Below are 235,262 nucleotides of genomic sequence, written 5' to 3' on the forward strand. Positions count from 1 at the left end.
TTCGACACAGAGAGAGACAGCCAGCGAGAGAGGGAACACAAGCAGGGGGAGTGGGAGAGGAAGAAGCAGGCTCATAGTGGAGGAGCCTGATGTGGGGCTCGATCCCAGAACGCTGGGATCACGCCCTGAGCCGAAGGCAGACGCTTAACCGCTGCGCCACCCAGGCGCCCCTCTAGAAATCATTATTTATGGAGAAGGCAATGATTTAGATCTGCATAACAACCCTACCTTTATTTCCTGTGCTTTCCTGGTAACCTCTCATAACTGACTCCCCACCCTCAACATCTCCTTTAGGCCTTAGCTGGAGATGGTGTTTAAGGTGACTGCTTTGGGACTTTTTGGGGAGTTACTCAGCTTCCCAGGTCTGTCCTGTATGTACAGGCGGTATACGTGTTATTAAACTTCTGTTTGTTTTTCTCTTGTTAATGTGTCTTATGGCAATTGAATTGTTAGACTGGCCAAAGAACCAGAAGGGAAGAAGCGAAAACTTTTCTGCTCCTACAAAGGACTTCCGAACTCATAAGCCTATACCGAAAGGATTTCTGCCCTCGTAAGTGAGGGCGAAGGAGGGCGGAGGCTCTTGGTGAGCCTCTTCGTTCCCAGGGGTGCCCACGGAGGCTTCCCTTCCTCAGCGGCATGAATGTCAGCAGCCAATATCAACTCTCTTCCGTTGGACCAAGATTGCTAAATATCAACACTTTTAGATCCTGGACTTTGAGTGTTCCAGAATAGAACAGGGGTAGGGGGGTTAGGCCAGCAGAAAAAATAGAGGGTTTCTCTTCTTTCCACAGAACATCATGGTCTTTGCATCTCAGCGTCGGACTTCTCTTGCTGCCTGTTAGGTTCTAACAGGATACCTGGAGATCAGCAATGAGAAAGTCATGGCTGGCTATTGGGAAGGTCAGAGGCCTGTCCTGGCAGCACCCCACAAGAAGCCAGATCAAACCAGACAGGCCCAAGATGGCAGAAGCCATGACAGGAAACGCCTGATCAGATTAGGAAGAAAAAACATGAAACCCTGCTTACCAACCCAACTAATAAATCTTCCACCCCCTAGTTAACATAGTCAATAAAAGAGAGAAACCCAAGCCCCAGGGTATGCCCCTCTCATAGCTCCAGAGTGTGCTTTGGACTTTAATAAACTTTCCCACTTGTGTACTCGTCTGCTCTGATGCGTGTCTGTCCCCAAACTCATTCTTGTGACAAGACCAAGAACCTTCGGCCACTCATTCGGGTCTGGCTGGGCTGAGGCTCCAGGTCCAGGATCTCCTCAGTTTACCGAGTAACTGTTATCCCATGAGAATGTAAAAGAAATGGACCTGGCTCAGCAAACTCATGGTCAATAAAAATATTTAACAACCTCCTAGGCAAAAAACGAAAAGTGAAAAGGAAGTGTTAGAAGAATCAGGAGATAACTTGATCAGGAGCTTATAAAGCGAGACTGATTTGATGAAGTCTCAGGTGCCAGATGCTGGATTCACTGAATGCAGGGTTTAGGGTTATGCTGATTTCTGAATCTGTTTGATAATATGGTGGACTCTAAGTCCAGAAAACACAAAGTCTACTTTTAGCTTATTTTCTTTTATTTTGAGATTTATTTATTTTTTGGGGGGAGAGTAAGTGGGGGGAGGGGCGGAGAGAGAGAGAGAGAGAGAGAGAGAGAGAGAAAGAGACTCCCCAGCGAGCGGGGAGCCCAAGGCTGGGCTCGATCCCACGACCCTGAGATCATGACCTGAGCCAAAATCAAGAATTGGGCACTTAACTGACTGAGGCATCCAGGTGCCCCTGAATAAACTGCTTTTAAATAAAATACGCCAAATACAGTAGTTTTAAAAAACAATCCTAGTTATGTGAAATGCATTTTTACTTGTCTGAACTGAAAAAGGACTGTGTGGCTGTCGTGGGCACTGAAGATAAACAATGCAGAAATAGTCTGTTTAATTTATCGAAAAAAACACCCAAAACATAGTTATGGGGTATTTCCCCTTATAATGAAAACATATTTACATCTTTAATAATGAGTGACTTTGGGAGTACATGTTTATTTTAAAGAACAGTCCAAGGACTAAAACATTAATGCTGGGTCTAGGAAAGACTTGAGAAGCTGGGATAGAAATAAAATGATTTACCTTGAGAATTTTTAGTACAAATATTAGTAATGACTAACATTGATTGAATGTTTACTTTGTGCTGGGTAGTCTACTAAATCCTCAACACCAGTACTTCTTAGGTTGTAACGTACATGAGAATTGTCTAAGGGTCTGATTAAAGTGCAGATTCGGCTTCAGTAGGTCTGGGGAGGAACCTGAGATTTTGCATCTAGGAGGCACCGAAGTGATACATATACCACAGGCTGGGTTCAGGTACCACACTTTGAATAGGGAGGTTCTAGTTGGATCATCTCACTTAATTCTCACAGTAACCCTAGATACAATTAATATCACCATTTTACAGATGAAGAAACTGAGTCCTAGGGAGATGGCATGATTTGCCTAAGTGGTCTGACTCTAAGTCTACATTCTTAAATTAAAACCATCTAGCCAGTGGTTCTTTTTCTTTTTTAAAAAAGATTTTACTTATTCATTTGAGAGCGAGAGCGAGAGCGAGAGCGAGAGCGCGCATGCGCACATATGCAAAGGAGCAGGGGGAGGGAGAAGCGGACTCCCCGCTGAGCAGGGAGCCCAACACAGGGCTCCACCCCAAGACCTCGGGGTCATGATCCGAGCGGAAGGCAGACGCTCCACTGACTAAGCCACCCAGGCACCCCTAGCCAGTGGTTAACTCTGATGGCCCCATCGTATCAATCAGATTCTCTGAGGATGGTGCCTAATCATCAATATTTATTTCAAGCTCCCCAGGTGGTTCAGTGGGTAGTCAATTCAGAGTACACTGATCTGGTTCAACCCTTCTTTTACAAATAAGGAAACTAAATGTCCCTCCCCCCACCACAAGAGTCAGTGTTTGTAACAAAGAACGCGGGTCCCCTCATTCAGTCAATATCTTAAAAAAAAAAAAAAACCACTGCAGTAGAGGCTGGGGACCGGGATGGGGAGATGTTTATCTTTGTTGAAAAAAAACCCTGATAGTTTAAACCTTATTAAACTATCAACTAACAAAAGTCTACAGGGTACTCACTAAAAGACTCTAAAAAGGATCTAAATTAACAGTGATTTACATTATTTTGAGGAAAAAAGGTACAAGACTCTGTTTCCAAAGACAAAGCAGGATCAAAAGAAGCCCCAGAAGAATGTAAAGGGTAGAGGATATGCTGGGTCTTAGCAAAATTCCAGTCTCTTCTGGGAGGAAAAAAAAAGAAAAAGGAAAAGAACAAAGCGTACTTTGGTTGGGTCCAGCAAAGGTGTGCGAAAATCTCAAGAAATTTCACATCTACCCCAGAGTGCCTAGAATCACTAATGTTGAAGATTCTGGATTTGCTAAGAAAAGTTTACACCATTCATGAAATGATTCGTCCATTCACTCAAAAAATATTTGTTAATCACCTGCCATGTGCCAGGTCCTAGATCCTGAGAACACAGCAATGAACATGACACATGCGGAGGTTACATCTGAGAACCGTGCTGCCCACCCTAACGCTCTAGATCTCCACGTCAAGAGCAGGCGTGTGACACAGGGTTGGCCGGTCATAACACGTCATCCTCCTTACCGTGTGATGGTCCAAGCCCGGCCAGTGAGAACCTGTCCCTGGTGTTATTATAGACCAAACCAGAAGTTCTATTTCTTCTCTGTGATTGTTACCTGGACTGATGATAAGCTGGAAATGTCTATAACCATGCATCATGCCGCTTAGCATGGAAGAAGTCCTGTGTAGAAAGATGAGATTGGAACTAACGACTGAGAGAGGGAGAGAACAAAAGGGAAAGAGAGAGAGAGAGAAATCTGATGACATAACTTGAATTCCTGTATGCAGAATCCACTCCACTTCCGTCCTTCCCAGACCTGTGAGCTGATAAATTCCCTTTCTTTCTTAAGCTAATTTGAGTCAAGTTTCTGTCATTTGCAACCAAAAGAGCCCTGACTCAGACTTACAGACTCATTAAATGAACAGCTACATAAACCTCTGGCATTGTCTGATATGATGACTCGCAAAGTGGGGTCCCTGAGCCTGTAACCTTGGGGCCACTGACGACTCGTTAGAGATGCAAATCCTGGAATTCTACCCCAAACCTCCTGAATCAGTAAGTGTGGAGGGAGAGCCCAGCCATCAGTTTTAATAGGCCTTCCAGATGATTTCGATCCACACTGAAGTCTGAAAAATTCAGTCCCATTCTCTTCCCATGAGATGGGAAAATCGAAGCTCAGAGATGGGAGGTAACGTGAAGATCATCAAACTATATAGAAGTGGCCTCAGACCCTCATAGTAATCCAAGGGCTATGGGGTTTGGAAAAGGAAGGTCACTTGGAGTTTTGAGGGAAGTAACACATGGATTGGCAAATAGGAGGGGGGAAAATATTTTGGGTCAAATAATACAGTACGGTTGGAAACACTTGCTGTGTGTTTCCACAGGAGTTTGGAGAATATTTTACTCATCTTGGCTCCCCAGCTGAGCCAACAACAATGTGTTAAACCTCCATGGCCAATGGCAGGAATCCAGGAGAGTCCTTTTTATGTGCCAGCAAAGAGGAATTTCTTAGAAAAGCTACAGAAATTATGCTACTATCACATTTCGCTTTGTGGAGTGAAGGAATAAAGAAGATGAAGCAAAAAGCAAGGGACGGCAGTTTTTCCTGGGTCCCACCTCTCCCGCTGGGAGAAAGGGGTTTTATTGTTGTCCTGGGCCAGGCAGAAATTTCTCGGAGGGAAACTGGGCACCTAACCTGGTGACTTGGAGAATAACTTGCGTTTTTTGAACTTTCTTTTTCAGGTGGAGGGAGAGATCAGCGGCGTTCCAGAGTGTCCCTGGAAACTCTATTTAGTAGCTTGCTTTCCGATGATTTGTCCAGCCTGCCCCGGGGACTTGGTCTATCCAGAGGCAAACCTAAGAGAAGAAAGGCCCTGGCACCAATATTTCTGAAGCCTTTCTTAGTATCTCTTTCGCCTACTCAGGAGTATACAGACGGTCATAGTAGGTACCAGAGCAAAGGATCAAGGGAATTTGCTGGCACTACCAATTTTAGAAAGGACAAGCTTTTAATAGTCACTATATACTTTTCCTTTGGTACATCTACTTGGGCAAGGCCAAAGCCCTCCAGGAAGGTACCTGGTAAAAAAAAAAAAAACACACACAAAAGCATCACTTCCTCTCATATAAATCCATGATTCACACATTCATTCATCCGTTCATTCGTTCATTCATTATTTGTTGAATACCAACCATGTGCCAGGCACAGGTCTAGGCGCTGGAGACACAGCAACAAAAATAGTAAAAAACCAAGCAAAAACATCCTTGCCCTTATGGAACTTGCTTTCTGTTTTTCGGGGGGGAGACAGTCAATAAACAAAATAAGTGAGTAACATAAGTTGGTTGGCAATTAGTGCTACGGAGAAAAAATAAAGCAGGGAAAGAGCAGAGCGAGCGAGCTGGGTGTGGTGAAGGAGGAAATTTAAAAATGTGAATAAATAAGGCACTCAGGGAAGGCCTCACTGAAATCCAGTGTGGTCTGTGTCATCAATCCTCGGGGAAGATCTCTTGAAGCTGGAAAAGACCCTGAGAAAAAGACTCAAACTGTTAATCAAGAACTAACTACTGAGCAGCTCCTGGCTGGCTCTGTCGGTGGAGCATGTGACTCTTGATCTCAGGGTTGTAAGTTCGAGCCACATGTTGGGTATAGAGATTACTTAAAAAAGGAAATCAAAAAAAAAAAAAAAAAAAAGAAAGAAAGAAAGAAAGAAAGAAAGAAAGAAAGAAAGAAAGAAAGAAAGAAAGCAAAGAATAACTACTGATACCTACTATGGTATAGACGAGTGTCATCAAATATTCCATACAGTTAAGTTGGAGCCATAGGACTAATACTGGCCAATCAATTGTGAACAGAAGTGATATGTATCACTTCTGGGCTGTGGCATTTAAAAGCCCGGGTGCCTCATTCCCCCTCTTCTTCCCTGCCTCTGCCATCTTGGAGACACATGTTCCTGATGGTTTCCCTTGAAGATGGAGGAGGGTATCCTGTCCTGCCTCTGACTTCACATGAGGGAGAAATATACCTTTACGAAGTTAAACCATTGAATTTTAGGGTTGTTACAACAGCCTGGCCTAACTTGACAAATACATCTACTATACCTAGATTCAGGGGTGAACACTAGGGGAAAAAGGAAGTACCAGGGCTTGGTCTCAAGGAACTTCTATTCTAATTGGCAACTACAACTGCAACTTAGCCTCAACATTCAAGGCCATGAATCATCAGAGCTTAATGAATGGTGCGAACAAATGAGGGTTTGGGAATTCAGGGGAAGGAAGGACAGCTGAAGCTGCCTGGCACCCTGGGGGTGGGCAAATAATTGTAGAATCCATATAAGGGAGGGCAGAGGAGGCTTTGAAGAACTTGCCCTTGAGAAAAGTGCAGGATTCAAAGAAGCAGAGGGCGAGGAAAGACAAATTGGGTGACAGGTAGAGCAAGCAGAAAGATAAAATTGTGGAAATGGGCAAGGCACCTTCTAAGTGGAGTGTGCAGGGATTCTGATGGGAACTGAGGATTCACATAGAAGACTAAGGTTGAAGAAAGATCCCAATGGGCTGTGAATGACAACTGAAGGGTTCTGAGCTGGGTTCTGTAGATGATAGGGAATGCTATGGACTGGTCTAAGAAGCCATTTGGACTGTTCACAACTGAGATGCAGGGGAGTGCAGGGGAGTCTGTTAGGATGTTACATGCATTGCATGTAGCTATGGGAGGCCTGAACCAGGGAACGGGGGTATAGTGCCTTCTTCATAATGAGGTCTAAGGACTAGCAGCATCAGCGTTGCTTAGGAGAAATGCAAACTCTCAGGCCCCACCCCAGACCTACCGAAATAGAATCTGCATTTTAACAGAATCCTCAAGTGTTGCTTGCACATTCAAGTTTGAGGAGCAATAGTTTGGCAGGCACCAGCTGATGGTCCACCCTCAACCCATTCTTCTCTTCCCCTAGTTTTTTTCAGGCATTCATTCATTTTTTTCCATGCAGCCCATGTGATTCAGGGGACACTGATCCTAGCCCCAGCCATAGAGTTAGTCTGATGGGCTTACCCCTTGGTCCTCTAACTGTGGTTCCCGGCATCATTTGGGAACTTGTTAGAAACGCACAGTCGGAAAAGTATATTCTCAAGCCCCACCCAACATTACTGAATCAGAAACCCTGGGGCTGTGGGTCCTGCAATTTGTATTTTAGTAAGCCCTCCTGGTGATTCTGATTCAGGCTTATATATGAGAACCACTTGACCGCACCAGTCATGCTGATCACATTCCCCCTGATAGTGATTGGTTCCTGAATTCAGGCTTAAGCCAATCAGTTTCTGGCATTACCCTGGCAGCTGAATTCGTCCAGAGGTAGTCTATGACCTAAATTGGCCCCATCGGACTAAAAAGAAGGCCATTTAAGCCACAGTTGAAGGAAGATTTATGTTGTTCATTTTTTTGTTTTTTGTTTTTCCCTCTCCTTCCTTCCCTGACCTCTCCTGATGGGCACAAGCGAGGTAGCCCATTGCCCTCTTTGCTGCTGACTGCCTACATATGACCATGAGGGAAACCAGGCTGAGGGCAGAGCCCTCACACAAAGCCCTCACAGAGCCCTCACAGCAAAGAGGAGCCAGAATTCTTGCACTATGCATCTGATCTTCCTGTTTCCTGAAATAACACATTTCCTCATGATTTACGCCAGTTGGATTTGTGGTTTCTTGTACTTACAGCCAGAAACGTCATAACTGCAGGTGAGGTCAAGGAAGTATGGGGCCAGTGGGCGTACCAAAACTATTCTAGGACGAAGGATGTATTTACTTAACAGGATTTTTTTTTTTTTCACTAAGTTCCCCAAAACTATATCCAGGTAGATTAACTGTTGTAACTTGAGAAAAGCAACTTAGGACAAACAAAATGGAGGATTACCTCATGCAGAGGATCCCCAGTTGGTGAATTGGTTAAAAATATACAAATACTTCTTTTTAAATGGGAGGGGGTCTTAAGACGTCTTCTTAGGTGAAATGAAAAAAAATGGAGTAATATACAAGATGAGCCTGTAATATATTATGGTTCCAGAAAGTAAGGAAGTGCTCTAAAAAGGAATGGACACAGGAGCTGACCTGAAAGAGCTCCCAGTGACCGACAAGCCAAGATGTTTGACAACAAAATGATAACATTGGATTATAACCCAAAGACTAAAATAATTACCTATGAGTCCATAGTGATATAAATAAATTGAATAAGTAAAGTAATGGGAGAGAAGGTATAGCTCTTCCCTATAGAAGAATTCCAGTGAATGAATGTAGAAGCCATGAGGGAAATACTAAGTTACCATTAGCACACCCCAGCAATCACTGTCGCAGGCATGACCCACGGATGGTTGCTAACATTAATAAGAGAAGGTTTGAGGAGAAACAGGGTATTTGCATAGTCTCAAAGTGTCTTCCGCAAGAGGGAAAATGGCCCAGCTAGGGTGCTCTAAGGGTGTGTCCGTCCAGAGTTTTCTCCGGAAATATGCCCTGCGGCTTCAAAGACAGGTAAACCAGAAACTCCGTTTAAAATTGCATGGTGAGCAGGTGCCTGGCTGGCTCAGTCTTGATCTCGGGCTTGAGGGTTCGAGCCCCATATTGGGTGTAGAGATCGCTTAAAAATAAAATTGTTAAGAAAGAAATTGCATGGTCAGGAGGACTTCATGGGCTCTTCCAAGGAACAAACAGGGCCATCTCTGTTCAAAGAACTTCAATTATGACTGAGCTGAATGTGGCCTGGCTCAGAGAGTTGTTCCCTGTGTCACTTCTGAAGAGATGGGCTCATCTTCCTCCCCCTAGTCTCTACCCCAAGGCTCTGGATTGCTCATTGTAGGCAGGGTGGTGGTGAGTTGCACAAGCTAATGCCAGTGTGCACATCTACTGGGATGCATTTAGTTTCCTCTTGATTCTGGGATTATTTGTGTTGGCACGGGGCCATGCTCAGCTCTTCCCAAGTTGGGACACATTCTCAGAAAGGGCTGGTCCCATCATCCTCATCTTGCTAGAGGCCAAAGTCTGGTTTCATTTTTCATTAAACTGCTATTTGTAACTTTCATCGAACAGAATGACAACATGTCCCACTGTCTTCATTCAGTATTTTCACAGGAGAGAGCCTTTTGCCTCCCACGAGAACGTGTGATTTATTTGTCTCCTCCATTGTGCAATCGGTTCACCATTATTACAACTAACGCAATGTTCTAGAGAAAAATTTTGCTGTATCACATGGTGACATCACTCACATCGGCAGTGATTGGTTTTTCACCTAGATCCACCAAAGCCTGCCCTGCAAGGGATGGAATGGTGTGGCCAGAGGCTTCTCCGGTTTGATTGTGAGTGCCTAGGGGGCTGGGATCCCCTCTTGCTCATCTTCATCTGCCCAGGGGTCAGCCATAGTAGGTATGGTAGTATTTCTACCTCTTCACTTCCTGCGTCCTTATAGGACTGCCTTGCCTGGCCTTCTGTGCCTGGGGGCAACTCTGCGAGCAGTTCCAGCTGATGAGTTGGGAGCAGAAGTGTGTACATCAAGTCTGGGCTGAAACATTTAAACGCTTGTGGTCCAGAGCTCTCTTTTCCTTCTAGCTGAGCCACCAGCGACATTTGGGAGGGTGGCTACTCAGTCGGCCTGGGTCCCTGAATGACGGTAGTAAGTAGAGCTCTCCCTTCTAACCTATAATGAACACATAGCATGAGTGAGACAAAAACCTTTGTTGTGTGAACCATAGGGATTTTGAGTTTGTTACTGTAGCACAATCTAGGCTATCCTCACTGATACTTACACATAAGATAAACGTTTGTTGTTGAACGGATGAATGATTAAAGCCAGAAAGGACTTCTGAACAGTGGTAGCTCTAGAATTTCTAGAAAGAAGAAATTCAGTCCTGGTAATCAGGTGACAATTGTGTGGGAAGTGGAGGCCATGGCTAGGGAACTTTTCATGTTTTGATCATATAGTACACTGCTTTTGTCAGATGCCTCTTATCTGGGGTGTTGGGATGTTGATGAGATTATGAGGGGCTCAAAATTCCCTAAAGCAACCCTTGGCACTACCGCTGGAGTTTAGATTGAACTTGTCACCCTCTATGTATTTTACAAATGGGAAAACTGAGACCCAGACTCAGTGTAGTTTCATTTTCTGATTCTCTGCCCAGTGCTTTTGCCACCCCAGCGTTGCACCTTTCATACCTGGCCTTCACGCAGCAGGAGCTCGACAGTCACATTCTGACTGATTTCACTCCTGGCTCTACCACTTACTAGCTGTGGATCTTGGGAGAGGCTACTTAAGGTCTCTGTGCCTCAGTTTCCTCAGCTGGACAATCCTCAGTGGGTTGCCGTGAAGATTTGGTAATGAAGTATAAACTAGGGAAGAACCTAACACGCCCAGCATGTAGCAAGTGTAATGTTCATCACCATCATGGCTGCCATCATCATTGTGGTTTCTCATCCCACCGTCTTGACTTACCCCCAAGTCCCATGTTCTCTTTGTGCTCATTTCCCTTGGAAAATAATAAATCTGTTAGAGACCATTGTGTGGTATCTTTGCAGACTATTTGGCCACAGGTAGAGTTGCATTTGAAGTTCTAAGGAGAGGGCTGGGCCTTGAGCACTGCTGAGCGATCCTTTTCTGCCACCTCCCTCCGCTGAGAGCCCACAGTGAAGGGTCCACCAGAGGGAGGGGGCGAGCAGGAAGAGACCTTCTGCCCTTCCGCTCAGTCTCTGCCATGTTTCCTGACCAACCAATGTTGGGGATCAAATCTATCACCGGCACACATACCCTGTAGGGCAAGATCCAAACCGCCCACTCTCCAGTTGCTGGGACAGCAGCCTCTGGGCTGTGCTCCCGTAGATTTAAGATTGAACTGCAGATCCCAAGCACCCACAGCCTTCCTCCGTATCACCAGACAGTGCCTGCAGTGTGTGACCTGGGCCCCTCTCACGGAAAAGGCAGAGGGCCCCTTGGCTGGAGTGCCGGCCACCTCTTCGGTCCAGCCTCTTTCCTCTTCTTTCAGTCAGGATGGCAGAGTTATGTTGACCTGACAGTGTGTGCCAAGGGGAATGGAAGTTCGACTGGAAGTGCATCAAAATCTGAATTTTAATTTCAGGCTAAGGGGTCTCTCATTTTTGTGTTTTAGACTTACTTCCTTCAAGTGTCTTCCCTTTTTTTTTTTTAAGGCTTTTTTATTTATTTGAGAGAGAGAGTGAGTGAGAGAGAGAGCAGGAGTGGGGAGAGAGGCAGAGGAAGAGGGAGAACCAGACTCCCCGCTTAGCAGGCTCCTGGATTCCAGGGCTCCATCCCAGGAGCCTGCGATCATGACCTGAGCCGAAGGCAGAAGCTTAACCGACTGAGCCACCCAGGCGCCTGAGTGTCTTTCTTTTTAACAGCAAGGTTGTTTAAAGGAAAAGCATATTTATTCTGGCATCACACTCACTTTAGAAATTCAAACAACTTTTAATATGAGGTATACAGACTTTTAAACTCCTTTCTTGAAGTAAAACATAGATAGGGAAAGTGCACATATCATAGGTGAGCAACTCAATGAATTTTCACAAACCTTATACATCCATGTAGGTAGCACCCAGATAAAGAAACAAGACATCACCTTCTTATCCCCCATGTAACTCCCTCCAGTCACCAACTTCTCGACCACCGCTACCCTGATTGTTGGTTTTGCCCGTTTTACACTCTGCATAAACGGAATCACATTGTACGTATGCTTTCATGTCTGATTTCCTCTGCTCAATATTGTTTATGAATTCCGTCTATACTCAGTTTAGCTGTGGTTCATGCTTTCTCCTCGCTGTTTGGTATTCCATTTTGTGACTACACCACCGCAACGTTTTCAATCCATTCTAGTGCTGATGGACATTTGAGTAGCTTTCAGTCTAGGGCTATTAGAAAGACACTGCTATGAACACTCTCTGTTCGTATCCGTTGGTAAACATATGCACTCCTTTCTGTTGGGTATACACCTAGAAGGACAATTGCCAGACACGGGGTAGTTGTATGCTCAGTTTCAATAGATTCTGCCAAATAGCAGTGTATGAGATTTTTGGTGGCTCTACACAGTATGAAGTCTACTTTCTAGTAAGTCGAAGATATACAAATGTTAAGTTAATGCAAACAGAAATAATTTAATCCTTTGGAGTATCATTAAACCTGTTTATTAAAATACACTGTTCTCCCCCCTATCATAATTCTGCCTCCAACTTGTTATGTAACCTGGATGAACTCCCTGACCTCCACTCTCCCTTAATCCAATCAGTCAAAAGTCTCTCTGAAAACACTTTCCATTCATTTATCCAGCTAGAATGTTGTGAGTGTTAATAAGTTGGCGTTTGCAAAACAAATTCAACCCCTCCTGCAAAGCTGAGTACATCTTACCCCAGGGTTGTGTCTAATATGGCAGAGTCAGCCAGGATGTGCTCTGCAGACCTGCATTTTATAAACACCTTCTTCAGAGCTGTGAATGCAATTCAGAACCTGGAATCTTGTTTTGGTGGTGAAGAACAATGGAATATTCTCCTGCAGGTTTTAACAAAAGAGAATGGTGCCTTTAGAGCGATAAAGCATTTTGCAAATACAGAAGCTATTTGACTATAAAAGGTAGGGTTGAAGCGAATAGTTGGGCAGCAGTAAAAGGAGCCAGAGCGGGAATTCAGAGTGCTTATTTTTTCCCCCTCGTCTCTGTATCTAATTAGAATTGTAGAATTGTAGAACCGGGTCAAGGCCCCCAGGCCTCCATTTTCCCATTTGTAACATGGGGTACTTTGACAAGCTGGTTAGGTGATCTGTAAGTCCTATCCAGATCTAGTTCTTTTTCTGTGACCGTGCACAGGGAGGAGATGCTAATAGAAAAGACAGAAGGGACGAGACACAACTCACTCCATATTAACCCCCCCCCCCCATTCCCCGACACACACACTCAGCAAGCAGAATGCTGGGGATCCCAGTTTCTAGGTATCCGGTGTAACCTGTCCTTCACCAAATAAACCATGGAGCTAAAACCTTTCCCAGGACATTTTCCTTTTACCGGTTTCTCCAAATCCCCCCTCCAGTGGTCTGACACAGGATCTCTGCACTGGGAATACTGTGGCAGAGGCGCGACTTCGGGGTTTCCACCCACCCCAGTGCACGGTGCCGAAAACAGTGAGCTAGGCATTTGGGTACCAGGGCGACCCCTAAAGGTGAGAGGATGGGTTTGGAGGTTGGGGGTCTCCAAGGAGCGCGCCGGATCGGACGCCGGGCATCCGAGGGTCGCGCGGTCCTGGGAGTCCAGACGCGCCGCAGGGGCCTCTGCAGGAGTGGGGTGGGCCGCCCAGCCAGCCGGCCGCGATTCTCTCCCCGCCCCCCTGCCCGGAGCTCCCCGCCGGGCTCCGGCCCGCCGCGCCGCTCGCTCACGCCCTCCTCCCTCGGCGCCCCGCCCGCTCCCCACCTCCGCGTCCAGCCTCCGCGCCCAGCCTCCGCGCCCAGCCTCGCCGCCGCCGAGCGCCCGACGCGCCACGCCGCGCTGGGCAGCTGGAGAGCAGGCGGGCGAGCGGTCCCGGAGCGGCGGGGGCGGCGCCCAGCCCGCGGGAAGGGGGAGGGACGCGGCCCGAGGGAAAGGGGAGAAGGAGAGCCGGAGACAGCCAGCAGCCAGCGGGTCTGCCGGGATAGGCAGGTAAGCGCGCGGCGCTGGGATGAGTCTTGTTTCCTCAGGCTCCTGAGACCCAGCCCGGGAGCTGACGACGGGCGCGGGCGGCTCGGGCGGAGCGCCTGGACCTGCAGGGCGACGGAACAGCGGGGCGAACGCTTCCTCCGCCCGACTGCGGCTCTGACTCGGAGCCCGGGGCCGCCCTGAAAGGCAGAGGCAGAGGGGCCGAGCCCCGGGGGCCGGCACCCGGACAGTGGGAGAGTGCGCGCCACGGGAAAGGGGGCTCCCGCGACGCATTCTCCGAGGGGTGGGGGACGGCGTGTGTATATAAAAGCTTCAAAAGGACTGAAACTCTCCCCGCCCCTCCGGGAAACGGACCTACGAATCTTGTTCGCGCGGAAGGACTTCGAGACCAGAGCCTTGGGGGACTCAGTTTACCGCTCCGGGCGGGGGGTGCGGCGGAGCTTGCGGAGCGCGAACGCGCCCCGGGTCCCCGACGTCTCTGCGCGGCGCCGTCTGGCAGGATCCAGAACAGGTGGCGGGGGGCGCGGCGGGATGGAGCGGCAGCTCGAAGCCTAGGGGTGAGCATGTCGGGGAAGGAGGAGGCTGTAAGTCTCGGATGAGCGCTTTCTGACAGGGACTTGCCCTTTCTAGGCTCCGGAACTATGTGTAAGGTGGTGAGGAGGAGAGCCGACGGGTTTTAGCACAATCAGATGAGGCAGGCGGCAGAGGTTTTCCGTGGCTGCCTGGATAGTGACAGATCTTAGTTTGCACTTTCCACCAGAATCCCCTGGGAATCTTGTTAAAATGCAGATTCTTGATTAAGTAGATCTGGGGTGGGGCCCGACGGTCTGCATTTCTAACAAGCCCCCACGTGATGCTGGTGCTGCGGCTCCTTGGACCACATTCGGTACGGTAGGCACTGCAGAAGTACTTTCTGTCCAACAGGCTGAAAACCTAAGGAAAAGTGAGAGACTGGCAGAAGAGGTCCTAAGACTTTACAGTCCCGGCTCCACCCCAAACACACACACACGAAATGATTGCTACTCATTTAGAAGCGAAATGCTTTACTTTTCTTACTAGCTTACTAGCCAAATATATTATGTTGGTCGAGCCGGCTTCGTGGGCATGCAACCTGTATTTGGTTTTCATGCTTTGCTGTCGCTGTTGAAATTCTTAATAATTTTTGAACAAGGGGCTTTGCATTTTCATTCTGCACTGGAGCTCACAAATTATGTAGCTGATCCTGTCTTATAGTCCCCATCGGCAGAAAAAAGACCCATTTCTTTGATCAGGGTTAGGAGCTGGTGGGTGATGGAGAGTGAAGGTTTATTAAGCCAAAGTCTAGCCGGATGTTGCAGTACCTCCAGTCTTTCTCCGCTTCTCTTTGACTATTTTAAGAGATAAGCCTGTGAGTGTAACCTCAGTTATACGTGGTATGCCAGTATTTATTGCTTTATTAATATTAATAATTAACAATTTATTACGAGCTTAGTTATTAATAGGCAATACAGTTAAGTTCGACATCATAATAATCTGTAAATTAAGTGATAAAATATGTGTTATTCCCACAGGATTTGGGGAGACCTGTTTAGTGTCTGAAAGTTTTGCTTAGTTAAGATCTGAAACGAGCTGGACATTGCTTGGTTTGTCTGCTTTTAGAGCTCGAATGCAAATCTGGAAAACAAAAAGTGGCCAAATTTTGTAGCTGTTCAAAGGTATTGTTTTACAGGGCCTCAGCGCGATGCCAAGCCCTGATCGGATTCCCACCGCTTTTGTCTTTCCCACATCCCTGCAAGGTGACTTTCCTTAAAAGGGGGATAGAGCAGATTTTGCTATCGAAAAACACTGAAGAAATGCAGGTGTTTTCCGTGTGAGTAATTCTTGCATAATAATTCCAGGTGTGTGTGATTTTCTAGAAAAAAATGGTTGGAAACACAGAAAAGAAAAAGTTGAACCTTAATTATGGATATGATTTTGTTCAGCAGAGGGAGAAAACGCCTGAGAAATGGAATTTCATTGGCAGATTTGGCAGGGAAAGGAGAGCCTCTGTGTTTTTGGTACCGTGAACAGCCTTCCAGAAATGGCAAAGTGAGTTTGCTCAGGTGTTAGGGAGCAAGTTAAGAAGCTGCTTTTGCGTGGCCTACATGTTTGTTCTGGGGGCTCTGGTGTGGTTGTGGTGTGGCTGAGTCTGGTTTGGGACTCAGAGGGGGACATCACTATGTAAGTTTTGGACTCAGGGGGACGTCACTACGTAGGTTCCTGGTGCTTTCACTGCTCACGAGAAACTGACAAAGACATTTTTCCATTTTGCTGCCAGAGTGCCAAGTCCCTTTCAAATACTTGCTACAAACTGGGAAGAGCACCCTTAAAAAAAAAAAAAAAAAAAAAGGTGTATGGGCAGATAATGTGTTTCTGTGATGTTAATAATTTGGAAGATAGAAATGAGGTTCTGCCTTTAGTAAAAACCTAGGAGCTGGTTTTGAAGCCTTGCTGAAATAGAGGGCAAAACATTCTTTTAAAATGTGTATGGTTTCTAAAATATGTGGGTCTTTAATCCACATGGAACTTAATTGGGGACATGGTATGAGGTGGGGGTACTGGAAGTTAAGAAATGGGCTGAACATTTGGTAAAAATTACCATAAAATAAATCCTCTCAATCAAATAAGATTCTGTGAACACTCTGTTCCATTTTATAAATCTACTTAATTAGTTCTTGAGTTGACTCCCATGTTTTTGAAATTGAGGTATAATTTATGTGTAATAACATTCACCCCCTTTGTGTACAGTTCTGTAAGTTATGACAGGTACATATAGTCATCTAATGAGCACAATAGCAAGATAGAGATGAATTCGGTCATTCCAGAAAATTCCTTATTGAACTTTTGTAGTCAACCTCCTCCACCACTCTCAGCCCCTGGCAACCATTATTTGTTTAATGTTGCTGTAAGTTTATTCCAGAATGCCCTGAGAATGGATTCATACATGATGTTGCCTTCTGTGTCTGGCTTCTTTCACCTTGCATAACGCATTTGAGATTTCTCAGTGTCGTGTGAATCAATAATTTGTTCCTTTTTATTGCTGAGTACTATTCCACAGTTTATCCGTTTACTGATTTTAGGTGGTTATGGATGGGGCCAATATGAACTTTCACAGACAGCTTCCTGTGTGAACATACACTTTCATTCCACCCAGGTAAATACCTCCAAGTAGGATTGCCTCTGGACTGGGTGGTAAATTTAGCTTTATCAGAAACGGCCAGACTTTTCCCAAGTGGCCACACCCCAGTACACCACCACCGGCAATGTATGAGAGGTCCAGGTACGTGTCAGCACTTGGTATTGTCAGTTGATTTTATCTTAGCCATTCTAGTGGGTTTGTGGTGGCAGCTCTTTGTGGTGTTAGTTGGCACTTCCCTGATGACTAGTGATGTTGAGCATCTTTTCATGTGCTTTCTGGTCATTTGTATATCTTTTATGAAATGTCTGTCTTACTGAATCATGAGAGTTCTGCATATATCATATATCTGGATACAGGTCAGATATCTATTGCAAATATTTTCTTTCAGGCTGTGGCTTGGCTTTTCATTTTCTTTTTTGTGATGTGAGAACACTTAACTTGAGATCTACCCTCTTAAATTTTTAAGTGTACAGTAGAGTACTGTTAACTATAGGCACCATGTTGGACCGCCAATCTCTGGAACGGATTCATTGTGCGCAACTGAAGCTTTATGCCCATTGAACGCTAACTCCCCATTTCCCCCTCCTCCAGCCCCTGGCAACCACCATTCTACTCTTTGTTTCTATGAGTTTGACTATTTTATTTGACTTACACATCATATAAGTGGAATTAATGATGTTTTTTTTGAAGAGCAGAAGTTTCCAATTTTGATAAAGTCTAATTTATCAGGTTTTGTTCCTTCTATAGATAGCAGTTTTAGTAACCTGTTTGATAAATCTTTGTCTACCTCGTGTTTACCAGGATTTTTTCCTGTGCTTTCTTCTGGACATTTTATAGTTTTGTCATTTATGTAGGTTTATGGCTTCATTTCAGTTAACTTTTGTATGGGTCAAGATTCACTTTTGTTCATATAGATAGCCAGTTCCAATTCCATTTGTTGAAAAGACTGTACTTCCCTCCTTGTATTCCCTTGGCCCCTTTGTCAAAAATTAATTGACTGTACACATGTGGGTTTGTTAATTTATTTATGTATTTATTTTAGAGGGGGGAGGTGGTGGAGAGGGGCAGAGGGAGAGGGAGAGCCTGACGCGGGGCTTGATCTCACAACCCTGAGATTGTGACCTGAGCCAAAATCAAGAGTCAGATGCTTAACTGACTGAGCCACCCAGGCGCCCCTCTGTGGGTTTATTTTTTTATCTCTGTTCTGTTTCGTTGATCTGTATGTCTGTCCTTACGCCTATACTATGCTGTAGGTCTTACACATTCTTGTTAGGTGAATTCCTCGATTGTTTTGTGGGTGTAATTTTTATTGCTTTTAGAAACTGTATCATTTATTCCCATTTCATTTTATAATTACTACACTCTTGTATAGACAGGCTATTTAATTTTTTTGTAGGTCTATCATATTCAAGCCACGTTACTGAACTTTTGTAAGTTCAAAGTTCTTCCAGTCAGTTTGCTTGGATTTTTAAGGTCCCCACCCCATACTTGCCCCATTTTACTTGCTTGCCTTAGTGGCTGGGCTTCCCTCTAGGACACAGTTGAGGAGTATCTGATTTGGGTGAGAATGGTTCTAACACTTTACTACCAGGTATTGTGCTTGCTGTAGAGTTCTGGTTGCTATTCCTACCACCTTCAGGAAGTTTCTTTGCATTTGGAGCTTCTAAACATCTAAAGTTTAATTTTAAAATTTCGTGTTCTGCTTAGATTCTTTTTTTCCATTGAAAAAGCCTAACAGTTTAGAGGTGAGTCACTCTTCCCAGCTTCTACAGAGGGCCATATTTTGATCTCCCTGGAGGAGAAGGTAAAGTGTACTATAAGGCAACTGTTTTATTTAGACTGCGAAGATACTACCTTTGGAGCTTTTTTATAATATCCTCGTTTGGGGGATGCCAGGTACAGCAAGAAAGGGAGAAAATAAAGAGACAGATGATATAACCTACTTATGAATAAATAAGCTCGCTTTTGGTAGTGTTTTCAAACTCTCCTGTCTGCCACCCATAGTGAGAAGTATATTTTAAATCTCAGCCTAGTACGAACCTACCTATATATGATTGAAATAGAATCTCACGGAGTCTTATGTATTTTGCCTTTGTGCAGTGTATTCTAATATTTTCCGTTTTCTTCCATCTGTTCTATTTCATTTAAAAATGATGATCGTTGCCCTATAAATGGATTCAACCACTCTTTCATTAAACACTATTTTATCAAACTGTCCCTTTAGTTTCTAAGCCTCCAGACTGCTGAACTGTGGCCTAGACATTCATTTTATATCAGATGCTGCTATGCTGCAAAGTGAGACATTTGTCTCTTGAATTACTGTGTAGCCTTTAAGCCAGCATCCACCCTTGACCCCATAGAACAGCTTGTGAATGAATGCAGTCTTGTAAACCCACTGCTCAAAACCCTCTAATAACATCTACCACACTTCGAATAAGACCCCAGTTCCTCACTGTAGCCTCTGAGGCCCTGTACGGCCTTCACCCCCATTCTCACACTTCCCCAAACACACCAGCATTTGCTCTGCTGCCTGTCCAGAGCACCGTTTCATCAGATGGTCACATAACTTGTTGGTCTTCTCTGACCATCATTCCAAAACAACATTCCCACCAACGGCTGTGAATGGCCGTCCCCACATCCTGCTTTTGTTTTCTTCATAACAACTGTTATCTGCAATTGTATCATTTAATTATTTATCTACTGATTCCTTGTCTTCTTTTCCCTGCTAGAGTATAAGTTCCCAGAGAGCCGAGGACTTTCTGTATCTTGCTCAGTGTTGTGTTCTCAGGACCTAGAACAGGGGGACATAGGTGCTCAATAAATATTTGTCAACCAGATGAATGAGTGTGCCTGGAATCTAGAAGAAATCAGGCCGCTAATCCTAAGAGAAGTTTAATGTACTCTGCCTCTGTTTTGTTTTAGTGTGGAACTTTCTATTGGTTAAGGATGGAGTATATTTTAATGTAAGCAGTTAATTAGTCAACAGACATCTGGTATCTACTCCATTTCTGATTCTGTGATGGTAATAATGACAGCTAATAGCTAATATTTAATGAGCAGGCACTGGTCTTACTAACTTTACAAATATTCACTCGTTTAATCCAACTTCTTGAGGCAGGTGCTACTGTCATTTTACAGATGAGGAAACTGAGGCACAGAGAGGTTAAGTAACTTGGCCAATGTAATACAAAAGGTAAGTAACGGATCTAGGGTTTGAACACAGACCATGTAATTTCAGAGGCCACAGTGCTCATGGCAACAAGGAGCATACACAATTCCTAACCTTTATCAACACGTCATGTTTATGGCCTTGGTTCCCTTCCCTAGTGGTTCTCACCCAGGGCCGATTTTGCCTCCCTGGAGACATTCAGCAATGTTTGGAGACATTTTTGCTTGTCATGACTGGCAGAGGTGGGTGTGCTGCTGACATCTAGTGGGTAGAAGCCAGGATGTTGCTAAACATCCTGTCATGCACGGGACCCCCGCCCCGCCCTTACTCCCCCACCAAGAATGATCTGGCCCAAAAGCCCATAGTGCTGGGCTTGAGAAATCCTGCCTTAGCGCGGTAGTTCTGAAAGCTGGCTGCCCACTCAGATCACTTGGGGAGTTTTCAGAATAAATACGGACGTCTAGGTCCAGGTCCTGACCTTAGTAAACTTCGAGTGGACTTTCAGCATTGCCCAGCAAGCCTACTGTGCTTGAGTGGTAGGTTTCCTTTTCTCTTCTCCAAAACAGCTGTTTGGCACCTTTTATTTTGTCAGGCCTCCTACATCAGGGGCTGACTCTGGCTCATTAGACGGCAGCCTCCTTAGATCCTCGGGGCCCAAACTCCCAAGATGCCCACATTCATACAAATACTAAATACTCAAGGTGCTCCCCACTGGTGCTGGAAAACTGAATGAAACGTTCCCGGTGTGTGGAAGACCGGCTGCTTTTCTGGGCTCTGGACCTCTTATCCCCTTTGCCCTTTCAATGACATATCCTTTCTCCGCTCCCCCCCCCCCCCCCGGTTTAAAAGATTTTTATGTGGAGGGGCGCCCGGCTGGCTCAGTCCATAGAGCAAGCGACTCTTAATCTCAGGGTCGTGAGTTCAAGCCCCATGTTGGGTGTGGAGCCTACTTAAAACCAATAAATCAAAGCTTTTTATTTGGAAATAATTTCAAACCTTGTAAGTAAGTTGCAAAAATAAAAAATATACAGAGAACATCCATATGCTCTTTGTCCAGATTTCTCTACTGTTAGCATTTTACCCCATTTGCTTTCTCCTCTGCACTCGTGCGCACACACATCCCTTGTCTGAGCCATTTGAGGATGTTTCATGCGGCATGGCCTTTACTCCTGAGCACTTGGGTATGGGCTTCCTAAGAGTAAGAATATTCTCTTACATAACCACAGCGCTGTTGTCAACTTTGGTAAATTTAACATAGATATACTGTTACCTAATCTGCTATTTGTTGTCTGTTTGTTTGTTTACGTAATTTGCTATTTGTCTTCCAAATTAGACAATAGATGTGGTAACATCCTTTACAGCATTTTTTCCTTCTGGCACAGGATTTACTCTAGGGGTGTTGGCGTTTAGTGGTCTCATCTCTTAGCCTCCTTTAGTCTGGAACATTTCCACAGCCTTTGTCTTTTATGACATTGGCAGTGTGGGGAAGGAAAAGTAATTTTCCCTCTCCAGAGCCCCCCCCCCCCCCCCCCCCCGGTGATACAAGACAGATTAACAAGGGAAAAAGAACTTGAATAACATGTGCACCCGGGACAACTGAGTAACTCTGCGAAATGGCCCAAGTCACCACCTTAAGCACCATCTCCAGTTAAGGCCCAAAGGAAATTTGGGGGCAGAGGGTGGAGAGGCGGTTATGGGAGGTGACCAGGTAAAGCACCGTAAACACGGGCAGGGCTGTGATGCAGGTTGAAGTCCTGCCTTCTCTACGGACAAGAGAGTCTAGAGGTTGAGAGCCGTCCCCTCTTCCTGGTGCTGAGCGGAAGGCACCCTTCCAGGTGGAGATTTCCCTTATTCATGTAAATGTCTCTTACAAGAGGGTAACGTCTAATGGGTTTTCAGAGCTTCTCCTATGTCTGCTTTTCTTAGAAATAATCAGTTTAAAATAACCCTTAGGCCAGAGAGGCCTATTCTGGGGTGGCAAATGCTTCTCTGCTTCAGCATTTGGATGTGTGCAGACCATTTCTCTCTCTTTTTAAGAGAACGTTCATCATTTTTGGTTTGTTTGATGTTTCTTGTGATTAGATACAGATTATGCATTTTGGGCCAGAATACTGCATAGATGATGTTGTGTCCTCAGGATATCACATTTGGAGGCCCATGATGCCTGGATTGTGGTGCCTGAATAGGGTGTCTTGATCGGGTGGGAGCCTGTAGATGTGGGTGGAGGCCAGTGGCATGGGAGATGAAAGTATTCACCCGAGGCCGAACAAAGGGGATAGAAGTTTATTGACTACACCAAAGGAGCCGCAGGCAAGACAGCAGAGGAGAGGCTGTCTGCAGTGAGGCAGTGGGTGGGGGCTGTTTTTAAAGGGGGAAGATGGGGAGGTATGGTGACATATGGAACCTTCCCCTTTTCTGGGAACTGTGCCTAGTTGTAAGTAGCCCATTGGTTAGTTAGGGCCTGGGGATATTTTGAGGTGGGTCGCCTGATGGGCTTATCTGTATTCAGCCAGGAGGTCACTGCGGCCCTGTCTGCGTCCCATTGCTCAAACCTGTTTGCCTAAAAGTGACCTGTACACGGATATCCATCTCTTCCTCGTTGGCGATGTTAATTTTGATCACCTGGTCAAGGTATTGTCAAATTTCTCCACTGTGTGGTTACTGGTTTCTTCCTTCCTAGTGAGTCATCTGGGGAAGACGCAGATAACCTGCTCCTCCTCAGTATTTATCTCTAGATTTAACATTCAGCGATGATTTTTGCCTGATCCAATCTTTAATGTGATGGCTGAATATGATTTTCCAATGCTGATATTCCCTCCACATTTACCAGTTGGCCCTTACCAAGACTCCTTCCCCATTTATTTTTTTATTCATGTATTTATTATTGGTATGGACTCTTGAATTCCTATATTTTCAGTGGTTTGTAATTCATTACTGTACTTAATTATTTTTTTTCTCATGTTGTGAAGAACGTAATTCTTAATTCCGTCTCCTTCCTTCTTTCTGGCTTCAATGCACCCCTCTCTCTTTTCTGGATCATTTCCATTAGCTTACAGTCATGCTCTAATACAGAGTATCTCCTTTGGCTCCACAGCCCCCTCCTGTTGACCCCACATTACTAGCCACCCCTTCTCAGAGGGGCCTCTTAAAAGACTGCACATGCTTTACCACCATACATTCTTCCCCTGTCTGATCTAATGAGGTCCTGTCCTGATTCTCTTCTTGTCAGTTCTTAGTGAACGCCATATTGCCAAATACGGCAGCCGCCATTTCTCTGACTGACTGTACTTGACTTTGCAGTGGCATTTGACACAGTCAGTCATCCTCTCCTTCCATGAACACTTCCTCCATGTGACTTCCATTGTTGTACACTTTCTTGAATTACACTTTCCTATTCCTGCTGGTAACTTATTCTAAGCCTTCATTTCTGACTCCTCCTTCTCTGCTCAACCTACAAAGGTTGGTGTCCCTCCAGGGCCCGGGGACTCCTTCTCTTTACAGCCTCTCTATAGATGACCCCACCAAGTCTCATGGCTTTACATTTCATCTAGATGCCAGTACCTGCAGCCATGACCTTTCCTACCACTCAAGATTCACTCATCCATTCTTTTAAAAATGTTGTGTATACTCTCCCCCTCCCCCAACTTTACTGAAGTATAATTGCCAAATAGGAATTGGATATGTTTAAGGTGTACAGTTTGCTGTTTTGCTGTAGGTATACATTGTGAAGTAATTACCACACTCAAGCTAACTAACGTCCACCGCCTCACATAGTTACCTTTGTTTTGGGGTGTGTGAACAGTTAGGATCTACCCTTTTAGCAAACTTCAAGTATACAAGTATCGTTATCTCGATTCACCACAATGTACATTAGATTCCAGAACTCATTCATTTACACCGATTTTAAAAAGTGAGCTCCAGCCTCCTTAGCATGGCATTCATACCGCACTAACCTCTGTGAGATTAAAATGTAGAGTCGATCTCATTGTCTCAAAAAATATCTTCGAGATTTTTATACTGGCTCAAAAATGGCATTGAGAAATACTGCAAAACAATGTTGATAAACTGACCAATTCTAAGAATGTTGAAAGTTTTGGGGGGGAACTTGAAACATGAAAAGGCTCAGAAATGGGAGCTATAGAAATGAAAAATGGGGAAGAAAGCACAGAAAAAATCATGCTCTTAAACATTTTGTGGTTTTGAAATATTAAAATTAAAAAATCTTGAAACAAAAAAAGACCAATTCACATGGATTCTAGTTGGCATCTCGAACTCCTTGTTTCCAAAGCAAAATCAGATTCCCTGCCACCCCTGGGCCAAACCTGATTCTCTCCCCATCTCTGTCTATGGCACCACCATCCACCCAGTTGCCCAAGCCCCAAGCCTACAAATTTCATGCCCCACATCCAAAGCTCATCAGCAAATCTTGTCAATTTGGCTCCCAAAGTATATCCCAGGTGTCCCCACTTGTCTCTCCCTTCACTCCTCCCCCTATGTCAGTCTGCCACCATCTCATTCTTGGATAATCGCAGTGGCCTCCTAGAATCCATTCCGCATACAGCAGCTAGAGCATCTTTTTAGAAGCATTAATTGGATGTCACTCCCCTGCTGTTCACTTGTCCCTGTTGAGGACCACTATCCCCCTTTTCATTCTTCCAGCACATCAAGCTCCTTTTGGTCTTTTGTACTAACTGTTCTCCCTGGAATGTTCTCTCTGTCCCCTCCCCAATCTTTCTATGGCTTGTTTCTCATCATTTATAACCCAGTTTAAATATCACCTATGATCACTTGATCTAGAATAGCCAACATGTTACCCTCTGTATCCTTCTCATCTTATTTTAATTCTCAACATTGTGCTTTATCATTATATTAGTTTTCTTGTTTATTTGTATATTTATTGTTCCCCCTTCCTTCTCCTCTCCTTAAGCTAGAATCTGAGCAGGACGCACATTTTATCCCTAGTGCCTAGAATAGTATTTGGTATGTAGTAGGTATTCAATAAATATTTGATGAATGAATGATACATTTAAATTGCCTAACATAATTTCCAGCACTTGGAAGACACTAAATGTTCCTTTCTAACATGAGTATCCATCTCTTTCTGGGCCTAAGTCCAGAAGCTTCTGGTGAGAACGGAGATTCGATAAACAGATGCATACGTATGTGTTAGGATCCTAATTATTAGAGATTCCAGACAAAGGGGAATTACATTTTACCAAGGAGAAAAAAAAAACAACAGTGCTAGAATTCCAGGAATCAACAGTGTCACATTTTTCAGTGTGGGACTTTCTTGGCCCTCCTCACTATAAGACTGGGTCTCAGATTTTAAATTGACATGTTTGGGGCGCCTGGGTGGCCCAGTCAGTTTAGTGTCTTGACTCTTGATTTTGGCTCCAGTCATGATCTCAGGGTCGTGAGATCGAGCCTCATGTTGGGCTCTGTGCTCAGTGTGGAATCTGCTGGAGATTCTCTCTCTGTCTCTCTCCCTCTCCCCTGGTGCCCTCTCTCTCTCTCTAAAATAATAAATAAAACAAATCTTAAAAAGATGACATGTTTACCTTGGCATTTAGACCTGTGAATTTTCTAAACCCTCTAGATATTCATAAATTGAATATGTGGGAGAGGGAGAGAAAGATTGGGAGGATGTGTGCCGAAGTGATTTCCCTTTTAGGCATTATTTGAAGATTAGCTGTGGGTTTTTTCTAAACTCTTGTAGTGGGTTCTATATCATACTACAAGTTCCAGAAAAGTCAGTACAAATGAACTCAACTAGTGATTTTGTTATATAGATGATTAACTTTTTGATAGAATGTATCATGTTTTAGGCTATTTGGAGAAACCATTACCCTTGACCCAGTAGGATTTATGTTCTTTAATTGAATCAAATGCTGATTGTACTTATTGTTCATACATGAGTCCACAGCTGTGTACCATTATTCACTCTTGTGATGTTTGTCACCTATGCATCATTGTTAGTCATTTTCTTTGACTAATCAGCATCCATCTTTAGTGAGAGTAGGCAAGTGTGTCAGGTACCATTTCATGGATATGGATATATTGAGTCTTATTCTTTTTGACTCATTTGTGAAAATGGATTAAGTGTATATACATGTATTTTAATTTATTATTATTTTTAAATATTTATTTTAGAGATAGAGCGAAAGGGGGAGGGGCAGAGGGAGAGGGAATCTCAAGCAGACTCCCAGCTGAGCACAGAGCCTGATGCGATGCAAGACTCCATCTCACTACCCTGAGATCATGACCTGAGCCAAAATCAAGAGTTGGCTGTTTAACCAACTGAGCCACCCAGGCACCCCTACATATATTTTTTAAATTAAACTTTTTATTGAAATACACATTATACATATTATAAATGAACAGCTCAGTGACTTCTCATGAACTGCACACACCCATTACCAGCCCCCACATGAAGAATCAGCCCTCTTCATGTCTCCTTCTGGTCACTATCTCCCAAAAGTAACTGCTATTCTGATTCAGCTGTCGCAGATTCATTTTGCCCATTCTTGAATTTCATATATATGGTACCACACAGTACATCTGACTTCTTTCACTCAGTGCTGTTTGTGAGATTCATCTGTATTGTTGTGTGTAGGCACAGTTGCCATATTCTATTTATGACTGTACCACAGTTTATCCTTTCTGTTGTCGATGGACCAGTGACTTGTTTAGTTTTTGGCTTTTATAAATACTGCTGTGAGATACACTCTTGGACATATTTTTTGATGAACACATGTGTGCATTACTATCCAGTAAATACCATAGGGGAGGAAAGTAATTTCCTATCTACCCTCTCAGGTTCTTAGCTGAGACCTCCCCCTCCCCCCACTGGAATAAAAGAGGAGAAAAACAAATTTAGTAACATGTATACCTCCTGCATGCATGGGAGAGACCCAGGAAAACTGAGTAACTCCCCCAAATTGTGCAAGACATCATCTTCAATGCCATCTCCAGCTAAAGACAAAAGAAGATGTTGGGGGTGGTGGGGAGTCAGTTATGGAAGGTTACCAGGAAAATCACAATAGACAAGGTAAGGTTGTTATGCAGATCTAAGTCCTTACCTTCTCCATTGATAAGAGTTTCTAGAGATTGGGGTATCCTCCTGGTACACAAAGGAAAACTCCCTTACAAATTGATATTGCCCTTGTAAATGTAAATGTGTCTTACAAAAGGGTAACTTCTGGGTTTTCGGAGCTCCTCCTGTGTCTGCCATTTCTTAAAAATAATCAGCCTCAAGGTAATCCTTATGCCAAACAGGCACATTATGGTGTGTCCTCTTCTGCTTCCATTCAATACCCAAAAGAATGCTTTAAATATATAGTTGTGGGGTGCCTGGGTGGCTCAGTTGTTAAGCGTCTGCCTTCGGCTCAGGTCATGATCCCAGGGTCCTGGGATCGAGTCCTGCATCGGGCTCCCTGCTCAGTGGGAAGCCTGCTTCTCCCTCTCCCGCTCCCCCTGCTTGTGTTCCCTCTCTGGCTGTCTCTCTCTCTCTCTGTCACATAAATAAGTAAATAAAATCTTAAAAAAATCTGTCGTTGACCCTTGAACAATGTGGGTTTTCGAACTGTGCAGGTCCACTTACGTGTGTGTGTGTGTGTGTGTGTGTTTTACAATACAGTAACCGCAAACGTGTTTTCCTTATGATTTTCTTTTTTTTTTTTAAAGATTTTATTTGAGAGAGAGAGAGTGAGAGAGAGCATGAGCAGGGGGAAGGACAGAGGGAGAGGGAGAAGCAGCTTCCCCACTGCGCAGGGAGCCCAACATGGGGCTCGATCCCAGGACCCTAGGATCAAGACCCCAGCCAAAAGCAGATGTTTAACCTATTGAGCCACCCAGGCGCCCCGATCTTTTTTCTGTTTCTTTTCTTTTCTTTTCTTTCTTTCTTTCTTTCTTTCTTTCTTTCTTTCTTTCTTTCTTTCTTTCTTTTTCTTTCTTTCAGATTTATTTATTTGGGAGAGAGAGAGAGCAGGGGGAGGGGCGGGGGGCGGAGAGAGAGAGAATCTCCAGCTGAGCCTGACATGGGGCTCAATCCCACAACCCTGAGATCTTGACCTGGACCGAAATCAAGAGTTGGATGCTTAACCAACTGAGATACCCAGGCACACCCCCACCTTATGATTTTCTTAATGTTTTTTTCTCAGCCCACTTTACTGTATGAATACAGTATATAATACATATACAAAATATGTGTTAATTGACTATGTTATCGGTAAAGTTTCGGATCAACAGCTAGCTATTAGTTAAATTTTGGGAGAGTCAAAAATTATATGCAGATTTTCAGCTATGTATGTGTGTGGGGAGGGGAGGGCCAAATACCCCTAACGCCAGCATTATTCAAGGGGCAACTATTTCTAATCATTTTCACAGTTGTCAGTTATTTTCTCCTCTGAATGCAGTTAGGATTAGTAGCTACCTTTGGACATACACGTCTGTATCTGTATACAGTATTGAAGCTTTTTATTCATAATCTGCACTCAGTTTTAGCATCAGTTGTTTTCTTTTTTTCTAGGAGTCTTTCTACGCTCACTCCTTTACTAAGTACCTACCTCCAATGTCATTTAAAAAAAAATCTTAAGAATTTTGGTGTACTTTTTATTTTCCTGCAAAACACACACATACACACACACACACACACACACACACACTTATTTTGAAATGGAAGACACTGCTGAAACTGATGAATATATTTCGCAGATGTTGAGGCAAAGGTTTACCCACCTGAATAGACTTGGAATGGTACAGGCTTATTAAGCACTGGTTCCTGATTTTGCCAAGAAAAAAAGGAAGGAAGAGCAGAAAGAAGTAATTGAAAGTTTTGAAAAACTCAAGTTTTTAGCCCTAAGGTGCTTTATTTTGTTGCGATTACACCTAGGTCAGCAGGTTTGGACACTCGTTTCTTCCAGTGTCCCAAGTTGCATTAAGCAGATCTGAAGTTTATTCCACGAACTGTAGAGCACGAATATAGACTGAAATCAGGCAAATACCTTCCACTTGATTTTGGTGGGAGACACAGTCGCTGAATGAACTCTATACAGAGAACAATTAGCGGAATAGTATTATCTATAGCCGTGCTTTTCAAAGGTACAAACGAATCAGGTGGGGTCTTGTTAAAATGCAGATGCGGATTCTATAGCTCTGGGGTGGGGCTGGAGATTTCGAGGGACCACACTTTGAATAGCGAGGCTTTGGGGCACAGTTGGGGGTTATGTGGAACCTCTGTCCATTGCCCGTTTACCGATGATAAACAGCCCTGCCCAGGTGCCTCTGCTAGTCCAGAGCGCGGGCTTTAGAACCAGCTCCGTGCAGTCCGCGGCGGAGCGGCAGACAAAGCTCCTGCTCTTTAAATGTTTCTTTTATCCTCAAGTAGAAACTCCTTTTAACCTCCCTCAGCTAGTCTCTTCTCAAACATTCCAAACACCTGAAGAAAAACCACTGAACTCCTCAAACGCACGCCAAACCAACACACCCACACCCACACACCCACACACACACCCAGCCACTGAACCCCCCCCCCCCCCCCCCCGCTACTGACCTGAAGAGAGGCGGGAGGCAGGGCGGGCATGAAACCAACCTCGTCTCTCTGGGCTTCAACACTTCATCCTTCCTCATTCGGTCCAGAGAGACTGGGTGTCCATCTCGACATCCCCGGCCCCGCCTGCTTCAGTACACAGCAGCCCCCTTCCAGCCAGCAGCTGCCCGGAGCCCTCTCTGCTTGCCCAGGGGGCAGGTGGCGAGTGCCAGGGAATGAACGCTCCGCACCCGACCCCGGGAGCAGCCTTCAACCAATGGCTGCTGACGGTTGGTAGACAATAGTCCAGCTCCTGTGCCCGCAAAGTGGGGTAGCTGAGACAGATGGGCAGTCTACACTGCCCCCCCCCCCACGCCAGTGCTAACGGGCTAGGTAATGCACCTGTATTAGCTGCCTTCCTGCTGCCGTCTCACTTCCCCATTGCCCTGTTCACTGGGATCTCATCCTAAGTCAACTAACTACCTGCTCTCGAATCCTTCCGCAGCCACCTTCTGGACGCGCTATGGCAAGGTGCTTCGAGGCCAGCAGTCAGGAAGTACTTTAGTTTGTTTTAATAAAACTCCATTACAAGAAAGCAGCATGGGAGCCCCGCGGGGTTTGTTCCAGGGGGTTTCATCAGTGTCTAGTTAATTTGTTGGCATGACACTAACCGTTTCGATGGCTGGAAATGTGCCCAAACGTGAAGAGAGAATGCTTCTGTGTTTCTGGGCTGTTTGGGGATCATGTCAGCAGAGGTGATATTCTGGGCTCCTCAGCAGAGCTGATTCTGTTCTTTCTGACCCCCGCCCAGTGGGGTGTTTGTCTGAATTCTGCCTCAGAGTGCTTGACCACATCTTGTGGCCCCCACAATCCTCACCCTGGCTTCATCCTCCTCCATACTCCTCTCCCTGCGGTTCTCTATGGTGGGCTCTCTGTCCAGCCCCTTAGGACAAGAAGCTCTTTCTTGGACATTCCTTTTACCGTGAAGTTTAACCTGATGTTAAATTTCAAGGATGTACCCACACCTGTTTCCTAAGCTTTGAATCGAGGATCAGTGCTCCTCCTAGCTACCTCTTCAGGTGGACCGCTGCCTCCTCCTGCCACCTTCCCCAGACTGGATGTGGGCCTGAACCTTGGCATAATTCAAGCCTCTCAGTACATTTAAGGACTTCCTGCACCCACATTGGGGTTCTTAGTCCTTCTGTATGTTCACAAGTGTGCTATGACCCAGCCTTTTCCCCTCGAGACCTTCTAGGCAGAATCTTCCTTTCTGTGGTTCCTTGCATGGTGGGAACTCACAACATGCAGGCATGTTCAGGAGGGTAGCCTGACCTGCCAATCTGAATCTGGACTGGATTTCTCCCAATCTTGCTGCACCTCTGCCAGGGTGTGCTGCCAACCAGGGAACGTCCATGTCTTTGCTTGGACCTCTGGGGGTTCCCTTGGTTCTTTAGATTTGATATTTTAAGGGTACATGCTACATCAGCAGGGCTAGCTTTATTCATGCATTCATTCATATATATATATATATGATTTTATTTATTTATTTGAGAGAGAGAGATAGCGAGAGAGAGCGTGAACAGGGGGAGGAAAAGGAGAAGCAGGCTCCCCATGAGCAGGGACCCTGATGCAGGGCTCGATCTCAGGACCCTGGGATCCTGACCTGAGCCAAAGGCAGACGCCTAACTGATTGAGCCACCCAGGCGCCCCAGTAGGGCTGGCTTTAATGTAAGCATCCGTAAAAACATCAAGGATGGATGGCTAGGCGACTGCTTCCCTGTGACTTCAGGCTCTCCTGGCTCGCAGACTGCTACCTTCTTGCATTATCCTCAAATGGTGGTGGTGGTGGGGTATGGAGTTTGAGAGAGAGGTCTTTCTCTTACAAAGCCACGGTCCAATTGGATTAGGGCCCCACCCTTATGACTTCATTTAGCCTAATTTTCTCCTAAAGACCCTGTCTCCAGATACAGTCACACGGGGGGTTAGGGCTTCAACATAAGAATTTTGAGGGAACGTAGTCCGGTCCATAGCAATAACTGTGCCCATCTCCCCCCCCCCCACCCCAGCATTTCCTATTCATCTAAAAGATTCCTGAAATTCCACAATGAGAGTCTTTCTTTGGTTTAAAGAATTGTTAAAATGTAAATGGACATAGAATTTGATTTATGCGCCTTGATGTGAGGTCTTCTAAGAGCAGGTAGGGGTTCAAAAAGTATGAGGTCACTGGATACCTACAGGCTGGGAATGGGTCCCACCGGGAGGACAGAAAGGGTACTAAAAACAAAGTTGGTTTTCTCCAAGCATTGTCTGTCCCTTTATTTTGCCAAGGCCTGTTCAAGTCCTCAGAACTATTTTCTTATCAGTTCATGTAAAATAACCCTTAAAACAAGAGAATTGAGTATTTGACTCTGCTTTCTTGGGTGTGTGAGTGATTTGAAAGACACTGCCTTTTATTTATTTATTATTATTTTTTAATTAGAGAGAGAGAATGTGTGTGGGGGGGTGAGGAGAAGCAGAGGGAGAGGGAGAGAGAGAGAGAGAGAATGTTAAGCAGGCTCCATCCCCAGTGTGGAGCTGGATTTGGGACTTAACGCGGGGCTCATCCTCACAACCCTGAGATCATGACCTGAGTTGAAATCAAGAGTCGGTTACCTAACCGACTGAGTCATCCAGGTGCCCTGAAAGACACTACCTTTTATTTTTTTAATTAATTAATTAATGCATTTTTTAAAGATTTTATTTATTTATTTGACAGAAAGAGAGACAGCCAGTGAGAGAGGGAACACAAACAGGGGGAGGGGGAGAGGAAGAAGCAGGCTCCCAGCGGAGCAGGGAGCCCAATGCAGGGCTCGATTCCAGGACCCTAGGATCATGACCTGAGCCGAAGGCAGATGCTTAACGACTGAGCCACCCAGGCACCCCATGGCACTACCTTTTTTTTTTTTTTTTAAGATTTTATTTATTTATTTATTTGGCAGAGACAGAGACAGCCAGCGAGAGAGGGAACACAAGCAGGGGGAGTGGGAGAGGAAGAAGCAGGCCCATAGCGGAAGAGCCTGATGTGGGGCTCGATCCCACAACGCCGGGATCACGCCCTGAGCCGAAGGCAGACGCCCAACCGCTGTGCCACCCAAGCGCCCCCCCATAGCACTACCTTTTAAAGAAGGAGTCCTATTGACTCTGTGCAAAGGGAGAGGTGGAAGTACAACTTGTCATTGGTTTATCCAGCCTTCTATCAACATGGACGTTCTGTTTAGCCAGAAAATTATGTATAATGACAATAGATGTTTTCGTAAGGCCTCTTATGTGCTCCTGGAATCTAAAGTACTTTTTGAGTTATTGAAGATTAAAATATGTATGGGATGATTTTCATATTAACTGTGATTTTGATGGTCTTCGTTACTGTTTATTACTAAATGGCAATCCTTTATTAGCCAGGATATTTCCACTTTGATACTGCAGCTTCCTCCCCTGCTAGAATCGAAACGCTGCCTGAGGTGAAGTGAGCCCTTCTCGTGGGTTATTGCTGGGGTCAGGTGCTTATGGGAAATCGGCTTGGGTCATCAGAATACTGTGTATATCAATCAGGCACACGGCTGTGACCCCTATGTGGCCTTTGCTCCTACGGGGACTCACTGAGGGTAGGTCAGTGCTGGTTCAGTTCTGCTGAGGCAAGTGCGTGGACTACCGTCTGCTTTGGACCTGCTCCATCATTGGTGTCATCCGGAGGTCCTCAACATTAGCTGGCCATACATTAGCTTTAAAAAAGTACACAGAGGTAAGCACGATCCTGAAACTGGTGTTTATCTTCTCATATATTTCCTCACACTTATCCTACATATGTATACTTCCCTAAGCAAAAGAGAATGCTACTTGTGTGCTTTTTAAACTTTATATGAATGGTGTCTTCTTACTGCTTACTGTCCCATTCTTATGCAATTTTCATTTTCAAACAACATGCTTTGTGAGATATGTCCTTGTTGTTACATGTAGCTCTAGGTCATTTCTGTTTCTCTGCTCTGTGGTATTCCATTATGTAAATACGTATTTATACATTCTCCTATTGATGGTCATTTAAGTTGTTTCAGATTTTTTTTTTAAAGATTTTATTTATTTATTTGACAGAGAGAGAGGCAGCGAGAGAGGGAACACAAGCACCGGGAGTGGGAGAGGGAGAAGCAGGCTTCCCGCTGAGCAGGGAGCCCCAATGCGGGCTTGATCCCAGAATGCTGGGATCATGACCTGAGCCCAAGGCAAACGCATGAGCCCAAGGCAGACGCTTAAGGACTGAGTCATCCAGGCGCCCCTTTTTCAGATTTTGTTATTAAAAATGAAGCTACTATGAACAGCCTTGAACATATTTCCTTGTATTGATACATGAATATTTCTTTAAGGATTATATTTAGAAGTGGAAGAGCTGGATGGTAGGATATATGCCTCTTCAACTGTACTAGACATTGTCAGATTACTTTCCTAAGCCACAGAGTCCTTGCCAACACTTAGCATAGTTAGACTTTTGAATATTGCTAAGATGGTAGGTACGATATTGTATGTCTTTTGGTTTTGATTTGCATTTCTTTTTTTTTTAATATTTTATTTATTTATTTGACAGAAGAGAGAGAGAGAAGGAGAACAAGCAGGGGGAGCAACAGAGGGAGAGGGAGCCCGATATGGCTCTTGATCCCAGAACTTTGGGATCATGACCTGAGCTGAAGGCTGACTGAGCCACCCAGGTGCCCCTTGATTTGCATTTCTTGAGTACCAGTGTTCACTGCCTATTTCAGTTTCATCTTTGTGAAATTCTAGTTCCAGGTTTTTGCCTATTTTCTATCAGGTTGTTAGTATTTTTTTGTATTGATTTGTAGACGTTCTTTATATATTCTGGAAACTAATTTTTTGTGATGTGTGTTATAGACAGTGACCCCCAGTCTGTGGCTTCTTTTGTCACTTTTTATGGTGTGTTCTGATAAAGTTCTTACTTTTAATGTAGTTTCTGCTTTTTTTTTCTTTTATGATTTGTTCTTTTTGTGTTCCTATCCTGAAGATCTAAAGATATTCTTCTGTATTGTCTACTCAAAGTTTTAAATGTTGACTTTTGAACTACTTCGTCTAATTGGAATTGAGGGAGGAATCTGGATTGTTTTTCCATTTGGAAAACCAGTTGTCCCAAGATCCTTGCCCTCCTGAGCTGCTTTTACCCTTCCACTTCCTTTGCTCTACCAAGTGTCCTCATATGTGTGAATCTGCTTCTGGGTTCGCTGAAATTTGCCTTCCTGCTGTATTTGTCTAATTGTGAGAGAACACTACCTTGATTGCTACAGCTTTCTAATGAGTCGTGGTGTCTGGTAGGTGAAGCCTTCCTTTCTTGTTCTTCTTTGTTATGCTGTCTTGGCCGTACTTTTACATATACACATTAGAATCACCATCAAGTTCCCTGAAGAACCGCATTAAGATTTAAGGGAAACTGTCTTGAATTCGTAGCATTATACATTTTTTTTTAAAGATTTTATTTTTAAGTCAGCTCCACACCCAAGTTGGGGCTCAAACTCACAACCCCAAGATCAAGAGTCACACACCCTTCTGAGTGAGCCAGCCAGGCGCCCCTGTGGCATTATACATTTTTTCCGAAATTACTTTGACATGGATACTCTCATCTGCACCTTGCAACCACTTGGGAGGTAGGTTAATATTACCCCCATTTCTCATTTGAGGAAACATATTACAGAAATTAAATGCCTTGCCCATAGCTCACAAAGGTTGTCAATAGCAGAGCCAGGTCTTTTTTTTTTTTTTTTTTAAAGATTTTATTTATTTCTTTGACAGAGATAGAGACAGCCAGCGAGAGAGGGAACACAAGCAGGGGGAGTGGGAGAGGAAGAAGCAGGCTCCCAGTGGAAGAGCCTGATGTGGGGCTCGAACCCAGAATGCCGGGACCACGCCCTGAGCCGAAGGCAGTTGCTTAACCACTGCGCTACCCAGGCGCCCCAGGTCTTTTTTTTTTTTTAACCTTTTTTTTTTTTTGTCTCCCCTTTTTCGGTTGAGAAATAATTCACACACCATAAAGTTCACCCTTTTAAAGTGTACATTCAATGTGTTTTTTAAAGTTTTATTTATTTAAGCAATCTCTACACCCAACGTGGGGCTCGAACTCAGGACTCCGAGATCAAGAGTCGCATGCTCTTCCGACTGAGCCAGCCAGGCGCCCGCAATTCAATGTTTTTTTAGTGTATTCACGAGGTTGTGTAACTATCACCACCATCTAATTCCAGAACATTTTCATTACCTTAAAGAAAAACCCTGACTCATTAGCAGTCGCTCTCCATTCCCCCCCTCCCCCCCAGTCCCTGGCAACCACTCATCTACTTTCTGTCTCTAAGGATTTGCCTATTCTGGGCATTTCATATAAATGGAGTCATGGAGTGTATGGCCTTCTGTGTCTGGCTTCTTTCGCTTCGCATCATGTTTTCAAGGGTCCTCCCTGTCATGAATCAGAACTTCATTCCTTGTTCTTTTCCTTCTTCATTTTTTCCTTTTCTCATTTTCATCTTCTTTTCTTTTTCATTCTATTCCTTTTCCTTCATTCCTTTATTCCTTCAGTCCTTCAGCCAAGTCTTTTGACTCTGGGTCCAGCTCTTTTCACAGTTACCATATTAAATCAATCAGTAAGTGGAAATTTATTTCTTCAAGAAGTTAAGGACACAGTGAAGTGATTACTCATGAGCCTAACAACAGAGTTCTTCAGACTCCCCGTTGGCTTGCAGAGTGCACCAGAATAGAGGATCAGCGGCAGAATTCTTTAGAAGCATCTTGCCAGGGTTGTTTACTCTATGCCAAGCCAAACTTTTGCTAAGCAGTGTGTCTGGGAGGCTGAATATTGTTTAGGTTGTGAGCTGTGCATTAGACACGCACACTTGCCTTTGTGGCAGTGGAGTAGTATTTTCTTACAGCGAACATCGGACATCGGGTAGCGCGTTCAATGTGCTATGATAGAGCTTGCTTCGAAATACAGATGTGAAGCACCTTACGCGAAGAATCCTCTCTGTAGAAATGTGCCTATTTAGTGAAGCAGTATTTTGCTGTTAACTTTAACTATGAGCTTCAATTGAACTATGAAGAACAAGAACAAATGACAATACAACTTGCCAAGACCTGAGCCAAACTAGGGACAGATGTATGTGTTTCCCTGCACAGCCCGCTGAAGCGATTCCTTACTGCTCCCCAGACGACTCCCAGTGAACAACTGACCTGCATTTGCCAGGGTTGGGGAAGAGGAGGGCTTAAACACACACACACACTCACACTCACGCACGTTATTTGAGCTGCAGCAAACCTCAAGCTATTCTCTTAACTAAACCTAAATCAAGCCAGTAATTCATTTAGATTTTAACCAGCTATTTTGGAGATCCTTTTATAAGGCTTCAGTTCTTCCAAATGTTCACAACCCCCAAAATTGGTTTTGGAAATACAGGTTTACCATGCTATCCAGAAGTAGAGCATCCCTGTGAAACCTTTTATAAGTCAAAATGGTGTAAAGTCTAAAGCGGGAGAAGCAATTAGCATGACAATGAAGTGGTGGAACTTTTTCAGAAACCCTAATCCTATTTCCCTTTGCCCACAAGGAATGGCAAACTTGAGTTTGAGTTCATTTGCAGTGGTTTTTCCTCCCCTAGGCTTTCAGATATTCCTTTTCTGTTTCCTTTTTTTACTTGCCGTGGATTTCCCTTTTCCCCCAATAATGTGTCCAACTTCTTCAAAATCACTCCATTCCTTCATCCATGCATCTTTCAACAAATACTGATAAAGTTCCCACTATGTGCCAGGCACTGGGGACTCGACAGTGAACCAAACAGACAGAACCTCTGCCTTCAACAAACCTTATTTTCTAGTGGGGGAAGCAGATAATAAATAAGTAAAATAGACATTATGTTAGATAGTGGAGAAAAATGAATCAGAAAAGAGGCACAGGGAGCATTAAGGGTTTGCAATTTTAAATAGCATTTCTCTAGATCAGGGGTTGGCTAATTATAATGGCCTGTGGCCCTCTACCTGTTTCTGTAAATAAAGTTTTTTTTTTTTTTTAAGATTTTATTTTTTTGACAGAGAGAGCCAGCGAGAGAGGGAACACAAGCAGGGGGAGTGGGAGAGGAAGAAGCAGGCTCCCAGCGGAGGAGCCCGATGTGGGGCTCGATCCCAGAATGCCGGGATCACGCCCTGAGCCGAAGGCAGACGCTTAACCACTGAGCCACCCAGGCGCCCCTGTAAATAAAGTTTTATTGGCACCAGCCACACCTGTTCATTTACGGATTGTCTGTGACGGCTCTCATGCTACACCGGTAGAGTCCACCAGTTGCAGCAGAGACCATATGCAAAGCTGAAAATATTTACTATTTGGCCTTTTACAGAAAATATTTACTATCTGGCCCTTTGCAGAGAAAATGCAGAGTTTTATGTAGTATAACTTTTTGGAATTACTGTCCATGTTGTGCTTTCCATCTTCCAAACATTTTCACAAACACTGCATCTGAGCGTTGCAGTCAGTGGTGTTGCGAGGTGGGTCTCACTAGCTTTGTTTTACAGGTGACTGACTGGTGCTTGGGGAGGTTACTGTGGTTGTCTAGGGCTGCAGACCTTGTCAAGTGGTAGCGTTTCACTCTAAAAGCTGGTGCTTTTTCCAGCTTAATTTCCTACTCCTGATGATAAACACAACCTAGGTTTTTAGCACCAGGAGCTTCCTAGCTTACAAAACACAGAAAGGCGATTCCGAACAGGCATGAAGAGTGGGGGCTCTCAAGATTGGTCATCCAGATTCAAGTCCTCACTGTACAGCTAGCTTACCTCTGTGGGCTCAGGCAAGTTATTTATTAAAATTTTTTTAGATTCTATTTATTTATTTGACAGAGGAGCTCAATCCCCGGGTCCTGGAACGTGACCTGAGCCGAAGGCAGACGCTTAACCAACTGAGCCACCCAGGCACCCCTCAGGCAAGTTATTTAACCTCTCCGTGCTGCTTCAGTTTCCTTTTCTATAAAACAGAATAGTGTGCCTTTTTGGTGGGGTGGTGATATCTCCCGGTTTGCTTGAGGCAGCCCTGATTTATGGCTGTTTTCTCTGCATTAATTAATAGCCTCTCCTTTTGCTCTTCAGTACCCGAGTCTGGACATTAAATTATGTATGTACCCTAACTAGGAATGTTGCAGAGACGAGTTAGTACAAATAAAGCACTTAGGATCCTGCATTTACTAGACTTTGCCTGTCGTTTATCTCAGTGCCATGCCAACCCATCACTTCATTTTCCTCTAAGTCGGTTGGTTCCATTAGGTCCAGGCTGTTCTGGATCAGAAGTAATGCTGCCTGTCTGGGGAAACGGGCCATCCCAGGAGCCTTCCTCCAGGGGCCAGCGAATTCTGCCTGCGGCCCTCAGCCCCCAGCGGGCCTCCAGGCATCTTTCGCAGGCCACCCCTCAAAAACTGTCTTCCCCTTCCACACGCACTTCGTATCCACTTACCTGCTTTGATTTTCTACATGATACTTATTACAAATAACCTATAGATTTAATTGAGCAGCTAATAATATTTTTAGTGTAGTTTTGTTTTGCTGTTACTAGGATAGAACCACCCCCACCCCAAAATACACTATGCCTGTAAGAAGATTTATTTTCCTGTTTTTGAAAATAATGTATCTTTGTTGTTAAAATTTTAGGAATTCCAGAAAACCTCAATGAAACAAATATAATCCAGCCCGAGTCCTACCCTTCCCCCTAGAGTTGGCATTTTAAGGTGCACTAAGAAAGCAAGTTTGCACCAGCTCTAGAGGGAGTACATTTTCTACTCCTATAACTCTAGCTAAGCAGCTCATAAGCAGATGAAGATTTACAGTGTTACAAATTTAATCCCTTTAAGATTAACTTTTCTCCTTGATATTTTCATCTGAAACTGGTCTGAGAGAAAGTATCAAATCCCTGCTCTGGTCTAGTCCCAGCTGTAGAAGTAAAGAAAAAAGATGGAGGAGCAGCTGAGTGAAAAGGAATGTTCCCTCACTTGGAGTTAGGGTTTCCTGGCATGTCGGCAAAGTGTTGCCTGACTGCTGCTAACACGAGCATCTTAATAGAAATGATCATGCGGTGACTTAGTCTCTTTACTGACTTTGTTTTTAAAGATTTTATTTATTTATTTATTTGAGAGAGAGAGAGAGAGAGAGAGCGAGAGAGCGCTAGCACGAGCCAGGGGAGAGGCAGAGAAGCGGACTCCCCGCTGAGCAGGGAGGCTGAGGCAGGACTTGATCCCAGAACCCTGGGATCAGAGCCTGAGTCGAAGGCAGACACTTAACTGACCGAGCCCTTAACTGACTGAGCCGCCCAGGCGCCCTGACTTTCTTTATAATATGGAGCAAGTTACACATTCTGTCGGTGTCACCGTCTCCTCTAAGAATGTGATTCATCTCCTGTGTTGGTTCACAGTGCTCTTTAAAACCTGTCATTGTTTCATATATTTGTCCATTTCCATTTTTATTTGTTTGAGTGCCCCACGGCATGTAAGTTCCAGAAGGGCACGGCTGTATCTGTCTTGCTCACTGGTGTGTTCCTAGTGCGTCACGGAGTGCCTGGCATGTGGTATTTACTGACTAAATATTTGTTGAATGGGAAGGCTCCTGAGCAGGGCAGCGCATGTCGCCCTCCGTGCGTGAGGCGGTCCTCCACCGGCCTCAGGGTGGGGACGATCCCACGGGCTGCGAGAGAATGAACCCCTCAAAGGGGCCCTGGCCCCTCAAATACACTTTCTCTGCTAGTCTCCGAATGCCTTCAGCGAATGACTCCGTGCACAGTTCGCGCATCCGAGTTGGTTTAAAGTGCCCGTGCCCTTGGAGCCGGGAGGCTCAGTAGGCCTTGACACTCAGGCATCGGGAGCGGACATTGGCTACGTTCCTGGGGCGACTGTGAGGGTTTGGGGATGACGAGCGGAGCACAGGGAAGGGAGGCAGAAGAGCGGCTGGACAGGGTGGGACGGCCCGGGAGGAAGGAGTGCGGACAGGGCAGTGGGCCCACCGCCGACACGGTCTCTTCTGGAGAAGCACATTCAGTTTCCCCCACAGCCCAGGCGTGGGATGCAGTTAGCAAGGTGCAGACACAGCGCAGCAGCTCAAGCTGGTGCGAGCACCGGGAGCTAATACTCTTGCGCATGTGCTGGGAGCCAGGCTCTACGCGGTGCTCCTTTCCTGTCTTACCCACTCTTGCACACGAGGACTTCAAGACACAAATACACTGATGATCCCTGTTTTATGGGTAAGGAATCCGAGGTAGAGAGGCGTTGCATATCCCTGAACACTGCGTCCTGCGACTTACGATAGGCTGACATTAAATATTGGCCATTCGTATCATGACTCAGTAAAAGCATCTTGCTGCCTCCCTGTGCCTCCCTTTTTTCCTGTGATATCCTGTATGTGAAAATGCTTTCTCAGTTTTGTCAATAATTTGGCATTATTTCTATAGAACAACTAAGGGCGGTTTATAATACTTCTGAATGTGAGTTTTAACAGCAGGTATTTGGATATATTGCACACGTTTTCACTTGCATGAGCATACTGCATCTTTATTCAGGCAGGATCATTTTCATATCAAATGTTATTTTTCACTCTGTATTTCTTTTTTGGGGGAATATTTTATTTATTTATTAGAGAGAGAGAGAGAATGAGCAGTGGGGTGGGGGAGGAACAGAGGGAGAGGGACAAGAAGACTCCCCGCTGAGCAGGGAGCCTGACTCCGGGCTCGATCCCAGGACCCTGAGATCAGGAACTGAGCCAAAGGCAGATGCTTAACTGACTGAGCCACTCAGGGGTCCATTTTATTTTATTTTTTTTTTAAAGATTTATTTATTTATTTGAGAGAGAGAGAATGTGCAAGCCGGGGGAAGAGCAGAGGGAGAGGAAGGAAATCCTCAAGCAGACTCCCGCAGAGTACGGAGTCTGACGTGCTTGATCCCACCATCTTGAGATCATGACCTGAGTGATCATGACCTGAGCCAAAACCAAGAGTTGGATGCTCAACTGATTGCAGCACCCAGGCGTCCCTTTCAATCTCTATTTCTAACTATAATACTGGTGCCTACTCTTTATTGAGCATTTGTTATGTGCCAGGGGTTGTTTTAGGTGTGTGTGTGTGTGTGTGTGTGTGTATGTGTTTAAGATTTATTTACTCATCTGAGAGAGAGAGCGAGCACACAAGTGGGAAGGGCAGAGGAAGAGGGAGAGAGAATCTCAAGCAAACTCAGGGCTTGATCTCACGACCCCAAGATTACGACCTGAGCTGAAACCAGGAGCCGGATGCTCACCCAGGTACCCCCTAGGTGTTTTATATGTATTTACACATTTATGTGTCCCAACACGTGTGAGAAGGGCACTACTGATATTCTCTCCATTTTACAGATGAAGAAACTGAAGTGCACAGAGAGACTGACTTATACTTGCCCAAGGTTTTAGGGGCAGCAAGTGGCATGGCCAGAATTCAAAGGCAGGGGCTCATGTCCCTTGAAACGACTGCCATTTACTTCATGAGTGGGCATGGTGACCTTTCTTCTTTATGGTTAATATTTCTTGACAATTTACAGGGAGTTAGCAAGTTAGTGAATGTTCCTGACAAAGCCCACTAGCTCTAACCTGACTTTGCCAGTTTGGTCCATTTCCTTTCAACCTGACCCTTTTCAAGAAGAACCTGGGAGACTGTCTGAAATATTCTGTTTCATATTCACCCTGAACTTTTTTTACTGTAAAATTTTCCATCCATCCCCGAGACTAACCTATGTGACTGTTAGACTTCAGATGAGAGTAATAATGTTTGCTTTTTTCCTCCGCATCCTATTCATCACTCTTGTTGAGTCACTGCTTTTACCAGTACAAGGTTTTTGGCATTCTATACGCTGACTAGCAAAGCGTGGATTGTTGGTCAACGTCTGGATGGCAGAAGTACTTGGAGTCGCTACCTTTGGAGAGTGGCCTTTCTGCAGTCAAGTCTGCTGACCCCTCATAAGAGTTCAAGGTCAAACTAGGTGGCACATCTGTTACCACACTACTTTCCCTGCAGTGTATTAAAGTGACTTACAGACCTTTTAACTGGCAGGCTCAGTGCATCTCACAGTTCATGGAGACTTTGGGGTCTGTCTGGTGGCAGGTGATTAGCTTTGAGAGTTGCTTCATTCATGAGTTATGCTCCCATTTCCCCAAAATATCTGGGGAGTTTAGACTCATACTGCAAGGGGAAAAAATAATACTCCCACATCACTTGGAATACTTCAGTTTTGGAAAAATCATTAAAAAAAAATAGTGTGAAGCCACCCATGCGGCATCAGTGCTGGAGGGTCATTTGGGAAAAGGCAGTGTTCAGACGCTTGTGGGAGGTAGGATTTTTATGGGCTGTTTGTGTGTCCAGTTTTGCAGTCTTCAGAGGACTCCACTGGGGCTGTCAATGAAAACCATTGAACCTGTCAAGTTGTTTGCCAGCTCTCCCGGAAAAACACACTGACAAATCACAGCACTGCGTAGGTCAAAGAGGAGAGTACTAAAAAAAGAAGAAGAAAATGGATGGCCTGCTCTGGTGTGAGGCCAGGGCTTGGTGCCACAGCCAAGTTCGCCGGTGAGAGAGGAGTTTCCACCATCACAGGCTTCCACCCTATCTTACACCATCCAGTCTGCAAAAATAACTCCACTTCCGGAGGAGCCAAGTAGTCATTTGAAGGCACCACGAGCAAAAGGTAGTATTGATGCTTTGAGAGAACATCCTGATGAGGGAGGAAACAAAATAAAATGAGAAGGCCAGTCTCAAATGGGAGATTTTCCTGGACGGATGAGAGCTGCTTGCAATGGCATTGACTCCCAGTTTCTAAGGAGCAGCTGAGCAGACCTATACTATAGGCAAAGCCCCTCCTTGGGAATCTCTTCCCCATCCCTCTCCTTTCGTCCTCTCCAAGTCAACAGCAAGTTCCCATTTCAATTCTCTTTGTTGTCCTTGCTTGACCCCACTGGGCCCTCCCTAATCATCCGTGCCTGTGGTATCCCTACTCACCATTGAAGCTGACCTGATCAGGTAAGTCACACTTACCTATTAGTGACCATAGTAGTTGAAATTTGTGTTCTATAATGGGTTGCAAGGCCTTACAAAAAAGAATCCTTGAGAAATGGTCTTTTAGACGGCAGTTAAAAACTAAGAACTTTTAGGGTAAGAGAGGAGTCCTAATCTAGGCAAGCTTTCACGGGCCTTCCAGGTTACCGTCATCTTCAGTCCCTCTGATACAGAACATCATTTCTTCCTCACAGTAGTGTTCTTATGACTATGAGCATGTGGTATGACACCATTCATCCATGTGGAGGAGATGACTGGAGATGTTTCTTCCCTTCACAGAACATGTCTCTCTATCCTTTTCCTGTACAAACACAGACTAGCCTCCATTTTGAAGAGTCTTAATTGGAAGCCACAACTAACTGCAGATGATGTGATCAGCCGTTCAAGGCTGCTGAAAGGACAAGTGGAGGACTGAGAAGTGACAGCTGGGTTTGGCAAGGTGGAAGTCATGGGTGACCTTGATAGGAGCAGCCCAGAAACCTGACTGAAATCCATTCAAGAGAGGCTGGAAGAAAGAAGTGGAGAGACCGAGTATGGCCCCTAAGTGGGCTCTGTTAAGAACTAGCTTAGGAGAAACTTTGCTTCCTCGAAGGATTTTTTAAAAAATATTTTATTTTTAAATAATCTCCACACCGATCCTAGGGCTTGAACTCACAACCCTGAAATTAAGAGCTGTGCGCTCTATTGACTGAGCTAGCCAAGAGCCCCAACCTTGAAGGATTCTTTTGTTTTTCTCTCTTCATGGATAAGAGTTCAGAATGGAATATGATTGATTTCTTTCTCCTATCTAGGCACCAAAAAGCCACATTTGCGGTTTGACGATACAAATAAGAAGGCCTTAGGACCTAGTTATCTGTTTTCTAGTTCTTCTCCTTGGTTGACCTCCTTCTTGGATTTTTTTTTAAAGATATTATTTATTTATTTGAGAGAGAGCGGGAGAGAGAGAGAGAGCAAGAGAGAAGAAGAGAAGAAGAGAGCAAACGGAGGGAGGGAGAGGGACAGAGTCTGCACCGAGCATGGAGCCCAACACAAGGCTTGATCCCAGGATTCTGAGATCATGATCCTGAGATCACGACCCAAGCTGAAATCAGGAGTCGGATGCCCAACCACTTGAGCCACACAAGCACCCCCCTCCTTCTCTGATTTATATATTCTCCTTGAAGCTGCTTTTCTTTGTGGGGAGTGGGGCATACAGAATGCCATTTTGTCATCTGTGGTCTTGGTTGTTAATTACCTCTTGGCCTCCATGGAACAAGTAGGGTCTCTAAAGAAAATTTTACTAGAGATTCTAAGACGCAAGCCCAGTGTGAAATTCTTTCTCTACCTCTCCAGAGACCTCCTGGGTTTGTGTAACCCCTGAGGACAGGTACAAGGACAGAATTTTAAGATGCTAGGGGTAAGGGGGGCGAGGCTGGAAGGCAAGAGCATAAAAGAAGGGCCTGTGTACCTACCACTCAGAGCTCCAGAATTGGTTTCTTGCTCTTCCCACATTAATCTATGTGCCTTCCCTGGTGGCATTAGGAAGTGTTGGTTCTCAAATCTGCCTCTCACATTTGGGCTTGCCCTTCCTCCTCCTGCCTTTGCCCCTCCTCCTCCTCACCAGACACTTGACTGTAAGCTCATTTTTTTTTAAAGATTTATTTATTTATTGGAGAGAGAGAGAGAGAGTGTGTATGGGGGGGAGGGGCAGAGAGAGAGGGGAAGCAGACATCCCACTGAGCGTGGAACCCAGTGAGGGGCTTGATCTCAGGACCCTGAGATCATGACCTGAGCCGAAACCAAGAATTGGATGCTTCAGCGACTGAGCCATCCAGGTGCCCTTAAGCTCATCTTTTTAGGGCCGGTTTCTGGTTAATTCTACCCACTCTGGTTTTCTCATTCTGTGCCCCTGCCCCCAGTTAGGCCTTGGCTGTCTACTATGCTGTTTTTTGTTGTTGTTGATACCTGACTCATTTGCAAGTTGCCTCACAGGGATTGATGTGAAGGGGAAGGCCGGGAACTGATGTTAACACTGCAGAAATTGTTTGTGACCACAGAAACCAAAAGCACTTGGAGGAAGCATCCTGTACACTTGGAAGCTAGCAGTGGTGGAATGCTGGGGCCCTGCGGGGGCCGGTAGGAAGCTGTGGATGGGACTACCCGAGGGGCCGTGGTTGTGGCGGGAAGGCACGCTGGGCCAGGGGTGCAGAAGTGCGAGGAACTGGGGTCTAGTCCACACTTGGCTGCTGCCTACCTCTGAGCCTCTCTTGCCTCAACTGAAATTGAGGCTGTGCCTTCCACTGGCTCACGCTTAATGGCCAATCGAGTCGTGAGGCCCATCAGTGCTCCCTTCCAGATACTTCTCAAATATGTCTGTGTCTCACCACCACCACCACCACCATCCTCAAACTAGCCTCTCTCTTCTCAGATACAACCATCCCTTCCTCATTGGTATAGAGCCGGACCAGCTACTGCCCATGGGCCAGATCCCACCAGCCCCTTGGGTTTGGAGATAAAGTCACAGTGGCACACAGCCACGCCCAGTCGTTTACATTTTGTCTGTGGCTGTTTTCTTGCTGCAGTGGCAGAGACCCGTAGTTGCCTCAGAGATCCTACAGCCTTCAAAGCTAGAGATATTTACTACATAGCCCTTCACAGAAACAGTTTGCTGAGCCCTGGGAAAACTGATTTGTATAATTATTTTGAATCTTCCTCCTTTTCCGATCTCTTAATTCCATTGTGTGTGTGTGTGTGTGTGTATGTATGACATAAATCTATAGTTTCCATTTCCTTGATTATACATCTTACTTTGGTGTTTGAGATGGAGAGCAGAAATCCCAAACTGGAACCCCCACCTCTGCTCTATCCGCCTCTAATCCATTTTCCACTCAACAGCCAGAACAATCTTGTCAAAATGTGACCATATCACCCTCAGTTTAAAATCCTTACGTGCCTTTCCGTTGCTCTGAGAACAAGACATGAATCCTCACCTTGGCCACCAAGAGCCCGTATGAGCTGAGTCGGCCTGCTCCTTCAGCCTCATCTCTGAGTGCACCCCCGGCCCTCTGTGACCTGGCGTCTGACATGCTCTTAGTTCCTCACGTGGGTCATAGTCTCTCCTGCCGCAGTGCCTTTGCACACTCTGCTTCTACTTTGTATAGTCTTTCCCTGCCTCTTTTCTGGGTTGACTCCTCCCACTTACCCTTCTGGTCTTAGCATCACTTCGCAGGGAAGCTTGACCCCAGAGGGACCCTGACCCCCTAGGTCAAATCCCACCGTCTTCACTCAGAGGGCCACAAGCTTTTCTTGGTGGCATTTACCACAATTGCAGTTTTGCATTTCTTGGTGTTAAATTTTGGTATCACTTCTATGTTTCCCCTACCAGACAATAAGCTTCCTGAAGGCAGGACTTAACTTTGCTTTCCAGTGTAACCCCACTACCTAGCATGGGGCGTGGAATTTGCCTGGCAGCTACTCTGTAAAACATCTGTGGATCAGTTGGGATAATGTTTGTAAAAGCAGCTTGCTTATCATAAACCACTGTACAAATGGAAGGGGTTATTACTATTAGCAGATGGGAAGGAGCACACATAATTCTAAATGGGGAGGCTCTATAGACAGTTTTAGAACATAGGAAGGGAAATACTGGAAGATGTTTGAGGCAGCAGTCTTCTGCTCTGCCAAGGGCAGCATTAAGAAATTGAGAAAACCTTAGAAATCTCTACCAGAGGGTCTACTTGCAGTTTACACTTGTTGATGGAAACCATTAAAATTTCCGTCCACCTGACATTTTGGTGCTCAGTTTAGAAGTACATTGACACATTCACCTAGAGAAGGAAAGAACTTCTCCAGGGAATCCTAAGGGAGAGAGTTCCATTTAAAACATCTCTCTTGGGGGTGCCTGGGTGGCTCAGTCGGTTAAGCGGCTGCCTTCGGCTCGGGTCATTATTGCAGGGTCTTGGGATCGAATCCTGCATTGGGTTTCCTGCTCTGGGGAATCTGCTTCTCCCTCTCCTTCTGCCTGCCACTCCCCTGGTCATGCTTGCTCTCTCTCTCTCTCTCTGTCAAATAAATAAACAAAACCTTAAAAAATAAATAAAACCTCTCTCTCTCTCTCTCTCTCTCTCTCTCTCTCTCTCTCACACACACACACACACACACACACGAATATTTTATCCAACCCTGACATCTAATTTGACCTTTCTAAATATTAATGTTGTAACCACAAACAAATGGTAGGTTCCAGACCAGCAGGGAAAAGTAAGCTTTTAAAATTCTGAAAAAACATCATTCAGGGGAAAAATAAGTTAGAAAGGGAATAAAGTGCCCACTATAAATATGGAAGAGGAAAGAAAAGCATTTTAAGAAATGACCTTCTGGCTTCTGAGTTGTACTGAGTGGTTTGATATCATTAGCAAGATGATCCTATTGATTGTCTTTTATTCGTGTAGTAAACAAATGGAAATGTCAGCATTTTACCACTCACAATGCGTTGTTTCCTGTAGTTATAAATATATTTTCTGCTTACTTAGCCTGAGCAGCCGTGTGAGAGAAGGGGTCTTGGGCTATGCCCTTTAACCCTCAGGTGTCTGGCTTGAAAGTCCATTTTCTTTCTTTTTTTCTTAAAGATATGTATATATTTATTAGAGAGAGAGAAAGAGAGAGAGCGCGTGCAGGGAGGGGCAGAGGGGAAGGAGGAGGGACAAGCAGACTCCACACTGATCCGTGGAGCCCAGTGTGCGGCTTGATCCCACGGCCCTGAGATCATGACCTGAGCTGAAACCAAGAGTTGGATGCCTAACACACTGAGCCACCCAAGCACCCCGAAAGGTCCATTTTCCTATGACACTTCCCTTCTGCTGGTGGGGGTGGGGCTAGAACCCTCAGTAGCCCACTCAACAGGTCACAGTGACAAATGCCTCCCCCAGGGAGATTATTACCAGCAAATGTTCAGAGATGGGCTGCAAACTCTGCCAAGGGTCCACCTTACGGCCTGCTGGTCCCTAGAAACATCTTGCTGAATCACATTATGAGTGGGGCCATAGACCTTGCGAAGTCTGCAGAGTAGGCTCGGCAGGCTTCAAAAGGAATGAATTACAAGAAAAAAGGGCAGGCTGTGAATTAGAACTAGCCCAGGCCAGTGGCTTGTACTAATGGGTCCGAAATGGGTACTTTGTAGTACCTGTATTAGGAAAAGAAGAAAGTAAGAAGCGTGGGGGGAAATAACGAAAGGAAGGAAGGATAGAGAAGGGAGGGAAAGAATGAAGAGGAAGGAGGGGGAGAAAGAATAGGTATATAAATTAGCTTTTCCTGTGTAACAAAACGCCCCCCAATTTAGCGGCTTAGTAGAGCCCCAGCCATTTCATTAATTCTCCGTTCTGGAGTCTGCAGTTGGCCTGGACTCGGCTAGATGGTCCTGCTGGTCTCAGTTGGGCCTCATTCATGCACCTGCAGTCAGCTGCCAGTCAGCCTGATGACTATCCCTGGGGGTTGGCACAGTGGCGGTGACTGGGCATGTGCTTTCGCCATCTGGCAGGCTAGTTCAGGCTTGTGTATGTGCTTACCTGGTGGTTCAAGGTTTCAAGAGCACCATACAGCGCAAACTTCCATGCCCAAGCACTTTTCAAGCTTTTGGTTGAAATGCTAATGTCCTATTGGGCATAGCAAGTGGCAAGGCCAGCCCACGTTCAGGGGGTGGAGAGATAGACTCCACCTTTTGATAGGAGAACCTGTGAAGTCACCTTGCAAATGGACAAGCATACTGGGATAGCAAGAATGTATGGCTAGTTTTGCAATCTACCACCAAAGGGAAGGACTAGCAATTTCTTTCGTGGCCACAGTTGGCAGAGAGACAACAGCATAGAGTTTGAGTGTGAGGCTCTCAAGTTGGATTAAAAAATGATATTAATAGGGGCGCCTGGGTGGCACAGCGGTTAGGCGTCTGCCTTCGGCTCAGGGCGTGATCCCGGTGTTGTGGGATCGAGCCCCACATCAGGCTCTTCCGCTATGAGCCTGCTTCTTCCTCTCCCACTCCCCCTGCTTGTGTTGCCTCTGTCACTGGCTGTCTCTATCTCTGTCGAATAAATAAATAAAATCTTAAAAAAAATGATATTAACAAATTACTGGGTTCCTATCTTCCACACTTTATCTGTCAAATATGGCTGGATAATAATGTAACTTCTTACTCATTTCCAGTGGGAACAATGAAACCTTTATGGGCAAAAGTTTGTCTTTTACTCCCCAAAATTGGACTAAGGGACAGTTAAGTGTTTAGTGCATCTCATGTGGCAAATATAGTTGGAAACAAAGATTTTAATGCACCAGACTTTATTTCTAGCCCTAATAAGTTGTTGTACGCTTGATACTATAAAGGAGAAATCTATGTGGTGGTTTTCTTAGTTGCTTGGTGAAAGCCACCCTACAGGCACAAGTATTTGGTTTTTATCCTCATTTATGTATGTTTTCATTGTGTTTTATTTCATTATTGAAAATACAATATCAAAACATAGTTTAAGTAGAGAAGAATGCCCAGCATTTGTTACTACCCAGTGGGAAGAGAAGTTAAGAGAAAATATCAGGTATGACAATTGGGATTGATTTAAGGTTGTGATAGTTACCTAAATTCAGTTTTCCTGGTGAAATGTTTTCAAAGAAATGAAAGATGGTTTACGTCAGGTTAACTTTGTATGAATATAGCTTACTGTAAGCCTTGCATTAAAGGTGTTCTTCTTGTGAAACTGTAAACTAATGCTCTGTGAAAGAATTAGTTGCTATATCCTTGCTTACACGTTTACTTTCAAGGTGGTAATTATTTGTACGCTAAAGCAAGTCATGCCCTGTTTTGAAACACCTTTATTCCACCATGTCTGGTGGAGGGCTGTGGGCACCTCCCTCAGAGGGTTGGGTCTGGTTGTCAGGGAGTCATTCCAAGGTGGGTCTCTCATCACGTGGTCTTCAATGCTGCTTCTCCAGCTCTGGACGGAGGTAACCATCCACATTCTAGGCCCTGGAATAATTTGGCAAGTGTCAAGCTAGGTTAGGGGAGGGGAGGAAAAGAGGGAAAACTGTAGGATGAAGGAGAGAGAGTACAGGTATACTTCAGATATACTGTGGGTTTGGTTCCAGACCCCCACAACAAAGCAAGTCAAATGAAGTTTTTGGTTTCCCTGCGTGTGTGTAAGCTATGTTTATACTATAGCGTAGTCTATTAAGTATACAATAGAGTTACGTCTTAGAAAACAATGTACATACCTAATTCAAAAATACTTTACTGCTAAAAAATGCTAACCATCATGGGAGCTTTCAGCAACTTGTGATCACTGATCACCAATCACTATAACAAATACAATAATAATGAAGAAGTTTGAAATATTGTGAGAATTATCAAAATGTGACATAGAGACACAAAGTGAGCATGCTGTTGGAAAAATGGCACTGATAGACCTGCTTGATGCAGGGTTGCCACAGCCCTTCCATTTGTTAAAAAACCCCACCAAAACAAAACCAAAAAACCACAAAAAATTCCCCCCAAACTCCATAGTGTCTCTGGAGCGCAGTAAAGGGAGGCGCAATAAAACGAGTTACGCCCGTAGAAGGGAAGAGAACAATGGGGAGAGGGGAGGAGAGAAAAGAAAGCTCAGTTCTGCAGAAAAAAAATAGCCTGGTGCTAACGGTTGCAAGAGGCCCACCAGCTACTTTTCCTGGCCGGGTTTATTCCATCTTGGAACGAAGCCTCACCACAGGGACTATGAGGTCATCTTTTTAGATGTTTCAGAAAGCAATTCCAAAAGCGCTCTCATAGTCACTTCTACAGTAGAACAATGATCAATACCAGGACGTTCTTCCTCCTGATTAACTTATGTCTTGGGCTATGGTTTAAGCCACCATTTCGACATCCTCTCTGCCCGTGGTGCAGCTGGAGAACACCCAGCCGCCATTTTCTTTCTGTGAGTGCCTTGTGTACTCAGCAGCCATTTTCATAATCCACCACAACCTCCATGTGGACGTGCAGTGTGACTTTTTCCCAGCCTGTTAAGATTATATTTTTAATCCGTTCCATTGCTTTTCTGCTCCATCTTCCCTGGGTCCCTCCTCGCCATCCTCTGCTTCGCTCTTCATGCTTCAGCAACATCCAACTGATTCCAAGTCCTGCCCACTCCATCCCAGTCGTTGGCTCTGTGTCTTGGTTTAAGTTATTTCTTCTCTGGAATGCTCTTTCCCATTTCTTCACGTAAAGGGCACTGTGCATGACTGTTATTACCTCTTTGGGGAAACGCTCTTGGATCCCTTTACCTGCACTGGTTTACTGTCCTTCCTCGGAGCTCCTGCTGTGCCTGTGACAGAGCCCACAGCTGGTTCATATGGCTCTTCCAGAAAACTCGACATTCTGGATTCAGGCTCTGTTGATTCTCTTGGCCAGGCACCCTTGTGCAGGGTGCAACCTGCACAACCATACAGTGTGGCCCCGTTATTGGCATGTAGTAGGCATTCAGTTAATGTTTGCTGAATATATCTTTAGAGTTTTCCAAAGCCTTGTCACAATTGAACTCTTCTTGAATGGTCGCATCCAGAACTGAACACACCAGTCTGTGTACGTAAAGATCTTACTAGGTTGGGTCTGACCAGCAATGGGGCCAACAGAAGGTTCTAGAATCACTCTTGTTTTTTCCTTGATGGTGATACATACTACCCTACAGTCAAGAACCTGCATATCCCTGACCTTCTCCTGTGTATGCCCATAAGCCTAATCTTCACCATCATCTCTATCTGTGCAATTTGCTTTTCCTGCCCTTGTTCCCAAATTATCACAGCCTTTTTGTTCTCTGGTCATTTCTTCCATGATGGTGTCAACACCAGGAACTGTCAGCCACTCTTGCTCCTCAGTCTGGGCCACTAATTTAATCATTAGGTTTCAAATGAAGTGCTGAGTCTTTCAGGATGCTGTATGTCACCAGCGGTTTTTTTTTTTTTTTTAATTGATCCTTGGACCAGCAGCATATTACCCCAGAGGACAGTGGTACAGCCTGGGGCTGACTGGCTGTTACCTGTGTACTTGGCCTGTTTTGCTGATTATCCCCAGGATGCTTGGGCCCTGTGGCTGGCACCCGGGGCCTCTGAGCAGTCTCCGAGCACAGGAGTCCTGATTTTTGGATGTGGCTTTCCTCTCTGAGCGCTTACTTGACGCTGAATAGGGCTTGAACTGCATACAGAGATCATTTCCTTCCCACCCAAACCACTTGTACAGTTTGCTTGCCCTTTCCCCCTCCGCTGCTCACTCTGGTATTACCCTGGCTTTTAGCCAGCTTGATAAATAGAGGAAGTTGGATGCATTTCGAGCCTCCCTGATGTCATGGTTTGGGGCAGTCTGCAACTGGGGGCGGTTTCAGTTAATCCTAGCAATTGGTGAATTTGCTGTTCTCCTCTGAGCAGTTTCTGTTCTGTGCCATGTCTTACATAAGTCGATATGGTTCTTTTTGTGACTTGCCCTTTCCTTTCAATGATGTAAGAAGCCCAAACATTGGCAGTCACTAATGTTTTGTTCCTGGAGGCTGGTGCTGATTGGGTTCCGATTCCTGTTTAGTTTCTGTAGGAGATAAAGGACGGTGGGTGTGTGGTGACAGTGGCCAGGAGGGTCCCGGGGGGCTGAAGGATGTAGAGCTCTTTCATTAAGTTTAGGCCTCTCTGCCCATCAGGCCTTGCACATCATTGCTTTTCACGTTCTTTTCTGCAACTTGCTCAAGTGAGTTTCTGCTCCCCGGCTGGGAAGCTGGTTTCTTGGCTCTGCGACCAGAAGTCTTTGTGCTTTCATCGGGGCCTTTCTAATTGGATTAGGGCAGGGCCAGGGGAGCGAAGGATGGCATTACCTCCTAGTTAGCCTCCCTTCGAGCTCTCAGTTTGGGAGCTCTTTCTGGAGAACTTGGATGGCTCGGCCCTCCATCTCTTCTGCTTTTCTTTGCTAGAAGAAATATATTTAATTGCATAAGTAATACACAAATATGTGTCTTGTGTTCTCTTGGGCTTCATCTTCTCCCCCGCCCTGTCACACTGCTTTCTGTGGATGCTTGGCGGGTTTCCTTCCAGGCTTTCTCGTGTGCATTCTTACTTGTCACTACATAAATCAGCATGCATATGTATAGCTTTGCTTGTTTCTCAGCAGATCCTAGTATATGTATTATTAAGAAACTTGATTTGTTGTTTTGGCTTCCATGTATTCACAGTCTCTATATGTCAATACATGTAGATCAACTTAATTTTATTCAGCATTGCATAATATTCCATAGTATAGATATAGTATAGATGAACCGTCATTTATTTACCTATTCATCTACTGATGGAGACTTAGCCGCCCACCCTCCCCCGCCCCCCAGTCACAACAAAGCTGCAATGATAGCTTTTTTGTGTGTGTTAGTATTTCTGTAGGGACAGCCTCTGGAATGAGAATTTCTGGATCAAAAGGTATGCACACTTAACATTTCAAAACGTTAACTAAACTGTTCTCTTAAAGTTGAGGTTTCGTTTCTTTTCTTTCTTTCTTTCTTTCTTTCTTTCTTTCTTTCTTTCTTTCTTTCTTTCTTTCTTTCTTTCTTTTTAAAAAAGATTTTATTTATTTATTTGAGGGAGGGAGCAAGTGAGAGAGCACAAGCAGAGGGAGCAGCACAGGGAGAAGGGGAGGGAGAAGCAGGCTCCCCACTGAGCAGGGAGCCTGATGCAGGGCTCGATTCCAGGACCTTGGGATCATGACCTGAGCTGAAGGCAGATGCTTAACCGACTGAGCCTCCCAGGCACCCCAAAGTTGACGTTTCTACCAACAGTGAATGTGAGTGTTTATTTCCCCACATGCTCTACATCTTTGGATATTACTAGCCTTTTTTATATTTCTTCGTCTAGTGGGCAAAACAAATTTTATTGTCGTTTGACTTCTTTCTCTACCTGAAAGTACTCCAAAGGAGCAGAGAGAGCCTCATGTTATTTATTAATAAACTTGGTGACCAGGGACGATGAAGGGTGCTTCAGGGTGGCTGTCAATAAGGTTTTGAAGAGGAAATGTGCTTGAGGTGTGAAATTTCATCAAAAATCCCTAGGTAGAAAATCTTCGTTTGCACAAATGTGAAGTGAAATTATTTCCATACTCAAGTCACAATAAATTTGTTTCTTTCATTATTTGAATGTTTTTCAGTTGTTAATCCTCCATTCATTCCACATTGAACATTGGGCCGTGTGTTTGTAATTTGTTCATCCTAGGACAGGACGACATGCTTGGCCTTCATTTTTGTCTTCTTTAAACATTGCTTAATGAAGTTTTTCTGACATGTCAGGCTTTAATAAGCACTACTTTTTTTTTTTTAAAGATTTTATTTTTAAATAATCTCTGCACCCAATGTGGGGCTTGAACTCACAACCCTAAGATCAAGAGTCACATGCTCTACCAACTGAGCCAGCCAGATGCCCCAAGAACTACTTTTTTTGGGCAAAGAACATATCAGGAGTGCCTGGGTGGCTCAGTGGGTTAAGCATTTGTCTTTGGCTCAGATCATGGTCCCAGGGTCCTGGGATCGAGCCCCATGTTGGGCCCCCTGCTCAGCAGGGAGTCTGCTCCTGCCTCTCCCTCTGCCTCCCCACTCATGTTCTCTCTCTCTCTCTCATGCTCTCTCTCTCAAATAAATAAATAAAATCTAAAAAAAAAAAAAGACATGTCATAATCAACAGAAATTCACCATGACTCCTTATTTCTTCTTTGAATTCATATCTTAGATTCCTCCTTGAGCACTGAATTTCTGTCTGTTGGCTGAAGCCAGAAGTAGGTCAGTTGGTTCCAAGATCATCTGCGGACTGTTTCCTCTCACAAATCTTGATTTGAAAATCATCATGCCTGTATTCCACATGAGGGGATACCATTGTGTGGTGTGACTGTCCTCTTTGAATTAATAGCTATACCAGTGTTTTGGTTTCGAAGTAAAGCATAATGGAATATTCTGAAAGATACAAGTTGGGTTGTCAACAATGCGCTCTGCCTTGGGTGGGCAGACTCTTCCCTTTCACTGGTATGCGTCCACCTCGTCCCTCACTCTTGTCATTGCCAGTACCCCCATCACCCCCTTTCAACTCTGAGCCAAACTTAATAATCAATAGAGTTTATTTATTTGGCCCCTCTCTGGAGAAGGAATTCTGCCTCTGGTTCTAGGGGCACAAGAGACATAAATGACCCAGTTGTTGATATCAAGGAGTTTAGGTTGTAGGGAAGTTAAGTCACGAAACCATATAGAAGTATCTAACAAAGCATGGTTTCTAGAAGGGACTACCTCCCTCTCAGATCCGATCACTGCATGGTCCAGTGCCCCTGCCATGCTGTTAACGAAGCCTGAGACTGAGCAGTAATAGACGCTACTAAAGCATTTACACAGTCAGCCCCACCACCAGCATCGGGCTGGTCTTCCAGTTTAAAATGAGTTCCTTAGGAGCAGGGTTTGCTTCCTCCATTTCTTTTGTTATCTCTGCTTCCAAGTTCAAGCCCTGGTATACAGCAGGGGGTCTGCGGCCACGGCCAACGGGCTGACAGTAGCTTGAAGCATTATGGTGCCAAGAAGGCCCACTTTCCATTGATCTAATTTTCTTTTTCTCATTTTCAGGTTTGTGCAGAGTCTCTCCATCCTTTCTTTTGAATTCCCCGCTGTCAGGTGAGGCTTTTTTTTTTTTTTTAATGTGATAATGTAGAAATAACATGTTTGGCTGTTTTGTTTTGTTTGTTTCTCTCAAATGACCTCCTTTCATTTCAGATGCCTATCCCCCTAACCACTGTATTCTTTTTTGTTTTGTTTTGTCTTTAACTCCTTAATCCTACTTGGAGCCTTCTTCTTCAGACATTTTCTTTTCCTTGGGGATTCTTTTGTGGACCCATTTCTTCTTGCTAATCCAATTGTTTTTTAGGAGCTTTCAGAAATGGGTACAGATTTTTGAAGTCACTTGGTGTGGTGAAATCTGGGGAAGGAAAACAGTCATTTCCAGAGAACTCTTTGGGATTTGGTTTCGCTCTCCCTATTTCCTTCTTTCTCCCTGGACTGGCTTTCCTGTCTCTAACAGCTCTTCTCATGCTTGGGAATGGACTATTGAATGTTCTCTCTCTCTTTTAATACATTTGGGTTGTTTTTTTATTTTTAAGATTTTATATATTCATTTGAGAGAGAGCGAGCACAAGCAGGGGGAGCCTCAGGCAGAGGGAGGGGGCGAAGCAGACTCCCCCACTGAGCAGGGAGCCCAATGCAGGGCTCCATCCCAGGACCCTGGGATCATGACCTCAGCTGGAGGCAGTCGCTTAACTGACTGAGCCACCTAGGTGCCCCTGAATGTTCTCCTTTTTACCTAAAGTGCTGTGCCCCGTGCAGCTTCCAAAGGCTCTTCCCAACCAGATTTCTGCTCCCAACTCTCTTCTACACAGAACTTTTTAAACCACTACTGACTTACACTTCCTGTTTCCTTTGAGACTCATAAATATTGGTTATTTCTGGGACTTCACTGGTATAAACAATAGAAATCTTGTAACCAATGCAAGTATTTATTGCGATTAATATAAATTATAATGATCCTATTATAATTTAAATGGTAAATAGCAACTTAGTTATTATGTTAAATGTCGGTACGTTGTTATTATTATGGATAAGGTTAAAATATCCGAGCAGGGTCACCCAGCTAGTAAATGGCCAAGCTGGGACCTGAAGCAGGAGTTGGCATGGTGTGATGACAAAAGCAAGGAAGGGCACAGAATATTGGTGGGTGGTTCGCTTTTCTTAGTACCTCACTTTTTTTGTTTTAAAGATTTTATTTATTTATTTAAAGAGAGAGAGAGAGAACATAGAGGGAGAGGGAGAAGCAGGTTCCCTGCTGAGCAGAGAGCCCGCGTGGGGCTCGATCCTAGGACCCTGAGATCAGAACCTGAGCCGAAGGCAGACGTTTAACCTACTGAGCCACCCAGGTGCCCCTTAGTACCTCACTTCTAATCAAATATGATCTTCCGATGCTACAAACCATGTACTTCCACCCCATCCCTGTCCCCATCCCCCAGTGTCGATCACCATCTTGAGGATGCTTTTAAGGAGAGTCTCCTATTTTTCTCTTCTACATATTGATGGAATTATTCCACAGCAATACATACCAGACCAAATCAATTTAAAAACGTTTTTTTTTGAGTCCTGCTGTGGGTGGAGTTGGATGCTGCTGGGCTTGGGGTGAGGTGGAGACCGAGTCTATATAGGCGAGGATATTGTGTTCCGGTGCCTTGTTTTTTTTTTTTTTTTTTTTTTAAAGATTTTTATTTATTTGACAGAGAGAGAGACAGCCAGTGAGAGAGGGAACACAAGCAGGGGGAGTGGGAGAGGAAGAAGCAGGCTCATAGAGGAAGAGCCTGACGTGGGGCTCGATCCCAGAACTCTGGGATCACGGCCTGAGCCAAAGGCAGATGCTTAACCGCTGTGCCACCCAGGCGCCCCGGTTTTTTTTTTTTTTTTAGGCTAAGTTGAGTCTCATGGACCATGAAGAGAAAGTTAAAAAAAAGTCACTATTTATTTGGCTATACCAATGACCAAGGGATCTAAGTATATAGTGGTTGTAAGTTCTCGAGGGCAGGGAAGATATCTGTCTTGTTTATTGTAGTGTCATAAGTCCCAAGCGTAGTACCTTGCATGTAATAGAAACTCAACACAGTTTTATAAATTAGATGAATGAATGTAGGAAATAATTCCTAATCTATTTACATTTAGACCAGAGTGTACTGTAAACTTGTTTTATAATTCTGCTTGCAATAATAGATAACACTTTTTGACTGTACTAAGACCTTCATTATAGTACTTCATTTCATTTCTACAGAGCCCTGTGAGTAGATTCTATCATGGCCTCCAATTTTTAGATGAAGAATTGAGGTCCAGAGAGCTTAAGGAACAGATGAAGGTTACACTGTAAGCAGTGGAGGCTGGGTTCGAAGGCAGGCCTATGGCTCTACCAAGCACGCTCTTGTTCAACATATTTACCATGCATTGGGAAAGGAGCCTAAAGAATGAGGGGAGACATGAAGCAGGCTTTCGCTTTGCCTTGGGTATTCACACATTGGGTATTCAAGAGGCTGGGCGATTGCAGGTAGGACAGTAGAGGAGTTTGGACATGAATGAGGGAGTTGGAAAATATCAGACCTTTCACAGAGTTTTGTGAGTATTTGTTTACTTTAAGTGCACAATTTATTTCTAATCTTGCATATTTGATACTGATTCACTTGTTTTATTGAATAAAGCTTCCCCCCCCCCCGCATTAGAAAGCACTTAATGCTTATTAAGGAAATCATTTTGCACTGTAAAGACCAAACAAATCATGTTCTTCCATTTGCTTCTAGAGACATGAAAACTTCATATTACCATCATGCTGGATGGTTCCCCATTGACCTAACTTTGTGCTATGACAAATGATACACAAAGCCGCCATTTTGGAGTTCATATGAAGCACTTACCACTTAACCCAGTTTCTGTTGTTGTTAGGACATGGGCTTTTTTGGGCATATGAGATGTCGTTTCTCTTACTACAGCATTGCTGGCTTTAGTTCTTGGTGACTTCATCTTCAAAAAATTTTGTTGCTGAAGTTCGGAATGGTTCCTTTTGTCCTATATTTATTCAGATTACCCCAGTTTACAAGATTTGATATTGCTGCTAGACATTTCTGTGACCATCCCAGAGACTTCTGTAAATAGTCTCATTTGATTTATAAAATGGGTAAAACTGTGAGGTTTTCCTTGTCAGGTTTTGGCAACAGGGTTATCCTAGCCTGGTAAAAATGAGTTAGGCCTGTGCTCTCTTTCTCTATTCTTGGAGTTTTTGTGAGATTGGAATTCTTGTTTTTTAAATATTTGATAGAATCACCAGTGAAAACATCGGGGACTGGACTTTGTCTTTGGGAAAATTTTTGAGACTTTTAATGATTATACATCTATTCATATTTACAATTTCTTCTTGATTCCTTTTTGGTTAAGTTTTACGTTTTGCAAAGGGATTTGCCCATTTCTTTTATTTTTTTAAAAGATTTTCTTTATTTATTTGACAGAGAGAGACACAGCCAGCAAGAGAGGGAACACAAGCAGGGGGAGTGGGAGAGGAAGAAGCAGGCTCCCAGAGGAGCAGGGAGCCCAATGTGGGGCTTGATCCTAGGACCCTGGGATCATGCCCTGGGCCAAAGGCAGATGCTTAATGACTGAGCCACCCAGGCGCCCCATGGGATTTGCCCATTTCTATCTAAATTTTCAAAATTATTGAATAAAGTTCTCCCTAAGATCCTTTTATCTTGTATATTTATAACATTTTCAGTTATGTTGCTTTTTAAATTCTTTCCATTGGTTGTTTGCTGATACTTGTTCTCTTTTCCTCCCCCTTCCCTCCCCCTCCTCCCCTCCTCTTAATTTTGCCAGAATTGTCTCTCTAAAGAACAACCTTGGCTGTGTTAATAACTTTTATTTTATGTCTTTTTTTCTATATCACTATTTTATGCTTTTGTATTTATTATTTCCTTTTTATTTTTTTAATTTAATTTTTTATAAGATTTTATTTATTTATTTAACAGAGATAGAGACAGCCAGCGAGAGAGGGAACACAAGCAGGGGGAGTGGGAGAGGAAGAAGCAGGCTCCCAGCGGAGGAGCCTGATGTGGGGCTCGATCCTATAACACCGGGATCACGCCCTGAGCTGAAGGCAGACGCTTAATGACTGCGCCACCCAGGTGCCCCCCTTTTTATTTTTTTTTTAAAGATTTTATTTATTTATCTTGAGAGAGAGAGAGAGAGAGAGAGTGGGTGGGTTGGGTAGGGGCAGAGACAGAGAGAGACAATCTCAAGCACACTCCCAGCTGAGCGGGGCTCCATCTTACCACCCTGAGATCATGACCTGAGCTGAAATCAAGAGTCCAATGCTTAACCAACTGAGCCACCCAGGCACTGCTAAAAGATTTTATTTTTAACTAATCTCTATACCCAACGTGGGGCTCAAACCCACAACTCCAAGATGGCTTCGTTTTCATAAATGCTCTCAAGTGGAGTGGAGGGTTACACGTGGTCTTTGAGTCAGGTTGGTTAAATGTGTCATTCAAATATTCTATATCCTTAGTGACTTTCCTATTTGAATTTTACCAATTGATGATAGAGATGTTAATTTGTCATCTTCCTATTGAATCAAACCTTTTATGAATGAACCATTTTATTTACAGGCAATGCTTTTTACTTTTTTTTTTTTTAAAGATTTTATTTATTTATTTGACAGAGAGAGACAGCCAGCGAGAAAGGGAACACAAGCAGGGGGAGTGGGAGAGGAAGAAGCAGGATCCCAGTGGAAGAGCCTGATGTGGGGCTCGATCCCAGAACGCCGGGATCACGCCCTGAGCCAAAAGCAGACGCTTAACGACGGTGCCACCAAAGCGCCCCTGCTTTTCACTTTAAAGTATAATTTGTCTGATATTAGTATAAACATATTTTCTTTTGATTAGTATTGGCATTACATATCTTTCCCATCCTTTTATTTTCAAACTTGTTGTGTATGTTCTAGTTGTGTCCTTTTAAATAGCATATTTGGATTTTGTTATTTTTTCCCAGTCTGATGATCGTTGCCTTTTCATTGAATCAGTTAGTCCATTTCTATTTAATGAATCATTGATTCATGTGTGTGTTTACATTTACCATCTTCTATTTTTCCTAATCATTTTTTGTTTCTTTTGCTCCCTTTTAGAGCCTTCTTTCAAATTGACTGAATATTCTACCCCCCCATCCACTTGTTAGGAAGTTATATACCCCACTTCTATTTTTCAGTAGGTAATATAAAAATCACAACGTCTACCCAACTTTTCAATGTCTTAAGATAAGCCATACCTTTAGCCTCCTCTAAGATAATATAAGGACCTTGGAAGACTTTAATTTCTTAATTTCATTTTTTCATCTCCTAATTGCGATATATATATATGATCTCCTATATTATATAATGTATATGTAAATAATATAGTTGTCATTTTTATGCTATTATGTTTCACGTATCCCTGCAAGATATTATTATTAATGTTTTATATAGTCAGCATTCATTTGTTATGCTAAGTGAAGTAAGTCAATCAGAGAAAGACAATTATCATATGGTTTAACTCATGTGAAATTTAAGAAAAAAGGATCATAGAGGAACAGAGGGAAAAATAAAAGAAGACGAAATCAGAGAGGGAGACAAACACTAAGAGGCTATTAATTATAGGAAACAAACTGAGGGTTGCTGGAGGGGAGGTGGGTGGAGGGATGGGGTAACTGGGTGTTGGGCATTAAGGAGGGCACGTGTTGTAATGAGCACTGGGTGTTATATGCAACTGATGAATCACTGAACTCTACATCTGAAACTAATGATATACTATATGTTAATTAACTGAATTTAAATAAGATAATTTTTTTTAAAAAGCATTCATTTGGATTTACCAGTATCTAGTGCCACTCTTAGCTCTGGGCAATTGGGGCCTCTGGCCTGTGTCTCATGCTTTAGAGGTCCCCCTCTCTGACCTTTCCCTATTCATAGCCCTCTGTAAGGATGAGAAGTTTGTGACACAAAGAAATGATGCCCACCTGGAACCTGCCTTACTCTGCCCCCAACCCTTGCTCCTAGATCTTGCTCTGGGACCCTGGGACCCTGCAATTCCCTATACAGTCACTGTGTGCCTATTTCCAGGACCTAAGCAGGCCTCTTTCCCCCCAGGCTGCGTGTGTCATGCTGCAGGTGTCCATACCGTTAGACCTAAGCGATGACCAAGGGGTAGCTGCTTGCAGGGAGAGAGGGGGATTTGGATATACAGGCTGGGTGTCCACATACACGTGCACAAAACTCTTGTATTTTGAGATGGAGCCTTAGCGGAAGAATAAGGGCAAATTGTACCTCCTTTTATTATTATTTTTATTTAAAAACATTTTTTAAAGTAAGCTCTATGCCCAGTGTGGAGTTTGAACTCATGACCCCAAGATCAAGAGTCACATGCTCTACCGACTGAGCCAGCCAGGCGCCCCTGGACCTCCTTTTAAACTCTTAACCTGTATATCACAAATGTTAGGAATGGGCCTGGTCACATACCACTTTCTTTGTTCTTCATTCTTTGTTGCATCTCAGATCTTGCATCTTTTGCCTGAGTACATCTTTTAGGATTTGCTTCAGGGAGGATTTGCAGGTAGTGAACAATATCACAGTTTTTGTTTGTCTCTCTTCTGGCTTCCATTGTTGCTTATGAGAAGATAGCTGTCAGTCTATCACATGCTCCTTTGAAGGTTAACTGTCTTGTTTTCTGTGGCTACTTTTAAGGTTTTCTCTTTGTCTTTGGTTTTCTTCAATTTCATTATTTTGTGTCTAGGTGTGGATTTCCTTTTATTTATTGTAGAGATTCTTTAGGCTTCTTGAATCTGTGGATAGATTCAAACTGGTTTTCACCAGTTTGGGGTCGTTCAGTCATTATCACTTCAAACCTTGACTCTTTCCTCCTTTTTGAAATTTTTTTTTAAAAGATTTTATTTATTGGGATGCCTGGGTCACTCAGTCGGTTGAGCATCTGCCTTCAGCTCATTCATGATCTGAGGTTCCTGGGATCAAACCCCACATCAGGCTCTCTGCTCAGTGGGAAGTCTGCTTCTCCCTCTTTCTCTGCTCGTACTCTCTCACTTGCTCACTCTCTTTTAAACGATGTTATTTATTTTTCAGAGAGAGAGAGCGAGAGAGAGAGCGTACAAGCAGGGGGAGTGGCAGGCAGAGGGAGAAGCAGGCTCCTTGCTGAGCAAGGAGCCTGATGTGGGACTCGGTCCCAGGACTCTAGCATCATGACCGGAGCTGAAGGCAGACGCTTAACCGACTGAGCCACTCAGGTGTCCCTCCTTTTTGAATTTTAAGTGTATGTTAGACCTTGTGTTTTTTTCTCCATGTCTCTGAACTTTTCTTTTGTATTTTGTATCTGGAGCTTAGGTTTACTTCATTAGGCCCATAACCTCAGGCAGACAGTGGTTCCTTTGTTTATATTACCTCCCTGAGTTCCTGCTTTCACTTCACCTTTGGCCTGGTGATTCTTTTCTATCTTGTCAGCTTTTTGATATATTTAAGAAAATGCTCTTAATATTCCATTTTTAATTTTTGATTGTCTTCAGCAGAAGGTTTGGTCTAAATAACTGAACCCAACATATTCTTGGAACACTGAAGAAATTTTTTTTCCTGAGGTATTTGCTGTATCAGGGTCTTTTAGTAGAGTTCAAATAAAATTTAATTATGCTTTTAGTAACGGTTTCTGGATCCTTTTTTCAGAGTAGTTAAACACATGACCAGAGACTCTGAGGGAAAAAAAAAGCAACCTTGAGATTCTTTGACTTCTTTGACAGTTGAATGATCCAAGTCAATTGCTTTATTTGCACTGAGAACCTCTTTAGTACCTCCCTTTTAAATTTCCCCTTGTGCAAGTCTGGTTAACCAACACTTATGACTCAATGTAAATATCTCAAAGGCATAAAGTTTTCTAGGAGGCTTAGGGAACAATTACCACACCCCTTGTTACTTCAGTCAAAAATATTCATCATTGCATATATCACAGCCACCATGTTATGATCAAATTATGCCATTTAATCAGAGGTAATAGAGAATAACCCCTACCCAGACCTGCCCTAAAGTGGTATTAAGCTATTGCACCCCCTTTTAAATCTTATTCTTTAATTATTCTATATTTAGATAAAGATAAATTTATCATTTATTGCCATTCAGGGTTGCACTGATGACATATGTGTCTTTAAAAATATGATAAGTGATAGTATATTTAAAGAAATTGGAGAGATCTAGAACAATTTCTTGGAGGGTTACAAGCAGGGCCATGGCCTACAGTCATGTCGCTTATGCACCGTACAGCCCCAAGGGTTGCCATTTACATCAGAGTCCGCAACCTGGGTTCTTGGGCCCAGGACCATGATGAAGCTTGGAAAATCTATGAGTGGTTGTCTAGCCTCAAGGTCTAGATTTTACTATTTAAATGCTAGCAGATAGTTGTCTTTGCAATTGATGTGATCTTACCAGCTAACCTCAGCACCTTGAAAATTTGCTAAGAATCAGTGGCTGTTTAAATTATCTTTCTTTATGACCTGGAGGGCATTGAGCTAACCCAACTTAACCCTGGAAGGTGAAGAAAAGTTCCAGCTCAAAAAGATAGAAATGACTGTCATGTATAATGAATAAGGCTTCAACAAAATCCACAGATTTCCCTCTTTGCTCAGTAATCCTAGGACTTTATAGCTTAGCGTGACGTCCTCTAGCTTATACAGAAGGCAATAGGAACTGCATTATTTTAAATACCGTAAAACTGCTCCTATTAGGAAATGTATATTCAGTCTTGAGGAACGATACTTCAGGCTCGATAACCGAAAGCAGTCTTTTCAGAGGCGGCTGGTCTGTAGTAAGTCCTTCTTGATCCATACTCTCTTTCTGAGATGATTGCTGGCATCACCCTTCATTCTGGCCTTTCTTGCTCTCATTTGGGAGTTGAGTACAAGCTCCTCAGTGAAAAGGCGTGGCTTATTTTGATCAGCGGGCCAATTCCAGCATATAATAACCAGTCACTGTGTACTATGACTAATTTAACTTTGACCATATCTTTTTTTTTTTTTAAAGATTTTTCATTTATTTGTTTGACAGAGAGAGAGACAGCCAGCAAGAGAGGGAACACAAGCAGGGGGAGTGGGAAAGGAAGAAGCAGGCTCCTAGAAGAGCCTGATGTGGGGCTCGATCCCAGGACTCTGGGATCATGCCCTGAGCCGAAGGCAGACGCTTAACGACTGAGCCACCCAGGTGCCCCAACTTTGACCATATCTTATATACCACTCAGGAGGTCCTGCCCTAGGAGTTGGCAAAACTCAAGAATGAGTTTGCAGAAATTTTGAAATTATATAATATATAATATTTATATAATATATAATAAACATTTTGAGTTCGTTGATTCATTTCACCTGATGGACTCAGAAGTTTACTTCCAAGAAGACACATTCTCAGGCCAGCACTGTGGCCTGGTAGAAAGAGTAGGAGTCCCACCAAACAGCCAAATGACCATGACCCATCTCCTAGAGCATGTTGGACCTCTTCCTTCATCTGTAGACTGAGGATTTGAGGGTAGGTGAATTCTGAGTTCCTTTCCAAAAATAAACTGCTCTGATACTCTTTCCGGAACTGAAATTAGATACTTAAACAGTAAATCTTTTTTTTTTTTTTTTAAAGATTTTATTTATTTATTCGACAGAGATAAAGACAGCCAGCGAGAGAGGGAACACAAGCAGGGGGAGTGGGAGAGGAAGAAGCAGGCTCCTAGCGGAGGAGCCTGATGTGGGGCTCGATCCCATAACGCCGGGATCACGCCCTGGGCCGAAGGCAGACACTTAACTGCTGTGCCACCCAGGCGCCCCTAAACAGTAAATCTTCTAAGTTAGTTCTACAAATTCCAGGTAGCGTTGAACCAAGGCATTTGTATAGGAGAGAGGTTTTCCTTTTGTAGAGGTTTGGTTCACTAAATACAGATGTAAAAAAAAAAAAATAGCAGTGCTTTTGGAGGGGGAACTGAGTTCAGAAATAAAAAATAGATTGATTTTTAAACCTTTTTTTTTTAAAGATTTTATTTATTTATTTGACAGAGATAGAGACAGCCAGCGAGAGAGGGAACACAAGCAGGGGGAGTGGGAGAGGAAGAAGCAGGCTCATAGCGGAGGAGCCTGATGTGGGGCTCGATCCCATAACGCCGGGATCACGCCCTGAGCTGAAGGCAGACGCTTAACCGCTGTGCCACCCAGGCGCCCCTGATTTTTAAACTTTTAAATGAAACTTTTTGTGACATATGCCTAAGTATACAATTCAGTGAGTTTCAGGAACCGAACACACCCACATAACCAGCACACAGAATGTTACCTGTACCTCAGAAACCCCTTCGTGTCCACTTCTAATTATTACACCCACACCCCCCCCTTCCAAGGATAACCACTCTCCCTACTCCTTGCTCCATCGATTGGTTTTACCTGCTTTTGTACCTCATATGAATGGAATTCTGTACGATATGCATTCTTTCATGTCTGGCTCCTTTATCTAACTTTATGTCTCTGAGATTCATCAATATTGTTGTGTGTAGCTGTAGCAGACGCTTACATTTTCCTCCAGAGAGACATTGCTACATCTTTGCATTCTGGTTGGAGTGACTCATTTGGGAGGGTCAACAATATGCCATTGTGAACACAGAGGATAAAAGTGAAGAGGAGCGCCAAACCAGAGGCATTTGACAACTTATTAACATAGTGTATTATTAATACATAATATAGTTTATTGATTTAAAAATGTAAATCTTCTTTGGAAGGAGAAGGACTCACCTCCTGTCGAAGACATTATCACGCCATGTCCAAGGAAAGAATTCCCTCCCTGGTACTGGTGATGGCTGTTAAGTTACAGGATCCTTAAAGATTGCCAGCTTTTCCTTGAGGCTGAGAAACTTGTGTTTTATCCCCATCTTTCTGTGCCCTCATCCCTGCAATCCCCACACTGTTTTACCCTGCACTTGCTGGGTGCAAAATAGGTATCTGTCGACTGAACGAGTGAAGAAGAGTACAGCAGACATTTATAGTGGCTTCACAGGGCTTACTCACCACGGCAACGCTATTTGCTTGATGCTGTTGTCACCGTTTGCTAGATGGGGATCTAGCAAATCCTGGCCATTGGAAATATCTTGTCCGAAGTCACTCGGACGTTGCATGGCAGAGCCGGAACCTTGCAACTCCTGCTTGTCAGTCTCCACGGCCGTGCATGCGCACTCTATCGTTCTGAGGCTGGCCGAAGCTGCAGTGGTGGCCGGGCTCAGGGGTGCTCTGTGGTTCAGAGTTCTGCCAGCTGAGAACATCCAGGCTGGTCTGGTCTGGCCTGGCCGCTTGCCCTGGGGCCGTGTAGAGGGAGCCTGCTCAGTGGGCTCTCACTTCCCCATGCTTGTGCCCGAGCCCGTGGGCAGGTTGGGCTTTCCCGGCTGGCTTCTTCCGCCCTCGGTGCCCCATGCCCGCCGCCGCTGCTGGTGCTGACTGCTGGTCATGGGGTTCGATCGGCCAGCTCCTCCACTGTGAGAGGAACAGAGTCTTAGGTTTGGCGATTCTGTGTGCCAGGCTCCTCTCTCAATAGCTTTTTTTTAAATTGCCCCTCAATAAATATTTGTTGAATGAATGAATCTATGAACGGTAAATGAGGCTTTTAAACTCAGTTTTGATATGAACTTTGCTTTTTTAAAACAACGTTGACTCTGTCCTCCTGACTAGTAAAGATGCAAGCAACGATAATGGACTTGTATGTAATAAAGAGGAAATCCTTTTACAGTAGACTATTTATAGGATTCTCCGACTCTTCTGATTCTTAGCATAGTTTTTAACCAGCCTTTATATAGTGGTAATAATTATAGATGCAGAGCTTTGTGTTTTTAATTTCTCCTCTTGATATTTTGCATGTATTGATGTTTTCCATAAATTCACAGGGACCACCTTGCTTATCTTTTTAAAAAAATTAATTTTAAGTGAAGCATAGTTGACATACAATATTACATTAGTTTCAGGTGTACAGCAAAGCACTTTATAAATTCTGCACTTTACAAAATGCTCACCATGGTAAGCGTAATTACCATCGGACGTCATACAAATTTATTACGGTATTACTGACTGTATTTTTTATGCTGTATTTTTCATCCCTGTGACTTATTTATTTTATAACTGGAAGTTTGTCCCTCTTAATCCCCTTCACTTATTTTGCCTGTCTCCTCTGGCAACCACTAGTTTGTTCTCTGTATTTGTGAGTCTGTTTCTGTTTTTTTTAAATGATTTTTAATGTAATATGACATCCCACTGGGTGGTCCTCCAATATTAAACAGAGGTTTTGCTTTTAGTAGCCAGTGCCCCATCTGGCATTGCCAGTTGTCTGGAACCAGAGTAAGTTAAAGGAAGCAGGATTGCAGGTTACCTTCGTTAAGTAACTGACCTCTTGGGTATTGCTCTCTTGTGATTATGGGATGCTATGATGATATGTTTCCCTCTTATTTTATTCCAGGATGTTTTTCTCTGGCAGACAGTGTGGCCATGTTGGCAGACCTGAAGAACTTTTACTGATGTTCAAGATATTTCTTATCATCATTTGTCTTCATATTGTTCTGGTTACATCCTTGGAAGGTAAGGTGCCTGGGTTTTGTTTTGTTTTGTTTTTCATTTTTTCCCCTGTTTTATCTCTGTGTATGTATGTTTATTTAGGTTTTTTGTTTTTCGTTTTTTTTTTTTTTACTGTAAAATAAACATATCAAAGCTTACCATTTTAACCATTGAACCACTGGCATTAAATAGATTCCCAGTTTTGTGCAACCATCGCCACTATCCATTTTTAGGACATTTTCATCATCTCAAATAGAAACTCTGTACATGTTAAACAGTAGCTCCCCATTCCCTTTTCCCCCCAGTCCTTTGTACCCTCTTTGCTTTCTGTCTTTATTCCAGGTACCTCATATAAGTGGAATCATTCAATATTTGTCCTTTTGTGTCTGGCTTCTTTCACTTACCATGTTTCCAAGGTTCATCCACGTTATAGGATGTATCAGCATTTCATTCCTTTTTAAGGCTGAATAATACTCCATTGAATGTGTAGACCACATTTTGTTTATCCATTCAGTGTTGATAGACATTTGGGGTATTTCCACCTTTTGACTATTGTAAATAATCCTGCTGTGGATATTGGTGCACAAGTACAAGTTCGAGTCCATGCTTTCAGTTCTTTTGGGTACATATACCTGGGAGTGGAATTGATTGCTAGATCATATGGTGATTCTGTGGTTAACTTCTTGAGGATCTGCCACACTGTTTCCCATAGTGGCGGCACCATTTTGCATCCTACCAGCAGGGCACAAGGATTCCAGTTTCTCTCTGTCCTCACCGACACGTCTTTTTTTCTGTTGTTTTGATAATGGGTGTCAAATGTTACCTCATCGTGGTTTTTTTTTTTTTAAAGATTTTATTTATTTATTTATTTGACAGAGATAGAGACAGCCAGCGAGAGAGGGAACACAAGCAGGGGGAGTGGGAGAGGAAGAAGCAGGCTCCTAGCGGAGGAGCCTGATGTGAGGCTCGATCCCATAACGCCGGGATCACGCCCTGAGCCAAAGGCAGATGCTTAACGACTGCGCCACCCAGGCGCCCCTCATCGTGGTTTTGACTTGCATTTCCTTAGTGATTAGTGAAGTGGAGCATCTTTAATGGGCTTGTTGGACATAATGTCTGTCTTTTTTTAGAGAAACGTCTACTCAGACCTTTGACCCATTTTCGAATTGTGTTGTTTGGCTGTTTTTGTTGTTGTTGAGTTTAAGAGTTCGTTATATATTCTGGATATTAAATCCTTTACCAGATAATACGATTTGCAAATATGTTCTCCAATTCTGTGTTGTCTTTTCATTCTCTTAATAGTGTGCTTTGACGCACCAAGGTTTTTTATTTTTGATGAAGTCCAGTTTATCTGTTTTTACTTTTTTGCCTGTGCTTTTGCTGTCTTATCCAGAAACCATTGCCAAGTCTGATGTCATGAAGATTTCTCCTACATTTTCTTCAAAGAGTTTTAGAGTTTTAGCTCTTGTGGTCAGGTGCTTTGATCCATTTTGAGTTCATTTTTGTATATGGTGTGAGGTAAGGGCCCAGCATCATTCTTTTGCATGTGGACATCCACTTTTCACAGCGCTATTTGTTGAAAAGACTGTCCTGTCCCCATTGAATGGTCTTGGCACCTTTGTCAGAAATCAATTGACCACATATGTGAGGGTCTGTTTCTGGTATTTATTTGTTTCTTAAAGTATCCACTTGAAGACACTTCTGCATTGAAACATTAAGGGAGGTAGAAAATCAGTCAAACGAAGCAGCATGGTTTTCAGAAGAGAGGATCTTTAGAATGAAATACAAAGAAAAGTTATCTAAGGAAGGCAACAAAAAGGCCAGAAATCCTAGCTGCAACATCTGTAGGTACAACTGCCAAGAAAATACAGTGCTATGCAAATGGAAAGTATCCTCACCAGGAATGTTATTTAAGAAGAATTATTAAGGATACACAGAGAAATACCTTTCTTACCTGGAGGAGAGTGGCAGGATCAAGGAATCTTCCTTGGATAAAGCAAATATCTACTAGCAGCAAACAATGACATGTAAACAAAACAGATGCACAACACACATACGCCAACTAAATAGAAAACTTCCCAACAGGCTAAAACACAATTGACAATTCTTCAAAAAGCAGGCACTTAAGCATGTCAAGAAGCCACAATACTTTACAAAAAGAAATGGTAAGAGCTAATCATATACTGACTGCTTACGATGGGTCGGGTCCCTCCGTGCTTTACACATATTCACTTTCTTAAGCTTCTCAACCACATCTGTGAAGGAGAGGTCCTAATGTTAGCCCTGTTTGCCAGATCAAGAAACTGAGTCTCAGATAAGTAAGTTGTTCAAGGAAGTGGCTGACCGGAATTTGTAGCCAGCTCCGAATTTTGTGGTCATAACCAGAAAACCAGAGTTCGCAAACTCTGAAAACATCAGTTCTCAAAATATCAGAATCCCCTGGAGGACTTGTTAAAACACAGATTCCTGGGTCCCTCCCCCCAGAGGTTTTGATTCAGTAGGTATAGGGCCAGAGCTAAGAATGGACGTTTCTAACAAGCTCCCAGGTGATGTTGATGTGATCAGTTCAGACTACACTTTGAGGACCACTGCCTGCACAACTGGCAGAAGACAGAAGTAGGTAGAGAAAATTCCTCCAGATAAATATCCTGGGCTACAGATTCTGCTGTGGTACTGTGATGTTCCTGTAACTGTGCTCACACGTCATCTTCTCAGGGCATTAAAACATCACTGTGGGATTGGCAGAGCAGAAATCAAATGTCCCCACTCTACTGATGAGTAAACGTCCCCAGGGATGTGATTGGTTGGGAAGTGGTGGAGCCAGACTAGATACTAGATCTTCAGTCTCACGTTTCAGTGCTTTTTCCACCACAGGGTAGATGAGGAAGAAAAGTGAAACATAAGGGGAAAAAAGTCATCAAAATGAAAGCAGCTTGGTAGGAATAAGTCTTTTTGAAAAAGTATATTTTAAAGTGATTAAAATGGAGCAGGTAAACAAGAAAGTGCGTGAATGCCAATGGCTCCCATGTCTCTCTGCGAATGATCTGTGCCTATACGACCGTGCGTGGCCTGTCCTTGGAACAAGCCCGAAGTGCCAGGGAGTTAACACTCCACAGTAGTGAGGGGTGAGAGTTGGCGTTGACCTATGCCAGCTTCCTCGTCCCTTGGTGAGATGATGCTGAGCTGTGTTCTACACAGCTCGTAGATTGTTGGGGTGTGCCCCAGTTGCCCCCAGTAGTAATCTACTCATTAATGTACCCATTATCGGCTTTACTCCCTTCCCTATCTTCCTTACTCCCTCCCTCTGCTTTCTGGGATCTCCCCACTTGGAACTGCACGAATGGTCCAAGGTCCGGCCAAGTATTGCTCCCTCTATAAAACCTGCCCTGATCTCTTCAGAAGAATTAAATCCCTCTCCCCAGTGCTTCTTTTTCTCTTTATTCATATCTTTTTATACTTGTCCCCTTCTATCACAGAGGTAGTTACTTCCTTTGCATCACGAGTCCTTTTAGAGCATTGTCAGTGCCAGGTGAGAAGGGAGAAGGAGGGTTTGGTGAGGTAGATGGGAAACTAATGGGAGGAAACGTAATGAGGGCTGGGGACTTGCTCTGGGCCAGGCCCTGCTAGGTGCTTTATGTATATCATCTCATTTAATCTTCACAAAAATTCATCATGATAGATACTTTTAGTCTCAGTTTACAGATGAAGAAACTGAGTGTCAAAGAGATTAAGTCATTTGTGCAGAGTCTCATAGCTCAGAGGATTCCCCGTTGGGATCTGTAGCTCGTGCTGTTCATACTCTACCAGGCTGCCTCGTAAGTGTCTGAAAGCTGAAAGAACGTGTCACTGAGGTGTGGGGAGAAGATGGAGAGGGAGCTGGGGCATGCTGCCAGAGAGCAGCCATTCCCCCTGGCTCTGGGGGATCTGGACTGCAAACACAGTAGCTTCACCCTGGAAGCCTGAGAGATGACTCAGTAGCTCTTTTTTTTTTTTTTTTAAGATTTTTTTTATTTTTATTTTTTATTTATTTATTTGACAGAGAGACAGCCAGTGAGGGAGGGAACACAAGCAGGGGGAGTGGGAGAGGAAGAAGCAGGCTCCCAGCAGAGCAGGGAGCCCGATGCGGGACTTGATCCCAGGACCCTGGGATCACGCCCTGAGCCGAAGGCAGATGCTTAACGACTGAGCCACCCAGGCGCCCCGACTCAGTAGCTCTTGACAGGTCTGACACTCTCTTGGTAGGCCACTGGCCAACAGAGAGAATCCTTAGACCTTAATACTTTCAGCTGTGTAATTTGGTAATGTGTGAGGGAATCATTCTTGGTCTACCAGAAGCCCACATGAACTTTGGTAGATAACTATACTTCTCTCTAGCCTCTAGCTCTCCTGGGCTGTGCCAATGCCTTTTTTCTTTTTTCTTTTTTTGTCTTTGAAGGAGGTCTTCTTTTAGGTACAACTATTTTCCAGAGGGTGAGATGACATAATAGTGGAAGATGGTTATAATTTCATCCTTGTAGAATTGTCTTCCCCATTTGGAAACAATTACACATTTGAGCCAGTTTGGTGAGCTCATGAACTATAATCCCCAACTTTCTCTCTCTGGTCTGGGCCTAGATCTTTCTGTGCTGCAGGCATTTCCAGAGATAGATTCCTCTATAATTCCCCTCTCCCAAGGCCTCACTATCTTGTTTCCTCTTACCCTGTCATGCTTTGTCCATCAAAGTCTTTGTTCTTCCTTGTGCAGCGCATGGTAAAGCTGTAGGAGGGTAGACTGTAATGGCCCTGAAAGGCAGGGAACCTGTCTTGTTTGACTTTGTCCTCCAGTACCAAACCGGGTGCTGCACTCCCTCTCTCTCAACTCTCTACCTGTGCAAATGAGATTATAAATACCATGGCATTGATACATGCTCAGCCAATCTTACAGCATCCCAAATTCCCATTACCCCCACACAGGCATGAGGTCACTTCTGGTAGACCCTGACTCCTTCCCTGGCAGATAGAAGTGGTGACAGGGAATGGTAGAGGCTCTGGATAGATTGAGGGGGAAACTGAAAGCAGAGGACATTGTGTCCCACTTTACATTTAGAACTCCTGGTCAGAACTCATAGCAGCCTGTACATCAACTTGGTGGCCATGGTAGAGATAAAAGATGGTGACATAGTGTGTTTAGGCAGAGAGAAGGCTGGGGATGGTGTCTTTTTCAAGTCTTTCTTGTCTCTTGTGGGCAGGGTAGAGATTCTAAATGGCCCTCATGTTCCTTGTGGGTAGCTGTTATGTTGTGAGCCAGGAGCAGGGACAGGGCTGCAAAAGCGATGGTGTGGACAGTTTAGACCAGGAGCCAGATGAAGGATGTGACAGACACTCGGGGGTAAGACCTGAGGGGACCTGGGTCAACAAGAGAGGGACCCCAGGCCAGGGTGGGCTACTGAGAGAATAGACCATGGGGGCCAGTGGACACAGTCTTCAGCCGTGGGTGCCAGCCGGATACTCAGGAACCCCACAGGGTGAGGGAAATCTCTGGAGAGGCCATTGAGAACCCAGTGCTCAACATGGGGTGGGCTCACAGATCCGGGCCCCTTTCTCTGCTGCCAGAAGGACACTAGCATTCCCATTCCCAAACTGGAAGCCATCTTGACTACCAGAAGGAAGAGGAGGCAAAACAAAGACTGTGCATTTGTCCAAAAAACATTGATTACCTGGAGATATCTCAGAGCAAGAGAGCTACCTTAAATCACAGGTTTAAGGATCCCTTTCCTGTACCCCTGGAGTAGAGGCTCCAAAATATAGATATTAAAGGAAGCTTGGGTATTTTTTTTTATGTGTCTGTTTATTGTTGCTGTTGTTTGTACATCTTAATTCTGTTTATAAGTTTTAAAGTAACTCTAAAACGAATACCTATTAAGATGTGTTAGGATACTCTGCTAGGGATTGTTGAAGGTGATCACCGTATCCTGAATTCTGCTCTTCCTTCTGGTTTTACCTTTTCAGGTCTGAAGAAGTATCTAGTCAGGTCCTTGAGGGTAAGGGTGACAACTTTTTCCTCTCTGTGTCCTCCATTATCTAGTACATAGTAAGTGCTCAATAAACTCTGGTTGTTTGACTGGTTTTGATTTGTGACTCTAGTCTAAAGCCTAGAGATACTCTAAAACACAGGCCTCTCCCTTCAGCTTCCATCACCAGCATTACCCTCATCTGGACCCAGTGAGTTCTTTTACAACATATGTTACTCCTCTAACGTTTTGCATAGACCTCAATGAAGTGGCTGTCCATTGGCTAGAATTAACCTTAAAGAATGATTTCTTCTCCTGCATATGATGAAGGGGCTGAGCTGACTGCATGTTAGGATTCCTTCACACTCTCACATTCTGTGAGTTCAGTTACCCAGTAGGGAGAGTCTTCAGCTTCCTAACTCATTGTCCTGGGTTACCAGGGATCCTTGGGAGCTGCGTCGAACTGAGAACCATTCATCTCTGCCATCTCATTTTAAGGCTGCTCTCCATTCAAAATTTTTTTAAAAAGATTTCTTTATTTATTTTAGAGAGGGGAGGGAGAAGAGTGAGGGAGAGAGAAGGAGAGAGAGCCTCAAGCAGACTCCCCGCTGAGTGCAGAGCCTGATTTGGGGCTCGATCCCAAGACCCTGAGGTCCTGACCTGAGCGGAAATCGTCAGATGCTCTACCCACTGAGCCACCTAGGTGCCCCTCGTGTTCAAAATTCTTAGTTTGAAATTGGAAACAATTGAAAATGGTTTTTTTAATTACATTTTTTTTTTAACATAAGGTGATTTCAAGGGCTCTTCAAGTTACAGAGAAACCAGTGAATCTCTTGATTTCTAAATTGATAAAAGCTCGAGAAGTGGCTTTTGCCGACTGGTAAATCAACTGGTTGCCGGTGCTATCCTTGCCTTACTCTTCATGGAAAAGTCCCAGTGTCTCTTGGTAGGATCCAGTAGCAACAGCTCATAGTACTGAACATGAAAGACAGCGGCGGCAGCAGCAACCCAACTGGATATTTGTGTAGGTCTTCATGGCTTACAGAGCACCTGGGCGTAGATCATCTCACCGTGCCCCCCTCCTCCCCGAGGCAGGCAAAGAACATTGTACTCCCCCACTTCGCCGATGAGAAGATTGAAGCTTAAAGCAATGGAGTAACTTTCAAAGTTACTCAGCAAGAAATAGTATCAAGGTCCTGAAAGCAGCGCCTCAGAACTCTGTCGTCTCCCCCAGCCTGCACAGAGTGCTTGCTTTTGGCCATACGACTCTGTTGTAGCCAAGATCCTTAACCATGGTGATTTTAATCATAAGGAATGTCTCTTTAGACCAGGGGTTGGCAAACCTTTTCCATGAAGAGCCAGATAATAAATATTTTTGGGTTCATGGGCCATATACAGTCTCTGTGGCAACTACTCAACTCTGTTGGTGTAGGCAAAGCAGCCATGGGCCATATGTAAATGGGCGTGTCTTGGCACCAAGAAAACTTTTATTACAGACACAGTTGGTGGGCCGGCTTTGGCCTGTGGGCTGTAATTCCCAGATGCCCGATCTAAACTGAGAAGTGGTGCAGCACACACTACTGAACATTTACGTGCCAACTGTTCCTTGCTTTCTACTTCTTGGCCAAGCCCTGGCTTCATAGGGTGCTCACCCCTTTCCACATGACACAGGAGTAAATCCTAATTATTCTAAGCCAAGTGTGGAATGCTGTTCCTTGCCAGTGTTTGATTTAGGAGTGGGCATGTGACTCCCTTTTGACCAATATAGACACACGGGAAAAGCTGCTGGGGGACTTTTAGGAAAAATTTCCCCACTCTTCAGATGAGAGTCAAGGAGAAACAGTTCTTCTGCCTCTGGACCCACACTCTCCGATATATGATCGCACTAGGTGGCACATGTGGCTATTAAATTTAAATGAATTAAAATTAAAGGAAAGTAAATATTCAGTTCCTCAGTCAACACTAGCCACATTTTAAGTGCTCAGTAGTCACGGGGGGCTAGTGGTTGCTGGACTGGATGTTTTTGTGTCTGGATTTGATGCCTGAAACAGTGGTAGCCATCTGCAAAGCATTGAAAGGAGGTAGCGAGTGCCAGTGGAAAATGTGGATTGCCTGAGATTTTGAAGACATTGAGTCCCTGAACGAACAGTATGCTGAGGATGAAAGAACAGAAGGATGGAAAGGACCTGGGTCTCCCTGAGCTGCAAGACCAACCCTAGAACTGTCTGCATTTGGGTTTCTTGTTAAGTGGGCTCAATGAATATCCTTAATGTTTATGGTACTTGCCTCTGAAAGCATTCTGATGAATGTAAGAGTCAACTTTACAAAGGTTTACAGTTAATTCTTGAAAAAAAATGGGGGTTAGGGGTGCCTGACTCCTGCACAGTCAAAAATGCACTATAACTTCGACTCCCCAGAAACTTAACTACTAACAGCCTACTGTTGACCAGAGCCTTACTAATCACATACACAGCCTATTAATGCATATTTTGTATGTTACGTGCATTCTATACTGTATTTTTATGATAAAGTAAGCTAGAGAAAGGAAAATGTTATTAAGAAAATTATAAGGGGGAGCCTGGGTGGCTCAGTTGGTTAAGCGTCTGCGTGTGGCTCAGGTCATGATCCCAGCGTTCTGGGATCGAGTCCCACATCGGGCTCCTTGCTCAGCGGGGAGCCTGCTTCTCCCTCTGTCTGCTACTCCCCCTGCTTGTTCTCTCTCTCTCTGACAAATAAATAAAATCTTAAAAAAAAAAAAAAGAAAATCATAAGGAAGAGAAGATACATTTGCAGCAATGGCTTGTGTTTATGGAAAGAATCCACGTGTAAGTGGACCCACGAAGTTCAAAACCGTGTTGTTCAGGGGTCAGTCGTGCTACGTGTCATGTCGTTATAAATGCTTCATATGTTACCTTAGTGCATCCTGACAACAGCAAGAATCAGATGTTAATCCCTTATTTCCTGCCTGAGGGAACTGAGGCTTTGGACCATTTGAGTCACTTCCAGGTTCACACAGCTGGAAAGTGGAGGTGGTGGGATTCTAGAACTTGTGTCCTTAACTGCTTCCTCAGTGTTTAGGTTGAAAATGGTTTTTACACAACTTGGACTGAAACGTAGCCATAATCATTCATCCTGAGATGGATTTGTATCCCCAAAGGACGAGACAAAGATTGAGGGAGATCTGAAGAATAAAAGCAATAGCTTCAGTGATTGAATCTGTTAGGGAGTAAGTTGATATTCCAAGAGAACACGTTGTTGAAATGTACCTTGATGCGGGTGTATCCTTACTTCAAGGAAATCCTAAGAAACACATTGATCTTGGCAAGAAGTCTTGTGTTCATAAGATCACAATGCTGTAAAAAACCATCAGTATAAATCAAGGATGCTTTTGCAGTGACGTCTGTGGTAATTGTGTTAGTTTCTTTTAGGAATGCACGTAGCTGGAAGGAAAATTTACTCTCTTGTTGCTGTAGTATTCATTATAGTATAAAATTGTGTTGAGAGAGAAGTGAAAAATATGAAATGGGCAATAGCCTTGCTTTGGTGAGTAAATTATAATTGCTTATAATTATCTCATTAATTGAATGAATAAGAACTGAACACACAGTTCCTTTTATACTGTGTTGTATTTCAACGGTATATTCTTTCTCGTCTTGCTCCTAATATATGATTTGTTATTGCACTGATTTGGGTCCACAGTAAAGTCTAACATTTTAGTGGGCAGGCAGGAGGGCATGTGTTTGAATTAGTGAAAAATTTTCAGTTATAGGATATTTTCAAAGTAGAATTTTAAAACTTTCAAGTGAGTTGCGTAATATCACTAGAATGTAAACTCAATTTGAGGCCAGGGGCTTTGTGTTATCCCTGCTATAACCCCAGTCCCTGGCATACACAGTAGGCCTTAAAAAATTATAACAAATGGGGGTGCCTGGGTGGCACAGTCGGTTAGGCGTTGGACTCTTCGTTTCTGCTCAAGTCACGATCTCTTGAGATCAAGCCCCATGTTGGGCTCAGTGTGTAGTCTGCTTAAAACTCCCTCTGCCCCTCCTACTCATGCTTTCTCTCTCTCAAATAAAATAAATAAATCTTTAAAAAAATTGTAACAAATGAATAAACTTTGGGCAAACCCCTTCATGTTTTTGAGCTTGCTTACTCACAGCCTGCAGGGGATGGACCTGTTTGGTTTCTAGTCTTTTCCCTACCCATGACCTATTTTGTAATTCTTTAGTGAACTTCCAAGTCCTAAAAGATACTATCTTTGAAACGATTTATTTAAGAAAAAAATTTTCGGGATGCCTTCGGCTCAGGTCATTATGCCAGGGTCCTGGGATCGAGTCCTGCATCGGGCTCCTTGCTCAGTGGGGAACCTGCTTCTCCCTCTGCCTGCCGCTCCCCTGCTTGTGCTTGCTCTCTCTCTCTGACAAATAAATTAAAAAGAAAAACAAAAAACCCTTAGAATTAAAAAAAAACCTCAAAAAAGAAAAAAATTTTCCCCATTTTTGTGTTGAGCAAAGATACATATAACTGTATCCAGTTTTTGTGAACAGCAGTAGACAACCAGTGCAGATATAATTTTTAAAAAAATCACACTAATTTTCTCATGTGGCCTATTGTGGATAAATAAACAATTTTTGAAAGAATTATATATAGTCCAAGTGACTACCCTGGCCAGTTTTCTAGATCGACAAAATTGTACTAGGTCATCTTATTTAAGTTTCCTTCACCTCTGAGATGGATTTCTGTGAACTTCAGTTTCCTGACGTGTAATGCAGAGATGGAACCCCATGATCTTTTTAGGATGCCTTCCTATGGTCCTGAGCTACAGAAACTTGAATTAGACAAACAGTGTTGTAATAGATAGTCCCACTAATCAAGCATTAGTGAATAGGAAAGAACGTTTTATGGTTAGGTGGAAATCACATTCATGCAAATTTTGGAAAGAAACCAGTTTCACGATTTTTTTAAAAAAGATTTTATTATTTGAAAAAGAGAGCGGGCGGGGGGAGGTGGGAAGGGCAGAAGGAGAGGGAAAAGCAAACTCTGTGCTGAGCACAGAGCCCGACCGTGGGCTCAATCCCACAACCCTGAGATCATGACCTGAGCTGAAATGAAGAGTTGGAGCCTCAGCCGACTGAGCCACCCAGGCACCCCAGCTTCATGATTTTTTAAGTTCCCCTCTATGAGTTACTAATCTGTTGTTTGCATTAAGGAAAAAAAAAAACTAGATTATTACATAAAAGTGAACTTTATCCAAGAGCACAGGATCATATAATCTGTATTAGTAACAATTACAATTTTTTGCTGGAACTATGATAAAATACTTCATAAATGTAATTTTATGCAAAGTAATCACCCCCATTTTACAGATGCACAAATACAAGCAGGGAGATGTTAGAAACTTACTCAAGGCAGAGCCAGGATTTGAACCCAAGTAAGTCTCCCTCAGGAGCCCAGTCTGTTAATCACATTTAAAGCTCGGTTAAGGAGGCATGCTCATTCATCCATTGGAAATAGATGGACATGGGCACTTTATTCATATGGAGGAGATTACCCCCAAATCAGTCTTTCAAAGCTCATGAGAAGCCAAAGACAATATAAGGTGAAGACATTAGAACACGAGCCACTAATGAACAAAGGCCAAAAGGCCTGCTAGGGAATTTCTGTCCAGAGGTGCTACAGGAAAGGGTAAGGTTTACACAGCCTTGAAATAGAGGCAACTCAAAAATACAACTTTTTTTTTCCTTTAATTTTAAAAAAAATTTCCTTAAGTAATCTCTCTGCCTGCCGCTCAACTTGGGGCTTGAACTCACAATCCGGAGATCAAGAGTCACATGCTCTACCAATGAAGCCGCCCAGGAGCCCCCAAAATACAACTTTTCCAACTAAGTAGGCTACAGAAGGGATATCCATACTTCCAGCCTTTGTTAGTGGCTTTTACTAGTATGTAGCTGTTTATAGAAGTGGTTTGTTATATGCGAGTCCTGCTCTTGAGGGTCATGAAAAAATGATAATATGGATGTTTGCTGGGAGCAAAACTAGGGAGGTGAGTCACAAAGAAGGGGATTTCATATATTTAGCCTCAAAGTGGTAGGGACTCCTCCTCCTCCAATTCCTATTGATTCTTGACTTTTGACCTCATGGCAAAGAAAAAGAAAGTGGTGGTTGGGGAGAGTAATTTTAGCATTAATTTTGTCCCGTCATTAGTTTAATGGATATTAATTACTCCATAGCACTCAAATTAAATCGATGTGGCAGAGACTGGCTGGCAGCTCACCAAACTTCAATTTTTTCTTCCTCACCACACAGCTAGACTCCGTTATCCAGCCTCCCTTGCCATTAGAAGTGGCTATGTGATTGAGTTCTGGTTAATAGATGTGGACAGAAACAAAGTTTGCCACTTCCAGGCTTAGCCATTAAAAATCTCCCACCTGCTTCCCCTCACTCTCTCTTTCCCTGTTTGCCTGCTGGATACTGCTCTCCAGAGCAGACCTGGAATTTGCGTGTTGAACACGGCAGTGCCTCTGTCCTCGTGGGCCCCTCGATGACTGCATGGAGCAGATGCCCCTCTCTCTGCGCTACCCTACTCTCCACTCCAGGCTGCTGATTGGACTTGACATATAGAAAAGAAACTTCCGTATTTTTGAGCCCCTGAGATTTTAGAATTTAATTATTGCGGCAATTTGTCTTACCTTAACTAATACATCTACAACCCTTCTCGCCGGGGTGGTTGGTACATCTCGTTCTGCCATTGGAAGGTGGGGTGGGATGGGATAGGCATCTCCTCTTCCATGAGATCATAGAAGAGCCCAGGTTCATACAGTCCAAGCTGGGGGAGTCTATCGTGGTCACTACTGAGATGCTCCTTATGCAATCACGAGAGAGTCCTGTGAGGGCAGGAGGCCCGCCAGAGCCATCTACTCCCTTTGTGCCAACCCAGGCCAGCGGGACTGTCACAGTTCGCCATACGGTAAAGACGTACAGGCTCTGGACTTTTGGGGTCAAATCTTACATCTGCCATTTATTAGCTGACTATAACAAGGTATTTAGTCACTGTGGTTCAATCTCCTTATCTGTAAAATAGCAGTATCTCGCACAGAATTACTCGCAGATTGAATGAATTAACGCATGGAGAGATGCGTGTAATCCACGTGACATACGGTGAGAACTCCCTAAATACTGGCCGTTCTCACTAGAGACCCGCACGGCGAGAGATTTCTTCAATGATGGCAGTGTTCCGTATCTGTGCTGCCCTATACAGTAGCCACCAACGGCATGTGGCTATTGAGCTCTTGAAATGTCACTGAGGAACTGGATCTTAACTTTATTTAACTTGAATTAACTTAAATTTAAGTAGCTACACGTGGCTAGTGGCTATGGTAGTGAACAGTACAGCTTAGACCATTTGTTCTAATTGCCTCAGAATTTTTCTCCTTCAGACCGTGTAAGTCAGGGTTCAGTCACAGAAGGAGAATCACTAGGGACATACGCACACAAAGGAATTTGTCGCAGGGATTTGACCTTACGCGATGGCGGGAGCTGGCTCAGCATCAGCAGTCTCTGTAAAGCTGCTGTCTTCACACCTGATGCCAGAACTTGCCATGTACGATGGGTGGGCAGTAGGGAGGCAGGAAGAAGGGCAACAGTGGGAACAAGTTGGAACCCACAGGCATGAGTTGTAACCACGAAACAGACTGCAACCTACATCCGTTCTTGTTACCTGTGACCTTGGTGGTATGGTTGTCCCACAGAAGCCGGGCCCTTAGCACAAAACTGAATACCCACCTCGCCCAGGAGTCGGAGAAGCTGAAGCGGATCTGGGGAGGCAGGTGGTGCTCTGCTTCTGTCCGTATGTCCCACAGGAAGCTCTCTCATGTCCCACACTATCCAGAAACTTACAGAAAAGGGAATTCTGGGAAATGCAGCTTAGCCTCGCCACAATGCTACGTTACCAAGACACCACACGTACCGGAATCCTAACGAGCTCAATATTGTATCTGTTAATAGTTCTAAGTAAAACATGATGCTAACATCTCCCAAGGCTCTCTTTAATTGTTTTTGTTCGGCAGCTGGCCCGAAGATATTCCAAAGAGCCTTACAGCCAGCCAACATTATCTTTGAGTAGAAGGAATATGAGTATTTTTAAAAAGTTTGTCTTTCCACTTTTCTGTGGTTTAGAATATTCTCCACATAAACCCACATTATTATATTATTATAATTAGAAAAGAAACTAATATTAATTTTTAGAAGCCAGCCAGTGACCACAGGGGAGACCATGCATCCCACTAGAGGGCACCCTAATAACATCATGATTAGATGCACCTTTCACTTTTGCCCTGAAACTTTGCTGGGTCTTGACTTTTAAGAACTTAAGAAACAGAAGTTACAGTCACCCGATCTCCTGAAGCCCTTTGACTTCTGCTTTTTCCCTTACGTTTCCAAAGTGATTCCAAGGGTGTTTGAAAATCAGAAGCAAATAGTATAAAATGGAAAGAAAGTGAAGTGGAGGTCTTGCCCAATAGAAGGGAGAAACCATTTTTAGGAAGGTCACTAGGAAAATGAGGAACAGAGAGCATGATCGTATTATTACGGACATGAGCAGGGTTTCCTGTGCATTCTCATACATACCGATGAAGTGTGTCCTATTGTGATTATCTTCATCCCTGTTTTCCAGATGGGAAACTGAAGTGCGGGTGGGGTAAGGAAGTTGTCCAGAGTTACCTAGTGGTGGATTACAAACGTTGTGCGGAATTAACAAGGGGCGGATTTGGACCTAGGCTGTCTGGGCTTCATAGTCTAGGTTCGTGAGCTACTTATCACACTTGAGGGATTCAGGGCAACGTCACATGGACTGCTGGGGCTGACTCCTGTTTCCCCTGCACCCCGACATCCCAGCAGACCCTCCCCCATCCTCTCATCTTATCTTAGAGTGTCTGTTGAACCTCTTTTTGTGCCAGCTTCCCAAGCACAGGTTCAGGTCCTCATCGCATCTTGGCCAGTCTACGGCAGCAGCCTCCTCTCTGGCCGCCTCATGTGTTTCGGAGCCATATAAAACAATACATATTGTTCTGTGCTAGGGGCTGGGGAGAGTGGGGAGGCCATTTTGCACCCAAGTCCTTATTTTAGGCTCTGTACCCCAGAGAACCTAAACTAAGATGCCAAGCGGGGGGTCGCTAGCTGGATTGTGCGCTGCCAAAGAGTGGTGTGATCTAAAAGAGACTAGGGGCACCTGGGTGGCTCAGTTGGTTAGGCATCTGCCTTTGGCTCGGGTCGTGATCTCAGGGTCCTGGGATTGAGTTCGAGTTGGGCTCCCTGCTTGGTGGGGAGTTTGCTTCTCCTTGTCCCTCTGCTTGTGCTCTCTGTCTCTATCTCAAATAAATAAATAAAATCTTAAAAGAAAATAAAAGAGATTAGAAAACTCTCTGTACCCTAGCCACTAGTGCTCCCACGCTACATTTCCAGATGCCTCTGCACTTAAAATTACCACAAGTAACTCTTGCTAACCCATAAAGTACAGGTGCTTTGGCATGAAAGAATATGTCAACTAACTCACAGTAGAATTACCCTAGACAGGAGTGGGAATCAGGGAGGAGAAGGGCAGGCAAGCAAATGTTGCTTTCCTTAAGCCGCACAGAGCATGCATTCTCTCCAGTGGCAATATTGCCCCCAGGGGAGTGAACATTGGGTCCTGGAGGCAAGAAAGTCTTACCAATTATACAGGGCTGGGACTAAGATGAGACAAGTGAAGGGTCTAGAGCACAAAGTATTAGGAGATGCCCACTCTTAGCGCTGCATCCGTGAGTGTGCACAAATACAAAACATACACATAAATGGAAGGAGATAAAGGGATGGAAAGGGTCAGGCAAATGGGGGGGAATGTGGGGATTTCAAGTAGAGTGGTCTGGATCAGCTTCTCGGTGAAGGTGACATTTGAGCAAACTTCCAAGGAGGTCCCAGGGCTCTTGGGAGGAAAAGCGTTCCAGGCCGAGGAAGCAGCAAGTGCAAAGTGTGAATATGGCTGGCGTGTTGGAAGAATAGCAGGGAGGCCTGTGTGGCTGAGTGAGGGGAGAGTGGGAGGAGATGAGGTCTGCCTAGAAGGTCGTCTGTTCCGTGGGAATGTGGGGAGACGCCATGAAGACGTAAGGGTGTACTGTCAGTCTGATAAGTGTTCAGTAAAGTGCAAGGCCCGCCAAGAATTGCTGATTGTTGGCACTTTGGGAAGTTCTGTCAGCTAGCAGCTGAAGTTTTCTCTAATGATGTCATTATTAATCGTTTAATAAAAACGTTATGTCAGAGTACTTGTTGAGCAGCGTGACGTGAGATGGTCCCAGCTCAAGTAAACACTTTGGGCTGTGCCAAAGGAGAAGTGTTTTCATTCATTTTGTTGGTTATGTAGTAAAATCTGCAAATACAGTTCTTGGAAGAGTTTCTGTTGTTCCAAGCTCTGAAGAGCTAATATAATAACAAAACCATATTGTTTTGTTTGGGGTTCCCATATAGGAGTGCCTAGGTGTGGCACCTAGTTTTCAGTCATCTCTCTATGGAATAGTAATTTGATCCAGAAGAGGACTGCCACCAGATTACAAGTTTCAGCTGGGTCTAAAATATTCATGCCAGGGGGGCTAGTCGTATCTGTTTTAGATCCACTCCTCAAAGATTAAGCCTTTATCTTTCCCATTCAACTTGGGGCACATGTGTTGGAAGGAAATCCTTATTTGTTTGCCCAGGTCTAAGACAACCAGCCACCTCCCATTTTAAGCCGTACAATCCCCACGGCATCAAAAAGAGTGGGCAGAAAAATGAAAACGTCAGAAATGGTCAGCCGTGACCTCGCCTGACTTGGGTGCTGGTAGTTTGTTGCGGAGGTGATTTCAGAAATCAGGAGTGAGGGAAGGAAAAAGGCATTAGGAAAAGCAGAAAAGCCAATAAAGTATGTTACTGAGGTCACTGCTGTAGGCAGTGAAGGCTCAGGGTCATTGGATTTTTTATGTTGTACGTGATATGTATTTGAATGACCATTTTAGCACACACTTGTGGGGTCTGCTAAGCGATTTGTCTGCTGTGATTGGCAATTACAGCTACTATTCCAAACTTCATATTCCGAGTAATAATCGTCCAAGAAATACTCTCAAGTCTTTCCTTCATAGACTCTGCCTCATGGCTCTCAGATCCATTCCTATCTTTCCCCTGCTGTGCTTTCTATGCCAGGGTCCTGACTCCTTGCACTATTTGTGTTAAGTTCCTGCTCTTGAACTACCACTCGTGGGTTCCAGACTGATCTCTGATTGATGGAGACTCCTTAATGATGTCATCAGTCAATCCCAAAATATATTTTTTAAGATTTTACTTATTTATTTGAGAGAGAGAGAGAGCATGAGAGGCGGGAGACTCAGAGGGAGAAGCAGACACCCCACCGAGCAGAAAGCCTGACATGGGGCGCGATTCCAGGACTCCAGCAGATGCTTAACCGACTGAGCCACGCAGGCGCCGCAATCCCAAAATCTTTTTGAACATCTACCAGATGCAGGGCACTGGACTGGATTCCTAAAGGATAATAAAGCATCAAGCAGCTTCGCATCTAGTTAGGAAAATGAGACCTACAGTAGAAAAGTTAAATCTAACAGCGCCCCATAGTGTATGTACGACAAATGTCAAGTAAATGGTGTAGTCAAGGAATAAATTAAGATAAAAAGAGGAGAGAGCCACCTCCGCTGACTTTTGTAGCCAGGGCATGCTGTAGAGGGCCAAAGAGCTGACCCAAGGAGGTTATCTTCTAACATTCCCACGTTTGAAAGGGTGAAAATATGGAATTTCATTTGAAATCACCTGATTTCTAAATGTGGGTAAGTAATTCAAACTTTCAAAAAAATTCAGTGTGATTCCCACTCTGTGGGCAAGATAGAACTTGCCTGGCAGCTGAATTGGGATCGTGAGCCAATTGTATGCGTTTGTTGAATGGCTGGCTCACCGCAGTGGGTGAGAAGTCGAATGTAAAGAACATTAAGATCCTTTCCGATGAGAAGATTCTGGGGTTCTAATAATTCACTCACATATGAGGCAATCAAGGCCTGGGCCTAGAAGGGGGCAGTGGGCATGGGAAGAAGGGACAGATGAGAGAGCGATTAGCGAATATTAATAATAATACCCTACATTTATTTTTTTATTTTATTTCTTTAATATTTTATTTATCTATTTGACAGAGAGAGAGAGACATCCAGTGAGAGAGGGAACACAAGCAGGGGGAGTGGGAGAGGAAGAAGCAGGCTCTCAGCGGAGGAGCCTGATATGGGGCTCGATCCCAAGACCCTAGGATCACACCCTGAGCGAAAGGCAGACGCTTAACAACTGAGCCACCCAGGTGCCCCAATACCCTACATTTATATACTAGTTTATGGTCAACAGAGTTTGTCATTGGAAGCAGGATAGAATAGAGACTCAGAGGGTAGGCTCTGAAGTCGGACTGCCTGGGTTCAAATGTCAGCTGTACAGTGAATTACTGGTGGGGCCCAGTACACCTTGCCCAGACTGTTTCTCAAGCCGTAACACAGACTGATGTTAGTGAATTTACGTATCTCATGGAGTTGTTGGCTGATTCAATAATCAGTGCATATGAAGCGTTAAGGCTGGCTCACAGGAAGCATCAGCCACTGTTTGCTATTGCTATTTATCACACATACATCCTCTCTCTTTAATCCTTGCAATAGCCCCATGGTACAGGGAGAAGAATGCGCCGGACGGATGCCTGGACATGGAGGTGGGAGGTGGGGGAAAGGGAGGAGTCGGGGGTAATGATCCAAGAGTGAGCATTTGATTTGTACACTCAGCTCTGTGGCTGAAACGAACTCTGGGTTTCCAGGCCCTTCACTTAACCCCTGTGGGATATTTTTTTCTATAGAGGGTGTTTCCTTGCAATTCACATTTTCTATAATTTTAGAAAACTGGATTTCTGAGTATGGTAGGAAAAATAATGGCTCCTCAAAGACGTCCCTGTCCTAATGCCTACTATCTGCAAATACGTTACCTTATGTAACAAAAGGGACTTTGCAGGTGTGATGGAAGTTAAGGACTGTGAGATGGGGAGATTATCATGGAATACCTGGGTGAGCCCAGTCTAATCCTGGGAGTTCTAAAAAGTGTTAAGAGGAAGGCAGAAGAGTGAGTGAGAAGGATGCCCCAGGTGAAGGAGTCCCCCCTCCCACCCCATCCCACCGTTGCTATCTTTGAAGATGGAAGAATGAGGCATGAACGAAGAAATGTGGGTAGCTTCTAGAATCTGGCAATGGCTCTCAATTTATAGCCAGCAAGTAAACGAGTACCTTGGTCCTACAACTGCAAGGAACTGAATTCTGTAGTAACCCAGATCAGCAGGACACAGATTCTCCCCTAGAGCCTCCAGAAAGGAATGCAGCCTGTTGACACCTTAATTTTGGTCTGGTGAGGCCCATATTGGACTCCTGACCTACAGAACTCTAACATCACACATTTGTGTTGTCTTAAACCACTAAGTTCATAGTAATATGTTACAGCAGCAACAGGAAGCTAATACACTGAAATTTCCATCTTAAATTATTTGACTGCTGTTACCAGCAACACCACCAAATTTGGCAACTCAGCGGTATAAAAATGATGTGGGGTGATGAGGGAGGAGTACTGGGATATACGGAGTTGGAGAGGCAAAGACAGTAAGGCGTTCACATGGCAGTGCTCAGACCACACTTGGCCTCGTGGGATTGGGGTTGAGGAGGTGGTGGCAATAGCTGAGAAAGAAAGTGCCAGGGAGGTGACGGAGGGTAAGAGACTGTTGAGGAGGCGGGTTTCTTGAGTTTCCAGTTTCTGTTTGGCTTTCATTGTAAGCATATGCATGCCAACTTCCTACTCTTTGTAATTGGAATATGTGCACTTTGTTTAAAAAAAAAAATCATTAGAGTCATATTGAGTGAACTTTATAGACAGATCATAATAATTTTATTTATTTATTTATTTATTTATTTATTTATTTATTTTTTAAAAGATCTATTTATTTTAGAGAGAGAGAGAGGGAGCATGGTAGGGAGGAGCAGAGGGCAAGGGGGAGAGAAACTCAGGCAGACTCCCTGTTGTGCATGGAGCCCCAGGTTGGGGCTCGATTCCACAACCCTGAGATCATGACCTGAGCAGACACCAAGAGTTGGACGCTCGACTGACTGAGCCACCCAGGCGCCCCCAATAATTTTATTTATTGACTTAAATTGAGACTTTAATAAATGAATAATGCTTTAAAATGTGCTCTTTGTAGGTTTCCAAAGGAAAATCTGAAAAATTTAAATGTTTTTCCTTTCTTTGTTTATGAATCCTTGTAACAATGGAAATGTTTTGTCTCCTAAGAATGGCATGGAGCTCAAATGTATGACTCAGTGGAAATGACGACCACCTCTGTGGTTGTAACAAATGGGAAGTGAGTTCGGAGAGAGCCCAAGAGAAACAGGCAGATAGGAAAATGCAAGGCCTATGGGGACATCTCTATTTTGGACCAGGAGGAGTGATGGGGAGGACTGTAATGAGAGACAGAAAAAAATGAATAAAATGTTAGTCACTAAGCAATAAGGCCCCCAGAAGAAAAAAAATGCCAAGAGGAAAAAAAGTGGACAATAACGATTTAAAAATCTCTGGCTTTTATTAGCCGGATTTCCTCCCTTCATCAGTGTAGATCGTTGCTGGGAGCCCTGCAAGATTCTGAGATGGAAGAGGCCAGCTCTGCCTACGGGTCAGTGGATTTGGCAGTGAAGGAGGTTTGAACCACTGGCGGCTATGGTCAGCCCCTGGGCAAAATTGTAGAGGCAGCAGTATAAGCCTTTGTTGGACTTAAACATCACTCTCTACCCCTCTTTGCTGGTATTGAACTCTTCCTCAGTGCCTTCGTGCTCTTCCATGCCTGTGCCACATTCCCGGCCCACTCCACCTCACCTACCCACACTGATAAGTGTCATTCTCAGAGTAGCCCATATTGAATGTTGATTCTTCCCATTACTTTTCAACATGACCCAGTATGGTAGGTCTTTACTACATGATGGGAAGAATTTGGCCAATTGGAGGTAATTCATACTAAGGTGTGAATGACTGATTTTCCCTTAGTGCTCCCAAGAGTATTTTAAGTAATTAAGCTCCCGTTAATAGACTCTTTAATTGGTGGAATATTAAAGTAGCCTGAGGGAGATATTGAAGGACAGAGATTAAGAGGGGGCAATTCCAATTAAATTGGGGCATCGAGGCGCTAACTACTCTGCATACATTTGCCTTGTTGTCTGCAATTGGGAACTTGTGCAATCATTCAGTCTTGCTTTCAAGCGGAATTGCGTTTTAATGATCCCAGAAAATAATCATTACCCTACCACTTCAGGAAAACAGGCTTCTGGAGCCTACCAGGTATGTTTCACTGTGCAATTTTAGTTTCCAAACATACATACTCTTTTTTGTTAAAGATCAATTTATTTATTTTAGAGAGAGAGAGAAAGAGAGCACTTGAGAGAGGGGCAGGGGGAGGAGAGAGAATCTCAAGCAGTCTCCCCACTGAGCAGGGAGCCCGACACGGGGCTCGATCCCACAACCCCAAGATCATGACCTGAGGCGAAATCAAGAGTCAGATGACCAAACGACTGAGCCACCCAGGCGCCCCCAAACTTATTATTTTTTAAATTGTATTTCAAGATACCACTATAGAAATAATCTTTCCTTTGTAATTAAAAAAAAATTAAAAATTTTAAGATAATACTCCACATGGGTGAGAGTTTGGGGAAGTAACACTCATGTGCTGTAGAGGGTTGCATAAATTGGTTTGTTTTCTGTAGGGCATTTTTGGCAATCAAAATCATGGAATTTCTGACGGAAGCAGCCAAGTACGTATTGCAAAAATTTAGCCAAAGATATTTATTACAACATTGTTTATAATCATGAAAAATTGTGCCACTAAAATGAAATTCGTTGTGTAAATTAATGGTACATCCAGTCAATGAAATGCTATACAGTGATCACAAGTTAGGTATCATGGAAAATTGTTTAATAATATAGAAGAATATTCAGGATATAGTGCCATGAGAAAAATCAGGATACAAATAGTTTATGTGATATGATCTTTCTCACACACATAAATACATATATACATATATATTCATATATCTATATATATATGGATAGGAAAATGAAGAGATAGAGAAAGCAAAGCATATATGCCAAAATGTTAATGTCATTTATATCTGGGTGGTGAAATCATAGATGGTTTTAATTTACTTTTTTGTGTATTTGTAATTTATCTGAAGTTGTTCGACGAAGTGCATATTGTTTTTTGGAGAGAAAAAAGTAGAATTTCTTTTAAGGACTCTGAGCATCCTCTGAAAGAGAGTGACAGCAGTTCTTGTAGTTTATAAACCCAGAGGCATCAGATGTGGTTTAACTCCTAAGAATGAAGTAGCGGCTTACTAGGTATAATACGAAGGCTGTGCTAATAGATACACAAAGAAGCAGAGTTCATGGAAGTTTCATTTACGCAGATCTATACCTTTACTTTTACAAATTCTTTTCTTTTTTTACAAGATTTTTACTTAGAGAGAGGGAGAGCACAAGTGGGGGGAGGGGCCAAGGGAGAGAGAATCTCAAGCCGACTCCCTGCTGAGGGGGTGGGGCTCGATCCCACCACCCTGAGATCCTGACCTCAGTGGAAACCTAGTCCGATGCTTCACCAGCTAAGCCACCCAGGCGCCCCTTTCCTTTTACAAATTTTATTGAATACTAGCCAACAATTGAAGTTTTCAGTCATCATTTTAAGTTTCAAGTATACTAAATCATTGTATAACAGAATAGAGAGAGTACCATCACCAGTTAAATTGGAAGAATTGCTTCACCGGAGATGTGACTAGAGAATTGAGTCGAGAAGTACTGATGAGGCTGTTGAAAATAATTGTAAATTAATACACTGCCCTCTTTTGGTAGCTGTTTGCAATTCATTTTACATTCGCTCCTGTTAAAGATGTTCATCTACAAATTCATGCACAAACTAAACTAACTTTAAATCACCTTTTTCCTCAACAGAGAATGCCGATAATTCCAGTTTGTTATCACCATCTGGTAAGACTGTTATTTCATGGCTTTGGGGAATTTCAGGACAGTATTCCAGAAGTTCTCCATGCAGTACAGCATGTAGTCAGATATAGCAAAATTGCTTTTCTCCACACAGGTTGATTCAGTTGTGTCATTAAACCTACACCTGCAAAGTCAATAAACAAGAGGACAGGCAAATTGGTCCCCCTACATTTATGGACAAAGCTGAGGAATAAAGTGTGGGTTTTCATCTGGGGGACTGCTTAGGTTCTTCACCATTATTTTTAGTACTCTAGTTCGTAGGTCTCCTGTAGAGTATTGAGAACACAAACCTGCTGAATGTTCCTATATATTTGAGGCATTAGATGCTCTCTTCAATATACTTCCTCAGTCACTTTGTAAATTTTATTTATTTATTTTTATTTTTTTAAAGATTTTATTCATTTATTTGGCACAGAAACAGCCAGTGAGAGAGACAGCCAGTGAGAGAGAGACCAGCAGGGGAATGGGAGAGGAAGAAGCAGGCTCACAGCGGAAGAGCCTGATGTGGGGCTCGATCCCAGAACGCCGGGATCACGCCCTGAGCCGAGGGCAGACGCTTAAGGACTAAGCCACGCAGGCCCCCCCTCCTCAGTCACTTCTAAACAAATACTTTTCCAAGGACTTCTGAGGGCTTAGCCCTCTTGAGAACGGGAAGGCAAATAAAGAGACGTTTTTAACTAAGACCCTCTTGGCAGGAACCAGGAATAGAACCCACATTCGAGACTGCTAGCTGGAACCGGAACTGGAACTCAGGGATAAAGTGGTCCAGCCCCATATGGTGCGACTTGATGAGATAGTGAAGCCTGAGTAACTTACCTAAGGTCGCACAGCTCCCTGCCCCCATTATGCACAGGTGGCACGTGGCTTTTCTGCCTCCTCCTTCTGCGTTCTTTCTGGTATACCATATGTTGTAGAACAATCTTTTATGGTAAGGAGTGAGTCAACTCACATCCTATCCTTAGCTGTATCAAAATGAGCTGCTGCTGTCAATTCATTTAAATAAAATTAATAACGATAGCTATAACTTCTTGTGCACATACTACATGCTTAGGAGTCTCTAGACATCCCACTCAGCTTCCAGTCTTGCAGTATGGGAATTATTATATTCACGTTCTAGACGAGGAAACTGAGGGTCAGCGAGGATAAAACTTGCTCATGTTCACACGTTCTGTGGACCCAGACTCCTTGTGTTTGAACTGGGCCACTACCCTTCCACCCTGTTGCTAGCTGTGTGACTTTGGGCAAGTTTCTTCACCTTTCTGTGCCTCAGTTCCTTCATCTGTAAATCGGGGAATAAAATAGTACCTGTTTCATAGAGTAGTTGGAAAGATGAAATGAGATAACATATGCACCTGACCCAGAGTAAACCCTCAATAAGTAATAATGATCATTATTATGAGTAATTAAGTAATGGGGCAAAGATTCAAACCAGAACTGCAAGCCTCCAAAGCCCAAGCTTCTTTGTGCCAATTTGCCCCCTTGCTGTTAAGCTCCTAGGGTAAAATGAACCACTGTATTTGTCTCCTAGTACAGTAGCCATCATCTGACTTAATCATGGTGATATCTTAGCAAAATCCTGTTTGCATGGAAATAGGGGGCATGGACATTTGGAGGCACACACTGGTTCCAGTCTAAGCCTGAGTTCTGGGTGCCCTGGGGGAGAGTGGCACTAACTGTGCACATCCAGGGACCGGCAGGGGGGTGTGCACTCAGGCCTCTCTCACCGTTCATCACCTTTCAGAAGAATTAATATTTGCTAATTAAAAACCAGCTTTTGCCAATGATTTTGTTTTGCCCCAACAGCAAAGGATTCCATATCCACACTTTGAATCTTATTGCTCAGGAACTGTCTTATTTCTCAAGAAATATCCTTGGTGGGGCGCCCGGGTGGCTCAGTCGTTAGGCGTCTGCCTTCGGCTCAGGGCGTGATCCCGGCGTTCTGGGATCGAGCCCCACATCAGGCTCCTCCGCTGTGAGCCTGCTTCTTCCTCTCCTACTCCCCCTGTTTGTGTTCCCTCTCTCGCTGGCTGTCTCTCTCTGTCAAAATAAATAAATAAAAATCTTTAAAAAAAAAAAGAAATATCCTTGGTAATTAAAAAAAATGTAGTAAATGATAAAATATGGAAGCAATAATGTAGGACAGACAGGGTGTGTGTGTTTCAGCCAGCGCATGAGCAGTCTAAAACAGACAGGCCTGCCAAGCGCCTTGACACACCCAAGTGTTGTCCTTACCCACTGAATATCAGTCTGCCTACTGTGAAGCTTGTGTTACTTGTAAAATGTTTGTGTTAACTTTTCCTGTGTATACGTAGAAGTCAAGCCATAGGATCTTTTTAATATTTAAACATGCAAAATGTGTGTAGTAGCTTGACCTCTTAGTGTAAGTGGATTTACTCCATGGAAAATTTATAACTTGATTGATTGTCTTAATAGCAGCCATATTTTAAAATAACTTACCAGGAAATCGTGTTAGGTGGTACTGTACTGAGTGATAGCAAAGTTGTCGGTTTTTTTGTTTTTTGTTTTTGTTTTGGTTAAATCCTCAATTCACGATGGTAAGAGTTGCGGGCGTTATTATAACAGAATGGAGCCAATGTGCTGATATGTTTCATAATTGTAGTTTGACAATTATTCAAAGTATAAAATGTTTTCTAGAATTCTCTGGCTGAAAAAATTTGAAAGTGGTATGTCACATATTTTGCTGTGGTTTCTGAACTTATTTCCATAATATTTCATAGGTAGGAACAGGCTTTGAGGGATGAGTCTCAGATTCTTCGTCTGTAAAATGAGACAACTGCACTCTTTTTATTTCTTGAGTTCTTTCTCTGTAATTGTCTGGTTAAGTGTATATTCTCTGAGTGATTATGGGGCTTGCAGATTCATATTGGTCTGATAGCATGTTGTCTACTTCTTTCCATAATTCTATCTCAAAAGTCTTAACTTCTTAGAATTCAATAAATAATTGTTTCAAAATATTAATTTGAAAATTTTGTTGTTTTTTTCCTCTTACAGTTGAATCATCTTTTGTTGGTTTTGTCCCCTACACCAATGGTACTCCAGGCAAGATTTTGAAAAAATTCAAACCTAGATTTAGCCCAATTTGTTAAATTTTGGATTTAATTATACCTTTCTATTGTTTTTTTTCCCCCTCGGGACAAAAGAGGTTGAAACTACAAGCCTAAATGGTAAGAATTTTTCTGAAGCGAGTGAAAATTGATAACCCTTAATATGAATATAAGTGTAGTGAGTGGTGTTGAAGGTTTTCATATTCAAATAACACAAAAGAAAAAACACCCCAAATCAAACAGACCCTCAGAACTGTCGACCCTAGAGAACACCCTCAACTTTCCGGTTAAGTGAAAACATTCTTATTATCATGGAGGGAGGCCAGCCCCCCACCACGCTAACTATTCTGTGAAAAAGAAGAAATATTGATGACACTTTGAGCATTCCGTTTCTTTTGCTTTCCAACACAATGCCAGCACATTTTATATGACAGATTCTTTAAATGTGGAAAACACATCCAGTGACTTCAATATGATTCAGCATGGATTTGGAGGCACAGAGTGTTCAAAGACAGCCTTTTTACAGATGATTTTATCAATTTTTAAGGAGCACGCCATGAAGGAAAAAACCTGGCTTCTTTATCCTGCCGGAGAAGTGGGCTGTGTTTGAGGGAGGTGGACAGGGCACATTCTGTGCCTTCCACTCTGTGGGTAGACAGCCTCCATCTTTGTGCAGCCCAAAACCAATGCTTTTCACAGTCCTTCACTTGGTTAAAATAAAAATCTCACCATGTTGTTGGTGGTTAAGGAACTAAAGAATCCTAGATGGAATTCACACTGATCGAAACGGGTTTAAATTCATATTTGGTCCAATGGGAAAGGCTAGATATTATCGTTTTTATGTTTAATTACTTTTTCAAGTGAAAGAACATCTTCAAAATAGCTTTGGCATTAGTTTTTGGATCCATTGTATGTGGGTTTTTAAGTGTGATAATATGTGCCTTTTCCCCCTAAGGTTTCATCCAGAATAATAAATTACAGAATGATTTTTATTTAAAGAAATAACAGAATAGATTTTCAATTGAATGTTAAGAGAAACAAGATAAAAATGAGATTTGTTTTCTAAAAGGTAGTGAAATATAATGTTCAAGAAGTTTAATTTTAAGCTAGAACTGCTTAAAGATTGCTTTATAAGAGTGTACCATTAAGCATCCACAGGGCTATATATTAAAGTTGGTATTAACTGGAAATATATCCCTTAGGGGCTTGCATTATAATGGAGTATAAAAGGGACAAAATATTAAACAACATAAATGGGTTTATTTAAATCTAATATTATAGAAGTGTTGCTATGTTTTAGACACATCACCTGTGTTCAGGAAACACATTTTATTTTATTTTATTTTTTTAAGATTTTATTTATTTATTTGACAGAGATAGAGACAGCCAGCGAGAGAGGGAACACAAGCAGGGGGAGTGGGAGAGGAAGAAGCAGGCTCATAGCGAAGGAGCCCGATGTGGGGCTCGATCGCATAACGCCGGGATCACGCCCTGAGCCGAAGGCAGGCGCTTAACCGCTTTGCCACCCAGGCGCCCCAGGAAACACATTTTAAAAGCATGAATACTTGCTCAGGAATTGTGTCTGGGGTTTGGAGCATGGTTAGTGTGTGGCTGGGTGGGCAGCACATACATTTGACAGTGTCAGTTGGCTTTTGCAGAACTCTCTAGCTTCTCTAGGACTTGGGGAAAAGTGAAATATTTAAGGAAGCTAGAAGATGCATGTGTTTGTTAAGCATATCAATAATTAGGCTAAATTTTCGTTACTTTATTTCAGATGCTACTTCGAGTGTATTATCCACTTTAAACAAAACAGGTAATATCAAGTTCTTTCTAAATATAATAGCTCGTCTTCTGTGCCTTGCTGGGTTTCTCACTGTGTGGTCAGTCTTCCGGGTTGCTAAAGGTTATCTCCTTGCCTACTTCCTGTGCCTTCAATTGTTGATTTACTGCTCATTTCACTTTGACCTTGTCATTCTGGAGTTATCATATTCCTGAACTTCCAAACTGTTGTGACCATAGCTCTGCATTTAAAATAACATTTAAAAAATTGTAATAGTAATATATCTTAGCTCATAACAAATGGATAATATAGAAAAATAAAATGAAAAAATACAAATCATCTCTAATGTTACTTTTCTAAGACTATTACTGTTAATAATTTGATATATTTCCATTCAGGATCATATATACATATACACTGTGTGTGTGTGTGTGTGTGTATTTTACACAATAGTCGTAGTGTATATAGATTTTTATGTCTTGCCCTTTTGACTTCATATTAAATTATAAGTATTTTCCACTGTTCATTAATATTAATGACTTGATAATATTCCATTGTGTACCGTATGTTGAACATTCTTAAAGCTGTTTCTATTTTTTAATAGAAATTGTTGCAATGAACATCCTTGTGCCAGCATTTTGCATTCATTCCTGATTTCTGTAGGATGCATTCTAAGGATTGGACTTAATGGGTTAGCAGTATGAATATTGTAAGGTCCTTGATATACCTACTGCTCAGTTACTTTCTTGAAAGCTTGTCCCCAGTAACATCCTGTCAGCAGTGATTGAGGATGTCCGTGTCACACTGTACCTTTGCTGAGAGCTGAGACTATATCATATATTACTAGATCTTTCAATTCCATAGGTTTTGTTTTACATTCTTGATTAGTGAGGTTGAACGGTTTTCCCCAAAAGCACTTTTGTTACTAGAACCGGAAGTTCATTTCACAGATGTGTTTTGTTTGCTCTGGGAAAGAAAGTAACAGGGCAAACCAAATAATATATTTAGAAGATTCTTAATGATAATGCAAAATACTGTCAGCCTCTATAATTACCACCAACCATTGCCCATGAGTCAGTCATACATTGAAACGGGAACTCATCAATAACACCTGACACAAATGAGGTTTCAGAAACTGTTGGTATAATGTCATCATTCTTAAGTGCTTCTCCAAGATCTGAGCTTTGTGTTTTCTTCAGAATTTGCCACTCACCCTAGCAGACAGAACTTTGCAAGTCTGTGCCCCAAACGTAGCCTCTTCTAGTTGTCCATCCCTAAAGCAAGGATTTCTGAACCTGGTTCTCCATTATTTGAGAAATGAACCACGGGCTCTGTCCCCAGAGTGTGTTGGGAAGATATTTCTAAGGTTTGCTTCTTCAGAGTGTGTTCGTATTTGCCTGTGGTTTGAACTGTTCTGTCCTGATTCTGCTGTGAGCTTATTGTACAACTGTAATTGAGTGTTTCCAACCTTTTTGAGAATAATTTTATCTACTGACATAATAGCGATAATATTATGTTAGCTCTTAGAGAAAATAGCAGGACACTTTCTTGATTATAGAGCATGCGGTATTTTAGATCTTGTGTTTCCATGAAGTTTTATTCTGAATCACCTTTTCTTTATAACCTGTCATCTGAAGGTCCTGATAGTGACTCAATTCTACATTAATTTGTCCCCTAGCAGCAGCGCGTGGAAACTGCAGTAGGATGATACAAACAGTGGGGTGCGTGGTGGGTGTGAGATAACTGGGTAAACATGGGAATACAAATCCCAGACTCACCCTATTCCAATGATACATGATCTGGGTATGCGATTCCCATTTATTCAGCTGCTGGGATGACCAGTAGTGTCTGAAAGGTGTCAATAGTATGATTTTCTTAGCACTTCACTAAAATGATACTCGTGGCAAATTGTTTTTTAAAAAGCAACAATTCTGCTCTAATATTTAAATTGCTTCTTTGCAGAAAAAACTAAAATCACTATAGTAAAAACCTTCAATGCATCAGGTATGACTTACTATCAATATCCAGACTTTCTTTTTTATAACTAAAGTAAAATGAAACAAATGGCTGGTTTCTATGTTTTCTTTCTCTTTTTTCCTACTTTTCAAAAATGAAATCTGGTCTTAATGAATAGATGTTTGTGCACTGGGTAACTGAAGTTGTGCTAAGTGTTTGGGGCTATATAGTCATGATGAGACACAATGCCCACTCTCAAGAATGTTCTAGTTCGGGGGAGAGACAAGGCAAACAAAGAAATAACTAACATGAACATGTATGCAGATAAAGGCAAATGATTACACAAGTGTTTCTGACATGGTTAAGAAGCATGGGAGATAAAAGGGCTGGTGCTAGTGGTTATCAATGGGATTAAACTTACGAGGGAAAGATTCTTAGAGGAGTCAACCTCAAACTCTTTTGAAATCAAAAAAAGGGATGTACTTTTAAGTACCTGGTGCAAGACTAGGAATACGTGATATGCTTAACAAGGGCTTCTGGTTGATTTAAAGCAGGGGTTGACAAACTGGCCTGCAGGGCAAATATGGCCCACTACCTATTTTTGTAAATAAAGTTTTATTGGAACACTGCCATGCCCATCTGTTTACATGTTATCTATGGCTACTTTTCTTGTACAACGAACAGGAGAGTTGAGTAGTTGTGACAGAGACTGTATGGCCCACAAAGCCTAAAATATTTATTATTTCACCCTTTACAAAATTTTCTCACTCATGACTTAAAGGATGACCTGTGGCCATGTACTTGGGGGAAATTACAGATAACAGCCCTAGCAACGGGAAAGAAAATTCTCAGGGTTAATGAGCAGCAAAAGACACACATCATTGGAAACAAAAGTGCCACTAAAATTTAGAGAAAAATGAGAGATGATGGAATGTAATACTTAGTGAACAGTAGACTGATGGTTGTAGAGAACATTTAAAGCATTACTACCCACCATCTAAAACACGTGTATTTAAGATGAAATCTCTCTTTTGGTGTGGGTAACATTGCTGTGAAACAATATAGAATTCTGCATGTTGGGTAACTTTTGGCACCTAAATTCAGTTTGCTCACAGAATCAAAACTCTTTGTTGAAGCATGATGCCCATTCAGCAAATGTCACCCAGATCATTCTGGCAGAAACCATTTCACATGCGCTAACACAAGTCCTAATTTGAGTTTGTGTCCGAACTTGTTCTCTTAAGAAAAAAAATTAAGCACTCATAAAGTACTATGGAAATAAAATAGCAATTAGGCATTGCATACATAATTCTAAACAAGCCGGACCTAACAAGGACAGCAAAATATTCCTTAATATAACAATCTTTTCCCCTTGGCCCTTTGCTTAAGACATTATCAGCATTTGCCCCTGACATTTATTATAGATTTCTTATACTTCGCCAAAAGGATGAAATTTATGAAGGCGAGATTTTTAGGGGAGTAAACCTTGAGCTCTCTTCAAATCAAAGAAGAGATGTACTTCTCCTTTCACCAAAGGAGCAAGTGTTTTTTAGATGAATATGTGTGAAGTTTTTTGTTCTAACATGGCTTGTTTTATCCCCCATTTGTCTCTCCCACCTTTGTATGCCTGTGTAGTCTGTTTTGCTGGCCGTCACTCCATTTTGCCCTCACTATAACTTTTTATTTACTGGCCACTATCACTAGATTGCACGCTCGTTGAGGGCAGTGTCTGTATCTGGAACCTTCTAAAACCTGTAGAATATGGTAGTTGTTCAGCAAAAAGTTTTTGAATTTTGTGGGTTTTGCCTAGGTGCGATGACATCATGACATTGATGTTATTTCTTAACATATATTTGCATAAGGAAATCAGACCAGCATTAGAGCGTTCATGAATGCTCAGGACAGGAAAGAGCATCTATGAGTAAGGGCTATTGCACTTAAAGTCTCTATGCTCGATTTGCATTCATTCTGTTCTTTTTGTGTTAGACAAGAGAGGGATTAATTGGGAACAGGACAACAAAAATTTTGAGGGAGGAGTAGGGGATTAGACAGTGACATACTAAAGAATAGTAAAGAATCAAGTTCTATAGCTGACCAGCTAAGAAATGAAACCTCTCTCATTCCTTTAGTCTTTGTGGAATTCATCCAGCCAGTTATATCCAACTTACAATATTTTTGGTCCACGTTTGATGCCTAAATCTGTGAATTCTCTTGACAATGTAGGATATAAATGTAGGTGTTGACATGTTTAACCAGCTGGGTTGTTTCCTTTGCAGGAGTCAAACCCCAGAGAAATATCTGCAATTTGTCATCTATTTGCAATGACTCAGGTTAGTTCTTCTGTACATTACACATTAGCAGATAAATGAGCTCCAGAGAGAGAAAAGGTTTGTTTTTCTCCTGTTGAATATGTGATGTGTATCTCTCTGATCTGTCTCTTTTCATATCGCCTGGCTACTAAGAAGTCCCAAATGAAAACAAAAACAAATTTTAGATCTGCCTGAAATTATCTTCCCGTTGCTTAGTGAGATGATGGATTAACTTCCTTAATATGAGAACACGAAGCTCTACACCAAATATTTTTCGCCATAGCTTTAAATCCGTAAGGAATACCCTTAGAGTTGGTCCATGAATATAACTAGTAATGAACTTAACTATCGAAAGCCACTTCTGATATACAGATCCCTCAAGCTTTTCCATAGGATCTTAAGTATTATAGCTTAGACATAGGGTGTCATCTTTTGCTAAAAGTAAAATAAACCGCTCTACTAGAATGTTGAAAACCTCACGTACACCTAGTTTAATTGGATGCTAATTCCAGTAGTGCCCAGAGTGTATTTTGCCATCTTTAACCCAGACCGTCCACTATTTTTTAAATTGAAGATGGAAATCTCTTGAGAACACGCTATTTTTGAAAAGGGAATATTTTTGCTGCCAGAAGGAATGAAACAACCATTTTTCTCACGTTGGTTTGGCTCTCTGGGTTCCCTTCCTTATTAAAACCAATGAAAGCAGATGTGAAAAACATAAAAACATGGTGTGGCAGGTCAGAACTGGATCACAGGAAGAGAGAGGAGGAAGGTAATGAAGTATTTTGTCATTTTAAAGTCTTAAAAAAGAATCCTTATAGGAATGTTTTCCATTTCTTCTGTGCCTTTTGTTCTGTTTCTTTTAATAATTTGTTTTAAAAACATAGGAAACAACTTCAAGTAAAAAAAGTTAAGGTTGAAAGGTATTAGAAAACAAGAAAACTTTGTATTCAAAGAATGGTCCACAAACATATTCTACTTGTGTGAATGTGAGATTTACATATATGAGCATTCTGCTGATAGCATGCGCCAGGTAGAATATAGTAGGCAAATATTATCTGGCTTTGATTAAAGGGAAAAAAGACTTGTTAGATACATTTCACTTTCACATATTGTGTAACTCGTCCTTCTTCTTCTCTCCCTCTTCTCTTACCCTTCTCTTACTGAATTCTCCATAATTTCATTATTTTTACGCTTCATCTGTGTTTTGAACTGGTGACTAATGTCTAGTTTAGTGTTATGTCTACATGATGTTTGATAACTTTGAAAATTGAACATTTAGTTAAAAAAAAAAACAAAAAAAACTATGGTCATCTTGAATAACAGATGCCAGGAAGCTAGTTGCAGTAATGTTTTCCCCAATTAAGTGACTGAATTGACCATTTGTTTTAGTGTCTGGTGAAAACAACCTCATCAGGGAACCAAGTCTTTTGGCACCAGAAATTCCACAGTATCCTGCCAGAAACTAGAAACCTTCATTGCTCGCAGGTTCCAATCTGAGTTCATTAAGGGAAACGGAGGCTGGTGAAAAAACTGGGAGCTGACCAGGCAGTGTTAGGCTGCGGGTCAAAAGCTTCCCTGTTGCTCTTCTACTATTATGCTCCCAGCACATTTATGAAATGCAACGTGCATTCCACAAGACTGAAGGATGAACTTGGAGAACAGACTGGTGAGGGAGAGAAGCTGTGGGTGTCGGCATGTGCACACACGCGTGTGCATGCTAAATACATTTTTAATAGCTAAGGGTTTTTTTCCAAAATGGATAAGTAGTTCTATGCATATATCAAGTATCTTTACTTTTAATAATTGTGTACTGCATTAATTGAGATTTCAGTATCGATATGCAGAAATTGACGTTCTCGTGCTCGCTTCGGCAGCACATATACTAGAAGTTGACGTTCTCAGTAGCAAAGTTGCTAAAATAGATAAATCCTGTTAGTCACTGGGCCAGTGGCTTTGTCGGCCATTTTAAGTGAAAGTGGACCATTGGGTACTTGGCTGTGGGCATCAGTTGTACTTTAGGTTGCTATAAAAGATGAGCTTAAAAGGCATTCAACCCTCTAGTTCAGGAGTTGACAAACTACTGCCCATCGTCTAAATAATGCCTGCCACGTGTTTTTGTAAATAAAGTTTTATTGGAATATAGCCATACCATTCGCGTACATATTGTTTGGCTGCTTTCCTGCTACAAATGCAAATTTGAGTAGTTCTGACAGAACATGTGGTCCACAAAACCTCAAATATCAGATCTGATACCAAAAAATGGCTGACACCTGCTCTAGTTTGTATGACCTCTTTGCCTTCTGCCCAAGAGGCTGGTTTTCTATCTCTGCAGATTATGAAGTGCACACAGTGTACTTCTGTTAAGCAGTGTCTATTTTCTTTTTTTCTGATCGAGTCGGAGCCCCTCCAAGTGTATACCCTGTAGGAAACAGGTTGACTGAAATTGAGTTCTGTATTTCCTGAAGTGAGCATTTTAAGAACAGAGTTTTCTGGCATTTCTGAGATGAAAGCCACAATGAGTTGTTCAACTGAAGAAAGGATTCTCCCTGCATACTAGTCAGGTTTCAAAAGCAAAATCTTAACTTTGTTCCTAGGGGAGAGATTGCACTTGGTAGCTATATTAAAAAAAACAAAAACAAAAACAAAAACAAATGGCCAGGAATAAATAGACTCTCATAAGGCTGCTTAATTTCTGAGAAACACTTTTTCTCTCCCTCCTTTATGTATGTAACTGCAACTAGAAAATCCAAAAAGTTTTTTTTTAAAGATTTTATTTTATTCATTTGAGAGAGAGAAACAGAGAGAGCATGAGCACAAGCTGGGGCAGAGGGAGAGGGAGAAGCAGGCTTCCCGCCGAACAGGGAGCCCAATGCGGGGCTCAATCCCAGGACCCTGGGATCATGACCTGAGCCGAAGACAGGCGCTTAACTGACTGAGCCATTCAGGCATCCCCCAAAAAGATTTTTAATGTTAGAGCTGGTTCCCCAAGTTAGCATCTTCATGAGAAACAAAGCTCTGATGAGCAGCATGTAGTATTAAAATTTCTTGACAAGGAGGCAAGTTTTTTCTCTTTCCACATTTCCACACAGAGTTTATGGTTCGCATTTTCTGAAAGTTGTATTGATGGTCATTGAGTACCGTTCTAATAGAAAAGACAGTAAATGTGAGTAATTGCAAAGAATTTGATGAAACCATTTATTTTATTAATTTGATTGTTCACTATTAATCTGATAATCTTTTCTTGTGTTGTATTAATCCTTAAGTTCTAAGGATGCAAGTCTCAAATTTTGTTTTGCAAATTTATTTTTAGCATTTTTTAGAGGTGAGATAATGTTTCCATATGAAGAAAGCAATGTTACCCAGGTAGGTTTTAAAGATTTTTTTTTATTGCAGTCTTAGAAGAAAGCAAGTGCTTGTGCATTTAAAGATTTGTTTAAGGTTCAGATTATTCATGGTATTTGGCATATTTGCTTTTATGACCAAATTTAAATAAAATATCTGTTGTTGAAGTACTAGCTTTGTCAAGAAGGTTTGCCTTCATAATAATCATGGTACTTTGTTAATAAGCATATTTCAGTTTTCACTAAGCTTGCCTGCTAAATGTTTATATGATGGAATCCTATGGTTAAAATTTTTTTTTAAAGATTTTATTTATTTATTCGACAGAGAAAGAGACAGCCAGCGAGAGAGGGAACACAAGCAGGGGGAGTGGGAGAGGAAGAAGCAGGCTCATAGCGGAGGAGCCTGATGTGGGGCTCGATCCCAGAACTCCGGGATCACGCCCTGAGCCGAAGGCAGACGCTCAACCACTGTGCCACCCAGGCGCCCTGCTTTAAAAATTTTTAAATTATATTAGAAACTTGTAGCAATAAGAAATATCTTGAATCTAACAATAGTCTTATGAATGTGATCCTGTTCCGCCCCATGGGGTTTTCAGATGCAGTAGTCTCACACTTCCCATGACTTATATTGGTTCAGAGGATCCCAGCTAAATGTGGTTTGTTCATTCACTATTTCCTGAGCACCTACTATGTGCCTGGCGAAGAGCGAGGTGCTAGAAATGCAGTGAAGTCTGCTACCAAGTTCCCTCTTTACACTGGGATCTTTGCTTAAGTCTGGGACCTTTCACGTGGAGAGCTTTAATTGTATTCTTTTGGGGGAACCCTTGGAATAATGGAATTAACTAGCACATTAGACTTGCTGATTCAGAGTATTTTTGAAAGGAAATATAAAGACCAAAACTAGCTCAGTCAATATGGATTTGATCGTTGGCTGGGTAATACTCCATGCCTTCAGTCTTTGGGCTGTAGTTCTTTGGGTGGCCAATGAAACTGAAGACCAACTTCTTGTTAGAGAGTGTAAAAAACCACACAGTATTTGTTATATTCTTAATGATTTTGTGCTCCTAACAGAACCAAAATACGGCTAATGGCACCTTATCTGGAGTCCTGTCTCTAAGGGAATCGAAGTGAGTAATCTGCTGCTTGATGTAAAAGTTAAGACATCAACTATGGAAAGATACTTGTTGAGCTATCTTTACTTTTGGAAACTGAGAATAGGAAATAGACCCAAAGCTTATAAAGAATTGGTTCTTGAGTTCTTAGCAAATAGACCCGTCAACTAATAGCCCCATGAGGCTGTTCTCTTTGATGCTCTGTAGCTATGTAAGGGGTCAATTTGAATTGGTATTTGAGCTTTAATATGATTTGGTAGCCAGAAAGGTTGGAAGAGAGTTCAAGGTGGGATGCCATGTATTCCGTTCGTTCATGCTTTCATGAAGAGTCAGTCATTCAAAAGTCAGAGAGAGGTCTTCGTGAAGTAGGTACCAGCTTCCAGGGACAAGCACAGACAATGAGAAATGCATTACAAAAAATAGATGCTCCCAGTCAGACACAAGGTCAAAATGTCAGTCTAGGCCCACAGACAGTCTTACCTGAGTGTCCCTGGGAGGGGAAATGTCAGGTCTTCTTCACCCTCAGGCCGGGAAACAGCATGGGAGATAAAATCCATCTACTCTCAACCTGGCTACTACCCCTCAAAGGAGATTTTCATCAGCTTTTGAACCAAATCCAAAAGCTCCAGCGAGTATCTGTGATGACATTGAAGAAAAAAAAACCTTTCCTAGGTCAAAACAAAACAAAACAAAACAAAAGAAAACTCCTCTTAAGGGTCATTCTTTCAATTAGCATTTTGACCTCCCACTGAGTCAGCACTGCCATAGATGGAGGGGAATCTTCTAGGGGAATCTTCGGATTCCTCCTGGGGGCTATCACACATCTCTAGGGCTCCCTGGAGTGTGTAGCGCAAACAGTTAAACTAGTGAGAACTGGGATGGACAGGAGTGGTATTTCTGTCCTTGAGGCCTATTTTTTGAACTCCTGATAAAAATGTAGCTTTCCTAGCTATTCAAAGTATATGTGTGAAATAAAAAGCAGAAGATATCAATGTCCTAGAAGTATCTTAAACTTTAGATGGGAAACAATATTGATAAGATACATTTTTAAATTTTTTTACATTTTTAAAAAAGATTTTATTTATTTGAGAGACAGAGAGCCCGAGAGGGAGGAAATCAGAGGGAGAAGCCGACTCCCTGATGAGCAGGGAGCCCGATGCAGGGCTCGATCCTGGGACTCCAGGATCATGACCTGAGCCAAAGGCAGACACTTAACTTGAGCCACCCAGTGCCCCAAGATAAAATTTTTTAAACTCACAAATTTATAAACAGAAAACAAATTCATATGCTTGTAGTTCATCTTAATTACTAGACTTGAAATATAGAGGAGTTCATTTAAAGCCACGAAGCATTTGTTGAGCACCTTAATATGTGTTTGGCCTTGGGGATAAACCCAACTCTCAGGAAGGAAAACTGGTTCTAGAACAATGGTTCTCTACCCTGGCTGCATGTTAAAATCACCTGGGGAGCTTTTAAAAATCCTGATGTCCAGGCACACTCTATAACAATTAGATCAGTATTTGGGCCTGGGACACAGACGTTGGTATTTTTGAATGCCCCCCAGGTGGTTCCATCATGAGGCCAATTTCTAGAACCAGTAGTCCAGGGTCTGGTAGCATAGACCTAGGATGCAAACAAATAACAATACAGTACAATCCCTACAATGAATGTGATGTATCCAGGGCACCAAAGATGTTCTACATATCTAAATATAGAGCAGGCAGAGTGGTTGGACTTGAACCCAGGGGCCAGGGAGACCCCCGGAAAGGTAGCCTCTGAGCACAGTTGAGGAGGAGCGGCTTCTGCCAGCTAGAAAAGCTAGCTGACTGCTTAGTGTTGCCATAGTCCTTCTCTTCTTTCCTCCAGACCTTCCCTGGAACCACCTAGAATTATTGCCCATTCCGTGGAGCTGGGTTTCTCAGCCTCCGCACTATTGACATTTTGGACCTGATAGTTCTCTATTATGCTGGGCTGTGTTTACACTGTAGCATGTGTAACAGATCCCTGATCTCTATCCACTAGATGCCAGTAACACCCAGCCCCCAATTGTGACAATCAAAAACATCTCCAGATATTGCCCAATGTCCCTTGGGGGGTAGAGTCCATCCCCTCCCACCCCAGTTGAGAACAACTGCCTTAGAGTGAATTCTTCTCCTCCTCCTCCTTCTCTTCCTCCTCCTCCTTCCCCTTCTCCTCTTCCTCCTCCTCCTCCTCCTCCCTCTCCTTCTCCTCCTCCTCTTCCTCCTCCCCCCCCCTTCTCCTCCTTCTTCTTCTCCTCCTTCTTTTTTAAAGATTTTATTTATTTGAGAGACAGGGGCAGAGGGAGAAAGAAGCAGTCTCCCCACTGAACAGGGAGCCTGACAGAGCCTATCCCAGGACCCCCCGATCATGACCCTAGCTGAAAGGCAGATGCTTAACCGACTGAGCCACGCAGGTGCCCCTAGAGTGAATTCTTTAACTAGATTTCTTTTATCCTAACTTCCCATGAAGCTCTTCCACACTGAAGAAATAAAAGTGTTGTTTGAGTGGGGTTGGAGGAGAGGAGTGAGGGAAATCCTGGAAGAGAAGTGGTGAGGAGGGGAAGGGGGGCTGGAGAGTGCTAGAGGGCAGGTGGGATCAGGTGGAGAGGGAGTGAGGAAGAAATCAGGGGTGCGGGGCCCCATGGTGAGTGGTGGGCCCCTCTCAGAAATTTTGCCTCGGGCCATCTCTTCTTTAGGCCCTCTGCCAGGAGAAGCTGTCTGGGAACCCAGGAGCCTAATGAATGACAAGAGTGTTCAACCATAATTTATATCTGGCTGTTGGCTAGAACTGATACACTTCTGTCTGGTTAGTTTCCCTTGTCATATAAATAATTTATTTTTCTCACATAGGAATCTCTTAGTATACCCAGTGTTTCTTCAAAGTGAACACTGGAAGCAATAAATACCACAGGCTTAATTTAATTGCTAAAAAACTAACTTGTTTTGAATTTAATATCACCAGTGATCTCCTTCATGTCAATTTCTCTCGTTTTTTTAACAGACGATCAGAGCTAAACAAAACCCTGCAAACCTTAAGTGAGGTAATCATAGTACATCCTATACCTTGTTTATAATTACTGTTTCTTTTTGGGGGGAAAGCATGGAGTTCTGCGTTCCTGAGGAGAAATGTATTCGAACTTCCCCAAATCTGTCATATGAAAGATTGACTAGCCTAGTTCCATTACTCCAGAAATCAGAACTGCATGGATCCAGAGTCAGAACTGGAAATCACAGTGGATGGCTGTTACAAGGGGATAGATTTTCCTTCATGAAAACCAAAAGTTTCTTAAAATGAGGGCTCCAGAATGAGCTCCCTTGTGTGGTAGTGAGTTCTTGACAGTAGCAGGATGCAAGCAGAGCCTGTTTGCCCTGAGTAGCTTTGATGATACGTCAGGAATCTGATAGCAATGTGAATTGAATGATCCCTAGGGGTTATTGTGACTCTAAGATTCTGTGGTGCTGTGGTAAGTCCTGGGTTGTTTTGTCTGACATTCTCAACTGTCATATATAATCTGTTTGTTTGTTTCAGACTTATTTTATAGTGTGTGCTACAGCAGAGGCCCAAAGGTCAGTCACTTTTAATACTTTTATCCATATTATTTCTCTACTCATGAAAAATAAAGTATTGAGGGGTATTAGGTTGTAAATTCAAATGTGTTCCTCTAAAATAAATACATATTCCTGCCATTGTGGATACACATTTTTATTCTCTGAAACACTCATCACTCTGTTACATCCATCTTCCCATTTCTTTATGAATCACAGAGGGATGGTTGGGACTGAGCCATTTGCCTCTGGTGCGGTGATGCGAGGGACTAGCAGTGTCCTTAGCCCCGAGGACCACCAGTATAACCAAGAAATGGCTCCCAGCGGTCCAGTCTAGTGAAGGCCAGACAGAGAAGAAGGAATATAATACAGTGCTTGGGAGAAGAAGGAGAGGGGGGAAGAAAAGATTGGAAAGAAAGAGAAAAGAAGATAAGAAGTGTGCAGGGATGAGTCAGAGATTGCCCGACAATTATTTGAGGTTGCGCAGATGATCATGTTAAATTGTATCCATCAGCTGTCTTGGCTGCAGAAGCTAATGGCTTACATAGGTCAGTAATCTCGCCACCTGAATCCTGAGCATTCTGTGAGAGTACAAGTCCTCAAAAATGACAGTTTCTGCTCGTCAAGCTATTCACTGGTGCAAATAATGGCAATTCTTCATGAAATCGTAGATTGAATCCCTGTCCACTATATATATTTAGTTCATTTCACTTATCCCTTTGGGTTGTTTGCAACATTAATATTTTTTCATGTAAATCAAGACTAAAGTAAAAAAAAATGTCTTAAATTGCTAGTTATCTGATAATCTAGATTGAATTGCCAGAGAGGTTTTGGATTTAAGAGACCTCGATGTTCTTCCAGTATGTGACAGGGCTCCCATGATGGAAATTCAAATGCCTACAGATACCAGGCAAGTAGCCAGCTGGGGGTAAGACTCTGGATGTTAAGATGCTTGTCTTTGCAAACAAGTTGCACCCCAGCCAGTTCATAGTTCCCGCAGGCAAAATGAATCAGCAGTTGTGTGTGGTCACAAGGTCTCTGGTTTGCAACCTCGCCGACTGTCAACCTCTATCACTGTCTCATCGTCAAAAGTCGTGGGTGTTCACAGGCTTATTGCGCTGTCATTCCAAGTTCACAGTATCAGTGTCTCCTTTCCTCACTCCCAAGTTTGAAAAAGCATTTACAAATATGTAGGCAGGTTTCCAGTTTAATAACATTCTGATTATATATATTTCTCTTTACAGCACATTAAATTGTACATTCACAATAAAAATGAATAAAACGATGAACATATGTGCTGTAATGGTTGCTTTGAAAAAAGTAAAGATTCAACCGATGGGTAAGTTGTCTCTCTCTTTATTGCTGTGTTCTTTTGCACATGACTTTGATGTGTTCTTTTTAAAACTGAAAATAAAATCAATAAATTTAAGTATGTTATAGCTTTCTGTTTTGACTCTTGGACAGTTTTTAGAAAGCTCTAAAAGGTGATTTTTTTTTCCCCCGCTGCTTTCTCAATAAAGTTCCAGTATACTGTATTTGAAAACAAGATAGGAAAAAACCCTACTGAGAGAGGGGGACTACTATTTGGAGTGTTAGATCCATTGCTGCTGGATGTATTTCCTTCAGAATTCTAGGGAGCTGCTGAAGAGCAATTGATATAGCGTGCATATAACCTCCCCCAAATTATTCACTCAGTAGATACTTCTGAGCATATTATGTATGTATGATTGTCAGTATAATAGTATCCAGTTGTATTTTATCACGTGTTTTAGATACATGCTCTTTAAAATGCAGCCAGTGTAGGAACCGTAATACTTGATGCATCTGAGCTTCTGCCTTGCCTTATTCTTGACCATGTATTCTCTTCTTTCTTTTCTCTCGTCTCCAGAGCAGTGCTGCTGTTCTGTCGGGATCCCGTGCCCTTCCTCCCCGGAAGAGTTAGGAAAACTGCAGTGGTATGTAGCAAACATGTTGACCTTTTCCCTAAAAGTAATAATGATAATGATAATAATAATAATATTTAATCGCCATGATGGCTAAGGAATTTTGGGATTTTGACAGTGAAGAAGGGCTTTCAATTTTAGGGGAAATATGGTTTTCTCTTGTATCAAGTTTCCATTTGGACCGTTGCCTTGAAATAATGGTTTGCAATCTTGGCTACACATTAAAATCACCTCGGGAGTATTGCAAATATAAATATTCTGGCCACCCCCCCCAGCCTCACCAACTGAATGCCATCATATTTTTAAATTTTTCTAGTGTGGTAGTTGAGAAAATGTATCTCAGTGGTATTTTAATTTGCACTTCTCTTATGAGGACTGTTTGAACATTTTTCATGTATTTGGGGGTCATTTTTATATCTTTCTTGTTAATTGTACATTCATGTTCTTCCCACTTTTTCTGTTGGATATCTAATCAGTTGGGTTTTTTTCTTTAAGATTTTATTTATTTATTAGACAGAGAAGCGCGCGCGCACACACACAAGTGGGCAGAGCGGCAGGCAGAGGAAGGGAGAGGGAGAAGCAGGCTTCCCGTGGAGCAGGGAGCCCGATGCGGGGCTTGATCCCAGGACTCTGGGATCATGACCTGAGCCAAAGGCAGAAACTTAACCGACTGAGTCACCCAGGTGCCCCAATCAGTTTTTTTTTTTTTTAAAGATTTTATTTATTTGAGAGAGACAGAGAGAGAGCAGGGGGAGGAGCAGAGGGCGAGGCAGAGAGAGACTCTCCAGCAGACTCCCCGCTGGGCACAGAGCCCAATACAGGGCTCCATCTCACCACCCTGGGATCCTGACCTGAGCCGAAATCAAGAGTTGAATGCTTAACTGACTGCACCACCCAGGCACCCCTGTTTATCTGATCAGTTTTTAAGAGTCTTTATATAGTGGGGATATTAACTCTCTGTGGTATATATGTTGCAAATATTTTCTCCTAGTTTGTCAGTTATCTTTTGACTTCATGTTTTTGTCACGCAAATTAAATTTTTAAAAAATGTAGTTAAGGGGCACCTGGGTGGCTTAGTCGGTTTAGCGTCTGCCTTCGCTCAGGTCATGATCTTGGGATCCTGGGATCCAGCCCCACGCCGGGCTCCCTGACCAGTGGGAAGTCTGCCTCTCCCTCTGCCCACCCCTCATGCATGAGCATGCGTGTGCACACACACGCTCTCTCGCTCAGATAAATAAATAAAACCTTTTTTAAAAATGTAGTTAAATTTGCCAGTCTTTTCTTTATTGCCTGTGGATTTGAAGCCTTAGTTAGAAAGCCTTTTCCTATGCCTAGGTATTATAAGGGAATTCACCCTTGAGTTTTTCTGGTATTTATATGGTTTCTTTCTCTCTTTTTTTAAATATTAAATCCACTTGGAATTTATTCTTGTGTGTGAGGTGAGGTATGGATCTAATTTAATCTTTTCCAAAATGTCTAGCCAGGGGCTGTGTATCATTTATTGAAAAGTCTGTCTTTTCCTGGGGCACCTGGGTGGCTCAATTGTTAAGTGTCTGCCTTTGGCTCAGGTCATGTTCCCGGGGTCCTGGGATTGAGCTCCCTGCTCGGCGGGAAGCCTACTTCTCCTTCTCGCACTCCCCTTGCTTGTGTTTCCTCTCTTCGCTGTCTCTCTCTGTCAAATAAATAAATAAAACCTTAAAAAAAAAAGTCTGTCTTTTCCTCAGTGATTTGAGATGCCATCTTTGGAATGTGTTAAATGTTGATAGCTGTTTGGTCCCAGTTCCAGACTTTAGATGTTAACATTGAGGGAAGCTGAGTGCGGGGTATAGGGAACTCTGTATTATTTTTCCAGGGTTTCTGTAAGCCTAAAATTAATTCAAAAATCCTGATTTCCAGTCTTCTACCCTCAGCAATTCTGATTTAATTGGTCTGGAACATAGCCTAGGCATTAAGGGTTTTAAAAGCCCTCTTGGTGATTTTAATGTGCAACCAATGTTGAGAATGACTGCCTCAAACTCACCACCACAATGGAGGGAAGCTGGGAGGCAGATGACCCCAAAGTCATGGATGATGTGATCACAGGTGTATACAAATATAACATAGAAAAAACTAGGAAGTGAATGAATGAAAATACTCACAGGGGTTCCCAGTGATTGGCCTGCCTACTGTCATCATAGGTGATATTTTGATTACTATTCCTTTTTTTTTTTGCAGCATTTTCTATACTTTATTATGATCAGATAAAATTTGTATTTGAACAAAAGGACATATATTTGTCAATGTAGAGCTTCTCATATAGGAACAAAAGGGTAACTGTAGCCTGTCTGCCCTGTGTGGGCCATATTTCTGGGATATATTAAAACATTGGACCTTGAGGAATTGCTAAAGGACTTTAGTTTGGGATTTATAGCATATTCTGTAATAAAAAGTAAAGAATATTTAAGTTTTAAGCTTAACATGCCCCATTAAGCTGGAGGGTTGAGGCCCATTTGAGAGATGGAATTTCTAGAAGTACCAGGATCAGATGAAGAGATCATAGCTCTTTTGAGGCAGCCCCACAGACCTCTGGCTGCCCATTCAAAGAGCTGTTAGGATGAAGTAGCAGGACACAGAAAAGCGGGTAGAATATTAGCTCATTGTCTGGCTAGAGCTCTGTCATCAGCTCGCTGTGTATCCGAATGTTGCTTCTTTATCAATAGAAATAAGTCTCCGGTTCCTCCTCTGTAAAATGAGGAAGTGAGCCCCATCAGCACTTCTCCAAGGTTACTGTGCATGTCAGTCACAGAGGATCTTGTTAAAATTCTGACCCAGTAGGTCTGGGAAAGACCTGAGATTCTGCATTCCTAACAAGTTACTGGGTGAAGCCAGTGCGGCTGGTTCATGGACCTCACTTTAGGTAGTGGGGTCTAGTCCATAGAGCAGTGGTTCTCAACCCTGGGTGCATGTTGGAATCATCTGGGGAGGTTTAAAAATGCCAGTGCCTGCCTCCCACCCTCAGAAATGTTGATGTCATTGGTCTGGGGAGCAGCCCAGGCTTCTGGATTTTTCAGGATTCTTGGGTGGGGTGATTCTTCTTCTTCTTCTTCTTCTTCTTCTTCTTCTTCTTCTTCTTCTTCTTCTATTTAAGATTTTATTTGAGAGAGAGTGAGAACATGAGCAGAGTGGGGGCAGGGAGGGGCAGAAGCAGACTCCCTGCTGAACGCAGAGCCTGACGTAGGACTTGATCTCACAGCCCTGAGATCATGACCCAAGCCAAAGGCATACACTTAACTGAGCCCCCCAGGTGCCCTATTTTTTATTTTTTAAAAAGATTTTGTTTATTTATTTGAGAGTGAGAGCACGAGCAGGGGGGAGGGGTAGAGGGAGAGGGAGAAGCAGACTCCCCTCTGAGTGGGGAGCTTGTCATGGGGCTCGATCCCAGGATCCCAAGATCACGACCTGAGCCAAAGGCAGACCCTAAACTGACTGAGCCACCCAGACGTCCGCTTCAGGCCCTTCTAAAACCTACTGACTTGTCAAAGTGGCTTTCTGGGGTGCTGGAAATACTCTATTTTGATCTGGGTGGTGATGATATAGGTGTATACAAGTATCAAAATTCCTCAAGCTCTAAATGTAAGATTAGTACAGTCTACCGTATGGAGGCCGCACCTCAGTGAAGAAGACTAGTAGGACAAATATGGACGCCTGCGCCCACCCCAGAGATTCCAGTTGAGTGGCTTTGGGATGGGAGCCCTGCACCGGAGCTGAAGCGCTCGGAGGGTTCTGATATATAGTTGGCCTTGCCCACCACTGTTCTGCCTCTCCCGGTGGGCCTCTCCCAACGGATGGAGGGCTCCGTGTGGCAGAAGTGCCCAGAGCATTAGAGAGAGGGTAGCCTCTTCACGGCGGAGCCCAGTGAATGGGAGCCTTCATGCTGGGGGATTTGGTGGCTGCAGACCCCCAGATGTAAGAAGGAGATTTAATTTATACTTTGCAAAGCACCTTTGCGGTGACTTGGCCTGAGGCGTTGCTGCAGCATACAGTTCAGAGAACTGAGTCTCCGAGAACGGGGGTGGATTGCCTAGAAGACTAATGAGAGCAGGAGCCTCAGCCATGGCTTCTCGACTCATCAGTTTTCTGACTGTCTGGTGCCCCTTCGTCCACACTGCCACCCTGAACCTCAGGCCGTGTAGAGAGGCCTCTGGCGGGTGTCTGGCCAGACTAGACTGAGCCAGCATTTCTTTTTTGTGGGTATGACCCGCCTCGGGTTCCTCAACCTAATATACTTGCCTCCTCTCACCCAAGAGAAGCTCTAAAGACATATTATAGTTGGTGCTCTTAAGTCACCATCTAAAACTGGATCCATCAGAGGCTTCTCTAGGTAATAGTTTGTTGCCCCCTCTGGTTGCTCTTCCCCCTCACCCCAAGACTGGTAGATCTTGATAGCAGGTGAGTTCCTCTCAATCTTCCATGCCGTGAAAATATATGGGCCGGGGGGCCTCACCCCTGCACCAAGACCAACTGAAACAGATGCTGAGGAGTAGGCCACAGAAATCTCTCTATATTTTTTAAAAGTCCTCTGGGTTTTCTCATGCACGGCCTAGGTTGAGAACCACCGGGCTAAAGCAACACTGAGGTCGTAGCTGATTTACAAGCTGGGAACCCCTATGGCCCCAGCTTAATTTGTTTTTTCATTCAATAAACATTTCCTGGTCACTTACAATGTGCCACTTAGCATCGTGCTGTGCTATAGTGGTATAAAATTGATTCAGACAGATTCCTATGTTCATCAGTTTCAGAAAAATTTATGTATTATTAATTTCAGTTCAAGATTTTCTTGAAACAAAATTCAGTAAGTCAAAGAAAAAAAAGGCAGTGTTATTTACCTATCCCAGCCAATATCACACTGCATGTGAGTGAGCTAAATTTGAGGTTTCATGGAAAGGAAAGGCTTACTTGTAACTCACTAAGACCAGTATGAGAATATGCTGAAAAAAAATTCCCTTATCCAAATCAATAATAATGATTTTTGCACATTTTTCTAATGCGGATCAATACACAGAAGATTGTAAATGTAGTTGACAGAATTATTTACTTTGCAAAAACTACGGGAAAAATCTGAAGAACATTTTATGGTCATTGGTAAATTTAGAGCTGCCTTTCAATTTTTGCCATAGCCCCATGTTAATACTGAGTTGACATAAAAGTTTGTGAATCCATTATGGACAGATATAGTTTTGAAATGGATATACTTTAGCTTCAAAGTAAAATCAATTGTTCTAAAAATGATGAACCAGTTTTGTTAATGTAGATTCGAATATTCAAAGAAGATGATATTTTGGTATCCAAGTTTTAAGAAAATTTTTTAAAAAAAAATTTTATTTATTTGATTGAAGGAGAGAGAGAGAGAAAGAGCACAAGCAGGGGGAGCAGCAGAGGCAGAGGGAGAAGCAGGCTCCTTGCTGAGCAGGGAGCCCGATAAGGGGCTCAATCCCAGGACCCTGGGATCAGGACCTGAGCTGAAGGCAGGTGCTTCACCCACTGAGCCACCCAGGCACCCAATTTTTAGAAAACTTTACAGTACATTAGGAACAGTTTGGGCATGTGATTCTACTTTTTTTGAGAATACATTTTGTAAAATCTAAAAAAAAAATAAGACGGATTCCTAATATATGAAAACCAACTAGGTGGGTAACAGCATGTAACAGCTCCCCCTTCCCCCAAAAGCACATAGAAGTGTTACAGGATCTCTTCAACTGAGTGATAAGTGATAAAGCACAAGAGCCTGAGAGCAGTGGTGAGTGAGTGACCCAGAACTGGTAATTTATCAAAGAGTGTCCCTTCTGGCTAATTCCTCTCCCAGGGAGGAAGTGGTGGAAGTGGGCAGGGGGCCAGTGGCAAGGGCACAGAAGGTGTGCAGGGGCAGAGGCTGGGAGTGGCAGGTCCCTGATGAAGCCAAGTTACCTTGGTGGTGTTGGATGGTTGCTAGAGGAAATCAGCCTCTCTGTAACTCCTTCGTGTCTCACGTACATCTCTGATTCTTTCCTTTAGTGACCTGCAGGATCCTGTTGTATGTCTTGCTGGTCATCCAGATGGCTCACTATTTTCTTCTAGCAATTCCATCCCAGTTGTTCCTCGGGCCACCATTCTGTCCCAGGTCTCCAGTGCCATCTCTTTTGCTGAACCTCTAAATCATCCACCTGTAACCCAGAGCCCTCCCTCTCCAACACGAATGATTCACCTTCCTTCTCCCCAGCCTTCAGCTCCCCTAGCTTCCAGCTCTGCCATTGATATGCCCCCTAGTTCTGGAACTTTCTCTTCCCCTATGCCCCAAACTGATCTTTCGCACACACTGCCACCTGTGAAATCCTCACTTTCCTCTCCCACCGCGTCTGCCCCTGTGAATGTCATCAAGACCAGCACGCCTCCTGACAAGACAGGTAAGTTGAGGAGCCACGCTGCTGCTCTTCGTTAACAATCTGGCTTCCTGAAACGCAGGTGCTAGCCTGCCAAATCAAGATATCTGTAATAAGACCGTGTTGAACCTCTCTTTTTATGATGTCTGCTTGATTTCGAGAGCTTTCCTCGAGACATTCATAGAACATAGATATGGCTGAGTTGAGTATGATTGTTTTCACCAAGACAGTGGAGAAATAGCTCTGAGGCAAACAGATCTCATTTTATCAAGATGAGTTATTTTACAGGTTTCTTTCTCCCACAAAAGGTTATTAGGTCATTGTTTTCAACATTCTGAAGAGGAAACTTCTGAGCTTTTTTTTTCAAAGATTCATTTATTTATTTTAGAGAGAGAGAAGGGGGAGAGAGAGAGAGAGCGTGGCGGGGGGAGGGACAAAGGGAGAGGGCAAGAGAATCTCAAACAGACTCCCTGCTGAGATCGGAGCCCCATGCTGGGCTGGATCCCATCACCCTGAGATCGTGACCTGAGCCGAAACCAAGAGTCGGATGCTTAACCGACTGAGCCGCCCAGGCACCCCAAGAAAACTTTTGTACTGTTAAACACAGTAATTCCATTTAGGAAGATGACAAATGAAAAATTTAGCCTTCTTGAAAAAAAGTCACGGAGTGACAGAGATGGGACTGAGCCAAGGTTGCCTTGAGGAAGGGACAAACGTTCAGAAGACTTAGGTGTGGGTCTGCAGGGGTCCTCACCCGCGGTGTGATCTGGGATAAGCCATTTAACTCCTTCTGACTTCAGCCTGTGTGACTTGAAGATGGAAATAATCACACTAGCTGCACTAGGTTTGGAACTGTGGTTTACAGGAGAATGCCATGGAACCTGCAGAGGGCTCCCTACACACAAAGCAGGCTTAGGGATAAAGACAAGAGCAGAAGATGCAAGAGAGAATTCTGGATGCTTTGAAAGTTCGATTCAGCGAGTAAGAAGCAGACCTTCCTCTAGATTTTGGGGGAGTGGGAGGCAAAACCAAGTTCTTGGTGATGTAAGATTAGAGCTCAGGTGTGGTCTCCGCCGCTTCTGCTCCCTCACCATGTGAGTGTCCCCAGGAGATTGGAGCAGCTGCCAAATGACTTGATATTTCTTTCTTCTTTTTTCTTTGTTTTTTTTTTTAAGATTTTATTTATTTGAGAGAGTGAGAGAGAGCACAAACAGGGGGAGCAGCAGAGGGAGAGGGAGAAGCAGACTCCCCGCTGAGCAGGGAGTCTGACACAGGGCTCCATCCCAGGACCCTGCGATCGTGACCTGAGCCGAAGGCAGACGTTTAACTGACTAAGCCACCGAGGCACCCCGTGACTTGTTATTTCTTTGAATTTGCACTGCTCTCTCAATTTTTTTTTTAAATAAATACGGACATTTTAAGCCACATCATAAAACCATTGGGACTTCAGTTTAGAGAAGGTTCAATGGCTGATGAAGAATAAAGTAAAATTGAAGTTTGTTGACCTGGGCTTAAAATGCCCACCTTTGCAGAGCTATCCCCATTGACCATTACAATCAACCTGAGCAGCTCCCCAGAAAGGCCAGCAACATGGCCCCCTGCATCTGCGTTTCCATTTCTGGGACTCCAGTTCCAGCCAATGACACAACAGGAGCGAAGTGACATACACATAATAGCTGTGTTGGAGTATTACCTGGTAGCTTAAAAGGACATACAACCTAACAGTTCCACAACAGAGGAGTAATGAAATACAATAAAACCACGTCAGCACAATGACTGTTTGCAGCCCTACATGAGAACAGCTAGACGAAACTCGGGGCATCTTTCAAGTCTTGAGTGAAGTGAAAATCACACAACAATAAATAGTTCGTACACTGCGTTTACAACAGTATGTGACAACACATGGATGAAGATTAGAAGGGAATATGCAAAATAAACAATAGGATGTTTGGTGGTGGAATTATGAGACTTTTTCGTTGCTAGACAGGTTTGTATCATTGTTTTCCAATTTAAAAACATTATTGAAAACCAGTTTACAGCTGGTTATCTAGCTATTAATTTCATAATGTTCTCTTTTTCACAAAAAGAATTTCTTGTTACCATGTAAAATCCTGTACACATGATAAAAATTAGATAAGTATATTTATACTTAGACAAATATACACTAACTACACTGATGCGCTTTTACATTTTTTTTCAGTTAGGTTTCTTTTATTATTTTAAAGATTTTATGTAAGCTCTACACCCAGTGTGGGGTTTGAACTCATTACCCTGAAATTAAGAGTCGCATGCTCGGGGCGCCTGGGTGGCACAGCAGTTAAGCATCTGCCTTCGGCTCAGGGCGTGATCCCGGCGTTATGGGATCGAGCCCCACATCAGGCTCCTCTGCTATGAGCCTGCTTCTTCCTCTCCCACTCCCTGCTTGTGTTCCCTCTCTCGCTGGCTGTCTCTATCTCTGTCGAATGAATAAATAAATAAAACCTTTAAAAAAAAAAAAAGAGTCGCATGCTCTTTTAGACTGAGACAGCTAGGTGCCCCAGTTGGCTTTCTTGAAGTATAATTTACGTCTTGTAAAATTAATCCAGATCTGTGGGTAGATGAAATTTTTATAGTTCCATGAGGTTGGATTACACATCCATAGCCACATAATCACCATCACGATATATAACATTCTCACCACCCCCAAAGTTCCTTCGTGTTCCTTTGTAGTCAATGCCTATCCGCTACCCCCAGCCCCTGGCCACCACTGACTGATCTTTTTGTTTTCCTATACTTCTGATTTTTCTAAAATGTCATATGAAGAGAATCATACAATATGCAGCCTTTCGAGTCTGGCTTCTTTCAGTTAACATAATACATTGGAGAATTGGAGATCCATCCATGTTGTTGCGATTATCAGTGTCTCCTACCTTTTAATTACTGAATAATAGTCGGTTGTACAGAGGAATCACAGTTTGTTTATCCGTTCTTCAGTTGACAGACAGTTGGGTTGTTTCCAGTTTGGGAGTATAATAAAAAGCCTCTATAAACATTCACGAACAAGTCTTCTTGAGACATGTTCTTATTTCCCCGGGGCAAATACCTAGGAGTAGGTTCGCCAGGTCATAGAGTCTATGTGTGTTTCTTTATTAGTGATTTCTCCATTATGTGTTCATAAAATGATTTGGCTCTGTGTTACAGAAATTGTTTATACCAGCAGCGTCAGTGATTCTGATCTTGAGAACCAAGTGTCCCAGATGGAAAAGGCTCTGTCCTTGGGCAGCTTGGAGCCTAACCTCGCGGGAGAAATGATAAACCATGTCAGCAAACTCCTTCATTCCCCACCTGCCTTGCTGGCTCCTCTGGCCCAAAGGTATGACTTGGGAAACTGATGTGGTCAGGAGAGGGGACCCTCTAATGAGAGCGATACTTCTTATCAGAATTAATTACAGCCAAGTATTTTTCTCCCACAGAAGAGGTTCATAATGACTTGTTAAATTGCTACTGCATATTCTGCTTCGGATGGGGAAGACAAAGTGGGAGTGCTGAATTTGAACTACCACTTGTCTTTACAGATTGCTAAAAATAGTGGATGACATTGGCTTACAGTTGAATTTTTCAACCAAGACCATAACTCTAACCTCCCCTTCTTTGGCTCTGGCCGTGATCAGAGTGAATGCTAGTAATTTCGACACAACCACCTTTGCTGCCCAAGACCCTGCAAATCTTCAGGTACATCCTAATATATCGTGGGAAAACCTTTTCTTGTCTATGGTTGTAGTGTCCATGTACTTCGTGATGGAGGCAATTCCTGCTTATAGTCAGGGGTGATACTCAGAATATTTAACATCTAGAACAGTGAGGCACCACAGAATCAGAAACAGGACATTGATCTTGGCTGGAGCAGGATCTGAGAGGTCCTTGTGTCCAGTGTTAACCCTCTAGCAGCTAGGTTGTGGAAGTTTTGCAGGGAGGTGGGGTGCTCAGGTGGGGAGAAGTGTCCAGTGGTGGGTTCTAGGCAGTTGCAAGCGAGCAGGGACATCAGCTACTTAACCCATTTCAGTATTTTAACAAGTGTTTCGTCTGTACTGGTGTCAGTAGTGGTGCTGAGTATCAATCCTGCTTCCAGTGTTTTCTATCCACCTAATGGAGGGATTAGGGGCTGGAAATACCCAAGTCAGAACAAGTCTTGCCCTTTTTGCCTTTTAATTTCATGTGTATGGTCTTCCCTTTACAAGTTTAGTGCATGTGGTTCTACGAAGACTTTGCCCTAACAGGTGGTTGAGCCGGTGTGTCTGCAGTTACCCTTTCTGCACTTCCCCCCCAGTTTTGTTGAGCTATAATTGACATATAGCATCCTACACTTTCTGAAGGTTGCTGTGTATCTTTCAAATGTTCCCTTTCCTGCTCTGAGGCCTTGTCTCTCTATTATACATCCTCTCCAATTTCATAGTGATCAGAGAAACAAGAACAACCGATTTGACAGAGGTTACCACAAATAAATGCCTTTACAAGATCCTCCATCTTAATTAGCTCTTGTGTTTTCCATCTCTTCATTATCCTAGCCCCAGGCATTTTTATTATCTTTTACTTGATTTTCAGGTTTCTCTGGAAACACGGGCTCCTGAGAACAGTATTGGTGTTATTACTTTGCCTTCATCACTGATGAGTAATTTACCAGCTAATGATGTGGAGCTTGCTTCCAGGGTTCAGTTCAACTTCTTTGAAACACCTGCCCTATTTCAGGTAAGGTTAATGCTAACTGCTTTTGGTTTAGGTTTGATTTTGGAGTGGGGCTGTTTTGTTTCTTTTAACTCTCACATGAAAGCTGCAGTTTATTTTGATTTATTTGTTTGTGGGTTTTTTGCAGTTTATTTTGATTTATTTGTTTTAAGATTTATTTATTTAATAGAGAGAGAGAGCATGCAGTGGGGAGGGGCAGAGGGGGAGGGAGAGAGAAATTCTTAAGTAGACTCCCCACTGAGCACAGAGTCCACCGCAGGGCTGGATCTCATGACTCTGAGATCAGGACCTGACCGGAAACCAAGAGGCAGGTGCTTTACCGCCTGCATCACCCAGGTGCCCCTCAGCTTATTTTTAAATAGGATCTAGGGATACTGGTAATGATAAATAACAATAACTGACATTTGTATATAGCATTTACCAATTGCTGAGCGCTCTACTAAGCACTTAGAAATGTTTAACCCTCTCAACAACCCCGTGAGGGAGGAACTGTTCAACTATTATCCCAATTTTCCAGATGGGGCTAGGAGGTGCAGAGAGGTTAACTTGCTCAAGAACACACAGTCTAAGCGGCTTAATGCTCTATTCTCTTTTCGGTTCCTGAGGGTCCTGTTGTGTCGGTCTGTGAAATTTCAGTCAGTAGTTAGAGAATAGTATAGTGGAGCCGGCTGTTTCTAATCGTGGTCCTTGGGAAAGTCACTTAATCCCTGACCCTCAATTTCTCACCTAGATTATAACCTCAACAGTGTGGACTTACTGTTCTTTAGGGTCCCTGCGAGCTCTAAAATCCATCTTGTTGATTCTTTGGTGTGCTAGGACCCTGCGCTGGAGAACCTCTCTCTGATCAGCTACGTCATATCGTCCAGCGTTGCAAACCTGACTGTCAAGAACCTGACAAGAAATGTGACGGTTACCTTAAAGCACATCAACCCGAGCCAGGTACGAGTGGCCTGTCTGGTCTGTTCATGGACCAAATACGCTTGCGCAAACCACGTCTGTCAGACTTGGCCTGAAAGAAGGAGAACCAGCAGAACCTCGAACTCGGTTAAAGCCGTGTGTGAGGCCAGGATCATAGAGTCACTCTGTCGGGTTTTAGCATGCCTAATCACTGACCACCTAATTCCCGAGAAGGTGAAGCGCAGAAGGCCAGCTATTCTCAATTGCCCAGTTTTAGTGCATTTAGATCTGGCTACAGGTCTGTTTCTCACTCCCAAAGAGAAACCACCTCTCCGTTCAGTTCAGGTTGAGCGTTACCTGTGACCATACTACTCCAAGTCTGGTCTGCAGACTTGTACCTTCAGCATCACCTGGGAGCTTGCGAGAAATGCCCATTTTTAGGCCCTGCGCTGACCCCCGGAATCAGAATGTGCATTTTAACAAGGCCTCAAGGTGATTCCTGTGCACAACTGCTGAGTTTAAGGAGTGCTGAGCTATGTAAGACTCACTTGCTTCTAGGGACTGGAGGAAAATAAGAATTCTCCCAATATCAAGAATGAGATTCTGAAATTTAAAAAACTCATATATTTTTTTCCAATTGCTTTTCAGTTTTTTCAGTCCCATAAATTGATTATTTGTCACTTATTTTCCACTGCAGGATGACTTAACAGTGAGATGTGTATTTTGGGACTTGGGCAGAAATGGTAGGTTCCAGTCGTACCTTTTTCAGTTTTGAGTGGGCAGGGGCGGGGATAAGGGAGGAAGGGGCAATCATTGAGACGGCCTTGCTGATGGGACAGATACTCTTCCCAACACCAACAGGTGGCAGGGGCGGCTGGTCATCGGATGGCTGCTCTGTTCAAGACAGGAAGCCCAATGAAACCACCTGTGCCTGCAGCCACCTTACAAGCTTTGGCGTCCTACTGGTAATAACCCCACACCACGTGGCTTTACAGTCTGCATCACACCATGATGTCTAATGTGATGGATGACTTTGATCAGCAGATAGGATGTTGTGGCAAAGTTACAGACCAATGAAATTACTCTTCCAATGAGTAAATGCACTTGAAAGACAATACTGGAACATGGAAAGTTTTTTTCCTCCCAGTCTATTTTTACACATAAGTTTTCTACTTTTAAATAGCAAGGCTTAGGGAATTCAGATTAAAATGGGTAAGAAAAATTGGTTAGTTTGCATTGTACTTTAAAATCTTTTTTTTTTTTAAGATTTTATTTATTTGAGAAAGAGAGAGAGCACGAGCGGGAGCAGGGCAGGGGCAGAGGGAGAAGCAGACGCCCCGCTGAGCAGGGAGCCTGACATGGGGCTGGATCCCAGGACCCCGGGATCATGACCTGAGCCTGAGGCAGATGCTTAACTGACTGAGTCACCTAGGCGCCCCAAATTTTAAAATTTTCATAAAATGCTCTGTCATAAGTTATCTTATGTAATCTCTCCAATAAGATAGGTGGAATGGGGTGTTGTTACTGTCATTTTTAGAAGTTAGAATGAAGACTCATTTGTTAGGCCATTGTCCACAGTCATAGAACTAAGAAGTATAAGAGCCAAATTCAGGTTTTTAGGCTCCTAGCCCAGTGCTTTTCCAGTGCACCAGAATGCAACAGCCTTGCTGTTGAGATGGATACTCTTCCCAACACCAACACGTGGCAGAGGCGGCTGGTCATTGGATGGCTGCTCTGTTCAAGACAGGAAGCCCAATGCAACCATCTGTACTGATCATGTACGTGGGCTTTGGAGTCAGCCAGACCAGAATTTAGATCCTGGCTCCTCCATTTCATACTGTGTGACCTTGGGCAAATTATTTAACCTCTCTGGGCCTCAGTTTCATTATTTTTACTTGATGATAATAATTGTGTCTACCTTGTAGGTTTGTTGAATGAACAATGGATGGGCACTTAGAACACTCCATAAATGTAAACCGTAGCTCTTTTGTTTATTTAAAATATTTGGTCTTGAAAGCAGTATTTTATTTTCCAGGACCTATCTCGAACATCCTTGCCACCTTCTCAGATGATGGCTCTGACGTTTATCACATATATTGGTTGTGGGCTTTCATCAATTTTCCTGTCAGTTACTCTGGTAACCTACTTAGCCTTTGAGTGAGTATCTACACTGGAAACTTGGATTATAGGACGCAGTGCTCACCTCCACTGCCAAAATAGATTAAGTGTGCTCGTTGGCCTCCGTTATCCTGTACACCATCTAGTGGTGCCACCTATATGCAAAACTTCATGGGACTTTTTGGTTAACATACCCATTTCCTTCTACTCGTTTGTATACTCACTGAAGGCAGGGGTTGTGTCTTAATCATCTTTTTACCCTAGAATGATGCCTGCTATGTAGCCGACAGTAAGTGTGAAATGAAAGATGGGTGCAGACCTTGAAACCTAAGAGCTTATGATGTGATGTAGACCATAGCTTCACGTACAGTATGAGAGCTATGTTTAATTTATTAAGTTTCTAAGTCACACCGAGCAAACACAAAAGATTAAAAACAGTAGCAGGTATGGGGATGAAGGAGAATAGAAGGTGTAAAGCCTCACTGAAAAAGATATTTCATGAGTGCAGCTTTGTAAACCAAAGCAAGAATGACATTTGAAATAATAGCATCTCCTTCTTGGCTTACCCTTTGGTCATTGGGGCGGGGGGGTGGATTCCAACAAATTCTGTTGGAAAAAAAAGAAAATAGGCACTTTTATTACATTAACTAAATTAAACAGTATGTAAGTTCTGGGATTTAGATTTTGGACACTGCTCAGGAAATGCACAAATTTACTTGCAGTGCCAAAAGTAGGGTCCAGTTGTGACTACAGATCTTCTAGTGGACCTTTGGAAATATGATTAATGAGACTAAATTACCATCAGGCCAGCCATTACTCAGAATGATTTCACCAGGTCTAATTTCACACATGTAGACATGCACATGTCATCAATTAGCTCTAATTTCCTCTGCCTGTTTCATTCGGCTATAGTTAAAACTCTTGTTTCCATGATCTCATTTTAACTAATAACATAATAGGGGATCTGGCTAGGTTTTGAAGATCTGAATATAGGAGCCTATTGTATGAGAAACAAGAGCAATGCTTCTCGAAGTCGTTGGGGAGAAATGAGGGTGGGTGCTCGGTAGATTCTACTACAAATTATTTAAAAGGACGGGTCGGTCGGCAGCATGTAAAAGGTTCCGTAGAAATGCGAATACAGATTTTCCGTATTGTTATGACAGAGGATATTCTGTTTTGATTTTTTTTAAAGATTTTATTTATTTATTTGACGGAGAGAGAGACAGCCAGCGAGAGAGGGAACACAAGCAGGGGGAGTGGGAGAGGAAGAAGCAGGCTCCTAGTGAGGAGCCTGATGTGGGGCTCGATCCCAGGACGCTGGGATCACGCCCTGAACCGAAGGCAGATGCTTAACGACTGCGCCACCCAGGCGCCCCCGTTTTGATTTTTCCTTTGTTGTTGTTATGGTTGTTGATTTTTAATGCCTGACCCCACCCCCACCCCCGGCACACACACACAGAGAAGAAATTGATGCATATAGACATTTACCAAAGAATACAAATAAATTCCTTAGATATGCTCACATACGGGTTGTCAGAATGTGATGCTAATTCTTGTCTCGTCCTTTCCTTTTAGAAAGATTCGGAGGGATTACCCTTCCAAAATCCTCATCCAGCTCTGTACAGCTCTGCTCCTGCTGAACCTGGTATTCCTCCTGGACTCGTGGATAGCTCTGTATGACATGCGAGGCCTCTGCATCTCGGTGGCTGTATTTCTGCATTATTTCCTGTTGGTTTCATTCACATGGATGGGCCTGGAAGCATTCCATATGTACCTGGCCCTTGTGAAAGTGTTTAATACTTATATACGGAAGTACATCCTTAAATTCTGCATTGTTGGTTGGGGTATGTATAATTTTGCTTGCACATGGCCTGGGCTTTCTCCAAAAGTTTTCTCCAGTATTTTGGTTTTTCATCAGGTAGAGACGATGATAAAGCAGGTCATACTTGGCAGGTTTCCAAGACAGCTGTATGTCCTCACATGTTGCACTGCCCAAAGGGCAACCTTGTCCAGTCTCTCTTTTTTTTTAAGATTTGTTTATTTGTTTTAGAGAGGGAGAGGGAGAGAGAATCTTAGGTAGACTCCGTGCTGAGTGCGGAGCCTGACGCGGGGCTCGATCTCATAACCCTGAGATCATGACCTGAGCCGAAACCAAGAGTTGGATGCTTCACCGCCTGCGTCACCCAGGCACCACAACCTTGTCCAGTCTTTTTCTAGAACACCTGTATATTGGTTATGGACATAAAACCCTTGATGTTAGGGCTATGAATACTCTCTGTGTCTCCAGTACCCAGAGTTAGGGCTGGCACAGAGAAGATGCTCAATACATTGAAGAGGTGAGCTTGCTGATAATGAGGTCAAGCTCTCCGTCCCCGACCTCCCAGGTAGCCTCACTCTGTTCTAGATCTCCTAGATATCACACACACGCACGACACTATGCTCAGAAGGGCAGAGTGAGGTGAACATACAGGTGAGACCCGATGTAACTTCATTGCCACACTGACAGAATTTTCAGATCATGCCACCTGTTGGTGGTTGTCACAGAGTCTTAGACACCGCGCATATCTTGAAGGTTCCTCCATTCAGCTCTCCATCAAATGTAGGAGCCTCATCAACCTGACTGGACTTATCTTTGACTAAAGGTAATCTAACCTCTGCTTGAACTTCTATTATTAGGGAGCTCATTATCTTTATCAAAAAAAAAAAAAAAAAAAACCAAAATTCAACTGACTTAATTTTAAAGATCTTATTGGCTCTATTCAGTGATTCGTGAATCAGCAACATCCAGTCTAGCAGATAGAAAGGAGCTGTACAAAATGAAAGATACTGATAGGCAGAAGAGAACAGGATTAAGCAAGTTACGCTAGGCAAAACCGGTTCGTTATTGCAAGGTTACTCTCCTTTAGGGGATGACAGAAGTGTCTATCGGGCAGATTACCTCACTAGTGCTAATAATGTGATTCCTGAATGACTGGTGTAAGATTCCATTTCTGGGAGAGCTGAAATTGTAATTAAGTCAAGTCTCAGTTTCGTGACCTGGGGCTTTCCATAAGTGACTCAATTTTAGGTCTGTTGTCTTGGTTTTAATACCTTCCTTACAAGGCAGCCAATAACCATTTTCTAAAGCCCTACAGCTCTGATTTCCCATTAAGTTCACTGGGCTCTCTGGTGGCACTTACCCAGTGGTCTTCTTTTTGCTTTCTAAGGCAAAAAAATAATAAGCTGACACCTCTCTGCCAAAGAGCCCTTTAAATAATCTGCAAGTAATATATAACATTATGAAAAATGCCATGTTTTCCCATGTATTTTCACACAAGTGACCCCATGAAAGACAAGCCGGTGAGGTTAGCACAAGGCCGTTATTGCTAACACCAGGTGAAGAAACCAGCTCAAAGACATGACATGATTTACCCAATTCACACAATTTGAGAACAGCCCAGCCTGGCTTTCTGATTTCTCATGCCTGTCCCTCCCACTGAATTACAGCCACCATCCCTCCCTATCCTCTTTTTCAGGCTAAATATTCCTTCAGATATTCCCTACACAACAGTACTGCAGACCCTTTACCACCCTTGTCACCCCACCTGTCATTATATCTCTGTCAAGAATAACAGAACACCTTTCCAGAGAGATGAGTCACTTCTTCCTAGAAAGATAAACCACCGCTACTGACATTGAGCATGGATTCTGTCTTTGTGGAATACCAAAAGGTCACATTCTGTGTCCTGGACGAGCGCCACAACCCCAATATTTTATTTTTAGGAAAGTGTTTCACTTAGGAAGTCATCATATGGCATCATATGTCAGTGTCTCTGGAAGGTACAAATATAAAAGAATTAAATGAAATATTACGTTAGATTGTACCAGGCATCCCAGCCTGTGAAGAACAATTGTTTTTTATTTACCAGAGACTTGAGATTGGAAGTCAGGCTGGTCTTTGTGTACAGAGTGTGAGTTGTCTGCTTGGAGTGGGGTGAGGGGTGACGGGATGGGGGCTAAGAGGGACTCTCTCCCAGCCAAATGCCATTTTAAGCTGGGAAGAGCCTTCTCATTGCGCTGCTTCTTAGTGGAAGTGCCAGTAAGCCCTTGAGAGAGCCAGTATAGTGGCAGTCAGCACCCCCAGATCAACCAGGTCCGCTCCTCCATCCATCAATGGGTTCCAGCTAATCAGTTGAGGATTTGGGGTTCATAATGAAAGATTTGCCAGGGGTTGCTGATAACCCTACCGTGATGATTATTTGGTCTACATTTTGAAGTCCTTCACTTTGCCTGCCACCTGAGCCTCAAAATTACTTTCCAGATGTGTATAAGTTAAGGGTAACTCTGGCTGCTGTAGCCGACAAAAAAAATCCCAGGAGAAGATAATTTCTCACGCACAGTCCAGTCAGCAGGAATAGAGAGGTCTGGGGTCTTGCCATTATTCAAGATCCAAGCTGTTGGAAACTCTGCCTCAAGACAGGACTTCCAAAATTGCCCTGAATTTGGGAGAAAAAAAAAGTAGAGGATCTCATAGGAAGTTTTTATGGGACAAGCCTAGAGGAAGAGCAAATCGCTTTTTTTTCTTTCAAGAGTTTATTTATTTATTTGACAGAGAAAGAGGCAGCGAGAGAGGGAACACAAGCAGGGGGAGTGGGAGAGGGAGAAGCAGGCTTCCTGTCGAGCAGGGAGCCCGATGCGGGGCTCAATCCCAGAACCCTGGGATCATGACTTTGAGCCGAAGGCAGACGCTTAACGACTGAGCCACCCAGGCGCCCCAGAGCAAATCACTTCTGTCCATATCTCATTGACCAAGACCTAGTTACGTGGCCACACCCAGCTAGCTGCAAAGCAGGCTGGGAGAGGTCTAGCCGTGTGCCAAGGAGAAGGAGAAACAGGGTTTGGTGAACAGCTCAGCAATCTTCTACCAAAGAAAATAGAATGTGATCTCTAGTCTTTCTTCTCACCACCATGGTTATTAGAACTCCGTGTGACTGATGTTTCCCATCTTCCAGGGGTACCAGCTGTGGTCGTGACCATCGTCCTGGCTATATCCCCGAATAACTATGGCCTTGGGTCCTATGGGAAATTCCCCAATGGCTCACCTGACGACTTGTGAGTACAAAGCCCCCGAGGGAATGTTAAGTGAACAGGAAAACAATTCTCCAAGAAAGTGGAGTATGTAATCAGCATATCGACTGTGGCTCTCATTCTAATAAAATCCAGTCACATTTATAGCAGTCTTCTCAGTTACGTATGTGGTGAGATAAGCTAGTCGGAAATGCTGCACTACTACTTAAGTATTCAAAAAAAGGAATTGGAAGTATTTTGAAAATACTTTTCTAAGCCTCTGATAAAAATGAAATACCAGCTACATTATATTAGTAAAGACTCATGGATAGAGTTACTAAGATTTAAAGGGGGTAAAATCCTGAATGTTTTCAAAGAATAGTTTTTAAATACTTCTAATCACCAAGTGTCCTAAAATAAACTCTTCGGTTTTTTTTTTTTCCTTCGAGCCTTAAGTAGTTGTTGGAGAACAGCCGATTTTATCTTTTTTATTTCTCTTATATTTTTAGGAGATGTTTCAGTAAAATGATATAGATTCATTGTATCATTTTGAACCGTATTTCAGCACTGTAATATGTTCCCCATTGTTTTTCCCCCCAAATTCCAGTTGCTGGATCAACAGCAATGCTGTATTCTATATTACAGTTGTGGGATATTTCTGTGTGATATTTTTGCTGAATATCAGTATGTTCATTGTGGTCCTGGTTCAGCTCTGTCGAATTAAAAAGAAGAAACAACTGGGAGCCCAGCGGAAAACCAGTATTCAAGACCTCAGGAGCGTTGCCGGCCTTACATTTTTACTGGGCATTACTTGGGGTTTTGCCTTCTTTGCCTGGGGACCAGTTAACGTCACTTTCATGTATCTCTTCGCAATCTTTAACACCTTACAAGGTAAGCTGTACAGCACTAACTACACATGAATGATCCCAGGCGAACTAAAAATGTCTCATATTTAGAGTGTCTGCCAAGTAGCTTATTTCGTAGCTTGAAACTTACTTGTTGAAAAACAGATTCATCTTTGAAAAGGGGTGCTTGGAGATCCTTGGAAGAAACGGGTCCTTTTGTCCTCCTTATCCATACTGTCTCCTCAGAGAGAACATATTGAGGGGAACCCGCCAGGAACTCATAATGGGAGTCACTCTCCTTCACTTGGTTCCTTGCCCTTTTTTTTGTTTGTTTTTCATCTTTTTACGGAGGTAGAACATGCATAAAGCAAAGTGCGCATGACCATAAATGTCCTGGTGACGTCTTGCCGCGCCCACCTTCTAGGTCTGTTTGATGTGAAGACGATGAGAAATGTGAAGTCAATACGTAGAGCCGAGTGTCCACGGCCCGGCCCAGGGGCTTTTTGTGAGAAGTGGTGGTGACCGAGGCGGGAAAGGGGCAGGCTCTGCTTCCTTCCTCTTCACTCCTTTCCATTTGTTCCTGAAGCCCAGCTGCAGTCATTTCCCAACCCATCAAGTTGTGGTGTTCAGAAAAGCAAATTACTAACTCTTTTCGGATCAGCATTATAAAGGACTTGTCAGCTGTAATTAATTTTTAATGGACGTACTTTGGCATTAAATGCCAAGCAGGCTAATAGGTTTACATAACAATAACGATAATTCATGTCCCTTGGTTTCCTTCTATTCCAAATCCTCTGTTGGGGTACCTTTTAATTTGTTCTCCTCTGCCCGTTTTCATCGTTCCCTTCCTGTTGCTTTCAGCTCCCATAGCGTCCTCCCATAGTTCTGTCAGGCAGCAGATCATTTTGCTGGTTTTCCAAGAAATCCCAGCCTGAGGTTGAATTCAGATGCCTGATTTAGCTATCCGTTCTTATTTGGAGGAAGCCAGTTAATATACTTGTTGGTTACATAGTTTGTTAAATGTTTTAAAAAAGATTTTATGTATTTAGAGATTGATTTCTTTATTATTTGCAGGGGGAGGCAGAGGGAGAGGGAGGAGAGAAGTGGAGCCCAATGCGGGGGTTTGATCACAGGACCCTGAGATTGTGACCTGAGCCAAAATCAAGCGTTGACGCTTATCCGACTGAGCCACCCAGGCGCCCCTGTTAATTTTAACTTACAATGTACTAGTTCCTGAATTGGTATATCCAGGTGTTACACCACATAGTATTAAACAGAAGTTTTATTTGCCTTAATGGCATGCTAAAAGAAAAAAAAATATGCCCAAATCACACTAATCACAAACACGAAAGCAGGTTACCTATCCTCATATATTTAATGTGGGAACTGAACCTTCCTCTGTCTTCATTTCCCCCAGGATGTCTTCTCATTAGAATGTGAATAGATGAAAGGAACACATCATTTCATTTACAAAAGGGAACTAATGCTTAATTCACAGGGCTTTGGGGTTGATTAAAGTAAAGCTGAGTTGGGACTTTGGCAGGCCCATTTTGATCTCTCTCGTACATGCTGTTTCTCCTCTTATGCAACCAAGGGGAGCCACCCAAGGGTGGCAGATAAACAAAGGTGTGCAGTAGTCAAGATGGCAGTTTTTAGGATGGGCATGTGTACAGTACTAGAAATAATCCTGATTTGTAAAAGGAAGATTTTAAAGATCCACTGGGGTTTCCAGAGAGGGAGACTTCAGAAGTCTCATTGATTCAGCAAATATTCATTGGCAAAAGCCTTGAGGCGTGGTAGCAGCGTGGAGCCCCATGCCTGCAGGACCAGGAAGAAGATGGGTGGCAGGCAGAACCCCAGCGCCTCTTCAGGTCTGTAGTGTTGCTCTCTTCGTGGCCAGGACGCCAGTGGAGAATTTCCTTGAATAGATTAGAGGAAGGCTGGAAGGCAGACAAGGACAGCAGTGTGTGGGGGGGTGCGGGGCGGGGCAGCGCAGGCTTGGGAGGAAGAGGGAGGGGCCCAGGCAAGGGACTCTGCCACGGGCTGGAGAGGAGGGGGAGCGAGGGATTTGAGACAGAGGAGGATGTGACACTTGACAGAACATGACGATGGATCGTAACTATGGAAGGGTGGGGAAGTAGGAGCCTAGGTCTGACCTGGCATCCTGAGTGGAGTGGATGGCTTATACGTCCAAAGACAGGGAATGCCAAGGATGGGATGTGAGAGGAGAGACAGTTTAATTTTGGAAATAGGGAGTTATCATTCCTCTTGTAAGTATTTTTTATCTTACAAAGAGTCCCTTCAGGCTGCCTTTCAATAGCAGACTTTCTTAGGACTTTGGAATTTTTATTTTCCCATTTGCAAAATTTCACTTTGCCTGTAGCTGCCAAAGATTTTATCTTTTGCAAAGGAAGCTCATGACATTCAGGTCTCAGTTTGGAATTATGTTACAGGTTTTTTTTTTTTCTCCATAGGATTTTTCATATTCATCTTTTACTGTGTAGCAAAAGAGAACGTCAGAAAACAATGGAGGCGGTATCTTTGTTGTGGAAAGTTACGGCTGGCTGAAAATTCTGGTAAAGATTGACCTTTTTCTCCTCTTAAATCTTGAGGAAAAGACATAAGTTAATATCTAAAGCAATCAATGCCAAAGGGCTGTCAGATCTGGAAATCAATGAACGGATCCCAGTTATGAACGTTAGGGGAAAAAAACCGTAGTGAATTAAAAAATAATTGCTCATACCTGGGAATTTCGTGAACAATAGGACTAATGGGCTCATTGCTTCTTAAATGAAACAAGAGTGCCATTTTTCCTTTTGAGCTCAGGTTTTCCATTTGTCCGAAGTAATTTTTCATATTTACCTTCATAACTTGTTAAGTCTTGGCTCAACCTGGGGGATGGGGGCAGGGGTGAAACAGGTGATCGGGACTCGGGAGGGCACGTGTCGTGATGAGCATTCAGCACGTGTGGAAGGACTGAGTCACTACGTGTACACCTGAAACTAATAGTACACTATATGTAAACTAACTGGACTTCAAATAAAAACATTAAAAGAATTCTATAATTCTTTAATAAAGCATATTATTTTCTTATTAAAAAAAAGCCTTGGCTCAACCTTTTTTCCACAGGTCCTGGTTGTCTGTTGCTTAATTTGTTAGTGGGCCAGATGTTGTATATAAGCTTCAGCATACCTTCGGTTATTTTGAAGTTGTTTTCAGGTGTGCCCTGCTGTGTTGCAGAGCAAATGGCTCCTTTTCAAGAAAATAAGAAAACTGAAGTACTGTTTGGAAACCTAAATTCCTTTTACATGAATACCACCTATGAATACCACCTTTGCAGTATGGCAGACACCTGTGTGCATGACATCTGTACTCAGAAATGGCAGTACATATAGTTCGGTCATTTTAAGTCATTTAAGAGCCACCCATCACCACAACGCGGTTCTCTTGTGTTTTTGTTTAAAGATTTTATTTATTTATTTGAGAGAGAGCACAAGCAGGGGGAGCAGCAGGCAGAGGGAGAAGCAGACTCCCCGGCTGAGCAGGGAGCCTAATGTGGGGCTCGATCCCAGGACCCTGAGATCATGACGTGAGTCAAAGGCAGACGCTTAACCATTTGAGCCACCCAGGTGTCCCATCTTGTGTTCTTGTTAAGACAGTCCTTGGCTCTGGAGTACTGCCTAATTCGGTGGATATCTATAGACACAATCAAATGAGCAGGGCCTTTAGTCCAAGAGAATATAGGTTACTTTTAACCAGGTGGTCCTTTAAAGGACAAAAGGCAAATAATCTTAAATGAAAATACATTTTATCACACCAGCTTATGAAATCTGTGCCTTCTTTGTAAGAAGTGGAAGTGGGATCTGGAAGTGAGATCAGTTGCTAGAACAAGTTCCACTGTGATCTGTCTCTTGCATTTGAGCTTCAACATTCTGCCCTGTTTTTCTGAAATGCTCATTCTGCTGTAGATTGGAGTAAAACTGCTACTAATGGTTTAAAGAAGCAGACTGTAAACCAAGGAGTGTCCAGCTCTTCAAATTCCTTACAGTCAAACAGTAACTCCACGCACTCCACCACGCTGCTGGTGAATAACGATTGCTCAGGCCTTGCGAGTGGGAATGGTACGTATCACTAAACATAGTACTTCTCAAGCTGGTGTTTGTTTTATTAAAGTAGCTTTATCCTTTAATGGCATTTTTGCTAAGCAAAGAGAGGAAGTACATATGACTAGTGGATCAAAATGTGGCTCCCTTATGGAAGAGAAAGTTTATTAATCCAAATGTATTCAGTTCAGAGCAAATACCAGAAAAACATTTTTTTTGTTTTTGAGGTTTAGTTTTTCATGATGGGACTTAATGATGACCTAAAAGGTTTCACGTTGCAAACCCTGATTTAAGGACTGCCCAAAGACCTCAGTGCTGTGCTCCTGCTGTGTAAGCTGTACCAAAAATAGTTAAGACCATAACGATTTTTTTAGTACATCTATAATCATACATATTTTCAACACTTTTAAACCTTCCTATTTTTTGCCTGTCGTATTTGTTCCTTCTTTTCCACAGCATGGTGGCCTTGTGGCAGTGCCCAGATCCCCATTTATATATCAAATACTGCCGAGATGAATTGTGACCAGTACTGGTGACCATGTGTGTCACCAGTATATGAATAGATTATTGCTGTAACGCCTCCTTATTACTAATTCTGACATTTCTAGCTAAAACTTCCGTTACGTTTTCTTTCTTTCATACACTTGGGCTGTCCATTACTCGTAAAAGCTTATGTATTTCATTCTTCTTTGGCTTCTTAATACATCTTTTGCATTTTCATAAAAATTTATATTTCTGTTTGGATACTTTCTCTTTCCCTGGAGAATTTGCCTTTATTCATCGTTTTAGGATATTAATTATTTTCATGATGAATTCAAATAAATATGTGAGAAGGTTCATAAACCTGTCAATTTTCCAACATCCTAAAGATGGGAGGTCCTGCTGGTTTACATAGAATTTAAAAATACAATAGAATGCCTCTAAGTCAAGGTTTCTCAACCTTGGCACAATTGACATTTGGAGCTAGGTAACTCTTTGTTGGGGTGGGGGAGGCTGTCCTATACAGTTGGGGACGTTTAGCAATATCCCTTGTTTCCACCCACTCACCCCCAGTTGTGACAACCAAAAATGTCCTCATTGTGGAATGTCCCCTAAGGGGTAAAATCACCCACCTCCCCTTCATTGAGAACCATTGCTGTAGAAGATGAAAAACACCTACCATCTGGCCTTAGCTCCTTACCCTAGTTGCCAAGGTAAGAGCTCTGGGTTCTAGGACAAATGGCTCTATCAGGAATGACTCAATGTAAGTAAAGAGAATAGAGACAGGAGCAGTCGAGACGGACTGATAAGTTAGTGTAAAAAAGCAAGTTCAAAGCAGAGAAGTCAGAGGTGTGAGGTAAGTCTTCTTGAATCCTCAGAATCACAACACATCAGAAAGCCTGTTGGCTTGGACAGAACGGTTTGGAGCTCTTAAAGCCAGATTTTTCCATGTTCTAGAAACAACTCACAGATGAAGCCTCACTTGCCTAGCCTGTGTTGCCACGCTTAGGGAAATCAGATTTGACTGAAGCAACACGTTTTGCACAGCTGTTTGACATGGCTGATTTGACACAGCTGTTTTTGATGGCCGACAGTGGGGGGGGGTACATTTTAGGCCACCCGAACGGCCAAGTTTTTAATACCACGCAACATGCTCATCAGATGGACATCCCTGACTCCTCAGGCTGCACACCAGGATCTGGGGTGGATGAGGGATGGGATGGGCAATTCCAAAAAAAGAAGCTGGAAGTTTAATGGTTTATTATACTAGGTCAAATTGTCCCTGCACCAAAATGTCCTCAAACTAAAATGCCTGAATCAAGACAGCTGCCTCAGATGGGCACGTGCCCTATTTGGGCTGTGTTGACCGTATCCATCACCTAGTTTGTGTGAATGCTACATATTTGGTTACGCTTTAGAGGCTTGGGCACCAGCAGCCATCTCACTCAATATATGGGGGGGCCACAAGCTCACAGTCTGAAAGAAACATCACATGTTGACTCCATCAGTTCTGAGCTGCATAACCTTGTACAAAGCACTTGATTTCTGAAACCTTAGTCTCATCATCTGTGAAATGGGGATGATAATAGCACTCAATATGTAGTATAATAAATGAGATAATATAAAGTTCTCAGCACTGTTAATCGTTATGATGATGATTATAGCATGAACTAAAAAATGGGCATATTATTTAGCTTTATTTTTTTTTAAGATTTATTCATTTATTTATTTTAGAGAGAGAGAGGGAGAGTGCACAAGTGAAAGGGACAGAGCTAGAGGGACAGAGAATTTCAAGCAGACTCTGCACTGAGCGCAGAGTCCGGCACGGGGCTCAATCTTAGGACCCTGAGATCACGGCCTGAGCTGAAGCCAAGAGTTGGTCACTCGACTGACTACACCACCCAGGCACCCCGTTATTTGACTTTCTATATTGTCTTCCAGTAGTAAAATGGTCAGGGTGGTACCAGGTAGCCAGAGGGTCTCAGCTGCTGTGGCTCCGTACTGCCTACACACACAGTTGAGGGCCTGCTTGCGGGGTGGGAGGACCAGATCCAAACTACGATGTCTCTAGAATGCCCAGCTGCACCCTGGCCTGGACTCTGAGGCCGTAATTAATCGGCGCTTTCCTCATGGGAATCAGTGGTGTCCTGATTTAGTCAGAGGGGCCGGTTTAATCTACCAGAGATGGTTTGTTCTTGGCCATGACTATCGTTGCTCTGGTTTTCTCTGGTACCAAGTTTTATTTTATAGGAATCTTAAGGAACCAAGAACCTTGTAAGGGCACATAGGGGGATCTCTGCTAACCTTAATCTTTTGGGGGAGACCAGAATATTACATTAGGTCATACTACACAGAAGCTACTTCTCGATAACATGATCAACCAGAGGTAGGAAATGGGCCTTTTCAAATCAAATATATTGCTTTGCTTCATATTTTGACCGTTTCATTGAAGAAAAAATTGCCACAGAGCACTGGTTTCTGACGCATTCTCGTTTGTTTTGCTTACTTTGAGTGGCCTCAGGGAAGGAACAAAAAGTAAAACATGACAATGTATCATAACTGTATTTAAAAACAATCCATGTACTACCTGCGTCTACTTCAGAACAAAGTCATGTTTACCTGTGTTTATTTTTTAATTGCTTTCTGTGGAAACTTCATGACCCCAATTTTGTTTTTCCTTATATAGGGAATGCTTCTACGGAGAAGAATGGTGTTTCTTTCAGTGTTCAGAATGGAGATGTGTGCCTTCATGATTTCACTGGAAAGCAGCACATGTTTACCGAGAAAGAAGATTCGTGCAATGGTAAAAGCCGGATCGCTCTCAGAAGGACTTCAAAGCGGGGGAGCTTACACTTCATTGAGCAAATGTGATTCCTTTTTCTAAAATCAAAGCATGATGCTTGAAAGTGAAAATGTCCAATTTTACCTTTTACACAATGTGAGATGTATGAAAATCAACTAATTTTATACTCAGCAACCTCTGGAGGAACATATGCTAATTGAGGGCAATGGTTATTGGAAGAGGAAACCCAAGACATTATACGTGGTTTTTAGACATTTGCCATTTGGTTTTTTATCCTTCATTTTAAAAGAAGATTGGGTTTAAACAACACAGTAAGAATAAAGACTCTTTTAAAATCAAAGTAGTTCATTTCTAGCCGCATTTTAAAGAGGCTAAGTCATCTATGATGAGGTCCTATAAAGCAGCTGTTGGCTTCAGCCTGTTGGTGAGTTTAGTTGTGCATGCCTTTGTTGTAAATAAGCTAAATTCTAGGGACCCACATGTCAAATATCTTCTACATTTTTTTGTATTTATTTTCTACTGTGTAAATTAATTTCTTTGTAGAACCGTGGTTGTGTTATTGTGTCTAATGTGATAATTCAGAAAATCCTTGCTGGCTCAGTGAATTCTAAAGCTCCTTTTGGAGATTATATGGGATGTGAAATACAGAAGCTTCACTGAAATCAAGAAATAATGGTGCCAGCCAGACTGGAAAAAATGTACGCAGACAGTGCCACAATTAGCTCATAGAGTGCCTTTGAGCGAGCCGGCAAAAGGTGCCCCCACTGGGCAGACACAGCCCGAGAACTCATGGTTTGGCAAACAGAGTGGAGGCCCTATGTTAGCCCCACTCATCCTCTTGGGTGTACCCTCGTGCGGGGCCCGATGTGTACAACCATATGCGGCATCCAGTCCCAATATCCATCTCTTGACCTCATCCCTAATCACCAGATTATGGAATCTGCACCAAGATGTTTCGCTTAGTACGTTGGCCACGGAGAGGGATGGAACTGTAATCTAGACCATCTGTCAGGAAAATTGTGAATGTGGAGGAGATACAAACACTGCCACTTCTCAAATCCCCAGAGCCTTTCCGAAAAGGGGAGTAGAGTAGGATTCCTTTTTAAAGGAGATGCATATGAGGGAAAAGAATCATATTGCTGTTCTTTAAAAGGTGACTGCATAGTACTTTCGTTGTTATGACTGGTACACTCTGGCCCAGCCAGAGCTATAATTATTTTTAAAAGGTGTCAAGTCTTGAAGAATGTATAGTGACAAGGGGGAGCAGCTGTTGGGAACGTGAACTATCCCACAATGCTATTGTTTCCATATATATCAAACCCTGATTGCTCCTAGTTATAGAGGGCTTATCTTGCTTCCCACCTAAGCTGCCTGAGCGATGCCTCAAGTGTGTCCTGATTAGGAACCTCGCAAAACCCTGTAGTTAGGTCCTTCACTACGGTTCCCTTGCATATATTTCAAGTGAATGTTGTATCCCCGACTAACCACAGTAACAACGTAACACACCTCTGTGAGTGCTGATTTGCCTTCGCAATATTTCTTCTCCGATCTATTTAATTGTCTTGTATTTATGTTAAAATTGACAAAAATGTTAAGATCGCCGAAATAAATTTGTAGTTCAGTCCTTTGAGTTTGAAAGCTTTCACTGAGAGAAGGCACCTGCGATCTCTTTCCCTGGCGGTGTGACATGTGAGTGGCCCGATTAAGAGGAAAGTGACGGTAACATCTTTTGGCAAACAGCAGACACACAGTGACTGTGAGGTTAGAGCAAGGTTCCTCCCCACGAGATCAGTTTCTGAGGTCTCTTCTTCATTTTCCCCTTATACTCTTTCAAGATTCCCTCTTGAACACATGTTGGCATTGGCCTGCACAGCCCCAGATTTGGATCCCCCCTCCATCTCTCTGCACCCTCAGCATTGAACAGTAGGATTTCAAGAAGGTGAGGACAGGATTAGGGATTTCTGGGGAGCTGATTAGTCCAGGAGAGCCACAAATGAGGGAAGCTGGCCTTGGTTCTAGTAGAGGGCTTTGAGCAATCTCTCCCGTGATGCTCCACTGCCTCCAAGAGGTTGAGGATTGAATTGAGGAGGAGGGTGGTGAGATACCTGAGATCCGCGTGTGAGATCTCCGAGACCAGATCTCCTGGAGACGATGTAATCAAAGTGTACACCAAAGGGTGCACCGTGTCCCGTGTTCTTAGAGCCTGTCCGTTGCCCCCTCATTTTCCTTACTGTGTTTTGTGTCTGGGCTGTGGTTCTTAAGCCAAATTCTCTTGTCTATTTTTTTTTTTTACTTCCCACAGATAAGGGGCAGGACAGAGAGAATGTTCCCGAGAAGCATCCTTCTTTGAGTTTAAAATTGGTCTCACAATCTGAGACTCCACTGAAGGAGACAGAGGAAGTGCTAGGATGAGGAGGCAAGGAGCATCACAGCAATTTTTTTTTTGAAGAAGAATTTTCTCAGGACATTCGAGAAGTTTTTCCCCAAAACACACTGCAATCATTAATCCCACAGAGTAACTCTTAACTTCAGGGAGCAGCATCAGGACTAGTTTCAGCAAAAATGGTGAAATGGCTTCATTCGTATCTAATGAGGTCACCCAGGGAGCAGGTTAGTTTGAAGGCCATTTTGACAAAGGGCTACTTCACTAAACGAACAATTTACTGAATGGACTAGTGTGTTCTCATTTTTCTCCATAACAGCATTTTAGGGACTATTCAGTTTCTCTCTGCCTCAGCTCCAACTGATGCAGTTGGAGTCTGAAGGACAGGAAAAAGGAAAGACTGGGTGGACATAAAAACATAATTTGAATGGGCAGAATTCTCGTCAGATTCTTTTTTCTTTTCTCTAGGTACAGCATCAAAATGTTGGGGCAGTCAAAAATTGAACCCATTCTTCCAGAATATATTCTTTTATACATATCTGTATATTCTTCATTGAGAAGAAATCTTACACTCCCTGATGTTTCTACTCTTTACCTCTTAGTCTCAAACTAGCTACAGGAATCTGGAACAGAGACAAATTGTACATTCTTTAAAATATTGCAATGAAAATGATCTCCAGTCAACAAAGATTTAATTGTTATAGAAATAACAAAATTTGGCAAATTGCCTCTTTTCAGAAAATTCATTCAGAATGGACCCTCTCTTTTGTGTCAAAGATGGGGTGCTTTTCCTTAGGGTCAAAAATTTGAGCCTTCCAGAAGAAACACTGGATGGTTTCTATCTTGGTTGCTGACATGGGGCTCTCTGGGAACTTCGTTGACCTGAGCCCCTATGGCAGGACCTTGAGGCAGACCCTCTGGATGAGATCAGAGAAGTCCTGTGTGGACCCTAGAGTCCAGTTTTGGCCTTTCATATCTACAAAGATCATGAATCAGCTTCAGAAACAACAACATACCCCATCATGTTCCATATCTGATTCTTGACAAATATTTGAGAAATGACTTGGGGACAGGTTTCTGTCTATTGGATCATTAGCCAGAGAAAGGCTTCTTGGATATAGAAACCAAGATATGGAAGTTTTGTATCTTAGGGACATAGGGATACTAAGATACAAGTCTGATTTTTATATTGCACAGCTTAGGTCCAAAGTATGCATGGAAATTTAGAAGCTAAAAAGTAGTAGCTTTCCTTCTTGGTTTTATCCTTGAATTTCAAGCTTATGGAAAAATATAGCTGATACGATAATATTCATTAAAGCATAGACCAAAGCTTAAGAATGTAGGCTAGCTATACACCAAAAGGGGTATATGTGTGCATAGAAGAATTTACTAAGAATGAGATAAACTGAGAATGTTTCTATACTGGATGGAAATGACAGGTAATGAGCAAAGGTTATCACTTATTTCCCTCTATGGCTGCAAAATAGACTCTTGAAGAAGCATTCAGTGTGAACAATAACAGTAAAGATGCAATGATCCCATCCCAGCTTTTTGATGCAGAATATGAGTTCTAGTAAGAGTACATATCCCGATTCCAGAAGAGATTGAATGGTGATAACTTAATGTCTAATTTTATTTACCCCTTGACCATTGCAAATTCTGCATGGAGGCACATCACATGGATTGCTGCATAATTTAAGAGCCAATAGTAAGAAAAAATGTGACATGATGTGGGGTTTGGTGCTTTAGTTGAGTGACATAGATTTGTGGTATGGAATTTCTAAAGTGAATTCAGTTAAGGGGACCCAGTTAGCGGGACTGATTTTCTTTCATTCATTCGACACTCAGCTACAACTACATGCTCAGCACTGTTCCAGACATGGCAGGAGATTTCAAAGACTTTTTTTAAAAAAATTATTTATTTGGGAGAGAGTACACAGGCAGAGTGGCAGGCAGAGGCAGAGGCAGAGGGAGAAGCAACCTTCCCACCAAGCAGAGAGCCCAACACAGGGCTGATTCCAGGGCCCTGGGACCATGACCTGAGCAGAAGGCAGACGCTAAACCAACTGAGCCACCCAGGTGCCCCAAAACTTTTTTTTTTTTTTTAATTTTTATGAGAGAGGGCGGCAGTGGAGGGGGAGGAAGAGACCGTCCTAAGCCGACTGTGAGCTGAGCTCGGAACCCTACGGAGGGGGGGGGGAAGGGCTGGATCTCACCACCCTGAGATCACCACTGGAGCGGAAAACCAAGAGTCAGCCCTTAACCTACTGAGCTACCCAGGCGCCCCTCAAAGGCTGTTTGAATGAGTATCTTACAATCCATTTAGAAAAGCATGCCTCATCTGAAAACGAAAACACGAGGCAATACATTGTCAAATGATAGATGAAAACAGCTGTGATTTATGAAGTACTTTTCTGTGAGCTAGGCATGGTGGTAAGTGCTTTACATTCCTCCCCTTGATGTTAGCCACCCTAGGAAGTAGGTGCTATTATCCCCATTTTACAGATGAGAACCTTGAATTTCAAACTGCTGCAATGGCATGCTAAAGTTCACAGCACTTGTCAATGGCAGAACCGGAATTTGAATTTGCATTGACTCCAAAACCTAAGTTCTTACAAAGAAATTACATGGCAATTCAGAGAATGGGGAGGGCTTTTAGGAGGGAGGAACTGAGTTGGCTCTTAAAGGATAGGCTTCAGGGGCGGCTGGATGGCTCAATTCGTTAAGCTGCTGCCTTCAGTTCAGGTCATGATCACGGGGTTACTGCATCCCCCTGGCTCAATCTCTCTCTCAGATAAACAAATAAAATCTTAAAAGAAAAAAAGAGGCTTCAGATAGGCGAGGAGGAGGAGTGGCCTACTAGGTCAATCATACAGTAAATGCATGGAGACTAGCAGAGGCCTTTTGAAAATTACATTAGCCGAGCTGTCCAGTGGAACAGATTTTGTTGAAAAATGAACACTGGGTCGAAGACTGTGAACTGTAGGTAATCAGCCGCTTTGAAAATGCCAATTTCAAGTTGTAGGCCTGTAGGAGGTGGACTGTAGGCCTGACTTACAGAGGGGTGATCAGGGCAGGGGCTACAGGAGCCGAAGGGCGGATGGGGGGGTGCGGCTGGGGGACCATGCCCCGACCGCCCCCTTTCCTTCTCTGAGGGGCGCCACTACTCGGCTTCTGCTCGGCGGTGGAGACGCAGCCAGGTACAGAATTCTGATCCTGGCCAGCGGCCAGCCCAGGCGGCCGCGGTGGGCGGGCCTACTTCTCCCGCCTCCGGTGAGGCTGGCTGCCCAACCCCGGGGCCTCATGGCAACTCGGGGAGGAGCCCTGGAACCCGTTCTTTATCTCCCTGGCTCCGGGGTTCCGCTCCGATGCGGGGGCGGGGCTGGAGGGCGGGGTCACGGACGCGGTCGTGAGCTCATCTCAGGACCTGGCAGGGCCACAAGCGACCGTACTAGGGACGTTCTGGCGTCTGGCGAAGCGGTCCCCTTAACCTTGTTCCTCAGGCCCGGCTCCGCGGGTTCCGCTCTGCAGCGGGGGCGGAGCCGGAGGCGGGTCCAGAGGTGGGGCCTGGGGCGGGCCCAGGGCGTCCAGGTGGTCACCGCGGAAGGGCCTGTTTCCCAGCCTCCCCTGGGGTCGGCGGCCGGCGGCGAGGTAAGGGGCTCAGGGAGGCAATTTGGTTCCCACCCGGAGCCAGGTGGTCCGCTACTCCCGTGGGCCACCCCCTTTTCTTTCCCCCTCGAGCCACGACTCGGAGGGTTCGTTCCTCGGCAGGGCCGGGGGCGGGTCCGGGGGCGGGGCGGCCAGTTGGCTGCGGCAGGAGCGTAGGCTGGGGTTGGCGGGCCGCCCCGGGGCCTCCTCCAGACCGCTCGAAGACAAAAAGGCCCGACGGGGTCGTCGCGGTCTCACGTCCTGAACCGAGTTCCCGGCTTCTTGCGCGGGGCTGCCCGGGACCAGCGGCTGTCGAGAGTGCGGCGAGCCTGGTCAAGGAGGGGCCGCCTTAGCGCCAGCCCCCATCACCGCCCCCGCGCCCTGCAGAGGAGGGAAACTCTGGTTGCCTTGCTTTCCAATCACACTTTGGTTCTTTCATTTTAAAAAGTCTCGACCTCCCAGCGCCGGGCACTGTCCCGAGAACTCGCTGGGGCTGTGAGTGTTTGGGAACCAGGCCCGCTCGGCAGCCGCAGTTCGGGCGTCCCGCCTCTGCACAGCCCGTCGGGCGCTGCGGCCCCGGCAGCACGCGGAGATGAGGAGCAGGAGCAATTCCGGGGTCCGCTTGGATGGCTACGCACGGCTGGTCCAGCAAACCATCCTGTGCTACCAGGTAAGGAAGGACCACCCGAGCTGCCGTCTTGTGCACTTATTCTCCTCCTCAGTCCCCTCCCGGTCCTGGGACTTGGCATTTAGGAGGTTTTCTCTTTAAATTCAGTGCTTGCTGCCCAGTGATTACCCCCAGCCCCATTCCACCCCGTCCTCTTTCAGGGGACCGAAGGGCTGTGCGGCCACTCTTCGCAGAATTCTTTAACCTCTGTTTGGGATCGAAGACAGAACCTCCCCCCCCCCCCCCCGCCCTGGGTACCGAAATGCGTCTTTTTGCATCGACTGTTCTTTTTTGGGGTGAGAGAGGATGTGTGTAGAGGTTGGACAGAGCACACTGAATGGGGACGGTGAACTCAGGACTGCCAGGGCAGTAGACAGGAATGAAGAACGTCCTGAGGTTTGTATCCTGCTCCTCCAGAGTGTGGGGCAACTGCTGCTGCCCCTCCCATGAGTTACCTTGTTAGAGACGCACCTGCGAGGGCCTTAGGGGTTACTCTGGTTGATATTTTACAGATGAGAAAACTACAGGCCAAAAAGGTTACCACATGTAGCAGGGTCAGAGCCAAATGCAGGTCTTCTCCCAAGTTCAGGGAGAACCTGTGAGGCTGCCCGTGTGGTCTGAGGTATGAATATGCCTGCTGTTCTGTATTACTGGGCTAAAGTTGTATGTGGGCCCATCATGTAAGACCACTGGACTATTTTTATTCCTAGCGAAGACAGCAGCTATGTCCCTTTCCCTCAATCAGCAGCAACTATTAATAGGACTTCCATGTCCGAGAAGGAAGTAGCATTCCATGGTTAGAGGCTCAGCCTAAAGTCAGGAACCATAGTCATTCCCAAGCCGCTGACCATTTTCCCTTCTTAGCCAATTTCTCAGTCTTATTTCTTCATTCATGAAATATTTGTGTCCCTATTATGTGGAAGACACTCTGTCAAGAGCTGGGCTTACAAAGAAGAATAAATGCTTGTAGTGCAATGAGATTTATGCTTTAGGGTATAGTTCTGGAGTCCTTTGAGATCCTTGGGGCCAGATGTGGTTTGCAAGTCAGAAATGTTTGGATTTTAGAAAGGTGTAATATGCATATGTATTCTATAATAACTGCAATGGGCAGCGTCCCTTAATCAAACACATTTTTCTCACATCTGAACGTGAATATTCACACTGAGTAGGAAAAGCAAAGACTTAAAATAGTTTCATGTCAGTTCAGGTCACCTTTTGTCACTAAGCTTGCTGCAAACTTAACGAAAACACTTTAGATTTTCAGAACTTACTGGCTTTTAAAATTGCACATGAAGAACTGTGGTCCTTATTTGGGGAGCTTAACCCAGTTTGGGGAGCAGGGGTGGAATCCTGGAAGAGTTGACATTAAGTTGAGAATTAAAGAAGAAGTAGGCAGGCAAATGGTGGTTGCTTTTTGCCTTCCTGTTGGGAGTATATTATAATTACATCTACAAATTGTTTTAAAATTCAAGTCGAAATGTTTCTCCCTTCCTTACTGTGAGGGAAGGGCTGTAAGGAGAACTGATGAAGCTTGGTTCTTGTGTCACACCTGTGTTTGTGCCCAGCTCTGCCTTGAATGACATGTTAGCCTTTACTCAACCTCTCTTAAGTCCATGGCCTCATCTGTAAAATGGGAACAATAACACCTACCTCCACTGAGGTATTGAGAAGAAAAAATTAGTGCCTAGTACATTGCCTGGCACCCAGTAGGCAATCAGTAAACAGTGCTGTTGGTGGTGTTGTGACTTTGACATAGACCACACATACCTAGGCCACGCGTCGTCACCTCACCACCGTGGGCCATGTTACTCCCTTTCCTGAAGGCCTTGGTACAACCACCAATTGCTTTCTGGTCTATAAACATAATTATGTCTCCCCATTGATGCAGTGAGGTCCTTAAGCACAGAGGCCTCATTAGTTTGTTCCTTTTGTGTTAAGCAGTGTTCCTGGCACGTGAAAGGTACCGTTAGGTCCTTGTTGATAAAATACTTCCAGCAGGCTCTGAGCCATCCTAATGACCCAGCCATTGATCCAGGCTTGTCTTCTCTCAGGAGTAAAAGGACTGTCTTATTAAAGCAAATTTGCAGTGTTGGACTTTCCTCTCCAACATTTTAATGATTAAAAAAAAAGGTGTCCCAGCCTTTAGTTGGTATTTATTTTGGGGGTAGTTGGTGAGAAGCTCTCATATTTGCCCTCTTTACTCTTGTGGCTAACCAGAATCCTCCAAGGACAGTCCTGCTGGGAAATCCCATGAGTCTGCATTTGTGGACTCGCACTCCTTACCCCCTTCCCCCACCCATTCTGCCCCAACAGCTAGTCTTCACAGTTGTAGATCCTTAATCAATTTAGGGTCTCATCATCTTTCTGAGTGATCTTAGGTCACCTAACCACTCTAAAAATGAATGGGCAATTTTATGCATATTCTACCATAAAAAAGTGAATGAGCTGGACTAGTGATTTCTAAAATTTATGCTGTGTCTCCCCATCTCCTGTAGATGTATGCAGATGTTTATGAGGTATTTTTCAGTGTCAGCTGGTACAAGCTCTGAACTGTTTCTGATTTGCTTTTTATTTTTATTTTTTTAAAGATTATTTGTTTATTTGAGAGCAAGAGCAGGAGGGAGGGAGAGGGAGCATGAGCACGAGGGGCATGAGCGGGGAGAGGGGCAGAGGGAAAGGGAGAAACAGACTCCCTGCGGAGCAGGAGGGGCTCGATCCCAGGACCCTGAGATCTTGACCGGAGCCAAAGTCAGACGCTTAACTGAATGAGCCACCCAGGTGCCCCTGATTTGCTTTTTAAATTGATTTCACTTGTTAGAAATCGTTCAGTCTTAAATATGTCAAACTCATAATTATTCTTCAGTTAGAGACAATAGCGTGTCAGTTCCTTTTCTTATATCTGTGCAAGAGAACTTTTTCCATTAGTCACTTGCCAAATATATTTGCTACTAAATATTACTTAAATTTTTAAGGCAAAGACGAAAAGAGCTATGTTTACAAAAGGGTCCTTTTGCAGATATGATTTTGCGTGTACAGAGAATATAATTATACACTCCATGGATTACCTTCAAATAATTATTGACTGAAAAAAAAATTCCTAGATTTACTTTGGTCCAGATAATACTAACTTTGTACATTTTTTGAATGTCAGTTCTGTTTGAAAGCTCATAAAAGTGTGAAGTACAAAGTAGCGATAAGAGAATATGGATCAGAAATGGTGATCAAGGCAGTAATTGTAACTAAAGATTATTTGGTATAAAAAACAGATAATAAAGACACCAGAACAGTAAGTAAGTAAATATTGCTTGTTTAGTGGCAATGGAATTTAAAATGAAAAGGATGGGATAATTAAAACATGGAGTAGGGAACAAATAGTAATAATAAAGACTGATTTAGGGCAAGTTTAAAAAAGATATAATTAAATACTGTGAAATAACATGGAAGGAGAATGGGAGGTGGGTTAAAGCATTCTTAGGCCTTTAGCACGTTGAGGGGAGAGGTATTATATATTTAAATCAAGAATTTATATGTAATGCTTGAACACGAAGGGCATATATAGCTTTAAAAAAATTTTAAGCATAACTTTTTTTTTTTTTACAGTATTATGTTAGTTTCAGGTGTACAATACAGTGATACAACGCTTCTACACATCACCTGGTGCTCACCGTGACAAGTGCACTCCCTAATCCCTATCACCTATTTCATCCTCCCCCTACCCAGGAATATATAACTTTTAAAACAGTGGAGGAATAAAGAAAATTTTATCACTGCTAGAGAAGGAAGGAAAAAAGTGCTTAGGGAGAGAGGGAAAAAAAAAAAAGTAAGCAAAGGGTACAACAAGGAGATGCAAATAAGTCCATTTATGTTAGTAATCACAATAAATGTAAATGCTTAAATTAGCCAGGTAATAGAAATTATTAAAAACATTTTTAAAAGCTATGTGGTTTTTATAAATTTTAATTGTTAGAGAGCTTGTGCACGAGTGGGGGCAGAAGGAGAGGGAGAAGCCCACTCTCCACTGAGCAGGGAGCCGGACATGGGGCTCCATCCCAGGACCCTGAGATCATGACCTGAGCCAAAGGCTGACACTTAACCAACTGAGCCACCCAGACACCCTAAGATATATGTGGTTGATAAGAGACACAACCTGGGCCAGCTGAGTGGCTCAGTTGGTTAAGCAGTGGAGTCTTGGTTTCAGCTCAGATCATAATCTCTGGGTCGTGAAATTGAGCCCTGCATCAGGCTCAATCTCTCTCTCTCTCTCTCTCTCTTTTTTTTTCTTTTAAGCGAGAGATACAACCTTAAACAGAATACTCAAAGGTTGGAAGTAGTTTATTTTTTTTTAAAGATTTATTTATTTATTTAGAGAGCGAGCGAGCAAGCAGGGGTCGGGGCTGAGGGAGAGAATCCCACGCAGACTCCCCACTGAGTGTGGAGCCTGTGGTGGGGCTCGATCTCACCACCCTGAGATCATGACCTGGGCGGAAATCAGGAGTTGGACAGTTAACTGGCTGAGCCACCCAGGCGCCCCCAAAGGTTGAAAGTAGTTTAGTTAGACAAGATATATAGGCAGATTCTGAGCAAGAAGAAATTGGTGTGAGCATACTAATGTCAAGCAGTAGATCTTGAAGTTTATTTATTTAAAAAATTTTTTTAGATCTTGAAATTAAAAAAAAATTCATTATTACGGATAAAAAAATGTTATTACTAAATGATAAAAGGATAATTCACCAAACAAATAAAGCAATTTTAAATCAGCAGAGTACAACAGTTTCCAAATGTATGAAGCAAAATTTGACCTAACTGTAGAAGTTAACAAATCCATAATCATACTAAGAACTTTTGTACTCCCCTAAGATACTAATAGATTAAGCAGAGAAATAATTAGGACATAGAAAATTTGAGCACCGTAAGAAACAAACTCAATCAAGTGTACATACATAGAACTGTGCACCCCACCAATAGAAAATACGTATTTGTTTCAACCTTGCAAAGTCTTTCAAAAATTGATGACAAATTAGGGTATAAAGAAAGTCTCAAAAATACTGAAGAATCAACTTTATGAACACTGGAGTTTTTGCCAAAATGCAAGAAAGTTAGCAATAACAAACAGCTGCTAAATCTCCTCCAAGTATGTTTGGAATCTTACTAAGCCCACTTCTAAATACATCTAAATAGATCATGGATATATATGTCATGGATGTGTGTGTATCTCTAAGAAGAAATTACAGTGGAAATTATGAAATATCTAGAACCGAATGACAACACAAGCATTCCAAATACAAATGAGCTGCAGCTAAAGTGGGATTTGAAATTTATATTCTGAAATAAATATTAGAAAAGAAGAAAGATTTGAAAATTAATGAACTCATTGAGAAAAGGGTAAGAGTGTAGCCAAGAAAACAGAAGAAAGGAAATAATACAGGAGCAAAAATTAGCATAAGATAGCACAATAAGGATTGACAAAACCAAAAGCTGTTATTTATTTATTTTTAAAGATTTTATTTACTTATTTGAGAGAGCAAGCGTGAGTATGAGCAGGGGGAGGGGTAGAGGGAGAAGCAGACTCCCTGCTGAGCAGGGAGCCCAATGTGGGTCCCAATCCCAGGTTTCTGCGATCATGACCCAAGCTGAAGGCAGCTGACCAACCGACTGAGCCACCCAGGTGCCCCAAAAGCTGTTTTTTAGAAAAGACTAACAAATAGGTAAACTTCTGGAAGGGCTGATGGGAGCCGGGGAGGAGGGACAAATAAACAATATTAGGAGAAAATGGAAAAATACCATCAGTACTTTTTGGCAGTACATTTGGAAATGTTAACTGGACAGTTTTCTAGATTAATGTTAGCAGTGTTAAGAAAAAATTAAATCCTAATTCGACCTGTAACTATTGAAGAAATAGACTGAGTCACAAAAAAATCTTAGTCCAAGGTGGGTTTACAGACAAGGAACAAGGAACATTCAGAGGTTTATTTACTCATTCATCTTCGAAGGTGAAGGAATTTGGCTTTTATTCTCAGTGGGAAGGGAAGCCATGGAAGGGTTTTGAGCAAATGAGTGACATCTGAATAATGTTGGAAAAGAATCACTCCATCAGCTGCATAGAATTTTGTCTGTAAGGGGTCACGAAGCAACGCGGGGTGACCAATTAGGAAGCTTCTGCAGCGAGAGCTTGGTGGCTCAGACAAGGGTGGTTGCAGTGGACACTGCTGGGAGTGGTGGAATTCGGGGGAAGTTTTGTAGGGACAACAGGATTTACTGGTGGATTGGGTATAAGGTGTGTGGAAAAAAGAGAAGTCAAGAATGACTCCAGGATTTTGGCTTGAGCACCTGGTAGGATGGAATTGCCATTTGCTGAGATGGGGAAGATTGTGGAGGAACAAATTTGGGGAGAAAGATAAGGAGTTTTTATTAAGTTTGAGGTGCCCATGAGGCATCCAAGTAGAAACGGTAAGTAGGCAATTGAATATATGAGTCTTGAAGTAAGGGAGAGGTCTGAGCTGGAGAGAAAAATCTGGGAGTTATATTGGTATATATGTGGTATTTAAAAGGTCATGAGGCTGGATGAGATCACAGGAGTGAGTGTAGACAGAGAAAAGATAATGTTCAAAGAGGAGCTTTAAAAAAATGGAGAGATCCAGAAGATCAGGAGCAGCTGCCAAGGAAGACTGAGGAGAGGCGGCGTGAGAGTCATTGGAGCGAAGTCCTTGAGTGAGAGGGATGGAGTGTAGCGTGCACGCATGTGGTACGTGACTTTAAAGAGGAGCACAGATAGTTTATCCATCCAAACGAGAAGGAAAGCTGGGTACATGGGCGCCATGTTCTCTTTTGATTATTTCTACTTTTTCAGTGAAACGTAAGGCACAGTCATCAGCTGAGAGTACAGATAGGAGTTACTGGAGTTTTAAAGAGAGAGGAGTGGTATACAATAGTCCTTCTTTCTAAAAGAAACCAAAGATTTCTTTTTTTTTTTTTTTTTAAGATTTTATTTATTTATTCGACAGGATAGAGACAGTCAGCGAGAGAGGGAACACAGCAGGGGGAGTGGGAGAGGAAGAAGCAGGCTCATAGAGGAGGAGCCTGATGTGGGGCTCGATCCCGTAACGCCGGGATCACGCCCTGAGCCGAAGGCAGACGCTTAACCGCTGTGCCACCCAGGCGCCCCGAAACCAAAGATTTCTAATATGATTCTTGGACAGCACTGGGGGCCAGTAATTTCCAGTGAGGTCCATCAGCATGACTGTTTTTCTCCAGCCCCAGGTAGCTGCACAGGTGCACCCCCAGAGTAGGCAAAGAGTCAGATTTTTTTAAAAAGATTTATTTATTTATTTGACAGAGAGGCAGCACGAGAGGGAACACAAGCAGGGGGAGTGGGAGCAGAAGAGGGAGAAGCAGGCTTCCTGCTGAGCAGGGAACTGGATGCTGGGCTCCATCCCAGAACACCGGGATCATGACCCAAGCCAAAGGCAGACGCTCAACGACTGAGCCACCCAGGCGTGCTGGCAAAGAGTCAGATTTAACCAGAGCTGGGGCTTTGCCCAGTGAATACAGTGGAGTGGGGGGGGGGGTGTTTTAAAAGATTAACAGATAACCCTTATCTTAAACTGTTTCAGATAAAAGATAAAGAGGGATAACTCTTAACTGCTTTTATATGGCCAAGATAACCATAGGCAAACAAGATATAATGAGAAATAATATTTGTGGAGGAAATTTACTTACGAATATTGATGTGAAATATGAAGTAAAATGCTAATAAAATGAATCCAGCAATGTCTAAAAAAATGCATCATAATCAAATGGAGTTTACCCAGGAATACAAGGAAATTTGCTATAAGAAAATCTAATGCAATTTATCACGTTAATAAAGGAGAAAATAGTGTGATCATCTCCATAGGTGTAGAAAAGCATTTGATAAAATTCAGCATCTAGAATGATTTTTTAAAAACACCTCTTAGCAAACTAGGCATTCTAGGGAGTTGCATTACCTTGATAAAGGATAATGTTTAAAAAAAAAATCTACAAACGGGGTGCCTGGGTGCTGCAGTTAGTTAAGCGTCCGACTCTTGGTTTTGGCTTGGGTCATGATCTCAGAGTTGTGAGATTGAGCCGCTTGTGGGGTTCCATGCTCAGCATGGGGTCCGCTTGGGACTCTCCCTCCCTCGCTGACTCTCTCTCTCTCTCTCTCAAATAAATCAATAAATCTTTTTTAAAAAATCTACAAACATAACTAATGTATTGTCAAAAGATCAGAAACAGTATCTTTAAAGTCAGGGACCTCAAGGGTCGCCGCTATCACTCCTTCTATTCTGCATTGTAATTGTGACCCGCATAAAAGACCTGAAAAAAAAAATGAGCAGGATAGAGAATATTTGGAGAAATAAATACCATAGAAAACCCCAAACTCCTGTAACTAGGTTCTTACTTTTTAGAGTAAGTTTTGGGGTGATAAATAAATGGCAAATACAGAAGCTTAATCCTAAGAGTCTTTGGAGAAACCCCATTTACAGTTGATTGGATTTAAGTTTCAATTTTACTGGAGAGTTTGTTTCTGTTTGATTAGATAGCAGGTGATGTCATTGTTTAGCTTCTGGGTTTGTAAATATTCTCTTTTCATTGCTTCTCTTCATAGCAAAGAGAAGTGCCAGGGTAACCAAGGAACAGTTTCAGTCCAAGTGTCCTACTTCATTGTTTCCCTTTAGGTGACTCCCTTTCTCATTTATGGTAATTTTATATGTTATATTTCTGTGATTGTATTCTACAATATAAACAAGCAGTCCACAGATGAGGAAGTTCATAAGCATGTAAAATGATGGCTTAACCTCACTAGTAACCCGAGAAAGTAAAGCAGATCAAAACAATGAATTCAGACTGACAACTGGGCAGCAGTTTCAAAGCATAATTCTAAGTGTTGACGAGGTTGTAGAAAAGAGGCAGATCTCACAAACTATTCATGGGAAGAGGTATTAGTTAAGAAGGCTAACTGCTGTAACTAAGTCCAAAATTTCCTTGAATAAACACACAAGTTTATTTCTCACGCCTACAACAGCAGTGTGTGGGTCCAGGTCAATAAAGGTGTCATCTAGGGATCTGGGCTACCAGTGGCTCTGCCATCTTCGGTGTGCAGCTTCTGAGATCACCCTGGATGTCGACATCCAGCTGATGGAGCAGGAAAGAGTACAGAAGATTGTTTATGGGAGAGTTTTATGGCCCAGGCATGGAAATTGGGTACTTCACTTTCATTTACATCCTTTGGCTAGAACTCAAACACATGGTCACATCTGACTGCAAGGGAGGATGGGAAATGTAGTGTAGCTGAAGGTCTAAGAAGAAAATGAAATTCAATTAGTGATTAGCTAGTAGTCTATGCCATAGAATGTAAGTTACAGACTATTAACTGGTACAGTCACCTTGGAAAACAATTGGGAGATAGTGGTGAAGCTGAAGCTCTGCGTACCGTTTGACCCAGGAGGTTTCTATGTAGTTATATATACTAATGATGTGCTCTTACCCATTACCCAAGGAGACAAGTACAAGGACATTTGTTTGTAAAAGAGAAAAATTAGAAACAATGGAAATGTTCATCACTTTGGGAATGGACAAATAGAGATCTGATCACACAATGAATACTATATAGCAGTTAAAATGAGCGACCTAGACTTACATGTATCAAATTGGATAGCACTCAGAAATTTAACGTTGAGAGAAAAAAGCAAGTTATGGAAGAATAAGTACAGTATGCTACTAAATGTGTAGAATTTTATTTATTTATTTTAAAGATTTTATTTATTTATTTGACACAGAGAGAAAGCACACGAGCAAGGGGAGAGGCAGAGGAAGAGGGAGAAGCAGGCTCCCCACTGAGCAGGGAGCCCTACGCAGAGCTTGATCCCAGGACCCTGAGATCATGACCCGAGCCAAAGGCAGACGCTTAACCAACTGAGCCACCCAGGCGTCCTGAAGTGCATAGAACTTTAAAAACACCCCAAATAATATTCTTCCTTGCTTGGAGACACCTACTTGTAAGGATTTAAACGCATGGACAGGAAAAATACATTCCAGCTTTGAAGTAGTGTAGCAGTTCTCAGGAGTGTGGTCCCCAGACCCCTTAGGATCCCTGAGCCCTTTTGTGGCTGAGAGATGGTTGTCTGCTCTGTGTGTTGATTGGAGAAGGCAAGCGCTGAAATGATAACATTTTTTCCTTCCTGATACACTTCAGTGCCCTGCCTTTTGCCACCTTCTACTTCAACTCTTTTAGGTGCCAGGAGGAGGGCTTTTGCTCTGCCCGTCTCAGGACAGCTTTTAGATATTTTAGTGCCAGATAGAAACATTTGAGTAATTGAATGAAAAAAGTCCTTGAATCTTCTACTTACAAATAGAGGACTGTAATAAGCCATACAAGGGAGAGATTTAGAATTGTTTCAAGTTTTGCAGGGATCCAACAGATCGTCTGGTTAGGTCACCTCATTTCCTTTTACAGTTAAAGAATTCAGCCAAGAGAGTTGAGGGGACCTTTTACAAGGTCATCCTTCTGGTGAGCTGACAGCGCTGTGATAAGCATTGTGTCTTGTTGGAAACAGGCCAGAGCAGTGGAGAGAAATACTTTAGATACACCAGATTGCTGTGAACACCAAATAAACTTGTATTTTTGTCTGTTAAAATAGTGAAACTTTAATAAGCCCTTTCTTTAAATACTGTGAGGCAGATGTGATGTTGATTTCACTCTATTAGTAAAAGTCACAGAGTGAAATCAATATCACATCTGCCTTACAGTGGATAGGGAGAACATAATTTATATTTGTAAGATACACGTAGAGTAGTGGTTCTTAATCAAATGAGTTACAGACCCATTTGAGAATTTGATGAAAGCTGAGTGTTTTATTGTCTCCCGAGAAAAATGCTCACACCGAAATTCCAGGAGTCTCACCTCCCTCCCCACCCCCACCCCCACCAAAGCCCATCGGTGGACTCTTAGTAGATCTCCTAGTGACAGTCCGGATTCGGAGTGACATGTGTGGTCCTTCCGTGCTCTGACCCTGAACCTAATAGAGTAAAAGACAGTCTTAGAGTTGAAAATAAATAGTGATGCCCACAGCTCTCCTGTTTGGGGGAGACATTACTAGTGCGGCTGTCAGTAATCCCTCAGACTTGAGGTGCTGGCCAGAGGATCCTAGCAACCCCACTGAATTTGTGTTCTGTCGGTTTTCACAACCCCAGGCTAAGGACAAACATCTCAGTAATCCCCCACCTTGCAACAGGGATTGGCGAGAGAGGCAAAGAGATAAAATAAGTCTTAAGAGAGTGGTGAAGTCATTTGTATGTTTGATGGTAGCTAAGGGGCCCACATAGTTTCTGTAAGTTTCAAAAGTGAAAGGTGAGCGCTGGGTCCTGGGGTGAAGCTGGAACACAGCTGGACTGGAGTGGATACCTGCAGTACTTTCCTCCTGACCCACTTTATTTCGCTGTAAGCCATCCTTCAGTCATATGAGATGGTGCAAACACCTAGGCCCAGGGCACCTTGTAATTTGTGCATTATTTATAAATCCAGAGGGGGAAAATCGGATAAGCAGGAGTTTAGCAAAAGACATCATTCGAAAGTGAAAGTTGTACACCTGTGATCTGCTTAGGTAAAAGACGTAAGGCTGCTGCATGTTGGAGCTGAAGTCTTCAACAGCATTCTCTGAATGCCCAAGGGTTACATATCAAATAATACAAAGCCTATCTTTTAAACTAATGGAAAAAGAAAGTGTTACTCACATAGCCCCTAGTTGAGATTACAGATGTAATTGTTTAATTTTTTTAACATTAAAAAAATTTTTATTTTAAGTAGGTTCCACACCTGATGTGGGGCTTGAACTCACGACTGGGAGATTGAGTCATGCTGTACTGACTGAGCCAGCCAGGCACCCCAGGTGTAATCATTTTAAAACAAAGGCTAGGGGTGCCTGGGTGGCTCAGTCGGTTAGGTGTCTGCCTTTGGCTTAGGTCATGATCCTGGAGTTCTGGGATCTTTTTTTTTTTCTTTTTTTTAAGATTTTATTTATTTATTTGACAGAGCGAGAGAGCACAAGCAGGGGGAGCATGAGAGGGAGAAGCAGGCTCCCCACTGCGCTGGGAGCCCAACTTGGGGCTTGATCCCAGGACCCTGGGATCATGACCCAAGCTGAAGGCAGATGCTCAACCGAGTGAGCCACCCAGGCACCCTAAATAAAATCTTAAAAAAAAAACAACTCAAGTTCAAGGCATTGCCCTTCCCCATCCCCTTTAATACTTTAAGTGGTAGCTGCTAGAATAAAATTTCAGCACAACAAATGAATTTAACCAGTTTTTGGAGTTTTTATAATAGAATTTTCCACTTTGTTTTTTGCTTTACCAACATGGGGGTGGAGGGAGGTGATGGTGAGTAATCCTCTATTTTCAACATTTGTCCTAGTCTATCTTGTAGGTATGTCATTTGGTCGATTGAGTTGTACGTTCCTCCCTGGGAGCTGAGCAAGGCAGTGAGTGTACTTAGGTGTTCTTAATCTAAAGGAGAAAGGACGGAGGGTAAGGGTCAGCTGGAGGCCTCTGACCTCTGTATCCTGGAGTATAGGAGAAAGGAAGCCAGGGGAAGCTTCACAGAGGAGCAAGCGTGTGGAGAGGCATTTGCCACGAGGGCACTACAGGCACACAGGCTCGAAAGTGCGAGAGCAGAGCCTGTGCAGGAAACTCGAGTTGAGGTTTTGGGGCAGGGGCTGAGGAGGGTGTGTGTGTCAGGTGATGCGGCTGGATGTGCACCTGCTGAACCTTGTAAGGTGATCTAAGGACTCAGATTTTGTTATATAGGATTTGAGAATTCTGAGCAGGGCAGTGAAGTCTTGAGGCTTCCTTTGTGGAGGATGGATTGGAAGGAACCCGTATTTTTTTTTTTTTTAAAGATTTTATTTATTTGACAGAGAGAGAGAGACAGAGCATAAACAGCGGGGAGGAGGCTGAAGGAGAGGGAGAAGTAGACTCCCTACTGAGCAGAGAGCCCCATGCAGGGCTCGATCCCAGGATTCTGAATCTCACAACCAAAACACTGAGCAAAAGCCAGACACAAAAGAATATAGTTGTGATGTCATTTATATTAAGAAATATATATTTTGGGTGCCTGGGTGGCTTGGTCGGTTAAGTGTCTACCTTTGGCTCAGGTCATGATCCCAGGTCCTGCAATGGTTTCCCTGCTCAGTGGGGAGTCTGCTTCTCCCTCTCCCCTGCTTCAACCCCCTGCTTATACGCTTGTGCTTTCTCTCTCCCCCACTCCTTCTCCCCCCTCAAATAAATAAATAAATCTTAAAAAAAAAAAACCACACACACACACCTTGCAATCAGTGTTGTACAATTGAAATTTCTTGTACCTAAGTGTTGGGACCAGATATGGCAGGGCCACAGGATAGCTGCTGGGGTTAGGGAGAAGGGGGTGATTTGGAAAAAAGAGAAAAGTTCTGTTTAAAGATGTGTTGTGGCCCTGGGGGTGGGAGTGTATGTGTGAAGGGAACTGAGTCAACTGAAATGTGTGGAAGTGTTGGCTAGTAAAATTAGTTCGGCAAACATTTATTAAACATATGAGCCTAATAAATAAATTCTTGTTTAATTCTGTCTAGTTTGGTTCGACCTACTGTCCAAGTCTGTAAGCATTCTGCTGTTCCAGTATTGGCTCAGCATCCACTTTGCAGCTCTTACCTCCCATTCCTGTTCCCCACACATACCCTCTAAGGAGCAGTGGATATCACCATTTCAATATCTCTGCTCTCTACTGTTAAAATCTGCTCCATCTCCTGCTTGCTCTGAGAGTCATCTTTGTACTGCCACCAGCCAAGAAGATTGTGTAGGTGTTCTTTCTTGAGTTTGTATGAAGGCTTTAGCTTATATCTTTTTCATTTTTCGGGTAGATAATTAAAATGTTGAGTATGTTTTTTAAACTACACACACACCACCCTAGGGAGTCAAGTATACTATTTTTCTGGTCACCCTCCACCACTGTACCCCTTTCCCCACTGAAATTCACTGCCCTGACTTCTGCCGCCTTAACTTCACCTCTATCCTGTGAGGTTAGTATTCTTAGTTTTACCCATTTCATCTGTGAGTCTAGCAATAAGCTATTTCCTATGCTTGAAGGAGCTCCCCTATTTTACCCACTTTCCTACTTTTAAAGCAAATATAAGGCTTTACTTTCTGTTTGAATCATTACCAAATTTCCTGCTGTGCATAGCTGAGTTGCTTCTTCAGTTTCCTAAAGAAAGACTAAACAGAAGAATGTGTGTAATAATCAAACAAGCTTTCTTAAGAGGAAAATTACTTACATTAGCTATGCATAATACAAATGTATATAAATAGATAATATCTACAGTCTTAACTATCTTTGAAAAGATATTTTAGGCTATAAATCAGTAAAAATATAATCTTTATTGTACATTCATTCATTTATTTATCTAAGTAGGACCTTTAGTTAGAGAGGTGAACAAAAAAGACAGACTTTGCCCTTAGGAAGCTTAAAGCATAGGAACAATTCTTAAGATTGTTCCAGGAAGATATCCCATGTTCATGGATTGGAAGACAATATAATTGAGATGGCAGTACTCTCCAAACTGATCTACAGATTCAATGCAATTCTATCAAAATCTCAGGCGCTTTTTTGCATAAATTGACAAGCTGATCCTAAAATTCGTTTGGAAATACAAGGGATCCAAAATCTTGAAAAAGAATAACAAAGTTGAAAGGCTCACACTTCCTGATTTCAAAACTTACTAGAAAGCTAACAGTAATGAAGATAGTGTGGTGCTGGCCTGAGGCTGTAGACGTACAGATCAATGGAACAAAAGGGAACAGAATTGAGAGTTTAGAAATAAACCACCACATTTATGGTCAGGTGATTTTCTACAAGGGTGCCAGACAGTTAAATGGAGAAAGAATACTCTTTTCAATAAAGGGTACTGGGACAATTAGATATCCACATGCAAAGCAATGAAGGAACCCCTTCCTTGTACCATATACAAAAATTAACTCAAAATGGATCATAAACCTAAGTGTAAGAGCTAAAACTACAAAACCCTTACAAGAAAATGCAGGAATAATCTTCCTGACTGTAGGGGAAGCAAAGACTCCTTAGTACAATAACAAGAGCACAAGCAACATAAGAAAAAAAAAATAGATAAATTGGGCTTTATAAAAAAGTAGCTGTTGCACTGCAAACCATACCATTAAAGTGAAAAGACAACCCACAGAATGGGAGAAAATTGCAAATCACATATATGTTGAGACTTGTTTCAAGAATACATAAAGAACTCTTAAAATTCAATATTAAAAGATGAATAACTCAATTTAAAAATTGGCAAAGGATCTGAGTAGACATTTCTCCAAAGGTGATATACGAATGACCAATAAGCACATGAAAAGATGCTCGAATCACAAACTGTCAAGGAAATGCAGATCAAAACCACAATTGAGATACCATTTCACACCTACTAGGATCGATGCAATGAGAAAGATTAATTTTATTATTATTAACATATAATGTATTTGTTTCAGGGGTACAGGTCTGTGATTCATCAGTCTTACACAATACACAGCGCTCACCACAACATATACCCTCCCCAATGTTCATCACACAGCTACCCCATTCTCCCACCCCTCTCCCCTCCAGCAACCCTCAGTTTGTTTCCTGAGATTAAGAGTCTCCTATGCTTTGTCTCCCTCGCTGGTTTCATCTTGTTTCATTTAACAGATACATTTTAACAAGGATGTGGAGATATTGGAACCCTCGTACATTGCCAGTGGAAATTTAAAGTGGTGTAGCCTCTTTGGAAAAGTTTTGCAGTTCCTCAAAACATTGCACTTCGAATTGCCATATAGCCCAGAAATTCCCCTCCTAGGTATATACCCAAGAGAACTGAAAACACACGTCCATACGAAAACTTATGAATGAATGTTCATAGCAGCATTATTTATAATATCCCTAAAGTGGAAACAACCAAAATGTTCATCAACTAATGAGTGGGAACACAAAATGTACTCTGTCGATACAATGGAATATTATTTGCAATAAGAAGGGATGAAGTACTGATACATCTATGACATTGACAGACCTTGGACACATCATGCTACTTGAAAGAAGCCAGGCATATAAAAGATCACATATGGTACGAGTCCATTTATACAAAATGTCCAGAACAGGCAAATCTATATGGACAGAAAGTAGATTAGTGGTTGCCTAGGCCTGGGGGATTGAGGGTTAGGGACAGATGTGGAATGACTTTTAGTGGGTGTGGGGTTTCTTTTGGGAGTGATGAAAATATTCTAAAATTAACTGTGATGTTTCTGTTAGTATGTGACTATAGCAAAAACCATTGAATTGTATCTGGTAAATGGGTAAAGTGTATGTTATGTGAATTATATCTCAGTAAAACTTTTTTTAAAAAGAATGTGCTAGAAATCACATTTCCTTTTTTATATATTTAGTGTACAGTTCCATGAATTTTAAAACATGTAGGGTCATGTAACCATAACCATAATCAAGATACAAAGCAGCCCCTTCAACCCCCCAAAATCTCCTTCCTGCTATCCCTCTGTCACACCCTCTCCTCACCCCTAAGCCCTGCAAAACACTGATGAGTTCTCCATCACTGTAGCTTTGTCTTTTGGAGAATGCCATGTAAGTGGAATCGTGTGGAATGTAACCTTTAAGAGTGGCTTCTTTTACTTAGCTGGAGGCCTAGGAGATTCATCCAGGTTGCTGTGTGTCAAGAGTTTGTTCTTTTTCGCTGCTGAGTAGTATTCATTATAAGGACATATCATGGTGTGTTTATCCATTTGCTATTGAAGGATATTCGAGTTTGCAGTTTTTGGTAGTTAAGAATTGAGCTGCCTTAAACATGCGTGTAGAGTTTTCTATTTCTCTGGGGTAAATATTCAGGAGCAGGATTGCTGGGTTGTAGGATGAGTGTTCAAGTTTATTAGAAATGGTCAAACTGTTTTCTAGAGTGGCAGCACCATTTTGCATTCCCACCAGCGATGTATGGGGTTTCTGTCAACACTCAGTATTGGCAGTGTTTTTAATTTTAGCCATCTTAGTAGGTGTGTAGTGGTATCTCATAGTGGTTTTAATATGCATTTACTTAATATCTAATGATGTTGAGCTTTTTATGTACTTATCTGTCAATCATATATCCTCTTTGGCGAAACGTCCAAGTTTTTTTGTTTGTTTTTACCAATTTTTAAATTAGGTTGTTTGTTTTCTTACTGTTGCGTTTTGAGAGTTCTCCATATATTCTGGATATAGTTCTCTTGTTGAGTATGCAACTTGCAAGTAGTTTCTCCTAGTCTGTAGCTTGTCTTTTGATCTCTTAACATTGTCCTTCACAGAGCAGAAGTTTTTACTTTTGCTAAAGTCCAATTTATTAGTTTTTCCTCTGTGGATTGTGTTTTTAGTTCCATAGCTAATTCTGCCTGACTGTAAGTCATGAAGGTTTTTCTTCTATGTTTACTTATAAAAGTTTTGTATATTTCCATTTAACATTTAGATCTGTGATTCAAGTTAACTTTTGTATGAGGTGTGAGGTTTAGATTGAGATTCATATTCTTGCACATGGATGTCCACTTGTTCCAACATTATTTATTAAATTTTTTTCCATTATGTATCTTTTATTTTACTCATTACTTTTGGTATTTGCTTTGTTTTATAACCATGTTAACCATGTTAACAACTATTTTGACATCTAAGGGTGACTGTTTTTGTTTACTCACCTAACATTTTAAAAAATACATCTTTTTATTATTTTCATTCCTTCCTTGAGTGGCTGTCATATTTGAGTATTTGTTGACATACAATATTATGTTAGTTTCAGGTGTACAGTATAATGATTCAACAATTATGTACATTACAAAATGCTCACCACAATAAGTGTAGTTACCATCTGATGCCATACAACATTTTTTACAATATTGCTGACTGTATTTCCTATGCTGTATTTTTCACCCCTGTGACTTATTTATTTTATAACTGGAAGTTTGTACCTCTTAATCCCCACCACCTGTTTCACTCATCCTCCCACCACCCCCGCCCCCGCCCCTCTGGCAACCACCAATTTGTTGTTTGTATTTATGAATCTATTTCTATTTTTGTTTTTTAGATTCCACATATAAGTGAAATCATATGGTATTTGTCTTTCTCTCTCTGCCTTCATTTAGCATAATACCCTCTAGGTCCAGCCATGTTGTCACAAATGGCACAGTATCATTTTTTATAGGTGAGTAGTATTCCAGTGTACGTCTGTACACCACATCTTCTTTATCCATTGACTTATCAGTGGACACTTGGATTGCGTCCATGTCTTGGCTGTTGTAGATAATGCTGCAGTAAACATGGAAGTGTAGATACCTTTTTTATTAAGTGTTTTCATTTTCTTTGGGTAAATACCCAGTAGTGGAATTACTGGATCATAGGGTATTTCTATTTTTAATTTTTTGAAGAACCTCAATACTGTTTTCCACAGTGGCTGCACCAATTTACATTCCCACCAATGGTGCACAGGTGTTCCCTTTTCTCCACATCCTTGTGAACACTTGTCATTTCTTGTCTTTTTCATACTAGCCATTCTAACAGGTGTAAGGTGATCTCACTGTGGTTTTGATTTGTATTTCCCTGGTGATTAGTGGTGTTGAGCATCTTTTCATGTGTCTGTTGGCCATTTGTATGTCTTCTTTGGAAAAATGTCTATTCAGATCTTCTGCCCATTTTTAAATCAGATTATTTCTTTTTTTGTTATTGAGTTGTATAAATTCTTTATATCTTTTGGATATAAACCCCTTATTGGATACATTATTTGCAGATATGTTCTCCCATTCAGTAAGTTGCCATTTTATTTTCTTGATGATTTCTTTCACTGCAAAAGCTTTGTATTTTGGTGTAGTCCCAATGTTCATTTTTGTTTTTGTTTCCCTTGCCTGAGGAGACCTGTCCATAAATATGTTGCTAAGGTCAGTGTCCACGTGATTACAGACTATGTTTTATTTTAGGAGTTTTATGGTTTCAGGTCTTGTGTGTAAGTCTTTAATCTATTTCAAGCTAGTTTTTGTGTATGGTGTAAAAAAGTGGCCCACTTTTATTCTTTTGCATGTAGCTGTCCAGTTTTCCCAGCACCATTTATTGAAGAGACTGTCTTTTCTGCATTGTATATCCTTGTCTCCTTTGTTGTAGATTAATTGACTATATAATCATGGGTTTATTTCTGGATTCTCCATTCTGTTATATTGATGTGTCTGTTTTTGTGCCAGTACCATACTGTTTTCATTACTGTAGCTTCATAGTATATCTTGAAATCTGGGGTTGTGATACCTCCAGCTTTGTTCTTCTTTCTCAAGATTGCTTTGGCTCTTTGGGGTTTTTTGTGGTGCTATAGAAATTTTAGGATTTTTTGTTCTAGCTTTGTGAAAAATGGTATTGGTATTTTTAAAAAAGATTTATTTGAGAGAGAGCAAGAGAGAGCACAAGTGGGGTAAGGGCAGAGGGAGAGAATATTCAAGCAGACTTCCTGCTGAGAAGGGAGCCCAATGCGGATTCAATCTCATGATACATGAGATCGTGACCTGGGCCGAAACCGAGCTGGACGCTCAATCGACTGAGCCCCCCAGGCACCCCCAGTGCTATTGGTATTTGGATAGGGATTGCATTGAATCTGTAGATTGCTTTAGGTAGTATGGGCATTTTAACAATTAATTTAATTAACTTAATTCTTCCAATCCATGATTATGGTGTATCTTTCCATTTGTGTGATTCAGTTTTGGAAAGTTGTGTGCTTCTAGGAATTTATTGATTTCTTCTTGGTTATCCAATTTATTGGCATATAATTTTTCATAATATTCTCTTATTTACCCTTTGTATTTCTGTGTTCCAACACCATTTATAAAAAGGCTTTCCTTTCGGGGCACCTGGTTTGCTCAGTCAGTAGAGCATGCAACTCTTGATCTCAGGGTTGTAAGTTCGAGCCCCATGTTGAGTGTAGAGATTATGTAAAAATAAAATCATTCAAAAAAAAAAAAGAAAGGCGGTCCTTTCCCTGTTTGTCTTTAGACTTTTATCAAAAATCAATGTGTCATATTTGTATCTATTTCTGGACTCTCTATTCTAGCCGCTATGTATGTATCCCTTAGCTTCTTTTTAGGTACAGGCACATTTAGGATTGTCATGTGTTCATGGTGAGCTGACCGTATCATTTTCATAACATTTCTCTGTATCCCTGGTAATATTCTTTGCTATGAAGTCTATTTTGTCTGATTAGTATCTCAATTCCTTTTTCCTTTGCCCCCATCCTAAAAAGTAGGAATTTCATCTTATATGATACCTTTTTATAAGCCAAAAAGCAAAATGCAAGTGGTTCATTACCATATAAATCTCCGATTGCTTCAGATTCACTTATGGATGGGCTGTGGGGGGGGGGGCAGCCCATCGTGGCTAGCGGGTGAGATCATCACGGCAGCATAATTGTTCATATAAGAGTTGCTCACAGTTATTGCTTCTCATCCTTAGGGGAGGATTTCACATCTCTACCTTGTTGAACTCAGAAATGGCCGTGAGACTTGCTTTCACGGATGAGATAGGAGAAGAAGTAATGTGTCAGTTCTGGCTAGAGCCTGAAGAGGCAGCTTGTGGTTTGCTGTGTGTTTTTTCTCCTTTGCCATGAGCTGGGTAGTGTTGTGGGTATAGGCTGCTCCAGTAGCCTGGTTCCTAGGGGAAGGACGACACAGAGCAGAAGCATAGCTGACCAGGGTTGGACACGAGGCGTGGAGGAGAAATGAATGTTCGTTGGTATAAGCCACCAAGATTTTAGTGGTGTTTGTTACCACAGCACAGAAGCCAAGCCCTGGGTGCAATTTATTCTAGGCCTTTCTCTCATAAACAGGAGCCGAAAAGGGCACTTTCTCTAAATTAGAAGTGGAGAAGTGGTAGACAAGGTAAGCGGGGCTGACAAATGACTGAACCTGAATGACAAAATTACCAGCTCTTGGCCCCTTGCCCTTAGTGAGACACAATTTATGTTGGGCTCCTCTGTCTCAGGCCTCTTCTTCTAGAGTTTAAGGATGTCATTGCCAGTTCCCTTGCAGCAGGGGTGCTGAGCCCCCTGGCTCTGGCCTGTGCCATCTCCTCTAAGACCTCACTGGGACACTGCCATCGACTCCTCGTGGCTCTCCTGGTAGCTCTGTTGTCTGCAGTCTGCCCCATCCGCTTCCTTCATGGCCCCACACCTGTCACCTCGGGAAATGGTTGTCGAGTGGTAATGGCGCTTATTGCAGAATTTGTCAGTGATATTTGTTTTTTCAGGGGAAGTACATGGAGGGTTTAGTAAAATAAACAGGGAAGATTTATTTGAATGAGCAAAATTCAGGGCCAAAGAAGAGGAAAGGCAAGGACCCGAGGGTGGAGAGGGTATAGAGTTGCCAGGATTTTTGTCTCAAACATATCAATGGGATAAATATATTCACTAGCAGTATTTACTGTAAAAATAAAAGAAGGCACCAGGCCTTTTCTTCCCCTAACAAAACTAATGACGGTTACATTAAGCTAACTTGTCGATTCTTCCCCTAACCACTGTCTCCGTCTGATTTCCTAAAATAATTATGTGAAAAGGTGAATGAAATTTGTTCAAATAGGTAAAAAATATTACTATAGTTAGCAGTTATTGAGCACTAATGTGTGCTAGACATAGTCCAAAATGCTTGAGATGAATTTACTCCTATAATTCTCACAAACAGCCCTAGGACCTCTAGGTACTGCTCTAATCCCCTTTAGGCAGATGGAGACAGGGAAGTAATTTGCCGCAGGTCAGCTCCATCATGCTAGAGCTTTTCACACAGGCGGTCTGTTTCTGGAACCTGTGCTCTTAAACACAGTACGCTGAAGGTTATGTGTGGGTATCCATAGAATTAAATTAGATTTTTAAAAGATTGGAAAGCAGCATATGGTTAAAATGATCCTATCAGAGGCCATAGGCGTAGCCTGAACAGATCTACCCACTTTCCTCCTGTTGTCTGTACTTTGCTTGTTTCTGTTTAGTTTGTAGAATTTGCATCTGCAGAGAAGGCCTTTTGTTCCCCCTGCAGTTAATTAGCTAATGCAAGTAAAAGGCCCCAGGGCTGTAAACAGATGGACCTACTGGGGGGTCACAGGAGACAGCGAGTGAGAGCTGGCCATGCAGCATAAGCCGCCCCCAGGTAGGGGAGGCACGCAAAGCACGACCACTGGCTTGGGCTTAGAGGAAGGGCCTGCAGACCAGCCATGGCGGCACACTGTTTCCCAGGCTGTGCTCGTTTCAGTTGTTCTGAATTACATCAGAATGGAACCTCCCACATCTTCCAGCACAATACAGTGTTTTTTATAGACTTTAAGAGAGAAGCAAGTCTTAGCTCGGGCTGCCATAACAAATACCACAGACTGGGGTCTTAAGCAACAGAGATTTATTTCTCATGGTTCTGGAGGCTGGGAAGTCCAAATCGGGGGTCCAGCGTGGTCAGGTTCTGGTGAGGGCCCTCTTCCAGGTTGTAGATAGGCGGCTTCTTGTTGCAGCCTCACAGGACAGAGAGAGCAAGCTATCATTCTGGCCTCCTCATATAAGGACATTAGGTCCCCTTCGTGAGGGCTCTACCCTCATGACCTAATTGCCTCCCAAAGGCCCCACCTTCAAATAACATCACATTGGGAATTAGAGTTCAACATAGGGATATGAGGGAGACAGGGGTGCCCCGGTGGCCCAATCAGGATCAGGTCTTGATCTCAGGGTTGTGAGTTGGGCTTCATGCTGGGCATGGAGCCTACCTAAAAAAATAAATAAAATAAATAAAAATAAATAAAAGGAATATGGGGAGACACAAACATTCAGTCCATAGCAGTAAGTCTTAGTCACTGAGTGCAGTAGCACCCCAAGTTAACATGGTTTGAGTATGCAGTTTTGAATGTGGGGATCTCCAAAACACCTAGGCTGTGTCTCTGTAGTGGAACGAGGGGTTCAGACCTTCTAGCTCTGGGTGGGGCTAAACTAATCCACCTCAACAGTTAAGCCCAAACTGAACAATCAAAGAAGGAAGTTTCAGTTAACAGGACGGTGACATTTCATAATCCAAACCACACTTGGCACTGTGTGTAAGCGGTCACTGCTGTGTCGTTAGAAGACTGTTTGTCTCAGTGGACTCACAGTTGATGGGTACGCCAGGAAGGGGCTGATTTCTTTCCCTTGATCTCCTGATGAGTTGCTGTCCTTGAATCATTAGCCAGCTGGCCTCAGAATAGTTCGAGTTGCTAATGTTAGACATTGTTGGTACATAGTGATTTCCTTAAAAACTCCAGTCGTCCACTGTTGGAATAAGGCTTGTACCTTCACTCAGCCATTTCTAGACTTCAGTTCTAGACTTTAAAATGATTGATTTGTAATTGTTGGCTGTGGAACGGTGTCAAAATACAGAATGCTGTTGCCCCTGAGGGCAGTATCAGTTGAGTTTTAGATGTTTTTGAAGAGGGCATAGGTTAGTTAAAGGAGAAAGTCAAATATTTAATTCCTTATGTGGGACCATTTGAAACTATGCCAAGGTTTTTTCACCTAATATCCATGGCAGTATCATTTTGAAAGTACCCAACTTTTTTCATGAGCCTTCTTGTAAATAATTAAGTACCCTTTTGATTAATTTTGTTCAAGCTGGCAAGGCTCTGTATTTTATTAGATGTATTTTATTAGGTACATATTTCTTTGCGTATTTTCAGGAAAAGTCAACAAGGTTTTGTCTTTATGTGACTCTTTTTCTACCTTACCCATTTTATTTCTAGGCACAGAGTTTATTAGCACTGGCTTTTAAGAAAAATAGCTTTATTGGAATACAATTTACTTATCATGTAACTCATCTATTTTTTTTTTTTTGTAACTCATCTATTTAAAGTAGACAATGTAAGGATTTTTAGTATATTCCCAGAGTTGTGCATCGTCACCACTATCAATTCTGGAACAATTTGGTCACCCCCAGAAAGGAAGAAACCTGTTAACAGTTACTCACTCCCCACTTCCTCCCATCCTACCCCCAACGCAGCCCTAGACAACCATTAATCTACTTTCTATCTCTACAGATTTGCCTGTTCTGGACATTTCTTATAAACGGAATCATGCAATATGTGGTCCTCTGTGACCAGTTTTTTTTTTTACTTAGCATAGTGTTTGCAAGGCTCATGTGTGCTGTAGCATATATTAATACTTCTTTCCTTTTTACTGCTGACTAATATTTCATTGTTTGTAGAGACCACATTTTGTTCATTCATCAATTGATGGGCATTTGGGTTGTTTCCACTTTTGGGTTATTATAAATAATGCTGTTATGAATATTGTGTATACTTTTTTGGTGTGAACATCTGGCTTTTTAGTGACTCAGCTGCCCTTTTAAATATCGTAGCTAAATAGGACCCCCGATGTTCTCTTGCTCAGTGCCTTCTTTTCAGGCATATGAAGTGTCTGGATCACAGACAAGGCCGTGGAGGCCCAGTTAGGGTAGGCGGCTTCCTCTGGCCCACAGAGCTAGACTGGTGGAGTGGGACTTTTCATCCGGGTGTCTTGCTCCCAGGTTCAGTGCTTCACCAACTGGTGCGGAAACATGGAGGCAGAAGAAGACCTAAAGCCTTCAGTACACAGATTTGTAAAAGTCTTGTCGGCTTTTTGCATTTGCTGTTTCTTCTGTTTGTCACAGCAGTATGATCTGTTTTGAAAGCAAAGGAATAAGAACATCAGAGTTAAAAGGTTCCTTAGAGATTTTCTAGTCTCATATTTCCATTATATGCATGAGGAAACCAAAGCCCAGAAAAGTGATGTCCCTTCTCACCTGAGATCATGCTGTTGGTGGCAGAGCAGGGACTAGAACTCCGATTTCTGCTCCTCACCCCAGCCTTCATTTTGCCCCCTGAGGGTGAGCATTCGTTTGCCAAGAGCTGGGTGAAGGTGGTGCTGAGTCATTTTGTGTCTCTTCTCTAATAGAATCCTGTCACAGGGCTGCTGTCGGCCAGTCATGAGCAGAAGGATGCCTGGGTGCGGGATAACATCTACAGCATTCTGGCCGTGTGGGGCCTGGGCATGGCCTACCGCAAGAATGCCGACCGTGACGAGGACAAGGCCAAAGCCTACGAGCTGGAGCAGGTAATGCTGACTGGCAGCCGCGTCTGGGCTGCTCAGCGCCTTTTCCTTAAACTGAAAAGTCTGGAAGTAGCTGTACAGAACAGTTTGGTGTAGGCATCGCCTCCGTTTCTGCTATAGAGTATTTTATGGAGGCACTTAGGTGGTTTCCTTGGTCGTTCTCTTTGAGATTTTTTTTTCTCCCCTCCTTAAAAAAACAACCAAAATCACACTATTCTGAAAAGGAAAAGAGAGCATCCAAATTTCTAACTAGCTACGTTTCTCTCACACGTGCCCTGTCAATTTTATATATACTTATATACAAAGTGTCATTGTTTTTAAAAAACCAGCACACCAGCAATAGACGTTCCAAAGTGTAGTAGTCTGGAGTAGTCATGTTGAAAGGGTATTTATCCAAACAGTATTGCTACTGCTTAAGACATTTTTGGAGTTGCCCTTAGAAATTCCTGTCTAGGCTGAACCACTCCAAGGCAGTTTTTTTTGAATTTATAGTCAGTTGACTCTAGTCAGTCAGTTGACTATCGAAAGCAGTTGAATTTATAGTCAGTCCCCCTTTCATTTTGAACCACGTTGGTGGTGTCCAGTATTCATGCCTGTGTTACCGTATGGCACAATGAAGTCCTTTTCTTGATTTCCAAAATCAGAAACCGACATACTCACCAAAGCAAAGATTGACCATCACTGAGTATGTCAGAAAATAACGTGCGCTTGAGCACGGGAGGTATTTTCACAGTGTTTTGAGTGAGAGCATTGAGGTAGGGAGCATTGACATAGAGCGCTGTAGTTCTCTTAGCATGAGAGCCTTGGGGATTTATGTTTGATTCATATGTTCTTCATTGACCCTCACAGCCAGTGGGTTATCAGGTCCAGGGAGAGTTCTCATAGCCCAGTCAGTGCTTGTTACAGCAACCAAAGTGGGCAGCAGCGGCAGGCAGCCTTGACGGCAACAGGGAAGCTAACAGAGGAAGCCGGTCTGTGGGAGCAAGGGAAGCGCTGTTTGGATTTGACGAGACATGCTGAGTGTAAACTGATAAAATCACCAAGTCTTGGAGGTAAGGCAAGAGGAAGTTTTAAAATATGCTTACCACAAGCACTGAGTGCCCCTCCAAGAAGTTGGATGGTTATTATGTAAGTGAATCATTCTTTAGCCGCATAATAATTTAATGTAGATGTTCATCAAACTTCCTGTCCTCCTTTGACACAAAACCAAAGTAAAGCTTGCCTTTCTATACACACACGCACACACGCACATACCCTGTACCTCTCCTCTGTAAGCGTTTTCTGATGCAGGCTGGAGCTGACTGATCCGTTGTGCTATGACTGACAGTAGTGAGGCACGAACAGGCCACATTGTTGTGTCGAGTGTGGCTAATAACTAAAGAGAGATCTTGCCCTTGATTAGGGACGATAACACAGGATCTTCCCGTGATCTTCAGCAGGGCTGCTATCGCCCTTGGGGTGTAGGAAGTATAGTTATTCGTTGTGTAAGACTGTGCCACACATTGCAGGACACTTAGGCTCCCTGGGCCCAACTCACTAAATGCCGGTAAGCCCCACCTTCATCATGGTGACAATAAAAATGCCTCCAGCCCCACATTTCCAGATGTTCCTCCACCCCTGGGGGATGGGAATGTCACCCCCAGTTGGGAATCACCGTGCTTCTTCATAATGGAAAATAACTTTATTTGAGGGGAAGTCATTTGACAGATATTTGTGCTATACACTGTGGGAAATGTTAATTATAACAATGTTAGTTATACCTTATTATGAGGTAACATTTTCTGCCTCAGAAGAGTTTATGTCCTAGAGTGAGATTGTATTCTAGAATCCTAGGATTTTAGAGGGAGAAGGATCTGAAGAATGATTCATTCCAGATTTTTCTCTGGTAATTAACTTTTGTGGCCTTCCACTATTTTCCTCCGCTGCAGACCACGTACATTCTACAAGAGAAGAGACGCTCATGGTCCTGGGGGGATCGGATCGTCTTTCAGCCGGGCTACTTCGACCTACAGAATATCCCATTCTGTAGCCACTTGTGAATTAGTTTTATAATGTTTTTAATAGGATGGATTAAGACCGGTCTTTTGATGGGTCTGAATTGCAGAGGAAGTGGGAGGCATTATAACGAATTGACTAAGAGCTCAAACTCTGGAGTCTGATCCCTGGGTGTGGGCTCTGTTGTTGCTCCACCCCCTGCCTGCTGGAAGACTTTAGCAATGTTGCCTCATCTCTCTCAGCCTCACGTTCCTCGTCTATAAAGTGAGGTGATAATAACACCCACCTCATAAGGTTGTTGCGAGACTTAGACAGAATCCGATCCAGGTCAAGGGTTTTGTACAGTGCCTGGAGAGAGCATCTGATTATCATAGTACTATTGTTATTATTCATAATGATAATGGTAATAGTTGGTTGCAGTACATGTTCTTAAGAAACCTTGGCGGCTACTTGCATTTTGTAAGAACTTTACTTAATAGTCTTGTGATGGTGTCACAGAAGACTCTTGGTGAAGCATCATTACTGTGGGGCAAACATGGTGGACTCAATTCATCTTTGGCATAACAAAAAAAAAGAATTGTGACATCAGAATTAAGCATCAGGGTACTAGGCTTATAAAAACTGTCTTGCCGAAATACCAGTGAGGAGTCACTGGGTTTTAGAACCAGAGGTGTCATCTGGTCCAACCCCTTTATTTGAGATAAGTCACTGCATCAGGATTTTCTTTCTTTCTGATGGCATGGAGACAATCTCAACAGTCAGAACGCTTGTGTATGCTCGGGGTGTGCCTTCTCAGGGAGGTCTGTGGGCAGCCCTGGCTTACGGGCCATGTGGTGAGGAGGTGGTTTTCATGGAGCGGGGAAGCCGGCCTTGTCACTGATCCCACTCTATTTCCACAGAACGTGGTGAAACTGATGCGGGGTCTTCTCCAGTGCATGATGAGACAGGTAGGCAGAAAATGACAAATGTGTTTTCAGGTCACCTGGGTGGGCATTTGTCACTTTCATGGTGACAACTGACATTCCTAAAGCGTTTTTTGTTTGTTTTGTTTTTTAAGATTTTATTTATTTATCTGTGAGAGAGAGAGAGAGAGAGAGTGAGCACTCGAGTGCACAGGCAGAGGGAGAAGCAGGTTCCCGCTGAGCAAGGAACCTGATGTGGGGCTCGATCCCAGGACCCTGGGATCATGACCTGAACTGAAGGCAGACACTTAACCGACTGAGCCACCCAGGCGTCCCTCCTAAAGTGTTTTGAGCTTTTCTTCTCAAGTGGAAGAGAAATTGAGAATACTTTTACTTTGTCCTTTAAAATTATCTTCAGTAATCTTATTATACTATAAAACCACAGACTCAAAGGACCCTGTTTCTCACAATCTCTTTTGAAGAGTTACTTGTGTAGAAGGAGAGCGTGCCCTTTTTGTTAAATGGGGAAGAAATCATTGTTTTTAAAAGCCATTCTCAGACAGCCATGAGTATTGTTTATTCTGTCAAGTTTATACAAGGGTTTCTTTTCATTTGAGTTGAAAGGCTTGAGTGTTTAAAACTTGACATTACTATCTACTGGCATTTTCAGTGAGGGGTAGATAAAATAATTCATTGAGCTTGCACTATGCACAGAACATCGTACTAGGATCTGCACAGAGTCCAAAGTGAATGCTACTGTCCCCACCCTTCAGCAGCCTGTGCCCGGTTACTCTTCAGAGCCCTAGGTGCTCTCTTCCTTTTGACCTAAGGAACCGAAGCTGAAGTTTAAATATGTCCTCTTTCTTCCCTCTTCCTCTTGCTGAGCGCCTACCATGTGTCACAGCTGCTGCTGGGCATATGCGGACAAGGAAACCCTTTGGCTTGACCCGTCGCCCTGCAGAGCTTGTTAAAATCCCCCTGGACTGGGCCGTTTCTGGTGTGGGCACGAAGGATCCCCCGCACAGCCCCTCCGTGTGGTGCTCAGTACTGAACATACGCTGCCTTTCATCTCTCTGGCTCCCAGAGGCAGCAGCTAAGAGGGCTAGACCCAAGGGATTGACCCTGGGTGTGGCCTCTGCCAGCCACGAACCCCTTAACCGCGTGAAGCCGGCTTGCTCTCTCCCGCAGGTGGATAAAGTGGAGAAGTTCAAGCACACTCAGAGTACCAAAGACAGCTTGCACGCCAAGTACAACACTGCCACCTGCAGCACCGTGGTGGGCGACGACCAGTGGGGCCACCTCCAGGTGGATGCCACCTCCCTCTTCCTCCTGTTCCTGGCCCAGATGACTGCCTCTGGTGAGCCAGGGCCCCTGGAGCCCGTTGCACAGGGAGTGGTAATCCAGAAGAGGGTGGGCAGGGGCAGGCATCGATCCAAATTCAAAATAAGTTATTTCTGTAAAGAAAAAGCGTGCGTCTTCATCATATCATGTACATTGACTCTGTGACCTGCCGATGGCCAGCTTTCTGAGGACCTGTAGGACGAAGGGCTGTCAAGCCAGCTCTGGTAGCATCTCTCTGGTTGATCCCAAAGCTGGCCTGGCCCCTCACCTTTTCCTCTCACACCCTCTTCTAGACCCACCCTCATTAAATCCGAATTATATTCAAACAACATGACTTCTGCCCAGAGTGGGCAGTCTGTCCATAGCCTCCATGCTGGGAGTGGGCCCAAAACTCCCTGACTATGAGCATTGTTCCTCAGCCGTGGAAGCTGTTGGCTTCATGGCAGCTTGGACACCAGGCCTCCTGAGCTGCAGAGTGCAGCCTGTTTCTGACCAAATGGTCTCTTGCACACTACAGTCTGCTGCGATGGCCCCCGGGGGTCAGGTCGTTTAGCTGCTGTGTCTCAGAGTTCTTATCCCCAGTCCAGTAAACTGACCTGAGTTAGAGGCTTCCCATGAATTTCAGTCTGCAAATGTGAAACTCTAAAGACAGCAGAAATCAGTAAATGATATTGTTATAGCTTTGTGAATAAACCAAACATTTATAAAAAATATTTTTTGGTTGTGAAAATTAATATGAGCTCACTGTAAATAGTTTGGGAAATAGAGCAAAACACAAAGAAAAAAATTCCACTGCCAATTTATTTATTTTCCTTCTTTTCTTTCTTTCTTTCTTTCTTTCTTTTTTTCTTTTCTTTTCTTTTCTTTTCTTTTCTTTTCTTTTCTTTTCTTTTCTTTTCTTTTCAAGATTTTATTTATTTGACAGAGCACAAGTAGGGAGAGCGGCAGACAGAGGCAGAGGGAGAAGCAGGCTCCCCACTGAGCAGGGAGCCCGATGCGGGGCTCAATCCCAGGACCCCAGGTTCATGACCTGAGCAGAAGGCAGATGCCCAACCAACTGAGCCACCCAGGTGCCCCTCCGCTGCAGACTCTCTGTTGAGCGTGGAGCCCAATGTGGGGCTTGATTCTGGGACCCCGAGGTCATGACCCAAGCTGAAATCAAGAGTTGGCTGTTTGACTGAGCCACCCAGGTGCCCCACAATATCAGCTTTGACCCCATCTCTACTTGGCTTCTGTTGGATATCCTTCAGAGGCTACTTATATATATTACCAAATTGTGTTTTGAACAGTTTACTAGTTAAACTTCCCCTATTGATGAAAGAGTTCAGATCGTACCATACCCCTACCAGCTTCAAAAATCCATACTTTTAAAATATGTATATTTGCCATAATCACCTAAACATTCAAGGGCCCAAGCAAAAATCCAGCTCTCTTGATTACAACCTACTTCAGCGAGTCAATGCAGCCCCCTGGGGAGGTCCGGGGAGCTCACCTTCCCACAAGCTCAAGGGCTGTCTCTTGAACTTGGGGGCTCTACTTTACCTATCTGCCACAGGGGAAAGGTACCCACCCTTTGGCTCACTCAAGGATAAGAATAGTGTCTGGTTGCTCTGGGCTAAAATTTGTGCTTTTTGAAAACGTCTTTGCGCATATCCAACACTACCAGAAGACCCCACACCTCTTTCAGCCTTTTCTACCCGTAGGCACACCCGCCTGCCTTCCTTCCTCTTTCTGAGATTAGACACTAAGTGTTTCAATTTATTTCAGATTTAATTTTTGATGCCTAGTAAGAAAGATGAAAATGAGAAAAAAAAATGAAAATGGGGGTACAAGAATTTCTTTTCTTTTTTTTTAATTTTTTTAAAAAAAGATTTTATTTATTTATTTGACAGAGAGAGAGAGAGAGAGGCAGCGAGAGAGGGAACACAAGGGGGGGGGAGTGGGAGAGGAAGAAGCAGGCTTCCCGCTGAGCAGGGAGCCCAATGCAGGGCTCGATCCCAGAACGCTGGGATCACGACCTGAGCCGAAGGCAGACGCTTAACGACTGAGCCACCCAGGCGCCCCTAAGAATTTCTTTCCTGGTGTGATATTTGTAATTTGGGATTGGCAGCTCACGCGTCTCTGTTCACAGCATAACTCTGTAACTTCATTGTTTGTTTCTCTTCACTAGGTTTACGTATTATATTTACACTTGATGAGGTGGCCTTCATACAGAATCTCGTTTTTTACATAGAAGCTGCATATAAAGTTGCTGTAAGTATCAACCCTGACAGGTTTTCAGGTGTCCCAGTTCAAAAGAACGAAAATCCTACAGGTCTTGGAGGGCCAGGCTATTTGGAGCTGATCAGAAGGTCGGCAAGATTTGAGCTCTAAGATTGTCACTTCTGCCCACAAAGGACACACTTTTGTCCTGGGACCCAGTTGAGGAGTTGATGTTTTTGGAATGCACCACATGCTCTGTTTGAATCCTTTATGCTTATTTTATTTATTTTAAAAGATTTTTAGTTGTTTTTTTGCCACAGAGAGACAGAGAGCACAAGCAGGGGGAGCAGCAGGCAGAGGGAGAAGCAGGCTCCCCACTGAGCAGGGACGCCCCCCCCCCCCGCCCCGCCGCCAATGTGGGGCTCGATCCCAGGACCACAGGATCATGACCTGAGCCGAAGTCAGACGCTTAACCGACGGAGCCACTCGGGCGCCCCGTGCTTGTTTAAATAAGACCCTAACATGTCCTGTGGCAGGTACGGGGCCAGCCTGAGTCGGGGTGACGAGCGGCAGCAGCAGCTTGTCAGTAGGAGCTGCAGTGCCATGGGGACACCCCAGGCAGCCCCCAGGCAGAGGGCCCAGAGCCAGATGTGTGCCCCAGGCCGGGTATGGGTGGCTGTAAATGTGTATAAAGCCCAGTGCCTCCAGGCTGCTGTCTGTACGGCGGGTAAAGCCTCATGCCCTTCTGGTTCATCTAGAACAACTGACCTGTGCAAAGCTGACTGTAAGGGCAGTAAAGGAAGGGTAAGGTTTGGTTTAAAAAAATAAAATAAAATAAAAAAGCCAGTATGTTTGAAAGCCAGGGTCAGCAAACATTTTCTGTAAAGGGCCAGACAGTAAATAGCTTTTTGGCCTCTATGGTCCCTGTTGCTTCTCACCTCTGCCCTTGTTGCAGAAAGGCAGCCATCGACAACACGGGAATGCGTGAGCGTGGCTGTGTCCCGCCCAGATAGACCTTCTTTACAGAAATAGGTGGCAGACTAGGTTGGGTCCAAGGGCTACCTAGGTCTAAAGAGGCGATTTTCAACGAGGGGTGGTCTTCCCCTCCCAGGGGACATTTGGCAACGTCTGGAGACGGTTTTGCTTGTCACACTGGGGAGGGGGCTACTGGCGGTTAGCGGGCGATGGTGGGGGAGTCTGCTCAACGGCCCACGGTGCACAGGAAAGCCCCACAACAAAGAATGGTCTGGCTCAAAATGTCAGTAGTGCCGAGGTCTAAAGAACCCCGAGGAGTGGAAAGGGTGGGACTTTGGTTGGACCTTGGAGGATGAGCAGAAGGGGGCGGGAATAGCAGGAGCTGTGCCAGGCAGGAACGGGCTCTGAGTGTGGGAGGGGTCCTTGGGGCGAGGGGATGCGGAGGGATGGGAGTAGACTTCGCCTGCAAGCAGAGTATCAGAGACTTAGAAACCAAAGTCTGCTTGTGGGTGTGCCGGGGTGGAGGGCACATAACGGAGGTGTAGCCGGACGCAGGGATTTGACAGGCGCCACTGGGGAATAGCAGTTTGTCATTTGAGATTCTTGCACAGTAGAGTGAGCTGATCAGAGCAGTTTTTGATGAGTCACTTGGGTCCAGGTTTGGAGTGAGAATGGGTTGGAATGTGGAAAGGCCCAGATGTGAGGAGCACTGAAGGAACAAGTCCTGGGGCTCAGCTAGGAGGCATGCCAGCAGGAAACAGTCTCACGCCGCTCTGATATGCCTGAGTTTAAATTTGCACATTTTGGAAATGTTCGTCTTTGCAGATCAAGTAATAAATACTGAAATTTTGGCACTGGTCCTGTTCGTTCGTTCGTTCATTCATTCATTCATTCATTCATTCATTTATTTAACAGAGAGACAGCCAGCGAGAGAGGGAGCACAGCAGGGGGAGTGGGAGAGGAAAAAGCAGGCTCCCAGCAGAGGAGCCCAATGTGGGGCTCGATCCCAGGACCCTGGGATCACGCCCTAGGCCGAAGGCAGACGCCCCCGGCAGTGGTCCTGTTCTTGTTGGCTTGTAACTTTTCAGTAGTGCATGCAGCATTATTTCAAAACAGTATCCAGTGCTTGCCTTTCTTCAGTGAAAATAAGAATTATAAAAGTTAGGTATGCACGGATCACATCTTCTGTATGGATGGAGTGTTCTGAGCCACTTCACAATAATTAGTTTTAAAAGACCAAGAAAGTTCGGTATTCTGTGGCTCAGTTTTGATTTTGGCCTCTGTTACTTGCTCAGCATTTTTCCCCAAGAGGTAACCCTAGAAATAGGTATTAAATGATATTAAATGGTTTGGTTGGCCTCCAGTAGTTATAATACATTTGTTAAAGTTTCTTTTTTCTATCTTACAATTTAAGTTCAAAGGAATCAGCTAAATAGAGGGGTAGCATTTCATTTGATTTGAAGATAAAACATTTTGTTCTCTACAAATCAAGAGTTTCTTACAGATTGATAACTTTCAAGAATAAGAAAATCGAGAGTGTTTTTGCATGCATTTTTGTTCCACTTGAGTATTTGCAAAATTCTGCATGGAGGTCCAATGAAGTGAAATTGAGGATGAGCGCAGCCTGAGTATATAAAGCCATGAATTCAGTAACCTCGGAGAAGAGAGATTCATGTTTCGTTGTGCCTGTGATAACATAAAGAAATTATTTTTCCATAGCACTTCTCCTATACCTCTTTTTCCTGCTCTGATTACTACCTTTTTCTTCCGCAGGATTATGGAATGTGGGAACGGGGAGATAAGACTAATCAGGGCATTCCGGAATTGAATGCAAGCTCTGTAGGAATGGCCAAGGTGACCCTCTTCACCTCTTTATTCTTCCTTCTGTGCATTTCTACTGCTTTGATTTGGTTCTCATCTTTAGGGGTTTGGATTTAATCTGATAGCATATCTTTCAAAAGTCTGCCGCAAATATGAAATTCAAGTGGCACATACACCCCAGCTGACTGAGATTATAGGTAAAGAATGTAGGTTTCCTACCCTGAAATGTGCATGAGCCAAATTAAGCGCCCTCCTTCCTCATTATCCATTATCATCACCCACAGGTCTAAGCTCTCGCTGTTGTCTGAGCACCTGGATGCGTGACGTCCAGTCTTCTTTTCTGGATCATAAAGAAGGCTGAAGAATATGACCTCTTTGTAGGGCAGGGCTTACAAGTTCAAAAGTCTGTGGGGTCAGGTCAGGCAAGTAACACAAAACAAGTGAAGCTGGCCAGATAGAAAAATATCGAAGGGTACTGGGGACACTGGGAACGTTCTCTAAAGGAATTCCAATTCAAAATCATTTTAAAAATTTCTTCAGGCCGAACAGAACATGGCTGTGGGGCAGATTCAGTCCTCCAGCCACCAGTTTACATCGGTTGTCCTAGACATTTCACGTGCCTCCCTCCCTCCCTCGTGCTGAAGACTGAAGTGTATCCTTGGATAGAATACAGACTCTAGAGCTAGAATTTTCAAAGCAACGATAAATATGTTCTGTGAAGGTCAACTGACAGAAAACATGCTTAATACTAAATTAACTTCAAACGGCAGACATGCTAATGTTAGAATTAACACAAATAGGTGAAAGAAAGCTGTTCATGCACTTAGTGCCCTCCACCCCACCGCCAATGTTATGAACTTGTTAATATTTGATTTCTCAGTCGAGTACTGACTTCATTTGGGGAAATATTTGTCTATTTTCTCTTTCTTGTTTCTGCAAAGAGCAGCAATGTACAGGAAAGGCCTGATTCCACTGAAAATAAGGATAGAACATGTCTATAGGACACTTTAGCTGAATTTTAAAGATGTGTGTTTCATCCCCTTTGGGAAAACATGTATGCTAGATCGCTTAATGGGAAAGGGGGGAACTGGATATGTGAATGTATGTTTACTAGAAAGAAAAAGTGATTCATACCTGTGCTTGTAGGCAGCTCTTGAGGCAATTGATGAACTGGACCTTTTTGGAGCCCACGGAGGACGCAAGTCCGTGATCCATGTCCTGCCTGATGATGTCGAACACTGCCAGGTAACAGCCTCAGCTCTCACGGTCTGGACAGGAGAGAAGGAGACTGACGGAGTAGAAGACCTGGACTCCAGGTCACATTCCTCACCTTTTTCTTTTCTTTTCTTTTCTTTTCTTTTCTTTTCTTTTCTTTTCTTTTCTTTCTTTTCTTTCTTTTCTTTCTTTTCTTTCTTTTCTTTCTTTTCTTTCTTTTCTTTCCTTTTTCTTTCCTTTTTCTTTTCTTTCTTTCTTTCGATTTATTTTTAAGTAATCTCTACACCCAACATGGGGCTCGAACTCCCGACCCCGAGATCAAGAGTCTGTGCTCCACCGACTGAGCCAGCCAGGCGCCCCACACTCCTCACCTTTCTAGCTTGGTGGTAGTTGGCTTCTTGAGCTTCAGTTTCCTCCTTCATAAAATGGGCATACTGGCACCTTCCCCTCCTGTCACACAGGGTGGTTGTAAGAATCAGAGTAAATCAACTTAGTTCATCAGAACACTCCGTAAGCTGAGAAGTACTATGTAAACCTAAGACACAATGACGGCGAGGTGTATATATGGAGTCAACAATCACAGCAGCCTTGCTTGTCTGGAGGCAAAATCTGGTCGGTTTCTTGAGCATATAGGTGGTTTTCTGTCAGGCTTCTTTCGTGATGCCACCAAATTGAATGACCAGCAAGCAGTAGTTCACTTGGGGAGGGGTGGAGATGGGCTGAAAGGATAGTGGAGGAGAGATGAGATGGTTGAAATGACAAATTAGTAGAACCGGCATGAAATACAGGTCAGAGAAAGGAGGGATTTGTTGCAGGTTAGGGGACTCCACTAAGCAGACAGTAGGTCACCCATTGCTGGTCAGTCAGCAAACTCTTACTTAGTGAGACCTACTGTGTGCCACGTCCCGTGCTGGGCTTGTGGGAGTGAGAGCCATGTAAACTTGTTAGCAGACAGCTTCTGGAGGGAGCGCATGTTTGCAGGCAGAGAGCCTCAGGGAGAGCAGGTAGTTAAAGAATTGGGCTTGGAGGTCAGGTCGCTTGAGAAAATGAAGCTTTATTCAGAAGCTGAAGGGTCCCCCATCTTTACCCCCTTTGCAACTCCATTTTCCCACATTAAATTGTCCTTAATGGGGAATCTGCTGTTTCTTGGGCTACAGTTTGATAGAGTTGAGCTGATCTGCAGCTTAATAATGGCTGTCCCTAGTGGAAACTGAGCTCTGTAGCCAGCTGGGCCTGGCTTAGAATCCTCGCTCTGTCACACGAGTCTCTGTGTCTGTGTCTCAGCCCTCATGTGTGAACTGGACATAGTATCCAAATTCCTTCTTTACAAAATGGAAAAAAATTTTTAGCATGACCAAATGGGGTTTATTCTAGGAATGCAAAATTGTTTTAACATCTGAAAATCAATTAATGTAGCTAACCATGTTTATATGAGATTTAATACGTTTACATTTCCAGGGCTCTAGCCCCATATCTGTACACGTTAGATCCCAATGTCAGCTCCCTCCCCATCCCAAACTTATCATTTCACCTTCCCTTCGTTTACACTGTCTAATCCAACCACCTTATAACTGAGGCTATATTATAGAGCCACTAAGTAACCCTAGTTCTAGGACTAAAGTAATTCTGTTATTTACTGTTTTGCCTAAGTGTTGGTGTGGTCTCTTGGCTTTGACTCCTTCACATGGGTTCTGGATCACCCAGTCACGTTCCACATAAGCCAGACATTTCTCCGTGCTGGCCCTGTATGTGTATTCTTCTCTGTCTTTACCTTCACAGCCAGGATACCCTGGCCTGCTGATGTAGTAGCCCTTAGTTCCTCCCCTGCCTGTCCAAAAGATACAGCAAGGTCAACAGAAGGCCCCCAAGGTAGGGAGACCAGCAGTTCTCAGCATGGGCTCTGAGCAATACCGTGCTCTTCCCGATCCTCTTTTCTCCCACAAGGAACAGGAATCATTGGCTGGGCAGGTGAGGTCCCCCAACAGGGGCCATATTGGTAGGAAAAAGCTCTACTCAAAATTGGCAAACTCATTCAAATGTTCCTTGGGGCTGAGGTCATGGGCTCTAGATACTGTATGCAACTGTTGATGCTTCCCAGGTTCAAGCCACATCTTTGTTTCTCATTCAGTCTATTCTGTTCTCCATGCTGCCAAGAGCATCAACGTCTAAGGAGATTGACGCTGGACTTCTTTCCATTATCTCTTTCCCGGCCTTTGCAGTGGAAGATGTGAACCTCGTGAATGTGACCAAAAATGAAATTATTTCCAAGCTCCAGGTAAGTGTTGGTCATGCCGGTGCTCTTCTGCCCTGTGTTAAGTGTCCCTTTCATGATGACACGGAGCAGTGCACCCAGGCCTCCGTTCTCCATGAGGTCCATGGCTTGGTTTATCTAAGTGGACTCAGAGTGCGGGATCGAAAGCTGCATACACGGGTGAGAAAGCAGTCTCAGAGTGATCAAGGGCTCTAGTTCTTTTTCTGACAGCAGAGCGTGAACTCAGGCCAGCACCTTTGAACCCCGATCCGTACCCCTCCTGTACTTCTAAAGCAGCTTCTTAACCCTTTAGAGACCATAGGCTTCTTTGCGAAGCTCTTGAAAGCTCGAAGGTCCCTGCCAGAAACAAATGCACACGCCCCAATATCCTCCAACCTTACACACAATTTCTGGGGACTTGGCAATCCCCAAGTTAAACTGAGCTTCAGAAAATTCCTGCTCTGAGGCGAAATGCAGGACCTATGACACAATATACCAAACTGAGAATGTTACTAAATAGCCCAGGCAACTGAACTTCTCAGTAAAATGATCAAGAAGGTGAGTTTTCTTAAAAAAAAAAAAAAAAAAAAAAAAAAAAAGTTCCTTAAGCCAAAATCTTCGTGTTGATGATCTACTTAGATTCCGTTAAAAATGCTTTTAGCCCTTGGATATAAGGGGTTGAAGGGTCTCCAGTCATATCTCCAAAGAAGCTGTCTCACGGTTTAGTGGAGAAAAAGGACGCTCTTTTAGCTTGTCCCAGTAGGCAGGCAGTCCATGCAGGGAATGCAGTGTTTAAAGAGGAGCGGGTTCTTGGCCGGGCCTCCCCTGAACTCCCGGCACTCTATGGCGCTGGCTGCTAGCCGTGCGCTGGCCTCTGCAGCCGGTGCTTAAGGCACCCCCATGCACTTAAGAAACTGGGGAATGGACACCCAACACTGCAATCCAGGGACTAGGGAGGCCGATCGAGAGCTCAGTGCCTCTGCCCTGCTTTCTTAACACCCAGGAAGCTGGAGAGCAACACTGGAGCCTGCAGCAGGAAAACCTGCAGCAAGAGCCCTAGGCCTGAGGGAGCCCCACCCACCCCACCCCACCCCTGCCTCACCTCGCCGCCCTGCTTCTTTGCGTCCAGAGGCTAATTGTGAGGAGTCTGGAATGTCCTTTTGGCTTCCAGTCTTTCAAGTCCAAGTAGTCCTATCCAGGTATCTGCCCTGGTGGCTTCCGCAAGCAATGAGAGTCCCTCTGCATCTTTGCCTGACACAGCCAGTCGGGATGAAGGGCTGTCATTCTGTGAACTCTGAGCGATTACTGTCCCAGCCCTGATACTCTAACGGAAAGTTCTGGCATTCCCTCTGCAGCACTGGTCAACCCTGAATTTACTTGGCTTATTACTTAAAAATAACTTCTTGTATTGATCACAAAGAGCACTCGGTACATGTTTCGTTAAAAAAGATTCATGGGGGGGCGCCTGGGTAGCGCAGTCGTTAGGCGTCTGCCTTCGGCTCGGGGCATGATCCCAGCGTCCCGGGATCGAGTCCCACATCGGGCTCCTCTGCTGGGAGCCTGCTTCTTCCTCTCCCACTCCCCCTTGCTGTGTTCCCTGTCTCACTGGCTATCTCTGTCAAATAAATAAAAAATCTAAAAAAAAAAAAAAGATTCATGGGAAGGGGGGTGAAGGGCCAACTTGAATCAACATAAAAAGACAAATTCTTCTCCTTCGTCAAATGCACTTTTTTTCCTTTATCTTCTTAGGGGCGTTATGGATGCTGTCGCTTCCTTCGAGATGGTTATAAAACCCCAAGAGAGGTTGTATTTAAATATTGTTTCTTCTGGTTCCTTAACTGCTTCATATTTAAATCAGCACTGTGGTGTTCTCCGTCTCTTGATTATAAAATTGCATGTTAGAGTATTGGACGGGGAAGTCTTAATTTTGGAGACAGCAAGGCTGGCGTTAGGGAGTACAATAATAAGATCGTCAGGAGGACAGCAAGCTGGTGGTTTAAAACCAGCCTGTAGACAAGGACAAACGGTTCTGTGGCTCACGCGATGCGTTAAAGAGCAACTGTGGCCTCCCTCGCGAGTTTCTTTGCCATCGTAACTGACGGAGTGATTTCAGTGAAACAGATAGTCTGCTGAGCACTGTGATAGGCAAACTGCTATTTATTTGTTAGCGATCTAGGAAGCTTAATATAATATACCACCAAGGAGTCTTGTGTACATTTCTGATAGACTTTTCTGAAATTTTACCACGGAAAACTGCCAGAAATAGCATCTCCCCATTATAGCCGACTCCTTATCCTGGTAGCCACAGAGCTGTAGTGATTCAGAAGGCGAGGGAAACCCGGTGAGGCACGGTGGTATTATATATGTGATCTGACAGCACCCTTCAGAAGGTTTCCTGTTTGATTCCAGGACCCAAACCGATTGCATTACGACCCAGCTGAGCTCAAGCTCTTTGAAAACATTGAATGTGAGTGGCCTGTGTTCTGGACGTATTTCATAATAGATGGGGTCTTCACTGGGGACGCCATTCAGGTGAGAATATGCTGGGTGCTGTGCTGATAATCAGCATTTTCATTCCCTCCATGTGCTGAGTGTTATTAGAACATAAGGTTATGCAAGAATTTAGAGCACTGTATCAGTTATCTGTTGACGCTTAACAGGTTTTCCCAAAATGTAGTGAATTAAAGCAACAGCTATTTTATTTGCTCGTGATTCTACAATTTGGGCAGGACTCGGCAGGGACAGGTTGTCTCGGCTTCACTTGGTGTCAGCTGGTTCATGGGGGCTTGGAGGATCTGCTTCTGACATGGCCTCACTTACGTGGCTGGCAGCTCGATGCTGGCTCTTGGCTGGGAGCTCGGCTGGGCTCTTGGCTCAGGCCTTGCTTCGTCTCCATGTGGCTAACTTGGGCTTCTCACAGAATTGTAGTGTCTGAGTAGCTAGGCTTTTTACAGGGTGGTCGTCTTACCCCAGAATGCAAAAGCAAGAGCTCCCAAGCTTTCTTAAGGTGTAGGCCCTGAATTGGCAGTGTCCCTTCTGTTGCATTCTGTTGTTTAAAGGGCCATGCCACATTCAAGGGGAGGGGACTGCACGGTCGACCAAAAACAGATTTAGTTGTTCTCTTGCTTTTTTCCGACCAGCCTAGGCTTTTGTTTCTTCAGCTCTAGTATGAGGGTACTCTCAGCTAACATCTTATTTAATGTAACAGCATTCTAGTGGGTTCCCAGCCTCCAGCCTCACTCCCTGCTGTTTCTCTATACTGGTTGCCAGGGGCATCTTATTAAAAGGCAAATTAGATTATGCTACTGCCTTGCTTAAAAGCTTTGAAAGGCTCCTGCTTGCCTTGGGATGAAGTACAAGTTCTTCTGTTTTGTAGGGCCCCATAAAATCTGGCCGGATTTTTTACTGCCTACTTACTTCCTTGAGTTCTGTGGGGTGAGCGCCCCGAAACCCTTTCAGTCCTCCGAAAAGGCCATGCTGTCTCCCCTTCTCAAGTGCCCAGGCCCTGCTTTTCTCCCTCAGCCGTCTTTCTCTCCGCTTGATTTGCTGTAGATGTCTCATCTTTCAGAAAGCCTTCTCTGACCCTAAACACTGGATTGATGCCCCTTTTATCTACCCCAGAGCACTTACCACAGTATGGCACCTATAGCCGTATTTAGTCTCCCACTTACCTGTCAGAGCACCCTGGTAGGGGTGGTCTCTGTCCAGTTCACTACTGCATTCCCTGTGTCTAGTACGTAGTAAGTGTCGAGTAAAGATTTGTTCGTGTAACATGCATTTGTTCGAGACAGATTTCTTCAGCATTTGCTGCCGTTCATATGTTGGTAAGTAGAACAGACCCGTCCTCATGAAGCTTACGTGAATGACTGACAGACTCAAACACTTTAGTGTTTTCTTAACCTGTTCAGACCACAGGTACTGGGGTGGGATGAGCAATTCAAGGTTTGTTTTGGTTTTGAAACTTGCCTCTGCTCAGAAATTCTGAGAGTGGTTTCAAAAGTGGCTATAGGGGCCTAGGGCGGGCCGCCCCAAGATGGGCCACTTTGGCATGAACACTGTCTTGAGTTAAAAGTAATCAAAACCCAGTAGATTTGGGTAAAGCTTTTTACCTCCCGCTCAACCGCCTGTCTGTACCAGCAAGAGAGCTACTGACACAGATTCCTCTTTACTTAAGAAACTTATGTGCATTGCAGGGCCACCTTTGTTTTCCAAATGTCTCCTCTCACCTTCCTGCAAATACTCTTCCTTCCCTTTGTGTCTTCAGACCCCCACCCCTCTCCTGAGCTCAGGAGCTCAGGTAAGCCTCATGGTGCCTCACTGTCTTCGGAATATCCCATCTGTGTAGATTCCCCGTACATATGTAACTCAGTTTGATTTTTCTCCTGTTCATCTGTCTTATGTCAGTTTGATTCTTAGTTCAGCTAGAAGGACCTTGAAGGGCAGAGAAAATTCTTCCTCCCCAACATGGTAGTAAGCTTGAAATGTTAATGTTCTCCCCATTGTTGATTCTTACTGTTAAACGCTTTAGCAATTATCTTGGGTCTTATGTTTTTTGTCTATTTATCCCAGAACTGAAAGATTTCAAAAGGATTGAGTTAGAATTTCAATTGTGAGGAAACTTGGTAATTATTAGAAACAAACAAACAAAAAAGCTGAGAAGACAAAAAAGAATGTGTTTAGGACCTTATTTTCTCAGTCTCACAGAATTTACTACTCTTATGCTTCTTCTGTCTTTTCCACTTGCTGCCCAATGACCTTTAAAAAATGACGCACCACTGGTCAGATTTTGCTGTCCACAAATTCCAAAAGAAAAGGAAATGAGATCTAGAAGGTGTTTGACTAGACTTTCCTAAGATGAAACGTGTTCAACAGCTGGGTGGCTGCTTAAGGGTTTTCCCTCTTTTGTCTGTTTCCTTTTCGTACGTAGGTTTTGTTGTTGTTGTTTTTTTTCACCGCCTTTTTAATTGAATGGAAATGTTTACATCAACAGCTTTTATTATATCGAGCAGTGCGTCCCAAGAACCGGGGTACGTGCGTCATAGTACATACACTCTTTTCCTCACATCAGGTGCGTTTTGCAAACATTTCCTGAGCAATAAGTGCTCGAATGAGGGCCTTTTAAGTGGAAAACTACTGCCAGGTAGAAATGGGATGCCCTGCTTAAGGTCTGGCCTCCACTCTAGGAAGCTTATATAGTCTCGCTGGTGAGACAAAATTTACATATGTGAGAAGGTAAGGGTGAAATATTGAAGTCGTGAGTTAAAGACAACACGGAAAAGGCCAGTGCCTTCAGCTCCTTCTAACCTTGTTGTCAGCAGGAGTCCTAGTACCCCCTGCACTCCGTAACTGGAAGGAGTCCGTGCATTTCTTGACCCTTTGTCCTACTAAAAATCTGTTGCCAAGAGAGGTGTTTTTCTGTGATGTACTCCCACGGCAGTATTAACGACGCCTCTCTCGTGCTGTTGTGGGGATGGGGCTATTTTCCAGGTGCAAGAATACCGAGAGGCCCTGGAGGGAATATTAATCAGAGGCAAGAACGGGATCCACCTGGTGCCGGAACTGTATGCCATCCCACCTAACAAGGTAACCAAGCACTGCTTATCTAGAACGAAGTGGGTTCATACTTGGCCTTTGGGTATTTTTAATCCCCCTTTCAGACCTAACGCTTTTTTTCCGGAAGTGGTTTCTAAAACACCAAGCTAGGTATGGGGCACAAAGGGGTTACAGTGCCAGCTCTGCCTCTGTGAGGTTGCAGGCTAGTGGGGGGTGGAGGAGCTGGTCTGGGAAATGGAAGGCAGGCACAGGAGTGGCGCTGCAAAGGCCAAGTGTGTTAGAGGACCTGCAAGGGCATCAGAAGTACGAGGGGGCTGGGGGGGATCCCCAACACTGCCACAGGGAGGCAGGAGCCTGGCGCATGGGTCAGGGGAGGCCAGAGCCAAGTTGTCTTTCGATCCAGACACTTTGCCTTCTGTGCTTTGCGTCAGCTATTTCTCTTTTGAGGTCTTCGCAGTGTTTCTTAACACTACTTACATTTCAAATAGCCTTAACAGCCAATCGGATTGTGAGAGCAAACTGTACACTGCGAAACACCCAGGATTCTGTAGAAAGAACATATTTTATCTCTACTCTGACTACCCGAAGACAACCAACTCTGACATTTTAGAGACTCTCCTGCCACCTATTATCCTATTTGATTATTTGATTGCTGACATGTTTTAATTCTCTTCAGTTTACGGGTTTAAGTTCTTCTTAACGTTTACTACTGCAGCACATTTTTACAGTCTATTAATAACATCACTGATTCATCCACAAGCAGAGTATGACTCCCCTCGCGGTGTGATTTTTCCCTTTTGGAGAAGGATTTCTTCAGTTACTTTGTTTTCCGGAGGGAAAAAGTGGTCACTAACATTACCCCTACAATGTTGTAATGGCGAGAAACCCAAAGGTCAGGAGCACCTGGCTGGCTCAGTCAGTAGAGCAACTGACTCTTGATCTCGGGGTCGTGAGTTTGAGTCCCACAATGGGGGTAGAGTTTGCTTAAAAAAAAAAAAATACAAAGGTCAGCGTGGAGTTAACAACAGAGAAAATTGCAGACTTTTACAATGTGTAGCCAGTGCTGTCCATCTGAAAAACAGCTGTAGCTTGTTTTGGTGAGTGAGATGCCCCCAGTGGATCCAGCTTGTGGAGGCCCTGATGGAAAGCTAGTGGTGTGATAGTACAGTACTATTTTCCTCAATAAATAGTGCCACCTTCTGGTAATTTTCTTGCATAGGCACACAGAGTTTATGAGCCCCTGAGGATAACGAGAAGAGAGAAAGCTGACGTCGCTTCCAGCGATGCCCCGCGGTGGCTGTAGGGTGATGTTTTAGATCATTGTACCCACCACACAGACAAGTGTAAGCAGGAGCTGCGAAACCTCGTTGCCCAGAGCTGTGCTCAGAGAAGGCAGGCCAGGCTTCGTGCGCCTGTCTCTGCCTTCTGCCCTCAGTGTGCTTGTGGGCAGAGCACTGGCTGGACTCAGGCCTGGATTTGAGCTCCGCTTCCGCTGCACTGAGCCCTGTGGCCCCCACACAGAGGTCTTAGCGCCGTGGCCTCCCTGTCGCAGCTCTCACACAGAATTGGCCTGGAGGACCGAACGAGTGGCATTTTGCAAATTCTCGGTGCACTCCCCAACAGACAGGAACATTGGCCTTTTTATCCTCTGACATTCTGACTTTGGGTTTTTCTGTTTTTGCCAGGTTGATGAAGAGTATAAGAATCCCCACACAGTGGACAGAGTCCCTCTGGGAAAGCTGCCCCATCTGTGGGGTCAGTCCCTGTACATTCTCAGCTCACTGTTGGCAGAGGTAGGGGACTTGGGGACTTCATAGGCTGGAAACCATCTGATTTGAGGTATAGGGGAGCCCAGAGGAGCATAGGGGCTCTCTGCCCCATGTGGCCGTGAATGTCTTTGGCACCTCATAGTTGTAAAGTCAGCTGGAGTGGGTCGTCTCTGAGGCTTGCCGCCTGGGCTTGTGTGTCTGTGTTTGCACTAAACCACTTCAGAGTCCGCTGCATGCCAAGCGCTCCCTTCACCCCCCGCCACCCCCACCCCTGTGTTCCTGGTCTGTGGCTGGAGCCAGGTTGAGTTGACCTTCAGCAGGAGACCAGAAGCTACCCAGTCAGGATCAGCACATGTGTGAAAGATCAGGTTTGTGGAAGCTGCTAAGTCTGCTTCTGGCCACCCCTGGCACAGTCCCGGCCACCGGCCGCAGAGTGACTCTGCAGTGTTCTCTACGTGGAGGGGCAGGGGCTGGTTTTTCTGCGGTGAATTTTGTGTCAGGTGTTCCCTCCGCCCACAACCCCCTCACGTAGAAGGTCTACTATCGCTGACTCATTTCTTCCTGTTAAACATGTTCTTGCCCCCAGGCTTAAGTTTTTAAAGTGGAAATGCTTTTGTGCCAAGTAAAAATGAATCCACCTCCCCGGTGGGGGATGGGGTGGGGCGATGGTGTAGACGATCTACGGTGATGTTATCAGATGGGTTCATCTGTCTTCAGAGGCTCTTCCCAGCTGACTACTCTGGGCCCCTGGAGAGAGGAGTGGACCAAAGAGTCCAGGAGCTGGGAGCTCCAGCCTGTTAGGCGGGCCCAGTCCTGTGTGTTCTGCCAGACTCTAGAAGTGGGGAGCGTGGAGGGGTGAGTTGTGGGTCCCATACCACCGGGGTTCCCAGTGTGTAAAAGAAGACCGAAAGTACAGCTGTCGCAGTGGAAGTGGCCCTTAGGAGCTATGGGTGCTGAGGTGGGCCACTTGTTTCATGGCTGTGATCACCTCCTCGATTTCATGGTCATGTCCTTGGGGATAGGGACTGTGTCTTCTGCTTCTGTCTTTATTAGGGAAAACTGCGTCTGTCTCTTGGAAAGCCAGCTCTGCCTCTGACTACCTCCCTGACCTAGTGAGCCTCAGTTTCCTCATCTGTAAAGTAAAGAGGCTGGGCTTGATCATTTCTGCTACACTTTCTAGCTCTGATTTCTGGGTCAGTGAGATGAGGAACAAACAACTCTGCTCCCGTGGCCTTCTCTCCACTGGAAAGGCCTTCATCTAGGTCCGATTCCTTCTCAGAACTCCCAGAGCACCTTGATGCCCTCGCTGAGGACTCTGGTCATTTATAGCAGATGCGAGGCGATCCGTATTCAAACAGCACACTGTGCAAGCACGGAGGGGAGCTTTGTGTTTCAGGACAGTCAGCCCAGGACCACGTCCCTCTCTGCCACCTAGCTTAAGTGCATTACCTCAGTTTCCCCACCTGTCAAATGCTAACAGCCATGCCTCCCTGTCACGAGGCCTGAATGTGACCTTACACATACAGGGGCTCAGCACAGGACCCGGCCTGAAGTAAGGGCTCAGGAGGTAGGCGTCACCATTGTTCTTTTCAGTCACACGAGACGGTGGCGTGTGTGACTAGCCCCGGAGAGCTAGGTGCCAAAGGCACAATGTGTTTCTTAGTGGCTATCTAAATGGTGTACTGTGTTTCAGAGAGGATAAGCAATTGACTTGAAAAACATGAATAAAATAATATTTTGAGCCCTAAAGTATTTTATTTTCCAAGTTGGGTTTAAGGTGAAATTTCATTCAGTATTTTACAGTGTTAATGCCCCTCTTTTCCTAGGGATTCCTTGCCACTGGGGAAATCGATCCCTTAAACAGAAGATTTTCCACCTCCGTCAAACCTGACGTTGTAGTACAAGGTTTGTGAGTGTGTTTCCTATTCACTGTCAACTGGGTAAAGCCAGCGTTATCTTAACGCCAAAGACTCCCTAATTCCCTATTCTGTTTCAAAAGTACCTGTGTGTGCTTTAGCAGATACCAGTTCTGTGACCCCCCACTTCTAGAACTCACTAGCTCCCAAAGGCAACAGTATTCTTCCCGACCACAAAGTTCCTTTCTACCAAGCGTGTCCGCGTGGAGCGGCCCAGCCTGACTCCGTCTGCGGTCGGCGCCGACCCACCACACGTGCTGCCGAGCGAGCCCGTAAACCCCAAGGCCACTTTTCCCAGCACGGGCCGGGGCCCATTGATGCGTCTTGGGCAGCCAGTTTTTTCTCAGCATAGCAGACTAGAACAGAAACAGAAGAGAAAATATGAGAAGGTCTGGCCCGGATGAAGGAGAAGTACAGTTTCAGGAACTTGCCCGCCTATGGCTGTGTCAGATTGGAGGCTCACAGGTGGCGGGCAAACCACTGCTCTAGAAGGGTCACTGTACAGAGAGTGACCACTGATCTCCACGTGGCATTGGAAGCTTCAGAAGAGACAGATGTGAAGGGAAGCCACCCACCCGGTCCTACGTGGCTGATGTTCCCATTTGCTGGGATTGGCTTCCCCACAGGACCTTCGTGTGACGCTCAGATGAGATCATGGATATGAAAATACTTTGAAAAAGTATCATGTGCTATGTAAATAAGGAGGTGACCTTCAGGTCTCAGTGGCATTTATGTGTATTGTACATTCAAGGCCACCAGCCTGTGGGTCCAATGGTGGGGCTCAGTGGGCTGCCTTAACAGTAACCGAGTCGTCGTCTAGCCGGAACACCCCCACCCCCACCCCCAGTTCCCCGCAGGCTCTACTGCAGCCGAATGCAGCACCACCCACTCTCTGCAGCCAGAGCTCCCCTCCACCAGTCCCCTTCCCAGGACGTGGGCCCTTTGCCAGGCACTATTCTCTTAAAAGCCACATTCAGAGCAGAACTGGTACAGGAGGCACAGGGCTCGGAGTCCCTACTGAGGTCCCCACTGAGGCCCCGACATCCCAGGCCTGTGAGTTCCCTGCCTGCTGGAGAGCCAGATGGCCAGCCTCATTCACCAGAGATGGGGCCCAGGCCGGCCCATTCGGGGTGCAGTGCCCAGCTCCGGGGCGGTCCTTCCCCACCAGCAAGAGCCTGTGCTGGGCTTCTGGGCAGGCCAGGCTGCGCCACTGCCCACCAGCAGCCCCACTTGCCCTTCTCCCTGGAGAGAGCAACCTCCCCCGACCTCTCTGTTGCTCAGAGCGTCCCCTGCTAGCGCGCACCACAGTATTGTTCTTTTCTGTTCCTTGAGAGCAGGAGCTCCGGCTTCTCCTGGCATCCCCCCATGCAGAGCTCTTTCTGCTCCTCACCCCATGTGAAAAGAACACAAGACAGGTTTAGAATAAATGCAGACCCACTGGGAGGCAAAACATCATTTGAGATGGGGTAATTTGGCTCAGGACCAGCTGAAGACCGTTTCCAGAAGTCTCTTATCAGACTGTCTTGTGCATTGAGGGCACTTAATAAAAACACATCATGGGGGTTGGTGAGGTGAGGCCAGAGAGAACCGGGAAGAGTGGCAGGACAATTGCTGTCATTTTCAAAGCCACCCAGTGTGGGGAGCATGCTGATGTGCATGTCGTAGGCCAAAGGAAAGATCGGTCAATAATGTCTTCATGTGAGGGGACAAAGGATCACAGTCTGATGCAGATTCTACGCTCTTGTTCACAGTTACTGTTCTGGCAGAAAACAACCACATTAAGGACTTGCTGAGGAAACATGGGGTAAACGTCCAGAGTATTGCCGACATTCATCCAATCCGAGTCCAGCCGGGCCGGATTCTTAGTCACATATATGCCAAGCTTGGTAGGTTTGGGGAAACAGCTGGGTGGTTTTGGCGAGGGGGCATCTTGGTTCTAGGTTTGGGGTCTGGGGGAGACGGATAGGTATAAATTGTGAAGAATTGGGCAAGACACCAAAGCACGTGGTTCGACCTCTTCGAAGTGAGGAGGAGTGGCAGACAAGCACGTTCTCGTGCTCATTCGGTAGATGTCGCCCCAGCTTGGCTGCGCCCTTCGCCAGATCTGTTGTAAAATAAGGCGCCACCTTTGAAAATTCACAGTTGGAACAGTCATTTGTGTCTTGATACACAAATGCTTCTAATTTTTATCTGTGGACTCAGAAGATGCTCCTTTACCCATTAAAATGGGAGGGGGAGGTTCTCATTTTCTAAAATCTAACTTAGGCTCAATATGAAATAAATTAGAAGTAAACATTAATAAAGTTCTATCGGTAGCTTTATTCTATATAGATGTTGAACTGGGTACTGTCTATACACGCATGAAGAGAAGGCGGTGGGCTTTGTTTTTAATTCATCCTTGTCCCATTTTAAAGAAGGATCGATGGTATGAGGAAACCCAAACCCCAGAGTGGGGTAACAGGAAAATAAGAAAGTCGCTTGGATTACGTGTTACCTTATTGGCTCTAACTCTCATTTCTCTTTTATTTTTCAAATAGGGCGGAATAAGAATATGAAATTGAGTGGGCGACCGTATCGGCACATTGGCGTCCTTGGAACATCTAAGCTGTATGTGATTAGGAACCAAATCTTTACTTTCACACCCCAGGTGAGCAGGCCAGTAGCAAAGCCGCACGCATCCTCTGATTAGGTTCCCTTTCCTTCCTGGTGAGCTCCTGTGAGTGCGGCAGAATGAGCGTGTGCGTGTCCGAATAGCAACGGGTAGTGTGACGGCCAGTACCTGATACAATTCTTTACTCCCAGTACGTGCTCAGTAGGTGTGGCTTGAAGCAGACTGAGTGTGCCATCACTTCCAGCCTCAAGGAGTAGGGAAATTTGCGCTGCTTTCCAAATTTGCCAGTGGCCTGTCCCTTGACTTGCCGCCCTCGTGCCCTTGGTAGCAGTAGGCCCTCACCCTTGCTTAGGCTGTCCGGAGACCGGCTGCGGAACACACAGCCTGGCTGATTTTCAGGCCCCGACCCGCTTGTTGAGACCCCAAATATACTGACTATAGAACTTTTTTTCAGAGTTTTTGTTGACAAAGGAAAGTAGTCCTGTGGAACCCAAGCCAAATGTTTTCCATCCATTTGGCCAGCTAGGAAGATCAGCTATGGGCTCACTTTGTCACCATGGGCATGGCCCCCCCACCACCCGGGCACGCTGTCAGCCGTGGGGTCACGGGTCAGTAGCCCTAGTTGTTCTTTTTCACCCGAGCCAATGTTGCTTGCTTAACTCTTGTGAGTTATTTCCCTTTGTAACACATTTCCGACCAAAGCTGAGTGTGCACTAGTCCAGAGGCTAGAACGATTTGATTTTCATCCACACCAGGCGGTAGTGCCTTTAGTTCACATTAACCAGGCCATCCATCAGGTAAACACAGTCTCCATGTCTCGCCTGCTCCCAGTGCCCTCCCTTCCCTCACTTTGAAATCCTCCGAGCCCAGCAGCCTTAGAATGAGTAGTATTTAAGGAGTTATTGATTTCCTTTCAGGGACACCGGTGTTGGGCCAGGTGCTTAAATCCTCATCTGAGGAGCTGTAACTAGGTCTGGCCGTGCACCTTTCCCTTCCACGCTAATGTAGCTAACGGCTCCTGGGCGGGCGACAGATCGATTTTTTGCCTGATGGCAAGGAGAGCCCCATGATGGGGGCGGATTACAGCCAGGATTGAGCCTCTTCTCTGGAAAGAAAATGCAAGGATTAGTGCTGTCGTGAAGGACAGCTGGGGTTGTGTCGAGGGAATGAAGGACAGCCTTTTACTGGGCCTGATCTGACTTGCAGTTCACCGACCAACATCACTTCTACCTGGCCCTGGACAATGAGATGATCGTGGAGATGCTGAGGATCGAGCTGGCCTACCTGTGCACCTGCTGGCGGATGACGGGCAGACCCACGCTCACCTTCCCCATCACCCACACCATGCTCAGTAACTCCGTGAACTTGATCTGCCTGATTCATGTCTCACTGTTGCTTTGGGCCCTTTTCAAAATGTTTAAAACGAGTCCCATATCCAAAGCTAAGTACTGAAGGGGGTTCTTAGCAGTTTGGTTTCTGAACTCAGGAATCTTCCATAAGTATTTTATTTAGATTGTATTGACAAAAACATTTCCGCGCATGCCCCCCAAACCAAAAAGCATTCCCAGATTAAGTAAACTAATTTGTCTTTTTTTTTTTTTCTTTAGCAAATGATGGCTTAGACATTCATTCTGCAGTTCTTTCTACAATTAGAAAACTAGAGGATGGATATTTTGGAGGAGCCAGGTAATATGTGATTTTTTTTTTTAAAGTATCAGTGACCTTTCTTAGAAGTCTTTTGCTGCCCTTCTCCCACTTTTCATATCAATTGCTGAACATAGAAGCATGGAGCTTTAGACTAAAAAAGAAGTTAAATCTTACCCATTCACCCATGTGGAACTGGAATCGTCTCCAAAGCCGCTTTCGGTGGGTGTTCGTGAGGCTTTAACGGGTGCTAGGAGGGCTGGGGCGTAGATCGGTGAATGTACCTGGTCTCTCCGAAGTGACATTCGTGGATTGCATGTATGGGATGCTGTGTCTGTTTCTGGTAAAGGGCCTGCAAGAAAACACCTGGTGCCTAGGTCTGGCAGGTGCTCAGTAAACACTCCTTGAGTTGACTGGAGTGTGCTGTCACCTGAAGAATAATTCACAGAACTTTATAAATTCTTTAAATGGCCCTCAGAACAGGGCGCCTGAATGGGCTTGCCTAGACCATTGTCTCCTCATTCTCAGTGGAGCGATACATACTCCAGTTTGCAGGCCCACAGTACTCCGGATGCTCCCCGGTAGTACGGGTAAGCACCTTGAGTGATAGGGGACTCACCCCCTGGGAAAACGGTTTCCATTTTTGTACCCTCTGACTGTCGCAAGGTGAGATTTTCTCGATAGCATCTATGCCACAATCTCTCCAAATCCCCTGGAATATGCGAGAAGGGTTCCCAGAGATACTCACCGTAAAGCCAGCCGTGAGTGATGTACGACCCTTCCTGGGTCCTGGAATCTTCCATTGGTTCCCTGATAGAATGCCAGTTGCTAAGTGGGCACCAAAGTTGGCCCTTCTCACACCGTCCCACACTAGGGACCTCGCTGCCATTGTAATGTTGTTTAAAACTGTGGTAAAATGCACATCACATAAAATTGACCATCTTAGCCCTTTTAAAGTGTACAGTTCAGTGATGTTAAGTACATTCACATGGTTGTGCAACCAATCTCCAGGACTCTTTTCAATTTGCAAAACTGAAACTCTCTCCCCATTGAACAACAGCTTCTCCGTTCTCCTTGCCCCAGCTCCTGGAAGCCACTGTTGTACTTTCTGTCTCTAGATGTCTCATCTAAGTGGACTCATCCAGTATGGTTTTTTCGTACCTGGCAGATTTCACTTAGCCTGATGTCCTCAGAGTTGAGTCACTGTATTTCTAAGTGCTGGGATTGGCACCTCTGCTCACAGAGCTTACTGCGGGTTTTGCTGCAGACACGAATGGCCCTCATTCTGAGCTGCTCCTGGGAGTGTCCGCGAGACTGTCCCCAGCGTTTTGCCATCCACATTTCCAGCGCTAGTGCCGTAACTGCACTCGGCACGCACTTTTGTGCGTTTCATGTCCAGTTGGGATAAGCTACCACCTGGCGAATGGCATCACAGCCAAGAGAAAATACCATACGCCCGTAATTAACTGCTTTTCAGAATCAGCTCTTGAATGGAAATCTAATCATTGTCAGAAAGGGTCCTGTCTGCAGTGCGTTCTGTGTTGCTGCGCATGCATCGTCTGATTGAGTCTTCACTGTGTCGCGTGGGCTGTGTTCCTAGTTTACAGACAAGGGGCCGTAAGCTCAGAGAGCGAGGGGCACGAGACGAGTAGGTGCAGGAGCTGTGTATGAACGCAGAAACCAGGCTCTGAGCCCCATGCCGAGCCGGACAAGGCTTACAAAACTCAGGAGGGCCTCCTGTTTTTACAGAGTATGGCAAACAACGCAGAGAACCGTGGAAAGAAACAGGAATGCCTAGGCTCCATGGGGTACCTTTCCTATGATTTTCTCGATAATTAAAACAATATCATTTTGGCTTTTCCTTACGTTTGAGGGTCTTTAAAGAGCTGAATTCACTCACCCTGGATGCCGGACTTTCCCTCCGGACCCATCTGGGGTAGCTTGCTATCAGAAGCCTTCGTAAATGACTGCCATTCCACCTTTGACCTGACTCCTTTCAACTTCCATCAGAGAGAAACTTTCCATGGTCTTCTTTTGCACACTCCACCACACCTCACCTCCTCCTGTCCCCAGTCTCAAGGCAAAAGAATCATTAGAATGGGCCCCAGGGCCCTAGAGGGAAAAAGATTTTACTTCATTAAACGGGAGGCTTTTCTTTCCTTCCCTCAGGCCGTGTTTCTTGCTGCGGCCCATTTGCCCACTGAAGCTCTCGCACCCGCAAGTTCATTTGCGTCGCCTCCTTCAGTGTGCTCCCTGAGCTGCTTCTCTCAGCCTTTTCCACTAGCTTCTCATCTGATGCTGGTAGCTCCGAGGGTCCTATTGTCTTCTGCCTCTGGAGCCACCTTTTTTTTTTTTTTTTTTTAAGATTTTATGTATTTATTTGAGAGCGAGAGAGTGAGTGGATGCAGGGAGGAGCAGAGGGAGTAGGACAAGCGGACCCTGCACTGAGCTCAGAGCCCACCCCAGGGCTCGATACCGGGACCCTGAGATCACGACCTGAGGCGAAATCAAAAGTCGGACGCTTAACCGACTGAGCCACACAGGCACACCCAGAACTAACATTTTAAGAAGCACACAGTGGCGACTTTCTGTAGGGTGGCCCTTCCTCTCACTCCCTAAACCTGGGACCCCACACAGCCAAACCCAGCTTGCAGTTTTCAGTCTAACTTTTCTCGGCCTGAAAATGTAATAAGGCCACTCTGGGCACCTGTTCCGGTCTGGGGATGGCCCCCCATCGCATTCCTTCTAGAAACAACTTTGCCTCTGAGACTGCCTCTCCTATCATATACCTGTGCCTGGGTGACCATGGTAGGTTTTGTTCTGGTCCAGTTGTTTTAGGGCAGAAAAACCCCCAAGGCTTGGTTTTGTTCTGGTCAAAAGTGGTTTAGTCAATCTGTTTTGTAAAACTTTGGTTGGTTCAGTAAAATAGATTTCTGTTTGTGTTGGGTTTGGGAGTAAGAAATCAGCATGATTCATTTTGGCTTTTAATATGCTTTGTGCTCCTACTTTATACTTGGTATTGAATTTTCCTTTTAATTTCTTGGCTGACTACTTATGTGGGGCGATCTGCAGAGTGACGTATTTATCAATTCTGGCAGAAGCACCATCTGGTTGTTGAAAAGTCTCTCTCTGATTCATAGTGGAAGTTTGTCCACAAGCACCTGTATCTCTAACAGAGTGTCTCCTTGGCAGAGTAAAATTAGGGAGCCTTTCGGAATTTCTTACCACGTCTTTCTACACATATCTGACCTTCCTGGATCCAGACTGTGATGAGAAGTTGTTTGATGATGCCAGCGAAGGGAGCTTCAGTCCCGATTCGGATTTGGGAGGGTATTTGGAAGACACTTATAATCAAGGTACGGCTTGGAATGCCTTTGCAGGTGGTTCATTGAATTTATTTAAACCTTGGCATTGTGATAAAATTGCCCCAGACTCAAGCACAGAAAATGATTGGTAATTAACATAACAAAAAAGAGGCTTTGGAAACTTGCATCTATTAAAATGGTGAATAAAATGCTGGTTTAAAAATCTAAATGCAGAAGTGGGGGTTTTTTAAATCTAAAGGGACAAAGAGTTTCAGGAATCAGGATTCTTCACAAAATATATTCTAAAGACAGAAACACACTGCTTGAATTTTCAAAGGAATGGTAGAGTGATCCAGGTTTGGTTGGATATGAGGGATGAAATCCTATGTATATAATATTTCTCAAACTGAACAAGGTTTGGGTTGCAATGGCCGGTTTTTACTTTTACATATAGTTCATGGAATTGGGGCTGGGTGTCCCATAGTGCTTAGTTCACTTGTGACCAATTAAAACAAAAGATCAGAAGTCCGCTGCTGGTCCTCAGGTTTTCATATGCATTCATTCAGTTCCTCTTGGTATGATGTGTATCTATCTTGACCTGTATTTTCTTTTCCTAGGATGAAGGGCTTCCAAACAATCACTTTATAAACATGTACATTATCTTTGTAAATGTCTTTCCCCCTGGGCGTGGGGGTGCAAATACCTATATCAAAATGTTGGCTCCCACTACATCTCCTCAGTGCCACGCGCTACACGCCAGCGCTGTACACATTGAGAATATTTCTGCCGCCTGGTTTCACTGGCTCTTTCTCTTGTCTGTCCAGTGACAGAAAGCGAAGATGAACTTGACCAGTATATCAAGCACCTCCTACAAAGCACATCCTTGAAGTGCTACCTGCCCCCTCTCTGTAAGAAGACGGAAGACAGCCATGTCTTCAGCGCTATCCACTCCACTCGGGATATACTTTCCGTGATGGCAAAAGCAAAGGGTTTGGAAATTCCATGTGCGTTATTAACTCTTTTCTACCCACTAAAATAACTTCTCAGAGTAATGCATGAACATAATTTAAGTCAGAGAATTCTAGAAGACAACAAAGTGCAGAGGTTTCCTGCCTCCTCCCTCCCCTCTCCACTGACCCAGCCCTTCTACAGAGGGGCAACCACTTTCAACTCTTAGTTGTTTCTTCTGGCATTTTCGTATCTCTATTTTGTAAAACAATGTGTGTATCTTGCTGTCTTTTGATGCGTTGACTTTATTCAGTATCTGTTGACTTTCTCTTAGTGGGTGAGGATTCAGCTGTCCTCAATCACCACTCCTCTACTTCACTTCCCATAACCTAGTGATATCGTTGTATTAACTTGTAGTTAAATCAGTATTCGCTCTTTATATTATCGTGTGTATGCAAATATTATTCTCAACTGAGCATTAGAGTATACTGTGATTGTACTATTGTTTTTATTTTTTGGTTTTTCTAAAGTTAATACTAACGTTAAAGTTAACTTTAAAAGTCAATAATACTATTAACTTTATTAAAAGTTGCTCTATCTTTTCATTTTGTTTTGCTTCCTTTCTCTCCTTCCCAGTAGCCCACAATACGAATTTCCACAGGGTCAGTCATATCCATGAGGCTGTCAGTTGCACTACTTAGTGTCCATGAGTCTCCCTCTGTCTGCTTGATGGTCCTCTAGGCCTGCTGCATACCTGGCATCCTGGGACTTTGCTTTAACCTTCGCAGTCTCCATTGCTTATCTCTTCAGTTGGCCTCCCTGGTTCCTGAATCTGGCATCTTCCTCTTCCTTGATTTCTTCCTCTAGTGGAACACATTCTAGAACAGTTTCAAAAGGTTAAAAACAAAAACAAAAACAGGTACAATGGCAGAGGGGCAGGCACAGCGATGCCAGCCCTCAGCCTGCTTGTTTCTGAAGTTCACTGCCCCTTTTGCCTGTTTGCCTCCATGTCTGGGTTGTCAGCTTTATCCTGGGATTTTCCCTCACCAGCATCCTGGAGAGTTTCTGGAGACTTCCTTGTCTCCTGGTTTGGCTCTCCTGTTTTCTGTGTCTCTACTTTTCCTGTTTCTTAGCTTACTCTCTTATTTTGGTTAAGACATCCAGTAGTTTCCTGAGAAACAGTACATCGTGGGGAGAATTGTCAAGACTTTGCGAGTCTAAAAACGTCTACAAATATTCTACATAATCCATTTGAGAGTTTGGGTATAGATATAGAATTCTAGATTGAAAATGAATTTTTCATCAGGATTTTGAAAGCATTGCTTCACTATCCTTTTGCTACCAGTGTTGCTGTTGAGAAATCTAAACCCTTTCTGATGTTTGATCCTTCAATATAAACAGTTTTTCTCTTTGAAATTTTTTTAGGATCTTCTGTGTTTCCAGGTTGTGAGACTTCAGTGATGTGCCTGGATCAGGGTATATTTTCATCCACTGTGTGGAGGCTCAGTGCTCCCTTTCATTCTGGAAATTTATGTTTTTCAGTCCTGTAAAGTTTTTCTGAAAACATTCTTGACTCATTCCCTTCCCTACATACTCTGTTCTCTCTCGCTGGTACTCTCGGATTCCAACGTTGGCCTCCGGGAGAAGGCTTTACCGTTTCTCTTCTGTCTTCCATTTCTCTGCTTCAATGTTTGCTCCGCCCCTCAGCTGAGGTTTTGTACTTTGGCTATTATGTTTTTAATCTTTGTTCTCTGGATTGCATCCATTCTTGTTTCGTGCATGCAATTCAATTCCTTACTATAAGAATATTAACAGCAGGGCTTTTTGGTTTGGTTTTTACATTTTCTTCTCCCTGAATGGTTTCCAGGTCCCCCAAGTCAGCCTTTCCTGTTTTGGTTTCAGTCTTCCGCGTTAGTCTTTCCTCAAATGCCGAGTGTTCCCTGGTTATCTGCTCGAGCATGCCCGTCTCTGGGCGTGGAGGTGTGGGGCCCCGGGGGTTAGTGGTGGAGGCTGAGTAGACTTCCTGGAGATACTCTACAATCTCTTTGGCGATCTCCTTTTTGACAGGTCAGGGTCTGGTTGCTTGGAACTAGGTAGTCACTTATGCCACCTGAGGACTGTGCCCAGTCCTGTAGACATGCCGCACGCCCCACCTCCTGCTTTTGCCCCGTCAGAGAGCCCTCTAGTCATCCGTCAGGGTGAGCAAGCCGGTTGCCGAGCTGTATGGACCGGAGGAAGGTATCTGGGGAGCTCTCTGCTTCTTACGCGGCTTCTCTCCACTCTTATTTCTGGATACCCCTTCCGGACCCCACAATTCCAGAGGTGTGTAGTGCAGCAAGCTCCTGAGCCTTCTAAGGATTCTCTGATCTAAATCGGACTGGCTCTTGGTTGTTCCCACTGCAGACTTGGGGTTCGGTTGCCTTGTGTCTGCTAAGTCCATTATCTTTCGTTCACCTTTCCCGCTTCCAGAATATCATTGCTACTATCTCCTCTCCCGCTTTAACCTATTCTTGAGGATTTGTCTTAAAAAAAAAAAAAATTAGGGGCGCCTGGGTGGCTCAGTCAGTCGGGTGTCTGCCTTCGGCTCGGGTCATGATCCCGGGGTCCCGAGATCAAGCCTGTGTCGGGTTCCCCTGCTCTTCCCTCCCGCTCCTGCTTTCTTGCTGTCTCTTTCTCTCAAATAAATGAATAAAATCTTTAAAACATTTTTTTAAAAGCTAAAAAAAAATGATCTTCTGCCGCGGTAGTGGGGGTTTGAGAGGAAGTAACATTAAAATGTGTGTGTCCTTTTCTAGTGTAACCTAGAGGTCTATAACCTGCCTTTTAAATATGCCCCATCTCCATCTTGAAAGCCCCCTATTTTCCCAAGATGATATGATCTAGCCTGGAAGACACAGGTGGCTAGGTGAGTAAGTACTGATAATGATAGCGTCCCAAGGTAGTGCCGTGCCGAAAGTTCCAACATGTGACCCTGGCACAGTGAAATGCACACTGGACTCGGGGGAGCCAACGCCTCCATTACGAGAAGGCCAGTGACCAGCTCCCATGCTCTTCCTTCCCTGGTTCTCCGTCTCCTCGTCTGAAGGACAAAGGTCGGCCTCGGTCATTTCTAAGGCTCCTTTCAGTCCTCAGATGCTATGTCATTTCCCTGGAATTCCAGGAGGGAAAAGGCGAAATTCAGCCCCTTTAAGCAAGATCCGTGTCCTGCTCAGTTCTTGTTCCCAGATTTAGCACACGATGTGGCTACGTGGTAAATTCTTGCTGAAATGAATTTCACTCAGTAATCGTCCCTTTAGTTGGTTTGTATTGGATAAGGAGTAGCCACCGTACCTCTCAAAAGAGGTATCTTGTCCTTTCTCCTCCTCAGAAGGGCTTTCTTTATTCTTTTGTTTTCCAGTTGTTCCCATGACTTTGCCAACTAAAGTTCTGAGTGCCCACCGTAAATCACTAAATCTTGTTGATTCTCCTCAGCCACTCCTAAAAAAGGTAAAGTATTTAGAATCACTTTTTTTTTTTTTCAATGCTTGTGTAGTCCCAAGAACTCTTTTACATGGTCAAACTTGAAAGAGCATATTTTTTGATATCTAGGACTTTGGGGATTGGAAGTTCCGGGTTTCAGTGGGAACCCCCTCACTTAGTTGTCTGCAATCTGCTTCGTGTCCGTATCCACAATGCATTTGATGCAAGCCTCTATATTTTGCATGAGGAAAAGGCTACTGCCTTTCTGCCCGGTCATCAGAATCTGTCACACTCGGAAATAAGCTGGCTTACTCCCTAGCCCTATCCTAGCCGTGCCAGCCAGCCACGGCTGGGCCATTTGCAGAGCAGGGTATAAAACTAGAAAAAGATCCCTAAGGAGAATAAAATCTCGGTGTTCTCCACCGGTTCCCATAATTTGTTTTATCTAGAAGTCTCCCTTGATTTTATCCTACATGAATAGAAAGATTCAGTGTCTACTGGAGAATAGTTTAACCTAACCTCAATTTTAGCTCATTTAAAACTTACATGCTTTTTATGTTTGTTTTGCTTTCAAAAAGATATTTTATTGCAGTACGGGCTATCTAGAGAAAGATGGACCAGGTAGAAGCAGGAGACCAGTGCTGGGGACTGCCCTTCATGCTCTCCCAGTGGCCTCCTGCCCTCCACTCGAGTGGGAGCCGCTAGCCTGAGTTCTAACACCAGGGTTTCGTTTCCACCTGTTTTTCAACTTCGCATAAATAAAACTTACACATATTTTAACCTGTTCAGCCTGATCTCTTGCAAACATCGAGTAACACAGTGATTCGCTGATCAGAAATAGTAAAACCTATAAATAAAAAGCTACAGGAGAGTCCCTGAAAGCCTGGAGCCCAGCAGTGACAGAGTTCCAAGACCCCACTGGTATGTTACTTCCTGGTCTTCTGGGAGTTCACACGCTCAGCCCCTCTCCCCTGCTTTTTGGCTTTTGTGTGGCTAGGCCCCCGAAGAGGACTTCCAGTGGCCCAGAGATGACCATGGTGACGTGGACTGTGAGAAGCTGGTGGAGCAGCTGAAAGATTGTGTGAACCTACAGGACCAAGCGGACATTCTATACATTCTGTATGTAATAAAGTAAGTTTATGGTCTTTGCTAGCTCGAGCTTGCTCCGTTCTCCTTGGCTCTTTTTGTTCTAGTTTTCTTGGCCTTCCAGCAAACCAGGTCATGATTCACCCGAATTATCCAGGATCACCATGAGCAGACTTCTATCCCCTTCTCTGCCTACTAGTGCTGGCCTCCTGGGATGAGAAGGCTGAGTGAGGCCAGGATCTCACTGCTTCCTGATGTTAGGCTTCTGTTTCAAATAGACAGAAGGGATGCTTTGGTAAGATGGAACCATCTCGGTGAGACTCGGAGGCACCGGGAGGGCCCCCAGAACTTGGCAGAATGTACGGTGATTCATTTCCCTCCCTGCCAAGTGAGGTCCGCTGCAAGAGAATCCGGCCTGTAAGCATTCCAGGCCATACTTCTGGGGTTTTCCATCTCTTGACAGGGGCCCCAGCTGGGACACAAATCTCTCCGGACAACACGGGGTCACGGTTCACAATCTCCTCAGCGAGCTCTACAGGAAAGCTGGCTTGAACCAGGAGTGGGGTTTGATCCGCTACATCTCTGGCCTGCTCAGGAAGAAAGTGGAAGTCCTGGCAGAGGTCAGAGCAAACGCACTCAGGCCGTCTGTTTGTTCTTTGCAGCCCCGTGCCGTCTTTCTGTTATAAAGCTGGAGGCAAGCACCTCCTATTTATAGAGAAAACCCGTTATCGAATACACAGACGGAACAGGCCCTCCTCTCCTGACCTCTCACTGCTCTTGGAAGGCAAGCAAGGGAAATGAAATTCAAGTTGATTAGTTTTGTTCCTTTTTAGCTGCAGAAAAAGGTTTACCAAGAAATGAAATGAAAATGCTCTGTGGCCTGGCCCCCGTAAACAAAGCGTTCTTGTTTCTGCACATGTGCAGTACAATGATGATTAACATTTTAACCCCGAGGCCCTGCAAAGGCCAGAGCTGCTTTCTAAGACATTAGATTTCAGTGTTGTGGTAAGGTGATGCTGTTTGTTGTGTGTGAATAATGGGAAAACTGGCAACTTAAGACTGTAATGTGGTCATTAACCCTTAACATTGGGATCTTCCAACTCGTGACAGCTCCTCTCCCTTGTGGAAGAGCTGGGGATGCGGTGTGTCTGCTACACTGGGTGGGCACTGAATACCCTAGTGGGCCCTGCAGAGCTAGGCCCTGGCCCTGCCTGGGTTGCTCAGTCTGGGGTCTACATATGAATTTTCAAATAAATGGCAGCATGGGTCATAAAGTTCATCAAGGTGAATTTATGGTCTTATCGGTGGTGACACTTCCTTGTTGGCTTTGCTAACCTCCCACCCCCCCCTTCCTGCTGTCACCGTGGCCCTCACCCTTTTCCCTACGTGAGTAGGCCTGCACAGACCTGCTGTCACACCAGAAGCAGCTCACGGTGGGCCTGCCGCCAGAGCCCCGAGAGAAGACTATCTCTGCGTAAGTCTGCAGCCTGGTGACCTTACGTTTGTGGGGCACCGTGGGACCGTGGGGAAAGCATCTGTGCCATCCACCATTCAGAAAGAGGGTCTTTTTTTTTTTTTTTAATTTAGTTGAGAGAAGAGAGAGCATGAGCTGGGGGAGGGGGCGAGCAGAAGGAGAGGGACAAGCAGACTGTGAGCTGAGCAGAGAGCCCTGTGTGGGGCTCGATCCCACAACCCCGAGACTGCGACCTGAGCCGAAATCAAGAGTTGGATGCTCACCACCCCCCCTCCCCGCCCCGCGCCATCCAGGCACCCTAGGAAGAGGGTCTTTTTAAAAACACTGTCATTCGGGAGCTTCCCACAGGAAAATAAGGCTCCTCCGTAGAGGGTGAGGAGGCACCACTCCTTGGTATCTTTCATGGTGTTTGTTTGTGTCTTAATGCTTCTTCCTAGTCCCCTGCCCCCCGAGGAGCTCACAAAACTCATCTACGAAGCCAGTGGGCAGGACATCAGCATCGCCGTGCTCACACAGGTCAGGGGCTGGCAAGGGGCAGGGCCACAGCCTTCCTCCAGGCGCAGGGGCCTCTCCGGCACCAGCCAGTCTCTGAAATGCTGTCTCCACGTGTGTCTGCGTCAGGAGATTGTGGTTTACCTGGCCATGTATGTCAGGGCGCAGCCCAGCCTCTTCGTGGAGATGCTCAGACTCCGGATTGGACTGATCATTCAGGTGATGGCCACGGAGCTGGCACGGAGCCTGAACTGCTCAGGTACGATGCACGCAGCTGGACTCTCGGGGTTCCCACCCCTGTCACCCTGCCCCACGGGGAGCCTGCCCGAGTGTTCTGGGACCAGGGCTTCTGAGCCTTTGCAGTGTGCTTGCGCTTTACCAGGTGCTCTCGTTCAGATGCTGAATTTCATACGTCAGGGAGAGCGAGGCACGAGGATCTCGTGCCCCGCTCCTGATAGCTAAGTTCCTACGGTATCTCCTTGCGGTGAGAGGTCATCCCCCATTTCCTGGCACCTCCACTGGGAGCCGTCCTACCAACTTAAACCTGTCAGTCAGCGATGAGACGCATTCCAACATTGGCAGTCATCACCGTGTGAAAGATGGCCTGTCCGAGTATTTACAGCGCAGCATTTAGAATCACCGAGGAGCAGCGCAGTTCAGCCCTGAACCAGTAGTGACGTCATCCTGAGCAGGGAGACCTGCCACAGTGGCCTTTGTCACCACCTCCCCGAGACCCACCTGACTCTACATGCCACCAGCCCTGTGTCAGAGACGCTTAAAAGATGTGTGTTTGTAGGAGAAGAAGCTTCTGAAAGCCTGATGAACCTCAGCCCTTTCGACATGAAGAGCCTCCTGCACCACATTCTGAGTGGGAAAGAGTTCGGTGTCGAGAGAAGCAGTAAGTGAACGGTCCGTTCAGCGCCGCGGGGGCCGGCGGGGGCCGGACTGGCGGGCCCAGGGTCTCCTGAAACTGCAGTTGTGCACAGAGTCTACGAGGGTCACGTTCCTACTGTAGGGGGACGGCTAGTCCGAGGTTCGGGATTTCGGCTTGTCGGCCTCCGTGACCCCTCGTAGGCCTGCTGATAGTGCTGTTGTCGCGTGTGGGTATGGCGTGCGCCCCGGCCCGCCGCCTCCCTTCTTCCACCGTCACTGGCACACGTGTGAGGAGGGGGTGAGGTGCCCGGGGGGTCGGGATGAAAGGGCTGTCATTTCCAGGCACCGGAGTGCCCGCCTTTGGTTTGGCCGGAAGCACTCGGCAGACCCCCCCATACCCTTCGGGGGAGCAGAGTCTTCTACGTCCTCACGGCCCCTTCTTGCTGAGTTTGCTTCACTCCATCTTGCTCACTCGGTTTTGATCTGTACCAGAACCTTGTTTGCTGTGCTAGGAAGTATAATCGCCCAAGTCCTGGTAGAATTCTGTTCTCAAATGCTCCCTAATTATAATTGAAGCAATTATCATTTCTCCCCCTCATAATAAAGCGAAATGATTTGCAGACACATTGGCGAATTTATTTCATCAAGCCAAAGAAATGCTGTGTGTGCTGTCATTCTTTTTATTTAATAAGAAGGACATTGGGTACTTCGCATTTTTTCCCCAGAGTGCGCACCAGCCAGCAAACAAAGACAGCATCGTGCAATCAGATGTGCTTTGGTCGCTTTTCTCCTTTCCTGAAGGAGGAGTGCTTGAGATCCTTTTCCAAAAGTAATTTTCAGTTCTATTCAGATGCACAGTCCTTGAAATGTAAATATGCGAGATAAATATTTTATGTGTTCCTGCCCATCAGAATAATGTACATGGTTTGACACAGATAATTACTAAAAATTTGTTATTAGATCTAAAGCTATAGATGCTTATAAAATTGAGAACAGAGTAATGTCACTTGAAAGCTATAAATATGTCTAATTGCAAGCAAGGCTAATTGCCATCTTTTTACATATAACCTCATTTGTTAATTGTCTTTTGCCATTGTTCAATTTTTGTAAGTTAGGCAACTCCCATAGTCTTAGAATTTTGAATAAATCCTGAGATGTCTGAGATATTGCCATCTCCTGCCCCCCCCCCCCCCCCCCACGCAGGCCCTACTGTAGCTTCTGGCTTCCACATTCCTGGTGTCCTTCCTCCCTGTTATCCTTTAGCTGTTGGTGTCTGCTGGCTCCTTAATCGTCTTCACTGTCCTAGGCAGCGCCCTTCACTCTGGCTTCAGTGGGGGCCGGGTGGGAAGCCTGGGCACTCAGAGGAAGCTTTGCTCTGAGGACGTGACCATGGAGCTGGGTTTGCAGAGGAGAGGGTGGGATGGGAGGGAGCAGCATGTCCAAATGCCCAGCCCCATGTAGCTGGCCTGGAGTGCAGAGCTGAGGCGTGGGGAGAAGGGGACGGAAGTTGGGAGAGCTTTATCCTGAAAGCAGAGCTAGGCCTGGAGGGACTCCGAGTGTGTAGCGACGTGATCACACTTGCCTTTCAGAATGCTTGCTGTGATCCAAGCGCAGAGAAGTGGTTTGTGGGGCGGGGCACAGACAGACCCGAGTCGGGGGGCTGCCGCAGCAGGTTGAAAGGGAGGTGACGGAGGCCCCCCCGGCCCTCATGTGCCGGCAGGAGTGCGCCGATTCTGGGGCAGCCGAGTCTCCTCCTGCAGCCCTCGGTGGGCTTGTTCTGCCAGGACTTCCTCTCCAGCCGCAAGGTCCCTTAGTGGGGTGCTCTCAGTTTCCTACAAGGAAGGTGTGCTTTTGGAGAAGAAATTATTTTTTAAAAACCTAATTCATTCAAGGGTTCTATGGCCACTTGGTTTTTTTGTGCACTGCTCTCTGAATGTTCGCTTTTTCACCCGCTCACCCCGACACCTGTGGAGCCTGAGCTGTGTAGCAGGTGCCGTTCCGAGGGCTGGAAACCGAGCACGGGCCAGGGCAGGGGAGGCTGTCTTCTGGAGTTTCTCATCGAGTGGGAGAGACAGATGTGGATACAAATAAGCACAGGGCACAGATTCCTCCCTCAGGGTGGATGTTAGTAGTTTCTAAGAACACGTGTGTATTTCCCCTGCAGTGCAACCTATCCATTCCTCCACATCCAGCCCCGCCATCTCCATCCATGAAGTAGGACCCACCGGAGTCACCAAAACCGAGAGGAGTGGCATCAACCGGCTGAGGAGTGAGATGAAACAGGTAGGACAGGACTCTTGGTGGCAGTGCCGGCAAAGAAGTGGTTTTCATACCTGGGCTTACCTCAGAAAGTGCTAGAAACCCAGGGCCTGCAGGGTGCTCTTTGTAGAGGGTGTGAGATCCCTGCTGTCCTGAATCTGAACACACTCTACGCAGATGTCTTAGAGTTCTGTGAACATTCCAGAAAACACGCTTACCCGTGTTTGTCTCTGTTGCCGAGAACCACACGTTCTCGGCGGTGGGCCACAGCTATTCCAAAAGTAGAGTCGTGCAAGATGTAACTGACTCATGCCACCATGAAATGTGCCCTTCAGATGACAAAGCAAGGAGGAGGTAGAAATGGAACGGAATGCTCGTGATACTTGTGTTTGCCACCATCCACGGGTGTGTCTCGGTTCACTTTTTACTTCACAGTAAATTCCTTCTGAAGTGACCCCTCAGGACTGCAAGGCAGCAGCTCTCCAGTCCTCGTGTGCCGGGGACTGGGCTAGGACTTGACTGAGCTGTAGGAGGAAGCAGAGTGTCCTTCTGACCATGACCCCAGTGAGCGGTGCACTCAGATTCTCTTCTCCATTTCAGATGATGACTCAGTAGATTGAGCCCCTGAGGCGCTCGTGGGTCACACCCAGCAGTTGGGCCAATACTTCCCTGGATTTTCTAGAGGGTGATAGAAGCAGGGCATCCTTGATTTGAAACTGGCTTTTGTTTATATCCTGATGTATTTTTACTTTCAGATGACTAGGCGATTTAGTGCTGATGACCAGGTGAAACGTTGTCTTGTTCCGTCCTTTACGTGTGTGCTTTGTGTTCTTTCTGGCTTGAACGTGGAAAGCAAGGCCGCGAATATGGATTGTGATGGCCTGGGGAGTGGTTTTGCCCGTCAAATCCGCTTGGGTGGAGGTGACTCCTTGGGCTGTGGCGGGCAGGCAGAGCAGGAGAGAAGGCCTGACCACGTGCCTTTAAAAAATCCATTTATCAAGCTCTTGGGTTTATAGGATGCTTTGTAAGAGAGGTGGTTCTGGGCTCTGCCTTGCCAGGATTTTTTATTCAGAAAAAGGGAAGTAGGGAAAAATAAAACGTGGTCATTGATTATATGAATAGAAGGAATACTGCTATTCCTGTCCCCACATTGCCGGTGGGGGAGGGGGGGAATTTAACCCTGGAAGGAAAACGGTGTAAGGATCTTCTTTCCTCGCGCCTTTGGGACCCGCTTCCTCCTCTTTCCTCCAGGAAGTTGGAAGCACGTTCCCCATGATTCAGTGCCCTGTGACTGAGCGAGCATAGAGCGGTTGGAGGGAGTGACATGCAGATTTTGTTGTCTCTGCTGCTGCCTTAGGCTCTTTCCAAGCCAGGAACCAACTTTCCAGACATCTTCCTTTGCTAGCCACTCGGTGGCACCATACCCTGATGGTGGCTCGCTGTGGGTGAATATGGGTGGTTCCTTCGGCCTCCATTTAATACAGTCCTTGCATATTATGGGGACAAAATGATCTGCTTTGCTAGGTTTAGATTCTTCAGCCAGTACAAGTTTTATATTTGGCCACTTACATCAAGGAAATCTAGTATTCTCTCTCCAAAATTTTATAGATGCCGTGGCATTTTGAATTTTGACTCCCTTGTACAAGAACGCCTGGGTGCACTTTGTGCTCAGGCACTGTCCCCATGCAAGGTAAGGACACAGTACAGATTTTTCAATGAGGAAATACTTGTTTGGCCAAAGGTCATCAGCCTGCTCTTATTTGTTCATTTAATAAATATCTATTTAAAGCCAGTAGTTGCTAGATGCTAAATGCTGGTCATGGGGAGGTATTTTATTGATCTCTACAGATTTTCATAACTCTTAACATAAAAGATTAGCATTTTGTGGCTAGGACTTTGGAAAACAAATTGTGTCCTAATCTGATTAGGCAGCCACACATGGCACTAGAATGGGTAACATTGCATACTCCCGAGAAAGAGCATTTCCCAGGTCCTCCATGGCACGGAGCCCCGAGCTCTGCCTGGACGGTGAGTGAGAACTTCTGCCCGCCCGCCTCTGCTGCACCTTCTTTCCGCGGGGGTTTTCGATGCCGTTCTGTGTTCTTCCGCTCTGCTTGCGTCCTTTGGTGTCACTGCACTTGACTGAGCGGACTCTCTTTGTTTTGTAGCTGTTTTCTGTGAGCCAGGCCGTGTCCAGCAGTGCACACTCCTCCAAGTCTGCGGTAAACCACGCATCCCGACTGTCCTCCTCACCGCCTCCTCCTCGTTTGTGGTGTCTGAATCCTCTTGTTGCCCTTCTCGTGCACCCACCTCATCCCTAACTCCTACAGCTTTGAACAGGTTTAAGTGTTTTCATTGGACTGTCATTATGAAGAGGGTCTAGAAGGAAAGCCAAGAAGTTCTTGAATTGAGCTTTGTCTAGGAGCTTCTGGAACCTTCGAGGCGTTGGTTCTGTGCCTTTCTTCTGAGCTGTGGTGGCGAGCCACTGCCTGCACGTGCTGATGAGCTCCTTGTACTCACAGCGCCCTGGCTTGGCTTGAGGCCCCAGATCAAGTGGAGGAGTAGGAAATATTCTAATTGCAGAAGCGAGTCTTAATCTTCCTCTTGAAACTAGAAGGAGAAAACCAGCTGAGTCATTGATGAGTGTGGCTGTAATTACTTTTATTTGTATCTAATTGTTGCCGTATTTAAATGGCAGTAATGAGCCCCATGGAATAACCCAGCCTAACAGCCTTTTCAAAATAAGATCCGATGAAGTCAAAATGAGTACATAGGGAAAACTCCTGCCTCCTGCCCTGCCAGCATGCTTACCATTTGGATTTCGTTTTTAAACCTGTAAGTTTGATGTTGTGCACTGAGAAATGAAGGTACAAGATAACGGGGAAGGATGAAAGTTACCCTCTGCTGCCCTGTAGCTGGGCGGGTTAGAATCCATCCTCCAGCAGGAAGCAGGCTGGAAGCTCTGCTGTGGGGCGGGGTGCGGCATGGCCTCCCCCCCACACCGAGCCAGCTTGGCTTTCAGGCCCGGGCTCCAGGCCCCCATTGGGAGCCTCTCTGAGCTGCATCTGCAGTCGTGGGCGGGCCTGCTGGCTCCTAAAGCCCGAAGCAGAAGTGCTGGCCCTGCCCCAGCACTTGGCTCGCGAAGGCCAGGGTAAGGCCAACCTCAGGCCGGGAGGTGGGACAGAGATGACGCGCTCCCTCTGCTTCGGCAAAGCATGTGTGCCGGCTCCGCGGCCTCCGTTGGCCCCGGTTAGGAAGGAGCCATGTGCTGAGGACAGGCAAACGAAGCGATTCAAAGGGACTGGTGGCTATACCGTCAGCTGGGAGGCCCCCCCTACTAAATAAGGATTCCCAGCCTCTACTTCTTGTCTTTCCCTCCAGAACAAGCCCTCTCCCCCTTCCTCCATATTATGTGTTGCATTGTCTGCGGGCCCTGTGGTACCGGGAGGTGACCACGGCCTCTGCGGGGCACCGCGGACGCGAGGCGGGCACTTCGGCATGTATCAGCCTGGGCGCGCTCTCGCAGCCTCCTGCAGCAGTGCCAGAGGCCTTGGGGGGGACAGCTGCGTCCCGTGCGCACTTACCTCAAGCCAGGCGTGCTTTCAGGGTTTTGTGTGTCTTCATTCAGTGCGCGCTCACAGCTCTCCGAGGCAGGTCCGACTGTGACCCGTTGTACAGGGGAAGCCGAGGCCCGGAGTCAGTGTGCGGTGTTGAATTGGGAGTCAGAGCCTGACCCCAGGGGCGCACTCTTGCCTGCTTGGCTTCCGTCAGGTCAAGGTCCTTTGATGGCGCACGACCTCTTGAGGGCTGCGAGGAGTACACAAAAGATCAGTAACCAAACCCACACAGGAAAGAATTAATCCAGCTTCAAGAAACGGCCAGAGTCAAATCAAGGAACTGTGTTCCTTTCTGGGCATGTGGTCTGTATTTTGACCAGTTTGCTGAGTCACCCCTCACGATGGCCAGCAGTCCGTGGGGTACCGGCTCTGAGGTTTCTAAAGGCCGTGTGCGGTCTGTCTTGCAGAGGTCCAGCACCCCATCCTCGCCCACTGGCACGTCATCATCAGACTCAGGCGGGCACCACATTGGCTGGGGGGAGCGCCAGGGCCAGTGGCTACGCCGGAGAAGGCTGGACGGAGCCATCAACAGGGTCCCTGTGGGGTTCTACCAGAAGGTGTGGAAGATCCTTCAGAAGGTAAGCTTGGCCACTGTACTGCATTCCACTGGCCTTGTCGCTGGGGGCACATACTCCTAGGGAAACGAACCACCCCCCTAATTCCTTTGTGAGGCATGGGGACACCTGCAGCTAGCAGGTAACATATGGCTGCACAGCAAGCAGATGTGGCCCCTGAGCTTGGGGAGCCCCCAGCCCGGAGCAGGGTTTCTTCCCCTCTGACATTTGGCACCACTGACATTCGGGGCCAGGTAACTGTTTTTGTGGGAGCTCTTCTGTGTATCATGGGACATTAAGCAACATCCCTGGCCTCCACCCACTAGATGCCAGTAGCACCCCCACCCCCAGCTGTGACAACCAAAAATGTCTCTGGACATTGCCAAGTGTCCCCTGGGCAGCAGATTATCCCGGCTGAGAGTCGCTGGCTGAAACCACAGCAAGTCAGATCAGGGGGCAGCCCAAGTTTTGTGGCACCACCTTTGATATATTTCAGGAACATAGAAAAGTCAGAAGATAGACAAAAACTGCAGAAGGCAGGGGAAGGCTTTGGATGAGAACACGGACTTAGACGACCCGCAGTGGCCCCCGGGCGTTAGCGTCCTGCGTGTGCAGGCCGGCGTGCTGTCTGCAGGGCACCGTGTCAGGCCCCAGGTGCTCTGAGGCACAACCCCCACATACACCTGGGGCCGCCTCTGCCTCTCCACCTAGAGGATGGGGACCCCAGACCCATTCCCTTTAGCCAGCTGCCCCCTATGCCTGTGGTCATCCAACAGAGCTGCCTTTCGCAGCGGCCTGGGGCGGTGAGAGTGTCAGCAGAGGTCATCAGAGGCCGCAGAGCCGCGTGTGCACCAGGGACCAAGGAGGGGGCAGCGACGGAAGCCACCCCCCTTTGCTCCACACACCCGCCCCCAGAGCACTTGTGTGTCCCCCAGGCCCCTGCCCCAGCTTGCCTTTCCTTGTACCCAGGCACGGACCGCCTCAGTTAAAAGCTTCAGTGCAAATTAAGAACGAGGGGTAGGACCGGCTTTTTTAAAAGAACTATTTTTGTTTTAGCTCATTTCACCATAGGAGAGGAGAGAAAAATCATCCCCAGTGAACACACACTACAGCCCCTCCCCAAAGCCACAGCATCTTTCAGCTGTTTTATGTCTGGGGCAGGGGTCCCTGGTCCGTGAGGGCGCTTCAGCATCTCGGCTTCGTGGAGACTGAGGTCTTCACGGAGCTGAGCATGGGGAGGTCAGAATGGGCCCTGGCCTCATGCAGCTGCTTCCCACCTAGAAGCAGAACCCTCAGAGCCCACAACAACCTCCGTTTCTCCCTTCTCCACCCCCCGCTGCCACTGTGTCCTCGGCCCGCCAGGGCACTGGGATTTAGAAGGCAGCCGGTTCGAATTAGACTAGAACAAACTTCCTAGAAAATCTCCCCACTCTTCCTGGGGCATCATCCGCTTCCATCCAGACTTCTCCTAGTTCCGTACCAAGACACTTGTATTCTGGAAAAGCAGCATTTTGTGTTGAGCCGGCGCTTGATATTTATATACAAGGGTGTGCGTGTGCATGTCTGTGCATGTGCTCGGGTCTTTTGTGATTGGTGCTTATTATAGTAATCTCAAAAATAGATGCCTGCAAAGGCACAGAAGGATCACTTCGCCAGCAGGAGCCATGAAAGTCTCCCTTTATACGGCACCAGAGGGGGCCTCGCAGCCGCCAGGGCCCGGTTGCCAAGTGCAATGCGGAGCTTCCACAGAGGAGGCCCCAGCAGCTCCCTGGGGGCACCGTTCGTGCAAGATCTGAAAGATGCCTGCTGCGTCCCTAGAATTGCCCCATCGCAAACACAGCCTGTGGGCAGTGAGAACAAGCTCTCTAAAAATAACTCTGGCAGCCTGGCGTGTTCGGCCCTCATGCAGGTTTCCAGAGCAGACGGACCTGAGTGTGCGCGAATGTGTGTGCACACTGATCAGGTTCTGGCATCTGACCGAACTGTGCTCTGTGTTCTGCCTCCAGTGCCATGGTCTGTCCATCGATGGTTACGTGCTCCCATCGTCAACGACGAGAGAGGTATCACGGGAAAAGCCCAGTGCCCACCTACTGCGGGTCTCCCCCCAGTGCTCTCAGGAGTGGTTCCCACGTTTGTCAGCATCACCTTTTCTCTGTCCCCTCAGAAACCGCATATCTGGGGCGCCTGGGCGGCTCAGTTGGTTAAGTGTCTGCCTTCGGCTCAGGCCATGATACCAGGGTCCTGGGATCAAGCCCCGCATCCGGCTCCCCACTCAGTGGGGAGTCTGCTTCTCCCTCTCCTTCCCACCTGTGCTGTCACTCTGTCTCTCTCTCAAATAATTAAAATTAAAAAAAAAAAAAGAAAAAGCGCCTGTCGAGAGCTTTACCTTTGCCCTTTGGAGCTCCGTTAAGAGAAGAGCAAAGCCGCGCGCCCCACATGCTGGACCCTCGTGCGGCTGCTTGCAGCCCCTCCACCGACAACAGTCACCTTCCTGGCTTCCTTTCCCTATGCATTCTTTCACAAACTCAGATTTTAGTTTTTACCCCACCCAAAACCCAGTGCTATATGCCACAAGTAGTGATGAAGAAGAAAGAGGAATAAGCACAGGGCCCTGTCCCCTGGATGTCCCAGTCCAGTGGGGTAGGTAAATCAAGTTAGGACAAGGCCAACTCACCCCCACCGTGAAGTTGTCGGCCTCCCGCTCCAGAGGGTTCCGGCTGGTGGTATCAAGAACGTGGCTAGAAAGGAGACAACATTTGGGCTGAGCCCTGGAGCCAGTGGGTGCTACAGCCAGTGCTGCGGGCAGGGCTGGCTGTCCTCGGCTCCTTCCTGACTCCCCGCTGGTCCCTTTGGCAGATGACCCCCCAGGAGATCAAATTTGCCGTCCACGTCGAGTCGGTGCTGAACCGCGTGCCACAGCCCGAGTACCGGCAGCTGCTGGTGGAGGCCATCATGGTGCTGACGCTGCTCTCAGACACTGACATGAACAGCATCGGGGGCATCATTCACGTGGACCAGATCGTGCAGGTGGCTAACCAGCTGTTCCTGCAGGACCAGGTGGGTGTACCCAGGCCCGTCCAGTCACCCCCCCCCCCCCCGGCTGAGGTGGGGACAGAAGCAAGGTAGCAGTTTGGCTAGCATTTAATCTCTGTCAAGGCTGGGGATTGTGTGTCCAGGAGGAAAGAATATTCTCAAAGAAAATGTCATCACAGATGGTAAAAAAATATCCACCGTTTGGTTAGAAAATGGCACAGTGGCCACTTGTGAAATCTAAAGATCTTTGGAAGCGGAGAGACTCATTTTGGCATAGGTTTTAGCGCGAACACCACTCTTGCTATGAGTGTGGCCCTTGGTAAACAGACTACTTACCCTGCACCGAGCGTGGAGGTAGGAGCCATCCTCTCGGTTCAGAGTCGGTGACAGGCTGCAGACGAGGGCATGTGGGAGCACAGTGTGGTACCTGGAGGAGAGGCTGGACGTCATCCCCGGGCACTCTTGACTCCTGCCCTTGGGCTTAGAGCTCTTCTCTGAGGGCTGCTGGCTTCCAGCACATACGGTCATTCCAGGGCCAGAGGGAACTCTATTCATTCTTTGCCTCGGTCTTTTCCTGCTGCAGATGTCAATCGGAGCCATGGACACCCTGGAGAAAGACCAAGCCACAGGCATTTGCCACTTCTTTTATGACAGTGCTCCAAGTGGGGCTTATGGGACAATGACCTACCTAACGAAGGCAGTGGCTTCTCATTTACAGGAACTTCTGCCCAATTCAGGCTGCCAGATGCAGTAGGGCCTTGGTGCTCTGAGTCTGTCACTTGCCCCCTAGCCTTGCCGGGAACCTTCTGTTCTCCAGGATCCCCTGTGTTGGTGCAAAAGCGTGTCCCATCAGAAACCCTGGCCGGGAGGAAGTGGCAGCAATGGACCTGAAACCGGTGTCTGTCCAAGCCACAGAAAGAGCTGAGGAGTCCTGTGCTGCCCCCGGGAGTGCCATGGGATCGCTGTCTAGGTTCGCTTCGCTGTAACATTTGCCCCAACATCTGGTCTCAGAGTCTGAAGAGGAATTGGAAATTGTTCTCTTTTGAGTGCGGTGTGAACAGCGAAGCCAGCTTAAATTGGCTCTCGCTGAGAGTTACTGAAATCAGTCGGATGTGCTAGTGACACATCTAAAGATGGGAAGATCCTTCCAGCAGCAGGAGTGGACCTTGACAAGGGGAACATCTTAACAGGAGGCAGTCTGTCTATGGACCAAAATGTTTACTAAATAGAACAACTCTATCTTTCTGTGCAAGCTTGGTTTTCTTGTGCCTTGCTTTCTTTCTAGGGCTTTTGTTTTATGGGCATAGCTACCTTTGTGTGACAGAATCCTCTCTTGCTGAAATTTAGAAAATTGGTTGCAGTTAACTTTGGCTTGTGGTCTCAAGGATTTTATCCTGGCTTCTTATGAATTAGAGATTTCTTCTGCCTTATATAAAAAAAAAGCCACATCTTCTGGAATATAGCACATACACAAAAAGGGCAGGGGAGGTGCCAACTCTCCTTATAGCTGGGCTGGCTGTTGTTTGGGGGCTGGAGCAGCAGGGAGTCCCTCTAGAAGGCCCGTACCCCCTCCCCCCGCGTGGGGTGACCACCCTGCGCTCCCGGGAGCCACACGAGGAGTACGTGGTGCCAGATGCCCAGGGGAGGAGTGGTGTGCCCCTGCACACACAGTGCTTCTCTCAGCCCAGAGCCCGGCTGGCCACTCGAGCCCTTCCCCTGCAAGTGCGCCCTCGGCTCTCAGGTAGGTGTGCCTGGAGGCCTGGAAGATCAAGCAAGGACAGATCCTTGTAGGACAGGGCCTTGCTATCTTTGGCCAGTGTTTGGTGAATGGAGTTTCTCTCTAGGCACTGTCTTACCTTGGGGTGGCGGGGGGGCACGTGACAACAGGGAGCAGTTTTCTGTGAATGACGGACTTTGGACAACAAGCCATCCCCCGGTGGTTAAATGGTGAGCTCCAGGTGCTGGAGGGTGACAGGTTCGATTTGTGATGACTCTGCCTCTGAAGTGGGAACGTGGCCGCTGGATCGTTGTTGGCTCAGAAGTTTATGTGAAGGTGGAGAAAGCTGATGCTCCAGCTGCTTTGAGGGGACACGGAGGTGCCTGATGGCCCTCGGCGTCCAGATGCAGTACCGGTCATTCTCAAAGCAGGAGAGGCAGGGTGGCCTCGTGTTCCTGACACTTCCGAAGAGCCTCTCTTCAGGCTGAGCCCAAGGGAGAGAGAGTCTAGAAACGCACGGCTCAGTGCTGCTAAGCGGGGCTCGGTGGTGCAGGCACCCTGGGCACATGCAGCCTCGTGACCTCGTTTCCGATTCTTGAAACCACAATACTGTCTTTGCCGAGGCTGGGGGTGGTTACATAAAGAACAGCCTGGGAATCTGTCAGTTTCTGCTCCCCGGGCTTCTCCTCCCCTCTCTTCTTCCCGTCCCTATTAACGTCAGCACATGTTGCACACTTTCCGTGCCAGGTGTGGGAACACAAAGCTACAGGAGACGTGACTCGGCGCTCAAGGACCTCAGCCCGGCAGGGAAGGCTGGTGTGAAAAGATGCGCGCTGGAGTGCGGCGGGGGCGGGGGCAGACACACAACACGCTGTGCGACCGGAAGGTGGGGCCAGCCCGGAGCGCTGGCGGCGGAGCCGGAGCCGAGCTCCGAGCCGCGTGGGCGGCCTGGCCTCCAGCTCCTGCCCACGCAGCACATGGCGTGGCCTGGCGCCACGCTCCCCCCACGGTCTTGCCGCGCTTCCTGTTTGTGCCTGTCTTTCCCGGGAACCTGTTTGGTCCCGTGTGCTCTGAGGGTCCGGGGCTGGCAGGTGAGCACGGCCCGCCTGGTTTCAGAGTAGCATTTTCATAACCGTTATTTTTGGGTCTTGAACACATGCCTAGCGTGAGCGAAGCTCACGTAGTGCACGGATAGACCCCCTGGAGGATCGTTCCAAACGCAGACCGTGTGAGAAAGGCACAAGCTGTGACAGTCCCAGTTGCTGCTTGGGAGAAAGCTCAAGAAGAGTCACAGGCCTCCAGAACGAGCCAGACGCTAATTTAGAACATGACCTGCCTGTGGGCGACGCGCACAGCCACAGATGCCGTGTTTGGGCTCAGCAGCAGGGGTGCGGCCGGGGGGGGGGGGGGGGGGGGCCGTCATAAGCAATTCGACGGAGCCTTCGATTCACTCTTTTGAAGCCTCTTTCAAATGAAATCCTGAAATAGTATCGCATTTCCACAGGCATCAAGCTGTCAGCTTCAAAGAAGAACAGGCTTCTGAGGCTTGATCCCTTTCACGAGCAGCTGAGGCCCCCGCCGCAGAGAGGAACAGATGCTCAAGGGGGGTGGCAGAGGCCCCGTGCTGCCACCATCCCGGCCCTGGCCCACTGGGCTTCCACTCCAGGAGAGCACGGCCGGCGGCCCCTGCTGCTCGTCCCTGTATCCCTCCACAGAGCAGAAAGGCCGGTTTTGACCTTTACTGGGCCTGGGAGGTAGCATGTTCTTTCTCCGAGCCAGGAACAAACATTTCTTTTAACATCCATTGAAAATCTGTTGGCCACCCCACCTGCTGCTCGCCCTGGCATTGACCCAGGTGAAGCCAGCAGCAAGGACGAAGGTTCCGTCTCGGAGTCAGACTGGCCTTCCGGCCTGGCTCTGTGACCTGCGGGTGAGTGATGTAGCCTCCGTGCACCCCAGTTTGCCCATCTGTCAAACGTGCCCAAGGCCTGCAGACTGGCACGGGGCGAGTGTGAGGGAATCACAGGGATCCCCTTCTACTCCCTCCTCTGGCAGTCGGAGCCTGGAGCTCCCCGTTCACAAGAATCCAGATTTGCCCAGTGGCCACCCCCAGCCAGGCCAAGGGCCAGAGGCAGACGGGTCTCCAGGTCATGCCCGTGTCCAACGGTGCGGGCATCTGTCAGGAGGTCAGGTAGAGCTGCCACTTTTCTGGGGCCTAGTGAATGGAAGGAGATTTTCTACATTAGCTGCCTAGATAGAATTTAAATGCTCCCTGTGTTTTTTTGTTTTTTTTTTTTTTTAAAAAGAAAGAAAGAAAAAAGAAAAAAAGACCAGAAGATCCTGCAGGAGGCAAGAGAAACAGTTTGTCAGCTGATTGATGCCATTTATTTCTGGACAAGATGACAGGAGGCTCAGCCTCCCTTGATGTAAATTATAGCAGAACCATCGCTCAGTTCTATAGATGCACACGCAGGTCTGGCGATAGCTTTTGTCTTTCCTGCTTCCTTGTTGTCAGATGGTACAAAAGCTTCCCACCCCTTCCCTCGGTGCCATTATCTTTCAAGGTGACTCTCCTGCTTTTGAAGGCCCTGCCATCTGTTGTGTGTGTCTCTGCACTTTGCATGGTCCCAGAATGCCTTCTGTTCGCCCGGACTTGGCCACTGATTCCTCTGCTTGCGAGGGGAAGGTAAAGCCGCGCTGTCACCCTCGTAGAGCCCAGCGCCCCCTTGTCCTCCTCAAAGCCATTTAGGAAAAGCCATCGCCTTGAGTTACCAGAGCGTTCTCTGAGGCATGAGAAGAACTGGAACCGCAAGAGACTATTCTGGAGTCTAACACATGGAGTGTTTGATGGTTTGGGAGAGGGAACAATTTCACCAGAAAACAACTGTGTGTGTTTTTAAGGAACATATGTGCGATTTTGGCAAAAACGCCTTCTCAGACGGAGTGGGATAATCGGAACCAATGAACTCTGAAGTCACGTGATGCATCCCTCTGCCTTACTGCAATATGTCAACTATGCTGAAAAACGAATTGCTCAGAAAGCATTCACTGTGGTCTACTTCGGGCCAGGCGGTGCTCGGCTCGCAGGAACGCGGACAAGGGTGGCGGGATGACAAAACGCCTCTCAGTCGTGAAGACCCCTGAGGAAGGCCACCATCCAGCGTCCCGGGACGCGTTCCCGGCACAGGCCTGCCAGGCCAGCCACTAGTTGTCAGTTCTGCCTCGGGAACATGTGTTCCGGAGAGGTTTGCTGTAGAGGGCGGCAGGGCCACGGGCAGTAGCCCAGGGCGGAGGGGACAAGGGTTCCGTTGTACAGCAGCTCTGGGGGGACCATGTCTGGGAAGCAGAGGGAAGGAAGCCAGTGCCCGAGGAGACGGACCTTTCTCCACTCCTCCTAAGATGCCAACAAGCTCCGGGAGCGTATCCCTGCTCTGCAACGGTTCAGGGACAAGAATCAGGTAGCTGCCAAGTGGAGGCCATTGCATGACGGAGGGGAGCTGGTCCTGTTCCCTTCCCCAGAGCGCTGCCCCCGTCTCCGGCCTCAGCCCCTCTTCCAGCAAACACTCACGCGTGCACACAGCTGTCGGCCTGCCTCTGCCTGTGACGCTTCCGGCGTCTAGAGGGCGGCAGGGGCAGGGAGGCTGGAAACGTCCCCAGGGCTCGCCTTCAGGCAAGCCTGTGCCTGCTCGCACCTGCCCTTGCAGAGACGCTTCTCCCGTCCCCAGCCCAGAGGGCTCGGACCGCAAGCACCCGCCTGCCTTTCAAGTCGGGGGCCTTGGAAAGCACGGGAGAGACTGGGGCTGAGGACTTCTAGGCTCTAAAGGCTTCAGGTTCTGCAAGTCGCTCAAAGGCTTCTTCCTCTGCGCTTTAAATAGATGTGCTGTGCTGAGTTTTAAATTTGACACATTTCTTTTTTTGAACTTAAAAAAAGCACAATGGAAAGCAAGCAAGCAAGCAACGTAGTGACTCATCCTCAGGAGGAAGGGAGCAGCTCCCTGATCAGAAGCAGTGGTCAGGGGAACATTCCAGGAGGCTGCCCTGGGGGTGTACCGGAAACGGGAGAGAGTGGAAATATGTTGGGAAGAGGTGAGGCCCACAGGACTGGCTCTGAGCAGTCCCTAGAGTAAATGTCCTCTGAGGTCTCATTTCAAGCCAGCCCCGGGTGTCTTGGAAAGACGGAGGAAGGTGGCAGAGATTTCCACCTGTACATCCGGTATATCCTTCAGATATCGGTAAAGAACGAACCTAGCTTCATCATACATTTGCTTAGTTACCTATTATTAGCACCAGGATTTTACAGATGGTGAAACTGAGGCTCAACAGGCATGTGGCCTGCATAAATTCTCCCACTTCAAATCCAGATTGAAGCCTGTTTCAAGACTCCATGTTTACCTAGATCTGGGCAAAGAACACTGCCCTACCTTTACAAATTTACCTCAGAAGACAGACTCATTTCCTTGGTTTACACAAGGCTTGGATGGTACATACGGAGAGAAGTATTGCAGGGGACAGGAAGTCTCAGTTTAGCATACAGGGATTTCAAAAAAACAAAAACCCAGCGCAGCCTAAGATGATCCAAATCGTGTTGCAAACGGGCAGCCTGGGCGAAGCGCTCCACCCAGCTCAGGAATCGACACACCCATCCGAGAGGCCCTCTGGGCACCGGGAGGGCGCGGCGGGGTCAGGGCCAGACTAACGGTGCTGTGGGCTTAGTCCTTGCCAGGCTCCCCAGCTAAAGCAGGGAGGCCAGGTCCCGCTCCATTTTCTCTAAGGGTTTCAAATCAGAAGAAATGCGGTCAGTGCTTTGGGAAGTGCAAAGCTCTTAACAACTGGAGTACCTGTTCGTGTAGTCCCTGCTCCCCGAGAGACCTTGACCGATGGTCAGCCTTCTGCCAAGCTGTAACGGAGGCAGTGTTTGGCTTACGGTGTCACACCGGCCCGTTCCCTGCCGGGTGCTCTGGGCTCAGCCGGGCCTGAAGTCAGGCCTCCACGCTGCTGCTTAGGGCTGGGTGTGCTCAGATGATGCAGTCTCTTGGGGCTGCAGTTCGATCCTCTGTGAAATGGGGTGGTGATTATATAAGCTGTCGTCACTGGGCGGTACCAAATATTGGATCGAGTATGTAATAACGTATATATAGTCACGTCTGATAACATAAGCCACTGGCGTATGGCAGAGGCTCAGTAGACAGTGGCTGCGGGTACCCCCCGCTCTGGTGGCACCCCACTTAGGTCTGCACACTCCTGATCGCCATGGGAGGCAGCCCAGGTGCTTCTGAATATGGGCTTTGGACTCAGGCTACTTTTAATCTGTGCAGCCGTGGGTGGACGTGAAGTCCCTTTCTGAGCTGCATTTTCCCGTGTGTCAAATGCACGTTAACAGTGCTTATCACGTAAGGCTGTGGAGGGTCACCGGCAATTAGATAACGGGAATGGAAAAAAAAAATCTTGAGAGCAGTCTCTCAGGACTGCCACCTGGCCAAGCGTGGGTTGGCCTAATTCAGGCATCAGTTACTAACACTCTAGAGAGGTCAAGGTTACTGTCCTCTGCTCTGCCCTGAGCTCTCTGCTGTGGCCCAAGGATGAAGCAGGACGGACGGAGGAAGGGGATGGCGCTTTTGGGAGGAGGACCGGAGAGCTTCAAAGCCCTATTTTCATCAACTTCTGAATTCCTTCCTCCTCTTAGAACCCTCACCAAGGGCCTGGTGTGAAAAGAGAGGTCTGGAGTCTGCTCCCTTGGTTGGGAGAGGTACTGAGGCCTTTGGAGAAGAAAGCGCCTGGGATGGGCACAGTCGCGGGGCAGGGCCACGTAGGTGGCCCAGTCCACCCCACCAGAACGGCAGCCCCTGAGGGCTTGGGGCCCAGGAACAGGCAATGACAGGGCAATGACAAGCCTGAAACCATGACAGCTGCCTTGCATGCGGAACGGCTAAGAGCACTGGCCCGAGCTGGGGCTGGCGTGCCAGGCCCAAATCCTCTATAAGTTGGGGTTCATGATAGCACTTCCACCTCATATGGTTATTGCAAAGATTAAATATATTAATGTTCTTAAAGTGCTTAGGATAATCACTTGGCACCATAGTGAGTGCTTAATAAAAAAATTAGACAGTGAAGGTAACCATTCAATGAGTTCCTATCTAAACACGACCCCCAAATGCCTCCTCTCCCCTTCCGTCCTCACTCCAGGCGGTCTCCTATGTCCTCTGAGAGGCTCGGGTGGAAGTTTTAGAGGAAAACAGCCTTGCAGGCCCTTTCAGAGGCATATGCATTTCCGGTCCTACTGTAGTCTCAGCGAAAGCTCTCACTTGTGGAATTCTTAGCCTCTGGGCTAGACTGTGTGACAGGGAGAGGACGGGGCAGAGGAGAGGGGAGGGTAAAGGGCCCCCAACCTCCACCTGGAGTGTTTTCTGCCTCGGTGGGGCTGGCACTGTCCAGGGTTGCACTCTGAAGGCCTGTCTGCTCCCGGGATCCTACAAGCGGACAAATTCTTCCCTAATCTCTGGATACTTCGAGCTGTACATTGTAGGCTACGTAGCCATCAGTGGCTCAAACAATAAAGACATGGATCTACTTTAGCAAGAAGTCTGGCGCTGAGAAGTTGTGGGGTTGGTACCATGGTTCGGCAATGTCATGAAGGATCCATGCCCTTCCCATCTTCCTTCTCCATTCCCTTCAGAGTGTGGGGTTTTCTCTTGGGGTTGCAAGATGGCTGCCACAGCTCAAGGCATCACACGCTTAAGACAACATCCCAACCAGGAAGGAGGGGCAGAGCATTCTTGAGCTTCTCTCTCCCTCTTCCCCCACCACCTTCCTCCCCTTAGCAGACTTTCCCTTAATTCTCATTGGCCAGAACTGAGTCACATACCAATTTTAGACTGATCACTGGCAAAAACAATAAGGATTAACCAGACAGCCTTAGGAACTATGGTAGTTCTAAATCTAGAACTATCGTGGATCTGGGAGGTAGAAGCCACCTTCTGAGACCTCACCTGTTGCAGCTAACACAAAGTTGAGGTTCTGTTAATGAGGAAGAAGGGAAATGGCTCCTGGACGGGCAACCTAGAGCCTGTCATGAGCACTTAGCCCCCAGGTCATCGTCTTGGCCTCTTTCATGCTTCTTGAAATTTCTCGTGCCTCATCCAGAGCCCTTTGCAGCTTGGGGAGAGCTGTTGTTCACTAAATATTTTGGATTCTTCTACTTGTTTCCATCAACTCTAACCACCACCACCCCCACCTTCTTAACCTCCCTACACGACGGGATAAAGCATAGAAACAGACAAGGTGAGACAAGCCCCAATCAAGGAGAGAAAGTTAGAAACAAGCTACAGAGAATGAGGATTACATGATCCAGACCGCCAGTTAAAAGACATGCCAATTGGATTCATATAGAGAGATGTGTGCTGTTTATCAGCACATGAACATGAAAGAGGGACAGCACAAGGGTGAAAGAGGCCTTGTCAGGCAAATGGTAACCAGAAACAAGCTGTGGAGACACCGGCTAAAATAGACCTCAGGACAAAAAGTAGTATTAGGGATGAAAAGCCTGACTACATGATGATAAAAGATGAAATTCACCAAGAAGACATATCCATTTTAAACACGGACATACCCAGTAAAACCGCTTCAGCGTATGTAAAGGAAGCACTATGAGAACTATGAGGAGGAGCTGATGGGTCTGTCTTCACAATGGGAGATGTGAACACATGTCTTGACTACTGCTAAGCCGAGCGGCCCAACAGGTCATCGTCATCAAGGACAGAAGATCCGAATGACATAATCGACAACCTTTATCTAACGGACGTGTAGACAGGCCTATGCAGCACTTCGAGAATACACATTTGGCTTCTCCAGGTACACTTGGAGCGTTACAATTTTGATTACATACTGAGCCGTAAAGAAGGAACTAGTTAAATACGCAGACCGTGGTCTCTGACCTTTTCAAAGGTAAATGATGCCATACATTTGGAAACGTTTAAATTGCTAAATAGCTCCCAAGCTAGAGAAGTCAGGAAACCCTCACAATATCCAAAAGTCAATGAAAGTGAAACTATCACGTACCAAAGCTTGTGAGATATGAAAAACCCAGGGCTTTGAGGGAAATTTATAACCTTAAGTGCTTATATTAGAAAAGATTCTAGAGCCTCCAGGTTAATGAGCGAGGTTTCCCTTTTAAGAAATTAGACAAAGAACAAAGACAACAAAAATAAGCACAGATTATTAAAGATACAAGAGAGATCTACAAAGCCAAAAGTTACCTTTTTAGGACAACATGGATGAATCTTAGCATCTTAGCTATATAACAGGATGTCCAAAAAGCCTGTAGACGGTGGGACACCCTTTTTATAACATGAAAAAAATCTATGTGCATACTTTCTAGGAACACGCACAGATGCAACGAACATAGAGAAAAGCAAGAGGGAGAACAAAGCGTGTGGGCCGGGGAGAGGGAGCGCGGTGGAGTGGGGACCACCTGACCCGGGGGAAGTTACTGTCAGGGTCCTGGCCTTTTGTTTGGGGTAGTGGGGTTGCATGTGCTTATTATTAAAAATAGCTAGCTAAATAAGTAAATCAAAGCAGGTCACGCAGACCCAATGAGGAATGAGGAACATAGGCTGACTGGAGAAAAGAAAGAGGCAGAAAAGGCAACGAGCGCGCAGTCGTCACTCTGCTTCCCCCGGAACCGAGGACACCCGCGGAGCGAGCGCGCTTGCGTGGGGCACTCTGGCTGGGCTGCTGCTGGGGGCGACCCGCTCAGCTGCCCCCTGCTGGCACCTGTGCGGCCGTGTGGGGGAGATGTGGCAAGTGAGCAGCTGGGGAAACAGCTTTCCGTTCTTACTGGAGAACCAGTTGCCGCTCAGGATTCTATTTTGGCCCTGCCTGATAGAAAACTAACTGCCGGAGAGGGGGATTTCTGAGACGGCAGGGTTGGCCTGAGTGAGGGTCAAAGGACAGGGGACAGGCCCCAGCGAGCCGTGAAAAATCATCTGGGCGTTGCTCAGCGGCCAGAGCCACACTAATAGCTGTTGGCCGCCAGCTAGGCCAGGCCGAGCTTCCGAGGAGGTCACTGTGGAGACCTGCTTCTTGCCCCTCTGAGGGGATGTCGGGCATCGAGGGCACAGTTGGTGGGGACCACACAGCCCAGCTGACTTCCTCGAAGGGCTCCAGAGGCGGGAGCGGGAGCCCCGGGGAGAATGCAGACCTCATCAGCCTGGGGGGCACCGAAGAGGCTGCAGGCAACAGGCCCCGCCTGCTGAGGCCAGGACAAGAGCGGCAGAGATCAGTGCGAGGACGCGGCGGGTCCCAGCGCGGACGGCAGAGTTCATGGGCTGGGAGCCTGGAGCTCGGCGCTGGAGTCTGGGCTTGAATTCCCGCTCTAACTCCAGGTTGCTGGGGGCCCTGGGCACGTTGCTCAACCACTTGAGTCCCTACTTTCCTAGGTCACTCCCCTTGACACACATTTAGTAAGCGCCCACTACATGCCAGGCACTGATCTGGGCACACGGGACGCATCAGCGACCAAGGCCGCAGCTCCTCCCTTGTGGGAGCCTGACTTGCAGCAGAGACCGACGATGAGCAATAACCGGAAGAAAGGAGTCTCTGATAAAGCATGCTGGACGGGCGGCTGGCTCGGAACCACAGGTTAAAGGAAGGCCAGAGTGTGGGGGCCAGGCCACAGTATTAAGTAGGGTGCTGAGGCTAGGGGTCATGGGGAAAAGGCGTGAACCAAGACGCGAAAGGGTTGCAGGAGGCTCTGGGGAGAGACAGCCAGAGCAGGGGCCTGAAGGCGGGGGCGCGCTGAGCAACCGCAGGGTCTGTGTTGTGACGGAGGCCGTGAGGCCAGAGAGTCCACGGGGGCAGATCACACAGGGCCTCAGAGGTCACTGGAAGGACTTGGCCTTTGACTCTGAAACTGGAAACCATTGTGGAGTTCTGTGCAGAGCCTGGACCTAATACAACTTCAGTCTCAAGAGGGTCAACCCAGGAAGGGGGGCGGAGGGAGGGTGGCGAGAGAAGCAGGGAAACCTGGTCCGGGGTGAGTGCAGTCATGGATGGGCAGAGAGGATGGTAGCTTGACCCGGGGAGGTGGCACAGGAGCTGGTGACGGGGCTCGGATTCTGGACGCATGTCGGAGAGAGAGCCAAGCCGATTTGCTGACAGACAAGGTGGCAGGGAGAGCACGAGGCGGGGCGGCCACGAGGGGTTTAGCTGGAGCCGCTGGAAGGGCGGCGCGGGGGTCACGGACAGCAGGGGATGTGGGGGGGGGCGTGTTGAATTTGACAGGATTCTGGGCCCTCCAGTCCGAGCAGCTCTGGTCCTGGGGGAGGGGGGTGCCGCCGGGAAGAGGCGGCGGGGTCACGTCCGCGACGTGCTGGCGCCGCAGTGGCCAAGCGCGAAGCCCGAGGGCCTCGGAGCCTCGGAGCCGGCGGCAGCCCGGGCGGGCCGTCCACGCTCGGGGAGCGCTTCTGATCGGCGCAGGCCCTCAGCAGGAAGCACCCTCTCCACGCCCCAAGGACGTGGCGCGGGCTGCCGACTGGACCTGGGACCCACGTCAAGGCCGCCCAGCGCCCCGGCTTGCTGTGGCCCCGTAGCGGGGAGAGGAGCTGCGCGCCCGGGGCCGAGTGCGGATCCCCGTACATCTCCCACCAGAGTCAGGGCGCTGCCCCTCAGGGGTCGGCCCGTCCACACTCGACACGCGGAGAGGTCAGGGATGTTCCGAAACGGAGCCAGGGGTGGGCTCGTCCCGACTCATCCAGCCTGTGCCGACAGCCAGCGGGCCGGTGACGGGCACCGCCCTGCCGTTCGCCGCCGAGGGAGCGCAGAGCAGCTCACGAGCCAACCGAGGGAGCGATGCTAACTGTAATTGCCCGGCTGGCCAGGCCAACAAGGTCAAACCCCGGGAGATACACAGATGGCTCCGGGCAGGCCCTGGGTCTGGAAACCAGGGGCCGCTGAGGTCCAGAGCTGCCAAGGTGGGTGCCCTTCCAGAACCGGGAGTGCCCCTCCAGCATGCCCAGAGGCACTGTCCTTCTTACGGATGTGTCACTGGTGACACACGGGCTGTTTCCTCCCCCACTGGCCCTGGCAGAGCAAAGCGGCACATGTGCCAACTCCCTGGAAGGGACCAGGAGAGGAATCAGCCATGGAGGCCGTTCCCCTAAGGACGCCTGCCTCCTCTCCCTCCCAGGGACTCACGTACCGCCTGAGGGGCTGCCTCTGTGCCCTGTGCCACTCGCCCCACTCAAAGGATCCTCTTTCCTCAGAAAGTGATCCAAGGGTCACCACCTCCAGAACTCTGGCTTCCCAGAATGTCCATTCAGAATTCCAAACCTCCCAGCAGCCCGCAAAGCTCTGCCATCCTCCCTGATGCTTCCGAAGTTAGACAACCACCTGTTCCTTTGGCCACTAAAATTCAGCAACTGTTGTGTAAGCAGCAGAAGAGCTAGATTTCAAATGTCAAAATTATAACTTCGTTTTTAAGTGGCCCTCTCTGTATGTGCCCGACGATGTTCTTAACTTTTGGAATTCACGTTGAGAGAGTGACTTTCCGGACAAAGAAAATAAGCAGCTCTCGGTATCTCATTTGTTCTTCACCACAGCCCCCTGAGGAGACGCATTCTTGTTTCCGTTTTGTAGGAAGGAAACTGAGGCTGGCGGGGCGCCAAAGCTCCCGCTTCCAGAGCCCGTACAGAAGCGGCAGAGCTGAGATTCAAAGCCAGGCCTTGCTCTTTAAAATGTATACCTTCTCCTGACGAGCCACCCTTCCCACGGCTGCCTTTTACGTGTGGGACGGCGAGTGTGAAAGCACACAGGCGAGAAGGGGAGACAAGGAAAGCATCCGCACAGCACCTAGCGGAGCCCCTCAACTCATGTTGCTTTTCTGAATTTAATTGGGTCCTGACGATTTCCCCAGTCACTGTCCTGCCGAGGCCAGGCCTCCCCGGGGCCTGTGCGTGGCCTTCTCAGCCTGGCTCCAGGAGAGAAGGCGGCTGGGCCTCAGCCACCCACCCCAGGTGTTCCGTCCCACTCTGCAGAGAGGACTCCGCGCCGGAGGCCCCCCTCTCCACATCCCAACTTCCCTGCTGCCCACCCCAAGGACCACATGCCCCCCAACGTGTCCCCAGTGCCAGGGCACGAGCCATCCCTGGGCTCTGGCACTGAGAGGTCACAGGCTTGCGCGAACACTGTCATCCAGTGAGCCTAACGGTAATTCTGGTGCCGTGGCTGAGGATTTTCATGCCAGTGATCTAGGGAGGGCGTGTGCTTAGGAGAGACCTGGAAGCAAGTGAGAGATGTGGAATCATAGAACAGGGGGATTTGCTGAGAAAGGATGTGCATCCGGATGGAGACTCGCTTTAGCTTGACCCGCAGGGAACCCTGAGGGTCCCTGGTGAGACAGCGTGTCCTGCCGTGAAGGGAGGGGGCTGGAACCATGTGCCCATCCATGGTCAGCCAGCCACTGGCTGCCGCTCCTGGCGTGGGGGCCCGGGGTCATGACCTCTGAGGCAGGTGCCTCCCCTCAGCCTCCGGTAACTTTGGGGAAAGGGTATGGCTGTGAAGGGTCAGTACCCAGCAGTCCCAGAAGCTGGGCGGTGGGGGCATCAGGAACGAAGGCGATGTGCGTGGCCACCAACAGTGGCATCCTGTGCGAGGCCCACCAGGTGCAGGACAAGAAACAGAGGCTCCAAATGCTCAAGTCATCCGTCTACAGAGTTTCACAGCCCCTGGGTGGCAGAGGGGGAGAAGGTCTGTAACTTCAAAGGCCTCGCAGGGTTACCAGAGTTAGCAAATGAAAAGCACAGGATGCCCGTTAGACTGGAGTTTCAGATCGACAACACATACATTTTTAGTACAAGCATGGCCCAGTTAATATTTGGGACATGCTGATACTAAACGATTCACCCCCGGGCTTTCCAAGTTAACCGGGCGCCCTGTATTTTATCTGGCAGCCCTGAAGTCAGCGCTGCGGCGGGTCCGTGGAACGGCGCACAAGGCCGGGTGGGGGCACACGCCGCTGTTCCCCCGAACGAACCGGCGGGGGGCGCGACAACTAGTTAGTGGGCGCATTGCTTTGCCTGTGAACCAATCCCCTTCAAATGTGGAGCCCGCGGAGCAGGCGGGGTGGGGGGGCGCCTTCCCTGCCAGTCCCTGCACTTGGCAGCAGCCTCGGGCTTCCCGCCACCCTCGCGCCTGGGGAGCTTTGACGAAATCCTCTCCCTCCCTCCGCCCCTCACTCGCACCCACACAGCGGCACTCGCTCGGGAGTCTCAGCACCAGCCTCTGCACGGAGGGGAAACCCAAGAGGCAGACACCCCAGTGGGCTTGAGACCAACCGCAAAGCTTCATCGGCTCGAGTGAGGAAGCCGCCCTCCTTGCTGAGGTCCCCTCTGGGGCTGTCCACCACGTGGGATAGGGCAAATGGCCCCGCAGCAAGCCAGTTCCGGCGCCCCCCACTCCTGTCCCCCCCCCCCCAGCATCTCAGCTCATGCCGCATCGCCAAGGGAGTGAGGGATGGGGGCCCTCGGAAGCTCACCGAGGCAGCAGTGAATCGAGGCTATAATTAAATCAGACTGTGAACATATTGTTCGCGGAACCCTTAGCAGAGCTTGAGTCATGACGGTGAAGTGAGTCACACAGCCTCAGAGTTTCCGTTTATATCTTCTTCATTTGGGGTCTTCATACTTCGGCTCCAGATCCTGGGCCCTCTCCGCCTGCATTCCTTCTCCCTCCCTGGGAGAAAGCCGGGTGTAGCTAAGGGTCCGGGGTCCAGCGGGGCAGCCGGGAAGGAGGAGAGCGGGAGCGGGGCCTGGCCAGGACCAAGGCGGCCCCCTCACCAGCACTGGGGCTGGATGCCTCTGGGCCACTGGGAAAGAAAACGGGGGTTGGGGGGGTGGGGAATGCAGCCCTTCCAACCACTGCTAGTATGTCCAGAGTTGGTTTGGGCTTTTTGTTTAAGTAAAATTTGGTGAGAGTGAAGAGGTGGAAACTCCAGGTTAAAATGGAGTGTCCTATTCCTTGTGCAGCTGTTAGTTAACTCAGCTCCCAGGACGGTTCCCAAACAGCACAGCGCAGTGAGCACGCAGACCCCCGGGCCTGGCGGTGGGCTCGCCGCCCCATCCGCAGTGTCCCAGCGGCCCCGCTGTGGGTACCTGGCTGGGTCCGTGTCTGTACAATAGGAGTGACAAGAGAATAGTGAGAATCGAGAACCGCCCTTCCCACCTCGGGTGGCTGTGAAGATTAGGGAGTTAATACGCGTGAAGCACTTCGAACAACCTGGCCTGGAGGAAGTGAGAAACGTGTGAGCTTTCAGCACCCCCGGCAGACCTCTGGTGCCATCACGGAGAACAGAGCCACACCTGCTTTGCAGACAGCCGCAGACAGGATTCACAGGCTGCGGGAACTGCCAAGGGCCTGCCTTGGGTCCTGTCCCAGTCATTTTTGTCGCAGGAGAGGAAACCCAAGCCCCATCTCCCTCCCATTAGCAACAAGCCGGAGCAGAACTGTCCTGACACCCCTTCCCGTACTCTGTCACGTGCTGTCACACGGCGCCCTGCTGCACTGCCATTCTCGGAGAGGGGAGGTTTCCCCGGTAGAAGACGCGGGGTGGTGATGAGGGACCGGCTGCCACTCGGAGCCGCGCCAGGCTTTGTTAGCAGGGCCCCCACAACCACCACACCTCATCACACACGTTCAGGCCATGGCAGGTTCCAACACTGTCCCCCCCTTTTTTTTTTTTAAAGATTTTATTTATTTATTTATTTGACAGAGATAGAGACAGCCAGCGAGAGAGGGAACACAGCAGGGGGAGTGGGAGAGGAAGAAGCAGGCTCATAGCAGAGGAGCCCGATGTGGGACTCGATCCCAGAACGCCGGGATCACGCCCTGAGCTGAAGGCAGACGCTTTAACGACTGCGCTACCCAGGCGCCCCCAACACTGTCCCCTTATGCAGACCCTCACACGGGTCCCAGGAGGCTAGTGTGTGTGTGGGGGGGTGTTCTACCCTCCTTCGGATTCCCTGGGAGCTATTTAATCTCTCACACCCAACATGTACGTGGCCTCAGAAATCCCCAACTTTTTTCCAACAGGGATGTTTTCATTATCACGCCATGTTCCCTATGCTTTGAAGGATTTTATCTAGCAAGCTGCAAGTGATAAGTAAATTAATTTGTTCTCCTGTAATTTATTAATTGGAGACCAACATAATGGCCAAATGAGGTTTCTGTTCAGCAAGGATAAATGGTGTTCCCAAGCTGAGGGGCTGGGATTCCTGCCAAAAGCAAAGAAATGTGACATTTTTCTTGGCCCGAGATATCTTATTGAAGCTCCATGAACAGTCTCTGGAGAGCTTTATAAAATGACATCTTGTGGACTCGGGTTAAGATGACGCCCTCTCAGGAGGCCCAGGGACCCCAGGAGGGGAGCCATGGGCTCTGATCCCACCATGGCAGGCCCCCTTAGGATAATGATTGGGCAAAGACCCAGGAGGCAGCAGCGCAGGACAGGAAGGGACCTAATAGCTGGCGCTGGGAATAGGCCTTCCAGCCTGTGCTTAAGGCCGACACCGCCCGCTCTGATGATTCCGGGTCTTTGTCCTTTGGTGACAGCCCCAAAAGCTGTAGGGACCCTCGGAATGCCACCTTCTGAAACCTCTGGACACAGCCCAAACATCTGCCCCTGCTCTGAGATGCTCAGAATTCAAAGGCTTAACTCTCTACTAGTAAAGACACATTCCTAAAAGGGCAGGAAATCCAGGACCTTCCCACAGGCCCTCCTGAACAACATAGCTAACAAGCCTGTGGTTCTGGCCACACCAGGCCCATGAAGCCGTGTGACACTGAGGACCCACCCTTCCTGAGATGCCCCAGGAGAGAGTGA

General features: G+C 45.1%; 2 protein-coding genes across 12 annotated transcripts; both read left to right on the top strand.

Annotated features, from left to right (window-relative positions):
- The first annotated feature begins 13,635 nt into the window (after positions 1-13,635).
- Positions 13,636-140,136, top strand: ADGRG2 (adhesion G protein-coupled receptor G2). 4 transcript variants are annotated; one of them, XM_087859387.1, is made up of 29 exons: positions 13,637-13,798; positions 56,360-56,407; positions 68,835-68,953; positions 91,978-92,013; positions 95,041-95,088; positions 95,190-95,213; positions 96,868-96,906; positions 98,836-98,877; positions 101,106-101,159; positions 104,452-104,504; positions 105,554-105,609; positions 108,616-108,655; positions 109,144-109,181; positions 110,405-110,499; positions 111,049-111,115; positions 117,134-117,522; positions 120,679-120,850; positions 121,053-121,209; positions 122,080-122,223; positions 123,037-123,159; positions 123,815-123,860; positions 123,979-124,082; positions 125,153-125,274; positions 126,811-127,079; positions 130,227-130,326; positions 130,889-131,172; positions 133,601-133,702; positions 135,095-135,247; positions 138,396-140,136. In XM_087859387.1, exons 3-29 carry the CDS (start codon positions 68,836-68,838, stop codon positions 138,578-138,580), a joined length of 3,060 nt encoding a protein of 1,019 aa, XP_087715513.1. In that variant the 5' UTR covers positions 13,637-13,798; positions 56,360-56,407; position 68,835; the 3' UTR covers positions 138,581-140,136. The 4 variants fall into 4 exon arrangements, with proteins under 4 accessions (XP_087715514.1, XP_087715513.1, XP_045660008.2 ...); XM_045804052.2 differs by having other exon boundaries at positions 95,041-95,079; XM_087859388.1 differs by lacking the exon at positions 98,836-98,877 and having other exon boundaries at positions 13,636-13,798.
- Positions 140,137-144,329: 4,193 nt separating this feature from the next.
- Positions 144,330-218,926, top strand: PHKA2 (phosphorylase kinase regulatory subunit alpha 2). 8 transcript variants are annotated; one of them, XM_087859969.1, is made up of 34 exons: positions 144,330-144,546; positions 144,992-145,213; positions 170,224-170,382; positions 173,274-173,321; positions 174,465-174,633; positions 176,788-176,870; positions 179,568-179,648; positions 180,762-180,860; positions 182,959-183,105; positions 184,831-184,884; positions 185,491-185,613; positions 188,569-188,664; positions 190,320-190,427; positions 192,230-192,308; positions 194,071-194,205; positions 194,857-194,966; positions 196,137-196,281; positions 196,538-196,616; positions 199,767-199,930; positions 200,704-200,883; positions 204,225-204,313; positions 205,284-205,417; positions 205,836-205,992; positions 206,767-206,846; positions 207,284-207,362; positions 207,468-207,597; positions 208,135-208,236; positions 210,376-210,494; positions 211,226-211,255; positions 212,639-212,692; positions 214,495-214,665; positions 216,648-216,701; positions 217,498-217,698; positions 218,258-218,926. In XM_087859969.1, exons 2-34 carry the CDS (start codon positions 145,136-145,138, stop codon positions 218,426-218,428), a joined length of 3,708 nt encoding a protein of 1,235 aa, XP_087716095.1. In that variant the 5' UTR covers positions 144,330-144,546; positions 144,992-145,135; the 3' UTR covers positions 218,429-218,926. The 8 variants fall into 8 exon arrangements, 7 of the variants coding, with proteins under 7 accessions (XP_087716095.1, XP_087716100.1, XP_087716101.1 ...); XM_087859970.1 differs by lacking the exons at positions 144,330-144,546; positions 212,639-212,692 and having other exon boundaries at positions 144,746-145,213; XM_087859973.1 differs by lacking the exons at positions 144,330-144,546; positions 190,320-190,427 and having other exon boundaries at positions 144,746-145,213.
- The last annotated feature ends 16,336 nt before the right edge of the window (positions 218,927-235,262 follow it).

The sequence above is a fragment of the Ursus americanus genome, chromosome X (genome assembly GCF_024610735.1).
Source record: "Ursus americanus isolate L20-20 chromosome X, mUrsAme1.1.p, whole genome shotgun sequence".
Lineage (NCBI taxonomy): Eukaryota > Metazoa > Chordata > Mammalia > Carnivora > Ursidae > Ursus > Ursus americanus.

Coding starts and splice junctions, on each gene's coding strand:
- ADGRG2 (XM_087859387.1), top strand. CDS start 68,836: ATGTTTTTCTCTGGCAGACAGTGTGGCCATGTTGGCAGACCTGAAGAA. Junction 123,861..123,978: donor TTGGGACTTGGGCAGAAATG/GTAGGTTCCAGT, acceptor CAACACCAACAG/GTGGCAGGGGCGGCTGGTCA. Junction 133,703..135,094: donor ACGGCTGGCTGAAAATTCTG/GTAAAGATTGAC, acceptor ATTCTGCTGTAG/ATTGGAGTAAAACTGCTACT.
- PHKA2 (XM_087859969.1), top strand. CDS start 145,136: ATGAGGAGCAGGAGCAATTCCGGGGTCCGCTTGGATGGCTACGCACGG. Junction 179,649..180,761: donor GCTCTGTAGGAATGGCCAAG/GTGACCCTCTTC, acceptor CTGTGCTTGTAG/GCAGCTCTTGAGGCAATTGA. Junction 199,931..200,703: donor GGAAGACACTTATAATCAAG/GTACGGCTTGGA, acceptor TTGTCTGTCCAG/TGACAGAAAGCGAAGATGAA.